Source organism: Rattus norvegicus, chromosome 1 (genome assembly GCF_036323735.1).
Source record: "Rattus norvegicus strain BN/NHsdMcwi chromosome 1, GRCr8, whole genome shotgun sequence".
NCBI classification, from domain to species: domain Eukaryota; kingdom Metazoa; phylum Chordata; class Mammalia; order Rodentia; family Muridae; genus Rattus; species Rattus norvegicus.
The window spans coordinates 49,191,776-49,477,998 of NC_086019.1; the positions used below are offsets into that span (position 1 = coordinate 49,191,776).

The 286,223-nt window shown below is 47.5% G+C and overlaps 5 protein-coding genes, 2 long non-coding RNA genes and 1 other non-coding gene across 20 annotated transcripts in view; 3 read left to right on the plus strand and 5 right to left on the minus strand.

Annotated features, from left to right (window-relative positions):
• Tulp4 (TUB like protein 4) overlaps positions 1-26,487 on the plus strand; it is a 135,771-nt gene extending 109,284 nt beyond the window's left edge. For all 4 annotated transcript variants that reach the window (XM_063270684.1, XM_008758737.4, NM_001109137.2 and 1 more), the window contains exons 8-15: positions 3,124-3,348; positions 4,293-4,527; positions 7,456-7,600; positions 9,857-10,001; positions 11,544-11,637; positions 15,774-15,917; positions 17,403-19,912; positions 21,774-26,487. In XM_063270684.1, coding sequence (XP_063126754.1) covers positions 3,124-3,348; positions 4,293-4,527; positions 7,456-7,600; positions 9,857-10,001; positions 11,544-11,637; positions 15,774-15,917; positions 17,403-19,912; positions 21,774-21,890 — 3,615 coding nt within the window. In that variant the 3' untranslated portion in view covers positions 21,891-26,487. The remainder of the gene's footprint in view (positions 1-3,123; positions 3,349-4,292; positions 4,528-7,455; positions 7,601-9,856; positions 10,002-11,543; positions 11,638-15,773; positions 15,918-17,402; positions 19,913-21,773) is intronic.
• A 17,660-nt stretch (positions 26,488-44,147) lies between these two features.
• Positions 44,148-98,469, plus strand: Tmem181 (transmembrane protein 181). Of its 3 annotated transcripts, none has more exons than XM_039088219.2 (17): positions 44,168-44,413; positions 66,342-66,445; positions 74,913-74,968; positions 77,510-77,600; positions 79,126-79,247; positions 84,133-84,243; positions 85,348-85,428; positions 86,689-86,788; positions 87,335-87,465; positions 87,631-87,722; positions 88,797-88,854; positions 90,376-90,478; positions 90,962-91,013; positions 93,200-93,282; positions 94,401-94,490; positions 94,762-94,828; positions 95,568-98,469. In XM_039088219.2, the coding sequence occupies exons 1-17, from the start codon at positions 44,283-44,285 to the stop codon at positions 95,644-95,646; spliced, it is 1,551 nt and encodes a 516-aa protein (XP_038944147.1). In that variant the 5' UTR covers positions 44,168-44,282; the 3' UTR covers positions 95,647-98,469. The 3 variants fall into 3 exon arrangements, with proteins under 3 accessions (XP_038944151.1, XP_038944147.1, NP_001124411.1); NM_001130939.1 differs by lacking the exon at positions 44,168-44,413 and adding an exon at positions 55,829-55,934 and having other exon boundaries at positions 95,568-95,979; XM_039088223.2 differs by lacking the exons at positions 93,200-93,282; positions 94,401-94,490 and having other exon boundaries at positions 44,148-44,413; positions 95,568-95,650.
• On the minus strand, positions 48,909-55,768 carry LOC134482652 (uncharacterized). Its single transcript, XR_010059021.1, has 3 exons — positions 55,601-55,768; positions 49,634-55,478; positions 48,909-49,033 (listed from the first exon to the last, which is right to left on the minus strand). It is a non-coding gene; the product is annotated as an uncharacterized LOC134482652 (long non-coding RNA).
• Positions 98,470-100,317: 1,848 nt separating the features above from the next.
• Positions 100,318-107,276, minus strand: Dynlt1 (dynein light chain Tctex-type 1). Of its 2 annotated transcripts, NM_031318.1 has the most exons (5): positions 107,102-107,142; positions 104,886-104,927; positions 101,583-101,706; positions 101,138-101,215; positions 100,319-100,731 (listed from the first exon to the last, which is right to left on the minus strand). In NM_031318.1, exons 1-5 carry the CDS (start codon positions 107,126-107,128, stop codon positions 100,661-100,663), a joined length of 342 nt encoding a protein of 113 aa, NP_112608.1. In that variant the 5' UTR covers positions 107,129-107,142; the 3' UTR covers positions 100,319-100,660. The 2 variants fall into 2 exon arrangements, with proteins under 2 accessions (XP_006227963.1, NP_112608.1); XM_006227901.5 differs by having other exon boundaries at positions 100,318-101,215; positions 107,102-107,276.
• A 1,883-nt stretch (positions 107,277-109,159) lies between these two features.
• Sytl3 (synaptotagmin-like 3) lies at positions 109,160-180,758 on the plus strand. 7 transcript variants are annotated; one of them, XM_063270702.1, is made up of 16 exons: positions 109,160-110,683; positions 124,246-124,819; positions 127,312-127,530; positions 137,688-137,752; positions 149,836-149,887; positions 151,161-151,230; positions 152,856-152,934; positions 156,431-156,555; positions 159,465-159,599; positions 165,449-165,627; positions 170,914-171,016; positions 175,785-175,955; positions 177,318-177,423; positions 178,069-178,165; positions 179,137-179,342; positions 180,459-180,758. In XM_063270702.1, the coding sequence occupies exons 2-16, from the start codon at positions 124,710-124,712 to the stop codon at positions 180,566-180,568; spliced, it is 1,827 nt and encodes a 608-aa protein (XP_063126772.1). In that variant the 5' UTR covers positions 109,160-110,683; positions 124,246-124,709; the 3' UTR covers positions 180,569-180,758.
• On the minus strand, positions 148,680-156,437 carry LOC120099117 (uncharacterized). The gene is made up of 2 exons (XR_005497976.2): positions 153,387-156,437; positions 148,680-151,801 (listed from the first exon to the last, which is right to left on the minus strand). It is a non-coding gene; the product is annotated as an uncharacterized LOC120099117 (long non-coding RNA).
• A 499-nt stretch (positions 180,759-181,257) lies between the features above and the next one.
• Positions 181,258-224,798, minus strand: Ezr (ezrin). Its single transcript, NM_019357.1, has 13 exons — positions 224,305-224,798; positions 200,595-200,678; positions 196,714-196,809; positions 195,536-195,810; positions 194,890-194,973; positions 193,730-193,876; positions 189,379-189,475; positions 185,347-185,510; positions 185,037-185,167; positions 184,079-184,239; positions 183,637-183,729; positions 182,290-182,541; positions 181,258-182,126 (listed from the first exon to the last, which is right to left on the minus strand). The coding sequence occupies exons 1-13, from the start codon at positions 224,314-224,316 to the stop codon at positions 181,962-181,964; spliced, it is 1,761 nt and encodes a 586-aa protein (NP_062230.1). The 5' UTR covers positions 224,317-224,798; the 3' UTR covers positions 181,258-181,961.
• Positions 224,799-259,179: 34,381 nt separating this feature from the next.
• Rnu6-546 (RNA, U6 small nuclear 546) lies at positions 259,180-259,285 on the minus strand. The gene has a single exon (XR_005499962.1). It is a non-coding gene; the product is annotated as a U6 spliceosomal RNA (small nuclear RNA).
• Between the last annotated feature and the right edge of the window lie 26,938 nt (positions 259,286-286,223).

Here is a 286,223-nt window from a genome sequence, read left to right on the forward strand (position 1 = left end):
CAGCCAGAGCCGTGAGCATAGTAAGGAAAGGAAGGACAGCTTCAGTGGGAGTCCCTCACAAACTGGGATGCAGATAAAGTGGATGAAGCAGGATGCAGAATCCATGTGGAAGCTGGAACATGATGGAGGGTGCTATCTCCCCCTTCCCAGAGTCAGGAGGAGTACTCACTGGGGATGAGGATGAGGAAGGTCAGTGTAGCTTCTGGAGAAGGCTGTCTTATCGTCACAGCAGACAGAGGGCAGCACATACAAGGCAGAGCAAGCATGCCAGCTGGGGTCCCTTCCCCTCATACTAAAACCACTTGTGCCTTCAGGGAACCTCTCTTCACGACTCATTCTAATCCCAGTTACCGCTCAAAGGTCTTAGGTCCAAATAATAATCACATCATAAAACTTTGAGGGTTAATTTTCAACATCTGGGGATACACTCAAATGCGTCCCTAGCCAGCAGATAGGAGAGGATGGGGAGGGTTTCAGTCATTCTAAGTTCATAAGACTTTTGTGTTTAGTTGGATGTGTGAATTCAGGACTGAGACATACCTCATGATCCTGTCTTGGATACATGTCCCATTGGCATTCCATTTCCTGGACATAGAGTGTCTTGCTCTGCTTCCTCAGTTCAAAGAAACTTATCCCTAACACCAACATGATAACATGCTGTTTTAAATCTGTCCAAAAGACTACGGCCTCCTCTCTGGACCCTTGTGGTGTGTCACGCCTCTAGTGTACAGTGCTTTAGTGTCACTCCCCCAAGCCAGAGCCATGCTTCCCTTGCTGTCCGACTCCCCTTGATGCCCAGCGTGGTCTGCAGGAGTGCTGCAGCTCCGCTTCTCCTGCTGCTGTCTACGCAGACTTCTTGGAGGTACACCCTTGGTTGTTCCCACGCAACCGTGATTCTTCACTGTCATTCATTAACCAGTGCTGTCGTCTGTGAAGCCTGTTTGTCCTGCCTGTCCTTCTAGCTTTTTCTATAAACATGTTTTTGTTGTTGTTGTTCAGTAAAATAGCCTTTACTCAAATGGATTAGGGAGAAAATGGGGTTCTTTACTTACTGAATGCCACATAGTTGATTTCTGAGTTGGATAGTACACATACTTAAGACTGTTTGTGGTATCGGAACATCAGCACTTAGGAGAGGCAGCCCCTTGTAATAAGGTAAGCACCATTTCCTGGTCTGAGCCAAGATCTGTAGTTCTCCCGGCTTATTAGCTGAGCCTAAGTTACCTAGCCCTCTGAGTCTACGCTCCTCAGTTGTTAACTTGAACAACAGTGCCTGGGTGACATTGAGAGGACTCTGAGCTAATGCATATAGGTACTTACTTACTGACAGCAGAATAGAGCCGGTTATAAAGATGTGCTAATGTTGTTAAATGGGTAGCTAGTGAAGCTTGTGTTTAATTGAAAGTCTGGGTTACTAGTATAAATTTTTGGTATAAATAAAGGAGACATATGCTTCAGGTAACTTTATAGCTGATGTGTAATTAGCTGCTATACAGAAATAGTTCCATGGAAAGCAGTGCTAGAGGGAAGGGGCAGGAGCCTGCCTTCTGCAGCTCAGCCCTGCACTGCATCCCTGCACTGCTGGCATGGCAGGTCTATTCACCAGTCAAAAAGGGACAGAACATTTCAGGAAAGAAGTCACTTCTGCAGCCAGCTCCAGTGTGTCAGGCTGTACAAGCTGAGGACTTGAGCACTCAGTTAGGGTACATGGGGGATAGGATATAAAGGTAAAAAGATGCACAGTTATCTTTCAAAGTAAGCTTAAGGCCTGGGGAGTTAGCCCAGTATCATGTGTTTCCACAGCGGGATTCCCAGTACCTCCAACAAACAAAAGAATAAGTTTGGTGGCTCTAGAATCACTGTCCTAACATGCAGCTTCAGAGTTTAATGGTCACGTACATGCACACACATACACATGTGCACACACACACACGCATATGCAGTGTTGTTCTACTGTCTTACCAGCAATGGTTCTACTTGCTGTGAGTTAACAGGTCTCTCCCTCTTTCAGTAGTCCAGCCTTTATGGAATCATCTCCTTGTAGCAGCTCAGCTTGAAATGCTCTTGGCTCCCTCAGACTTGAGGTCCTGGATCCATAACTACTAAGTGCATGATCTTCTCTGTTGGAGGAGCTGTGGCCCAGCCTCATGGATAAAAGTACAAGATAAATCACCTTCAGCCTTGCTTTTTGCTTTTTGAAGTTGAAACCAGGATTAGCTGACCCTAGGGGCTATGTTAAGGAATTGTCTTTATGTGTTCCTTTTATCTTAATGTTTGTCACTAAAGTGTTGTGAAAATTCTGTTTCTGCCATTCATATAAAAGATCTGACATCTCCTCTTGTGATCTCTGAAGCCCTGGAGACCTCATTAAGTCAGCGCTCTATGAATCTGGATCAGCATGAACAGAGCTCCCGTTTCTCCATCTCAGCCCTCACCTCTTCCCACCTTGCTCTGCTGGTGTAATACTGTTACTTGGATAATATTCTTGAGTTGGACATTTATTTCAGTAAAAGAAGTTTCTAACATACACACATTTGGATTGCAGCTTGTGTTTTCAAAGATCCTCAGTCCTAGACTCTTCCTTAAGAACGCTGCTTCCCCAGCTTCTCCCCTTTCCAAAAAGACGTCTACTTCATTCCTGGCCATTGTTCTGAGGGTAGTTGAGAGCAGTGGTGACCTCATTCCTGGGTCCCAGAAGCACCATGGTACTACCTTCTCCTGTAATCCTCATAACATCCCTGTTCGACTCACGAAAGTTAAGAGGCTTAGAGCTGGGGGCTAGTCCCCAGTCTCATGACTCAGAGCCCCACATCAGTGTTAACTTGACCCTGACGTGCTGTGCCATGGAAGAGCTGAGAAAGGTCACGTGGTCTGCCTCCTTATCACCCCCAATTCACGGACACCGCCACTGGGTAAACTGAGGATGCAGATGGCCGCTGTGCAGTAAGAATAGATGGGTGTACCCTTAGGTGTTGCTGCGCTTTGAGGAAACATTCAGACAGAGCTAGTATTCTCTGCTGTGCTTTCAGATACCAACATTATCAAAACGGCCAAATGACTGTATTTTGCTGAGACAAGTTTAACTGTGTGCCCCACCCCTTATGTGCCTTCTTTCTTTGGTAGCGCCCCATCATCTCCATCTGTTGGGGCCATCGGGACTCCCGGCTGCTTATGGCCTCAGGACCAGCCCTGTATGTGGTTCGTGTAGAACACCGAGTGTCCAGTCTGCAGCTGCTGTGCCAGCAGGCCATCGCCAGCACCCTTCGAGAAGACAAGGATGTTAACAAGCTGACCTTGCCCCCTCGTCTCTGTTCCTACCTCTCCACTGCCTTCATCCCCACTATTAAGGTAGTCTTCCCCTTCTGTTCTCCCTTCCTAGCCTTTCTACCCCAAGGGACAGAAGAGGCGGGGGAGGGTACCAGAGGCAATGCAGAAACTTCCCAGTTCTCCATTAGAGTGCCTGGGGATGGCTACATGAACTTTTCAGAGTCCCGTTTGTTCTTATGTATCTGCAGCCTGCCTGGATTCCTGTTAGTGTCCTGTGGGCTTTGCTCCATGTGCCGGGCTTCCTTTCTCATGAGCAGCTTGATAATTGTGTCAACCTGATGGTCAAAGGAGCAAAGCGTTGATTTAGTACTGACAGTACACTGAGTACTTTATGAAGACGGTTCGTTTCGTTTCATCTTCCCACACTCTTAACATTGTTTTCTCTTGATAAAGCAGGAAAGAAGTTTATGTGAGGGAAATAACTTGTTCTGAAGCAATTAGGAAGACAGTTCTCAGGCTTGCTCTCCTCTCCGCTACACTGAGTGGGACTCCCACATAGTGCAGACTGTCTGTTACCCAGAAAATGCCTGTAAAGTGACAACATGTGAAGCCGCTATTCACATGAGGCTTTCTATTGTACTCTCAGGACCTTTACTATGTCTCTAGATTGACTTCTTGATCACTGTTCTCCTAATACATTAGAGTGTTAGAGTCTGATGGATCTTTTTATCTAAGCTGCCATACAATATTGATGATATGCTAGGAGTTTCAACTCTTGGGTGACATATCAGGAAAAGTAGGTGTCAACACTGTCACCGGTTGTAGTTCATTATCTGAAGTAGGCCCTCACTTGCTTACTGTTGAAAAGCCTCCACAATTCTGAGTGATCGTCTATGGCATGTAGTTGGCCTCTGCCTGGCCTGTACTCTGCCAAGCATCTGTGACAGAAGCCATTCTGCTCTGTGCCTGCTCCTTTTCTTTCTGGGATCCAAGATCTGCTTTTTCTTCCCGTGTCCTGCCTCTAGCCCCCAATTCCAGACCCCAACAACATGCGAGACTTTGTCAGCTACCCATCAGCAGGCAATGAACGACTACACTGCACCATGAAGCGTACAGAGGATGACCCGGAGGTCGGGGGGCCCTGCTACACACTCTACCTGGAGTATCTGGGAGGACTTGTACCCATTCTCAAAGGGAGGCGCATCAGCAAACTGCGGCCAGAATTTGTCATCATGGACCCTCGGACAGACAGCAAATCAGGTAGGCCCTTTGCTTCAGGGACTGAGACCCCATTCTTATGTGGTTGTGAAATATCACCCTTAAAGTCATGCAAAGAAAATGCCAGTTTCTGAGGCTGTTTCATGCTGGTTAGTGTGGCACACTGTTGACCTTCTCCCCTTCCCTGGCTCCCACTTCAGTGGGCAGTTTTCTAACCTTGCTGGGAGGTTTTCACAGCCCTCCATGCATATCAGGTTGAGGAAACATCAGCTCCCATCCCAGGGAAAGCTACTACTCTAGGCCTTCTGGCCCTGAGGACAGCCCTCACAGTCTCCTCACCTCAGTACTACAATCAGGTACTTAATAGTAAGTCCCTGTCTTCCCAGAAGGGTGAAGAGCTCAGATTTCCAAGCCTGCAGCCCACCTTCAAGCCTTGTACTTTTGCCTCTGCCCTGCTAATCCACTATTTGGTTTTCCAGTTAGTTCTAGTAAAAGTTTCTTACAGAGCCATTATCGTCCCAACATTATTCTGCTCTTGTGGGCATCAATGTTCAGACATATTAAAGGTGCCTCTCTGCAGGATCTAGACTGTAGGCCCCCACAGGAAGGGACTGTGAGGTTTTTTGTGCCAGTTAGTTGCCAGCTAAGTGTACATGCACCTATGGGTACCCACAGCTTAAACATTCTGCAGCCTCCTGTGACCCACCACAGAAGAAGGCACAGCATTGACCTTGGTGTCCATCACCTGTCATAGTGTCCTGCTTGGCACACTGCAGTCATCATTCTCAGGAGCCTCCTTGCGCTGGAGGGAGGAACTGGTCATCTTTGTAGCACTGGACCTTGAGGCAACATTGTTCATATTGCGTTTGTTTCACTAGTTAATACTCTCCACTTCCTAGTGTCAGTTCACACTTTAGACTCTTCTTTGTCCTTTGTTGTGTCCCTGACACTGCCATAGCGTGTGTGACCAAGGTCTTCTTAGTTCTTAAAGCAGTGGCCATGTTTACTCTCAGCCTCACCTGCTGATGCCAGTATTTTACATGTCTGCGCCATGTCCAAGGCATTACCACAGCAACTGGGGTGGTGTTCACCACCACCACCTGTTCCCATATAAAGTTAAAAGCAATAACCCTCAGCTTTAAACCGTGAGTGTTTGTCATCTTCCTTGACTTTTGATTCACATGATCAGCTAATACCAAGGGTAGAGGGAACAAGAAGAAGAATGCAGTCAGGAGGGAAAGGACAATAGAAAATTGCAGGAAATGGCTTCACGGAGACAGCTTACTGATTGGAGGGGTGTGAGCCCAGGTTCCTCAAAGACTGCATACTCCTCACTGTGTATCTTGCTCTCTGAGGGATCTTCTCCAGGCACAGCTCTAAAAACCCAGTCCAAGACTGAATATTAAGATCTCTTGAGTGAAGAGCTTGTTTACTTCCCCCATGTGCCTGACTCCCCTCTGCAGAGGGGGCTGCAGCCACCCAAGGCTAGACTTACCTGCCTGGCATGCCTAGTTTTCCTAAATGTTCCTCCTTGCCAGCCCACACCAAATACAGACTGCTTAGTTGCTAACACATCTTTGGGAAATGAGGTATTTTATCTTAAAGTTTTTATAACTAAAAAGTTATGAAGTAAAGTAAATCTACAAACAGCAAGTCAGTGCCTACCTACTCTGTGTGGTACGTGAGCCCCTTATGAGCCTGCCGGAGCACAGGACAATGTAAGCACTTGAAAAATTCATCAAATCTAAACACCTCGTGACAGACATAGAAGCTGTGTCATAAGGCACAGTATGACTAATTGGCAACTCAGTGGTATGTACAAAGTCACTCAGAGGATGGAGGTGACATGCAACCTTGGAAAGACGGGACTGCCACATCATGACAAGCGATTAACCCTTCCTAGCCTCCACAGCATTATTTCTCAACATTGGCCTTTGGAGCAGCACAATGACAAGCACCTGAGAGGTGTCCTAACTCCCAGTCGCTGGACTGCTGCTTTCACTAACTGAAGAGGCCTGTTGTGGGGCCAGAGGCGTAGCTTTGTCGTCGTACAGTGCTTGCTCGGCACACACAATCCTGAGTTCAGTACCCCATAAACTAAGTGTGGGGTAGCATGGCCGTACCCTTACCTTTCAGAATTACAAGTAGGAAGAATTTAAGAATAGACATGTCCTCAGCTGTATAGCCAGTTCAAGACCATCCTGGGATAAGCACAAGGCAGGACTATGGGGATGGGTGGCAAAAAGCATGGGTATGAGAGCAGCAAGAGACTTCTGGCACTATAGGGTGTCTACTTGCAGTTCTGTGCTTGACCCGCTGTATTCTTTTAACCCTCTGTTCTGAGCTTCTAATCTCTCTGATGGCCAACTAGCAAAGTTACTAGGAATGGCTTCCATGTGATGTACACACAGAGCCACCCAAATCTGCCACTGAAAGTCCTCACTGCCCAGAGTCTCCCTTTCAATGCTGCAGGGCTCAGCTATGCCAGACAGGATTGTTAGGCCCTAGACTGCCTGTGGCAATTCTAGAATTGTCATTCTAGACAGGGCTGCCCAGACTGCAGGGACCCAACTCAGCTAGATGTAGATTCTGCAGGCCTGGACTGGTTGGGCCTTCCAAAGCCAGAAGCAACTTCCAGGGAGTCTGTGGGTGACCCTCAGGGGAGCTTTCCAGTCGAGAATGTTCACACAGACTAGGTGCTCACCTGGTGTTTTGAGGCTCAATAGTAAAACTTTCGTTTTCATCTTTTAGGATAATAAACAATTTTGTATATTTCCAGGGCACTAAATAATCAGCCATTTTAATAACAGTAGAATAAATTGCCTACTTCTGTTTAAAAAAGAACATAAAAATTATAAGAGGAAATGGACGGCTTCTTTATATTTTAACCTCTAACCTAATGAGGAAGCTGTAAAGTCAGGCTGTACAGCAGTAACAGGTTGCTTACCCCCTATGGTTGGTGCCTTACAGATGAGATCTATGGGAACAACTTGATTTCTACTGTGATTGACAGCTGCAACTGTTCAGACTCCAGTGATATTGAACTGAGTGATGATTGGGCTGCCAAGAAGTCTCCCAAAATTTCCAGAGCTAGTAAATCGCCCAAACTGCCAAGGTAACAGGCTTCCCTTTACTGTGTCTCTCTTCAAGATGTAACGTTGTTCTAGATACAGAGTTCAATTCAAGCTCACTGTGATAAGGGTTCTGAACCTCTCCAGTCCAGATTGCTGCCTAGTTCTAAAACCTTTTCTACCCAAATAAACATGTTGATGAGAGTGCCCAGTTCTCTGCCTGCAACGCCATCTGAAAGAAGGCAGAGGGCTGTGTCACCACCTGGGAGAGTGCGGCCTCCCTCTTCTTGCTGTCATGGCTGTATGACTAGCAAATAAGACCTTTCTGTGGACAGTAATGGACAGACAGAACCTCACCGAGAGCCTTGCTTGTTGACAGTTCTGTGATGGCATGCAAAGTCAAGGTGATTTACACACCACCCTAGACTTGCTCAGATGGCCGTCTCTCAAATATCTGGGCAGTAGAATGACAGAGGTGCCGTCATTTCAGGATGAAGGACATGGCCACCATTCCAGAAAGTCTCTTGTGCGTCTTACATTCAGTATGACTTCTGTTCCTATAGATTGTTTTTTACTGTTGAATGTCATGTACTCACTTATTTAGCTTTTTTTCTCAACACGGTATCATAGATAGAGTGGTTTGCCTTTTTGTTTGAAAACACTTTATGGGACAATTTTATTATAACAAACTTGTCACTCTGTGTTAGGTGCTTTCCCAGTCAATGGATATTGGGTAGTCTCTAGTTTGGGACTGTGATGAATAAATCCATTATAGAATTTTTTGTGCAAATCTTTTGGGAAATTGCACTCAGAAATTTCTCTTGCATATGTTCTTATGAAAGGAGTCACAAGGGCATGAATTAAATATATTTTAAACTTTAGTGGAAACTACCGAGTAGCATTACAAGATGACTACTAAATCGGATTTCTACAACAGTGTATAAGGTTCCCGTTCTCAGTTCCAGCTTTGTGGTGACTTTAAGAGTTTGAGCAATCTAGATAGATGTGTGGCTGTACGGTGGCACTGGCTCTGGAGTGTGACCCTGGAATCTCCAGGGATTGGTGATGTCCAGCTGAGCCCTTGTCCTGTTTATGTCAACTGTCTGGTTGTCGCTGTCAGTGAAGTGTCTATTTTGACTTTTCCCTCTTTTCTTAAATTGGGTTGTTTTAATGACTTGTAGCAGAGAGGACTCCATGTCAAATACACATTTTGCTAGACAGTCCAATATGAGAGGTCCATTTATAATCAGTCCCTCTCGTATTGCACTTAGGAAATTTCTGTCTATTCTAAGACCATGAGCATCTTTCCTGCACCTTTAAAATTTTAGTTTACACGTTAAATCTCAGATCTGCTTTATAGCCAGACCAGTGTTTGTGTATGTGAAGGGTAAGTGATTATTTTACTATCCACGTCCCAGGAACGTGATTCCTTGGGTTTGGTTTGTTTTCATCTAAAGTTTGTTTACACTGTTCATAAAATTAGAAACTCCATCATTCTGTAGTGTTTCCCATTACCTAAGCAAACAAGGCGTTTGCCACACATTTTGTCTATAAATATCCTCTGAAAGTTCCGCCATTCTTGTGAATGGTGCCCCTTCCTCACTCTCTCCACCTGGAACACTTAGAAGCAGCTAAGCCAACAGTCCGAGTACAGTCAGTCCTCCGCCCTCCCATTTCCCTGGAGCCTGAAGCTTCTTAGAAACTTTGTCAACAGTCTATACCTGGTGCTTCGTGCACTTTGTGTAGGGCATTATGGACCCCACCATAGCTATTCTCATAGCACCGACTTTTGAGTAGTCTAGTGTAAGCACCTGTGTCCTTACATTGTAAATAACGGAGTAGAGCTAGAACATGGAGTCAGAGGCAGCACAGAAGCTTTAGATTCAGTGATTTGACTTAAATCCAAACTGACACGGCAAGAGTTTTGTAAATCAGTGTCCTTGGGCTGAGAAACAATCTTCCCTCCTGCCATCTTCCTAGGACTGACTCTGTAAGCCTGTGGCAGAAGCATATGCACTTTTCTAAATACACTGTAAGTAGGTAGGTGGTGAGTGTTCATTCTGTAGCCTCTCACAGGTGAATCACTAGGTGTCATCTCCATATTTTTAAAAATTCTGCATATATTAGTATTTAGTTGACATTCTTTCCCCTTATTTCTGAATCAAAAGCAAGAGAGAGCTTTGTGAAATTAGTGTCCTGACCATTGAGAGCCAGCATTCTATAAGTGTCAGAGGGAGAGGGGTTCTGGATCCAGACGCATCCTTCCGCGCATGTCTGACCCCTCCACCTTGTCTTCACAGGATCAGCATTGAGGCACGAAAGTCACCCAAGCTGCCTCGGGCTGCTCAAGAGATTTCTCGGTCTCCCCGATTGCCCATGCGCAAGCCCTCCATGGGCTCACCCAGCCTGACCCGGAGAGAGTTTCCTTTTGAAGACATCACTCAGGTAGACTCACACAGCTGATGGTGGAGCCTACACGTAGTCCAGCCAGCAGACGGCCTGGAAGTACCACCGTCCTTCCCAGCTCGTCAGTCTTGCTGATTGCCACAGCTGCATGCACACCGTGTGGCTGTGTCCCACACACCTCTCTGTTGCTGCAGTTCCTCCAGGGGAGCTCTGAGTGACGTGTCTTCCTTCTTCACGTCTGCCTCCTGGTCCACAGTGACTCCTCAGCTCTAGGAAGGGAACCTGGCCAGAGCCCCACATTCTGGCCTTGCCTGCCTTCTCTGTGCCTGTTCTGCCTCAGTCACCTCTCTAGCTCCTCCCTAACTGCTCCAGTGTGTACCTTCTCTGTGCAGGCCTCCTGCCCTGGCCCAGCCAACACTTGTCTAACCCCCTGCTAGTGTTTATTTAACATGTCTTTGTATACAACCCAACAGAAGCCTTACCGTCTGCCCTCATTACGTCCTAAGTTCCTCCTGGAGCTATATTTTACTCACACCCACCTTGAGCATAGCACTGACTTTTAAAATGTTTTTCATTGACACAATGAAACAATAGGATAATTGGAAGGTTCAAGGACACAGGATTCATTTCAGCTGTAATCTGCAGAATTTATCTATGAGAAATCAGAAAAATGAACAAATTGTGTCCCAATCACTTTGGTAGCCTTTTTTTTTTTTTTTTTTTTTTTTTTTTTTTTTTTTTTTAGATTTTAAGTTCTGTCTTTATTTCACATAATGTTATTACTTTGTTGTTTTATTAATTAGTTAATTACTTAGTTTTAGATATTGCTGGTAGCCCAGACTGGTCTGGACCTCAGTATACTCCTGCCTCAGCTTCCCAGTGGCTGAGACCTCAGCCTGCCACACCTGCTTCCTGTTTTCCTGATTTACAGTGAGGCCGTGCTGCTTTTCCCAGGCTCAAGTACTTCTTTATTCTCCTCACCAGTGGAAGCTGCATGCATACACCACTACTCTGAGCTTTGATGACCTTCTAATTTTATCTAAGAGACAGGGTCTTCTCTACCCTGGGTGGCCTCAAACTTGCTGTGATCCTCCCAACTTAACCTCCAGAGTCTGGGACTACAGACTTATATCACCAGGTTGACTTTGCACAGTGGTGGGCATTCGGCCAACATTCCCTACCCTTTAATAACCTTTTCAAAGATTTTTTAATTTACAATGTACATGTGCTTCTGTGTGTTTAAGTGCACCTGGTGAGCCACCTACGTAGAATGGAACACCTGTCCTCTGCAAGAGTAGCACATGCTCCTATAGCTGAGCCTCTCCAGCTGCTAGTGCCCTTTCAAACTGAGCACACACATGTGGCCATGCCGGGAAAGAGCTGGCACTCCAGCTAGGTGTCCCACCACTGGAAGACGGGAGCCCATCGTGCTCTGCATAACCTGGTTTGTAAAATGGCATCAGTTGGCCATTGACTGCTGCTGGCAGTGTCTACTTAAGCATTTTGCATATTAGCGTTCATTCTAAGTAGACAATTGGATGAAATAGACAGCGATTCTTTTTCCTTTTCTTTCCCCCACAGCACAACTATCTTGCTCAGGTCACATCCAATATCTGGGGGACCAAGTTTAAGATTGTGGGCTTGGCTGCATTCCTACCAACCAACCTCGGTGCAGGTAAGACTCACTCTATTTTCTCACTGTCCCATTGGAAATCAGTAAAAGTTCCCGTTTCAACCTGTGGCAGTTTATTTAGAAAATGAGCTCTTAAGACAACATGGATTCCTGTCTGTTGCCTTGACTCCAGCCTCTCAATGTTAGAGAAACAGATCTGTCACTCACTGGTTTTTGTCCCTGGTGCTTTCATTTGTTTTTCCTTGATAAGCTCTGTGTTAACAGCCAAAATCTCCAGTAGATTTTGAAGGACCTCTAGACATTTGGCTGTTGTGAGCAGATCTAGGTTCCAGTGCCTAGGTTCTTGCGTTACAAGAAACTTCTAAAGAGAAGTTAAAGACCAAGAAGGTAGCTGGCTCCCTTTTGAAAGAGTTCAGTTCTTGCTTTTCCTTACCTGGTAAGCATCTGCCTGTGACAGGTTGGAGACCCAGAGAAAACTTATGTGAGGGGAGTGGAGGCTGTGCCACGCCAGGCTTTGCCTTTCATGTGCCTCCCTATCCAAGTGAGTAGTCAGTACTCTACCTTACCCCCATGTGCCTCCCTATCCAAGTGAGTAGTCAGTACTCGCTACCTTACCTCAGGGGCAGGGAAGAAGTGGACTCAGCAGAAAAACCTTTCCAGAGCAGCCTCCTCTGCTGCTGGGTCTTCCATGCACTGCTGTGCTGCGCTCCTTGCCCACCCCCATTGTGTTTTATAAAACAGTGATATGATATGGTGGAAGGGGGCGCCTAAGTGGCCCAGCCAAGATGTTCCCCCAAGAAATCACCACCATGCAACAGGCCTAGTACCAAAGGAAGTTTATTGAAGAAAGGGAAGGGAGCCTGGAAATTATTAGAGGCAGAGAGAGAGAATAGGAGAGGGAGAAGGATGGAGGGGGGAAAGATAGAGACAGAGAGAGCAGGAGAGCTCTAGAATGCTAGAGAGCTTGGGTAGCCTGCAGTTCTTCCTGTATACTAGATTGGCTGGCACTGGGCTGACAGAGATGCAAGCTCTTGCTAGGTAACCATTGGGCGGAGCCTAGAGGAATTGCCAACTTCCCATCTCCACACCCTCCCCCACCCCTCCCCCATCTTCCTGGTTTGCCTCCATGCTGATCTTGTCTCTCTGTGAAGTCAGGCAGGCCTTGGCTCTTGACTCAGTATGTGCTCTCTGCAGCTAAATATAAATTGTTCTTCAAGAATTCTGTCTATAGAAGTTGTATTCTATGCAGACTTAATAAAATAAATTATTCTACAAACCAAAGGCTAAAAATGCATTGATGGTGGAGTGCAGCAATAGCATGGCCTACCATAGCCTAGCATGGCCTACCATGGCCTACCATGGCCTACCATAGCCTAGCATGGCCTACCATGGCCTACCGTAGCCTAGCATGGCCTACCATGGCCTACCATGGCCTACCATAGCCTAGCATGGCCTAGCATGGCCTACCATAGCCTAGCATGGCCTACCATGGCCTACCATGGCCTAGAATGGCTGAGCATGACCTAGCATGACCTAGCATGGCCAAGGCTCGAAGTTCTACCTTGGTTCCAACACCATCACCTCAGCCCAGCTCAAAAGCCTCTTGCTTTGTGTACACCTGTAAGACACACTTAAAACAGCTCCGTGTTTAGAGCTCTCATTGGGAAGTTTTCAATTCAAATAAAAGTGAAGCCAAAGAACGTAAAATCGAGTTAGATTTAGTTCTTGGCGTGTATAACATAAAGAAATGATGTGACAGGGCACACTGTGAGTCTTTATGAGGTAAATGGTTTTACTGCATGAACAATGGATCCTTCCTTTCTCTTTCCTCACTTTCCCCCATGGCACAGCTCCCTTGTCTCCAAGGGGAATTCCTTAGGATATTCCAGTACTCTGGAAGCTCTCTGATGACCACAAAATACTCAGTTACTCACCTGCGCCCTACTAATTTGTTTAAATGTCACTATTACCTCCACCTTAGTAAGCCTCTGAGAACTTAGCCTTCCTAAAATGAAGATTGGGAGAAAGAATTGAGGTGAAGATGTATTTAATGTATCTTAAAACTTCTGTCCTTCTCCATAGTTAAACCAGTTAGGGATACTAAAATGGGAGGCATGGCTGTCCCCAGGGCCTGTGCTGTTGTAGTGTGTTAGCAGCCTGTCAGGACAAAGGCTTCCCTTAAACACAGCACTGGGATCACTGTTCTCCTAACCAGTGACCTTTTTAAAAGAGCAATTGGTCCATATAGCTGCTATGACCAAGTTGATTTATTTGACAAAGAAGGTTTTGGATTTTAGGAAGTGTACCATTCATGTTACCTTATTAATCTTCTCAAATACAATGTACAGTGCTCTAATGGACTGGGAAGTGAACATTCCCTATTGCTGACATTTGATCATTTGTTTCCTTCAGTTAGAACAGACTAGCCGGGGGGAGGGGGGTAAGTTCAGTGTAAAGAGTTCTGAGGGAGAGGACAGCAAAGCGCCTGGCTCCATCACTGGCAGCCTCTCTCCTCCTGGCAGCTGGTGTGTAACTCACCTCTCCTCCTCCTTCTCTTGTCCCTGCCCACTCCACTGTCCTCTCCCTCCTCCTCTGAGACAGGGTCTCACTGTGTAGCCCTCCAACCTCAGTTTAACTCCACTCCACGCTCTGCTGATCGAGAGCAGGAAGCCACACACCTTCAAGGCTCTTGTCCCACATGAACTTGATCTCTTTTCTAGTGGTCCCAGAACTCACTGGCTGTGCCAGGGCTGGCTCACGTATTTGGTCACCTGTGGTCCTTGTTAAGATCCATGACTACAGGGTACATAGAGCCTGGTGGCTGTGACTGATCTGACATTTCTTTCTTTTTAATTTTTTACATAACCTAAGTATTATGACTCAAAATTCAGCAGTGTTAAAGGATGAGTCACAGTGAGGGAGGGAGGAAGGGAGAGAGAAGAAATGAAAAGAAAGGAGAGAGGGGGAAAGACAGAGAAAGAGACGGGAGAGAAGAGTGAAGAGAGAAATGGAAAGATGGGACAGAGAAAGACAGGAAGAGAGAGAGAGAGAGAGCTCCTTCACCTTACTGCTGTCGACTGGTTTCCCCCCAGAGGCAAGTGATGCTCATAATCCTCACTGTTAAAAATGTCCTCTGCGGCTCTGACCAATAAAGACAGCACTTTTGTACTAACTCAGAACAACATAGAACTTTTCCACCAAAATTCATACTGTATTTTGTGGGTTAGTGTGATGAGACCATGGGTAGGAAAGACACCTCGAGCACCGGCTTCAGACTGAGGTCCCAGCAAAGCCATGGCCTCCAGAGCAGCACTGATTTGTGAGACCCAGAGCCAGTGGTAAACACAGGATGCAGCTTTTCTTAACGCAGATGCTGCTAGCGTGCCTCCTCATAGTGTCACAGGAACGAGAGTTAAAACGTTAAGGACAGGTCGCTGGGTCGCTCGGTGGGTAAAGGCACCTGCACAAAGGCCAGGCAACCTAAATTGAACCTCCTAAATCTATGAGGTGGTAGGATAGAACTAACATCCACACGTGTGTCATGGCACACACATCTCACCCATGGTTACCTTAATAATAGTTAATGAACGTTTAAACATAAAAGAGTTGATAGGAACCTAATCTTGCTTTTCAGATTCATAATTTTAAAAATAATTTTGTCTTTTCTAACTAATTGTTTCCAACTTAGACTTCCTCTTAACTGTGTTAATTGAGTTAAATCTTAAGGTTTAAACAGACGATAGGAGTACTGTAAATCCCTCTGCAGATCACTATAGGTGAAACTCAGTGAGATCAGACTCAGCAGCAGCTCCCCAGCCCCACAGATGTCAAGTAGCTCCTGAGTTTAGCACTCTCAGCACCACTGAACTAAATTACCTTTCTGGTTACAAACAAAGCTTGTAAAGACCTTTTTTTTCTCCTGTGTCTGCTCTTTGTGAGGAAGCATTAGACCAGGGCATGTTTTTGGCATTTAAAATCTGTGGTCCTGTGGACAGACTAAGAACCTTCCAATCTCACATTGTATTCATCAGAGGTTACTAAAGCTGCACTCCACCTCCTGGTCCAGCTGTGCAGTATGCTGCCAACAGCAGATCTAGGGCCCTCGTTTCTCCGTCCACTGCTTCTCTGGCTCTCCTCTGGTGTGCCTCCACTAACTGTGTCCTCCCTCCTCTCACCAGTAATCTACAAAACCAGCCTGCTGCATCTCCAGCCTCGGCAGATGACCATTTATCTCCCAGAAGTTAGGAAGATTTCCATGGACTATATTAATCTGCCTGTCTTCAACCCAAACGTTTTCAGTGAGGATGAAGATGACTTACCAGGTGTGTCACATACTTAGACTTTCCTGTCACAAGCTCTCTCTTGGTGGATCATGCACGGGGACAGAGTCTTTGTCATTGAGTACAGTTGCTGGTGAGGTTTGAAAGGCCGCCTCGCACGGTGAGCTCAAGAGGCATAGTGTAGCCTAGGAGGAAAACCACTGTGGGTGCTCTTTGGCAGGAAGGAAGCTACCAGAGCATGGGTGGTTTCAGTGGTAGTGACAAGTGACAATTCACAGCAAGAGCATTTCTTGCATCACGTGTCACCTTCCTTTGCTTTCTGTTGCTTACTTAAACATCCTGACCAAGAGCAACTTGGGAAGGGAAACAGCAGTAGGGGGTCCTTAAATAGTCTTGTGTCACTTCCAAATCAGATGTCTCCAGTGGCTGCCAATGAGTTGTATCTTACTGTTCTCATTTACTCAAGGGCACGTGAGAAGCATTCTTGCTTTTTAAGTACAAGGTTTATAGATGAGACTCTCTTTCCACACCAGCCCCTGCCCTTTGGTGAATGAACACTCGCTCTGTTGTCACAGTCTCTGACTTGAGCATGGCTCATCCTTTCCCTTGACAGTCTCTTTGCTGTCCTACATGCCATTATTACAGTTTTCTCCACAGTTGAGTTGCTGTGGTGGCTGTCAGTGTGTGTGTGTGTGTGTGTGTGTGTGTGTGTGTGTGTGTGTAACTGTCTCGGGAAGTTCCCAGGGCCAGGCTTAACTTGTGATAACTTGCCTGCTATTTGGTAAAGTCACCCATCCTGTATGATAAGCCTGTTAGATCCTGTTTGCTGCTCAATTATCGGTTGCTATGCAGCATTTAACACCAAGTTACAGACCTCTGGGCCTGTGACAATGTGCTCTGAGGAAGAGACTCACCCACTTGGTAGGCTAAGGGGAGCAAAGCTAGAGTCAGCACTACTGACAGCAGGGGCGTAGACTGTGGCTCTGGGCACCCGCCTGCAAGTCATGGTTGACATCCGTGGTTCGTGAAGTGACCACTAGATAATAAGTGGAATATCCATGTGCTTTTATTAGATGGTTGTACCTTAAATGCTATTTGAAATGCTAAAAATCAGGAAATAGGCAAAGGGTATTCGGCTAATATGCCCATTTCTAGAGGATTCTTTTCTTTGGTGTTTCCACTTTATTTTACATATGCATTTTATGAGCAAAACCACTAAAGAGTTCTTTAGACATTTATGTATAATGGTTTCATGCAAGCATGTGGTACCAAAATCAGAAGGTTCAAACATGTTCCCTGAGATGTTTTGACAGGACCTTAGCCTATGTTCAACAGGCAGGCCATGCTGCACACTCCTCAGTTGGCTATGTTCTTCCAGGAATGTCAGAGAAGCTTTGTGATCAGCCTTGTTGCCTCCAGCAAACACATCTCAGCCTTAGTGCTTAGATCTTGCTTTAAGTATACATCTTACTCTGACCCAGTTTTGTGACACTGTTTTGCATCCAGTTCTTTTTGTCTGTTTTACAGTTACGGGAGCATCAGGCGTCCCTGAAAACAACCCACCTTGTACGGTAAACATCCCTATTGCACCAATCCACAGCTCTGCTCAAGCTCTGTCTCCCACACAGAGCATAGGGCTGGTGCAGTCCCTGCTGGCCAATCAGAATGTGCAGTTGGATGTCCTGACCAATCAGACAACAGCTGTAGGGTCCGTAGAGCATGCAGGTGATGCTGCTACCCAGTACCCAGTCTCCAGCCGGTACTCCAACCCTGGACAGGTGATTTTTGGAGGTGTAGAAATGGGCCGAATCATTCAGAACCCTCCTCAACTGCCTTTGCCACCACCGCCACCACCACCACCACAGGGGCCCATTCAGCTGTCTGCAGTGGACCATGGAGCTCGGGACCATGAGCACCTGCAGAAGTCAGCCAAGGCCCTGCGGCCAGTGCCTCAGCTGGCTGAGGGGGATGCAGTGGTTTTCAGTGCCCCTCAGGAGGTCCAGGTGGCAAAGATGAATCCCCCACCCCCATACCCAGGAACTATCCCTGCTGCCCCCACCACAGCTGCACCCCCACCCCCTCTGCCACCACCACAGCCCCCAGTGGATGTGTGTTTGAAGAAGGGTGACTTCTCACTGTACCCTACAGCAGCACATTACCAGCCTCCACTAGGCTATGAGAGGATAACCACCTTTGACAGCAGTGGCAATGTGGAAGAGGTGTGCCGGCCTCGCACTCGGATGCTCTGTTCCCAGAACACCTACACTCTTCCTGGCCCAGGCAGTTCTGCCACCTTGAGACTCACAGCCACTGAGAAGAAGGTCCCCCAACCCTGTACCAGTGCCACTCTGAACCGACTAACTGTCCCTCGATATTCCATCCCCACAGGGGACCCACCTCCATACCCTGAAATCGCTAGCCAGCTGGCCCAGGGGCGGAATGCTACTCAAAGGCTGGATAACAGTCTCATCCATGCCACCCTACGAAGGAACAACCGAGAGGTTGCACTTAAGATGGCCCAGCTGGCTGACAGCTCCCGTGCCCCACTGCAGCCCCCAGCCAAGCCTAAGGGGGGCACTGGTGGGGCAGTGGCACAGCTCCCAGCAAGGCCTCCACCTGCCCTATACACCTGCAGCCAGTGCAGTGGAGCAGGGCCCAGCTCACAGTCAGGTGCAGCCCTGGCCCATGCTATCAGCACCTCCCCGCTGGCCTCCCAGTCCTCCTACAATCTTCTAAGCCCTCCTGACACCTCCCGTGATCGTACTGACTATGTCAACTCAGCCTTCACAGAGGACGAGGCCCTGTCTCAGCACTGTCAGCTTGAGAAACCTCTGCGGCATCCCCCACTTCCTGAAGCCACTGTCACCATGAAGCGGCCTCCCCCCTACCAGTGGGACCCCGTGCTGGGTGAGGACGTTTGGGTTCCCCAGGAAAGGACAGCACAGCCTACAGTGCCCAACCCCTTAAAACTGTCCCCTCTCATGATAGGGCAGGGCCAGCACCTGGATGTGGCTCGAGTGCCCTTTGTGTCTCCCAAGTCTCCATCCAGCCCTACTGCCACCTTCCAGACAGGCTATGGGATGGGAGTGCCATATCCAGGCAGCTATAATACCCCCTCTTTGCCTGGAGTCCAAGCTCCGTGTTCCCCTAAGGATGCCCTGTCCCCGGCACAGTTTGCACAACAGGAGTCTGCTGTCGTACTTCAGCCAGCATACCCACCCAGCCTTTCCTATTGCACCTTGCCCCCCACATACCCAGGAAGCAGCACATGCTCCAGTTTACAGCTGCCGCCCATCGCCTTGCACCCCTGGAATTCCTACAGCACCTGCCCGCCCATGCAGAATACCCAGGGCACTCTCCCCTCCAAGCCCCACTTAGTGGTGGAGAAGCCTCTCGTGTCCCCTCCACCTGCCGAGCTCCAAAGCCACATGGGCACAGAGGTGATGGTAGAGACTGCAGACAATTTCCAAGAAGTCCTCTCTCTGACAGAAAGCCCCGTGCCCCAGAGAACAGAGAAATTTGGAAAGAAGAACCGGAAGCGCCTTGATAGCCGAGCAGAGGAAGGGAGTGTTCAGGCCATCACTGAGGGCAAAGTAAGAAAGGATGCTAGGACTTTGAGCGACTTTAACTCGCTCATCGCCAGTCCCCGCCTGGGGAGAGAGAAGAAGAAAGTGAAAAGTCAGAAAGACCAACTGAAGTCAAAGAAGTTGAACAAGACAAACGAGTTCCAGGACAGCTCAGAGAGTGAGCCCGAGCTGTTCATCAGCGGGGATGAGCTGATGAACCAGAGCCAGGGCAGCAAGAAGGGGTGGAAAAGCAAGAGGAGCCTGCGGACGGCCAGCGAGCTGGAGGAATTCAAGGGCCGCAAAGCCAGTGAGAAGGAAGACGGGCGACTGGGCAGCCAGGGCTTCGTGTATGTGATGGCCAACAAGCAGCCTCTGTGGAATGAAGCCACCCAGGTGTACCAGCTAGACTTTGGAGGGAGGGTGACCCAGGAGTCTGCCAAGAACTTCCAGATCGAGTTGGAGGGACGGCAGGTAAGGAGACTGGCCTTCTCGTGTGCTTTAAATTCAAGTGATTCCTGAACCCTTAGGCAGATAGAGAGGGAAAGCACACCCCACGCATTCATCCCCTCACCACCTGTGTTTGAGTTGCAGGTGCCTCCTAGAGTTTGGGGCTTTCTAGTATCTGTCACTGTATTTGCAAAAACCCCTATTTTTATTTATTGATACTTCTAATTGAGCTGTCATATGTTGCCTTCCCCCTCTCTGACTCTAGTGGATTGTGCTGTCTGCTTCCTTCAGGAGCTGGCAGACTTAGTTACCTCAGTCCCTACCTTTCATTTCATGGCTTCGCTTCCTACCACCTTGACCCGAGACAATGCAGTCTGGACGGACTGACTGCACTGTATACAATACTCCTTCCCAGCTGTTCATTACGCGCTATGGAAGGACGCTATGTTGTCAACCCTGCTCCCTACCTCACTAGTAGACATGAGAGCGCCCCCACTTTCCCAGTTTAAGCAGTAGGTATTGGTGACTACCCATGTCACTGAAGGTCTTCGTTAGGGTGGTACTGCTGTGAAGAGACACCATAACTATTGCAACTCTTAGAAAAGGAAAACATTTCATGGGGCTGGCTTACAGTCTCAGAGGTTTAGTCCATTGTCATAGCAGAAAGCGTGACATCACACAGGCAGACATGGTGCTGGAGAAGGAGAGTTCTACATCTTGATCTGCAGGCAGAAAGAGACAGTGTGCCACACCAGGCTTAGCTTGAGCATCGGAGACCATGAAGCCCACCCTCACAGTGACACAGCCCCTCCAACAAGGCCACGTATCCCTCCCTACAGCCAAGCATCAAACCTGTCTACGGGGGAGGGGCTGGACCTTTCAGACCTCCACACTGAGAGTTTCATAGCTGTACCCGTTAGGAGTTTTTCCTAAATATTTTGTTTTAATTACCTAGTTATTGTTTGCTTATTTCTCGTTGTGTTTATTGCTAAGTCATCCTCAAGTTCTCTAGTAGAAGGCAAATCTCCTTGGTACAAATGAAGAACACAGATGACAAGACAGTGCTTGTCACAGCACGATGGCCTCTGTACCCCTGCCACCTCCATCCATTTTAAATTTCACTTTCACTCATCACATACTTGTGCTCCCTGCTGTGTGCCTGGCGGTTTCTAAGCCGAGAATTGGCAGACTGGCTTGCGCATCCGTGTCACCCTTCCTGTCTGTAAATAAAGCATTATTGATACGCAGTTCTGGCTAATAAATTCTACCGGTACTTCCCCCTCACAAGCAGAATTGAATGGTTCTGCAGAGTATCTGAGTTACAGGCTAAAATGTTTTCACAGCACTTTAGAAAGTCGCCAGCCCTTCCTCTAAGTGCAATCAAGACCTCTGAGTCGTGGAAGTAACTGTTAAGTGTATCTTTCAAAACAGGGAGGAAGCCACAAGGAAGTGGGCGTGCGTCCTATGCTGTGTGCTGCCATAATCTCATGTGTAGAGGCCACAGGAGGTGGGACAAGGAGGAGCACGTTGGGAAGGGGGGTGTGATGCTCTAGACAGTCACCAGGGACGCCTGCTCTGAGGCAGAGTTGGCACATCTCTGAGGTCTCTCAGTGTGGTATGGAGTCTTCTCTTTCTTCTCCCCAGAGAACACACTTTATCTTACCTGTGGCTCTCCATGTAAGCTCCTTGACCCCTTACACCATCGGCCATGATCTCTGTTTCCTGTAACCCTGTAGTCAGAGGTAGAGGCCCATTAGATTCAGTTACTTGAGTTTCTGGAACTCTGCTGGACTGTGCTCTCTGCTTCCTCGAAGTGGGCACACTACACTGGCTGCGGTCTCACTTTCTTTTCCTTTCTTGTGTTTGCTCCCTCCCCCTCCCTTAGGTGATGCAGTTTGGACGGATCGATGGTAATGCTTACATCCTAGACTTCCAGTACCCCTTCTCAGCTGTGCAGGCTTTTGCTGTTGCCCTGGCCAATGTGACTCAGCGCCTAAAATGAGCAGAGGTCCAGGAGGAGGCATGGCAGGGGCCTTTGGACACAGTGCTTGTGCTGCTACTGCCCGAGACGACCAGCGACAACGGCGGTAGAGGAGGCCAGCAGGCCTGGGGCGGTGCTGACCTGTAGGCATGGTTGTCTGATCAGTTAGCCTTTAATGTCTCTCCTCTTTTGATAGAGTGCTGTTTGGAAGCCAAGATTTGAGGTATCTTGTGTTCTTGGAGGCAGTGGAGCTTGGCTACAGAATGTTGTACTGAATTTACTTCTCATGACTAGAATTAAGGGCCTTTGCAAAGAAAACAGAGTGCTTGACCTTGCTCTTCTTCTAGACATAGGGAGTGTTAGTGTTCATTACTCATGTTATCTGACCTCTGTTACCCCTTCCAACATTACCACTCACAAAACACACACACACACACACACACACACACACACACACACACACACACACACAAAATTTTTTTTTAAACACAACCAGATCTCTGGAAGATTCAGCTTGTATTGGGTTGGGGAGAACAGCATTTCATTCACAGATGTCCGCTGCTTACAAAGGTACCTGGATGAATGAAGGACACATGCAAATGCCTTGTGCTTGGCTCATGTAAGCACCGTAGATGGGTGCTGTCGCCAGTGTGAATGTGATTTGATAGGCAGTGGGTTACCATGGAGACAGGCTCACATGCAGACAACTGGATGAGCTGGTGGTTGGCTTATGTATGCGAGGGTTATTTCCCAAGGATACTAGTTGGAAAGCACCCTGGTTTCTTGTGTCAAAATTAATCCTGTCTGACTTTGGAAGAAGGTAAGAAACTTCAGTAAGTGGGCAAACTCAGGCTGGATAGAACTAGGCTTATGTCATTGTCCTTAGACTGGCTGGTCACCAGATACCTCCCTCCACTTGTCAAGAAGCAGCCTTCATTCTCCTTACTCCCTTGTTTTAATCTGGAACATTTTACTGTAGACATCTTTCTCTTTAGATCCTATTGCTCTTTCTTTTCTAAAATGTGGGTGAGACTTGATTTGCATCTACACCTTTCCTTCCCTTGTCCACATTAAAATTCATTTGATTTGAATGTTTTCCATAAATTATAAGTGTAATAAAAATATGTATGCACTTCCCAGGATATTAAAAGAGGGTTGTGGTCAAATCTCTGGGGGAAACTCCCACAATATGCTGTAAGTGTGGAGGCCGTACTAAAAGATGACCCACAGGAAAGCCTTGCTAAGACTGTCTGTGCTCTCCACAATATGCTGTAAGTGTGGAGGCCGTACTAAAAGATGACCCACAGGAAAGCCTTGCTAAGACTGTCTGTGCTCTCCACAATATGCTGTAAGTGTGGAGGCCGTACTAAAAGATGACCCACAGGAAAGCCTTGCTAAGACTGTCTGTGCTCTCCACAATATGCTGTAAGTGTGGAGGCCGTACTAAAAGATGACGCACAGGAAAGCCTTGCTAAGACTGTCTGTGCTCTGTTCATTCTGCCTGTAGCATCTTTGCGAAATTTCTTCCTGTGTGAACACACCCCGGCAAATACCCAGACCTTGTAGTAAGACCCAGTTCTTGCTGTTGCTGCTACCTGTGATGCTTATTCCCAGAGCACAAAAGCTTTGACTTTTGAGTTGGGCTTTATTTGAAAGCTGACCAGTGGGAGATGCTACAGGAAATTCTTTTTGACTTAAACATTGTTTTGGTTTCCTCCTCTTCCTCTTCCTCCTCTTCCCCCTCTTCCTCCTCCCCCTCTTCCTCTTTTTCTTTCTTGTGCTTGATTTAAGAATTAAAAAATAAACTGGTTTCTTTAGCTGAGCAAAATAAAATTACTCATCTTTTTTTTTTTAATTACAAAGAAATACTGACAAGAACATCTCCCAGTTGATATTGGAGTTTTCCATTTTATAATTTAAAATATGGGAGCTGATTCCTAGGTGGGTCAGTTGTCCAAGAAAGAGTTGAGCAGTATATCCAGAGTTACTGTGTTTACGTAAGTTCCTGTCGCTTGGTAAGGTGTCTCAGTGCTTTTCATTAGTTGTGCAATACTGTTGTAGCCTCTGTTTATGGAATAATTTAAATGCAATTTTCTTTGTTCTGTTGTCTAAGAGATAGTTATTTATCTTGCTCTTTATAGTATTCTTGGGAACTATTTTGTTACTATGTATTAGTGATTTATGCCCCTTTATTATTTATTTAGAAGAATAGTACCTTTGTAATGAGTTATTTGGTGGCAATATATTTTGCTGCAAAGAATAAAGAGAATATGACAGAATTTTTTTTTTTGGCTTGGGTGCTTTATAACTTTCTTGAAAGTTGGGATAAAATCTTATTAATTCCTTAAAAAAATAAACTTACTCTTTATCTCAGTATTGATTGTATGCAAAATAAGCTCTGTCTTTGAGATAGCATACCATAAGATAGTACTTCTTATTTGAAAATGTTAGTTTTAAATGAAATGTGATAGGACACAAGGAAGGATGAGAGGTCTGAGATAAGAGTCTCCAAAGAGGTCCTTAGTAAATAATCTTTAGGTTTGAGGTTTGGTTTGGTTTTTTAGTTAAAATTGGCCTTTTCAAAAATGCAAAATTTATACTTACAACTTTGCTAAATATGAACAAATATGGAAGAAATCCCTAAAAGATACTTTCTGTCCAGGGAGATGCGGGCTTCTGTCTGGTCTTGAGCAGTGCTTGACCTGTGAGCTGCAGGAGTACCTGCCCCTCACTAAACTCCTCTCCCAGACAGAAGAGTGAGTCTCAGGTCCCAGGTGGACAGTAGGCTGCTGCCTGCAGCAGCTGTGACATAGTATCATTTAAGGTAATGGCTTCTTCCAGTCAACATCACTTGATTAAATTCTCCTCAAATTAAGTAACTGAATTCTAGGTATTTCATGGTTATTAGCAATTTGTGAATGTCACAATGTCTCATTGGATCCATAAATTGGAAACAGTCAACTACATAGAGGCCTATAGGAAGAGTATATTAACCAACATGAAAGCTAGTGTTAGATTTATTTGGCTCTAGTGTCATCAAAACAAAAGTTGTGGGTGAATATACACTGCCCATTTGAATGTATAGCTTGAGAAAAACAGGGACCACCACATCTAGAAATACTCAGCTCTCATGGGCATACAAAGAAAAGCTTTTGCATGTTGGTGCTTTTCATGTAATGTTCATTCTGTAATCAAAGGCCAGGGGCTCAAAATCAAGGTCGAATTGTTCTGTCACAGGGATAGAGTGGCTTTGGGCAAGCCCCTGGGGTGTCTGGCCTCCTCATGTCCATCTCTTAAATGAAAAGGCATGCCTCACAAGCTCAAACACTACATTCTAACTCCTGTAGTCTGAGAGGTCAAAATTTAGCAGCTCATCTTCCCCTTGCCAGGGTGAAAGTATGTTTCAAAACCTGCTACCTATGTAGAAAACATTTTCATGAGCCTGTAAGCTATCTACTGTCTCCTGAACAGAAACCAGCAGGTTTACCCCTAAGTTTGTTTAGAATAATGTTTATTATACTAAAAATTATAGAAGCATCAAATGCAAGTACAGTGGAAGTCCCCTCTGAGTGTGTTGTACTCGGTGAGCATTCTCAAGAAAAATAAAGCACTACCTGGATGTAAAACTGGGGGTGGGTTCAGAAAGAAGAGTGCTGGCAAAGGCTCGCCTCTTTTGGTGTGCTCATGTGTGACAATGCTACACCAAAGGGAGCCTGTGCTGTCCTGTGGGCTGTGGACAGGTTGACAGCACTAGCTGGTTTGAACTGTCATTTGAGTTCCTGGGAGTTTATGATAGCGTACAGTTCAGAAGTCTACACCACTGTGTATCTCCTTATCTCTGGCTGATAAACTCTTGAGGATTGTGACTTACTTTGTTTCCATTTTCTTCAGCTTTGTGCAGTTCTCTTGTACTTTAACTGTATCTATATTTTCTGTTTACAAGTTAATTTTAAGGGGAAGGGTAGGATTTTAAGATCTTGGTTATTGTAGATAATTTTTTTCTCGTGTTGTAGAAAAGCATGGGTTATACATTTGAGTGAAAAGGCACTGTATTATTTACCAAAGGTGTATTGTTTGCATTTGTTTATAAATGCATTATTTTAGTACTGTAAATTTGGGCATAACTTCTGAGTTTACTACTATTGCTTCAGCTGGCATCTGTCTTTCTCCTTCTCCGTCATCCCCATAAATGTGCAATGTGGGGTGCATAGGTCACAGACCAAACAAGACCACCAGCATGTAATTGTCCACACTTTGGGAACAGCGTGCACTGTTTCGTACACATCAGTCCCTCCAGTGTTGGTTTTTTAATTTTTTTTATTTTGTTTATAAATTCAGCATTTTGCTTTAACCTTCCGGAAAGATCTGTTGAGAGTCCCCATTGCATCTCAATGAGCTCTCTCTTATTTGCCTATCTTTGTATGTATTTTGTATACTAGATTGTGCAGGACGTATTCTAGAAGGGATCAATGGTTTGCATTCAAAATGATGTAGTTTGTCCAAAATATTTTGCCTTTAAAATTGAAATGGGTTAATCTCATTTTTTTCTTGATGATTTGAAATTGTAAGATTTGTCCAGCTATTGCTTAATAAAATTTTGCGGATCAAAAAAGATCAATTACATGTGTGCCAAGTTTGAATTATGGGTCTTGGGTCCTTTAAGAAGAAATCACCTCCTTCTGGTGACATGAACTTCTGACCCTCGAGTTACTTCAAGCGTTCCCTGAGAAATGCCATCATGACTGGGATCACTTGAAATGTCCCTGTCATCTCATTGCCCACTTGGTGAATTGTTTTGACTTTTTGGGGGGTTTTCTTCATTGTGAAAAAGAATCCAATTAATAATGCGCGTCATCTGGGAGGACACTGACTTTTCCAGATCGTGTGACCTGATTTTGCTCTCTTATAATTTTTTCTAATGAGTGTTTAGCTATATCATGGAAGAAGGAAAAAAACGAATGCACCTATATAGTACCCAAAAGGTCAAAGGTCAAAGGTGCTAAATATTTTGACACCTTAGTTTGTGGGAAACACAATGAAGCCCAGTTTTAAGCCACTTTGCTAAAAATGGCACCAGTGTAACTGTTGACTGGTACTATTGAGTGCTTGCAAGCCTCCTCCTTCCTTAGCTGCAGATGTAGGAAACCAACACTGGGAGCCTGTGTCCGAGTGTCTGTGTACAGAACAACTGTGGTGCCCGTTCTGGCTGGAGGAGCCAGAGAAACACCACCATATGGCGGCTCTAGCACAGCCTAACTACGGAATTGTTCTGAAGTCGTTATGAGGTCACGCCTCTGTGCTTGATATGATCCAAGGATAACCAGCTGCCTTGCACAGAATTGAGTCTGTCCTGACTTCTGAGTGTTAGCGAGCCTTAGGGAACTTTTATAACCAGGGAGGGAGGGCTGCTAGCCAGAATCAGGCCTGTCTCCTCCACCCGCACACTGCTTTGCTTTGCTTTTTTTTTTTTTTTTTCTCTCCCAAGACAGTTTCTCTGTGTAGCTCTGACTGCCCTGGAATTCACTCTCTAGGCCAGGCTGGCCTCAAACTCACATAGATCTGCCTGCCCCTGCCTCCCAAGTAATGTGGTTAAAGGCTGCACCACCACCTCCCTTTTCATAATGACAAAGTTGGAACACTGAAGAGAGTGAAATGATTGCTGGATTCTATAGACAGAAAACCAATCCTGAAACAGAATCGAGGATTTCTGGTCACATAGCAGATAGACCTCATTTATTCCTAGATTTCCCTTTCTTCTTTGTCTTATTTAAGACAAGGGCTCTCTATCAACTCTAGCTGTCCCAGAACTAGCTACGTAGATCAGGCTGCCTCACTCGTACAGATCTATCTGCCTCTGCCTCCCAAATGCTGGGATTAAAGGTGTGTACCATGCCGGGCTCCCAGCTCCCCACTCTTGTTTAATAATGACCTATTTGTAATCAGTCACCTATGAGGAATAGCACACTGGCCTTCCCTGACATATCCTAACAAACCTTCCCACTCCTGGAGTATTCTCAGGTCAGTACTTTCAAATCTGTGTTTCCGGGGTCTGGAAGTTTATCTCACAGGCCGTTTTGCTCAGCCAGACATCACAGGGGCACAGACTAACACACATTTGTTTCTCTGTCAGCTCAGTGAAACACGTGCACCGAGTGCTGAAAATAAACTCTTCATAGGCCAACCAGCCTCAATCCTGGGGTCCAAGTTTCTGCCGAGCCGGTGGCTTCAAGTGAAGACTACCATTGTGGAGCGGAGCCCAGCTCGAGCTAGTGCTGGGTGTGGACCGTGATGCATGGCCCCTTCTGTTCCCTTCTCTGGGTTTCCTGCTCTCTGCTTTTCTCCACAGGGGAGTGGGCTCCTATACTAGGGAGGATGTGAGATCCAGGACACAGTTCTAGGGTGGGGGTGGGAAATTCCAGTGAAATGTCAAAACTCTGAACCCAGAAACAAGAGCTCTTGGGAAATCACAGAAACGTCCAAGTGAGGGGGCTATATGTAATAACAAAAAATAAGTGTGAAGTTCAGCTGTGGCTTCCACCTCTCCTTCATGAGCAGTTTGCACCTTCTCCCAGCTCAGTGTTTTAGAACCTGGGGACCGCCCTTGGCCCCTTAGCTCAGTCTCCCCCGCAGGTTCCTCCTGCACCCAGTGTTTTTGCAGTTACCCATCAGATGTACAGCTATGGCTCCCGGGCTCCACGCCCCTAGAAGGTGGAAGAAGCTAGGTAGGTAAGGGCTGGGTGCATAGCAGTCCTCAACTATTAACTCACTTGCTCTCTCCTGGCAGGGCCAGCCAGCCCTACCCTCCTGAACCCTCAGGGTAGAGAGTGCCTAGTGCTTTTTCTCTTGACTTCCAAGCAGAAAGCCTGGGTCATCCTGGCACTGTTCCGTTCCTCAGTGGGAACTGAGGCTAACATGGCGCACCCTTGAGCTCATGAAAGTCCTCGTGATTCCCCCTTTGATGTAAAGCATCTAAAGATGCTGCTTCAGGGATCGACCATGGGCCTCTCGATCAAGATCTCGCGCTTTGGCCTCGTGGTGGATGCAGTTCCTTTTCACAGGCCATGAAAACATGAGTCTGACCGAACCATGCTTTGCAGTCAGCGCAAACACCAGAGTATATACCCCCAGGCACAGCTCCATGGCCGAAGGATTGTTCTCAAGTAATGTCTTTCTTTCTGAGCTCCATCAGGGATCCTGACTCCGTTTCCTGCCTTCCTCAAGCTCCTGCTGCTGACTATAGGAGGCCAGGAGTGTGGTTTCTTACCCATGGTAGAAGTTTCAACTCCTTTTTGTAAGATGTGTTAAACTATTCCTCCGGTCTTCGCTTCATCCATTAGAACTGCCAGTCCCTGCTTGTGCCTCATCTTGAAGTTACAGGAAAGTGTCTGCAGGCCCAAGCGCTGTCTCTGCTGTCCGCAGATCCAGCCATGTAGGATGAGGAGAGTACACTGGTCTAAAAGCTATGGGAGTGTATTGAGCTCTTACACTCTCTGGTCTATCCCTGGCCCCTAGGAGTTAACCTCCTCTTCTAGGAGTTAGCTTCCTCCTGCCCATCAGTTCCCAGATGCTGCAGCCAGCGGTGAGGGTCTGTCCCCTTGCTTACAGAGCTTCCATCTCATGAGTGAGCTGGTAGACGTTCATTTTGGTTTTACCCACACCTCCTAGCAGGTGCTAAAACTGCAAAGCTAACTTTGGCTCTAGGGGAGCTGACAGAAAGGTGGGCACAGCAGTCTTTGCTGGGGAACTGAGCTGCAGTTCTCCACATAGAACTCCCAGGAAGACCTGATGGGTCAGACTTCACCAAAGAGCTGTTTGAAATTTAAGTCACAGACCTGTTCAGTTCCCAGTAAGGAAGTCTGCCTGCCAGTCAGCTACAGCAGTGACGGCCCAGCTCCTCCATGTTGGGATAGACTTCTGCAGCGGCTTCCGGCAGGCTGACTAGCGGCACAGGCACCTAGGCAGGGCTTCTCTAGGCTAACAGCCTCAGCAGGGCATACCCAGGCCACCTCATTTGTTAATGCATTGTTGATGACACTGCAGGGAATTGCCTTCGGATTGCCTTCTGATTGAGTAAGGAGTTAGCTGGAGTATGCTAACACTAGATAAACAGGAGGAAAGGTGTTCTGAGTTCCTGGTGAGCACTGTGGCCACTCAGTGTGAAACTCAGAAGACTGGGAAAGCGAGCATTGTTAAAACTACAGACCCAGTCCCTTGGGAGGCTAAGGCAGAGAGATTACCTGAGTCTAAGAATTTAATCCATCCTGATCACATAGTGATAGGATGTCTTTAAGTGCTGAAAAGATGGTTCGGTAATCAAAATTACTCTTGCAGAGGACGTGGGTTTAGTTCACAGTGCCCGCCTGGCGGCTCACAGGGAGTCTCTAATTCAGTGCCAGGGGATCTCATACATTCTCTGGCCTCAGTGGGCACCAGGCACATGAGGTGCACAGACAGTGCATGCAGATGAAACATCCATACACACACAAATAAATCAGTATTCAAGCAAACAAGAAGCAGGACATAGCAGGACATACCTGTAAGGCAGAGACAGGAAGACCCCAAGTCTAAAGTCAGCCTGGCGTTACAGTGAACTCAGAGTAACCCTGGTATATGGTGTGTGCTTATCCTGAAAATGACAGGGGGAAGGTAGGAGGGAAGAAGGACCAGCCAAGTGATTGAGTCTTAAATAATGGGGGGAGGGGAATGGGGCCACAGGTAATTTTAAAGAGGGAATAAATGATTTTTTTTTTTAATGAATAGGCTCTAAAAGCAGAGAAGCTAGCTACGGACTTTCCTGGGCTCTGTGTATGTGTGTGTGTATGTGTTTGTATGTGTATGTGCATGTGTGTGCATGCCTGTGTGTGTATGTATGTATGTGTGTGTATGTATATATGTGTGTATGTCTCTGTGTGTATATGTGTGTGTATGTCTCTCTGTATGTGTGTGTATGTAAGTGTATGTGTGTGTGTATGTGTGTGTGTGTATGTGTGTATGTGTGTGTGTATATCTGTGTGTGCCTGTGTGTGTATATGTGTGTATATGTGTGTGTATGTGTATGTGCGTGTGTGTGCATGCCTGTGTGTATGTATGTATGTGTGTGTATGTCTCTGTGTGTATATGTGTGTGTATGTCTCTCTGTATGTGTGTGTATGTAAGTGTATGTGTGTGTGTATGTGTGTGTGTATGTGTGTATGTGTGTGTGTATATCTGTGTGTGTCTCTGTGTGTATATGTGTGTGTATGTCTGTATGTGTGTGTATGTATGTGTGTGTGTGTGTGTGCCTCACTTGGTTTTTCCATTTCTTCTTAGTAGCAAATCTTCCTGACTGAGGTTTCACAGCATTGCATTCCTTCCAGAAAGGATGAACTTCAGAGGAAGCCTCTGCATGTGGGGCTAGGGAGAGACAGGATCAAAGAGGATGAGTGAACCCTTGCCAACTTGACACACAAATGTATCACCGTTAGGCCATAACCTTTCCTTCTTGGTTTTCCCCCAAGATCACATATGAATATCAGTATTACAATATGAACATTCCAAATTTTAAAAGCCCCACAGTATTTTAAAATGTAAACACTTAAAAATTCTGTGTCTTTAAAAATAGTCTTTCAAATCCAAATTCTCCGTAAAACCCCAGAATATCTTTTAAAAGTTTAAAGTCCCACAAGCCAGACGGTGAGATGCCTTTAATCCCAGCACTTGAGGGGCAGAAGCAGGTAGATCTCTAAGTTTGAGACCAGCCTGGTTTACAGAGCAAATTCCAGGACAGTCAAGGCTAAACACACACACACACACACACACACACACACAAACTCTGTCTTGAAAAACAACACCAAAAGTTGAAAGTGTCTCAATTGCAGGTTCCTGTAAAATCAAAACTAAGTCAAATACTTTCTTCCTTCAAGAGGAGAGAGTCAGGTTACAGTCATAGTCTGAATGAAGGGAAACTAAACTCCGAGAAGTGTGAATAACTCAGTATCTGGGATTCACTCTTGATCTTCTGGGCTCCTCCAAGGGGATTGGGTCACTCAGCCAACTCTGCCATCTTCTTTGTTGATCTGATCTAAGGTATTCTTCATGTTTTGTGACATCCTTGATGGGATGGCTGCGAATACTGCACAGTTTTCATTGAACTCCCTGATGCTTGTTCATTTCCCGAGAAAACAGGAATCAGCCTGAGCCTGGTGGCACTTGACCCATCGCCATGGAGGGCAGAGGCAGGAGGATCGCTAGTTCAAGATCGGCCGGCACGATTTAGTGAATCATTGCTTCAAATAAAGGTTGGGGTTATAGCTCAGTAATAGAGCATTTAGCTAATATTTGAAAACTCTAGACTCAATTCCTAAGTCTGGTGCCCACCCCAAAACTGTAAGTGTAAAGCAAGCTAAGATGTAAATGCTCCTAACAGAGTCCACTTCCAACAGCGCACTGTCCCTGAAAGGGGAACTGCACGCTGTGCCGTCAGCATCCGTTTTCATTTTTCATAGGGACCATGCCTTACCACCAGCTTTTGAGATTTCTGAATTTACCTCCCAGCTCTCCAGGCTGGTGGGAAACGATTCCAACATGTTTGAGAATGTGTGTGCGTGCGTGCGTGTGTGTGTGTGTGTGTGTGTGTGTGTGTGTGTGTGTTCGTGCATGCATGTGTGTGTGCGTGCGTGCATGTGTGCGTGCATGTGTGTGTGTTCATGTGTGTGTGCATGCGTGTGTGTGTGCATGTGTGCATGCATGTGTGTGTATGTGTGTGTGTTTGTGCATGTGTGCATGCGTGCATGCACGTGTGTATACTGTAACTTTGTTATATTACTTCTCAGCTTAAAACCACTCGGCAGCAGTCGAGTGTGCAGTTGGGTGATCGGCGACTCTGCATATTTCTTCACTGCTGGAGGAAGACCTGAGTGAAGACCGCCGCCACTGTCTTAGCCACTCAGCCACACGTGGACCGAGCAGCTGGCTTCTCACAGTTCTGGAGACTGCGGGATGAAATGGTGATGTCATGTGGGGAGGGTCTGTCGAAGGCAGCTGCTCACTCTCTCTCTCCTCAAATGGTGGGCCAGGGTTAAAGGGCGAATTAGACCGATACCGGCATGGTACTAACTAAAGGGAGGAAGCCTGCAGATGACTCTTAAGAATGAAAAGAAGATGTAAGAACGCATAGAGAATATTGTAATGAATAAGAATAGTAAGCGATTATATGCAGTGCATTTAGACACTTGGAAATTGAATCACTAGAAAGTCTTCCTACAAAGAAACTAACACTCCCAGACAAATAGTTTTACTGGGCAGTGACGTCAACTTTGAAGGAACCCCGAGGCTGTGGGAGAAGGACTGGGTGTGGGGACATGGAACGTTTTTCCTTCAGCCCCACTCCCACCCAAAAGCACTTCAATTGCAACCCAGACAAGGAAGGGAGACGAGGAAGGGAAAATAGGCCTCACTTTCTGTCTGTTTCCCTTCTCCTGCTAGAAACTGACATTACAACAGCAAACTCATCAGCCAGCGCCAAGACAGTTGAGCTTCCGTTCGGGTTGACTGAACTACCTGAAGACCATGCTGGGACCTGTTCTAACATGCTTAATTAAGTGCATGGTTCTTGGCTCAGTCCTTCCCACACGGTCCTTTGTTTCAAACTAAAGAAAATTCTGTGTCAATTTGAGGCTCAGTGATTTTTTTTGATTGATTTAGGGTTCAGTGAGTGAGTTTCTGTATTGATCTGGGGTTCAGACTGGTTGTCAGTTTCCTTCTCCAGTTGTGCCTTGGGCTTCTGAGAAGGGAGCCTCTCGGGAGGACTGGCTAGGGGAGTCTTAGCTCACCAAAGCTAGGTGCCTCTCAACTGAGCCAAAAGGGCGGCACAACTTTGAAAGCTCAAATATCAATTCCCAGAACCATTTCCAGCTATTAGAAATGTCAGGGGGTATCTGCTATAATGTGTCAGGACACTATTGTATAAATGCAATGGAAAGGAATTCGTTTCTCCTAGCCTCCATGGTACATGTCTTCAGTTCCGGATGCAGGTGGATCTCTGTGAGTGCAAGGCCAGCCTGGTCCATAGAATGAATTCCAGGACAGCGAAAGCTATGCAGAAAGACCCTGTTTCAAATAACGAAAAACTTGAAATTTATTTCTTATTGATTCATTCTGGGAGAATTTGACTTAAATAAAGTTTTTATTTTTGTAAAATACTTAGATACACATTTCTAAAGAGACAAATAGCTACATCATACACTAGGGTGCCGTGATGAATTCATAGCTTAATGGAAACCTAAGAGGAGAGGTTATCAAGGGACAAAGCTTGTCATTGCTTTCTAAAAATAACCTAGAAATAAATCTTCTATTGCATCAGAAACAAACAAACAAACAAACAAACACAGGGCAGTAAATTTTTTTTCCTGAGGACACCACAATATCAGTAGTACTAACTGTCCAGTAATGTCTGTGTACAGGGTACCACCGTTGAGGTAACAAGTGGAACGTTGTGGATGAGACTTTGAAGTGTGGAGGAAGCCAATGAGTCTGTAATTAAGATACAACAGGAAAAGCACAAGGTTGGGGCTAGAAATGGAGCTCAAGGCCTGATGCCTGCCAGGCACTGAGCTGTACTCCTGGCCTCTATCCACCACCACTCTAATGATGGGCTGACTCTGTTCTTATCAACACAAAGTGGGTGTGAGTAGCTGAAAGACACTGGCATAATCTAGAAGGAGGTCTTGGTGTGTCCCTGCATGGTAAGATACAACCTCTGACCTAGGATGTGGATGACTGAGGAAAGAATCATTTATGAATCCTGTTTCCTGCGTTGAAAACGTTGACATCTTTCACAGATGAATGGGGGACCATGGGGAACAAAGTTTATCAGAACCAATTCTGTGGAGATGTGCCCTTATAACATGGCTGAAGTGGCGCCTGCCATTTCCAGATGGTGAAGCAGAATGACTTTGTGGCGTGCTAATGGATTCTTCACTGGGCAGCTGATTGAAAAGCATCCCTTAGCTGCCTCGCCCTGCGAGCTCCGAGACCTGCTGGTAACTGACAGAAGTCGGGTGTGGTAGCTCATGCCCATTGTCTCAGCGCTCAGGGGGCCAGCCTGGGCTACTTGGTGAATTATAGGCCAGCCCCAGTACGTTGTGAGACCCCCCTTTTAATGAAAAACGGAATGGCATCAATAAGAAGAGAAAGAAGCAGTTTAGGAGTGCAGCTCCACGGTAGAGGGCTCGCTTGGCTGATGTGAGGCCCTCCCTCGGTTTTGTCCACGCCACGAGAAGATATAAAAATAACAGACCTGACTGGCGCTAGAGATCAGTGGTAGAGCATCTGTGTAGCGTTCATGATACCCTGAGTTCCGTCCTCAGAGGTGGGGGCGGCGGGGGCCAGAAAAGGCAGGGTAGGCTGAGATGGACAGCAAGCATTGACCTTGTTAAATGCCTGAAGCAGAACATGAAGGCCGACTTCAACTACTTGGGGAGCTGAAGCAAGCGACTGACGCGTGCCATTAGAATCCTGGGGCCAGCGACCATCCCCGGCTACATCCAGGTATTTGGTTAACTGACAGGCTCTACAGTCTCTATTTGCCTCTGGAGTAGCTTCTAGGGCTACATCGTGTTCCACGTGGTAACAAGCGACCAAAGCCAGAGGGATGAGAGCGGGGCTCTCCTAAGTTGGTGAGACGCAGATTCCACACGCTCTTCAGGTGGGAACAGGGTGTACTGCCAACCCTAATAGAGAAGCAGACAGCTCCTCAGACATGGTAAAGAACGAGAGTGATCTGGCTTCGGCACCACTGAATCACAACGGTCTGGCTCAGTCATATCATGTGTCCAAGACAGAGGGTATTACGTGACATACTACCTGGTGGAGTCTCAGGGGAAGGAGACCTGTATCCTTGGGCTGTCTAAAGCCACCATTCCCACGATAGCCTCTGCTCTATCAAGTCACACCCATTCTTGTAAGTACACTGCTGATGTCTTACACACCATCCTTCCATTCCCCTCTGCTCTGTGCTAGCTCCAGCCGCGAGCGCTGCCTCCCTGGACCATCGCATCGTCAGCTTCCTAGTTCTCCTTGCCTCTGTTCTTTGCTGCTCACATTAAGACTAATGTGACACTCGGAGCAGAGTACTCACAAGGGTGTCACTTCATTCGGGACAGAGGCGGAGCGGGGGTGTGCCCTAGGCCCTGAAGTCTGCCCAGTCGACCACAGAGCCAAGGCTGCACTTCTACTGGGTGTCTGAGGACCATTCTCATGGGTCGTACATACAGTCTCCCCACCTGCTACTTCTCTGGCCTGCTCCACTCTGAGCACACTGTGCTTTATGTCTTAGCACTGCCCCTGTGAAGCCTCCCAGATCCAGACCTTGGCCTTACCGTCTACTGAGAACTTAACCGCATTATTTCAGAAAGAGAAGAGCCACTTTATGGAGTCCGAAGGGCGGGGTCAGCCTCTGCTCTGTTACCTATGCTGTTGCCTTATATTAGCCACTTACTACAAATGGGCTTCCATTTCCCTTCATGGGGAGAAGCATCCTGTGTCCTGCCTGTGCTTCACAAGCTTTTCTTCAAATGCTCACTCACAGGTCAGGGAAAGTGTTCTCCCTCCCTGTGGCGGGCACCGCTTTGGCTTTCTAGTGCCCTTCTCTTTGGACCAAAGCCAGGGGACACCAGGGGCACAGCTACTCGCTTCCTGCTCTTTCTTAAAGCAGCCCCAGGAGGCGGCAGAAGAGACAGCATTTGCTCCTCTTTAAGTCAGTTTGACTTTCTACCATCAAACAGAAAAGCTCATTGGGAACAGAAGCTGTAAGTGGGAGTGCAGAGCATTCTCTCACCTACCCCTTCTGGATCCCAGTCCCATCCTTTCTAGTTCTGTGTGAAAACAGCAGGAAGGCTGAATGGTAACAACACAGAAGAAAATGCATGAACTGCCTGAGCGTCATTGATTCTATCCCCACCGGCTCTAAGTTCAGTCTCCCGTGTCCTTAGACTGCAGGGTTAATGAGTTGCGTGGAGCTCCACGAGCTTAGGGAATCACACTTGTTTGGACCCTAGGGAGAAGATGCTCTCATGAAGCCTGGACTGGCCTCAGACTCAATGGGTGCCCAAGCATCACCTTGAACTGATCCTCCTGCCTCCTGAGTGCCGGAATTACAAGCATGAGCCTAAATGATAACCTCGAATTTAATCACATTCAACCAGCGCTCTACTTAGCTGTATCCCCAGCCTGAAGTTTTCTTTTCCCCTCTGTGTAGCCCTGGTTGTACTGGAACTCACTCTGTAGACTCAGAGACCTGCCTACCTCTGCCTCCTGAATGCTGGGATTAAAAGCATGCACCACTGCTTCCCAGCCAGTTATTAAATAATGAAGCTGCAATTCCCCAATTTTAAAAGAGTCCTTGGTAGCTGAGTAGTCGTTATACTATACAATAATGGATAAAAGTGGATTTGGGGCTGGAGAGAAGGTTCAGTGGGTACAGGGCTTGCTGGCAATCAGGACAATCTGAGTTTGGCTGCCTAACAATCATGGAAAATCCAAGCGCATCAGATGTGTCTGTGAGCCCCAATACTCTGTGGCAAAGATAGGTGGATCCAAGTGTTTGCTGACTGAGTAGGGTAGCCAAATTAGGAATCTCCAAGTTCAATGAAATAATCTGTCTCCAAAAATAAGTTGGAGGGGCTGAAGAGGTGGATGGGCATTGAGCAGCACGTCTGCTCTTCCAGAGGACCTGGGTTCAATTCCCAGCACCCACATGACAGCTCACAACTGTCGCTCCAGTCCCAGGAGATCCAGCACATTCTTCTGTCCTCTGTGGACATCAGGCATCCAAGTGGTACACAGACATACATTCAAGCAAAACACCCATATATGTATAAATAGATAGACAAACAGACATCAGTGCATATGATTTTTTTATATAAAAACCAAAGGGATGGAGAAGATCTCCAAAATCGACCTCTGACCTCCACAAGGGCACCCTTGGGTAAATGCACCTGTATACAGGCCATACACCCATCCTAAACACTCTTGAATACAAAGTCAATTTCTTTGATATCAGACACATCTGGATTTAAATGCCACACCTATTCCTTGCTGCACAGATACTCATTAAAAATGGTACCATCGGGGTTGGGGATTTAGCTCAGTGGTAGAGCACTTGTCTAGCAAGCGCAAGGCCCTGGGTTCGGTCCCCAGCTCCGAAAAAAGAAAAGAAAAAAAATGGTACCATCTATCCAAGGATGAAGTCAACAGTGATACTTGGAGATGAATCAGCCAAACTGAAATTATTGCCCTGTCACATTGAAGGAAAGCCTCTCTGGCTTGTAGATAGAATCTGAGAAACTCAATAAATAAATCTAAAAAAGTAAAATAAAATAAAAATGGGCTGGAGAGATGGCTCAGTGGTTAAGAGCACTGGCTGCTCTTCCAGAGGTCTTGAGTTCGATTCCCAACAACCACACAGTGGCTCACAACCAGCTATAATGGGATTGAATGCCCTCTTCTGGCATGCAGGTGTACATTCGGATAAGAGTACTCCTGTACATAAATAAATCTTGAAAAAATAAATAAATAAAAGGAATCTGAGAAGCTGGTGTGCAAATTTTCTGAAAGCCTCAAAAATACCTGTCTCAAGAATGGCAGCCAAGTAAGACAGTGCTGGCAAGTGCTTAGCCAAGCATCCGGTGCACGGTACATGCTCGGAAAAACAGCTCCTTATTATAGCTGTTGGTGAAAAATGCCTTCAAGGCATGTCTCAGCCAAGAGCCATAAAAAACAGGAGTCGTACGATCCTCTGTGGAGGAGCAAAGCACCACACTTGGCTACTTGTGACTCACTGCCCTCCCCGCATGGTTTCCAGGCAGGTTTTCCTAATGACCTTTATTTGACTCATCTCAGAGAATGAAAATGATCTGAGTTGTCATTTCCATTTGATGGTTCTTTGTAAAGTCCTGTGTGTTCTCGAGAGGAACAGTGGCCTTTAGAATGTGATCAACAAACCAGCCAGGAAGCCGAGGGTGGCTGTGTAGATGGAACATTCTACTCCTCATTCTACTCATGAGTCCGGTTCAAGACAACAACACAAAGGATTCATTTCAAGGGGAATATTGCTGTCACCTTTTCCCCTGTGTCCCAGGCTAGCCTAAGTTCTCCCAAGATGCAGACACCCTTTAACTTCCACTCCTCTGCCCACCTACCCCAGCTTCCAAGTTCTGAGATCTCGGTGCCGCAATACCTGGTTAAGGTAGTATATATTCCTTTTGCTGCCAATGCCTTTTAGAGATGAATCAAAATATGTATTTAAACAATGTCTAGTGGCCAATTTTCACTTAGGTGAATGGTACACTTAGATAATGTATAAGGACTTACTAGGTTCAGTAGTTTCCAAAACCTCATTAGCATGTATTTCTGTACATATGTATGAGTGGTGTATGTGAGTGTTTGCATGTATGTGAATGCACACTTCTTCGGGAGTGAATGTGCATAGGTCTGCAAGCGTGTTGATACTGGAAGTTGATATTGGGTTTCTTTCTTGATCACTACCCACGTAAATATTGAGGCAGGTCTCTCACTGTTTCCAGAATTCTCCATTTTGGCTAAAATGGCTAGACAGCTTTCGCCAGGATCCCTGTGTCTTTGCCTCCTCTGAGCTGACATTATAGGCTGACCATCTGACCATTTATATGGGTGCTGGAGATTAGAACTCAGGTCCTCACACTTGCATGGCAGGCACTTACTTTAGCCACTGAACCTTCTCTGCAGCCCATTTGTTTGGTTTTAAGATGGCCTGGCTGTGCTGCTGAGGCTGGTGTAGGACACTCGGCCTCAAGTGAGTCTCCTGTCCTAAGCAGATGGGTGGAACTGTAGGTAGATGACACCATGTCTGGCTCCTCTATTTTTTATTGAACCTCGGGACAGACATGAGGGACTTTAATGTTACTCTAGTCTCAATAAACATCAGATCATGTCCCAGAGCATCCGAAGCACTAAGAGGTCAACTCAGAGCGCAGATCAGTTCATGCTTTGGAGTTCTTAGAGTTGCGTTCGCACAGGTCCGCCGGAAGGCTCCCCTCTCAGAATGGCAGGGTTTTTCCCTAGAAGATACAATAGGCATAACCAAAATCAGGAAAGAAGAAACATCAGAGACTCCATAGCCACATGTGTGATCAGTGACAGTAACTGTAACATTGTCAACATTGATGACATCTACCAGTTTTTTAAAAAGTCGTTGATCCGAGCAGGAGGCTGGCATGCTGATTAGTGGGAAGAAAGTCTGATCATCGTGTGGAGTCTTTCATACTCCTGGGTTTATTGGGCTTCACAACAAGGATCTGAGTTCACTGAGTTCCGCTGTCGTATTACAAGTTAAGACATTTACCGAAAATCATAGGTCTTTGGCTTTTGCCCACAGACCCATTGCCTTTGTGATCACAGAATTCTCAGTCTCTCTTATCCTTGATTGCATGTCCCAGCTAAGCTATAGGGATATTATACTCCTCAGTCAATACACAGTGTGCACCGAACACTAGACCATGCGTAGCACTGTTGTGTGGGATGGAGAGGCAGTCAAATTGAAAGAACAAGTGGTGACCGTGTCTTGAGGGATATGTGGTCTCAAGGGTGAGTGTCTGTGTGGCCTGTGTGAGTATTACACACACTCACACACACACACACACACACACACACAGATAGAGAGAGAGAGAGAGAGAGAGAGAGAGAGAGAGAGAGAGAGAGAGAGAGAATACTCCACGCACTGACAAACCTCTTAAGCATTTTATGTCTATTGTACCTCTTCCATTGGTTCCCATTTCCTACCTCATTCTGCCCCCTCAAATGCTGGCAACTAGACCTGCACTCTCTAGTAAGAAATGTCGTGACCCTTCTCTACTGAACCAGACAAGCTGCGTCTGTTCTGTTCTAGCGAGATAATCTGAAGACTAACCAGCCTATGACATCAGCAGTGCTGGACTGGGCTGTTAGAGTGACAGGAAGTTTCTCCTGGACCACTTGCTTTTGCTGGTCTTGCCCCTGTGGCTGCTGCAGCTGGAGGCTGTGTGCACGCTAGTGCCTTGAGGAAAACCTTGCTTTCAATCCTGGTGGTTGATGTGGTTTGTGATGGGCACCTCAGGTCCCTTCCACACACCCTCTCAATCTTCAAGTTTCTTTCCACACGATTACTCCAGTGCGGAGGTCTGGAGTTCCTTCCACAGAGGCGGCACACAGAGGATGTCATACCTACACTAGTAGTGTCACATCTAACGTTTCACTTGTCCACGGAGTTTCAAAGTCCCATCCCTGGTTAGGAGGAGTGGCAGTCACACTACAGGTGTGTGATGTGACATATGTGACCTTTGGGCGACAGATCAGGGGCTGGCCCACCCTTCTTAACCTGTACAAGGCGGTTCATCTGTTTCTGAAAAGACCCTGAGGCATGTCTCCTCCCTCAAGCCTTCCCAGTCTTCATCATCCATAGACATTTCTGCAAACATCACGTAAAACCATGACTTTCAACACAGTATCAGACAAGGTGGTATAAAAATGGCATAATGGGCCCAATTATGAAATTATCAGTGGGGTTTCACCAGAGATATGTGAACATGTTTCACAGGAGTAGACTTTTCCTCATAGATGGTATCTCTGGTATGGACTCCAGTGGGCAAGGAGCTGAGCAAAGGTGTGTCTTGAGATGTATGTGTGGTCCTGAGATGGCCATTCACTGAAAGCACAGGAGGCACCTGTTCTTACCCACTCTAAGCACAAGGTCTATTTCCCAATGTACACAGAGTTCCCAAGTGTTTGTGTGCCCCACTCATAAGTAAGGTCATTTAACCACATCTCTAGATATCTAAAGAAAATATCTACAAAAGGCAAGCAGTAAGCAACGTGAAGCTAGGTGGTGCACACGTGTAAACCAGGTCTTGCCAAGTAGAGGTAAGAGGAATTCAATCAAGGTCAGCCTCAGCCATCTGAGAATGTATCACAGTGCATGTGCACATGCACACATACACAGGCAAGTGTGACTGTGTGTTGGGGTCTGTCTTAGGGTTTTATTGCTGTGAAAAGACATCATGACCAAGACAACTCTTATAAAGGACAACATTTAATTGGGACTGGCTTACAGGTTTAGAAGTTTAGTCCATTATAGTCATGGTGGAAGCATGACAGCAGGCAGACAGACATGGTGCTGGAGAAGGAGCCAAGAGTTCTGCATTTTGCTCTGAAGGCAGCCAGGAGGAGACTGGGTTTGTTTCACAGTGGGCAGAGCCTGAGCATTTAAGACCTCAAAGCCCTGCCTCCACAGTGACGCACTTCCTCCGATACAGCCACCCCTCCTAATAGAGCCACTCCATATGGGCCAACCATTCAAGCACATGGGCATATGTGGGTCCGACCTATTCACACCACCACAGAGGCAGCCTTGAAGGCTACAGCATCTGTGAAGCAGTAACAGGATTCTCTATAAGAAGGGACATTCTGACAGGTGTCCCTAAGCTACAGGAAGATGTACAAGGCCCAAGAGGAAAGCTTGGCTTGCCCACAAAGATTTAAGATTTAAGAGAGGAGGAATAAAAACGGGATGATAAAAATGAAGAAGAATGGGTAGAGTTGGTGCGTCTATGGGAATCCTAGGACTATGTATCTTAGGTGATGGTTATACTCCCCTGGGGATCTAAGTAAACCAGGGTCTAGAGCCACAGTGATGATGAGCTTTGTCAACTTGACACCTCTAGGATCATCTGAGATCAGAGTCTCTGTAATGGATCATCTAAGTTGGCCTGTGAAGGCCTTGATTCTGTAACTAAGGTAGAAGACCATTTTGTTAAAGAGTGTGCCATCCCCTGGGCAGTTCCTGAACTGTGTGCATGAAGAAACAGCACTGATTGCAGCACACCTATGTCATTTCATCCCTCTGTTTCTTGATGGTGGATGTCACGTGACCATCTTTCTCAAGCTCCCGCCACCTTGACTCCCCCCAAAATGGACTGCAACCTGGAACTGTGAGCTAAAATAAACTTTTCTTTCCAAAGTTGCTTTTGTGAAGGCATTTTGTATAGTAACAGAAACAAAACCAAGGGGCTGGAGAGATGGCTTAGCGGTTGAGAGCACTGACTGCTCTTCCAGAGGTCCTGAGTTCAATTCCCAGCACCCACATGGTGGCTCACAACCATCTGTAATGGGCATCCAACGCCCTCTTCTGGTGTGTCTGAAGAGAGCAATGGTGTAACTCATACATAAAATAAATAAATCTTTTTTTTTAAAGAAACAAAACCAAGACAGACTCATATTCTAAAATTTAAACTCAATTGTGGACACATACACACACACACACACACACACACACACACACACACACACACACACACACGCACTGGCTATTTTTAACAGGTTACCCAAGATCTTTCATGGGAACCTGTCCCGGATCCCAGTGAAAACACAAAATATATTTGGAGTAAGTGTTTCTGCACTTACTATTTGACTGACAGGAGACTGCACCACTCTCTCAGTATGTGCTCTCACATGTTGGGAATTTCTATTGTGCACACTACTAGGCTTGTGGGATGAAAGCCTTTTTTCCACAGGCAGTATTTTGGGGGAAGAATGGGAAGTGGCATCTATCTTGGACACAACCCACTCATTATGCTTAAAAATAATATTGTGGGGGTTGGGGATTTAGCTCAGTGGTAGAGCGCTTGCCTAGCAAGCGCAAGGCCCTGGGTTCGGTCCTCAGCTCCAAAAAAAAAATAATATTGTGACATAATCAAATATATACATATATGGATACGTGTACATACATAGATTTGTTTTACCTTTTTGTGTATGATTTTTCCCCCTGTATCTAGGTGCATCACATGAGTGCCTGAGGCTGTCAAAAAGGAGTTGAATCACTAGGACCTGTGGCCCACTATGTGGGTGCTAGGAACCAAACGCAGGTCCCTTGCAAGAGCAACAAGTGCTCTTTACTGCTGAGCCATCTCTTCAGCCCCAGGGATTTAGTTTGAAAGGCTTTTAGTGCCCTGAAAGGGAGGTGGGGCAGGGATCTGTCCAAGGTGCTGAACTCGGTTGCCCTCTCCCAGCCTTGGCCTTTGCCTACAAAACAGGACCCTGGGCCCAAGCGCAAGCCGGTTTCTCTCGCTTCTCTTCCAATTTCTCTACTCCGTACTGGGCCCAGAGAGGGCGGCACTGGGCGGCTGGCGATCTAGTGCAGGGCCTCCCTCTCCCGGGTGGGGTCCCTGGTAGGCGGGCGGTAGCCCGGGGTTGGGGTGGCGAGGTGGAGCAGGCGCCTCTGTGCGCGCCCCCTCCCCAGCTCCCGGCCTCTGCTCCTCCCCCTGCCCGGTCCCGCCCAAGCGCGCCGGAGGCTCGGGTGCCGGGAGCTGGCAGCGGAGAGGGGGCGAGGACGGCGATTGCGAGGGCGGAGCGCGGCGCGGCGCGGGCATGGACGCGGAGTACCCTGCGTTCGAGCCGCCGCTCTGCAGCGGCCTCAAGCAGCTGTGCCGGCGGCTGCAGGAGGCGTACCGCGAGCTCAAGGAGGACCTCGCGCCATTCAAGGATGATCGCTACTACAGGTAGGCACCGGGGAGCCCTAGCTCTGTGACCCCACCGCCGCGCCCCAGCCTGGAACGCTCAGCCCCGGGCAGGGCGAGGGATGCTGGCTGAAGTGCCTGCGACTCGGGGTCCAGGGCGGTCCCAGGCAGCCGGGTCCTGGGCCATTCTCCATCCCTGGAACCTGAGTAGAGAGTCTAGCCTTATGAGGACCAGGCTTTCGTTTCCTCTTGGCTCCTCCCTCGTGCTCCCCTTTCTCCCACGCCTGCTGCCTAGCTGTTACCCACAGGGGCCTGACCAAACCCTGCTTTGAGGAGCCGATCTCCTTTCCTCCCCCACACAAATCAAAGCTAATTGGAGCGGGGGCGGGCCTTCGCCTCTCTGCTGGCGTGCTCTGCCGACCTGGGTACAAGGTCTCAAGCCCCAGCTCCTACTCTTCCCTGTGAAGATGCATGTAGCAGCCACGTAGGAGAGTCGAGAGGAGCTGTGGGTGTGGGTTTATTTGAGCTCTCTTGTCCCCTCACCTGCAGTGGAGGGGTAGAGGTGGAGCCGGCAGATGCCTGAGATGCTTCCTGAAGGGCACCTTTCTCTTCCTCCCTGCGCTGTGCTTTGCAGTAAAAGACCTTGAAAACCTAGTCCCTGAAGCTGTAGGGAAAGGACTCCACTGGGTCTAGAGGCACAGGCCTAGGGTGATTACTGACCAGCTGTGTGAGCTGGGAAAGTTACCTGAGCTGTATCTCAAGCTTCCTCATCGGTGAAATGGACAGTTTGAACCGGGTTTCTGCGGGTGTGGAGCCTGACAATATAGGCAGTTTACACAGTTGGTGGTCAAGGGTGCCAAGCTATATGCTGGGCCCAGAGTTACACTGTTCCCCAAAAACTGGGTCACAAGTAAATCTTCTCAAAGGCCTAGCAGCTTCCTGGGGCTGTATCATGGCCACGAAAGTCGCTACTGAATGGAAAGGCCAATTTAAAAAAGATGTAGTGTGGGGTTGTGGATTTAGCTCAGCGGTAGAGCACTTGCCTAGCAAGCGCAAGGCCCTGGGCTCGGTCCCCAGCTCCGAAAGAAAGAAAAAGGAAAAAACAAAAAACAAAAAACAAAAAAAAAAAACCAAAAACAAAAAAAAAAAAAAAAAAACAAAAAAGATGTAGTGTAGGGCAGGCGCGGGGACTGAGCAGGTAAGATCCCTTGCTATGTGACCATGATGGCCTGAGTTGGCCTCGAACCCATGTAAGGTGGAAGGCGAGAACCAACTCCAAAAGTTATCCTCTGACCTCTACAAACATGTTGTGGTATACATGTGCCTGGGCTTCACACATCATGCACACATGTGCACATACACGTAATGATGAATTTTAAAAGTATCTTGTAATCTAGTGATTTGGTGCCAAGACCGTAATCCCTCTAGTGAAGCCTCATGGAGACCTGAAGGTAAAGGAGCTCACGGATGCTTCAAACTGCATCGTTAAAATAAAATAATCTCTCATCTCTTTTCCTACATGCTCCCTGCCACTCTGTTCAGTGTCCACCCAGAGCATTGCTTTGGTAAAGAATCCAGCAAATAAGGGCGAGGTCCCTGTGCAGGTAGCAGAAAAGCCACACACGTGGTTAATCTGCAATTGGGTCATTCCATCGGTCCACACACTCAGCTGTTACTGAGTATCTCCTGTGCCTGGTTTACCTGTGGGGGGATTTGTCAGTGAGCAAGAAAGACTCAGAGCTAAATCAAGGAGCTTGCAGAAGCCAGGGATTTCATGTTGTCACGAAAGCAAACAAGACTAACCAGGAAACACTTTAAGAAGACTTTAAGAAGAGTGGGATGCTCACTCGATGGGGTAGCATGGAAGAAAATTATGGAAAGAGGAAGGAGGAGGACAAAGTGCCTGAAGTCATAGAATCATGATCTGTTCAAGGCACAGACTGACGACAAGATGTATAGGATGCCTTAGGCCAGGTCAGGGTGATTAGAGTCTTGACCTATAAAACAAAGGCCAGCTGTGATAATAAAAACACCCTGCCAGAAGTAGCTAAAGAGAAGGATTTGCTCTGGCTCATAGTTCAGGGTATGCAGTTCATGATCGTTGGGATGTCCAAGTGCCAAGAGCTTAATGCAGCTGCTCATTTCACATCCATAGTCAGATAACAGAGATGGATGCTCAGTAGCCTTTCTCCACTTGTACAGACTAGGGAATGGTGCTGCCCACAGTGGACAGAGGTCCCTACCTCAATCAACACAACCAAAACATGCCAGCCCCACAGGCACGTCCAGGGGCCTGTCTTCCAGGTGATTCTATATTCTGTCAAGCTGACAGTTAACATTACCCATCACACCAGTGAATACAGATTGCATTAGAACAGCAGTGTGAAGTGACGAGGTTCCCTGGGGGAAGTTGACAGGCCGTTTGGCTGCCTGTCCTATGGCAAGCATGTGAATCTTTGTCAGTTAAGTTAGGTTCCTAAGACTATTCACCGTAGTCAGAAAGGGGCAGGGATTAAAGCTCCTCCTACCCCCCCTCCCGTGCCATGAAAGCAAGTGGACAGCAGGGTGCTTTATACTGTCTCCTGTGGCAAAGCACTTCGCTGAGAACCGCAGAGACTTCTGCAGCAGTGAGTTATCCTCAGGTGCTCCACTGAGCCTGTACATCAGTGGGTCACCCCTTCGCACCCCAGCTGGAATGTTCTGGTTACAGTTACAGCTGCTGGGTCCCCCTCACCCGAAGGCAGACTTGCTACTACACTCTTGGCAGCTTCTCCTCTCACCATCTTCGTTTCCTCACCCGTGATTAATAACTAAAGCACACCGGTCCTTTTATCCCCTGGGAGAACCAGGGACTAACCTCACATGGTTGACAGTTTTCTCTAACAGAGTAAGGCAAGGAACACAACTGTTAATGATTTGTCTCCCAAAGATGGCTGTCCCTTCCATCAGCTGGTATGACTGTGTACCTATCAATTACAAAATCTGCCTTTAGTGGAAGCTGCGACCGTGTGATCAGAGGACTGACAAGCATCTCCACAGAATGAGAGATAACAGTTGTTTTGCCTGCCAAGAAAGGGAAAGTAGAAAGGTTGTAAGCTGGGGAGCTGAAATCCTGGGCTCTCGGCTCAGGTTCAACCCTTCGAGAACTCCCTGGTTAGAGGAATCACTGAATTCCACCACAGGATCACATCAGAAAATGAAGCCCCTGGCTGTCACCTTCACAAAGATGTTCTATGTGAAGATCCCCCCAGAGAGGTACTCAGCCAGAGATGACAAACACTATGGTAGGTCAGCCTGAATGTGAGGCCAGACCACTTCGTCAATCCAACAGATTGAGGAGGTAATGGAGTTCTTTTTAACGGTTGACTGCCATCCGGGGGGGTAGGAGTGCATAGTAGCAGCCATTTGGACTGCTGCCGCTCATCTATATTCATGGAGAGGAGTGGCTGGCTTTCTGAGAATCCCTTCAAAAGATAAAGAATAGCTTTAAGTCCAGTATGCTTCCCACCAAGGCAAAGGTAAAGAAGACAGACATGCTCACAAGGACTTGTGACGTCATATACTTCAGATGAGAAGCAGATGGGTGTCATCTTTGCAGACAATTGGCAGCATCCGCAAAGGCTGTGTATACACTTAGCCAGGGTTCCTGTTGAGTGTGGTGTCTCCTACAGCGAGACAGGCAGGATTCCATTAAGAGACAGGAAGCCATTCTTATAAGAGCAGTTCTGTACTGATAACAGCACAGTATAATGTTCCCAAGATAAAGGCCAGCCAAACATTCAGCCGCAGTATAGCAGAGGAATGCATTGCATTGACTACGGAGTTAAATATTCTGTGGCAATGAACACTTTACAGCTGCTCTTGCCATATAGTGTCAGGCTGAAGAAGCTAGACAGAGTACACTGTGTTGATGGCACCATGGTCTAGCAGACTGAGCTAACTGGCCAATAACATTGTAAGGCCCCACTTATTTTGTTTATTATTTTGAGACAGTTTCATGTAGCCCAGGCTGTCCCTGAGACAGAATCTCCTGTAGCCTGGGTTGTCCTTGAATTTGCTCTCTGCTGAAGAAGACCTGTGAACTTCTGATGCTCCCATTCCCACCTCTGGCTATCACACTCAATCGTGCAATCCCCCCTGCTTTAAATACTATTAGACTTGGATACCTGGGTGGATACACTAGATGTTGGATAAAAGTAGATTTGGAGCTGAGGAGATGGCTCATTGGGTAAAAGTGCCAACTGATCATACTCCCAATCTCTACATTGTAGTCACTATTTTATATATATATATATATCTCACATACGTATATACACCTACATATATACACATGCATATATATATGTATACATGCATGTATTTGTACAGATACATATATACACACATACATATATATGTACACACATTATATACATACACACACACACACACACACACACACACACACACACACATATATATATATATATATATATACACATATTGTCTTATTAGGGTTTTACTGCTGTGAAGAGACAGACACCAAGACCAAGACAACTCTTATAAGGACAACATTTAATTGGGGCTGACATACAAGTTCAGAGGTTCAGTCCATTATCATCAAGGCAGGAGCACGGCAGCATCCAGGCAGGCATGGTGCAGGAGGAGCTGAGAGCTCTACATCTGAAGGCAAACAGGAGACTGACTCCCATGTGGTTAGGACAGTGACACCCTTCCTACCACAAAGCCACTCCTCCTAATAGTGCCACTCCCTGGGCCAAGCATATCCAAACCAACACACACACACACACACACACACACACACACACACACACACACACAGAGAGAGAGAGAGAGAGAGAGAGAGAGAGAGAGAGAGAGAGAGAGAGCGCACTCAGTGGCCACTGTCAGCAGTGACCTTGGCTGGTCTTTCCTTTACACATTTCCAGGTTGATCTGTCTCCTGTGGATCAATATGACTTGGATCAATACAACATCAAGTTTAAAGTCAGAGAAGCCGGCTTCTATTTGAGACAGAAACACATCTCCACTTTAGCCTATGTGACTGAGTTAGTTGTGTATCTGAGGGCCATCTTATCTCATGGGTTCAAGTTATTGGGGATACTTCATTGTAGTTCTCCATTAGTAATGCTCCCTCTCCCTTTCCCTCTTCCCCTCCCCTCCCCTCCCCCTCCTCCCCTCTCCCCATCCCCCTCCTTTCCCCTCCTCTCCCTCCTTTATGAAAGGAAACTATGATTTTCATACATATTTAAAGCACACTTACTTATCTGTGGGGAGGGTGGAGGAGCCAGAGGATTTGTGGGGTCTGGTTCTCTCCCTCCACGCCTGTGTCCGGGGATGTAGCTCGGGTCATCGGGCTTGTGGCAAGCCCCTTTACTTGCTGAGCCATGTCACTGCTTAAGGCTGCAATTTTAGAACCTGCCTGGCTCCGTCATTTCGAAATGAGAAAGATAATTTCATCAGCTTGTCCGATGAGTTGAAATGCATGAGTTATGTCCACATGGGGCTCAGTGTTGCAGGCAGCTCATGCCAGCTTGCTGTTCAACAAGTGTAGGGCCTGGAGGCGCCATGGGCCAAAGGCCCTGAGCAGGCATATGTAGGAGGGGTCGGTGGATGCCAGGGCAAGGCGTATGACACTTCCGCAGCTAGCCCAACCCATGCCTGCAGGCTTTCCCCTTTCATAGCCTGGGGTCATCAATGATTTCTACGTGTTCATATGTCTCAATTTTCCTTCCACAGGGACTCCTGTCTCTGCCTCCCTTAGGAACAAGCACATTGTCTTTCCAACATGTCTGGACTTCTCCCAAGCTGGGACAGATAACTAAACAGGATCCTCCCATAGTCTTTCCTCTGTATCAGGTTGTTAGGTCAAAGCTTGAAGTTTCCAAACCCAAATTCTTCACATTTTCAATTACTTTAAATATAATTGATGTTTTTAGCTATTTAGAGCCCAAAACTTCCACCGCATCTGCTACATAAACTGTGACTTTTCGAAACCAAATGACTGCTGTCCTTTGACACAGAGATTCCTCTCTTTGCTGCTAAATGACACCCAATCTCTTCATCCTCCCCAGTTTCTTGCAGGGTCTCTTGAGGGGCTCTCATAAAAGAGAAAACTCCTCTTCAACCCCAACCATCACCCACAAGTGCTGGCTGGGCAGTCCACCACCCCTGCCTCTTTCTATCAACTTACTGCACATGTCCTGTCCCAGCCAGGTCCCCAGTGAGCATCTGTGTGCAAGTCTGTGGGTCCTTCCAGGCTTTGTCCTGTGTTTGGAAGGATTTGACCCTGAGATGGGACATGCTTAGAACTCTTGTCCCTTGGTTCTAGTAACTCCCTGTGCCCTGGTTCTTTCACCTCTTTGCCCACTATGATTTCACAGACTCTCTCTGGCACGGTCTCTACTTGTTCCTGTGTGAATTAAAGCAAATAGCACATCAGACACCCAGTAAGAGGACCTGGGGATGCTCCTCTGTGTGTGTGTGTGTGTGTGAGTTATATATGTTATAGAAGGACTGCGCAGGGTGTGTGTGTGAATCAGGGAGCGTTACAGTAATGGAACCAGACATTAATGACTCTTATCTCTGTCTGGCAGCTTCCAGGTCAAAGGGAGAGGCTGGGCAGAAGTGCCCTGAAGTTAGCTATGGGGTGGGATCCTTAGCACCGCTGTAACTCTGACCTAGACCTCTGGACCTGCCCTGAGTCATTCCAGGACCTCTGTGTTTTCCTTTCTTTTGTTGTGGCATTGAGATGACTTGAGCCTTCCAGGACCTACAACGCTCACCATCTCACATTGTGTCCATCCGTTTACCTCATGGCCTATCCATGATGCCCAGTGCCATGTCGCAGGCACATCCAGAATGCCTTTGGCTCATTTCCTGGGCCTGTGCTGAGTACAGTCGCAGCAGCAAGGGCTGCATGCTCTCCAGACCTCTTTCTTGGTGGTTCAATCAAGCTTTAATTGTTTCTGTGAGAACCCTAGGGTAAACGTCATATTTCTTATTTATTCCTGGCCTGTGACTCTCTGCAGTCTATGCTGGCCTTGAATTCATGATGGTTCTGCCTCCGGTGCCCCAGTGCTAGTGCTATAGGCATGAGACATTGCCTTAGTTTCTCTCTCTTTTTAATTGTTACTTACTGATTGATTGCTTGGTTGATTGATTGACAGGGTCTTACTGTGTTGCCCTGGCTGGCTTGGAACTCATTGTGTAGACCAGGTTGGCTTCGAACTCAGAGATCTGCTTGCCTCTGCCTCCCACATGCTAGGTGTTTTTAATTTCTGAAGTGTGTGTGTGCGTGCGTGTGTGTGTGTGTGTGTGTGTGTGTGTGTGTGTGTGTGTGTGTACCCATGCACACAGAAGCCAGAGGAGGACTTCCTGTTCTCCATCTTACTCCCTTAACAACACAGGGTCTTTCACTGAGCCTGGAGCTAGGCTGGTGGCCAGGAAGCCCTGGCAGCAATCCTCGTCTCTGCACTTCACAGTGCAGGGGTTGCAGGGGCCTGGCTTCCTTTTTTTTTTTTTTTTTTTTTTGGTTCTTTTTTTCGGAGCTGGGGACCGAACCCAGGGCCTTGCGCTTCCTAGGCAAGCGCTCTACCACTGAGCTAAATCCCCAACCCCCTGGCTTCCTTTTTTAAACTAATTTCTTTATTTTAAAAATAATTTAGCTGGGTGGTGGTGATGCATACTTTAATCTCAGCTCTCAGGAGTCAGAGGCAGGCAAATCTTTGGGTGTGAGGTCAGCCTGGTCTACAGAGTGAGTCCCGGGACGGTCAGGGCTACACAGAGAAACCCTGTCTTGAAAGACCATAAAATAAATAAATAAATAAATAAATAAATAAATAAATAAATAAATAAATGTCCACACAGTAGATTTTAACCATGTTTTTCCTTCCCCCAATCCCTCCTTGGCCCTTCCCATTCCCTACCCACTGAACTTTGTGTTATTTCTTTTCACATGGGTGCTGAGATCCAAACCCAAGCACTCATGTGTGCGTAGTAGGTACCCTTACCCACTGAGCCATCTCTCGAGATCTCTCCTCCCCACTACATCCTCTCTCCCTCTCCCTCTCCCTCTCCTCCCTCCTCCACGATCTCTCACTGGCCCGGGGATCAACATCCTCTGCTAGTCTGCCTGGTCACTGTGCCCCAGGGACCTGTCTCTGCCTTGCCTGCGATGAGGTCACGCACCCACCATGCCTGATGGCTTATTGTGGGTTCTGGGTGGGTTCTGGAGTCCAGGTCCCCATGCTTGCATGGTAAGCGCTTTATCAGCTGAGTCATCATGCATCCTTAAGGCTCTTCCCAAAATATTTCATAGTACCTCTCCTCCTCTCCTGAAACCCCTTCATAATATCAAGAAGGCCCCCGTGACTTTAAGGAATTGTGTTAGTGTGATCCAGGTACCCAATGTATAAAAAGTGAATCCTGACAAACAGATACACTGTACCATATGAACGCCCACCCCCCTCAAGGAAAGGGCATGGGGGGTGGGCAAGCTTTCTCCAAGCTGCCACCTTAGGCCCTAGAGCAGGGAGACGACTCTAAAGCCACCACTGATAATCAGGGTCACTTGTGGAAGTCCACCATGACTCCTTGGGTTTGCTTGGTCCAGGTCACTGCCCTGCCTGCTCCAGAACTTTTTGTTCCTCATCTTCCCCTACCCTGAGTGGACTAAAGTTGTTTGGTTTAGTCAGAGCCAGGAAGCCAAGAGAAAGCTGCTGATCTGTGTGTTGGAGGCTAAAGCGAAGGACTTCTTCATGACCTGGGGTCCTGTAGCTGGACAGATCATCATGTGCCTGGGTCTGGGCCTCCTCCCCCTCCTCCTCCTACCCCAGGAGTTCATAGGACATTTTGATCTAACTGAGCAGCCTTTCGTTTGTTCCTGAGCTGAGGACGGACCGACTGCCTGCCAGAGGCACAGGCATGTGTGCCTGCCTGCTCCCGATCCCTCTCCCTGTGTCTTCCCACCACAGACCAGTTTGTGGGTGCTGCTGTGGTTGCTGCCTCTATGATGGAGGGAGCCAGTGGGCACTCCTGCCTTGCTCTGCTCCCTGTGGAATGGAGGAGTCAAACAGCACTTGGGAAGGATGGGGAAGCAGTGATGTTCTGTCTCTATTGTCTTCATGCACCCACGTGGACAGCAAATTGCCCCTTAGCCTCTGTCTCCCAGTTTGCACATCAAACAATGCTCCACTGTGCTTCCCCACCAAACCTCAGCAGGATTCCAGGGTAGGGTTTTAACCTTTAGGTGAAGCTAACTCTGCGGTCCCCAGTTTGTCACGCATGGTTATTCTAGGGTGAAGCTCCATGTTTGGGGGGAGGGGATTTTCTGAGGTTCTGGAAAGGGCAGGTCGGGTTAGGGTCAGGGTCAGGGACAGGGTTAGGTCTCATGGCCACTGCAGGGACTGGAAGCTTCTGTGGGAAGTCAGCTTCTGCTTCCTCCCGCAGGGAACTGCAGAGCAGAACACTGTCCCTTCCCACTCCAGTGAGTTGTTAGCTTTGCCAGGGTCCCCAGCATGAAGTGTCACTCACCGCCACTCTCCGCAGAGACCGCAGCACCTAAGATTGTCCTGTAGAGTATTAACTTTAGCCCAAAAGAGGATTTCTTGGCAGGATACAGAGAATACTCACAGAACCGGAGCTCGGTGATGCAGCCGGTCCTAACTGGTCCTAGGAATAGCTGCAGTGGATCATGCATCCTAGCCCTGGAGGGAGGCTTACAAATCACCCATCCCTAAACTGCCCCTGAACTCTGCTCTTTACTGGGTTGAGGGTCCTTAAAGCTCCCCAGGCGCTGGCACTGAAGCACACTGTGTGACCCACTGTCCTGCACTAATTTGCTCTGCGGGCCCCTGTGTTTCACCACCCCCAATCTTGTCCCTTCACTGCTCAGATTGCCTGCTCGGCAGGAGGAACTCCACCTCAGGTAGATACTCACTGAGGTTACCATGGAGACAAGGTCACCACCTTCTGCTGGAGTCTAAAGAAAGCCCCAAAGGACTACGGGTCATTCCCAGATGCCTCATTTAGCATTTTCACAACAACCTCGGATTCCCATCTGACCCTGTCCAGACTCATGTGGTCCCTGTTTTGACTTTCCACCTTGGTCTTTATCTCACTCAGCCTCCCTTGTCCTGGTGAAAACTCACAGGGTTCCAGCCTCTGTCACCACATACTCTGGCCCTTGTACTGACTGACTGGGAAGCTCATTTGTCACTCATGGGCTGCCCAGTACCTGCAGGCACTGGCCCCAGGTTGTTTTCCTTGAGTACTCATCGGGTGTGTAGGCTAGACTTTAACCCTCGGGCAACAGGTGATAGGACGGAGCCAAGAGACTGCTTCTGGACTCTGTTTCTGACAGTTTCTCTGGCACTAGCCTGTACCCACACAATCAGCTATGTGAGGTGAAGCTTCCAGCCACCTCAGAACCTCCCAGTGTACTCCTCCATTTCTCTGCCTTTGTCCTCTCTCTAGCTTCCCTAGTCTTAATGAAATTGACATGAAGACTGCCATCCCTTGTTCTGTCCTTGAGGGAACCAAGATAAATGTTAAGACAGGTTCGCCTGGTTAACCAACAACAGTAAAAATCGGGGTCAGAATTGATCTGATGCCCTGCTTTGCCTGGCTCTGGGGGCAGGGTGGGGGTTGAGGGGGCGTCTCCAGGATGTGGGACTTTCAATATTTGTACTATGAAAGTCTTAGGCCATGCTCACCCTGGTCAGAAGATGCAAGTTCTCACTGGTCCGTGCCTTCTTGTCTCTGATCCCATATGAAAGCCTCAATTCTCTCAAGCGTTAGGAAGCGTGCAGGCCGCTGCCTCCCACCCCCGAACCATTTGGTTAATGCTCATGTACAATGCTAGCTGTCAAATCTTGGAAAGAGGAACAATGGCAACATAGGGAAGGTGATGGAATATTGGGGATAACGTCCGTTTCACTGTGGTAGATTGGGATTGATGCGTACAATTCCTGCACCACGGAAGGCCGCAAAGGTGAAGGGCATTCTCTTATTCAGGAGACAGGAGTCAGCCAGAGTCCTGTAGGCCGGAGCGTGAGAAGCTGCACTGGGCATGCTCCCTCTGCTTCTGGGTTGCTTGTATCAGAAACCTGCGGGCATTAGTTTTAACGGTTGCCAGAGACATGTGTCAACCGCATGGCACATGTTAACGGCCTTAACGCAGTAGTAAAGTTTCAAGAGATGCTAATCGTGCCTTGCCTACTTCCCTCACCTTCGGAGGGGAATAGGAAGCAGCCATGATGAGTGTCTGGGGACTTGGACACAAGGCCTCTGGGGTCCGTGCCCTTCGGTGATCCGTGGCCTCGCATGTGGGTTACCCCCGGACGCCTGCCCACGTGACAGGTGTCCGGCGCGAGCGCTGCGGGAGGCTGCCCCGCCCCGCTGGTCCGCGGCTTCCGCGCACGTGACCGCGCAGTCGCGCTCTGATGCGTTTTCCGCGGCCGGCTGCTCGGCCTCACGGGTGGCTCTGGCGGCGGCTGCGGGACGCCGGGCGAGCTCGGGACGCACCGGCGGGGGCCGGGGACCCGGGTCTCCGAGATGGAACCGTAAGTGGCGGGGCGTAGCTTGGGCATAGCGTCCCGGGGCCCCCTGGCTCATGCGCGCCGCGAAGCTCCGGGCGCGCGAGGGTTTCAGAGGGGAACTGCGGAGATGGCTGGTCCGAGATTGCTTCAAGTCCGGAGTCAGTAGGGACGCCTGGCCTCTCGTACCCGCTGGAGCTGGACCACCCCTCACCAGACGCGATCGGAGTCCCCAGCTGCCCCCCCGACGCGCTTCTTAGTGGCGTTTGGTGACGTGGGCACGCCGGAGCTGGCACAGCCTCGTTAGATCTCTCGGGTGCTGAGTTTTATACGAGTTTTACAATGTGCTGACTTGGGACACGAATGGTTTCTGTAAAGTGCCGAGGTTTTAACGAGGCAAACTCACACCCGAGGGACGCCATCCCTAAAGCTGCTGTTGACGCAGCTGTCGCCCGGGTGTGCACTGAGATAGCGGTGAGGGAGTCCCCGGAGTTGGGGCGGCCGGCTTAGAGGTTGGTAGGTGGCCTCAGGCGACGGGATGCAATTCCAAAGCTCATTCGGAGGGTTCTGGAGGCAGCAGGGTAACTTGGGAAGCGTTTCCTCAATGCAAGAGTCCACGGCGGAAAATCGTCTTTCCTCATACTTGCCTAGAAGTTTGACTGTGCTCACTTCAGCCGGTGATGGACCCGACTCAGGTGGATTAGAAGCCAGCTGGAGGTGAGGTAGCCTTAGGCCTCTGTGCACAACTACAGGGACTGGCACTTACAGTTGGTCCTCACCTCTTGGGAAAGGACTTAGGGCTCTGAGGCAAAATAGCAGCTGCATGCTTCAGGGTGTACTCATAGGCCTGGATCTCCTTGCCAGTCCAAAGTCTCCGTCCTTAGAGAGGATGTGAGAGAGTTGGGCTCTGACCAGATCTGCAACCCAGGAGTCTGGGTTACAAGATTATGAACTAAACCTGGGAAAGCCATTACTAGGGAAAGGTTACTGGGAGAGATTGCAGACTGCAGCTTTGTAAGGATTTGTCACCTACAGTGTGGCAGTCCTGGGTGATTGCTGTCTGGGAGGCAGGCCTTGGGCTCTGTTAGACAAGAGTTAGGTAAGTGTAGTAGTGTGTATCTCTTAGGATAATTTTCTTCTGAATCAAAATGATGTCTAAAAATGAAAGAAAACTTCCTAAATGTTAGCTGGGTTGGTAGAGATTGTTGTATCTCCTTTTTATTTTTATGTGTGAGAATATGCCATGTGTGTGCTGGTGCCGGAAAAGGCCAGAAGAGGGTGTGGGCTCACCAGAGCTGGAGTTACAGGTTATGAGCTTCGTGAGCAGGTGCTGGGAACCAAACTGGGGTCCTCTGGAAGAGTCATGAGCTCACTTAACAACTGAGCTGTCCCTATGGTCCCTAGCCATGTTCCTTTACACCTATAGTCTTCTGGGCTTCTCACTGATAACCTCCTATAAAGGGGTTTCTCTCCTCCTCCAAGCTACAAATGAGGAAAAGGAAACGGGTGCATAGGGGTCAGTGAGTGTCTGGATAACTCAAGTCTCACTGAGGTGGCAGCTACCATGGCCAGACTCCAGAGCCCACACACTAGACAGCAGTCTGCAGCCTGCTGCTGTGCGCTCAGTCAAGGACTGGGTAATAAGGCTTCATGGCTTCCGAATTCACCCCAATTTACCCTGGGTTCTGGGACCGTACAACCTGGCCCACTAATCACATGTAGGTGGACTGACCCATGTCCAACCTGCTCCCTCCTCCTGTTTGGCTTGGGAGGATGTTTGATGACCTAACCAGCATGCATCTGGGTGTGAGCCACTGGGCTTACGGCCCAGGAGGAACACACTTGATCTCCTGCTTCCTTACTGAGCCTAGGTCTCCCTCTGTTAAAATGTGGTACGGTTGTTAGGCCTTGAGTGGCCACGTAATGCCTCAGTTGGAGTCTGCCTAATGGTTTCTAGTCTGTTCAACTTAGCTGGTGGAATTCAACCTTCAGGTCCCCCCTGCCCCCTACAGAAGTTTCCTGTCAAATGTGGATCATTTAAAGGTGACTGTAGAGAACATGAGGGAGGATGGTGGGCCCCCTTCCCAAAGCTAGCCTTTCACATGATGGGTGTACACTGTAGGTTCACATCCTACCTCTATCTCCTGCTGACCTGAAGCCTGCCCTCCATTTCCTCTTATACTAAGTGGCCTGTTCATGCCTGGGCCCAGTGTTAGTTCCCCAGGAAGCTAGTCTGATGTCAAGTGGGTACACAGGAAATGCCAGCTTTTCCCTCTCAGTGGCTGGGGCTAAAGGCGCAGAGGCTTTTTGGATCTTCAGAGATACGATGCTGTCCTGTTCTGGTTTTTTTATTTTTTTCAAAAATTAGGAGAAAAGCTGGGCATGGTGGGGGTATATCTGAAGTTCTTGGTCGTATCTGTGGAGGCTAAGACAAGAGGTGCTCCTGAACACAGGTGTTTGAGACTAGCCTGGGCAACAGATTAAAATCCTGCTTGAAACATGAAACAAGTTGCTGGGTATGGTGGAAAATGCAGAGGCAGGTGGGTGGGTCTCTGTGAGTTTGAGGCCAGGGAGTTGTACAGAGCAAACTCCAGGCCAGCCAAGGCTACATAATGAGGGGGAAACTATAAATAAATTATTAGAAAAGAATGTCCCCCTTCCAGGCATAGACTGCACAAGTGATAACAGGATCCGGCTTCAGCTGCTTCCTCACTACATTCTCTAAACACGTGTAGATTCACGGCCTGTAACCACAGCCTTCTAAGGACTCAGCTCATCACCGTCCTATGGAAGAGAAAATGTCACTTTTGTGGTAGAAAGTGGAGACCCAGGCTTCTGGGCACAAAGCCAGCGCCCTGAACCAAAGAAGAGATTGTTCTTACGCCAATTGTGAAAAAAATTGACTCTTAACTGGAATGTGAAATGGGATGGTAGAATTAAAATCCTTTTTCCACTGAAGTGGGGAATCTGGGTATAATTTGACCGAGTAGTAAACCTGCCTGTCATACTGTGGCGTGCTACAAGTTAGCGCCTCTTCTGGAAGTGTCTTCCTCCGGCATCCCCCACGTTGCTTTTTGAGATGGTCTCTCGCTGAATCTGCAGCTCACAGATCTGTCTAGAGTGGCTGCCAGTGAGCTCCAAAACTTTACCTGCCTTTGCCTCCTCGATGCTGGGATTACAGGTGTATGTCGTGCTGTGCATGGGTTTACCTAACTCAGTGCCTGTAGGGCAGGCTCCTCACCAGCTGAGCCACTCAGCCTTGTGACGTCAGTCTTCTCCACTAGCCTGTAGCTTACACAGAAAAGACAGGTTTTGGGAGGGAATGTGCCCAGGCAGACTTCACACACGGAAAACAAAGAGACTGAGAGCTCATGTCTTAAACTGCAAGTAGGAAGCAAAGAGACAGCTCACAATGGCATGTGGCTTTGAAACCTCAAAGCACTCCCGGCCCCACCCCCAGTGACATCCTTTCTCCAGCAAGACCACACCCCCTAACCTGCCCAAACAGCGCCCAACTGAGAACCGAGTCCTCAAATGCCCGGAGTCTGTGGGGGACATCTCACGCAAACCACTGCAGTAGCTGAGTTGGGAATGCCTACCATGTGCAGGCCTGGTGATATTTTGTGTTCCTTGCCAGTGATGGTTTAGGCTGTCGTTGGGGCACTGCTAAAGGCAGTGATGGTTGGCAGGCACACCCTGAAGTGTTCTCTCACATTCTCCACTCAGCTAAGTCCTCCTTGTCATTTACTTACAGGTCCAGGCAGTCATTAGCTCTTGTCTCCCACCCTCTGCAGTACTGTTTTATGGATTGCGTGGGAGAGAGAAGTGCTTTGTGGGCATAATGGTGGTGGCAGGGACTCAGAGGCACTCAACCAGGCTAACGTCCAGGAGACTGGACTTTCCAGATGGCCAAGCCAGGATGCTACCTGCACCTGCTGAGCATGCACAGCCGACGAGGACGGTGGTGGATGTTGGTCAGATAGCCTTTGGACCAAAGTGGCATGGGGCTGCTTTGTCTGCCTTTGATGTAGAAGACAAAACCAGCCACAGATGCTACTAAAAAAGGACCTGGGTTGACTGTTTAGCAGAGAAGAGAATAGCAGAACCCAGAGGAAGGAAAAGATAGGCTGGGTCAGAGGAGGTAGAGCTTTGGTACCCTGAAGTGATCGAACATCTCCATGTAGAAGACACGTACTGCTTGCTGCAGCAGCTCTGGGCTGGGGAGGGTCCAGGGGGGGAAATGACAAGTTGGCCACATCCAGTAAAACCCTTAGCCCTGAGAGGTAGCCTGCACTTCCTCTCATGGTGGTTGGGGTGTCTTACCCAAGGCAGGAGAGGGACCTGGGGCTGACTCTAGCCTGATAATTGTCAAATGTTGAAAACATGAAAGGTGCTGGCAGATAGGGAGGGACTCTCATACCTGTACGCCTTAGTATTTTGAGTTGGGGGAGGACAGGTGTACTCACTCATTGGAAGCTTTTAGCTTTAATAGACTGTCTTGTGGAAGGTGGCTTAACTTGCATGGTGGGAACATGATCTCAGTTCCTCAAAAGTCAGTGACTTATGGCCAGACTCCAGTGACTTGAGATGGCTCTGTCTTTCCATCTCCACCCCACACAGTTTGTGGCATCTATGACTCGGGCTTAGGCAGCTAGAAGGCTGGGACCTCAAGAGAAGAAGGTTGATGGCAGAGCAGATGACGGGGAGGACCAGGAGATTTGGGTCAAACGAGTCACATTGAGGTTTCTGTCTTACTGGATCGCCAAGTGGGTCAAGCAAGTGGACAGTCCCACAGAGGTGGGGAAGCAGGGCATCAGAGGAACAGCCAGCTTAGAGCTCATGTCTTAAACCACAAGTAGGAAGCAAAGAGACAGCTCCCAACGGCAGCACAGCACCTCCCCCCAACTCCCCCGCCCCCCCACCCCACCTAGTGACATCCCTCCTCCAGCAAGACCACACCTCCTAACCTGCAAACAGTGCCACCAACTGGGAACCGAGTCCTCAAATGTCTGTGGGGGACATCTCACTCAAAACACCAAAGAAGCTGAGTTGTGAATACCTACGACGTGCAAAGCCTGGTGTCTGCAGGCCTGGTGATATTTTGTGTTCAGGCCCTAAGTCCCCTGATGTAGTGGTTACCGTGTGGGCAGCCATGAGAGATGGGGTTCTGCTGAGGTGTGTCATAAGAGGGTGAGAGTGAGCGTGGGGTAGGATTTGCATGGCCTGAGGAGGAGTTCAGATCAGGGGAGTGTGAGCACGATCTTGCCTGGAGTCTGAGGACGGAGAGGACTTGGGAGTTAGGCCTCACCTCTCCATGAGTTCAATTCCCAGGACCTACATGATGGAAGGAGAGACCTGACTATAGCAAGTTGTCTTGGAGCATTAGGGCATGTGCACACCCTGCCCCCCTCCCGGAAGTTAACAAACACAATGAAAAGTACAACATAAGTGGTAGAGGCAGGAAGTAGCAAGTGAGGACAGGTTCTTATTTATTTGTCTCAGTGAGTTTGGCCCTGAGCCCCTTGGCCATGAGGTAATGGAGGACTCCTGAGTAGAAGTGCCTGGGGAGACACCTTGTCAGAGTTGGGTAGGTGTGAGCAGGGAGCCTTGGGTGGTTCCTGGAGGTGGGGAGGATAGTAGAGAAGAGGCGGCCAACCAGTGTGCAGAGGACTCATGCTGTGGCCTCCAGAATCGGGCTGGGGGTTTAAGGTCGTGGCAGCCCCAGAGTGGAGGTGAGAGGGGGCAGAGATGCATTTTTACCCCACCCTGTGCATAGCAGCTGCAGAAGTGATCTTTGGTTCTTCTGACCCTGGAGGACATTTCCATGTCACCAAGACTTGGCTGGTCCAGGCCAGCTTGACATTTCAGCAGCGAGGTGAGATGGGCAGTTCGGATACAGCCGCCAGGCCAGTCTCTGGCGGCCGAATGGCTGTTCTGAAAGGATGGCTCATTTCTCTCGGCCGTGGCACCGAGGCATCTCTCGTTTGGCTGTGAGTAAGTTTTAGACTCAGAGTTTATCAAGGATAGGATGAGGATTCCCGGCTGTCAAAATCTAGTTTTAAACTCAACCCCTATAGATTGGGAACTGGGAGAGCCATGGCAGCGATGGGCGGGACATGTTGTGTGTGTGACCACCCTGTCTAGCCCAGCGCCCAGCGCCCAGTGCCCAGCTGAGCGCAGTGCTGGTGGCTCCAGGAGGCTGCATCTCTGAAGCTTAGGGGTTAGTTTGCTATCCTGTGTCGTCCACTGATTTGGCTGACTTGATTGCTAAATCTGGAAATTTTCTACTTGGGTTTAAGTGGAAGCTTTTCTTTTTAATTAAAAAAAATGTGTGTAATGTATTTGTGTACAGATATGAAGGATCAAGCTTAACATCGGTGTCCTCTGTCTGTCTCCACTTTATTGTTTGTTTGATTGAGACAGTCTTGCTGACTGCCGAGGATCTATCTGCCTGTACCCTCTGTGTCAGGTTAAACAGCCGCTACCACTCCATGGGCGCTGAGGATTTGAACTCAGGCCCACACACTTGTGTAACAAGCACTGGGCCGTATGCCTAACACCTAAGTGGAACACCTAGGAAGAGAAAATGCTGTGTGTGTGCATGCACACATGTGTGTGTACAATATGCATGTGCATGTGTGTACAGTATGTATGTGTGTGTTGTGTGTGTGTTCGCGTGTGTGTATATGTGCATGTGTGTGTATATGTGCACGTGTGTGTGCATGGCACATGTATGTATGTACAGTATGTATGTGCATGTGTGTGTACAGTATGTATGTATGCCCGTGTGTGTGCATGCACATGCGTGTACTAGAGCCAGCAAGTCCAGAGCTATGTTCCTGCTTCCTCCTTGCTAGGCTTACAGGCATGTAGTGGTGTCCCGGGCTATTTTATGTGAGTGCTGGGTATCGAACTTGGCTCCTCACGCTTCCATGGTCAGCACTCTGCCAACTGAGCCACTTCCCCAGCCCCAAACTGCTGCGTGCTTAGCCTTTCAAGGAGCCAAATGACTCTTGTCCTGGGGGTTGAGGGGGACATGTTATTTACATTTGACCTGTGTCATTAAGCACTTCATGTCTGCTCATCTGCCGAGTGACTGAGTTTAGGGTGTCAGTGCTGCCCTTGTTTGTTGAGATGGGATCTCTCTTGCCCTGGCTATCCTCATACTTGCTGTATAGATCAGGCTGGCCTCAAACCTACAGAGATGCTCTCCTCTGCTTCTGCCTCCAGAATGCTGGGATTAAGGGCGTGCCCCGTGGTGCCTGGCCAAATGCTGCACTTTTACTTCCAGGTTTCAAGTCTGCCCTTCCCATGCTCTTCTCTCCTCCTAGCCTCTGCTTTTAGCCTTCACCTGAGGAGCTCCATGTTGCTTGGTCTCTGAACAGGACCAGGTCACTCTGAGTACAGAGCAGTCATAGTTCACAATGGCTCTGAGATTTCTGAAAGCCTTTTTCAATCCGTAGGAGAGTGGCAAAAATGCCACAGTTTCTGGATGCCCCTCCAGCCTTCCCTGGTCCCAGTGTGTCTCATGTGACCTGGCACATTTGCCTCAACTGGCACCATTAACATGGGTGACATAGTGTTAGCTAGCACTGATTCCGCCACCCGGTCTGTTTAGCTTTGTGTAAATTTTGATTTCTACATGGAAATGTCTTATGCAGTTGCCTAGAAACCTTCCCTTCTTTACAGCATTAAAACAAAAAATATATTCAAACACACCATATAAAGAAATAGACACCTGGGTTACAGAGAAGGGACGAGAGGGACACTTGCTCTCCTGCCATAGGACTTTTGCAGGCAGGCATTAACTGGGTCCTGTTTCCTGGGACCTCCTCCCTCCAGGGAGGACACAGAGAGCATAGCCGTGACAAGCGGGCCAGGCCTGTCAGCCCCAGATTTCAGCTTCCCTATCCTTAAACCCAGTGTGTGAATGGCAAGGCCCTGGAAAAGCCACATCTGTGCTGGGGAGTCTGTAAAGTGATTGTGGAAGTTGGAGCACAGCCGATTGAGAGCCGGAATTACCTCAGAGCTCTAATTCTCCAGTTGGCCATTTACCACCTACCTCTGCATCCATTCTGACTTCCTCTTAACTATCTGGTGAGACCTTTGCGATGCTGTAATAGACTGCTCTGGCTAGCCGTATGTCAACTTGACACAGCCTAGAGTCATCAGAGAAAGGAACCTTAATTGAGAAAATGCCTCCATAAGATTCGGCTGTAGGGTGTTCTCTTAATTCAGTGATTGGAGGAGGGCCCAGCCCCTCGTGAGTGGTGCCATCCATGGGCTGGTGGTCCTGGGTTCTATAAGAGAGCAGGCTGACTGGACCATGGGGAGCAAGCCAGTAAGCAGCACCTCTCCATGGCCTCTGCATCAGCTCCTGCCTCCAGGTTCCTGCCCTGTGTGAGTTCCAGTCCTGGGTTTCTTCAGTGATGAACAGTGATGTGGAAGTGTGAGCCACTTTCCACAGTATAAACCCTTTCCTCCCCGAGTCGCTTTGGCCATGGTGTTCAGCACAGCAGTCTTGACCCAAACTGAGACACAGACCATTCATTAGGTCCCACCAATCCCCAAGCTGAGAATATCGTCATGGCACCTGGAGACAGCAGCAGGGATTTCCAGTCACGCTGTGACCTGCCTGCCTAGTGTCCCCACTGAGGTACTTGGTAAATGTTATTGTCTGATAAAAGTTGACATAGCCACGCCCATGATGGGACCTGTCATCATCAAAACAGTTGAATCCGAGAACCTGGTCCCTGGCCATTCACCTTTAGCTCAGAATAAAGTCTTACTCCCTTTGGAGAGGGCTGTGTTTTACAAAGGAGTCTAGTCCCTTCCCAGAGGCCAGTTCCAGCTGATAGCCTGAGGCCCTCGGGGCCCAAATTTGAGCTGGCAGCACATTCTCACTTTACCAACATCTCTTCATGCCAACAGGATGGTCCATGGGTCCTCTTGGGGAACACAGACCCAGGGAAGCCTTGGAGGCTCCACTTGGTCTCTCACCAGCCACCTGAGTGCTCGCTGGGGCTGCACAGGGCCTGCATATTAGCAGTGCCACGTCAGAGTGGCGGTGGCTCCCAAGCCTCACCTTTGTGCTGAGACCGCCCAGCCCCAAGGTTGACTTCCTGCCTTCCATCCGGAGTTTCGGGCACACGTGGAAGGGAGGGGTGTGTACCATGAGCACAAGTCAACCTTTCTCTGGTTTCCAGGCCACGCCTCTTTCTGGGTTGATTCAGATTTCCTGTTCCTTTCAGCTTTAGAGTCGAGTGTCAGGCCCACAGGAGCAGCCAGAACTTGAGCGCCTAGCTCCTCCCTCAGGGCAGCCACCTCTTTAGGATGCTAGTGGGGTTGGCCACTTTTCTCAATGCTGCTTTTTTATGAGTGAAGCTAACTGGAGTGCAAACACAGCTCAGACCTTGGCCAATCTGCAGGCCACAGCGTTACGTCTACAGAGCCCAGTGGTTTGCAAAGCTGAGGTTTGTAGGCTTCTTGGTTTGCCTCCTAATACGCTACATGGAGTGCTGAGGGGGAGTTTTTTTGTCTTAAAGATTTATCTTCACTTTTAAGTTATGTTCATGCATATGTATGTTTGGGGAGCGGGGGTTTGGGTATATGTGTAATTTTGCCCACTGAAGCCAAGAAGGCATCAGATACCCTGGAGCTAGAGTCCCAGGCTGTTGTGAGCCACCTGACGTGGGTTCTGGGAACTGAACTCAGGCCCTTTGCTAGATAGAGCAGTACACGATCGTGGCTGCTGAGCCATCTCTCCAGTGTTTGCCTGCCTCCTGCTCTGTTCTGAGGGAATGAGTAGGCGTAGACCAGGATCAGCCCTGTGAATGGCGTCTGTATTCCTGTAGATGACAGAAGCTTGTAGGCCCCTGGTGGAGGGAATCAGAAACATGGTTTGGGGAATGCTGGGCTGCTCTTCACCAGGCTGGGGTCTTCAACTGCATCTCAAGCTGTGAGGGAGCCTGAGCTTGGGAGGCCAGATGGAAATGGCTGCAGCCTCTGGTCCTTGGTATTCTCAGTCTGGGCAGTTCTCTGACAGGGAAGCCAAATCTTCTTGTTGGTCTGAGCTGTGGCTCTCCTATGGCAGCTACAAGTAGACTATGTAAAAGGTTATGTCACTTCTGTGGCATGGTGACATTTCTCCTTGGCATGGGAACCACAGTATTCGTTCTCCAACCACATGGGGTAAGTCTGTCCCTGCAGGAGGCAGGCCAGAGTGGCAGTGGCTCTGACATACAGGAATGATCCGTTCCAGAGGTGACCAAGGTCAGTGGGACTGACTGCTTGGTAAGGGGTGGTCAGCTGGTTTGGGAGCTGGTGTGCCTCAGAGGCCAGCACTGCTGGGGAGATGCCAGCCTCATGCTGCCAGTGCAGTAGTGCTGGCCTGGGTAGGGCCTGGCCGTCCTCACTCCGGCTTCTGTTCCACAGACTGGCACCCATGCGGCTCTACACGCTCTCCAAGCGCCACTTTGTCCTCGTGTTTGTTGTCTTCTTCATCTGTTTTGGGCTGACCGTCTTCGTTGGCATCGAGGGTAAGTCTGCCTTTTAACCATCTTCCCACTTACAGCACAGGTTTGGTGCAGCCAGCCCCGCTGTGCCACCTTCCTCTCAGCCAGACCTCAGCATGGAGGGAGATGTGCCTTCTCTCTGAGCCCAAGGGCAGACGGTGGTCGTGCCCTGCACCTTGTCTTCTCAGGAAGCGTAGCAGGTAAGCTGGGTGATGTAGCCTGCTGTTCACAGCAGCCAGGGCCCTAGGTCAGTTTGGTGGGGCTGGCAACTTCTGCTACTTGCCTTTTATTTGCTTAATAATAACAATAGTAATAATAAGATGTTAATTTATTATTATTTCTCCTCCTCTGTTTCTTCTTCTCCTCCTCCTTTTTAAATAAGCCAACCTGGCTTCGAACTTGCTTTGTAGCCCACTGAAACATTTCTGGAGTCTTTTGTGTGTCCTAGGGAATCCAGAACCCACTGTCTATGGTGGATACAGGCCATGTGAGGGTCTAGGGGAATGGGACCAGCACGAAGGGAGATTGAGCTGGTGACACTCCAAACTCCAGGGCCATGTGAAGAGCACTGGGCATTAAAAACTGTCCAACAATCTGTAGCTCTGACATCCTCTGGGAAGGCTAACCTGTTGTTGTTGTTGTTGTTGTTGTTGTTGTTGTTGTTGTTGTGTGTGTGTGTGTGGGTGTGTGTGTCCCCATCTGTCCATGTCTTAATGTCAGATGTCTGTGTTTGTATCTGTGTGTGTCCAGATATTGATGTCTATTTGTATCTGGGTGTATCAAGATGTTGATGTCAGATTGTGTGTGTGTATGTGTCCAGATGTTGATTGTTGATGTCAGATTGTGTGTTGGTGTCACCTGTCTTTCTCTGTTATTCTTCACCTTCTATATTAAGGCAGGATCTCTTACTTGAACCCAGAGCTCACTGACTCAGCTAGTCCAGCCAGCCAGCCACCTTGCTGTGGGGATGCCATCTCTGCCTTCTGAGCCCTGGCATTATAGAAAAGTCCCTGGACCTGCCTAGCATTTACTTGGGTACTGGGGATGTCAGGTCTAGTCCCCATACTTGCACCTCAAGATCTTGGCCCACTGGCTGTTTCCCCAGCCCCCCAACTTTCTTTTTTATAGCCATAAAACAAAGGCACAGAAACTGAATGGTTTCCCCAAGATGTCAGGGGCTGCGGTCCATGTCCTGTCCCCACCATGGGCAGCAGGAGCCAGCTTTGGCAAGAGAATATTCTCCTCCATTTCTTTTCCTTTCTTTTGAAGTAAGATAGCTTGTTCATTGAGGGTGGTTTGCATTAGCTCTTCTGGGTGATGGTACAGATGCGAGGATGCATGTAACACCGAGTGTGAATTGCATTAAGGCTTAGTTATGTCCCGGGGGTATTGTGTCTCAGAAACCCAGGGTGGGAGATTAAGATGCTTCCTGCCTTGTGGTAAGGAAAAGGACACAGTTGTCACCATAGTGACTACAGACAACGCCTCCTCCTGGCTGTTAAGTCAGTAAGGGATTAAGCACAGCAGTTATAACTGTTACCAAGACTCATCATTGTCTCACCTGCATCTTAGGGGAGGCACTAGTATTGCGTGAAACCTCAGGGGGACATTAGCCAGGTTCTGTTTCCTCAAGCCACCGTGTCTCAAACACCCCACTGTATCCAGCCTTTTCTCTGAGATGAAGGTGGACGGTAAGGCCCCAAGGCCAACAGGGACACAGGGTTCAGCACTTTCTCTCGCGCACAGGTTACATGCGTCTTCTAGAGACGAGAAACAACAGGGAACACGTGCATGTATATGTATGTACACACATATATGCACTCATGTGTACCCACTATATTATAATTATATCTCATTACTGTATACAATAAAATATGTAATATATTTATAATTATAATTAAAGTGTAAGTGAATTACAATATAAATAAGTGTCAATATTACTAGATATAATATATTCTATATAATATATACTATATATAACATAGCACATATATACTAGATAGAATACATTGCTAGCTATGTAATATAATTATGAGGTATAGCATATATTATATAATCATATGTGGTAATATCCTTATATCTATGTAAAGTAAAGGAACTGGCTCACACGATTAGGAGGTTAAGACATCTGCAGGTCTCTAGTCAGCGAATGGGAGCCAGGAAATCCAGTGAATCAGTCAGGGTCCAGGGGCTTGAGACCCAAGGGCTTGATTGTGTGCGCTCAGTCTAGGTCTAATTCTCATGGCAGGTGACTAAGGTTCCTACTGAAGATGGGAGACCAAATTCTCCTTAGCTGTTCAGGTCTTTGCCCACTTTCCCTGGGTAGAGCGGTCAGCTTTATTCAGTTGATTGACTGAAGCGTGAGAGAGATTTACCCATTAGTCCCTCACCGACTTGTGACAGCCATGTTTAACCAAACACCTTGCCATCTGCACCCTGTGCCCCACTGAGATTAACACAAGAAATTGACTGCTGTTAGCATTCTCTTCTTAATTGCTTTATGTGACAATGATACATTGAGAGCAGGGGACAGATTAGGGACCATTGTGTTACTACTTTGTTCTGCAGATGTAGAAATTGGGGCCCAGAATGACTAGTCAGATTAGAGTCTGGGTTCTTCTGGTGCCAGTTCTGTGCTGGTTCCGAGTGCACTAGTTGTGGGGTCTGCTTGGAAAGCTCTTCCTAAATGGAGACATCCTTGCAGGATTCCCAAGTGCTCTGAAACATGAAGTTGTGCAGTTCAAAGTACATACACTACGCCAGCACAGTCTGAGGTGGATGGAGGATTGTTGGTGGCAGGCTGGGGCAGCCATGGAGGCAGCCCAGAGAATTGGCATCATAAGCTGAGAATGATTTTTTTTAATTTACTTTAAAAAGAGAGTCTCACTGTGTAGACCAGGCTAACCTAAAACTTGCTATGTAGATCAGGCTGGCCACTTCATAGAGATCTGAAGTGGAAACTTAAGGGTTCTTTGGAAAATCAGTTGTGTTGGATGATGTTTTGCTGGGGCAAACATGTAAAGGAGTGTTTCCCTGAAGCAGACACAGGTGAAAGGATGTACTACTAAAGCAAGACGTGAAAGGACATGTGATGAAGGACTCTTCACTAATGACACGCATATATTGATCCGCCTTACATTGTGTAGTTGAGCTCCTTTTGTCGGGCCTCCATAGAGAGAAACCACCAAAAAGCTTCTGGTGGTGTGCTGCGGTTTCTTGCTGCTTCCAGACTTGGGCTGATTGGCAGAGCGATGTCAGCTGAGACAGATGCATGTGCTAAGGCAAGACCTGTGAAGGACATGTGACGTTTGAAGGATGTATAAAGAGGACTCAGTGGACAGTGACCAAGTGGCTTGCTTCTGAAGCTATCTGTGCACCACTTTGCTGATCTTCACTTCACTGAGAACTGTTCCTGGCCTTTCTGCTGGTTCGAATCCTTCCTGCTAACTCATGTTGATTCGGCTGAGGCTTTGCCGTCCTGTGCCACCACTGCTGCTCTCCTGACACTACTGAACTGGCTGCTGGTGTGTCTGTGAAGTGTTCGGGAGTGTTGGTTGCCACTGCTGACCTGTGAACTGAACTGCTGACTTCCTACAGCGCAGCTGGGAGTTGCTCTAAAGAACCTCTTTAAACAGGTCCACTCCCCTGTACCCTTTCTTTTCCACTCCCTCTGGTGGTGGACTAGAAGGGAGGTTAAAGCATTTAAGAACCGTCATTAAAAGAAGGCTTAGAAAAATTAAAGTTACAGAGATCCGCCTGCTTCTGCTTCCTGAATCCTGAGATCAAGGCATGTGCCATCATACCTGGTGAGAATAATATGTTTTAGACAAATGCAGCTGTAAATTAATTTTAAAATCACGTAAGGCAAAAAGCCCTGAAGGACCACTACAAGAACAGTAAGAATCAGAAGCTAAGAACTCTGGGAAGATGATAGAGTAGAAGGAGTATGCTTCCACACGAGGCCAATCACAGCAGCAGAATCTGAAGGATGGGTTATTTTGGGACTCTGGGGTCTGTTGGAGGTCTGTAGCTTCCTGGGTAGGAAGTAGACATTAAATGGTGACTGGTTTTAGCAAGTCTAGCCCCTTATACTCATGCAGCTCCTGATGCAGACATCTTTGGCTCATACTCTGAATCGGCCTGCGTATAGTAGTTTGTAAGCCAAGGAGAACAAGAAGGTCCTGTCTCCCCAACTGGGACCTGAGCTCTGCTCCTCCAGTAGCTGCTTCTGAGCACAGAGGCAAGGCAAGGTGGTCATTGTTGATGCACTCGGAGTTGGTGCGTCACAGTTGTAACCCTACCTTATCTAGCCGAGGCCACCAGGCAGTTTAAAGAGCTAGACCATCTCCTTTTTCCTCTTGGGAACAAAACTGAACACATTTGGAGATTCAAAAGGAACAGGACAGTCAGGGACAATTAGGCAGTCACCAGAGGAACACACAGACAGGAGGAAAAAAAAAAAAAACCGGGGGTTGGGGATTTAGCTCAGTGGTAGAGCGCTTGCCTAGGAAGCGCAAGGCCCTGGGTTCGATCCCCAGCTCCGAAAAAAAGAACCAAAAAAAAAAAAAAAAAACCCGGAGAAAACCTGTCAGCTGCTCTTCAGCATCGATGTCTACAGTAGGAGCAGCCAGCCGGGCAAAACTAAAGCCTCTGAGGAGAGGGAGGCCCTGCCCAGCATTATCCTCAAAGACCATCTGACTGAGAAATGATAAAGCCTGGCTCACCAAGGGAAAAAGAAAACATCAGACTCTGTCCCTGAAACCACGTGACCCGTCTGCTAGACAGAGGCTGTGGTGGCTGTCTTAACAAATAAGAGGGAGATGTGGAAAGAGCCAGAGAGCATGAGGAGACGCCAGGAAGGGAGGAGAAACTAACAGGAACTTCTGGAGCTAAAACGTGCCATAGCTGAGCTGAGAGTCCACTGGGAGGGCGAGTCGGACTGGAACGAGCCGAGGGAGGCATAGCAAACCTGAGGATAGGCTGACCACCACATTTACGTCTGGGGAGCAGAACGAAAGATGATTGGAGATATTAAACAGCCTCCAGGGCCTTCGGGCCACCACCAAGTAAGCAGTGCACAGGCTGTGAGTCTCAGGAGGAGACAGGCAGGGAAATAACTCCCGATTTGGATGAAAGGTGAAATGGACGTGCAGGAAGTTTACTGAGCTCCAGTGGTCTAAAATAGAGTCTCACACCAAGACACCACAGCACACAGCACACCGAATCCCGCTGGAGCTGGGAAGACAGGCAGTCCTTCATGAGGTCGCCAGCACGCGTCTCATCTCAGTCACACTGGGCAGAAGATGGACTGAAAATACCGAAAGAGTTCTCAACCAGGAATCCTGCCTGCAAACTGTGCTTCAAACGGGAGGGGGAAGTCGAGTGTGCTGGTTCACGGCTGTATTCCTAGAGCTGGGTGTCTGAGGTCAGTCAGGACTATGCAGTGAGACCCAGTCTCTAGATGAAAAAGGAAGATGTTCCCAGGAAACTAAAGCCAAGGGGCTGAGGGAATAGCTGCCACTATACCTGTGCTGAGGGAATAGCTGCCACTATACCTGTGCTGAGGGAATAGCTGCCACTATACCTGTGCTGCAGGTAGAGCCACAGGTTCAAACACAGCTAGTCCTGCACAGGCAGCAGTCGTAATTGTAAAAGCTCATGCCATTCTGACATCAGTGTGAAAGCCCGCTTTCATTTTCCCATTACTTAGAGGCTTGCATGTTTACAGTGCAGAATGTGAAAGCTGCTATCCTGTAAGTTTGCACGTCCACACTTTGGTTCCTACATGAGAGACTCAATTGCTAACATTATTTTACAGTTTTGGATATAAAATAACAAATAAGTGGAAGAATACTTGACTGCCTCGCACGTTCAAGGCCGTGGGCTTGATTCTCCCCCATAATGTGCAAGCTGTGTGTGTGTGTCTGTCTGTCTGTCTCTATGTCTAGATATATGTGTGTCTGTATGTGTATGTCAAAGTAGTTGAAAGAGGAGACAAAGTGTTTACGTATTGACGTATTAAGCTGTTAGAAACTCCTGTCAGAATATGACTTTGGGTGTCAAGTGAGGAACACAAAAGCTGGGAGGCTGATGGGGAACAAATGTGCAGGAAACAGAAGCACAGAGGAAACAGAATGAGCCCTCCTAGTCAGTAACTAAATATACAGTGATTAAACTCTCTGATTAAAAGGCAGAGATGGCCAGAATAGATTGAAATCACTACATGAGGGGCTGGAGAGATGGCTCAGAGGTTAAGGGCACTTGCCGAGAAACCATGAGGGCCCGAGTTCAGATCCCAGCACCTCCCTGGAACCCCAGTCCTGCTGGTGGGAGAGATGGCGACAAAGCAACCACTGGGGACTTGCTGGCTTCCCTCCTACCCGAATAATATGAGTTCCAGGTTCAGGGAGAGACCCTGCCTCAGAGACCAATATCAGAGGTGAGAGAGGAAGACACCTGATGCTCTTCTCTGGTCTCTGCACACACATGTCCGTGGGTGTTTGCACCTCTCCTGTATGTGTCCATCACACACACTCCATAACACCTGTGTGTGCACATGCACACATACACAAATCTCATGACACAGACCTTATTTTGTCTATAGGAGCCTTATTCTCTCACTAAAGATGACAGGCAAGTTAAAGAGAAAAGGTAGAACAAATATTCCATACAGATAGTCTCATGTGGTTAACATTCACATTCTCCTTGTGGTTTCTAAAGAAAGGCAGGGTTATGACGAGGTATTTGTATCCTTGTGTTCAGAGGAGTGTTACCCACGGTAGTTACGGTGGTGAACTCACTCATCCGTTGGCACAAGGTGGACAAGAGCAGTGTAACATGTGCTACAGTTGAAACGTCTGTTGTGTAACAAAACTTTAACTGGGGAGAGGCAACACGTATATCTCCTTACCCCAGACCTCCTCATCCCAGATAGCGGCCCCATGACAGACCAAAGGATACTACCAGATCCAACTGGGGTTCATTACAGGAGTATAGGTGAGGGGTTATGAAGGCAGAAATGGCTCAAAAATGGCTGCATCACCAAGGCCAGCCCTGGCATGGGTGACAGCTCATGGCTGAGAAACTTGGAGCACACTGCACAGCCTGCAGGTGGCTCAACAGGTTGGAGAGTGAGTGTCCTTCCCAGGCGATTCTGGTCTAAATCTTTTCCAGGCTGCTTAGGGTTTATGCTGCTTCCAGGCAGCTGGCCTCGTGTCAGAAATCTTTGTAGCATCTCTCTTCCTTGGTCTCTTTTTTGCAGCTCAGCCTTCCTTCCTTTGAGTAGAGATCTCATCTTTTAAGAAGAGCTCTCAGCTTTTCTTGCTTATCTGTCAGGGAGGGGCCTAGTGAATCTGGTCAGTTTCAGGGACTTCCCAAAGCTATTTCAAGTTGTTTACCTTTCTGTTTAAAGCAGTGGTTTTCAACCTTTCTAACACTGCGACTCTTTAATACACAGTTCTTCTTGTCGTGGTGATCCCCAACCATAAAATTATTTTCCTTGCTACTTCATAACTGCAGTTTTACTACTGTAAACATCTGGTATGCGACCCCTATGAAAGGGTCGTTTGTAACCCACAGACAAGTTGAGAACCACTGATTTAAAAGAGCTTTCCTGCAGGAAACCATTATACAACAATGACTCAGTGGGTAAAGCCAGTGCACTACTTGCTGCCAAGCCTCCAACTCCAAAGGAGGGCACCAACTACCTTGCGTTGTCCTCTGATCTCTCCACGTACACACCATGGCACATATACAAACAAAAAAGTAAAGAGAAAAAATTAGGCAATTTAGGCACATTACTGTGTGTGTCATGAGGACATTGTACTAAATTAAATAAACCAGTCACAAACAGATGATACTGTGTGATACCACTTAGCTGAGGTACACAGAGATGGCTGCCAGGCAGAGGGAGGTAGAGTGGGGAGCTTAATAGTGCTGAGTTTTACAAGAAGAGCTAGAGGGATCGATGGCTGTGTCTGCACAACCCAGATTACTGAATCCTGCTGAATTGTATCCTAAAATATGCTCAAAATAGTAGGCTCTGTGTGTATTTTAATCACAATAAAATTGGGGAGAAAGAACTTAGTGAAACATTTATTTCAAAAAAGCCTCAATGTTTCATCCCTGTTTAGTGTTTCTAGAAGACTGGGATAATAATTGGATGAGTTCATTAACTAGTCTTTTCTTAGTAATGTTTCACTGGGGCCATGTACAATAGAAGAACCGTATGAGAGCTCTGGGCGGGAGTCTATGGAGATCCCACCACTGTATGCTGGTCCTCCTGCCTCAATGCCCTTCCAGTGTGTCGCACAGCAGAGTGTGTACTGTGTTTGGGTGTTTTGCTGGGTTATATAAAATCTCCTTTTAAAAATAGGACCAGGGACAAGAGATCACTCTGTTGACTGTGTAAGTCTTCCTTGCATTTAATTTGATCACAGAATCAGTAAATTATCCTCTCCATCCCTCTCCCTTCTCCTCTCTGTTGCTCCAGGACCCAGAGTGATCCAGACTTCGGCTGCTAATTTTTCACTGAATAATAGCAAAAAGGTAAGAGGCACTGTGCTGTAAGAAGCAGATGGTGTTCACTATACACTTCAGCCCTCATGGGAGGCTCCTGACTGCTGGGCCTGCCCAGTTCTTGTCTCACAGTCAGGGTCCTGTCAGCTGAAATTCCCTTGTCTAGGGTCCTCGGTGTTGTTGTTGTTGTTGTAAAAATATAAAAAATTTTAAAAAGTAAGGTTATCTTTTACCCCGCTTGGTCTGACACCTCAGTGCCCCAAGATATCTGCTAGTTATCTTGGCGGAAACACATCCCAACTCTGGGGTAGCCCAGTGTCTCCTGCCACCACACACTTTCCTACACTCAAACCGTCACATAAAAGAACACACAACACAATAATCTTTGACCCAACTGATAAGATATAATTGCCCACTTAAACATACAAAGCCCAGTGCCATCCATCCCTTAAGAACATTGATAACAACCTTTAAATACACAGAGCGGAATCTTAACCTCAGCCTCCATTGTCCTGCCATGGCTTCTCTTTCTCCCTCTCCTCTCCTCCTTTCCTTTCCAGTCTCCTCCTCTTCCTTCAAACTTCTCTCCCACCCATTCTTCCTTCTCCTTCAATGACAGGCCTCCTTCTGTCCTGTGCCTGCCCCTCACCTGTATTTTACAAATTCAATGGAGAGGTTTTGATGAAGTCACCTGATTCCTGAGTAAGTGGCTGGGCAGCTGTCCTTGGGGCAGTGGAATTAGCATCAAAATACAGATAACTCCAGGGCAAACCACAACACAGAGTCTGGGGTGGGGTGGGGGTGGAAGGACACTGGTGTCCCCCAGACACAACTACCAAACAGCTCCCTTCCAAACGTCCTTAACTCATCCTTACAGCTCCTGTCAGATACCATGCTTCGCTCACTGTTTAAACAATGATGACTTGGGCATCTGACCCTTCCGTTTAAAAAGCTTAATTTGTATATATGTACATGTGTGTGCATGTGTGTGGAGGCAATGGGCTAACCCCAGGGTGAGGTTCTCAGAAGCAATCAGCTGGTCTTTGGGTTTTTTATTTGTTTCTTTATTTTATTTTATTGTTTGTTTGTTTTTGAGCTGAGAGTCCTCTCACTGGGATTTGGCCTTCCCTGCTAGGCTGGCCGGCCAGTGAGCTGAGGAACCTTCCTGCCTCTGCCTCCCCAGAGCAGGAACTACAACTGTGCACCACCCAGCTTAATGGAGGCCGGTGGGGGTAGAGAGTGGAACTCAGGTGCCCACGCTTGCAGGGAAGCACTCTATGTCTCTTCACTCTGTTTGTCCAAGTTAGGACTTGTTCCCGGTTGGTTCCAGTAGTAGCAGCTCTCATTGTTGGTTGGGATTCTCAGCATGAGGTCAGTTTAAATGAAGCCTGCTGGCCCCTATTTAAATGCACCTTGATTTGTCATCACCTTTATCAAAAACAAGGGTCTCTCTGTGTATCATTTATAACCAGGCTTTAGCTGGGTATGCTCCTGTGTCTTCCCAGGGCCCATGCTCAGTGTGGTTTCAATGTCACTGTCTCCCACCTGCCTACCTATTAGGGTCTCTTCTTACAGTCTCGTTTGTTTTGAGGCATAGGTCCCCCTTTGTAGCCTCGGTTAGCCTGGAACCTCATATCTAGATCAGACTGGTCTGGAACTCATAAAATATCACCTGCCTCTGCCACACTGCCTGGCTCCCTTACGATTTCTAAAAGGGCAAAGAAACTGTGTATGGTCTAAAACTGCCACTGCCACCTTGGAACTACCTCTGGGTAGTCAGCCTTCGAGGCCTCTTTGCACTCGTCATTGTATTGAGCTTTGAGGCAGAGGGCCTATTTTGAAGAGGCACCACCATGAGGTTTCTTGACAGTTGTGAGACCCTACCTCTCAGGGTCTCTTTCCCTGACAGTGAGAGTAGCTATCACCCCATGGAACTCAGAGTTTCTATGAAAACATGTTGCCTCAGAAAGACAACACTCCCCTCTGACAGTTTTTCACTCCCCAATGGCTTTCAGTCAGGTATGGTCTCAGAAAGTTTGGTAGAGACGCTGACAGCCTGAAAACGAGAGACCTTCACCTCTGCAGATGAGGCCTTCATATGGTGCTGGTTGTGGAAGTGTAGGTAGGCACCTTCACCAGCTTTCTCCACAGCCTTTGCCATGGGACACCGCTGTTATGTCTACAGGAGACAGACACCATCGATGACCATTGTCACATGACCGTCTCAGTCCCCTCTGCAGGCAGGTTGAGACTTGTCTAATGCTGGAAATAACAAACATTAGGCAGCGATGTCCGCCCCCAGTCACAGCACCACAGTGATGCGACGTCCGCAACCAGTCATGATACTGTGAACATGGACAGTTCCCTGCTGTCCTGTACCACCGCACGAAGGAAGCGCAGCCAGGCCTCTGTAGGAAGCTAGTTCCTTGTGCTCTGCAAAAGAAAGCCACCCACCTCTGTCAGGGCCCATGAGCGGAGCTGTGTGCAAAATGTTTGATATGTTAAGGTGAGGTATTCAGTGATTCTTTGAACAGGTCATGTGATCACTTTGGTTTTTTTCTTCTGCTTCAGCTAAAACCAGTTCAAATCCGTTCAAACCCACTGTCCACATATAACCAGCAGCTATGGCTGACGTGCGTTGTGGAACTGGAGCCCTCAGAAGGTATTTGGGGTGGCTTCTTGTTGTTGGTTTTAGTATAAACTCATTCTGAAGAGGTGGAAAAGCTTTACATGGTCTGGGCACATGCTGGCAGGTACGTGTGGAAAGATGGCCATGACTTACATAAGGAAAGATGGGAGGTTCCTCTGTGCTGTCCTAGGGTGAGTCGGGGTACATCTCTGTAGGGTATGGACAGCTGAGAGATGTCCTGACACCCCAAGGCACACTTTTGACCCCTAGGGATACTTGGTAATGTGGTAGTCTGACATGGGGAGAAGGGAATGTTATGGGGTAGAAACCAGGGCTACCTCTGCCCATGGCGGCCTAGCCAATTGGCTGCGAGGGAAGGAGTTGCTGAGCAGTCCCACCCGCTTGCTGACAGAGACTCTTCTGCATCTTCTATGACACAAGCCATGCTTCATTCTAGTGAGAAGTGGGGGTGGTTTCTGATCAGCTGAGGTACACTAAGAAAGAATACAATCCCTTCACCATAGTAAAGGAAGTGAGAAAAGGCAAAAACAAATTTTATATCAGGATATATGTGTTTAAGACGATGGTCTAGAAAAACAATGGATAAAAAAACATTATTTTGGTTATTGGAGTGGGATTGTGATTGTTCTGTGAAGCCACCTTTGTGTGTTACTGTCGTTGCTATTTAAATATTTGTGTGTACATGTGTGGGGAGTGTGCACTTGATGCTGGCACAGAGGCCAGAAGGCATCCGGGTCATCTGTCACCCTCTGCCTGTTCTTTTGAGACATGACCTCTTCCTGAACCTGGGGCTCACATTTTCTGCAAGCCAGAAAGGCCCAGCCTTCCTCCTGTCTCCTCTGTCCAGGGTGCTAGCGTTATAGGCATGTGTGGGACACTTGTATGTGGGTGCTAGGGTCTGAACTCCAGTTCCAACCAGCGGGCCTTTTAAATGCTACACCATCTCTCCAAAATGTCCCCACCTGTCTCCACCTCTCTCTCTCTAAAAATCTACCACATGTATTTATTTGAGAGAAAATGTGTGTGTGTGTGTGTGTGTGTGTGTGTGTGTGTGTGTGTGTGTGTGTGTGTGGAGGTCAAGGGTCAGCTGGAGGGGGTTGATCCTCTCTTTCTACGTACATCCTTGCTACGGAACTGAGGTGATTAGCCAGGTGGAGCAGCAGGCTTCCTTATCCACTGAGCCATTTCAACAGCCCTGCTCTCTTTTTTATAATAGGAATATAATTAGAGAAATTTTAGTCGGAAATAGAGATTTGTTTATATCTTGGTATAAATTGAAGACTCTGTGAGGAGAATGAAAGGGTCATTTCATAGCCATTCACCCATACGTGACGTGAAATGGATGGGCCATAAATGCAGGCTCAACATGACACAGGCCCTCAGCAATGGTGGGAGGTAGCAAGGGCTTTCCAACATGGAGGGAGGAGTGGCGTGGCCGAGGATGCTTCCTGGGCTCTCTGTATGTTCCTGTCAGCAGGTGGCTCTGCTGCTGGGAGTGCCCGAGTGGTCTCAGATAACAAGTTTCTCTCTCTTGTAGAAACATCTATTCAAACCAGCTTTCCCATGACTGTGAAAGTCGATGGTGTGTCTCAAGATGCAACCACAATGTACATCCATAACAAAGTTCACAATCGGACGAGGACCCTCACATGTGCAGGGGTGAGTGTGTTTGATGCTCCACAGTCAGTCATTAGCCATGAGTGCTGTCACAGACCTGCAGCCTGCACACACACTTGCCCACCGCCCCCTCACTCACCTGGCTCCTGTCCCTACACTTCCCTCCCTTACCAGTACTCCCATGTCATGACCCCATTCTAGTGTTATGGCCCATGCACAGCACATACAGACACACGCGTGGAAGCTCAGGTACATAAGTTTAAGTCTAGGCTCTGCGTCTGAAGCAGGCACTATTTATCATTCGCAGTCTGGCTGTTATGGCTGAGTGTAAGGCTTTCCGGTCACATCTACTTTCCACGCACCTCATGATTTCATTTTCCTTATTGTTCATAAAACTCCAGTAAGTGTATATGCTGCATTTCTTTTCCCTCGTCCTCTGTTGGTCGGTGTTGAGCTTGGCTGCCTTTGGCGCCTTTCAATGCTGCAACAGTAAACATGGCTGTGCACGTGTCTCTCGGTGGTGTCTTAACTGAGGTCCTGCTGGCACATCCCAGGCGTGCTACACTGGGCATCTGGCGGCTGTAGTGTCAGTTGTTTGAAGGCCTCCCACGTGGGTGTGAGTGGCGGCTGTGGTCTTCACTCAGCCAGCAGTGAACGTAGCTCCCCTTTCTCACCAACACTTGTGGGACTTTGTTGCCTCGATGATTAAGACGGACTCTCAGAGCACTTTAAATTTGCCTGTCCCTGATGACACATTGGTCATTTATGTTTCTTCTTTTGAGAGCTCTGTGTTCTGTTCTTCAGTCCCATTGTTAACTGGATGGTTTGGGGTTTGGTCATTAGCTTTTGTGATTCTCTGCAGTAATAATTCCTGTCTGATGTGTGGTTGGCAAAGCACCACCCCCGCCTTGCCCCTCCCCCCATTCTGTAGTCTGTCTCTTCACTCAGTGATTGTTTCTTTTGCTGAACAGAAGCCTCTTAATCTCATGTAACCACACACACAAACATACATATGCACGTGTGCATGCACACTCAGTCGGCCACAAACTCTGAGACCATGGGGTACCTGCTGATTGCTGTCTGTAGGCAATGTGGAGGGTCAAGTTCCAGATGAACTTCTGCCTCTGACCTAGGGTTAGTCCTGCTGTCCGAAGCTTCCGATGGTTTATCCTGGATGTGGAAAGCTCTGATCCATCTGTGAATGGGGGCAGAGTGCCAGGCTTCTTGGGGTCACGGACTACTTTTTTAGGCATCCACCCTGGGATATAGTGTGTGGCCATGGGATCCAGCATAAGAATAACTCTCACATCATTCATACAGCATTCTCCTTAGAAGCCAGCAACTCAGACCCCCATCCTTGGCAACTTCCAGGAGCCACATCGTGATTGAACAGGTTCCTGCAGCAGTAGCACTTGGAGAGGGTCAGAACAGGCAGGGCGCTGAGGAGAGGACTCACTAAACAAGGGATGCTGGCATGGGCTGCAAGGTTTCACGCTGAGGGCTTCTCTATGCCACTCATTATCCTCACAGGAGGTCCACAGGGTAGGAGCGACTATCAAATTCTGTTTTATAAAAGAAGAAACAAGAGGCCTCAAGAGGTCACAGCCATTGTCCAGACTGACACAGAAGCTAAGTGGAAGGAACAGGATCTAAGCTGGTTTTTTATCCAGAAGCCCTCTGGTGCTCTTTTATCCAGAAGCCTGTGTGGCTTTAACCACATGCAGTCTGCTGAGTTACTAGCAGTAAAAATACAGTTGATTCTCCTGGCAAGGAGAAATCTGAGCAGAGAAGGACTCCTGTGCACTGGCCAGTCCTCTTCTTTCACAGGGTTTAGAATGCTGGCCTGAGGGTGCTGCGTGGGTGAAGTGACCCTCTCACCTCAGTAACCCCAGCCATGCCCATCACAGGCAAGGTGGCATTGGAGAAATAACTGACACCCCACCCCACCCACTGTCCCTCCTCCCACCTAAGCAAGCGGCCTGAGTCATTTCTGGAACACATTCTCCTCTGTGGGGATTAAGCCCTTCCTGCCTGCTCTGGGAAAGTCACCAGGATCAAGGTCCTCCTGTGTCCTCACCATCCTGTGTGCAGGAAGCACACAGTCAATTCTGAATAATGACGATGACGTGTGTGGAAGTCCCAAAGACCTCTTTGCAGCCCCAGGCAGGAATGAGTGAGATCCCTTTGGCCACTAGAATGGGACACACAACTGCTCAATGAGTACTGGTTCCACAGCCGCCATGACTGTCACCCTGGCTTGCAGACAGGAGGCATTTCTTTCAAAGAGAGTGGGCTGTCTGGGGGCTGAGGGTTCTCACTGCTCCTGGGATGTCCTCACCACAGCATTGGTCCTTCCTGTTCCTGGGGTAACTGCACCAGTTTACACTGGTCGGGATTTGGGAACAGCTCACCTCTTTAATCCTCTTACAGCTGCAGGGAAATGGTCCTAACTCAAGGAACAAGGGATCTTTGTTAGGTGGATACTCTGGTTTTACATCTCTTCATGTGTATGTCTGAACGGTATCTGCGTGTTTATATACATGCACGTAGAGATCACAGTTTAGTATTAGTGTTCTCCGCAGCCATTCTGCCCTTATGTATTTTAAGTCTGCCTGTTTGAACCCGGAGCTCACCATAGGCAGCCTTGCTTTAAGGATCCAGGGATCCAGTGTCCTCCACCCAAGGGATCAGAGGAGGTAGAGATTGGAACTCTCGCCCTCGTGCACTTTCTCCACCAAGCCACCTCCCCAGCCCTTATTGCTAATTTGATATTTAAAAACAAAAACAACTAACCCAGAAGAGCACCAGAGGGCTTCTGGATAAAAAACCAGCTTAGATCCTGTTCCTTCCACTTAGCTTCTGTATCAGTCTGGACAATGACTGTGACCTCTTGAGGCCTCTTGTTAACAAAAAAAGACTAACCCCCTGAGGTGGTGAGGACGCTTTGGTCCTTTTGCCAGGCACTTTGCAGTCACTCAGGGTGTGGCTTGAACCTGGGATCTGCAGATCTTCAGGTAGCTTCAGTGTGGCGCCTGTGACAGTACATATGGCCGGAGCTGTCACTCCTAATGAACAGCCTCTGGCCGGAGAGAGGGCTCGTGTGAAGGTCCAGAGGCCTGAGTTCACTCTCCAGCACCCACATCAGGGGTCCCACAACCTCCCGCGACCCAAGCTCCAAGGGATGTCATGCTAACACACACAGATACAATTAATCTTTTAAAAAAGGTAAAACTCTCCATGAAAATTGGAGAAGATTCTTCTAGTTGCGAGAAGTGTTGCTGGCTCATAGAAGGTGAGCTGGTGTGCTACTGACATGGGGTCCTTAGCTACTGACACGGGGTCCTTAGCTACTGACATGGAGTCCTTAGCTACTGACACGGGGTCCTTAGCTACTGACATGGGGTCCTTAGCTACTGACATGGGGTCCTTAGCTACTGACATGGAGTCCTTAGCTACTGACATGGAGTCCTTAGCTACTGACACAGGGTCCTTAGCTACTGACACAGGGTCCTTAGCTACTGACATGGAGTCCTTAGCTACTGACATGGAGTCCTTAGCTACTGACATGGAGTCCTTAGCTACTGACACAGGGTCCTTAGCTACTGACATGGGGTCCTTAGCTACTGACATGGGGTCCTTAGCTACTGACATGGGGTCCTTAGCTACTGACACGGGGTCCTTAGCTACTGACATGGAGTCCTTAGCTACTGACACGGGGTCCTTAGCTACTGACATGGGGTCCTTAGCTACACCTGTGACTGTCAGTCACAGCAGAAAGGGGAGCTTGGCTTTCAGGATGTGAACCAGACACGTTGGGAGGGCAGCCAGCCAGCACTGAGGAGGTGGGAAGCCACTCAAGAAAGGAAAGTTGATCCGAGGGAGTAACTCCCGGTGACTCCTGCGCGGCTGGGGGATGGGTCAGTGAAAGCGCTCAGTCCCTGTGCCCACTGAGGGGCGGCACAGCCGGCTGTGGGGCTCTTACTGCAGGCCCTTGTCACCTTCTGCCTCTGCACCCTCTCTCCTCTGCGTTCCCCCTGTCCTGTAGGCTGAGCAGTGTTAGTGGCAGCCAGCCCACTGCACCATTGCTCTCCTGTATTTCGAAGGCCTCTTATGTAAAGCACTGGGCTGTCCTCTTGCCATGACCTCGGGCATTTGATACTTGGTGTGCTTTGACCAGTTGTAGTTCTGTGTACATTTTGGGCGCCATGCTGGAAGCCACAGGCACTCATTGCAAGAGGGAGTGCGACTGTCCAATGACGGAGCAGGTGAAGGTCCTTGTGGTAGTGTCGGAGCAGAGCTGTGGTAGAGAGTGATCTCAGGCCTTTGTCGGCTGCACAGCCACATGCCAGGGTGCGGTTTGCCCCAAGTCCTAATCCTGAAGGACTGAGCGCGGGACTCGGTAGACCATGAAGCATCCGCATCTGCCGTCCACACCATCCAGTGCTACGGCTTGCAGCCTTGGCTTCTGCTGTGGAGAAGGCATGAGGGGAGGAGATCTGGGTAGGAAACAGGAGGCTGAAAGTGAGAAGCGGCTATGGTTCTCACACTGAGAGGTCACAGAATTGCAGTGTGGGCCCAAGACACAGAGGGTTGTGACACTTGTCTGCTGGCTAAGCTGGGCAGTAGTAGATTACCGACCGGCCAGGCTTCTGTCCTTGAAGAGTTAGCCTCTCTAAGGAGCTGATGTATTGTCTTTCTGTCATGGGCAGGAGGTTGATTCCAACCACTGTAAATCACGAAAGGCCCGTTGGGTGCTTGCTTTCTAGGAACCGTCCTTGCCTGGCGTCTGCTGACGTTCTCTGAGCTTTTGGCGAGTTCTCCCAAGATGCTGCGTTCTGCTCATCTGTTGTTGAATGAGTCACTCTAAGCTTGTGGGTGGGAAGGGTCCTCTTCGTGTGCTTTTGTGACATGGACCTCCTCCTTTCAGAAATGCGCAGAAATCATTGTGGCCCACCTTGGCTACCTGAATTACACGCAGTACAGAGTGACTGTGGGATTTGAGCACCTGAACCAGCCCATCAAGGAGATGAACTTCACAGTGAGTACGCGGCCAGATGCGAGCTTCTGTGGCTCCCTTGTTTGAAGCATCAGGGCCTCGTACAGTTTATTTTGGAAACCATACAGTTTTTTAAGTCTGTAGAACTGAAGAATAGCTTAAACAAACAGCCCAGAACTGGAGAAGCCAGGGTACACTTGGCCAGCCCAGCGGACGCTGAGCTGCCATGACTTTATAGTTGCAGATTTGTGCTCACGTCTTTTACTTAAGTATTTTAGGAGATGCTTCCCACACTCAGATCTTACACAAGTCTGTTTCTTTGCCCGTAGAGATTGGCATTTTCTAGTGAAGGTTGACTTTTGATAGAAAACTTAAAATTTGAATGATAATTTATCCGCTAGATTCACCACTTAAAACCCTTTCAGGAGAGTGTTGATAAATTTTTTGACCTGTTTTTTATTTTTTATTTTTTTTAAATATTTATTTTATTTATTATATATGAGTACACTGTAGCTGTCTTCAGATACACCAGAAGAGGGCATCAGATCTCTTTACAGATGGTTGTGAGCCACCATGTGGTTGCTGGGAATTGAACTCATGACCTCTGGAAGAGCAGTCGGGTGCTCTTAACCTCTGAGCCATCTCTCCAGCCCCATTGACCTGTTTTTTAATGTAGAAATAAAATTTGTTAAAATTTTGCAACACGTGAGACAACAGAAGGAAACAGCGCTTTTTTAAAAAGATTTATTTATTATATATAAATATACTTCAGCTGTCTTCAGACACACCAGAAGTGGGCATCAGATCCTATTACAGATACTTGTGAGTCACCATGTGGTTGCTGGGATTTGAACTCAGGACCTCTGGAAGAGCAGTCAGTACTCTTAACCACTGAGCCATCTCTCCAGCCCTAGAATCAGCATTTTAAACTCCTCATTAATTGTTACTAGTAACTGGGCATGCCTCCATATTCCCCACTCTAGGCTGTGATTCTGTGTCTTCCCTGGGCCCTCACCATGGGAGAACTGTTTCTGGGAGTCAGGTGTTTCCCCTTCTGGTGCAGATCTGCCTTTTGGTGTCTTGCACATGGCGTGCTCACACAGACACTGTCTGTCCCCGTCCCCACCCCCGTGTTTCCCGTTTCAGTGGAAGACATACAACCCTGCGTTTTCCCAGCTGGAGATCTGGTTCCGCTTCGTGTTTGTGGTGCTCACCTTCATCGTCATCGTGAGTAGCGTTGCCTCTGCCCCAGTCACTGAGGATGACGCCGATCTGAGCAGTTCCAGTCAGTAGAGAGCAAGCTCCAAGCTCGGAGCAAGACCCTCCCGTGGGCTGGCTGGGCATTACTAAACAGTGTGCGCCGAGACGCTGCGCTACAAAAAGTGAACGAAGTATCTTTCTGTGTAGTGTGAGATCATTGCTGACCACTGGCGCCCTGTGAATCCCCATCCCTGTAATCTAACCATTCGCCTTCATAGAAGGGGGCTGGCTGTGTTGGGGTGACAGTCTCAGTGCAGATGCAGATGCAGCTCTTACCCTGAACATTTGAGTCTTTGGGCTTTTGAAAGCTTGCCGAGGAATGGTTCTGCAAATGCAAGCCTTCTGGGAGCTGAAGTTTGTGCCCACACTCACTTTGGAGAAAACGCTAAAGCACAGAAGGGTGCTGAGAAAACCCAGCCGTGAAGACAGAGCGAGCATGCTGCTTGGCGGCTGATGGCGCCTGGTGCTGAGGGGAGCGAGGCGTTAGGTCTTACAGTGTGTGGAGGCCTCTCCAGCTGATACCTAACGTGTGCATGGCATGTTAGAGACCCACAGTGGAAAGCAGCACATCGGCATGTGGTGAAGCTGTAGAAAGTGTGGTAGGAACAGGGCCTGAGTCAGGCCCAAGGCCATGGAGAATGAAGTGGACCACTGGCCTCCCTCATAGCAGATCTCATAGAAATGCTTTAGTCCCTTTTTTTTTTTTTTTTTGGAGAGCTACCTGCTATCTGAATTCTTCTTCTGGAGCCTAAATATTGATGTTCACAGCCCTAAATGTGTTCTTAAATGGGGAAGGGGCCTGAACTTCAGCAGATAGCCTTGCTGGGAGAAAAACAGCACACAGGCCAGGAAATTCAGACATCCCAGAAAATCATTAGCTTCTATTAGATGACAGGGAGAAAGAATAGCAGTCTTATATGTAACACAGAGTACAGTGTTTGAAAGCTGTTTAAAGACATTTTTTCCCAAGGGCTCTACACACTTATGGAGGTGTTTAAGGACACACTTGCGTCTGGGTGGCACGACTTTGCCTGTTGGCCCAAGCTGAAATGCAAGGGTGTGTGTGATCCATTTCACCTGTGACCACACAACAATCACACGTTTTTGTTTTGGCTGTCACTGATCACTGATGGGACTGGCCCCGTGGATCCTGCCTGGTGCCTCCCGCTGGGGTGAGACTCACCGTGCTGGGGCCCAGCAGACAGTCAATGGCCGTTTGCCTTGCAGTGCCTGTTTGTGCATTCCCTGCGCAAGTTCTCCATGAGGGACTGGGGCATCGAGCAGAAGTGGATGTCTGTCCTCCTGCTACTGCTGCTGCTCTACAATGGTGGGTGCCATTTTTATCTCAACTTTCTCCACTCGGATTCTGAGCTGACAGGCATCGTGAAGGGTGCCCTGGCCCGAGTCCCCAGGAGTGTCTAAGGGGAGCCCCTGGAGGAAAATTTGGGGCACATTCCCTGGGCCCCACGTGAGACAGGCCATGGCAGATGCTTGGATCCTGAAGAGACACAAAGCTCCTGGGGAGAGAGAGCTTGGACGAGCTGCAGACGCAGCAGTCTTGGAACTTGGCAGAGGTGCCGTGCACCGTCTCTTCCTTGTCCCCCCTCCAAAAAGCATTTGCTGCAGTGCTGGGAATCCTCGGGCTGCAGGAGGAATTGACACAGGGCAGATGGCTCTCTGTTGGAATCACTGTTGCAATCTGTCCCATGCCTCTCAGACATTCAGAAAACAAAATCGCCTTTGGTTTGCTACCTGCCCTTGAGCTCTGACCAGGGGAAATCTTGGTAATGAGCTCTAAGCGCGAAAGCGGCCGGGGGCTCTGCGCTTGCCAGCCTGCTGCGTTCTTGTCAATGTTCCGTCTTCTCCCTTCCAGACCCTTTCTTCCCACTCTCCTTCCTGGTGAACAGCTGGTTCCCAGGGATGCTGGACGACTTCTTCCAGTCTCTGTTCCTGTGTGCCCTGCTGCTCTTCTGGCTCTGCGTGTATCATGGGATACGGGTCCAGGTAAGCAGACAGACAACCTCCGAACGAGTGGTCCCGTGAGATCCTCTGTGGCCTACACTGCATCGCAGGGACGTGCTATGTGGAAGTGTTTGAGGTTTCCTGTGTTCTGTTAGAGTAAGAGGCTGTTTGCTGAACATCTTACTTTTTCCTTCTGTTTGTTTTTAGGGAGAAAGAAAATGTTTAACTTTCTATTTGCCTAAATTCTTCATCGTTGGACTGCTGTGGCTGGCTTCTGTTACGCTGGGAATATGGCAAACGTGAGTAGTGCTTCTGGATGTGAAACGTCAGTGCTCTAAAGTGCTGACAACAGAGGGTGGGTTGGACCATGACAGCATCTGCCCCAGCAGTCAGATAACTGGATCCAAGGCATTGGCTTGGCTTGTGTGGCTTGCATCAAAAAGGTCATCTAGCCTCAGTAGGAAGCGAGAAAGCCTGTGTAATCATAGGCTTCTTCAGCAAGGAATGACGGTTTGCTGGAACAGCACCCAGGACTATCCCAGCAGACATCTGGGTTCCCTGCATGGCTTTCCGATCTTGCAGAGCTTCAAGCCTGACCCTGCTTAGACTCGGATGATCCTGGTTAGACCCACACCCCTTCTGTCAATAGCCCTGCTGCACATCACTGCCCAGCTCCCCAGAGACACTGCTCAGCCCCTGACCCAGCATGATTTGCCTGTGGCTTTCCATGCTTCATTCGTGCCACAGTGGCCCTGACCAGTTCTGTGGCATGTGTGTACTTCCCCGAAGCTTAGGTGTTGTGCCAGTGCTGATTCTGAGATTTAAGCTCACACACTTTATATTTACACACTATCTAGTTCTCTTGCTTTGCCTTCCTCCACCTCCCACGCCTGGGTATGCCATTGAAATAGCTCCTGGGGCGGGACAGATGACTCAGTTAACATAATCTTCCAGAGATCCCAAGTGGACTCTCAGCTCTCATATCAGGTGGCTTAGAACCACCTACGACCTGCTGCAGGGGATCCTACACCTCTGGGCTCCACAGTCACCGCACTCAGTGTGCACACGGCCCTCAAGAACACATAATGTAGAAAGCAAATCCTTTAACAAGATGGCCCTTTAGCTGCATGAGGGATGGGCTCTGCTGTACCTGCACCGTGGGCTGAGGATGGACCTGGTAGGCCCATGCCCCATGGCTTAGTGCTGGATACTTCCTCCGTGTAAAATGTAGGGTTGCTATTTCAAAATCCTCCAGTGGTTGTAGCAAGTGCTGTATAAGCAAAAAAGCAAATGAAAGAAAACCCCAAGTCAGGAAAGGTATGAGGTACAGAGTAGGCTCTCTTATTAACCTGTTTTCAACACCATCCTTTTAGATTTAATGAATTAAATGACCCCATGTACCAGTATCGGGTTGACACCGGAAACTTTCAGGTGAGCAGTATTCATGAAGACTCAGGCCTTGCTGATCTTCTTTTACGAAGTGCCTGGTTTTGTAACGTTAATCACACTGTTGGTATTAGCTTCCAAATGGCTGTTTAAACAGGAATATAGTTCAGGAGAGGAAGATCTGGGGGGAAGTAAGCATATAGGCTGGGGAGAGGGCTCATTTGGTCGAGTGCTTGCCACATAGGCATGAGGACCTCAGCCAGAGAGGGCAATAGATTGGGGAAGAAGGCTGGTCTAGGTACTGGGGAACCCAGAGGAGGAAGACTCTGGGGTGAGGGGCCTGGAGTGAGGTACTCTGGAGGAGCTTAGCTTAGAAATGGGGTCAGTACTGCAGGGAGGGGGCTTGGAGCCAGCTGTAGGCAGGCCAGAGCTTCAAGGGGTTTTCTGCGTGGATCAAGGAAGAGTCAGCTGTGGTCAGTGAACTCTGGTGGTGACAGACTAATCTGCTGCTGCCTTTGTGCTTGTCTGACCTGGTTCATTATTTCTGTGGGAAACTGAGGCAGGAAGGAGGGCTGCAGAGTTAGGAGTTAGACTGCAAGGGTATGCAGCCCAGGCCATTACAGGTTCTACTGGTGAGTAACCCCCTATGTTTCTTCATCTATGAAATGGGGCAGTAATGGAATCTCTTCCATCACTTAAGGGATGTAGGGCTCGTGGCCAAATGGCGCAGGCAGGATTGAATCCTGAATTGTCAGTGAGCCCTTCCCTTCCCAGCCAGGCTGTCTGGTGAGGGCTCAAGAACATTGAGCAACCTGCACCCTTTACTGAAGGCCACAGCAGCCGGTATCAAAGACTGCCAGGGTGCTGGGAACAGATGTCCTGCCCCAACCCCTCATGAGGAAATGAACTAGACTGAAGGTTCTTCCACAGCAAAAGCAGAACCCTGATCTTTGACCTGCAGTCCCAGCCTCGATGCTGTGACCATGAGAGAGGGACTCTGCTTCAGAGAGGACAGGAAAGGTGTAGAAAGTCCTACCCACAGGAGCCTCATGGGCAGGCAGGCTCAGTGAGGAGGGCACAAGGCAGCCACTGACCTCCGACCCTCGGACAAGGGCTTTCCCATCTTCAAAGTGTGGAAGAGAATGCTCCCACACTCTACCTAAGCTCTACAGCTTAGGTCCTGTAGAACCTTCCATTCAGCCCCTCCTACCTCAGGAACTCCAAAGTCCAGAATAGTCAAAGACTTATATGAGTACCAGTTGGGTGCAGCCCTAGGTCCTGTCAGCATGACCTTTGTCCTCAGCAGCACGGGTCAGGGTCTACCACAGGCAAAGGCGTCAGCTGCTACCAGTTGCTCAGCACTCTGACCTTGGGTTCTAGGCAAAGCACTGTGCTTGAGTTTCTGTGATCTTGATGTGAGATGCCTGTGCTTGGGGAGCCCTTGCTGATGCTGGGGCAGTGAGGGTGACCCAAGGCTCTGGGACCCTTCTAATCACACCCGGCTTAGACACCTGTGACACACACTCCAAGGCCTATTCTCAACCTCACCCACCTCCTTTTTCCCAGGGCATGAAGGTCTTCTTCATGGTGGTGGCTGCTGTATACATTTTATACCTACTATTCTTGATAGTGCGGGCATGCTCCGAGCTCCGTCATATGCCTTACGTGGGTGAGTGACACTCCGGGAAGCACGGGGCACCCAGAAACCCTTGTCCCTAGAAAAGCCATGAGATTCCTCAGGAAGGATTGACAGTTTGGAGAGAACCCTTTAAAGTAGAAGTCAGTGGTCCCTAGTACCTCAGAGCTATGTGAGCTGCCAGGGGCCAGTAAGGCTCGTTAATAACACTGCCCTTGACCAGGGCAAGACACAAGATTGACGGTCCTCTGCCAGAAACCACTGTCCCGGGCCCTGCCACAGTGGAACAGGCATAGAGCGTGCCAGGGTGAGGGCCTGCCCAGAGGTTGCTTTGGTTTTTGGTTTTGTGTTTTAAATTCTGAGGTGGGGTTGGGGATTTAGCTCAGTGGTAGAGCGCTTGCCTAGTGAGCGCAAGGCCCTGGGTTCGGTCCCCAGCTCCTGAAAAAAGAAAAGAAAAAAAAGGAAATTCTGAGGTGAGGTAAAATTTGCTAATGGGAGCATCTCCTTCTTTTTCAGATCTTAGGTTAAAGTTTTTGACTGCGTTGACCTTTGTAGTGCTTGTTATTAGGTAAGACTTCATTGTGGGTAGGGGTGTGTGGGTGTGCATGGATATATCTGGGTGTGCTTGGGTGTTCACGTATATGTAATGTCTGAGTGTGCTTGGGTGTGCATGCATGTGTGTGTATCTGGATATTCATGCTTGTGCTTGTATGTATCTGGGTGTGCATTCATGCGTGTGGTTGTGCTTGACTGTAAATGCACTCTTGCACGTGTGTGTGTGTGTGTGTGTGTGTGTGTGTGTGTGTGTATGTACACGCCATGCATCTGGGTGTGCTTGAGTGGGTATGTACTTGTGTATCTGGGTGTGCATTCATGTGTGTGAGTGTGCTTGGGTGGTATGTATGTGTGTGGGGGTGTGCATTCTTGTGTGGGTATGTTTGAGTGGACATGCATGTATGTGTCTGGAGCCAGAGGGTTAACGTGAGTGTATTCCTTTATTATTTTTCATAATTTTTAATATTAACTAATTCATTAATTCATTGTGCATGTTAGGGTGATACACATGTGTGTGGAGGTCATAGGAAATGATGCAAGAGTTAATTCTCTGCTCTCTCCTCCCATGTGTGGTGGTCAGCATGGCAGGCGTCAAGCTTCCAGATGCCCTTGGCCACTCCCACACTCCCAGCTTTTACCTGTGTGCCAGGTATCTGAGCTCAGGTCTCGAGAAGCATGGCAGGCTTCAAGCTTCTCTGCAGCCCCAGGACTTCATGATTATTTAACACTGCATTTCCATTCTTCCTGTCATTTCCTTTTGTGGAGTCAATTCAGGGTGTTTGTGGCCACACATATCCACAGAGTCGGAGGGCTGGTGTCTTAGGGTTCTACTGCTGTGAAGAAACACCATGGCCAAGACAACTCTTACAAAAACATTTAACTGGGGCTGGCTTACCATTTCAGAAGTGTCTTGGGGTTTCTATTCCTGCAGAAAACATCATGACCAAGAAGCAAGTAGGGGAGGAAAAAGATTATTTAGCTTACGTTTCCACATTGCTGTTCATCACCAAAGGAAGCCAGGACAGGAACTCACACAGGGCAGGAACTTGGAGACAGGAGCTGATGCAGAGGCCATGTAGGGATGCTGCTTACTGGCTTGCTCCCCATGGCTTGCTCAGCTTGCTTTCTTGTAGAACCCAGGACCACCAGCCCAGGGATGGCTGCACCCACAGTGGGCTAGGTCCTCCCCCCTTGATCACTAATTGAGAAATGCCCTATAGCTGGATCTCATGGAGGCATTTCCTCAAGGGAGGCTCCTTTCTCTGTGATAACTCCAGCTGTGTCAGGTGACACACAAAACCCGCCAGTACAAGAAATTCAGTCCACTACTGTCATGGCAGACACATGGCAGCATGCAGACAGACATGGTGTTGGAGAAGGAGCTGAGAGGTCTACATCTAGGGCCACAAGCACCCAGAAAAGAACAGTGTGCCACTGAGCCTGGGCGTCCTCTTACAAGGCCACACCTCCTAATGCCACGCCCTATGGGGCCAAATGTATTCAAACCACCACAGCTCCTGATCAAAGTTATGTAACAGCTGGATGGTGGTGGTGCAGAGGCAGATGGATCTGAGTGTGAGGCCGGTCTGGTTAAACAGAGCAAGCTTCAGGATAGCCAGGGGTACAAATACAAACCTGTCTCAAGGGGCGGGAACAATTATATAATGGCCTAGGTTATAAATGTTCTGTCGTGAATGCCAGGCTTGTGACATGTGTTAACCCACAGTTCCCTCCTCACTCCAAACCCTGCTAGGCACATCCACAGTCACCCACATCACAGGAGCGTAGCCTGTGACGTTACCTGGGAGGTGCTGTGCCTAGAGATCCTTTTGGTGCTGAGGACAGGACCCTGTGTGAGCAGTCAGCAGGCATCGAGGAGAAGTCACTGTGGGGGCAGGTGGCAGCCATCCACAAAGCCCTTCCCCAGGCAGTGTTTTTTGAATATGTTCTAAGAGACTGACTGATTGGTTAGACTTGATCTCCAGTTCCTAAAAGCTAATGCTGTCCGGTGGGCGCCTGCACTGCTTTTTGGTTGCATTGGTTTTTTGTTTCTTGTGTTCCTGCCTGGAGCAAAAGTGACCAGGGGCCCGGGGGGTGGGGGACTCAATAGTGTGTATGCAGAGTATAGGCATTTCCTGGTAAGGCTTACTGGGGTGAGCCCTTCTGTGTTTTCACATGGCGGTTCCCCTTCCCTTTCAGCATCGTCATCCTCTACCTAAGGTTTGGAGCACAAGTGCTACAGGACAACTTCGTAGCAGAACTGTCCGCTCACTACCAGAACTATATCCTTGTCTTGGGGAACTGGGCCTTTGAGCTACCCTGTGTTCGTGGTTAACACCTTAGCTTGGGACATTTTTGAGGGATCAGTCAGCCCCTTATGACCTGTGCTCAACAGGCCTCAAGCATGCCTTGCCCTCTCTCTTGGCTTCCTGTTGGCCCTGGGAAGGGTGAGTTTCATCAGTACTCCTTCCGAGGCAGGAAGCTAACACACAGCGGGGCTGAGTCAGTGCCCAAGATGAGTCACTGCACAGCCTGGATCCAAAAGGATGACCACACCAGACCATTCTACCATTCTCAGTGCCCTGTGGCTTGCTTCTCATGAGCAGGCCTGAGAACCTAAGTAAACAGCTACAGGTTCAAATCCTCAGTCAGTCCAGGGATGTTGGCTCCGTCTAACACATACACACACACACACACACACACACACACACACACACAGAGAGAGACAGACACACACACACACAGAGGGAGAGAGAGACAGACAGACACACACACAGACAGAGAGAGAGAAAGAGAGAGAGAGAGAGAGAGAGAGAGAGAGAGAGAGAGAGAGAGAGAGAGAGAGAGAGAGACCCTGAGTGCACACCAAGGACCAGCCAGGGATTGGAGTCCTGTGTGCTGACAGCACCTTCTAAGCTTCGTTCAGGTGCAGCCAGATGCCAGTATCACTGTGGTGTCCTCTTGAGTCTGTGGGAAGCTCTGATTCCACTGTGCCCATATCCAGTCCATAGCTCGTTCCTCCTGCTGTCCCTGTCCAAGGTCAGGTACACAGAAAACAGGTCTGTTGGGATCAATGGGGCTTCTGTTTTATTGCTTGTGACTGAGCTCCAGCTGTAGTGCTTAGGGGTCTGTAGTGTAGAAGAGGTAAGGACACTCTGAGCTTCAGGTCTGTGTGTCTTATGTCAGCAGACCTCAGTCCCTTCTGTTCTTCAAAAGTTATGAACCTAGGTCCCACTATGACCCGGAAGGCTCCCTTGTGGCACCAGCCACGAGCTCCATCTGAAACATCCTGGCATCTGGGCTGTGGACCCCTAGACTGGGTCATCTGGAAAGGGATACTGGGGAATGGGAAGCAGAGGCTGTGTGTCCACACTCATGCTTCTCCCTTGACCAGCAACACCAGCTGAATTCCTGTCTTTCTATGGCCTGTTGAACTTTTACCTCTACACGCTGGCCTTTGTGTACTCTCCATCAAAGAATGCTCTGTATGGTAAGCCACCCCTGTGGGTCTGAGCTGCTCTCCAAATGCTGAAACAGAAGTCTGCATTGGCTCAGGTGCTCTCTGGGTATAGGGCACTGTGACTCACAGCCCCTTCTGCTTGGACAGAGGCAAAAGGCAGCTAAATGGTGTCTGGAACACCGTAGCAGAAACTGCACCACAATCTCAGATTGCCATCTGGGGCTTGGGTCCTTCAGACTCCCACCTAGGCTAATAACACAAAACGCCCTTGTTTAAAAAGGCTCTTGTTTTGTTGTTTCAGAGTCCCAGCTGAAAGACAATCCTGCATTTTCCATGCTCAACGACTCTGATGATGATGTGATTTACGGGTAAGTTGCCGCCACCCCGCACATCACGCACATCCCGCTGGCTCTGCATGCTTATGGCACTGACAGTATTTGAAGGCTATCTCCACGGTGTTAGACTGTTAGCTGAGGGTGCCAGGAGCCTTAGGGCTTTGTTTTGTGTCCCCCCACCGTGGATTTAGTAGCATTCCACTTTGCAGAATGCCTGCAGGATGTGGTAACTACAGAACTATTGTGGGGTGCTGAGTCAAGTTGGAGAGAGTAGGCGGTTTTAGTTGACCCTAAGAGGGAAGCTAAGGCGAGTTCCTTCAGGATAGCTGTCAGTATGGAGGCAAAGAGGCAGCGAAGTGCTACCAGATGGTGGCTGTGGAGTGACGTAGTGAAATATCTGCCGTACACATGAGCACCCAAGTAAACCCGGGTCCTGAGACGGGTGTGGTCATACACGCCTTTAGTCCCAGCACTCAGAAGACGGAAGCAGGTGGCTCTTTAGTGAGACCCTGTCTCATAAAACAGCACAAGCCAGACCCAGAGCTCAGTGTGTGTACCTATAATCCCAGCACTGCGGAGGTGGGGACAGAAGGATCCTAGGGCTCCCTGGCCAGCCACTCTAGCAGAATCAGTGAGCTCCAGGTCCTGTGAGAAACCCTGAGATGAGCAATTGAGAAAGACACCTGATGTGGACCTCTGGCCTCCACACACATATGCATGCACAGAGAAGAGCTGCCCGAGTGGCTGAAGGTCAAGGTCTCTTTTACAACAGGAGTGACTATGAAGAAATGCCCCTGCAGAATGGCCAGGCCATCCGAGCCAAGTGCAGGGAAGAGTCGGACAGTGACTGAGCCCCGGACAGCAGATGGGACAGCAAGGGGGCCAGAGACCTGCCTGAGTGATGCGTTCTGGCCCTTTTCTTCTATCCGTCTGTGTCTGGACTCCTCTGTAAGCAAGTTTCCTGTTCCTTATTTGTTTACATATTTTTAAAAGAGAAACCAAATGGATTGACATGTATTTGCTGTGAGGGTAGCCCCACGTTTTAAGAAGAGGGGCTGGCTGATAGAGAAGCCAAAGGCATTCCCTTACGTCGATAGCAGGTGAGATGGAGCCTATGTGCAGTCATGAGAAGATATTACCCATTTTTAATAAAAAGAATTATGTACTTTTTTCCCTTTTAAAAAGCAATTGAGTCTGTGAGAGGCCTGATGACCAAGATCCCAGCGTGGCAGTGACAACTCTTTCCTCTGAGGCACTGGTCTTGAGTGCTCTACCCTCAAGGGAAGCCTAGCCTGGGCCTCCCTCAGGGGGTGGCCTGTCCCCATCCTCCCCAACACATGAAGCGGTCAGTGTGCTGACTCCCAGGCATCTGGATGATGGCTTTGATTGTGTTTGGTGAGCCACATACAATGTCATTTTCAGGATGATGGGTGGCCAGGTTCCCATTCATCATTGCCCCTGAGCAGAAGTGACAGTGACGTTGAGTCCAGAGTGGGCTGACAGCTAGAGGAAGTGAAGGCGGCTACTGGCGGCTACAGTAGTGCTGTGGGCAAGGTCCTGTGTCATGGTGCTCTGGAAGGGTCTGTACAGATAGGATTGGGTCTCCCTGTGCTCGAGGTGGAAAACGGGGTAGTCCTTCCCACTCCAAGAGTTTCTGCATCTCCACTGAGTATGAAACCTCCAGAGAGCTCTATTTTTTTTTTTAATGAAAGCTACATGAAATACAACTGTTTTAGAAATTCTTTATTGCCAGAAACTTTCTGTTTAACATTAGGAACTAAAATAAAGAGAAAGCAAACCTTTTGAATGGCTATAGAGACACCTTCAGATGAAGGAATTTGCCCCAAGGTCATTCTGTGTTTAGAGGGTTGCTCTGTGGAAAATGGATGTCACCTGCACTGGTGAAGTTCAGCACCGGAAGTCGAGTGCCACTGCCTTCCATCCCGCTCCTCAGAGTCACCCCACACAGAACTTCTGTGTTTACCTGGTAAAGGTAGCCGTCCTCCCTGCCTGTCTTGGCAAATCAGAGGCCCAGCTGGGGTAGATCACTCTCCAGGCAACACCATGTTCCCCTCATCTATGCAGCGACTTCGATTTCCACTCTGAGCTGCAGGTTTCTGTCTCTGTGGGCCGGGACTCCAGGGATGCCAGAGGCTCTGCAGTCTACCCGTCTTTTAAACTTCAACATACTTTAACATGAATTCCATGTATATTTTTTTTAAAAAAAACAAACTTGTAAATATGAATGTTGGAATGGAACTGTCATCGCAAGGGTAACGGGTTTACATGGTTTTTACACTTGCTGTGCTCACTGAGAAGATACCGGAAGGGTGTGTTATCGACTCTTCCCTTGCAGTGGACCACTGCAGCTGCCATTTCATGGACACTGACTTGTGCTGATCCCAAGATGCTCTAATGTGTGAGAGTTTACACGTCTTCATCATAAGTTTCCATGGTTTAGAACGCTATTATTTATCAGCCAATGTAAGATATTCTAAGCAAATGTCAGAACTTTTAAAAACTGCCCTGTAGTAGAATTATAAACTGATCCTACTGTCTGTAAAACTAAGGGAATTTTTTTTCTGTTGACATAGGAATTACAGAGAAGCACTCCCTAGTGTCGCGTCCATCGTGTATTATATACCCTGTAAAGCGTGGCTTACAGAACTAAGACTTCAGTGTGCAGGTGAAGCTCAGGGGTTAGGTTAAATCACTACACTCTGCCGGGACTTTTGATAGTAACCACAAGACTGTTTTGTTCTGAGGGGATTAAAATTTCATAAACTTGTTATAAAATCAAAGGGCTGACTAGTTCTTTCAGGGTAATGGTTTGAATCATACTGTCTCTGGGGTATTTTTATATTAGTCCAATCCAGGGGAACCTGGAAGATGACGGCTCCCAGATTCCCCCGTGAGAGCGTCACTGTCCCTGTGGATAGTGAGCCTGCTTGGTTTACTGTCATGGCAGCAGTAGGTTGGTGCCTTCAAGCCCCATCTGAAAGGCTAGAGAAGAGTACGTAAACTTACATCTGAGGCTCGTGAGGCAAGTGAGGCAGTGAGGCCGTCTCCGCACAGTTAGGCTGAAGTAGGTTTAGGTGTGCAAAGTCAACCTGCAGAGGGGTAGTTTATAAAACGTCTCACCACCCCCAAGTGCTGAACCATCGAAGGTGCAGTTGGGATAAACAGGTACAAACATGGTTGCTATCTTTGTAGGGAAAACCCAAGCACCCACCAGAGAACTAAGGCCCTCCACGAGGGACAGACCTGAGACTAGGTGTGTATTTGTATACTTGCCTTAGTGTTAGATTTGGGGGTGAGGGGGCAGCTGTTTTTTTTGTTTTGTTTTGTTTTGTTTTGTTTTGTTTTGTTTCTGGCCAAAGGAAAATTGGTTTCGCCAGTCACCTCGCTGAACATTTACCTTGGTGGTTTGGGTGCTGCTAGGTGCTACCATTCTGACATATCCTGTGACACAGAACAGGTGAATGCCATTGTATGACACAGGGATTGTCTGCGTCTGAGAACTACCTTTTTACAAATGTCTGTAAATATCTGCCAAACGAAGACACTAGCCTCTGCGCCCGGAGGACACTGGACGTCAGTGGGGCAGTGCTGCCTGGGCAGTCACGGGGTAAATGCTTATTTATGAAAAACTCAATAAAACTCACATTTTGGGATTTTGTACTAGACTTTTTGTTGCTGTCACAGAGACCTGATGAAAACCTCACAGGAGGGCCCATGGCTGCCTCCCTCCACCATGGGTCTGTGATGGGGAAGAATGGGTGCCCAGAGTGTGTGGCCAAGTTACTCACCTCTTGACACGAAGGGATCAGACAAGACAGAGGCCCTCACCACTAGGGATATTTGCTGTAACCTGCTTCTTTCTGCAACAAGCTTCACCATCAGGTTTCCACAGCATCCCCAAATATCACTGCCACATGAGGACAAGTGTCTGACGTGCACCTGTAGGGGACATTTCTCATCCAAACCATAACAGCTTCATTCTGACTCTGTCTCTTGTTCACTGATGTTAATATACTTCTAACTTTTAATCTTTAGTGTATTACTTGCTTTTTGTATGAATGCTTTAGAAAGAGGACCTCGGAGACCACAGCAAGGCTCTTCAGCCAGGGATACTGGGAGACAGCTCGGTGGGTTAAACGCTTGCTGTGGGAGAAGAGGGTTAAACGCTTGCTGTGTAAGAAGAGGGTTAAATGCTTGCTGTGTGAGAACAGGGCCTGAGTTTGGATCTGCAGCGTCCACGTAAGAGCAGGCACAATGGTCTGTGTAACCCAGGGCTGGGAAAGCGGAGCAGAGACGGGCCAGTCCCACTGGTTTGGTGGCCAGACAATTTAGCCTGAACAGTGTGCTCCAGGTTCAGTGAGAGACCCCCCATCTCAGAAAATATGCTAGAACTGGACACACACAGAAGACCATGCATGAGTATGCACTCCTGCACATATGCACATACAGTGTGGTGATGCCAATCAATGTCTGAACATCCCCACAAGGAGCATCCCAGCGTGGCCAACAGACAGCCTAGTCTTTGGGGTCCCTTCTCACTAGGATTTGTGACTTGAAATTAACTGAATAAACTGTTGGCCCTTGGTGGTACCCAAGCTACAGCACTATTAAGAACACAGCAATTCTGAAAAGCATTCTGTAAGCTGCAAAATACTAAACATGTAGCTTCTACTAAAACTCCAGGAACCTAGGTCTGGAAGCTGCAGGATACCAGCGCCAGCCAAGCATGCGTAGGTCAGAGCTTACCGGTTTGCAGGGCCTTCCCTTCCAGGAAACAGGAACTAGGAATGTAGGATTGCAACATGCACCCTAGGCTCCTGTCCTCGGGTGAAATGGCCCGTTTCTATCCTGGAGGGCCAAGGCAGAGCTGTATTCATTCTGTCCTCTATTAAGAGGGCAAGTGTGTTTATCACATTGCTAGGAAAAGAAACGCAGGAGTCTTTCCTCCTGTGCTTGTTGCTTCCTGGTTTGTGCCACCTGAGGCAGACAGTGCAGCGGGTAGAGGGGTTTGCCACCAACCCTGACTACCTGACTTCTGTTCCTGGGAGCAGTGGTGGAGAAAGAGCCAACTCCCACAGTTGCCTCTGACCTCTGACCTCCACAGGTGCGCCATGGGAGGCATGCTTACTCAGTCTCACATATGTAACTAAAAAACTAAGCAGCTAAACTGATGGGATGGAAACGTCCGCCATTTTTCTAGATCTGAGGCTCCATGCCACACATGTCTAGCTCGCCCACGAGGTTTGTGACCCTCTCTCCAGCTCTGCCAGTGTTAGCAGGTCTCACCACCACAGTAAGACCCAGGCCCATGGCCTCAAGCATGACCTACAAAGCTGGCTTTGTACTGTCCTGAGACCATCAGCAGGGTCTGAACATTAGTTCAGATCTGCGTATAAGCATGCAAAAGGCTAGAAGCAACCTTTTTTCTTTTCCTCAAACTAATTCTGAAGGCAGTAGCCACAGGTTCTCGTGTTACTCCAAGCTACAAAGGACACAAAAACTAATTCTGAATAATTTATTATTCTAACAAAAGTATAAAGTGTGGAAAATTAGTGTATCTGAATCATTTCAGAAAGTAGAGAAGTTTCCACTAGCAGACTTGAGATCTTAGCACCTTTGAGAAGACAGTTAAGACAACTGGTACTGCCTGCCTTGGATGACAGGTGGCTGCTCATCTGCCTAGTGTCCGTCGTGTGGTTCCTGTGGCCAGGGTCATTTGGTTTATTTCTCTACATTTTGGGAGTGCCTCAGAACAACTTAAAGAGGAGGAAGGTATCCGCCCAACATAGCTGGTGGTAAGATGGACTAGAAACGCTGGAACCGGAGGCTGAGGCAGTCAGGCGGTCAGATGGACAGTCCGAAGGCACTGACGATGCAGTACATGGTCTTGTTCTCCCATCGGACTGTGCAGCTCCCTGTGGGGGAGACAGACGCACAGGAAATGAGGGTGCACAGGAGATTTGGGTCCTACCGTGCCAGCACTGCAGTGCATGCCTCTGGCATACACAGAAAGTGACTTTAATGCCTGACTTTACTTACAAATGGGCAAGAGACCACAGAATGTTTGGGGGTTTTGTTTGTTTAGATAGGGTCACACTGTGTAGTCCAGGCTAGCCTCAGACTCACAGAGATCTGTGTGCCTCTGCCTTGCCAGATCTGGCATGTGCACCACTCCACCAGGCAATGGCAACTTCGAGAAATGCACTGAAACTGGGACATGGAAGTGTGCACTTCACAGAACACTGCTTCGAACTGCAGATCTCTGAACCACGGAGCTATGTGAAAGTTCCAGAGCAGTGGGCATGGGGGTAAGAACCCTACCGTCCGTGGAGCTGTCCCAGAAGCAGGAACTTGCGGTGTGTAACCCAGCACCATTCTTCTGCATGATCACACAGGTCACTTAAATTAAACAAACATGCATGCGTTACAAAATTAAAACAAAGGTGTGTTACAAAAACTGGCAATAGACAGGGGCAGCCTGTGCTGTCTCACCTGACCAACTACGTATTTCCTTTTTCTTAACATGTTCTCAACATGTCTGATCAGACATCCTGTGAACTTGTCTGACATAATCCCGGAGACGCTGGCATCAGCCTGGCGTGGCAAGTGTGTGGTACACATTCACTACACAAGGGACCCGGGCCCAGAAGGAACTTTCTTGCAAGTTTGACAACCAATTGCTAGGTGACCTTTCTTCTGGCACCAGACACACTTCAGATCATTATTTAAAGAAACTATCAAAATACACAAGACGAAAATCCCTTACCAATGTATTTAAATGGTTTCCCCAGTTTGGTGAGTTGGCTCAAAGTCTGTTCTACAACATTAGTGGTCCACTGGTTGACTTTGCTGTGCTGGTAGGCGTTACCGCCGATGGCACTTTCTATAGCCTAGGGGGAAAAGAGCACAAGAGGTCACAGAGAGAACCTGCTCACCGGTCACCCGACATGGCCCATGGCCCTTAGGAACTAAAGCCAGAACTCTCAGAAGATGCGAGCTCATGCTCAGTCATGGGCTCCTCTGCCTGTGTGGCCTCCTCTGCATCCCAGCAGTGTTTCTGTCAGCTGAAGATGTCTGTTCTACAGAACCTGTCCGTTAGACTCAGCACTTCACTGGAACAAAAGGACTGACTGTTTACACTGCCGTTCATACTAAAGAGAAGCAACATTTTTCCTTATTGAGGCTGAAAAATAATTTATTTTGCCAGTTTCTTAAAAGTATACCCATCATTTTTTTTTTTTTTTTGATTCTTTTTTCCGGAGCTGGGGACCGAACCCAGGGCCTTGCGCTTCCTAGGCAAGCGCTCTACCACTGAGCTAAATCCCCAACCCCCCGTCATTTTTACCAAACTATAAATATACAGATATAATTTGTGTATGTCAGATGACATTTTACTGGACATTTGTACAACTGGCAACATACAACCTATCTGGTCTTGTAGCGCTGTGGCCTCATTGCACGGGCTGTGCTACTACACTTTCCAGATAACTAAATCTGTCACACCCGAAGATGAACTGTGTGGGAGTGTGATGGATTCCAGGGCTCCTGGATAGCACGGCTCACTGTCCTGTCCCTGTAATATCAGTGACTCTCAGGGTCTTTCTCCAGCATCCCCTCTCCAAGATGCCAGTGAGGCTCTGGGCAGCTCCCGCCCCTTCTAACTTGCTGGAAGCCGTTAAATGAAGGTGTCATATAGCCTAGAGTAAAGACAGACTTGGGTCCAGGGCCCTCACTGCACAACAGTGGAGAAGGAACGGGCCACGACTCCAGGCTGAGGGCAGCAACGGCTTCTGAGGGGGGTAAACGCTGGTTTCCACCTCCGGTCTTGGGGCAGTCACGCTGACCCAGCTCCTCTGCCATGTCTGCAACCCTGGGCTGAGAGCACACCATGGGCTGAGGACTAGCAGTCTTGATTTAGTCACGGCATGGCTAAACACCAGTACTGTCAAAGGAGGAAGGGCAAACCCCCTCCATGCACTATGGAGTCCAGTTTTAGGGAGAAAGGAAAACTGATTTTGGATCCACTCCTTATTCCACCTAATACTTTTAAACAGCTTGAGGACAGAACTAACCTACTGCCAGGGCAAAACCGCTGAGTCACCTCACACTTCACTATGAACTGCTAATGTGTCCTTCAGCCACCTGCTGCCTAGTAACCCAGCCTGAGTGGATGCAGACATCAAGAGGCAAGAATCATTCCTAACAAACCCACTCTTTCCTTCACAGTTCTGGCTTAATCACCACGGTTCTGCTTCCCACCTGCTCCACAGGAAACACTGCATGAAGAGCCAAAAGGCAAACTTACACTCCCTGCAAAGCACCAGAAAAGCCACACTGGATGTTGAGCCATGTACTTAACAGAGAAAATCATTTTGGTTTTGGATACTTCTCACAAAAAAAGAATGTGGCTCTTTAACACTCTGGCACAAGTCAATATGGACATCAAAACTTTTGCACGGTAGTCAATCCAAAATTACTTCAGAGGACCTCATACAGGTCCATGGTGGTGGGAGAGTCCTGGCAGTCAGGGCTTGAGACAGCAGATCACAAGATAAGGAATGCTGGGGGGTTAGCGTGCTTCCCCTTTGTCTTCAGATTGGGACCATCCCTGCCTATGACACAGTGCTGCCCACATCCTGGGTAGGTCTTTTACCTCAGCTAGCCTAATCTAGACAATTCTTCACAGACACAAAGATGTGTGGTGACCAGCCACCTCATATTCCTGCCACCATGATGGACTGTCTCCCTTCCAACCATGAGCCAAAATAAACCCTTCCTTCCTAAACTCTACTTCTGACAGACACACTCAGGGTGTTCCAATTCCTTTTGCCTTTTGTCTGCATTGTTTAAGAGGAGTACTATGATTGATATCAAGAATGCATTTAAAAATGTTAGGAAAAACCTATGAATAACCCCTAACTGTATCTCCAGGTCCTGAGTTAAATCTGTTGTTACATTTTCTCTGCAGTTGCTATTTTTCATCAAGCACTGGAGATATTTATACATGTGTCATGAGTCTTCATGATGCAAGGTTATACAATCCGCCTTGACACTTTCTTTCTTTCTTTTTTTTTTAAAGATTTATTTTATTCATATGAGTACACTGTAGCTGTCTTCACGCCCACCAGAAGAGAGCATCAGATCCCATTACAGATGGTGTGAGCCACCATGTGGTTGCTGGGAATTGAACTCAGGACCTCTGGAAGAGCAGTCAGTGCTCTTAACCACTGAACCATCTCTCCAGCCCGACACTTTCTAATGCCACATTAAGACTTGATTCAGTATATATATTATTTATATAATATAGTAATTTTTACTTAGATATAAAGTAAAAATGTTTGAAATGTCAAAACAGACACTCAATAGCTCTTGAGGTTTTTCTCATTTTAATTCACATGGCATTTTCCTTCATACATGTGCTGGTTCGTTTATGTCAACCTGATACAAGCTCAAGTCACTGATAGGCGGGAGCCTCAACTATGAAAGTGCCTCCATTAGACCCAGTTTAGACATTGCCTATTTTTTTAATATATTTTAATTAATTAATTAATGTATGTATATATGTGAGTACTCTGTCACTGTCTTCAGACACACCAGAAGAGGGCATCAGATCTCATTACAGATGGTTGTGAGCCACCATGTGGTTGCTGGGAATTGAACTCAGGACCTCTGGAAGAGTAGTCGGTGCTCTTAACTGCTGAGCCATCTCTCCAGCCCAAGACATTTTCTTAATTATTAATTATTAACTGACTAGGAAGGGCCTGGCTTGTTGTGGGTGGTGCCATCCCTAGGCTTGTTGTTCTGGGTTCTGTAAGAAAGCAGGCCGAGCAAGCCAGTAAGCAGGCCCCTCCACGGTTTCTGCATCAGCTCCTGTCTCCAGGTTCCTGCCCTGCTTGAGTTCCTGTCCTAACTTCCTTTGATGATGAGCTGTGATGTGGAAGTGTAAGCAGAATAAACCCTTCTTCCTCAAATTGCTGTGGTCATGGTGTTAAATCACAGAAATAGTAACCCTAACTCAGACACATAGTTATCAGTCGAACACTTGGAAAACAAGCATGTGTCCTCTTACCTCCTTTACAATGTTGCTCACTTCATCCACAACAAATGCAGTCTGTTAAGGAAGAAAATGTAGGTAAGTTTGGTTTAAAAGAGCTTTCTGCACAGCATCAATAAGCACACAGTGAGACGGTGACTTATGACATAGACCTTAGGCTGTCGACTGTGCAGACGAACCTCAGAGCCCAGCTGTCTCAGTGTCAACACTGCAAGCCGAGCCTCAAAACTAGAATCCTCTCTCCTTCCCCTGCTGCTGGCGGTCAGCACCATTAGCCAGTACAGGGGCCATATTATGCCCACACTGCTTCCGTGCAAAGCGGCTGAAGAAATGTAAATTATCCATCACGAAGATGGGACATTCTCTTCCATGAGGTAAACCGATTTAGGATGTTTAACACGTAAAAGGCTGGTGTGTGCCCCTCCTTCTCTTAACCCCGATGAACTACTTCAGGATCAGCTGACTGGCGGGCTGCCTGAAGTAGTTTTAAGTCTCCTTTTAACATAACACTGGATCTGAATAGGTGTAAGGGTTTCCTGAAAACATTAGCCAGGCACGAGCCTGCCAGTGTGCTTCTTACATGAGTACAAATGAACTATTCCAAGTTCTGGGATATCCTTAGCACTGGGCATGCCCTGGATAGCACAGCTCACCTTAACCATGTGTTACAGACTTCCCTGACTGCTGACCACAGTGGTCCCTGCCCTGTTCTAGTATCGAGTAACACCCCTTTCTCTTCAGAAGTGACCACCCAAAGCCTTCTCCCTTTCTAGACGCCCCCCCCCCCCCAAGAAGTTGGTTGGAAACAGAGCTGAAATCACTGAAATACTGAAAATGTCATCTTCCAAGGTAAGTCAACTGAACGGCTCTTCCTAAGTGAATATGGTGAGCTTCCCATAACTTCCCATACCGCTAAAGTAAGAAAATAACAAAAGATAAATTGTATTGAAGCAAGTGGGCACTGCCAACTGCTACAAGAAAGGGAAAGGAGCTGAGGAGAACCTGGGGAGTTAGGGGCAGGTAGAAAAGGCTCAGCTGAGAGGGCTGCTGGGTAAACAATGGAGATTATCCGTCCTCCTGCAGCTGACACTCTTGTGTAAAACACAGATCACTGTCTGGACACTTCACAGATGCCAGGGTCAGCCGGTTCACAGGTACAAGCTGGAATTAGAATGCAGTTTTCGGGGCTTCCTCTTCACATGGCCATTTCCTTCCTATAACTGGCTGTGACTACCATAAAAGCCAGTTTTCAGCCATACATGAGATCACTGCCTGGCCAAACATCCCCTTTGCTAGCTGCTTCTGAATCACGGCTTGAGAGTCTTTACTTGCTTTCCACCAATGTTCAAACACAGAATGATCCTGACTTCCATAAAATGTGTTAGGGAAATAGACCAAAACTGAAAGTTTCTGATAAATGCAACGTCTTACTCTTCCCTCAGAAATATCCCTAGTTGACACTTTAGATATGTCAAAAGAGGAAGTGTTAGGGTTCTCTTATTATTATTATGATTGACAAATTGTGTGGGATTATATTGAGTTTCAACAAAGATTATTCAGAAAGAAAATGAGCAACTATTCTAAAACAGGCGTCCTTTCAGCTGTTTCTCAAATACTTGTCAGCACAAAGGAAAAGACATTTTGACAACACATCACCAAGGCGAGTGGCTGGCTAGGGCACTAAGAGGCCTTGCAGTCTTCCCCGACAAGAATGAGCGATCCGTTACTATCTCAAACTGAAATGAAATGTACCCAGTGGCTGTGGCCTGGGTGGGAGGGAGCGCCACACTGAAGGACAAGGTGCGGCACCCAGACAAAGGCAGGTTCTGTTCGCACGTCGGTACTTGGCAGACGGACAGTCTGGACAGCAGACCCCCACTGCGGTCACCCGGAGCTAGCCCTGCGTGCCCGTGTCATCCTACATGCCACAACAAGATGCCTCATTTCCCAACCACGGCCCAAGGCTGAGGTCTGCAGCAGTGCGGAAGGGGTGGAATGATGTCATTCTCCCGGCGTGAACCCCACCGAGACCACGAGCCCCGCGCCGTCTCTGTGGACCGCGGGCACCGCCCACGCGGGAAAGAAGCGGAGTGGCCGCTGGGAACCGCCACCCAGGCTCATCAGCCTCGGGCCAGGTGGCGATGAGCAGAAGCTGCGTCTTCCCAGGCGGGGCCGCGCCACATCCGGATCTCGGCCGCCACCCTCCCTCCCACGGCCCATCTGGAGGTTACCTCCTCGGAGGCCTGGAAGTCTTCCATCTTCCCTCTAGCGCGTCTCCTTCGCCCGCCGAGTAGAGTGGACTGCGCAGGCGCGCTCAGGCCACGCCCACTCCGCCCCCGCGCCAGGGACCCTGACCACTACCAATAACCACCCACGCGCCAAGCCCCGCCCCTCCACCAAAGGCTCCTCCTACCGTCTTCCACTCCTACTGGTGGCCCCGCCCACCCCTCTGCCCAGCCTTCTGCTCTTCTTTGGTCTCCAAGTAACAGGGCGTGACTCTGAGCCCTCTGGGATGTGGTTTTCAAAGCAAACTGTCAGAGCCGCCTAACCTCTCTCTAAACTGTAGCAACCCAAACCAAACAAAGGAACAAAAGCTGGTCTCGGAGGGGAAGAAGATCCTGGCCCTCCCTCCAGCTCAAACTGTAGAAATTGAAACTTTCAAACAAGTCCTGACTAGAAACAAATTGTAAAATGACTTCCTACAGTATGGCGCATTGGGTGCTTCTCCTTGGAGATAAAGATCAGGATAGTCCAGCTATCTGAACGAAAGCTTGCAGTTCTCATGTAAGAAGTACACTGGCAAGCTAGTGCCTGGAAAATGTTGTTTTCAGCAATCCACCCGATCCCATGGCCAAGCCGATATCACCACTCTTTTGGATTTGATCACTTTGAAGTCTGCTCTATTTATACCCGATCAGTTTCTACACCCAGTCACATCTGTCTCTGCCAACACTGACCAGCTGCTCATTGTCTCGGGAAGCCTCAGATGAGAGTCTCCAAGCTCCCTTAATCGTGCCCCTATTGCAGGAAGTTTCCTCCTTAGCTCAAAGATAAATGTTTACATGATATACTTGGACATATAGTCTTTTGTTGAATAGCAATGAAGTTTTAGCTTTTTAAAAATGAAGAGAGGGCCTAAAGAGATGAATCAGCAGCAGTTAAGAGCACACCCGCTCTTCCAGAGGAGCTTGGCTCGCAGCACACACATGAGCCCGCTCTCATCCTGTAATCCTCTCTCCAAGGGAGCTGACATCATCTTCTGGCCTCAGCAGACAGCGTACATTCACGCAGACACAAAAATAAAAATAAGATCTTTAAAAATAAACAATAAACCCAGCCTTCCCTTCGCTGTTTTACAAATAAATGAAATTCTTAAATGAATATAGATAACTCAGGTGTGGGTAACACACTTGTGTAATCCCAGCACTTAGTGGGGTAAGACAGGAGGATTAACAAGAGCTCAAGGCCAGCCTGGGCTATGAAGCAAGGAGAATGTAAAAACAAACAAACAAAAAGCAAAATTCTGGGGCTGGGGATTTAGCTCAGTGGTAGAGCGCTTACCTAGGAAGCGCAAGGCCCTGGGTTCGGTCCCCAGCTCCGAAAAAAAGAACCAAAAAAAAAAAAAAAAGCAAAATTCTGTATTCTCTTAATGTGTCCTGCTGTTTTGATCCAAATCATGTCACCTATCCCAAAATCCATTCACACTCCAGAATGTGACTTAATTTGGAGATGGGACATTTAACGAGGTTTCATTAAGGTGAAGTCCTGTGTGTAGGTCCTCAGCAGACATAATGTGTCCTTATTATAAAGAGTTTAGGACACAAACAGGTACCCATAGACTACCATGTAAAGACACCGGGAGGTGGCCCTCAGTAAGTCAGCGGTGTAGGCCTCCAGAAAAGAATGGGCCCCACTCAAACTGGGCTCCCAAGCTGTGAGAAAAGAAATTGCTATGCAAGCCATCCCTTCCGGATATTTGTTATGCAACCAGAGCAGACTGACACATCCACTTTCTAGGTACAGATTCTCATTTTCAAAGCAGTTTTTCTCAAATACTCCTAAACAGGTTGACCTAGCACTTCATGCCTATAATTCTACTACCCAATAAAGACAAGTTACTATTTACTGAGGATTTTATCTTAGGACTAGAGATTCCCCCATCGCAACCCCTGTGCACACAACAGACACACCACAAATGCCGTGTGATTGAACAGGAGCAAGCCTAAAGCCAGGAGGGAGGCCTGGTGAGTCTCCCCAGGAAGTGGAGATTCGCAGAGTGATTTGCTTGAGATCACTCAAGATTGGTATCACCCTTTATTCCAGTTTTTAATTTATTTATTTGTGTTCATGTGTGGTGTATGTGTGCGTGCATTTGTAGAAGTCAGAAGTAAGCATAATCATCTTCTGTTACTTCTCTCTCTGGCTTTTGCTTCTCTTTCCTCACCCCTTCTCAGCACTGGATGCCACCTCTGCGCCTGGCTGTTCTGTGAGTGCCCGGGGCGCTCAGGTCATCATGCTTGGACAGTGTGATGGTTCGTATATGCTCAGCCCAGGTGGTGGCACTATTAGAAGGTGTGGCCCTGTTGGAGTTGGTGTGGCCTTGTTGGAATAGTTGTGTCACTGTGGGCGTGGGCTTTAAGACCCTTGTCCTAGCTGCCTGGAAGTCAGTCTCCTCATAGCAGCCTTCAGATGAAGATGTAGAACTCTCAGCTCTGCTTGTCCCATGCCTGTCTGGATGCTGCCATGTTCTTGCCTTGATGATAATGAACTGAACCTCTTAACCTGCCAGCCCCAATTAAATGTTGTCCTAAGAGTTGCCTTGGTCATAGTGTCTATTCACAGCAGACCTAACTAAGACAAACATCTAGCCCTCTATCCCACCAAACCATCTCCACAGCCCCCAAAGCCCACACTCTTCCCTTAGTCTCCCTACTACATCCCAACCCTCAGCATCTGTGCTGGAGGTGGACAAGTTCAGGGTCCTGGTACTAGCATCTAGGTCATATAGGAATAAGGCATCTCATAGAGATGGAAAGAAGGGAGAGAGAAGGAGAAGAAGGAGAAGGAGGAGGAAGGAGAAGAAGGAGGAGGAAGAGGAGGAGGAAGGAGAAGAAGAAAAAGGAGGAGGAGGAAGGAGAAGAAGAAGAAAAAAAGAAGGAGGAGGAGGAAGAGGAGGAGGAGGAAGAGGAGGAGGAAGAGGGAGGGGAGGAGGGTAGAACCCAAACCCATTTCTTATAAGAAACCCACTCTTGCATTAATGGGCCCACTCCCAGGATGTTAATCTAGCCCTGAGAGTAGAGACCCTGTGGCCTTCTCTTCACATCACTGATACCCAGTGCTGCAGCAGTTACATTTGAATACATTTGAGAAGGGACAGCCATTCAGAAGGTGACAAGTATGCCTATGATTTTCCTATTATTCTGCATGCATGTTAGCCTTCAAAGAAAATTACCCATGACCGAGAAGTACCCATGACCATCCATGAGACACTGTTCTTTGTGGTGTCACTAGTCATACTTCTGAGGTCACACACAGGAAACACACCGGGCTCTGCTGGGCGTTTGGGGGGAAAGATGAGACATTTCACCGAAGACTCTTATATTCTTGCAGTGTAAAATCTTTGTGTGAGCTCCTCGGCATAGCATTGGATGTCTCCACTGTCTGGGTCCTTGGTGAAGTGGGATTAGCCACAGACACACTTGGGATTGCCATGTAAATCGTCAGCTACAGCCAGTGCCTGGCAGGAAGGAAGGAGACACACAGGTCAGTGAGTGAAGAACTGACTTCCTCAGCAGGACACCCTCCAGATCAAGGTAGGATGAAGCCCTATGTCTACATGGGAGTCTTTTGAGTGGGGTAGGGGAACTGCAGTCGTTAGAGCTGTCCCTAAATTGATGGCAGGAATAGCAAGCCTTGTGATTGTTGAATAGGAGACATCGAAAGGGTAATGACGAACCCCTTGCAGTGGTGGTACACACCTTTAAACCCAGCACTCCGGAGGCATAGGCAGGTGGGTCGGTGGATCTCTGTGAGTTTGAGGCCAGCCTGGTCTACAAAACAAGTTCTAGGACGGGTAGAGCTACACTGAGAAACCTTGTCTAAAAGAAGAAAGGAAGAAAGAAAGAAAGAAAGAAAGAAAGAAAGAAAGAAAGGAGAGAAGAAGGGAGGGAGGGAGAGAGAGAGAGAGAGAATGTTTAAAATGGTATCAGGAAAGTAATTTAAGATTTAAAGAACAGGGCTGGAGAGATGGCTCAGTGGTTAAGGGCACCAACTGCTCTTCCAGAGGTCCCGAGTTCAAATCCCAGCAACCACGTGGTGGCTCCAACCATCTGTAATAAAATCTGATGCCCTCTTCTGGTGTGTCTGAAGAGAGTGACAGTGTACTTATATATAATAAATAAATAAAATCTTTAAAAAAAAGATTTAAAGAACAAACCACAAGACAGTATGCCAGTCATGTGTCATGGGCTTCTCAGCCAATGGGATACCATCTGGCTTCTTTGGCTTTCAAGGTCTGATGGAATCAACTTCACTGATGTAGGCTGTTTTCATGAACCTTGATGTCTAATTTGAAAATGAAAGATAAATATAATTTTTCAATAAAGAAATGAAGTTGCCCAGGACCTACCTTACCATGAACTCACAGAGATCCACCTACCTCTGATTCCTGAGTACCAAAATTAAAGGCGTGAACCACCAGACCCTTAAATTTCTATTAATTGAGCTTTGTTCTACACCAAATAGATACCTCGGTAAGATACAGGTTGTCAAAGGAAAGTGTATATTAGATCTTACAGATCTATTGAAAGAAGAGTTAATAAAGAAAAAATTATTCAGCCAAGATAATTAATTGGAGACTATCACTTCTTAACTTCTGCATTCAAACAAAGAATCAGGTTTCAGAAGTGAGCGGATCTAGGTCCCAGTGTGACTTCAGGTAAATTACCAAATGCCCTCCCTCTGTTTTCAAATCTGTAGAGTGGGTGTGCTTATCTCAGCCTGCCACACTGACCTTTAGTGTATAACATACTTACTAAACTTCAGGGCCCAGAGAGAGCACTGAATATACAGTGGCTATCCCAACAACAAATGGAGTAACAGTAGTCTGTGGTTGCTATGGCAACATTGTGTTACTTTTTACTTCTTTGACCTTCTGTGTGAAGAGGTCAAGTTTAAACCATGAAAGTCATGATTCTTTTTTTTTTTTTTTTCTCTTTCACTCTGGTTCTACAAGAACATGGGAGGTGCAGGGGAAAGTCGGGTAGCAAGGCTCCACTAAAATGAGGACCACGCATAGCATTCCCACAGAGAGCCGGTTCTTCCCCACTGAGATTGCCTTTCTGGCTTTATGCATATGATTGTATCTTAATGCTGATGTTCTAAGGGATCTAGGCTGGCCCACCTTGTAGAAACTGTCAAAATGAACATTAAAGAAATGGGACGTTGGCCTGGGCTTTGCTGGCTTCCCCAGAAACCCCACCAAAGATTAATGATAATCAGTAAAGATTAACTTTTTGAGCACACAATTCTCTTCCTGTGCAAGACTTTCTGATAAGGCTCATTTATGCAAAGTCTTGGAAGCCTGTGAATGGGAGCCCAGTTCTGGCTGGAACTAGAGATAACCACTCTTCTTTATTCCTTGTCTGCCTCGAGTGAGCTCGTGTTCTTCGTGGCAATCAAAGGCTTCCATAGAGAAGCTACAGCAGGAACATAAAGGGCGTGATTTCTCAGGGACAGTGTTAAGGTCTGTTTAGTCACTCTGTCCTTTGCGTTGGAGGCAGAAGTGTTGTGGTCTCATACTGAAGCTGAGAAGAGTAAAAAAAAAAAAAAAAAAAAAAAAAATCTGTGGCGGAACAGCTGGGCCAAGCTGCAGCCTCAGAAGCACGAAGCTCTATCAGTGAGCAGCTGTGGCTTGCAGGCTGCGAGAACAGGGCTGGGCAGGGTGGGACAGTGTGTTCTTCTTAGACACGCATGCTGCTGCCTGCTCACTTCCATTCTGCTGTCAAGTTGCCCCAATACAGGACCGACATCTATTTCCTTTGGTTCCGTGGCTGCCAGCTCAAAACACACATCAGTAAGTAAAGAAACAAGAGCCTGCCTACAGTCAGGGACTGCCTCCCCCTCTCCTTTGTCTTTCAACTCTCCGTTTCCTGTTCTTGCCCCCTTGCCAGCTCTCAAAGCCAAAGTCAAGGTTGGCTGTTGGGCCCAGGACAGTAACAAGCACTGTTTCCATAGCAGGAACGAATGCAGGCATGTATGTGTCAACCACAGGGACGGGTTTTGAGACCTGAGAGCTTTGCTGATATTGTCACTGTGCAAAGGCCACAGAACATAGGTGGCTACGACCTCCCCAGAGGAGACAGCGTTTTGGGACTGCGTGGTGGTTAGCATTGTCTTCTTGCCCCAACCTAGAATTCCCTGGCAGGAGAGTGTCAGTGAGGGACTGTCTACATTGTGACAGTCTGCAGGCATGTATGTGAGAGATTCCCTTAACTGAGTTAGTTGATTGATGTGAGTGGTACCAACCCTTAAACAGAGGGGAGGGACTCCTGAACTGTATAAAAGTGGGGAGATTGAGCTGATCACAAAAATTAATTAATTAATTAGTTAATTAATTAAGCAAGCAGGCAAACTTGCATGTGCTTTCTCTCTGTCTTGTCTATGGATGTGGTGTGACTAGCTGTCTGAACTTCCTGGACTTCCCCACGGCGAACTTGGAATTGTAACCTGAAACCAACTCCTTTCTCTCTGCTTCTTTTGTTGGGATATTTTATCCCAGCGACAGACAGACACGAAGTCGGGACAGACTGCTGTTCTATATGAGGCCTCTCTTTACAGCTGTGTGACTTTTTCCATCATAGATGTCACCTCTGTGTCCTGGTCAGCCCTCCCTGGTTCTGGCCCTTTCTTCCCTCCCCATGTACATTAAAGCATGCTTTCTTTTCCCAAACATCCCCATGGGCTGTGAAGGGTTTGTTTGCCTGCTATTTCTCTGACTTCTGGAATACAGATTGGTCTGACCTGGCTTTGTGTATGCAGTTCCTCATGTGCACCAGCAGGTCAGTGAATGATGCTAGACGCTGCGCCATGCTGGGTCAGCAGACTGTCAGGATTCTGTAGCCCTCCCTTCCCCTGGGGTCCAAAATGGCTGCCCATGCAGACAAAATAGAAGCACAGTCCATTCCTGAACCGTGGTTTCATCTTTCACATTTTTAGTTACTCAGGGTAACCACCATTCAAAAATTCAAAATGGCTTATTCTAGAAGTAAGCATTTCACATGTTTTAAATAATTTACTGTAGCCTATGCAGTGGTTGGTTTCTAACTGTTGCCACAACTTGAAAAGAGTGATTCTAAGGGATTATCCCCAACAGGTTGGCCTGTGTGACTGCCTGAGAGTGGCTATCTCAACTATTTACTTTATTGGATTTTTTAAAATTAAATTTAATTTTTTTTACTTATTCACTTTGCATCCTGCTCATTGACAATCCTTCCCAATCCTCCCCCCCAACCCTCTTACCCCCCCATCCTCCTCCCCTTCTCTGAGCAGGTGGGGGATCCCTCACACCCCTCCCTACTCTCCCCCCAACCCTGGTATCTCCCACCTTAGCACTTCACGTCTCTGCCTGGGCTAGGCGCTTCCTCTACCACTGAGGCCAGACAAGGCAGCCCAAAGGAAGAACATATCCTACATACAGGCAACAGCTTTTGGGACAGCCCCTGCTCCAGCTGTTCAGGACCCACATGAAGACCAAGCTGCACATGTGCTACATACGTGTGGGGAAGCCTACATCTAGCCCATGTAAGTTCTTTGGTTGGTGGTTCAGACTCTGAGAACCCCAAGGGCCCAGGTTAGTTGATTCTATTGGTCTTCCTGTGGAGTTCTATCCCCTGTAGGACCACAATCCCCTTCCTCCTGTCCCTTCATAGCTCCATAGTCCCCAAGCTCCACCCACTGTTTGGCTGTGGTGTGTTTGCATCTGTCTGAGTCAGTTTCTGGGATGGAGCCTATTTTATTGGTAGCCTTGACTGGCTTGGTCTTACTTAGTAGACCAGGTTAGCCTTGAACTCACAGAAATTTGCTTCCTTCTGCCTCCTTGGTGCTGGATTAAATGTGTGTGCCACAGCGCTCAGTCCTTGATTGTTTATTGATGTGGGACTACCCACCCTGATATGGGCGGGCTGTTTCATTGGCTAGGCCCTCAACTGTGTTAAAGAAAACCCGAGTAGGAGCCAGAGGCACGTATACATTCATTTCTGAGGCTGTAAGTTTCTGCTTTGACCTCCCCTCCATTATGGACTATGACCTGGAAGTATAAGCCAAATAAGCCCACCCCCTCCACCCCCCAACCCTTGCCGCTTCTTGTCAGGGTGCTTGTTGTGGTAACAGAAATGGAACGGCTTATTACTGTAACTTAACCTTTCATGCCCAATGCTTGTTTATACCTGAAACTTTATTAGAGATTTGATAGAAAAGACTCTATGCAGGGTGGACGCAGTCTGTGCTTCCAGCACCGGCAGAAGGGCTTTGGTCAGTCCGGGGTGGGGCTTCTGTGCCTGAATAGAAATCCCTCAGACACAGTGGGCACACGCCGCACAGCCCTAGAGAAATGGTTTCCTCTCCTGCTCCTCTCCTTCCTGAACAAATGAGGTTATAGATATCATAGAAAACTGGGTCTGGGAGGTCTTGGGGTTCTCGCTGTGACATTATGACTGTCTGTTTGAGATCATTGGCTTGTGATCATTTCTAGAGTTTGTTTCGAGTTTAGGAATGACTCAGGTTTGCCTGTGTGCTTCAGAGTTCGGAAACTGCAGCGTTCTGTTTCCCAATTGTCTCTGTCCTGCCCTGCTGATTCCTGATTCAGGCTTTAGTAAAGCTTCTGGTCGCCGTGTGCGCAAGGTTTCTCAGTTCAAGCCAGGGACTGGGTACCTCGGATTGCAACCTGAGGCCCCTGTTAGAGAGAAATGCACCAGGAAACTGAACCCGCTATGGAGGAATGCAGAGTAGAACGGGGGTGGGGGGATAAAGGTGAAGGGGTGATTGATTTTGATTGGAAATAATGAAAAACTGACAAACGTTTGGCACTCCATATGGCCCTCCCAAGACTAACATGTCTTTGCAGTGGTGAAACGCCATGACCCAAAGGCAAGTTGGGGAGGAAAAGATTTATTTGGCTTACATTGTCCACTTTGCTGTTCATCACGGAAGGAAGTCAGCACAGGAACATGGAGGCAGGAGCTGATGCAGAGGCCATGAAAGGGTGCTGCTTACTGGCTTGCTCCCCATGACTTGCTCAGCTTGCTTTCTTATAGACTCTAGGACCACCAGCTCAGGGATGGCCTTACCCACTATGGTCTGGGTCAATGCCCTACAGGCTTGCCCACAGCCGGATCTCAAGGAGGTATTTTCTCAGTTGAGGTTCCCTCCTCTCAGACGACTATAATTTGGGTCAAGTTGATGTGCATCTAGCCAGCACACAGCAATAATGTGGGTCCTCTTCCAAGCACGGTTACTAATATCACCCAGTACATCCTGCTTGCCTTACACCATGCCGCATTCTCCGTCTGTCTCAACACATCATTGCCACCGCCACAGACCTAGGTACGTCCTGGGCATCACTCCGATTTGTACAAAATGATATTAAGTCCTGGGTGGGTGGAGTTATACAGGTTGCCCAAGACATCATCGGTGAAGCGAGGGACAGAACTGGGGTACTTACAGAACAGTAGCCTCTTCTTGCCTTCAGTTGCTCAGAGTAAATGAAATTTAGTTGGCCAGGAGGAAGAGTTGAGAAAGTATGGAAGAGTATATGATGTGCAATAGTCTGTGGTTGCAGGGGGCGGGGCGTGGAGTCGAGCGGAGAGGAAGACTGTTTCTGCTAGGTGTGTGCATATGCAGGTCACAGTGCAGCCTCAGGTGCCAATCTTCACTTTCAACCCTGTTTGAGGAGGGTCTCAATGTCGGTAAGTTTCTGGAGGAGTCTTCTGACTCCTCCCACCTCACTGTAGAGTGCTTTTTAGCTTTTACATGGACTCTGAGGCTCTGAACTCACATTCTCACCCTTAAAAAGCAAGTGCTCAGGGGCTGGAGAGATGGCTCAGAGGTTAAGAGCACTGACTGCTCTTCCAGAGGTCCTGAGTTCAATTCCTAGCAACCACATGGTGGCTCACAACCATCTGTAAAGAGATCCGATGCCCTCTTCTGGTGTATCTGAAGACAGCTACAGTGTACTTATATATGATAAATGAATAAATAAATCTTTAAAAAAAAAAAAAAAAGCAAGTGCTCTACCCACTGAACTGGCCCCAAAGGAATGGTCTTAAATGACTGCAGTCTGGGGCGGGGCAGGGGGAGGACCAGGAAGCATTCTTGGGATTATTGAAGATGGAGAAGCACAAACCCACCCTTGTGTGGTACTTGGGGCAGAGCTAAGACCGTGCAAGCTAATTGCCCTAGGATTACTTTCTCCTCTTGCTCATTCAAAAACGTTACAAAACTGAAAAGCATCCAAGAGAGAAGTATATTTGTTTCATCCATATTTTTAAAAATACCTGAAAAATGCCAATGTTGTTTTAAATTTCTTTGTAGTCCACGTGACCAGAAATCAAATTTGTCACTGTGTTCTTATTTTTTGCTAAAACTATAAGTCTTCCACAGGCCTGTTCGTCTTTCTGACTACAACAGAAAAACCTCTATTGACCAGGAAGAATTTTTTTTTTTTTTTTTTTTTTTTTTTTTTTTAGAGAGGAAAGGGTTTATTCAGCTTACACTTTCCACATTGCTGTTCCTCTCCAAAGAAGAACTCAACAGGTCAGGAAGCAGGAGCTGATGCAGAGGCCATGGAGGGATGTTACTGGCTTCGACCAGGAAGAATTTTATTAGCAATTTTTCAAAGAAAGAAATTGCTGGGGAAAGTATATTATAAATCAAGAGTAGTTTCAATAATTTTTTTTCACCAGCCAGGCTCTGTGCATCCTAGGCGAGCATGCGAACAGGACTTTGCTCCCAGCCCACTTTTTATTTCTTCAGATGAAGCCTCACCAAGTTCCCCCGGCAGGCCTCAGCCTCCCAAGTAGCCCAGATTGCAGGAGCTGCTGCTGGTCCTGGCAGGTTCTGAGTGACTTGGAAGAAGAATTCCACTGTAGAATCTTCACATTGGCAAATGACTGCCAAGAATCCCGCACCAAACTAACCAAGACAAAGCTCAAGAGGATTGTAGATACACGCCGGAGGCCATTTAAATGACTCCTATTGAAAGAGCAACTATCAGCTTCGTTATGACCCAGAAACCAGGCAGAATTTAGTTCATAATCAAACTAACTCGGAAAACAGTTTATAAGCTCAAACCAACCGATCCTCTGTTTGTCTCTGTCTGATCCCCTCCAAACCAATGCAAGCTGGAAAGTGAGCAAAAGTGATATCATTAATTTAGAAGTGACCTGGGCCATGATGGGGTCCACTAGCCCATAGGTTCAGGGACCAGTTTTGATAGGAACTGACTTGTGCCTCGTATTCTATCCTGGAGTTAGTGTGTGTACAGCATAACTTAGGTAATGATTATAACAGTAATAATATGATATCGTTGCCGTGATAAAAAAAAAAAAGTCATGTGTTGTAATCACTTGACATGAAGTTCTCCACAAAAAGGAACGTCTGCTGACAGAGGAGGTAACCAGACGTCTGTGGCGGATGTTATCTGCACGCATGCGCACACTGTTGATGGCCTGTGATCCTGTAAGCGGCAGTGTCTTCCTCAGATGGTAAATGATGGTCAAAGTTTTGTTTTCCTTCAGTGTACCCAATAGTTGCTTTCCTTGAAAATCCAGAATATGCAAAACATCCCTCGTGCCTCTACGAGTTAACTTCTGTCGCCCGGCTGTGGGCTGGGGTGGGAAGATAGTCAACCATGTGTCTGGGATTTCAGCACAGTTGGATAACAAAGCATCCACATATCTCTAAACCAAGAAGACCTGTTTCCAAGGAAAGCCGGTAGCAAGTTCCAGTCGTCAATCAGAGTAAACAGAATGTCCAAAGCCTCTGAGCCAGCGCGACACCACGAGAAGACACCGGCAGCCAAAGAGCGAGCACGCACTGGATTTAGACCCAATCTTTTTTATTTTCTGAGACTTGTCATAGTGTGTAGTTTGTCCGAGCCTGAACTTGTGACCATTCTGGCTCTGACTCCTGAGTATACAATGTCAGGTGCGCACCACAAACCCCCCCTTCGGTTAACTCTTATCATAAATGACCTTGGGATAATGTTTTGTGTCACTATTTTGAAAGGATCTTTTTTTGAAGTGGGCTTTCGTCTCAGAACCCTATAGAGTCATTGCTTCCTTGAAAGGCCATGATGAGAAAGCAAGCTGGGGAGGAAAGGGTTAACCTGGCTTCCACTTCCACACCATAGCCCATCACTGAAGGAAGTCAGGACAGGAACTCAAGCAGGGCAGGCACCTGGAGGCAGGAGCTGATGCAGAGGCCGTGGAGGGTGCTGCTTACTGGCTTGCTCCTCGTGGCTTGCTCGGCTTGCTTTCTTGTAGAACCCAGGACCACCAGCCTATGGATGGCACCACCCACAATGCACTCAGCTCCCCCATTGATCGCTAATTGAGAAAATGCCCTACATTTCTGGATCTCATGGGGGCATCTTCTCAACTGAGATTTCCCCCTTTCAGATAACTCTAGCTTATGTCAAGTTAATGTAAAACTAGCCAAGACAGCCCTTGGAGGTAAAAACAAACAAAACCAAGATGTTTCAAATAACAGAAGGCTTTACTAACATTCTATGCTCACCAAATACCTGAGATAAGGAAAGGTTACAGAAATGAGAATAAAGTCTCCCATCTGGCTGAATGTATAGAGAAGCTTGGATCCAAGTCCCCGAGAGTTGAGAGTAACCACGGGGAAATGGATTTGGAATGCTAACACCTGGTGCTGTCCGACCATTGTCTCCATGTCTTCTGGAATAGTAGAAAGCCATGTGGGCTACAAATGAAGTTCAGTGAACTGAAATCTTGTGTTTGTGTAATAATGATTTGTGGGCCATAGTTCTTCGTCTGCTTTTGAACTGCTCTTGATGTGATGGGCTTAGTCAGGGTCCTACAGCTTGAGGACGGACACCCTCTGCATTTCTTTTCGACTGTTCAAAGTGTATGCACCCTGTAGGTTTTCTGCTGTGTTGTGCTTTGCCTTGGCAACTAGGAAAGTCAGAGGCCTATTGTCCAACGCTGATGGACGGTTGTTTCACTACAGCTTCCTGGTAGAAATCCCAGGCTCTTTTCCTTGCCGGCGACATCTCTCTGACTTTATTCTCTTCTTTTATGCTTTTGCTATAGTCCCCTCATAGGACAGGGTATGCACAGCAAATGGAGGAGCCCAGAATAGTGACTGGGGCTTGCAAGTGCTCCACAAACGCCCACCAAAGATGGCTAGATCGTACAGGTGGACTCCTGCCACAAGGGGGAGCCAGTGTTAGCTTTCTTGAATGAGGTGGTTCCCACCCCTTGATGCTGGCCGGCCTAGGATGGGGATGGAATAGTGTTTTGTAGACAGTTGTATTCCTGAAATGCACACGACCTAACGCTGCTGGGTGAGCGTTGAGGAGTCCCGGTTCCTCCTGTGGAAATCCTGTCATTATCCCTCCAGGATGCCATTCACTGCCCTACTATGCTGAGAAGCTGGAGACCCAAGTCAGAGAAGAACACATCCGACCCCAGGAACTGTTCACCTCCAGTGCTTTATTCATTTAAAATAAACGAGATTAAGCAAACCAGCACGTGACTCAGCAGGGTTTTCACTAGAAATAGAAGACAGCAGGGGTGAGCTTGAAGGCTACACTTGGGGAAGCACTGACACTAACTTGCTCCGTATAGCCTGAGTCATATTCTGTTCTGGGGTATGGGGGGGGGAGTACAGGTGCATCTGTGTGCACGAGTGTCTGAAAGCCAGAGGTCATCTTCCCCTCTCTCTCTTAAAGTTAGGTTTATTTATTTGTATGTGAGTACACTGTCACTGTCTTCATGCACACCAGAAGAGGGCATCGGATCCCATGACAGATGGTTGTGAGCCACCATGTGGTGGCTGGGAATTGAACTCAGGACCTCCAGAAAGAACAGTCAGTGCTCTTAACCACTGAGCCATCTCTCCAGCCCCCATCCTCTGCTCTTGTTCCTTGGGTGCCATCTCTTTGTCTTTTGAGTCAGTGTCTCTCACTAGTACCTGGGGCTTGCTGATTAGGCTAAGCTGGAACTTCCTGCCTACCTCCCAGGGTTGGGATTACACTGTGACACTGTGTCAGGCTTTTAACAAGGACGCTGTGGATTGAAGTCCGGTCCTCACTTGCCAGGCCAACAGTTCATGACAGTTCATGGACTGAATCATCTCCCAGCTACCGCCACAATCTTCCTGTTGTTTTCCCTTTCCATGGAGACTCAGAGCTCTGAAACTGAGATCTGCTAGTTTGCGACTCCATCTGGAAAATGGGAACAAGGGGACCTGAGGCTGTGGCACACAGACATGTGAGTCCTTCTTGACTCTTGAGTCTGCTCCTGAGTCCTTCTTGCTGTGTGTTTCCTGATGCCTGGGTAGGAAGCCTGCCCAGAACAGGTATCTGAGGGTTCTTTATGGGCAGAGAGCAGAGGCCAAGCAGTCCCTTTTTAGGCCTTGATCCTTTCCGCTCATGCAACCCCCACAACTGTATGTGACCTTCATCTTACAATGAAGAGATCAATAAACAGGTGATTTCTTAGGCCACAGTCGTTAGCCTGTCTTGGTCTGTGGGAAACAACATCCTTATTTTCATTCATATTTTTAAGAATATTTTTATTACATATGTATATACTAGCACTTGTGTGCCTGGTGTCCTCGAGGCAGGAAAGGACATTGGACCCCAGGGACTAGAGTTACAGATGGTTGTAAGCCAATATGTGGTTGCTGGGAATTGAACTCAGGTCGTCTGGAAGAGAAGCCAGTGGTCCTAACCACTCTCTCCAGGCCCTGTTGCCATTGTCCTTTCACTAAAACTTAGCATTTCCTTCCACTGTGAACGTAAGCAAAGGCCAAGGTGAAGTCAGCCAGGCCTGTAACCTTGTTCCCGACAGAGTCACAAGTGCTTTCCATGACATCATGTGCCCTAGAGACAGCAAGGCGTTGTTTATATCACTGCCACTTTGACGCTGTTAATCATTACATCGCCGTCAGACCTTAATTATCCCACATATCAATGATACACAAGCTACTGTGTAGCATTTTTAATACTTTGTGTGATCAATTTCTTTTACAACCCAATGTACTTTATTGCATAGACCTCCCCAGACTGCCACAGATTACAAAAAGGGTTAAGAGTGTTCGTCGAAAGAGTGATGTCATAGGTCTGTTGCTTATCCATGAATTCAAAAGGAGGGTAGGTATCAAAGTACAGAGAGGACCCTCATCACCACGGGACTAACTGGGCTGGAAAATCAAAATGGCGTTACAGAAAGCACGCTGCTTGAACCGACTACATTTTCTTGATGGGAGGAAGCATGCAGAATCTTTCCACTTGAACTAAACAGAAGCAGGGCCCGATGCCTAAGGATGTCCGGAGCACTCTTACAGGACATAAATAATTGATAGGTTGAGGTTGCTGTGGTTATGCATATTCCCCTAATTGATGACACTCTTTCTGAGTTCTGGCCATACTTGTGAAGAAAATGATAGCCGGCAGTGGAGGACGTCCTCGAGCTAATGTATTTTCAATTAAAGTGGTGTGAAGTCAGTCACGTGCTTTGTAATGATGCTTCAGTGAACGACTACTTACCATTCACGTAACACAATGGTCCCCTAGGACTGTTACAGAGATGGAAGTTCCTGTCTTGTTCTGCATGCTTGTGGTGGTTTTGCTACAACCCTACCGACTGCATGGCCAGGGTAGCACACACTACTTCATGTGCGAAGGACGCTTGATAATGCTAACTGACCACGATACGTGTTTATGCATTTAACACAGTGTATTTTTGCTTTCATTTTAATTGTGTGTGTGTGTGTGTGTGTGTGTGTGTGTGTGTGTGTGAATGTAGGCCCATAGAAGCCGGAAGGTAGCTTTGGCTCTCCAGAGCTGGAGTTACAGGCTGCTGGGAGCCGCCTAGCATGAGTACTGGGAACAAAACTTGGGTCCTCTGGAAGAGAAATGAATGCTCTTCACCACCGAGCCACTCTGCTGTCCCACTACACTATACTTTTTACTGGTGTGTATGTGTGTGTACGCGTGTTATGCATGTTTGCTCACATCTGTGCAGGTACATGTATGTAGGCACATGTGTGCAGGTACATGTATGTAGGCACATGTGTGCAGGCACACATGTCTGCCAGGTGCCAGCCCCAGCTGTTGCTCCTTGGATATCGCCCACCTTGATTTTTTTTAAAGGGTCCTTCGATGGCCCAGAACCAGCAGTTTGGCCTGCTGACCAACAAGCCCTAGAGATCTGCCGGTTTCCACCTCCTGGATTCTAAGTGTGCACCCACACGAATGGCTTTTTTTCTGTCGTACTGAGGAGTAAGATCTAGCCTTCCTCCTTCAAAGGCGAACAGCTCACCAGCGTAGCCAACTCTGTAGCCTCCATAGTTAAAATTTTGTTTTATTGTGTTTGTCTTCTCCTTCTAAAAGATAAATAAAAGAAACTGGCCGCCAAGGAAGCCTGCTGTGTTTTGTTGCTCTAGTGCAGTGGTTCTCAACCCGTGGGTCACAGCTCCATTGGGGATCACGGGTATCAGATATTTATATTGTGATTTATAACAGTAAAAAAATTGCAGTCATAAACTAGCAATTAAATGGTTTTTAAGCTTGGGAGATCACCACAACATGAAGAACTGTATTTAAGGGTCACAGCATTCGGAAGAATTCTAACCCCTGGGCTAGCACCATCCCCTTTGCACCTCTGGGTGTTACCACTTTCTCTCAAGGTTGACCTAATTCTGTATGGTTCTGTTCACTCCAGGAGCAGTGAGCTATATCATACATGCATACTTACATACATGCATATAGACAGACAGACTGGTGTGCAGCAGGCTAGACCATTGAGGGTCTATGTAACTAAATTGGTGACCTCTCTAACGTTTGAGGTGACAGAATGGTTAACATTAAACAATGAACGTTAACATTAAACGTGGGTCTTTGTCCTCTCACAGCTGAAGATCCAGAATTGTTGGTAGGAAAATCCAAGTTTAGAAATGATACAAAGTGTTGAAAAGATGTCTTCTTCAATGGCTCATAACTGAAAAGGCAAAGCTGTGTCTACCCGGGTGTTCTCGCCTCTGGAGTGATACTGCATATGTGTACAGCCAGGCAAACTGAGGTTGATTTTTGTTTGTTCTCTGTCTTTTTTTTTTTTTTTAACAGATTTTAAGGCATTAACCAGGCTGGACTTTTATTGTCACTTCTGCTGATCTGGACATATTTTTTCTGGGGAAATTTTGCTACCCTAGGTTGTCGGGCTCTCTCATGACTGCTCGTCAACTTCCTTGGGGCTGGAGATTACTAGCGCTTTACAGAAATTATCTTCTCAGCAGCCATGCATCATTTATAACAATCTCTGGCAAAACCTCAGAAAAAGATACGCTCTTGTCTCATCAGGCAGAGCGCAGTGAAAACGCTCTCCGGGTGGAAGTGACTCCAGCCGTGGGGCAGCCTTGTGGACTTTGCTTCTCTGAAGGAGTATGACCCAGTTAGGAAAGAAGGAAGAGCCACACGTCAAATACAGTCACCGGTGAAACCAGAGAGGGGCTCCTGCGGGATCCAGGGAAGCAGCTGGACTCCGGCTTCTCCGCAGGACAGTGGATCTCTGTCGTGCGTGCGGAGAGGAAATGGCCCACGAAGTGGACCTGGAGTCCTTCAAGGAGTTGGAACGGGACATCATTCTCCGGGTCCTATATCGAGATCAAACTGTTCAAAGCATCGAGGAGGAGAGGGTCCGGTAAGTTGTGCTTCGACCTGGGGCAGTCCAATGGGGCTTGATTTTTCTGCTCAGAGCCATGGCTCGGCTCGCTCATTGGCTTTCTTGTGACTGATAGCTCGGGGCTGAGCTTCTCACCGAGAAGGATCACCAGTGAAGGTGTGGGGATGGGGATTGCTCTTGCAATACAACTAAATTAATCTCACAAGTCTTTGGAAAAGGCGCCTTTGTGATGTTTGCCCACTTTTCTCAGGAGCTACTAAAGAACACTGCCAAGTTTCCCCCAAGGGAAAGCTTCCAGTTAAAGTTCCCCACCTTGATTTTCATGGTACCTGAAGGCACAAATCGGGGGTTGGGCATCAAAAACAGAAACCCAGTAGGATCCATTTCTGCCTTTTCTCTTTGTTCACTTTTGCCTTCCGGCTAGCTGGCTTGGAGAAAGGAAGGTGAACCTGCTTAGCCTGTTCCCTGATCCTTTATCAACAGAAGCTTCTCTTCTGACCTGGCTCGGTTGCAGGAGCTGTTTAGTATGAGGTTGTGCTTACTGGCAGCTCTGGACATGGTGAGAACCGCCCACTGTTAGCTGGGAGGTTCCCTCTGTAAATACATCGCTTGTTTTTCCACACCAGAAATCTCAGTACCTGGGAGGTAGAAGCAGAAGGATTAGGAGTTCAAGGTCAGGCAGGGCTGGAGAGATGACTCAGCAGTTAAGGCCACTTTTTGATCTTGTGGAGGATCTTGGGTTCAATTCCCAGAACCCTCAGGATGGCCCACGACCGTCTGTAACTCCAGTTCCAGGGGAACCAATGCCCTCTCTGGCCTCTGTAGGTACCAGGTATGCACGGGGTACATATATATATACATACATATATATATGTATGTATATATATGTATATATATATACATACCAGCAAAACACTCATATTCACAAAACTGAAAGAAATTTAAGGTTTTTTTTTTTCAGAGCTGGGGACCGAACCCAGGGCTTTGCGCTTGCTAGGCAAGCGCTCTACTGCTGAGCTAAATCCCCAACCCCAAATATTTTTATTTAAAATTAAAAGACGTTCAATTAAAATTAAAAACTTAATTAAAATTAAAGGGTCAGCGTTCAGCTATGAGGCATATTTGAAAGCAGTCAGATGAATGAACTTAGGACATAAGAAACCCTTCGTTCAATCCCAGCGCCAGGGGTTGGGGGGCGTGTAACCCAATGTTTTTTTTTTTTTTTTTTGGTTCTTTTTTTCGGAGCTGGGGACCGAACCCAGGGCCTTGTGCTTCCTAGGTAAGCGCTCTACCACTGAGCTAAATCCCCAGCCCCCCAATGTTTTTAATAGGAGAACTTTTCCAGAGTTACAAGAGAGATGGCTCAGCAGTTAAGAGCACTGGCTGCTCTTCCAGAGGATCCCGGTTTGATTCCCAGCAACCACATGGTGGTTAATCATCTGTAACTCCAGGCCCAGGGGAACCCGATACCATCTTCTGGCCTCTGCAGGCCCAGCACGCCCGTGATGCACTAACATACATGCATGGTAAACATTCATATGGCAAAAAAAAAAAAAAATCGCACATGTAAATTACCATTCTTAAAGAAGGAAATAGCCAAAAATACACAACTCTTTTTCTTCGCTCCTTCATTTTATTATTTATTTATTTACTTATTTGAGGCGAGATCTCTTCCCATAGCCTTGGCTGTCCTAGAACTCCCTGTGTATGTGGACTGGGCTGACTTTGAACTCATAGAGATCTGCCTGCCTCTTTGTTCTAAGTATGGGAATTAAAGGGAGGTGCCACCACTCTTGGTCCTTCCTGCCTTTATCTCAAAAACCCTTTAAATGTATTTGTAAACGCTGAATCATTGAGATAATAATAGACAGAGGAAAATGGGACTTTATTGGCGGTAAAGAGAAAGCTGTTTGGAATAGTAACGGTCTCATGGACTCTGACGAAGAAGGTTTTGTTCTTTTCAGAGCCTCTGAGACAGCTCTGTTTCACCTGAACCCAGGCTTCGACAGGGGAGGTGAGACTAGCAGTGTGGCTCTGTGGATGCTCCTATTGTCTAGCTCCATATCTGTTCGAGTTTTATCTCTGTTGCTATGATAAATCACTCTGGAAAAAAAGCACTTTGAGGGAAAAAGAGGTTGATTTCATCTTATAATTCCAGGTTACCACCCATTATTGTGGGGAATTCCAGGTAGGAACTTCAAATAGCCAGTCACGTCACATCCATGGCCAAGAACAAAGGGAAACCAATGCATATGTGCTCACTTGCTTGCCCAGCTCCATTTCTCCTTCTCATACAATTCATCCCCTGTGTAGGGGATGAGACCACCCACAGTGGGCTGGTTCTTTCCACATCAATTAATTTATGACAACCTCCCACAGATATGTCTAGTCCAACCCAATGTAGACACTCCTTGCTGAGGCTCTTCCCAAATGATTTAAGGTTATGCCAAGTTGGCAATGAGAACGAACCACTACACCAACCAATCATTATTCAACTTGTTGGGTCACAGGAACCTGAAAACACACCTGCAGCATCTTCGGTGGAAAGGGGCAAAGAGCTCCAGCCAGGAATACAAGGAAAAGTGTTGTGCACGTTGCCAGCAGACTCTGGGCCTTCTGCTAAACCGTGGGGCTGTGTGTCAGGGCTGCAGCCACCGTGTGTGCTCCGAATGCCGTGTATTCCTACGGAAGACTCATGCATGGAAGTGCACAGTGTGCTTTGAGGACAGGTAAGCATCATGGGTAGGGTGTGCATGTGTTCATATGTGCAATAGTGCTCTATTTCTCTTCTGACCCAGGGCTCTGGGATGGTCCATCATACCTCAATCATCATTAGATGCTTCCTGAAAGCCATCATACCAGATCTGATCCATAGATGCTCCCAGGCTGTGTGCGAGGGAGATATCTTAATGTTAAAATGGTTTTATTATGGTTTATTATTTTATTATTATTTTTGGAGACAGGGTCTCACTGTATATCCCTGGCCAATCTGCAGATTGATACATAGAACAGGCTGGCCTCAAATGTACAGAGTTCCAACTCCTGCGTGTTGGGATGAAAGCCATGTGCCATTATACCCAGCCATAAAACATAGAACATCTTTATTTATGAATGTTTGGTGACTGACAACAGGCTGACCCAGAACTTGCAATTCATTTGGATTTCTTGCTTTAGGTTTTGGTTTTTGTTGTTTTAAGAGAGGGTCTCGTGAAACCCAGACTGGCTTCAAACTCAATATATGTAGCTGAGGCTGGTCCTGAACTTCTGGCCCTCCAGCCTCTATCAAGAGCTGAGATTACAGGGCCACTGTATACCCAACACAATGTCTTGGTTTTCTTAGCCCTTATCTCCTTCAGGAAAAGTGTCAGGGAATGACTGCAGGGATGCAAGCAAGGTTCTGAGCTGCTTTTTGGGGTTGTGTTTTGAAGGAAGGAAGTGGACTCAGGTACAGAAAGAGATGGTACCTATCAGTTATTTACTGAGTCTGCTGCTGTGTATTTTACGTGCATGCATGTCTGTGTGTAGTGTGCATTCCTGATGCCCATGAAGACCAGAAGAAGACATTGTATCCCCTGGGACTAAAGTTACATGTGGTTGTGAGCCACTGTGGATGCTGGAAATTGAGCCCAGGGCCCCTGGAAGAGCAGCCAGAGCTCTTAACCAGTGAGCCAGCTCTTATGAGATTTGGCTTGGTTTGGTTTGGTTTGGTTTGGTTTTGAGACTGGGTTTCTCTATGTAGTCCTGTGTGGCATGGAACTCAGTTTGTAGACCAGGCTGGACTGAAACTCAGAGAGATCCACCTGCCTCTGCCTACAATACTGGGACTAAAGGCGTGTGTCACAGCACCTGGTGGATACTGAGGTTTTTAAGCACAGAAGTGGTATCTTTCAACAAGCCATTTTGAAAACTGGGAGATATTTGACCTGCCGTCCCACCACTCCACGGGAGAGCGGATCAGAGGTGTCTTGAGAACATGGAGGGCGCACCCATCTGAAGGAAGAGCAAACACAGTGAATACCACAGAACTTACTGGAAGAGAGAGTGAGCAGGCACTCTGGTCAGAACTCAGCTTGTAAAATATCACTGCTCATGTCAGAGGCCTCTGGAACAGATTGTGGAAGATGCATTCACAGGCAGAGCAGCATAAGGCTGGCTTTCCTTCCTAAATCAGGAGGGCTGTCTGCCTGGATACCCTAACATTAATGCTTGGTTTTCTGTCCCTATGCAAGGCTCAATGCATGTCAGGCATCCAGCAAACGATGCAGGTGGCTCCGTCTCTCTCTTTGAACCAGTCCTTTCTGTCATAGCACCTATCACCCTGTCCTGGACCAGTCACCCCTGTTTCCTGGACTTTCTGGAGTCAGCATCCTTCAGAGTTTTTAGTTCAGGAGAAATCCCCTAAGCAGGACTGTGAACTAGTCTGGCCAGGTGGTATGGGTGTGGACCTAGAAAGGGGGCTGGTTCCTAGCCATCTCTAGAAAGGCCCAAGGACTCCCTTCCCTGTTCAGTCAGCCACCTGATTACAGTCAACCCCAACGAAGACCCTAAACGAACAATTTCTCCCTTCTGATAGTTAACAGCAAACTAAGGATCAAGAATGGAGGTCTGGACTGGGGCGCTCTCCTAGGAGGGAATGATGTTGAAATCTCTGTCCTTTGCGGTGTCCTGCCTAACATTGTAACTTGACCCACTAAACACACAGAACTTCACATCTACAAGACCCAGCTTCCTGATTTTGAAATAAGGATGTTTTTCAAAATATCTGCGATCATTGCCTCACTTCAGGTGGGCTCACGGAGGAAGCCGTGTTAGAAGCTAACGTACAGTAACTGTGGGCTTTCTCTCTAGTCCTCACACCCCTACTCCTGTCTCCAGCTCTGTCCACTTGGGGCCATCACCCTGTAGAGCTTAGCTGTTGCCCGAAACGTATCACATACTGGGACTTAGGAAAGGATCTTGACTCCAGCCACATTTCTTCCTCAGTAAAAAAGTAAAGAGGAAGGACTTGATTAGGGAACCAGATTTTTTAAGTCAGGAAAGAGGGAGACTTGGGGGGCACCAATTAAAAGTACACAAAGGAGGGCCAGGCACTATGGATTTCTGTGACTTCCAGGTCAGTCAGGAGTACATAGTGAGGCTCTCTTATGTATTTATTCATTTTATCTCACAACTGCAACCCGCTGCGTCCTCTCCTCCCAGCCCCACCCTTACAAACCCCTCGCCTTCTTATCCTCTTCTCTGAGGAGAAGGGGAAGTTCCCCCGCTGGGTACCATCCCACCCTGGGACATCGAGTCCCAGGAAGGCCAGGCACATCCTCTCCCACTGATTGCCAATCAGGCAGTCCAAGGGGATCCAGTGGCAGGGAACAGAGACGGAGACAGCCCTGGCTACACTTGTTAGGGGATCCGCATGAAGCCCCAACTGCACATCTGCTACAAATGTGTAGGAGGCCTAGGTCCAGCTCCTGCATGCTCTTTGATTGGTGGTTCAGTCTCTCTGAGCCCCCATGGGCCCAGGTCAGCTGAGTCTGTAGGTCTTCTTGTGGTATGTTTGGCCCCTCTGGCTTGCTCAGGCCTATCCCCATCCTTCACAAGTCTCCCTGAGCTCTGTCTGATGTTTGGCTGTGAGTCCCTGCATCTGTTTCCATCAGCTGCTGGATGAAGCCTCCCTGGAGACAATCATGCTACGATAAGTTCCTGTCTGCAAGCACAGCAGAGTATCATTAACAGTGTCAGGGGTCAGCTCTCTCCCACAGGGGTCTCAGGTTGGGCCAGTCATTGGTTGGCTGTAGGTTTTTGTTTTTTTTTTGTTTTTTTGTTTTTTTAAGATGTATTTATTTAATTCTATATAAGTACACTGAAGCTGTCTTCAGACACACCCAAAGAGGACATCTGATCCCATTACAGATGGTTGTGAGCCACCAGGTGGTTGCTGGGATTTGAACTCAGGACCTCTGGAAGAGCAGTTGGTGCTCTTAACCATTGAGCCATCTCTCCAGCCCATCTTGTAGGGTTTTGTGTTTCAACAAATTTTGGGTTGAAGGTTTTGTGGATGGGTTGATGACCCTACCTTCCCTCTACTGGAAGTCCTGCCTGGCTACAGGAGGTGGCCACTTTAGTCTCCATATCCCTAGCTGCTAGGATTCTCAGCTAGGGTCACCCCATAGACTTCTGGGAGCCTGCCCTGTCCGAGGTCTCTAGCTACTCTCTCTTTAAATGATGGTAAACAGCTTATACTACTGGCCTGTGAACTGTGCCGGCTTTGGGCTGCCGGAGGCCCCAGAAGATATTTGGCAGATGACTTCCTCCTGCAGGGTGAGTTTTCTCTTGGAGATCTGCTGACTGATAAGAGACCCAGAGCTCAGAGCTGGGAGAGACAAGGGAGCCGGACTCGGAGCTGCCAATGGCTCCCATACCACAGTGATGGGAGAGTACATTTAAGTCTTGTTTAAAGCTCCAACCCACCTTTTTTTTTTTCTGTTTTCTTTTCTTTTATTGGATATTTTCTTTATTTACATTTCAAATGTTATCCCCTTTCCTGGTTTCCCCTATGGAAACCCCCCATCCCCCTGCTTCCATGAGAGTGTTCCCCCACCCACCCACTCTGTCTCACCCACCCACTCCCTCCTACCTCCCTGCCCTGGCATTCTCCTACACTGGGGCATCGGAGCCTTGACAGGACCAAGGCTCCTCCCATTGATGTCCAACAAAGCTGTCCTCTGCTACATATGCAGCTGGAGCCATGGGTCCCTCCATGTGTACTCTTTGGTTGGTGGTTTAGTCCCCCGGAACTCTGGGGGAGGGGTCTGGTTGGTTGATATTGTTGTTCTTCCTATGGGGTTGCAAACCCCTTCAGCTCCTTCAGTCCTTTCTCTAACTCCTCCATGAGGGATGCCATTCTCAGTTCAATGGTTGGCTGCCAGCATCTGCCTCTGTATTTGTCAGGCACTGGCAGAGCCTCTCAGGAGACCGCTATATCAGGCTCTTGTCAGCATGCACCTCTTGGCATCCCCAGTAGTGACTGGGTTTGGTGACTGCATGTGGGATGGATCCCCATGTGTGGCAATCTCTGGGTGGCCTTTCCTTCAGTCTCTGTTCCACACTTTGTCTCTGTATTTCCTGCTGTGAGTATTTTGTTCCCCCTTCTAAGAAGTACTGAAGCCTCCACACTTTGGTCTTTCTTCTTCTTGAGCTTCATGTGGTCTGTAAATTGTATCCTGGGTATTCCAAGCTTTTGGGCTAATTCTCACTTATCAGTGAGTGCACACCATGTGTGTTCTTTTGTGATAGGGTTTCCTCACTCAGGATGATGTTTTCCAGTTCCATCCACTTACTAATATTTTTGATTTTTGAGTAATACTGCATTGTGTAGATGTACCACACTTTCTGTATCCATTCCTCTGTTGAAGGGCATCTGGGTTCTTTCCAGTTTCTGGCTATTATAAATAAGGCTGCTATGAACATAATGAAGCACGTGTCTTTGTTATATTTTGGGGCATCTTTTGGGTAGATGCCCAGGAATGGTGTAGCTGGATCCTCAGGTAGTACTATGCCTAATTTTCTGAGGAACCTCCAGACTGATTTCCACAGTGGTTGTACCAGTCTGCAATCCCACCAACAATGGAGGAGTGTTCCTCTTTCTCCACATCCTCGATAGCATCTGCTGTCACCTGAGTTTTTGACCTTAGCCATTCTGACTGGTGTGAGGTGGAATCTCAGGGTTGTTTTGATTTGCATTTCCCTGATGACTAAATAGGGTTATTTGGTTCTCTAGAGTCTAACTTCCTGAGTTCTTTGTATATATTGGATATTAGCCCCCTATCGGATGTAGGCTTGGTAAAGGCCTTTTCTCAATCTGTTGGTTGCTGTTTTGTCCTAAGGGTGGTTATTGCTGCCCACCCTTTGGAGTGGATGCTGAAGCAGAGGGCAGTGTGCCTGAGGCTGTGAAGCAGTGTGGAGCCCTGAGCCCAGGCTCCCCTTTATTGATCCTAGCCTGCCTGCTGGGATTAGCCAGCCCTGGGAAAGCAGAGTCTTAAAAGGCACATAGGGAGCCTCTGTCCTAGGTCCTGGGGTTGCTGTTAAAGTGAATACTCTGATCTACAGAAGCCACAGGGTTCTGTGTCTGACATCTGGTGGTCTGAGGTGAAAGACAGTGTGATAGAGCAAGAGGAATGTCTGGAAGTGTGGGCTTGCAAATTTGCTTTTTCCTGAAGTTGAGGGATGGGGATCACAAGTTCAAGGCAAACTTCCTAATGCTGTGACCTTTTAATAAGGTTCCTCATGTTATGGTGTCCCCCAACCATAAAATTATTTTGGTTACTACTTTCTAACTGTAATTTTCTACTGTTATGGGTCATATGTAAATATCTGTGTTTTCTGATGGTCTTAGGCGAACCCCCAAGGGGTCCTGACCCACAGCTTAAGAACCACTGTTACAGAACCAAGGACTCCCAGCTCAGGGATGGCCCCACCTACAATGTGCTGGCCCTGCCACATCAATCAGTAATTTAAAAAATGTTTTACAGGTTTGCCAACAGTCCAATCTTAGGGAGGCGTTTTCTCAATTGAGGCTCCTTCCTCTCAGATGACTTCCGCCTGTGTCAAGTTCACATAGAACTAGCCAGCACACAGAGTTTGAGACAGAAAGTTCCAGACTATGGCAGTCGGTACTGAGGTTTTGGGGGTCTGCTTTGGATTGCTTGAATGTCCTGGATGAATCATTATGATGGCAGAGACGTCTAAGGGGGTTCAATAGAAAGTGACTTTCATCTTGGCACCCTCCTAGTCTTGAGTGATTGCTATAAGGAGATTGCTCTAAGTGATTGCTCTAGGATTCTGGAATGTAGGGGCTGGAGAGATGGTTCAGTGGTTAAGAGCAGTGACTGCTCTTCCAGAGGTCCTGAGTTCAATTCCCAGCAACCACATGGTGGCTCACAACCATCTGTAATGGGATCCGATGCCCTCTTCTGGTGGGCATAAAGACGGATATAGTGTACTTATATACATAAAATAAATAAATAAATCTAAAAAAAAGATTCTGGAATGTATTAGAAGGGACTTGGTTTGGTTCAGAATACTCTTTCTTTTGTGGTGTGTGCATGTACATGTATGTGAGTGTGGAGGACAGATGCTGATGTCAGGTGTCTTCCTCCAGTGTGTTCCGCCTTATATGTTCAGATGGGTGTCTCTCACCTGAAACCAGAACACATCAGTTTGGTTAGTCTAGCTGGCCAGCTTCCTTCGGCGATCCCCTGTCTCCACCTTCTGTATGCGGGGCTTATAGATGGGGATTAAACCGGGGATCACACCCATCCAACATTTATACGGGTGATGAGCTGAATTCCAGTACTTAGGGGGTTTTGTTCGTTTGGGTTTTGGTTTTTTGTGGCCAGGATACTGCCCTCTGAGCCCTAGATTAAATCACTTTTTAGATTAGGACTTGGGGAACTGAGGTACATGCTAGGCAAGTACCCCATCACTGGGCTATATTGCCCATGGCTTTACTTGTTGATATGTACATTTTGAGCCAAGGTCTAGTTATGACCCTCGCCTGGCCTTGTACTTACTTAACGGTCCAGACTTGAGCTTGCGATTCTCCTGCATCAGCCTCTCCCATAGCAGGGATTCCAGGCCTGTATCACCAGACCCTGCTAAATTGGGATTTGGGTTGGACATCAGTGTATTCTTACCGGATGGCATGTTGTGTTTTCTGCATGGTGTCGGGGGAATTATATTGAAAATCAAGTGACATTTTGACAAAGATCCTGCAGCAATTATGTTTCCTACTATGTTTAACCTTCCTAGAGTTTAGGGGAAAAGTCCTGTCAATTCCACACCAACCCTCTGCCGGCAAAGGCACATGACCAGGGTTAAATCAAGAAGTTTAGTAAACGTCTTGTCATTTGGATGCAATGTTACAGAGGCCTCTGACGCTGTTTTGCCATTATTCTTCATGCCCTGAAAATGCCGTTTCCAGTTCTTACAGTTAAGTGTGTCTGGGGAAGGGGTCTTTCCAGCTGATCTTTATGGACCAAGGAGGGTCCCTCTGAACTTTTGATGTTTTAGCTTCTTGGGTTTGCCTATTTCTGAACCAGCACCATTTTCTTCCTTTCAATTTGATTATTCCAATTTCTCTTTTGTGCTATCCCCCCACTCCCCTTTTCCTTTCTTCTCCCCTCTCTCTCCCTTCCCCTTCTCTCTTTCTCTCTTTTTCCTCTCCCTTTTCCTCCCCCCCCCCTTTGTACTGGGGGTTAAACTTAGAGAGAGAGAGAGAGAGAGAGAGAGAGAGAGAACCCTTTAGAAAGCAGCGTGGCCTCGCTCTCCATTTGTGTTATCTTTCGCTTCCGAATTCCATGTCTTCGTCTCCTTTGTGCTCTGGGAGAGCAGCTGAACTGAATCAACCTCAGTCGTCTGAATTTAGCCGACTCAGTTCTGCCTTTTATTTTATTTATAGGGATCCCTGTGCTTGGGCCTGGTCAGTGTCCTAAAGCCCCTGCACTCTGCCCCCTGCCCCTCACTCCAACCCGGCCTGGATTATCCACTGTGGTAGGGGTCTCTGGCACAGTGGCAGCAGACATGTTTTTTGCGAGCCGCTTCCTGCTAGTACTTCTTAGTTGCCGCGGGGAAGTTGCCTAGTTGCTTAGCATGGCAGTTCCGGGGTCTTCTGGGCCCTGTGGATGTTGTCTGTGGCATTTGCCAGCTGCTCTTTGCTGTCTCCTCAAACCTCACGGTTGTCTAACTTCTGCTTTAGGAGATCTGAAACCCTCTTCTGGCCTTCAGGGGCACCAGGCATGCGCATGGTGCAGATCCCTCCTAGGGATATTAAGTACGGGTGCTTGCCTGGTGCCCTTAGCCCTGTTAGTGTGAACGCCTTCTGAGGGCGTACTGCTACACATGGCATCCGATTTGGAGCTCACCTCATCCCTGAATTGTAGGGACTCATTTATTCTTACTGTGCTGGGACCTGTGAGTGTGTCTCTGGGCGAGAGGGGCAGAGGCCCTGAGGTTAGGGAGGGGACAGTCGTGAGTGTTTTGCAAGAGGGGTTGATAGCAGCGAGATAAAATCATTGCTTCATCTTCATCACGAGTCTCCAACTTCTCATAGTTGCCTAGGACTTAATCACTAACATCCATCTGTTTTCCTGTGCCAACGTCCAGAGCAGCTCAGCTGGGCTTGTGGACAGACAAAATAAACCCACACTAGTTTGATTCGTCACCCAAGGTTGTTCGAAGGGAGGTTTTCTGCTGGTGAATACACAGACGGCTCTTAGGAGCTAGAGGCTGGACCCGCCCTCACGGGCCGCCTGCTACTTTGTTTCACATTTGGAGTTTTTTGAAGCCTGAGCGCCGGTCAAGCCCCCTGGGTCTCTTTGGGAGTGTTCTTGAGGCTGCTTTGCCACAAGAGCATTGGCCAGAGAGCAGAGCATTCAAAGAATTCTGAAGACATAGACCGATGCGTCTTCCATCTCTTGTCAGTTGAATGATGAAAATATCTTCTGCATCCCTGGAGCTGCATCATGGGCACCTTCTCAGCACATAAAGCACACATACAACTGCTTCCCCACCTGCAGGGGCAAAAAAGTGACCCCGAAGTGCCTATTTAATTCGCTGCTTGCTCATAGCAGTGAGGTCAAAATAGCTTCAATGCGAGGCTCCTCTGGCCTCCCCCTTAGGAAATATCTGTGCGCTGGAATTTGCAAAGCACGTTCAACAGTTATTTCTCACTTGCTAATTCGGCATTAGCAGGGCTGAAGACTGGAAAGATGGATGCTGGTGCTTCTAGAGGCAGATGGAGCGCCAGGTGCTTGATGCTTATAATTCCAGCCCCCATCAGACAGGGCATGACCTTCCAGGAGAGTTCAACCTGTGATACTCAGGTGGCAAGAGCTCGTATGTACATTTATGTGACATCTAGACACAACACTGCGTCTACAAACACCCCATGCTGGTTAGTTTTTGTCATCTTGACACAAACTAAATCACCTTGGAAGAGGGAACATTAACTGAAGAATTGTATCCATTGGCTTTACCTGGGGGCAGGTCTGCAAGGCATTTTCTTGATTGATGATAGAAGTGGAAAGGCCAAGCCCACAGGGGGCAGTGCCATCCTCTAGGCAGGTGGTCTTGCATAGGTAGACTGAGCAAGCCATCTGGAGTAAGCCAGTTAGCAGTGTTCTTCTGTGGTCTCTGCTTCAGTTCTTGCCTTGACTTCTTGCCCTGGCATCCCTTGATGGTGAACTGTAACCTGTAAGCCTTTCTCCGGGTTGCTTTTGGTCAGTGTTTATCACAGCAACTGAAAGCAAACTAGGACAGCATGCTTGAGCCTTCTGAAAATTATAAAAGAAAATCATCCCTCCCAAACCTCAAAATGTTTAGAATTTTGTGTTGGGTCACATTCAAAGCTGGCCTTGGGTTGGATACCTCTGACTGTGTGGCCCAAGACAATTCTTCCTTAAGCCAAAGGTTGGGTATCCACAGACTACAGGGAGGCCAGGGGCAGCCCAGGTAGCTAATAATTATCTTTAACTCAAGTTTCAAGGGATCTGGCACTCTAGTGTCTGAAGATACCAGGTATGCAGAAGGTACATGACATACATGCAGGCAAAGCACACTTACAAAAATAATACTATTGTTTAAAAAAATAATTTTTGGGGTTGGGGTAGAGCGCTTGCCCTGGGTTCGGTCCCCAGCTCCGAAAAAAAGAAAAGAAAAAAAATTTTCAATATTATAATTGCAGAAGACGGCTCATGCCTGTAATCCCAATACTTGAGAAGCTGAGGCAGGGGTGTTGCCGAGTTTGAGGCTGGGCTGCATAGTGAGTGTTAAGTCGGCCCAAGGCAGAGAGTGAAGGGCTGCTTTCAAACAGAGGATTCTGTTTGCTTTTCAGAAACGTGAAAATCAAAACCGGAGAGTGGTTCTTTGAAGAACGAGCCAGGAAATTTCCAACTGCAGGTAAATGCTGTTAAAACTTTACTCATGTAAAATGATCATTTCTAGTTTTAAAATATTTGATGTTACATTTTTTTAGTTGAAAGGAAAAAAAGGTTCCTGGTCCTGGAATTGTCAAGACAAGAAATTACAGAGTTTTAGTGACAATCAGGCTGGCTTTTACTTCTACGTCATGAACTGAGGTAGCCTCTGACGTACAAAATCAAATGAAAGAACCTTAAGCAGGTCACCCCCTAAACAGTGATAGAGTGGGGTTCACCGGTGGGGACAAGCTCAGCGGCTAACACTGCCGTGGGTCTTCAGTTTATTTGGTGAGGGCTAACACCTGTGGTAAAGGGTGTTAATGTAACTTATATGTGTCTGATGTAATTGTTGTCTCTGAGGCTAACTGCCTCAGTCTGTTAACCTAGGCTGTAAGGGCTTCATATGCAACTCAGATCAAGGAGAGTCTGGTTTCCTGGTGTCTATTTGGACTCTCTCTTCTTTCTTAAGGTTGATTTTTAGCATGAGTGACCCCGTTTTGGTTTGATCTGGCCTCTTGGAACCAGACCACAGCAGGACTTCAGCCCAGACACGTGGTCCACCCTTGTCTGTGAGCTTTCCTGCTCCTGAACTGATTGGTTACCTTTGCCTGAGGCTCCTCCCCCTCTGTCCCACTCCAGCCTCTTGGACAGCTGTTCTCTTAAGTTTCTACTTTGCTAGACTTTTCCTCTTTCGAGCGCTGTTTGCGGCTGAGCACAGAGCGTCTGGTTTGTACACGGTTTTCAGTCACTGTTGCAAGACACCTTTGTGTACTTCGCGGCTCACTACAGCAGAAACTGTGTGTTTATAGTCATTTAGAAATCTTGTACGCACTGTGTTCACGTGAATGAGACCTGAGTAGGGTGTGTGTGTGTGTGGGGGGCAGGATGACATTTTATTCGTTTCTTTTCTCTTGCTAACTCACATCAAAGACAATTTAAGACGAAGTGATTTGGCCAGGCGGTGATGGCCCATGCCTTTAATCCCGGCACTCAGGAGGCAGAGGCTCTGCAGGCCGGCTGGTGCTATACAGAGAAATCCTGTCTCTTGGGGGAAAAGAAGTTTATTTTGGCTTACGTTTCCAGGTGGCAGGTGTGGCATGGCACGGGGGCAGAAGCAGTAAGCTGGCTAATCATGTTGTATCCACACACAGGAAGAGGAGAGGACAAACAGGAAGCGGGGACAGTCTCTCAAAGCCCATATCCTTCCTCCAGCAAGGCTCTGCCTCCTTAAGGTTCCAAAGCCTCCCCTTCCCTCCCCAACACATCACCCACTGAGGCCAAGCAGTCAAACACAAGAGCCTACAAGGGGCATTTCTCCTTCAAACCACCACAGCCATCTCTGAAGTGTATCTTCGACTTTATACATCAAATACAGCGACGATGATTTGTTTACCCTTCTCCCCAATGCCAGCCACTATTCCGGTTCATTGGATCTTCTTGTCGCTGGTCACTTGGTTGCACAGGGATCTTGGCAGTTCTATGTAGTTCCCTTGGACGGATTTCTTAGGGGCAGGATGGTTGGTTGGAGGCAGGGACACTTGAAGGGGTTATGAGGTTTTACCGGAGCACCTTCCAGGAAGGTCAGTTCATTCAGTGTGCTTAGCAGGGCGGGCCAGCTTTCTCCCCACACTCTGGCCCTCTCTGAGGCACGCTACCAAATTCTGTTTGCCCTTTTATTCTGACAGTAAGTACTATGTGTTCATTTAAAAATTGGGGAGTGAGGCTGCCTGGGGACCAGGCATGGTAGAACCTGGGGACCTGGTGTTTGTGGGACCCTGGGTTCTGTCTCCCCATCCAAAAAAAAAAAAAAAAGAGGGGTAAGGGGAAGGGGGAGGCAGGGGAAAGAGGAAGAAAAGGCAGAGGAGTAGTGGGGAAAGCATAGCAAATTCACACAGAGAACAGTTGCCAATATTCTTACTTCTGTATTCTCTGTCTGTCTGTCTATCTGTCTCTCTCTGTCTCTCTCTGTCTCTCTCTCTCTGTCTCCCTCTCTGTCTCTGTCTCTTTGCATACATGTGTGTGCACACGGGCACATGCTCTCCTGTGTACATTGAATATTCACATTTTAAAAACCCGAGACCAGTGACATGACCTTTGGGCAAAGGATGCTCACTGCCAAGCCTGACAACCTAGACAACCTGAGTTCAATCCCAGGAACCCACATGGTAGGGAGACCTGACACCCACTAGTTGTCCTGTGACACCCGCCGCCACTAAATTAAAATGCACTAGAAATCTCAATGTATTGTTATTTTAATACATCACATTCATGTATTAAAATTTTATTTTGTTGAATCATAAGAGACAGGTTTAAAATGGTTGGAGACAATTCACAGGATAATTTCTGTAATCGGGAGCAGCTTGTCTCTAATTTTCTCTGGATATTTCTTTGTGTAGTACCTGGTAAAGAGTGTTTTCCAGATACTTAAACATCACGGACCACATGATTGCCAAGAACGTGTCTCATCCACCCTCAGAATGTCCCATCATTTTAGCCAAGTTGCCATTGTGGGTGGCGGACAGGCACAGGACTATTTGATGGATAAAGGCAGATGTTATAGCCATGAGTGCCCACCTCGGGCTAAGGTTGGGTGCTCTTTCTTTTTAGCACTGGAAACCTAGAGCCGACTTTAATGTTTAGCTGCAATTCTAGGGATCAGTGTGCCCTCAACGCTGGTTTCTCCATTATGTGCTTTACCTCTTTCTCCCTTAATGATTATCAGATACCTACCATTTAAGATAAATGCTACCAGGGTTGGGGATTTAGCTCAGTGGTAGAGCGCTTGCCTAGCAAGCGCAAGGCCCTGGGTTCGGTCCCCAGCTCCGGAAAAAAGAAAAAAAAAAAAGATAAATGCTACCAAAATTTCCGCAAAGTAGACTAGATGCACGTAATAATAACGAGTAATAGAGATAGACTGTGGTGACATTTTCCGTGCCAGTCCCCCAACCTTCAAAAAGAGGACTTGGTGGGGAAGAACATTCGCTGCTCAGTTATGAGGTTCTGGGTCCAAATCTGCAGACCTGATAAAGCTAGTTAGTGTGACTGTGTGTGTCAGTGACCGCAGACTGTGGTGGGGGTTGCTGGGACTTCCTGGCCACCAGTCTCCTCCAGGTTCGTGAGAGAGAGAGAGAGAGAGAGAGAGAGAGAGAGAACCTGTCTCAAGAGAACAAGGTTGGGAGAGGCAGAGCTGACACCATGAGTGTACATAGGTGTGCCCCCCACACTTGGGTATACATATGTCTATACGCATGGTAAATAAAGACCTAAGAATTAGCAAAGATGCACTCCAACTCCTCACTCGGCACAAAGAACATCTGGTTACTTTGGCTCACTATTTTTTTTTTCTGGTGATACATGTAGTGATTTGAATGTGCTCAGCCCCGGGAGTAGAATTAATAGGAGGTGTGGCCTTGTTGGGGTAGGTGTGTCACTGTGGGTGTGGGCTTAAGACCCTCACCTTAGCTGCCTGGAAGTCAGTCTTCCAACAGCCTTCAGATGAAGGTGTAGATCTCTCAGCTCCTCCTGCACCATGCCTGCCTTTACGCAGCCATGCTCCCACCTTGATGATAATGGACTGAACCTCTGAACCTGTAAGGCAGCCCCAATTAAATGTTGTCCTTTATAAGACTTGCCTTGGTCATGGTGTTTGTTCACAGCAGTAAAACCCTAACTAAGACAATATACCACAACGTTTAAATAGTTTTGTGTTTTTTTATGAAACAAATAATTTATTTCACGTGTGTGCCTGAGTGTATGTACTTGCACCCTATATATGTGGTGTCTATGGAGGTCAGGAATAGAGTATTGGGTCCCCTAGAACTGGAGATAGCTGATGTGGGTGCTGGGATTTGAACTCAGGGCCTCTGTAAGAGCAGCAAGTACTCTTATCTGCCAACCCATCTCCCCAGTCCTGGTTCTGCAGGGTGTTGTTGAGGTTTATCTGTGCTGTTAGCATTTGTGTCCAGAGCCTTACAACTCTAAAGTATCCTTGGGAAACTTCCCTGGATGTCCTGGCAGTGTTCGAAGTAGGTCTGCTGTCTGCAGGAGTCGGTGGTGTGTGCAGTTTTCAATGTGGTTTCTGGGACCCTGGCTTCACCATCAGCTGAAAGTGTTTCAAGTTTGTAGCTCCTGGCTTTACACACTGAAGTTCCAATTCAGTGAAACACTAGGGTATGTTAGATGGGGTCAGTGGGTCTTGGACAGGGTTGTGTTGATCCCCAGGGCACTTTTTTTTTTTCCTTTTTTTTTTTTTTTTTTCGGAGCTGGGGACCGAACCCAGGCCCTTGTGCTTGCTAGGCAAGCGCTCTACCACTGAGCTAAATCCCCAACACCCCCCCCCCCCCAGGGCACTCTTTACGAACACTGTGCGTTCAAGTGCCACTAGTAGAGTGGCGATGCTATGATGGCCATTTTCTTAGGTCAGTAATGATGCAAATCTGAAACTGGAAATCCACCTTTACTCTTGGCGCCACCTTTTGGCTGATTGTTGTAAGTGCACATTTTACTTTGGTGCCAAGGTGCTTTTGCTCTACAAACAGGACAATTTTATACCTTAATAGTCATCAGGCTGTAGAGTGTCTGCTTAATGTGCACAAAGCCCTGGGCTCTATCCACTGTACCATATAAAATGAGCAAGTTGTACATGCTTGTATTTGCAGCTCTTAGGTGCAGGGCAGGAGAATCAGAAGTTCAAAGCATTTTCAGATACAGAGTGAGTTTGAAGCCAGCCTAGACTACCTGGCCCACTGACTTTTAAAAAAGTGTGTGTGTGTGTGTGTGTGTGTGTGTGTGTGTGTGTGTGTGTGTGTGCATTATGTATATATGTATACACATGTATACATATATGTACATGTATGCATAATGCATGCACACATGCATACATGTGCACATATGTATGCATATATACATATGTGTTGGTATACATATACATGTATGTCTATGTGTGTGTATGCATGTATGTACACATATGCTTATATACACATTTGTATATATGTATTCGATGAAAGTCAGGCATTAAGTATATCTGTGGTCCCAGCACCCAAGAGGCTGAGACTGACTATACAGTGAGATCCCGTCTCAAAGACAAAATGATCAGAAAGCAACATCGGTGCCTTTATACTCCTTCTCAGATTAAAAGAGGGTAAATGTTACATGTAAACAATCCACTCAGCCGTGCTCTATGGTTAATAACTGGAAATGACTTAGGAAGGTTGTCCCTCCACACTGTCTGTCAGACAGTCAGCGGACGGACAGTCTGACTGTCTCTGTGGCTGTCACTGTGCCACTAACCAGGATGAGTTTTGCTTCTGGTCACTACGGAGGGGCAGAAATGTTTCTCCCCTTCTAGTAGCAAGCAGGGTTTAATCTTTCAAACTTTCAACTTTTGAGGGTCTTATTCTACACAGGCAACTTAGTTCCTATCTGATCACAAGGATTTGAAGACAGAAGCAGACGGTGTGGATTTGAAGCACTTGGGCTTTTTTTTTTTTTTTTTTTGGTTCTTTTTTTCAGAGCTGGGGACCGAACCCAGGGCCTTGCACTTCCTAGGCAAGCGCTCTACCACTGAGCTAAATCCCCAACCCCGCACTTGGGCTTCTTAATTGTACTAGTTAGTTTTGTATGTCAACCTGACACAGCTGGAGTTATCACAGACAGGGGAGCTTCCCTTGAGGAAATGCCTCCATGAGACCCAGCTGTAAGGCATTTCCTCAACTAGTGATCAAGGGGGGAGGACCCAGCCCACTGTGGGTGATGCCATCCCTGGGCTGGGGGTCCTGGGTTCTATAAGAGAGCAAGCTGAGCAAGCCAAGGGAAGCAAGCCAGTAAGAAACATCCCTCCATGGCTTCTGCATCAGCTCCTGCTTCCTGACCCGCTTGAGTTCCAGTCCTGACTTCCTTTGGTGATGAACAGCAATGTGGAAGTGTGAGCTGAATAAACCCTTTCCTCCCCAGCTTGCTTCTTGGTCACGATGTTTGTGCAGGAATAGAAACCCTAAGACATTAGTGGAAGTGTGGGGGCTGGGGCTGTAGCTCAGTGGCAGACTGCTTGCCTAGCACACACAGGCACTGGGCTCTATCCCGGAGAAGTCAGCCTGGTGAGAGTCAGCCACAAAGCCTGATGACCTGTGCTTGGTCTCCAGGCTCTGCAGAGAGAATTGAGTCCTAAAATGTGTTGTACAAGCACACACACACACACACACACACACACACACACACACACACACACACGCACATACACAAAATGCAAAAAATTTAAATGTGATACGATCTTTAAAGAGATAGGTCCCATTGAGTATGTGTGAAATTGCATTCAAGACTGTGCCTGTGCCCCTCCGCACCGTTCACTTAGTGACCACCTACCTCGGTCATCAGAGTAGGCAAGGGTGGTTTTGAACCTGTGACTGACAGTTTGTGTGAGTTCACTTTCCTCCTAGTATCTTTAATGAAATGACATTTATTTCCGAGAAATGCTCTATTTCTTATTTTTAAAACGTTTATTTATTATGTATAGTGGTCTGCCTGCAAATGTGCCTGCATGCCAGAAGAGAGCACCAGATTCCATTACAGATGGTTTCGAGCCACCATGTGGTTGCTGGGATTTGAACTAAGGACCTCTGGAAGAGCAATCAATGCTCTCAACCTCTGAGCCATTTCTCCAGCCCTTTCTTTCTTCCTTTCTTTCTTTCTTTCTTTCTTTCTTTCTAAAGACACGATCCTGTTTTTGATTACTCTTTTTCTTTCTGAAAGGAAAGCCTGCAGACTCAGCCCCTCAGAGCGGAACTGTGAGCTCTGGAAGGTGATCCCAGCAGGCGTGCTGGGTGCCTATCAGGCTCCTGAACTGTGGGAACTTTAGACTGTTCCAGTAAAGCTGGGGACAGCAGAAATGATCAAGTCAGATTTCATGATCAGTAGATAAAGACCCCAGTCTTTAAACTTTCTGCTTTTAGCCAGTGTTTGTGGGTAGTAATCTTCCCAAAGCAGACTCTCCCCCCTCCCCCTTGGCAACTTTACAGATGTATATAATGCATCCTGATTACTCTCTCCCCTGTCCATTTCCTACTGCTTCCCAACTCTGTAAAGCCCTCCCCCACCCTCACTCACCCTTCCCCTCCCCCATTCTCACCTACCCTTCTCTTCCCCTCCCTACTTTTCCTTTCTCCCATCCTCAACCACCCTTCCCATCCTACCCCACCCTTTCCTTTCCCCCTCCCCCCAATTTTCCCCTCCCCATCCTTAACCACCTTTCCCCTCCCCATCCTCACCCTTCCCCTCCTCCATCCTCACCTACCCTTCCCCTCCTCCATCCTCACCCTTCCCCTCCCTCATCCTCACCCTTCCCCTCCCCCATCCTCCCTCATCCTTCCCCAGATTTTTGACTTGGATTTGTTTCTGGCTACCCCCTATGAGTCAAGCTGACCTTGCAAGCCTTCAGGCTACTATTCAGATGGCATCAGCTCCTATCAACATTCCTTGCATGGAAGCTGTCTTCTGTGTAGCTGAGATGAATAAGATGAGGGTCATGTCCTCAGAGATTGCTCAATCTAATGGGGGATATGAGCAGATACACGACTGCCCATGGGGAAGGCACAGGGACTTAAGCACAAGTCCGCACAGTTCCACTGTGTGAGAGAGACCAGCCTCACAATGACAATCGTTCATTGTCCAGGTTCATTTCTGTTGCTGTGATAACAGCAGCCAAATGCAGCTTAGGGGAGGAAAGAATTCATCTGGCTCACAATTTCAGGTCATCGTCTGTCACTGAAGGGAAGTCGGGCAGAAACTCAGTCAGCTGGTCACATCGTAACCATAGTCAAGAGCAAAGAGAACTGAAGGCACCCTTGTTTTCTTACTTTTTACACCTAGCTTTCTTCAGCCAGATGTAATCCAGGGCCCCAGTCTAGGGAATGGTGCTGCCCATAATGGGCTGGCTCTTCCTATATCAATCAATAATCAAGACAATCTCTCAGAGACATGCCCGGAGGCCAACCTGGTGATCTAGACAATTCTGTGATTGAAACTCTCTTCCTGTGCCAAGTTTACAGTTAAAACAGCACATAAGACTCCTCGTGTCTCTGTAAATAAACCTTTAGTAAGACAGGAGCAAGAGATGTAGACAAGGTCCACTTCCAGTGGAGAGACGCTTAGTGAGAATATGAAGTATGGGTTAGGCACCGTGCGTCTGGGATGCTGACCTGGCCAGGACCGAGCATATGGGACAGTAGTGGCAGCAAGTGAACCTGGAGAGGAAAGGTGGGACCAAGTCATAAAGAGTCTAGACTGGCTTCCTAGCACACCACAAAAAAAGGGCTATGGTCTTTGTTACTTTCAGAGCTCCTGGCAAGGGAGAGTTGTTTGATATTCTAGCAGTAGAAACCTAAGAGCAAGGTGTTTGTGAAACGGTGCTTCCCCTCCTCTCTGCGGCCCCTGCTTGTCCTTGGCTTTTCCAAGCTTCACCCCAGCCCTGGCTCCATTGCTATGATGCAGCCACCTCCCTTCGGTCTTCCCTGTGTGGAGGTCCAGCTGGGGTTCAAGTTCCCTTTAGGAGAGTCTAACCCTACCAGATCAGGACTGTGGCAGCTTCATCACTGATCGGCGTGCAGAAATCCCGCCCCCTCCCGCCTCTAGTCTTTAAGATGAGAACAGAGTGGGCTTTGTGGGAAGTGTCTCCCTAGCCCTCAGAGGAGGCTGTAGGATCTGGGGGTTCATTCTGGGTGGTGCCTAAGTATTAACTTAGGAAAAGGGGGAGAGTAATAGCACCAAAGTGAGATTATTACTGTCATGTTTCAAAATTGTGTGTGTGTATGTGTGTATGTGAGTGTGTGTGTGTGTGTGTGTTTGTGTCTATTCGTGCATGTATGCACCTGCACATATACTCCAGCTGCCCTGAGGATCAGTCTTGCAAGGAACCCTGGCCAGTCCTGCCTGCAGCTGGTCAGGATTCAGGTCTCTCCAGTCCTGCTACTCTCTGACCTCCAGGGAATGCTGTCTGTGCACATTTCTTCAAGGGGCTACAGGAATTAGAAATGTATTAACAGCAACAACAACAGTAACAACAACAACAACAACATATTTAGTGGTTTTGAAAAACTAAAAGCAAAGGTCCAAGGAAACAGTAGTGGATGGAGGGCTGAAGAAAAGCCATACGGGGGCAGCACACCTCAGATCCCTGTGTGCACCCAGTCACCCCCAATTTAGGATCTCATACCCTGTAGGTTCTGATCTACAAGGGAAGGGACATCTGGGGTTCTGCACGTAGCCTCTTGTTTCCCCACAATACAACACATGGATCTGAGGCAAATTTATGTTGTAAGCTGAGAGGGCTTTTATTTTTAAATATTTTATTTTATGTGTATGAGTGTTTGGCTTACATGTATGAATGTATACCATACGCCTGCCTGGTACCCACAGAGGTCAGAAGATGGAATCAGATCCTACAGAACTGAAGTCACAGAAGGCCGTGAGCCACCGCTGAAAATTGAACCTGGTCCTCTGCAAGAGCAACAAGTGCTCTTAACCACAGAGTCATCTTTCCTGCCCCTGAGAGCCTAAGTGCTTCCGGTTCTGTCTTGGTCCTCAGCTTGCCACGACCAGCAGGGGGCAGCAGAGAGCCTGCCACACAGCAGCAAGACGAGTGTCAGTGACCACAGTAGACTATGAAATATGGAAACCAGGCTGGGGTTAGTTAGAGGGTTTGAGAAGAGCCTGAGGTGGGACTGACTGGGGAAGTAGCCCAAAGAAACGAGGTGGGGTGACAGTAATTGCAGGGACGGAGATCAAGTGTGGCCCAGGGGAACCAGGCAATGAAGTGGAAAGCGCTGTAGGTGTGGAGGAGCCCAGGCAAGACAAGAACATCACAGGGACACCAAATGGGCTTTTGATTGAGGACCTGGATGACAGAATGACAGCATTAGACTTGGGGGTGGGACAACAGTGCCTTGGGGGTGGTGCCTCAGGGCCAGGTATTACAGGGCTTGGTATTGTATCCAAGGACACGAGGATGAAAGAAGTGAAGGGAAGGTAAACAGGCTATGGAGTGGGTGCTCAGAGCCCATTGTCACTGTGTCTTTGTCCCGGGTTCTACTGAGTATACAATGTTGCCATTTTTCTTGTCTCTTTTTCTTCCCCTTTCCTTGCTCTCCCCTGCGACTGTGACTATGCACTTCATCACTATGCAGTGAAGTTGGTTCCAGGTACTGCCTGCTGCTTTCACTAGTTTAACTTCCAGCCTTTGGGAGAGGCCTTTTGTTTGCACTGGAGAAGTATTCCTCAGTGGACCAGCATGTAGGGATGCTCCCAGGTTGCTTTGAGGACTCTTTTATGAAGCCCCAAAATATATACAGTCAAGGAGACTCAAAACATACGACATAAAATCAGGGTCAGTGGTACATGCCAACGAGTTGAGCCCTGGGAGGTGGGAAGACCAGGATTTGAAGTTGAAGCCCTACTCAGACTATGTACATTCAAGGCTAGCCTGGGCTACACAAGAAGACAGAGATCCTTTATGATCTTAAGGATTCCTGCCCTTTCCGGGGCCAGCTTAGCTAAAGACCTGAAGCTGGGGCTATATCCTGCCTTAAGGGTTGGAGATTGATACCAGGGCTTAACTCTAGATGTTGTCCCTCCCTCCTAGGGTCCCCCTCCCCCACATTCCATCCCAAATGTTCTCAACACCCTGCTCTGCTCTGTCTGTGTGTCCTTAAGTAGCATTGACACTCACATCTATGAAATGAATTAAAATCTTCCAAACCACACAAGAGCTACCCTGACCTCCCAGAGCCCTGGCCTGATGAATTGGGCTGCGTAGAGGCTCTAGATGTCTCCTTGAGCTGCAAACCTACTACCATGCTGCTGCACCCCCTAACTCCCCACCCCCATGCTGGTAGCCAAGAACTACTGAGGTCACGAAACATGGACAGACAGATTTTATTTGAGAGGGTTTAATACATCATGAAACAAAAAGGGCAGGTGCGGTCTGATTTAGGAAAGTTAATTAGTTACTCTGCTAGACTTAAGGAGATTACGTTTTTAAAGAGATTAGGTTAAGTCTTCGTCACAAGGGTCATTTCAAGGGATACATTCAATTATGCAGTGTTTCCTGGGGGGAAGGTACCAAGGAACTTGAAGGATTGTTTCAAATTGCCCAGATTTAGAAAATCTGATTCAACATTAACTTCTAATTGAAGCAGACATTCCCAGACATGATGGATTAAAGTGTATGGGTGGGTGGGTAGGTGGCCAGGGCTGTTAACAAGTCAACAGTTGTCCAGTGGATGGAAAGCTATACAATAATACCACATCTATATTTTTATGTTTATTTTTTATATGTATGAGTGTTTTGTCTGTATAGAAGTCTACATTCCACATGCATGCCTACAGAGGCCAGAAGACATTATTGAATAGCCTGAGATTGGAGTTGTAGATGGTTGTGAACTGCCATGTGGGTGGTGGGAGCCATTTCTCCAGCCCTAAGTAGTGTGTGTGTGAATGTGTGTGTGTGTGTGTATGTGTGTGTATGTGTCTGTGTGTATGTGTATGTATGTGTGTGTGCATGCATGTACACATGCGTGAATGTACCAAGCACATGTGTAGTGACCAGAAACAGCTTTCAGGAATCTTCTGTACCCTGAGCCATGTGGATTTGGGGGGGGATGAAGCTCAGGTTGGCAGATTTGGGGGTAGTGCCTTTACCTGCCTCCACCATCTGACCCTGCCTCCGCCATCTGATTTTTGAGCATTTCTGTCATCCCCCAAAGATCTCTTTTTAATAACAAGAAGTTATATTAAAACAATTTGAGGGCTGGAGAGATGGCTCAGCGGTTAAGAGCACCGACTGCTCTTCCAAAGGTCCTGAGTTCAATTCCCAGCAACCACATGGTGGCTCACAACCATCTGTAAAGAGATCCGATGCCCTCTTCTGGTGTTCTGAAGACAGCTATAGTGTACTCATATATAATAAATAAATAAATCTTTAAAAAAAAACAATTTGAATATATCGATTGCTGGGTTTGTATCACCTACAGTTTGTTCTTGGTACTGACTGCCCTTGGCTTGTCTCTCCCCCAGGCAGACGCGAGACCGCTGGGGCGAGGCTCCTACAATCTTATCAGAGGCAGAGGTGAGTACAGGACAGAGAGTCCCATGTCAGCAGGAGCTCAGAGGACACCTGAAAGAACTCACACATCCCTGACCTTCAGAGGTCACTGCTCTGGAACATGACTTAAATTATAAAGTTCCTGGAAAAGGTCGAGAGGAGCTTCTAGATTCTCTTGAGGAGCCCTCTAGCGATCCTGTGTTTACATGTACTATCGTCCCCCTCAAATTCCCCCGAGATGCTGTAAAGAGTGAACTGTCTTGGACGGTGCACCTGACACCATTCTAAACCAAGCAGTTGCTTCCACTTTTCTTCCTTTCTCTGGCATCTTCCCTGGTTGGGAATGTACCTCATAACACTTTTGAAGTTAAAAATGTTGAGCCAGTGTTCTAAGAGAAGTTAACATCTTTGCACAGACTTCTGAGTCTCTGGCAGCCTTGATGCAGCAGGCCACACACCCTGTTCTGCTGAGTTTAGTGACTGTCACTGAGAGTTCCCATGGTTCATGATGAAATGTATCCAGTCTCAGAACTTAGAACCTCCTCTCCCCCTCCTCCTCTTCATCCTCCTCTTCCTCCTTTTCATCCTCTTTCTCTTCCACCTCTTCCTTTTTCTCCTCCTCCTCTTCTTCCCCCTTGTCTTCCTCTTCTTCTTTCTCCTTCTCTTCCTCCTCCTCCTCTTCCCCCTTCAACCTCCTCCTCTCCCTTTCTCTTCCTCCTTGTCTTTCCGTATAGCCCTGTGGTCTGGTCATTGTTGTATAGTCCAGGCTGTCCAGGGGTTGCTGGCGATCTTCTTGCCACAGCCTACCCAGCACAGAGATTACAGGCGTGTGAGCACATCCACTTTCTACTTTTTTTATTTCCCTTCCCACATTTGTTCTTATTTCTCTCAGCTTGTGCTTGCAGTTTTTCTCACATTGTTGAGTTTTTTTTCTTTTCTTTTCTTTTCTTTTCCCATTTTGGCTCTTGTGCTGGTGTGGATTGCACTAAGAATACAATAGTCCAAATAGGACTCCACATATGAAGCCTGGGTCCAAGAGCAGCTCAGAGGGAGAGCCAAGGTCCCCCAGTGGCTTCAGAATGTGCTGGAGAAGTGGATGCCTGGGCTGAAGGCGGTGACGTCCTCACATCCATACTCAGGCACAGCGCACAGAGAAGCAGCAACAAGCAGTGCCGCTGCCATGTCATTTTCTTAAAAATGACGCAAAGCAAGAACTTGAAATGATAAACTCAGGCATTTGTAAATCTGTAAGCCTTAAGTAGTTCTAACCCATTTTTCTTGTGTTTCTCCTTAGCAGCAAAATCTCTGTGGTCCCTCCGACGCCACCACCTCTCAGTGAGAGCCAGTGCGGCGGCAGCCCCAACAGGGTAAATTGTCTGTCTGAGTACCTGGGTGGGAAGTGGGGAGGAAGGCCAGAGGAGCATGCTGGGCGAGCATGCTGGGCGAGCATGCTGGACAGTTGACTCAACAGCCTTGGAGTGTGTGTCTCTGACTTAACTGGCGCTGGAGGTGGAGAAGAGATTTTCATTTCTTTCTGTGGCCAAGGACCATCTGCAGTCTCAGCTGGCTCCTTCTGCTTGAACCCCGAGACATCTTGTCCTGATCCTTGTCTCTGGTGTTCATTCCCGCCTTTACGTGTGTGTGCATCTGGCATGTGCGTAGGGCAGGTGTGTGTGTGTGTGTGTGTGTGTGTGTGTGTGTGTGTGTGCGTGCACGCGCTAGAATGAGAATGTATCTTCTTATTTGTATGTGCCAGGGGTACCAGAACCATTTCCACCCAAAGCACTCAGCTGTGTGATCTCAGAGTTTTCTTGGTTTTCCACCGGAGAAGCAGAAATAATTCTTTCTCTGACTTGTCTCCCATGCAGAATGGTGTCTGTGTGTACTTGGAAACTGAGTGCCATGAAATTGTAAGGCTTTGGTTATCTTCGTCAATTTCTGTGTGCATCAAAGGGAACAATTATGTCTTACATGGGAAAACGCACATAACAAAAACATTTTCACCTTTTTCCAAATTCACAGACACCCTGGGGTGTCTCACAGTCCTAGTCTGTTTTCTCCTATAATTATGTTCTCAGCACATATTTTTGGGTGAATAGATGGACACTGGAAGGATGGATAAACAGATTGTTGTGTGGGTAGATAGTTGAATGAATGGATGGTGAGGAGGTAGACAAATGGAGGGTGAGTGGGTATGAATAGATGATCTCTGGATGGATGGGTAGATGAATGGACGGACAGACAGATGGGCAGATAAATGGGTGGACAGACAGATGAATAAATGGACTGGTGAGTCAATAGATGAGTACATGGAATTTTAAGGAAAGCAGTGGATAGACAAGTAGAAACTGGATGGATGGGTGGATGGATAGACAGATGGACGGATGGACATTGGATAGATGGATAGGTAGACAAATGCCCAGATGAATGGGAAGGTATAGAAATCAATGAGTAAATAGTGAACAGATGGATGGATGGCCAATGAATGGGTAGATGGATGGATGAGACCTTGACAAAGTTACTGTCGCTTCTTTTTCATTGTTCCCTTTTGGGAGGGAGAGCTCTTTGTGTTCAGGTTGGCCACCCTACGGTACCATCAGCCACTATGTCGCCCGCATTCTGTGCCTTCTACATGGGATTTGGGTAGGGCTAGAAGACGAAGGAGGTCAAACAGGCAGTAATTAGCTGAGTGCCATCTTTGAGCCAATGTCAGTCATTACATCTGAGAGGTAGTTGTTATCTTGTGAACGGACTGTTGATAGATACTGTTCCATCCTTTAAAGAGGTTGCAAAACCCAGAGGAAGATGGCAGCGTGCCAGGGATGCCTATTTCCTGGGGGCCGTGCCCTGACCCCTCCCCCACACAGGCATATGCCCACGCCCACGCACCTTCCCACCTCACCTCCTGCAGTGTTTGGAGGCTGGCGGCCTGGAGGCGGTGGGGCCAAGACCTCTGGTGATGTAACCACACAGTCTCCTGTTTCTATTTTAGTTACAGGAACTTGGCCACTTCAGAGGGTTTAATAAGTCCGTGGAAAACTTGTTTCTGTCTGTCACCACGCAGATGAGAAGTAAGTAACTCTCAGGACGTGTTCTCCTCCCAACCCCCACCTCGCACCTCACCTCCACCCCCACCCCGTGTAGGCCAGCCCAGGCAGCCTCAGCCAGGGGTCGATGGAGCAGCCTCTAGCTCCCTGTGGAGGGCAGGAGCCATTTCAGTCTGTCAACCTCGCTCTGACTCCTGCTTGTCTTGCCCGAACCTGCCAGCTCAGCAGCACAAAGGATTCCAGAGGAATGAAAACAAAAGTACCTTGCAAGCAATCTAAAACCAAGGCCTTTCTAGCTGCCAGAACCCAGTACCTGCCATTTGTCGTTCTTCTCCCTGGAAAACTTCCCTGCAGGTGATAGTTAGTGATCCCCCATCCTCCCCCCCTATCTGGAGGTGCAATTAACTCAGGCTTGCCTCGCCCCCTCCCCCCCCCCCATCACTTTCAGAGTTTCTTCTCTCCAGATGTGCTTTTACCTGTTTCTGCTTCTCTCACTCTGGGCAGTGTTTAGAGCAGGCCACATGGACACTGGGTACGTGTTTCTCTTTCTCTGCTCCTTCTTTGTCTTCTATTTGCCACGCCCTTTCCCTGGCTGCCCGAGGATGGGCTTGCTGCCATTGGCTCCGAGCCAACCGTACAGTCTGATTTAAGTTAGTTGTCTGGGTTCCACACGAGCTCTGTCACACAGACAGCTGAAATGAAAGCCCTGCTCTTCAGATAAGCAGTAGGCTGTCCCGGGTCTCTTTCAGGAGGAGGAAATCCGCTGAATTTCGTGGACCTCTTTACCCCTCTGCAGGCATCAGCCTGGCTGTGACAGCTGGTGCTGGTCCCACGGCAGCCTCTAAATCAGTCCCCTGCCCAAGTCCATATGGCTTATGTGAATTCTCCATCAATACAAAGACATGGCTCTCGCTTCAAGGAAATAAAGAACATTTTTTGGTTTTTGGTTTTTGTTTTTTCTGGAGCCAAAGATGAGCGGCTCTGGTTGCCCCAAACACCACAACCAAAGGTGGTATAAGTTTTAAGAGAATCAGTGGTAATAACATGAGGAAAGTCATAAGTCAAGAACACTTTTGAAATTTACTGGGAACATGAAGACAGGTGGGTGACAGCTAACTGGGGGATCTGTTATAGGCCCCAGATGTTATCTGATGGCATTCTTAGCCTTCGGATCAAGGGAAGCTAGTGCATATATCCAAAAGGATTTACCTCAGTCACAAGGATGGGTGTTAGGTTACACATGGAGGTTGGCAATGACTATCTGCTAAGGAAACCAGAGATAGCCCAAGATAATTTGGCTCTGGACCTGCAACATTCAAACTCTGTACAATCACAGACTAATTTTAATCAGTCAGTCAGCCTTGCAGGATATTAAACACAGGCCAGACTTCTTTCTGGAAATTCTAGTTCACATCCCTATGGAACCTGTATCTCAGGATTAATCCCCACACTGAGATCCCTCAGCCTCCAAAATCCAAAGAGACGGGGCACCTGTGTCACAGCATGGTTGCCCTAACACAGAGGTCCACCTGCTGCAGCCCTCTCTACACACCTCCGGCAAGTGAGACCTTGTCTGGGTAGGTAGCGAGAACGGATGGATCTTCAGAAGGGGTGAGTGAAGTAGCTGTCCTCGGATACGGAAAGTCAACTGTAACAGGCAGCCGTGGTCCTTGACTTGCCATCAGCCATTGACAGGGACAGCCAAAGCCACCTGCCTTGGACGAGTAGCGTTTATTGGTGTTGACCCCCAATGGTGTTCTGATGTTTTGTGTGTCCTTCTCGTCTGTTTCCTGCAGAGTGGGTACAGAAGATAGCTCGACCTTAGTGAGGAGAGATCAGTACCTGGGCCCTTCAGGGGTGGACTTGTGAAGAGCCCAGTGCTATCTGAGGACCAGTGGCCCAGGATGCTAAAGCTGGTTTGGAACCACAGGGTTTGAGGATAATGACCCAGAGTGACACCCTCTGGCTGCCAGTATTGTCCAAAGTAGCTGGACGAAATGAGAGACTCCAGTCCTTTATCAAACCCATAAGGATCTCACAATGGCCGCCTGCTGGGCCCCTTTAGCAGAGGAAGAGGCCCTTGATCCTACTTGGGAGCAATCTGTGTTTCTTTCTGGTCCTTCACTCCCTCCGCCTGTCAGACTGATGTGGAAACCTACTTGTCAGAACTCCAAACTTCTCAGGGTTTTCCTCTACTTTGAGTCAAGATCTTGTAATGGACCAAATAGGTACGGTCACAGGACTGGGGGAACAGACCGATGACAGATAGTTCCTACCACAGCCAGACACAAGAGCCTTTTGCGCTCTCCACATCCAGTCTGCTGCAGACTAGCGTCTCCACCGTACGCTACTCTTTTCCCATTGCTGGCATCACCCAATGCCCGGGTGGTAGACTTGAGAACGCTAGGATGGAGGGTTCTCAGAAGAAAGGCTGGGAAATGAGGTGGGTGGCAAACTGGGTGCTCTGGCCTTGGGAGGTAGGTCTAGGAAGGGGGACCTCCAAGGCTCTCCTGGACAGTGCAGATGACAGCAGCCAGCCAGCAGGCAGCATTAGCCTGGGCTCTTCCCAGCAATGTCTCTGTGTGTGGACCAGCAGACAGGGGCCTGACCTGGAACTCGTGCTGCTCATGCGTTCCCAAGGGAGCCCCGCAAGGAGGGTAGCCGGAGTGAGATGTACCCTAGGTGTAGGTTTCAGAGATATGGTGTAGTTGGTAAGTGATCTCATAGGTAATTTCAATATTCATGACCTATCTTAATAAACTGAATGTCGAATGAAATGCAGAGCTAAAACATAATGTCATCACCTGTTTCTTATGTGGTGTGGTTAAGGAAAGACTTTAGAATCACATAGGTAATTCACATCTTCTCTCTAGAGAGTGCAGCTATGGAGACAGTTGAGGGTGACTCTGGGAAGGGAGGTGGGGTTTAAGGGAGAGGCTGGCTGAAAGCTGGGGCTACCACTCGATTGAGGTCTCCCCCCCATACTTTGTTCCTTGTCATTTGAATGTGTGTCCCAAGACAAATCCCCATCCGACAGAGCCCACAGAAGCCAAATGGCTGGATGCTGTCATACTGAGGAATCCAAAGCTTAAGTGATCTTTCCAGGGTGTAGTTCCTGAAGCAACTATTAGGCCATCTTAAATCTTACTGCCCTCCAATGGTCATAAGAGAAAGTAGTTTGTCAACAGTCTCCGTCAGGAACCCCTAAAAGCCAGCTACTCGTGTCTGGACAGGCGGTTGGGATGAGGGGAAGCTGGGTAGAGGTTTCAACCTCACCCTGACAACGGCTGCCCATGAGCACGTGACCAGTCAGACCTTCAAAGGGTCCAGCCTTTCCTCTGACACAGTCACCCCTGGTGTCCTTTGTTCTGCCACGTGGATCTGCCACCCTTGCCTAGTCATCTTTTGTGTGGCCTTTCGGGGCCCTAGGACCTGTGGGTGGTGGGGAACCCCCCCCAAAAGGGCTCCCTCTGGTCTTGGCAAAGCTTGTTGCTCTTGACTGTCACCTCGTGTCTCCTAGAGCTCTCCAAGTCCCAGAATGACATGACCTCTGAGAAGCATCTTCTGGCCATGGACCCCAGGCAGTGTATGGGCCACACGGAGAGGCGGAGCCAGTCAGACACTGCTGTCAACGTCACGTCCAGGGTAGGCACTGTTCTGGCTTGTCTTCTGCATTTTCTTTTGATAGGAAACCTTAATCAGTCAGGAAAACCTAATTATATACAGTCTATATTCAGGCACGCTTGGCCCAAGGAGGCACAGAATTTAAGATCCAAGTCAGTTGCAACAGTTTGTGCCCGTATTCCCAGTTATTGGGGAGGTTAAGGCAGGAGGTGCATCTCAATCAAGGAGCTGGAAGTCAGCCTTGAGAAACAATGTGAGACTCTTCCTCCCTGGAAAAGAGAAAAAGAAGAATGATTCTAGATCAGCACAGAGAATTGTTCATATCGGGGGTAGGCTTTAACCTGACCCAAGCTCCCAAGGCTACCTCTCTGTGGTTTCAGTGCCACACCGAAAGCAGGCCTTGCCTGCAGGCTGACCTGCCGTTTTCTGGGGTCTGCAAGTGTCTTGCATGATTAGGAGGCCTTCTTCCTTCGATTCAAGGCAAAGAACCTCTGCCTGGACCTCTGGTGGAAAGAAAAACAAACTCTGGACATGCATGGACAAGTGAGAGGGTTGCTCCTTCCCTGTGATGTAAAGCAAGAGGGCTCGCTGGGGAAGGAGAACTGCTAGGGGAGCCACCACTCTGCTTCCTGCCGTGTGGGCTATGCCAAAAGCAGGTGCACGAACTCCAGAGAATGTCTTGGTTCCAATCCAGCCCAATTGTGTTTGACCTGCTGAGTTCTACAGGGCCCATGTCCCTCCCCTGTGACTGTGGGCTCCAGCCAAGTTGTCCCCAGACTGTGACTGTCCTTTTCTGAGACAGTGGTGAGCTTAACCCTCCTTCCTTCTGGAACATACTCTATAGCAGTGGTTCTCAACCTGTGAGTCTCAACCCCTTTGGCAAAGTTCCATCTCCAGAAATATATTATGATTCATAACCACAGCAAAATTACAGTTATGAAATGACAACAAAAATAATCTTATGGTTGGGGTGGTCACCCCAGCATGAGGAAACTGTATTAAAGGATCACAGCATGAGGAAGGATGAGAGCCCCTGCTCTAGAGACCTCCCATCCTGCCTCTATCTGCTGCCTTCTGCCTGAGCCCAGGATGCCTCTTGGTAAAAATGAAGATGGTAGGGATCTCTGTTTGCCCAGCATGGAGCCCTGTATGCAGCCAGTGAGAAACTGCAGTCTCTAACCTGCCGTCTAAGTCTCCCAGATAGATTCTCTAAATGTCAGCATTTGTTACGATGTGCTAGACTCTGTATACAGAGCTTCACATGACTGTCAACCCTACAAAAGTGGGTATTAAATACAGCCCTGTTTTACAATGAGAGGCATGGAGGCTTAGACAGGTTAGGGCTTCTACCCAGAGATGAGAATGCTGTGTTTGAACTGGTCTCATCTTGGTTTGGAATGCAGACTCCCACATCGGAGTCCTCCCTGGGAAACAGATTTGGAGGCTCTGGGGCATTTCTGCTGAGCTTCTGGGTGATAAGGGACTGCAGATGCTGGTGCTTTTTCAATGGCTTGTGTCTCTAAGATTTGAGATGTACTCAGCAGGGGTTTTGAAATTCCCAAGCGCAAACAAGCGACTCACAGTGGCGTCCCTGGAGCCAACCTCTTTTCTTCAGTGCTAGTGAAAGGTCTATTTCCAAAGCTCTTCATCCTGGGCAGATGGCGCCTTCGTTGCCTAGTTTATCACAGAGAGGTGACACTTGCTCCCGTGAACATGATCAAACACCTGAGCTTTACTCAGAAGCCAGCCAACACATCCAGCAGCTCATAGGTAGGGAAAGAAGGTTCCAGGAGTCGAAGCTGGGTTTAGATGATGCTAATGTCTTAGGCTGTTTCTGTTTCCCCTGTGAGGACAAGTGAAAGCCTGAAGAAGTCTCCCAGAAGAACGACACTGAGCAGTCAGATCAGGCGGTGTGATGGAGGCACTGACTGAAGGCTAATCACAAGCCAGGCATTGTCCCCTGTAGAAAGGCCTCATTGATGTTTAGTGTTATCCTTGAAGTAGCTCTGAAGAATCTGTCTCCTCTAAAGATGAAGACATCGGGTGGAGAGACAGCAGAGGATGGTGTGGTCAGAAGGGGTAGGCCAATGTTCCAGCTCCTCCCCTCCCAGCTCTTGTCATGAGAGGCACATGTGGCCCCATGCGGGGAATCCCAAGTTCCCTGCAGGCCTCACAGTTGACATTCTGAGTGTAGGTGTCACGTGACAGCCCCAGCATGCCCCTCCCCTGCTGCATGAGCCGGTAGACTAGAGGCTTCTCAGGCAGTCAGCGGCCAGAGGTTGGCTGCTGAGTTGTGAGAATTGTGTAACCTGAGCAAGAAAGTGCAGGAGGGACTGGACAGACAGCCCTGCCGTGTAGACACCACTGAATGCATGTCCCCTGTGACCACACTCTCAGCTTGGGACAACTGGGCACCAGAATAGCCATTTTATTTTACTTCAACTGGTTTCAACTGAAACCGTCCCCTGAGGTTAGTGGTTAGTACTAAGAAGCACTGCCGTGTTTTTATGGAAGAAATATCAGTCACTAGCAAAAGAAACAAGGAGTAAATACAACTTAAAGGTGCTTTTGCCCTGCTTATGTGCACATTAGAAGTAAAATTATTTATCAGCATGAATACTATATTTCACATAGTTACCTGTCATGATCACTATTAGAAGCAGAATTAAAACTTCTTCAACACTATTTGTATTCCAAAACAGCCCACCTGTCAAGTGCTTACGACGACCCCCAGTGACTCTGCCTCAGGGCCCTGCCGGTGTATAGGGTGTGTAAAATCCAAACACGTGTCTCCCAACTCAAGCACTAGAAGGTTGTGTGTAAGAGACAGCAGTTCACACATGCAGGCCGGGCTTGCCTGCTGGCCGGGTTTGCTGAACTCTGAGTCAGATGGGGATGAAGGCTACGATGTTTGTGTTTACTCTCTCCAGAAGACCAGCACACCCGATATTCTGAAAGCATTCCATCAAGAAGATCCCAGACACCCTCCCAGCCCTGTTTTGAAGCAAGACACTCCTCCATCCAGTCCAACACACAGCACTGTCTTCTCTGGAGGCTTGAGACATGTGAGTCTAGTCCCAATACTGTTGATATAAGATGTGTGGTTATCGAGATATCAGGGCCCAGAGAAGTAGCTGTGTTGAATCCCCAGCAAAAGGGAAGAAAACCAACCAGACAGGATCCGGTAGACAAGGTGTGGCACATTGAATGTGAATGGCCCCCATAGGGCCATGTGAATGCTTGGTCCTCCATTGGTAGAACTGTTTGGGAAGGATTAAGAGGTGTGGCCTGGTCAGAGGAGGAGTGTCACTGGCTTGATCTTTGAGGTTTCAAAAACCTGTGCTATTCCCAGTTAGTTCTCCCGGCCTCACACTTGTGGATCAGATGTAAGCTCTCAGCTACTGCTCCAGTGCTATGCCTGCCTGCCTGCCTGCCTGCCTGCCTCCTGCCATGCTCCTTCCCAGTAAAGATGGTCATGAACTCACCCTCTGAAACTGTAAGGCCCCTATGCACTTTCCTCCATAAGTTGTCTCGGTCATGGTGATATTAATAGGTAAGTATCTAAGACACAGGGAAGGACTAGACTGTTTCCTTATAGTCAGAGGGTAACAGTAGAGCCTGGAGGTGATTTTCAGTTAGGTTTGGAGATAAGGAACGCCTGAAAATAGGTTGGGGCTGGCTTCTTACCTTTTTAAAAATACCACCTTGTTGAGAACATCTGTATACCTTCAGAAGGTGATCGGTCACTGTGCAGATTTGTTTTTGTCAACTCGATACAAAATGGAGTCATCTGAAAAGAGGGAATCCCAACTGAGGACCTGCCTCCATCAGATTGGCCCATGGGCAAGTCTGTTGGGCATTTTCTTGACAAATATCCAAAGGAGGGGCCCAGTCCTTTGTGGGTGGTGTTACCTGTGGGTGGGTGGTCCTGGGTTGTATCAGAAGGCAAGTTGAGCAAAATACCAGGCAGTGTGCTTCTACGACCTCTGCTTCAGTTCCTGTCTCCTGGTTCCTGCCTTAAGCTCCTGCCTTAAGCTCCTGCCATGCCCTCTTCCGATGGACTATGGCCTAGAAGCTAAAATAGACTTCTCCTCCCAAAGCTGCTCTAGGTTGTGGATTTTATCATAGCAACAGAAAGCAAACCAGAACAGTAACAAAACTGTGGTGTGTCTTGAGAAAAAGTTTTAAAGTTTGTTTCGTTTTGTCTTGAGATAAGGTCTCTGTATATAGCCCTGGCTGGCCTCTAACCTATGTAGACCACACTGTCCTGGTACTCACAGAGGTCTCCCTCCCTCTGCCTCCCAAGTGCTAGGATTAAAGGTATTAAACACTTACTAGTGGAAGTGTTTTAAGGTTTGATGGTCTCTTTTATCAAGATTTTCTTCTGTGGGTGTTCCTGTGTTTTATATCTTCATGGGCTGTGAAGATAGTGTCCTATTCTGTCTAGACGCTTTAGTAAGAAGATTTTGTTGATGTTTTCACCTGTCCCCTGACTGGCCATTTGGTATGACGCACAGGTTGAGGTTAATTTTATGTGGCTATTTAGTCAACACAGTGTCCCCTTTAAAACGACTATCCTTCCAATAAAGACTTGGTCATTTTGTCTCACCGAGTCTTATGAGCATGCTCCCTGTTCTGGACTCAGTTCCCCCTGGTCACCAGGTCTGTCTTCATGCCTAGACTACCTTGTCTTATTTGTAAGTTTTGAGGTATAAGACTTCCTATTTTATTCCTTTTTTCAAGATGGCTTTATAATGTTTAAAATCTGTTCAGTTTCTAGATAGGGATCAACTATTCTAGACTCTGGACTGGGGTCAACTCTTCCAGATTCTAGATTCTGGATGGAGATCAACTATTCCAGATTCTAGATTCTGGATGGGGATCAACTATTCCAGATTCTAGATTCTGGATGGAGATCAATCATTTTAGATTCTAGATTCTGAGTGGGGATCAACTATTCCAGATCCTAGATTCTGGATGGGGATCAACTATTCCAGATCCTAGATTCTGGATGGGGATCAACTATTCCAGATCCTAGATTCTGGATGGAGATCAACTATTCTAGATTCTAGATTCTGAATGGGGATCAACTATGTATTCATTTACTAAACAAAACCATATGCCTAGAAATTTGATGAGGGGACATGAGTGAGGCCTCAGTTAACTGTAACTTTCATCTGTTTTGTGTTGCTATCTCAAAACACCACTGACTTGGTAATTTGAAAATGGTAGAAATTCATGATTCCAGAAGGTGGGATGCCAAGAGCAAAGCACCAGTGGCAGACTCAGCCCATTAAGGGACTTCTTCCAGCTTCGTCACGGGCCTTTCAAGCTCCAAGTTTATCATCTCCTTAGCATCTTCTCCGTAGAATGTACTTCACTTTCTTGCCTTTCACCAGCTGTTCATGAGAGTGTAATTCCCAAGCCCTCTTAGCAGTGTCTGTCATTCAAGTGACCCTTGGTAACTACCAGACTATGTGTCCTGCACCCATAGCTTCTCATCCCGTACATTGTCACGTGACCCTGTGGTGGGCATTGTTAGTCAGTATTACAACTCAGCAGCCTGAGAGTCTGGGGGTCAGATGGTTTACTAGAATTATACAGGGGCTTTGGGACTTGAGGTCAACTAAGCCAGGGATCATGGGATATCAGATAGGACCACAGGCTCGTTGAGCTCTTGTATGAATTGTTTTTTTTTTTTTTTTTATTTGCACCGTCCTTCTTTCTTCTCCCCTTATAGCTGACCCCTGCCTGGAAAACCTTCAAGAATTAAGGTTGGGCAGAGGTTCAGTGGGTAAAACTTATAATCCTGATGAGCAGTGCTCTTTAAAGCCAGGTGCTGTGGCATGTGTCTGTAATCCCAACATCCCTACAGTGAAATGGGAGGTGGAGACAGGAGACTGCCCCAAAAGCTCAAGGCCAGCCAGCCTGGGGTAAATAAGGCAGATGGTGAGGAACAGCACCCAGGTTGTCCTCTTGACTTTCATGTGTGTGTTGTGGCATGTGTTCCTTCACACGAACACATATGTATAACATATATAAACATTATACAAGAAATGAATTTTAAAAGGTGTTTTTAGGAAGAGTTAGGGCCACAACACTGAGGAGGGAGACAATGTGGTGGCCCTTTTTTCTTTTTTTAAGGATAGTCTCTCAGATTAAACTCAACAAGGAACTCCGTTCTCTTCCCTTCTGATTCTTTTTTTTTTTTTTCTGGTGTGTACCCTTCAAATTTTTTTTTATTTTTATTTTTTGGTTCTTTTTTTCGGAGCTGGGGACTGAACCCAGGGCCTTGCACTTCCTAGGTAAGCGCTCTACCACTGAGCTAAATCCCCAGCCCCGTACCCTTCAAATTTATGATGGTGAGATTAGATTGTTGTCTTAACATTTTCTTTTAAACCAAAGCAGTGTTTGCCTAAGGGACTCAAACTTCCATAAGGCAAATAACCACTTTGTTATTTCTTGTCTAAAGATGTTTCGACCCTTTCTGGAGGAATTCACAACTCTGAGAAGTAAGGAGTTGGGCTAGAAAAGGCTTACAAAGTCTCCACTTACACACAGAGATGGGCAGCACATAGAGACAATTAGCCAACCTCCCGAGTAGTGGAATCAGGGAAAAATTGAAGCAAAATATTATTTTGGGGTAATGTTAATGACATCTAAAAAATGCAAAACCCAGCACATCAGGCACCTGAGAACGAGGTGAACAGAAGTGGTGACATCTTCCCTGGAGGCAGTTGGAGATGTACGCATGTACCCAAAAGCCTTGAGGTGTCTTCTCCTGGCTTCCGCCACAAGGGCCTCGTGCTTGCCAAACACACCCCTTACCTCTGCATTTCACTCCTAGCTCTGGGGTTCTCCTGAATAATTTAATAGACAGGAAATATTTTTAAAGAGTGCCCTGGATGTTGCCCCAAATGTGTGTCCATGGATGTCCAGGGCAGGGTTGCTTATAATTGTTTTGGAAATTTGGCAGCAGCCAAACAGAAAACAGACTGTGGTTCCTACACACATAAAATGCTTTGAACTATGTGAACACTAAAATAAGGTAGAATATTCTGAAGGGCCTGATAGTTCATATCTAATAAAACCATAAAGAAAACTGAAGTTGACTGAGAGGTGGCTTCGAAGCAGCCTGTATTCGACAGGAGGACTAATACGAGGAGAAGAATCTGCTAGAGACCGCACAGCCATTGGGGCTCAGGCCAGGGTGAAAGTCTGCCTGTCACCCACTAGCCTACTTTGTAGTACTTTTCCATGTGTTCTTGGTGATTGGAGTTTATTACTTTAAAAAAATTCATAGCTGTAATTTTCCTAGATTTTCTGCCTCTGGGAGGTGGACAGGCTCTGGACTCTGCTTGAGGTGATAGCAGATGACCTTGTGGCCTTCGTGGGGTGGGGTGGGGGGTCCCTGGCAAGTGAGATCCATGACCACTGACGTGTGGGCGTTCTTTGCTTTGATGAGAGTTGGCTTTTGTGTCTAAGACAGACAGTGCCTGTGGCATTAACAGGAATCAGGCAGCCAATCTTCACTGCTCTTTCTGGCCGGAACCTTTAGGTTGACTCCATTTGCTGCTCAAGGCTTGCAGCTAATGTTCTGGGGAAAACAGACCTGAGCCCCGACAAGGCCTCTGTGTGAGGATTAGCAGCCGCCTCCGAAGAGCTTTGTTCAGAGGGCAAAGTACTTCTTCTGGGCTGATTTCCTAGGCCAGGGGCTCCTTGGGGTTTTCCCAGTCCTGGGCATAGAACCCAGGGCCTTCTGCGTTGTAGGCAAGCACTTTGTCGCTGAGTACAAACGTCATGACGATTAGAAGTCTTTAACTCTGCTGTTCTGTCTTCCTTCTGTCTCTCTTCTTTAACAACCTCTCTCCGTATCTCCCCAGTCTTCGTTTTTTAACCCTCGCTCATTCTTGCTGTCCCCGTGTGTCCTTGAATGTATACAGTTTTAAAGTTGTTGGGTTTTTGTGGTTGTTGTTGTTGTTTTTGCATTCTGGTTATATTCTTGGCATTAGTTAATTCAGGTTCCAGGACCTTTGAGATGTTTGGTGTGGTTTTTGTCACTCTCTGCCAGTCCTGGCTGTCTGTTGTGGGCTTTCTCGGTTTCTTCTCAAGAGCGTTTTAGAGTACGGAGGAGCCAGTTAGGGACTAGAAGGGACATTATTTAGGCTTCACTGTTTCTATAAAGCCGACTTGCCAAGATGGACTGCTCCATCCTAAGTGGGGCAGTTAAGTAAATGTAATAGTGATAAGATGAATTAATCTTTGAGGCACAGGCACCCGATGGTACGCACACACCTTCGTGCGTCATTTAAGCTTAGACTGCTCTAATATCTGACGGTAATTTCATTTTTATTTTAGGTGCCCATAAAATTTAAATATAATTTATCATTATCTCTGCAGTCCGCCCTCCTAAGACATTTCAGGTAGTCCTCTTCATAACTCTGAGATCAGTATTATTTTTCTCTGTTAGATTTTGACACGGCCAGTGAGTAGCAGGGTCAGCCCTGGGGCCCAGTTCTTTCCGACTCCCACGTTCAGCCCTTCAGCCTCACCGTCCGCTGCTTTACAGTCTGCTGTCCAGCCAGGGACACCACCTAGCACAAGGGTTACGCTTACAGAATGGCACATGAGCTGGCTTACTCCATCCCAGTGACTCACCATAAAGGCTTTGATGGGATGACCTTTATTCCCAGCCTGAGATGTGACGAGACAAGGCCTGGCAAAGATACCCCATTGCTTTAGGAGTCACCAGGTGGCAGCTTAGGTTAGCCAAGTGCAGGGGGCGGGGGTACGAAGATCGGTTTAACACGAGTCAGGTGCGTGTCCCACGTGAGCTGTGATTTATCATGAAAGTTGAATTGCAAAGTGTTTCTTAGCTGTGAAGTTAATTTATTATGTCTGCCATTGATTTCAGGGAAGCTTAATTAGCGTTAACAGTACCTGCACGGAGATGGGTAATTTTGACAACGCTAATGTCACTGGAGAAATAGAATTTGCCATTCATTACTGCGTTAACAGCCATTCCTTAGAGATCTGCATCAAGACCTGTAAGAACCTCGCCTACGGAGAAGACAAGAGAAGGAAGTGCAATCCGTAAGTTGTTAGATTTTCCTTGTGGCTGTCGGATTTTTGCTTGTTTGTTTTTTAATTGGAATTTTGGCATCGGACAGCGGTGACACTTTGATAGTACTTTTGCTCATGCAGGGGTAAAGATTGGTCAATATGGTGTCAGAGTCTGGCTTCACTGACCTTAGCATACATGGGGATTTGGATGCTGTCTTAGGATTTTACTGCTGTGAACAGACACCACGACCAAGGCAACTCTTTTTTTTTTTTTTCCGCAGCTGGGGAAGCTAGGCAAGTGCTCTACCGCTGAGCTAAATCCCCAACCCCCCAAGGCAACTCTTATAAGGACAACATTTGATCAGGGCTGGCTTCCAGGGTCAGAGGTTTAGTCCATTTATCATCAAGGCAGGAACATGGCAGCATCTAGGCAGTCGTGGTACAGGAGGAGCTGAGAGTTCTACATCTTTATCCGAAGGCAAACAGGAGAAGACTGGCTTCCTGGAAGCTAGGAGGAGGGTCTTAAAGCCCACACCCACAGAGACACACCTACTCCAACAAGACCACACCTCCTAATAGTGCTACTCCCTGGGCCAAGCATATTCAAACCACCACAGATGCTCAAGGGGTATTTTAGAACATTTGAGCTGCTGTCACAGAGGGCTGGAGACTGAGACAGCGACCTTTACTGGTTTGGATGCTGGGAAGTCCTGGTGCTCACAAAGCTAGTGAGGTCCTGTGAGGACCAGCTCCCTGATTCACAGATGGACATCTGTGCCAGCAACCCCTGGGAGAAGCGGGGAAGGGCCGCTCTCTGAGGACTTCTTTATAAGAGCACAGATTGGATTGCACCAGAGCCACCCTCATACCCCACCACCTCCCAAAGGCCCCACCTCCAAGTGTAATCACGTGGGAGTTAAATTCCAACAGAGGAGTGAAACTTAGGAACGGAAACATTCAATGTGTACGAAGGTGCTACAGCCAATCAGTGGGGAGGAGGGACCTTCAGAAAAGGGTATTGGAAGTTTGATTTCATACAGGAAAATAATGACCATCTTCCTTCACGCAATTCTTAATTTTCGAAGATCTATTTTTATGTGTATGGATGTTTTGCCTGTGTGTGTGTGTGTGTGTGTGTGTGTGTGTGTGCCACATGTATGTGTGCAGTGCCCATGTGTCTTAACTGCTTGTCTGTTGCTGTGATAAAGCAGTATGACCAAGGCTTGCAGTTCAGAGGGTCAGAGTTTATGATGAAACGGTTGAGAGCTCGAATATTGACCCAGAGCCACAGGTCAGAGTAGGAGGACGAGGGAGGGAGAAGGAGAAGAAAGAGGGAGAGAGAGATCGAATGATAAAGATGGTATTGACACAAGTCTTTTGAAAGCTCAAAACCTGCCCCCAGGGACACACCTCCAACACAGCCACACCTCCCAATCCTTCCCAAGCAGGGTCACCAACTGGGGACCAAGTATTCAAACATATGAGCCTGTGGGAGCCATTCTCATTCAAAACCCCAGGAGAGGGTATGGGACCCCATAAAACTGGAGTTACTGTGTAGGTGCTGGGAACTGAGCCCAGATCCTCTGTGAAGCAGCAAGTGCTCTTAACCCCCTGAGCTGTCTCTCCAGCCCTTCATAAAAGCATGTTTTAAAAATTCCCCACTGACATAAAAAAAAAATATCACTATCGTCAAAAGATGATACTTGCAGAGATGTATCATTGGGCCATGGTTTTGTTTAGTTTGGGTTTTGTTGTTTGTTTGTGTGTGTGCACTTATGTGTGTGCATGCATGCATTGTATGTTCGTGTGTGCATGCGTGCGTGAGTGCACACGCATGTGTAGATTGATGCAGGACCTCATGCATGCAAAGCACATCCTCTATCACTAACTTGTACTCAGTCCACCTAGCTCTGTGGATTTGTTTCCCATGCGTGCTGGGCACATACCCCACTGCTCAGCTAGACTAGACCTCAGCCCTAGTTAAAACCCTATTTAAAATATACTGGATCTCTTGTTTAAATTAGGGTTTTAAAAATTCTGCTTCTGTTCTGTATGTTGTTTGCATGACTTGTTCCAACTCTTCCTTCTAGGTTATTTGTGATGACTTTTCTTGGAGAGAATTTGGTGTGATGAATTTTCTAAGCTTTTTTTTTTTTTTAAAGATTGTTTTTATTTAATGTATGAGTGATCTATCTGCTTGTACACCTCCATACCAGAAGAGGGCATATGATACCATTATGCATGGTTGTGAGCCACCATGTGGTTGCTAGGAATTGGACTTAGGACTCAGGATCCAAATGCAACGTGTGTGTGTGTGTGTGTGTGTGTGTGTGTGTGTGTGTGTGTGTGTGTGGCGCGTGCACTTAGATCACTCAAATCATCTCAGAAGTAGAAGAATTAGTTTTATGGTGTGGCATAAGGCGAGGACTTTTCCCTTCTAAACTGTTTCAATTACTAACTTGCAAGTGATGGTAGGAAAAGCAATGGATTGATGAGCTAATCAAACTCTCCTCCATTTTGAAGCCTTCAATAGCGCCTCAGTCTTGCCTACCCCTCAAAATGCAAACTTACATAGTGATTACAATTTTTCATAAAGATCCCCTTATCACTTGGTGTCAGCCTCTGTCCCTCTGTGGACACCATAGCCCCAGGGATCTGGTATAGTCTTGGTTCTAAAACATCCCCTGACTTTCATGCTTCCAAATTTGAGGCATTTAGTCAAAGCAATGTTTATATTTACAAAGGAGAAAGACCGAAAATTAATTATCTAAACTTTAACCTTAAAATATTTGAGAAAGAGCAAGTTAATTTTAAGGATAGGAAGTGTACAGAAAACAAAAAAAGTAAATAGCCCAGTGTAGGCTCTTTGTAAAGGTTAGTGATGTTGGAAAACATGTAGCTAATTTATCAAGATAAGGAAAAAAGATAAATACTAATCTAAGGAGTGAAACCAAATAGTTCTTTTTGTTTTCTTCTGTTTTATTTTGTTGACTTGATTGTTTTTCGAGACAGAGTGCGTCTGTGTAACAGCCCTGGCTGTCTGGGACTTGCTTTGTAGACCAAGCTGACCTTGAACTCACAGAGATCTGTCTGCCTCTGCCTCTGTGCCTCTGCCTCTCTGTCCCTACCTCTCCCTCTGCCCCTCTGCCTCTGTGCTTCTGCCTCTTTGTCTCTACCTCTTCCTCTGCCCCTCTGTCTCTCTGCCTCTCTGTCTCTGCCTCTCTGCCTCTGTCCCTCTGCCCCTCTGCCTCTCTGTCCCTCTGCCCCTCTACCCCTCTGCCCCTCTGCCCCTCTGCCCCTCTGCCCCTCTGTCCCTCTGTCCCTCTGTCCCTCTGCTCCTCTGCCCCTCTGCCCCTCTGCCCCTCTGCCCCTCTGCCTCTGCCTCTGCCTCTGCCTCTGCCTCTGCCTCTGCCTCTGCCTCTGCCCCTGCCCCTGCCTCTGCCTCTGCCTCTGCCTCTGCCCCTGCCTCTGCCTCTGCCTCTGCCTCTGCCCCTGCCTCTGCCTCCCAGATGGTGGGATTAAAGACATGTGCTACCAAGCCTGGCTTCTAAATAGTCCCTTTTATTTTAAAGAGATTGGAGTTGGCCTGATCTATTAAAACTGACAGCATACTTATGGCCTGGGGATGTAGCCCAGTGGAAAGTGGTTATTAGCGTACACCCTGTCATTTCCAGTTTTGTGCCCATTGCATGCATGTGTCAGCAATATAGGCTTATTTAGAATAGCAAAAACTAAGACATAAAGAATCCTTAGAGTCTAAAGAGTCGTGGTAACTAATACAGTGTGTGGATAACTAACACAGTAATGGCATGCGAGAAACCGAAGGGATCAGGCTCCTAATCTCAGTGTTGACAAAAGCAAGTCACAGGGGAGTGTAGATGAGTAGTTCTACTTCCATGGGTTAAAAAACAGGATCTTCATAGTTGGAAGTTCAGTCTCTGAGGACCCTGAGTTTCCATTCAGCTCCTTAAGGCTCTGAGGGCTCAAGGGTAGCAATGGGTGGAGGTGGAAAGGGGCCCCGGCACACACTTGGAACATCTGGTTCTGCGCTTATCCTCAAGCAGCAGGTGAGGAACTGAGGTGGATGCTAGAAGCAGGGCCTGATGAGCAAGGTCAAGGAGTTTTACCTGCAGTCTTAAGGACATCCCGCAAGGTTACATGCTCAACGCCTGGGCTAAAGCCCTGTGACTCAGAAGTTACTCACATAGCACTTGGCCTATAGTGGGGTGTCTCAGTCACCAAACAGCTCTGCAGGCCTGGAGACCTGAGTTTGGACCCCCCAACATCTACCTAAAAAGCTGTGTGTGGGGGTTGGGGATTTAGCTCAGCGGTAGAGCGCTTGCCTAGCGAGCACAAGGCCCTGGGTTCTGTCCCCAGCTCCGGAAAAAAAGAAAAGAAAAGAAAAAAAAAAAAAAGCTGTGTGTGTTGATGCACACCTGCAATCTCAGCGATACAGAAATAGAGACAGGAAGAGCTCTGGGGCTTGCAAATCAGTCTAGAGACCCAACAGCAGTGGCGGTGGTGGTGATGGTAATGGTGATGGTGGTGGTGGTTATGGTGATGTGATGATGATGATGATGGTGGTGGTGGTGGTTATGGTGATGTGATGATGATGATGATGATGGTGGTGGTGGTGATGATGATGATACCAATAGTAATGCTAAGGACAATTAAGAAAGACATTAGACATTGTTATGGTTTGTATATGCTTGACCCAGTGAGTGGCACTATTAGGAAGTGTGGCCCTATTGGAGTAAGTGTGACCCTGTTGGAACAGGTATGTCACTGTGTGTGTGGACTTTAAGACCCTCATCCGGGGCTGGGGATTTAGCTCAGTGGTAGAGCGCTTACCTAGGAAGCGCAAGGCCCTGGGTTCGGTCCCCAGCTCCAAAAAAAAAAAAAAAAAAAAAAGCGTTAAGACCCTCATCCTAGCTGCCTGGAAGTCATTCTTCCCCTAGCAGCCTTCAGATGAAGATGTAGAACTCTCAGCTCCTCCTGCACCATGCCTGCCTGGACACTACCATGCTCCCTCCTTGATGACACTGGACTGAACCTCTGAACCTGTAAGCCAGTCCCAATTAAATGTTGTCCTTTATAAGAGTTGCCTTGGTCAACAGCAAGTAAAACCCTAACTAAGATGCACATCCACACGCATACACACACACATTTAAGCCAGAATGCACTGGCTTTTGACCATTGACTCAAGGTCCAGTAGGGAAGCAGGGCAGAGAATCCACTGGTGCTGCATTCTGCTCCCTTGGACTCTGTCTACCCCATGTTGAGGTTTCCCTTTGTCCGTCTGCCTCTGCCCACTAGGTATGTCAAGACCTACCTGCTGCCAGACAGGTCCTCCCAGGGAAAACGCAAGACACGAGTTCAAAAGAACACTCTGGACCCGACTTTCGAAGAAACCTTGAAGGTTCGTGCCAGGCGGGAAAGCATTCCTGAGTTCTCCCCACCCTGGGCTGGGCCTAAGGTCAGAGTCCAGCATGCCTCTTGTAATGCTTGAGTCAGTTACACAGAACTGCAGACATCTGTACATTTCTTCACGGTTCTGTCAATCAGTGCCCAACTGAAAGGACACAGACATCAGCCTTTGGACTCTGACAAACTCCAAAACAGCTTTGGATTAGCGATTTCTAAGAAAACGCAAATCTCAAGCTAACAATTGGGCACAGGACGATTTGAAAGTTTGGTTTGTCTTATAACGTTTGCCTAAGTATCAGAGCAGTGTTCACGAGCAGAGGATTCTGGGATGAAGCTATTGGGTTTCAGTCTTCGCAGGAGTGCCTCTCTCTATATTGGAGTAGATGAAAGCCATAGGTTTCTTCTTTTTATGAAAAATATGTCATTTTTATGAAGGAACAAATTATAGACCAGGGGGATGGCTCAGTAGGTTAAAGTCTTCAGAATCCACACAAAGCCAGACTTGTGCCATTTGGTACAATCTCGGCCTCCTACAGCAAGATGGGAGGTGGAGACAGAGTCCCTAGAAGCAGGCTGGCCAGCTAGCCTGGTGACACAGTGGCAAGACAGGAGACCCCATCTCAAACAAGGTGGAAGATAAAGGATGAGACTGCTCCTGACATTCATAGGTGCCCAGGCAAATGCCTGGACTCACATGTACTCACTTTGTATGTAGATATACATCCTACATGCCATGGGCATCCCACACACCCAGCATACAGACGTCATATACACACATCATATACATATTACATGTACACACACAAAGATAAGACAAAATTATAAAGGAATCACTTGAATTGTTATTTTCTGTGCTATTAAGAAACAGGGTTATGGGGGGCTGGAGAGATGGCTCAGTGGTTAAGAGCACTGACTGCTCTTCCGGAGGTCCTGAGTTCAAATCCCAGCAACCACATGGTGGCTCACAACCATCTGTAATGGGATTCAATGCCCTCTTCTGGTGTGTCTGAGGACAGTGTACTCACATACATAAAATAATAAATAAATAAATCTTTAAAAAAAAAAAAGAAAGAAACAGGGTTATGCTTTAGGGCGAGCGAGCCTTGGAATCTCGGAGGAAGTCCCACCATGGGCTGTGGCTGCTCCAGCCATGGGCAACCTGGACCTAAGGAAACCCCAGTCAGGGCTGGCTGCTCCAAAGTCTTGCTGTCTGGCACCATCAAGGAAAGAGGGCTTTGTCTGCCTTACTTGGCAAGTAGTGGCAGTTAGGGGCCATATGGAGGCTGGAACAGCGCCTTGAATTCATTAAATAATAATAATAGCCATTGTTTCCTGGTCTCCCTCTGGCCAGCTGCTTCATGTACACACTGAGGGTAGTATTCGACTCTTCACTTGCCAATGGGAAATGAGACTCAAATGGGAGTTCAAGACGCTTAGCAGGAACTCACAATGGAGAGGCTGTCCTGGAAAGGTTGGTGGGGGGAGGAATCCCATGTTTTGTTTTTAAATTGCAGATTCTGACTCAGCAGGTGTGGGCAGGGCCCGAAATGCCCTGATCCCACAGACTCCACTCTGCTGGCCACCCACGTGCAGATCACTGCAGCCGGGGCTGCAGGCTGACTGCTCGCCTGAGACATTTGAAAAATGTATGTGCTGGGTTGATATTGAAATAGTCATCATAAGTCTAATACGGTATTCTGTGTAAGACTAAAGAGGCCCAAGAAATTAGGCCTGAACTATTTTAGATAAGTATTTGATTATAAAATCCAACTTAAAAAGGCTTTTATTTAAATTACACGCAAGATCTGTGGTCTTTGGGAACCTTTTAGGTCAATCTGAAAGGATAACGTCTTTAACTTAATTTTATAGTGTTCTAACAAAGACCAAACATTCTTGAAGAAACTCCTGCAGTCAGGCATGGTAGTGCCTGCCTTTAATCTCCCAGCACTAGGGAGATAGAGGCAGGCAGGTCTTTGGGAGTTCAAGACCAGCTCGGTCTATATTGTAAGTTCCAAGTCAATCTTTAAAAAAAAAAAAAAAAAAAGTGGAAGGAACTAGTGCTTTACCTCCATTTGGGTTTGGCATCCAGGAGGTTTGTAAAACCAAGGGAAGATGGCTGTGAGAGCCTCCTCTATGTGTGAGTGGACAACCATTCCACCCTGATCATACCTCATCTTGCGGTAAGTGTGTATACCAGAGTTGAGGCTTGGGCCAGAGAGATGGCTGAGCTGGTAGGGCACCTGCCACATAAGCATAAGGACCCAGCACCCACGTAAAAGGACAGTCATGACACGTGTGTATAACCTCAGTGCTTGGGAATAGAAGCAGGGGAGCTCAGTGGTCAGCCAGCCCAGTCAAACAGTGTTAGGCTCAGCTGAGAGATCTGTCTCCAAAGAGAAAACGGAGAGCAATTGAGGAAGGCACTGTCAGTCTCTGTTCCCCATATGCACATACACCATCACAAATACATACTATGGCACACAGACAAACTCTATACAGCATACACTACACACCACCCACACCCACACATACACACACACTGCACATCTACACAAATACATACTATAACACACAGACATACCACAGACATACTGTGCACATCATATATTATACATCCACACACACACACACACACACCACAAACACACAGTATACACATGCTGTACTCTGCACACACACACACACACACACACACACACACTCCTACAAACAAATTGAGTCTCTAAAATTCAATCGTCACAGTTTTCTGGACAGAACATTTCTTGGGGACTCCTTTGGGTTCAGGGAAAGTTTCGACCCCCTTTGAGACACTCCGAGTGGGAATCTGAGGGGAACGGAGACAGGAGATTTGGGTGTTTGGTCCTTGCCTACTCTTGTTCTCTGATGATGTCAGACCCCATTGTCTATCGCAGCTTCAGGCCACATTGGAGAGCATCTCACAATGGAAACTAGTTCTTGTCTGACCAGTAAGTTAAGCTACTTGGGGAGAGTAGTCCTGTCCATCAGGTAGGGGTGAGTAGCCATTGAGGATCCAGGAAATGCCTCTGTGTCTCAGGGAGTCCAAGAAGCGCCTGCAGGGTGAGCGCTTAGGGAATGGCCCTCAGGCATCACCATGACCCCATTCCACCATGGCCCTGTAGCTAACTCTTTGTGGAACAGTTTCTCACAGGGCAGCAAGCACAGCCTTGCGGTCAGGGCTTAATTGACTAATGAGGGAGGAGGCAGGATGATATGGTTGGTTGGTTGACAGAGGAAGAAATAGAGCAGGCAGTGTAGTGACACAGACCTTTAATCCCAGCTCGTGGGAGGCAGAGACAAGTGACTTCTGTGAGTCTGAGGCTAGCCTAATCTAATAGTGAGTTCCAGGCCAGCCAGGGTTACACAGTGAGATAGCCAATGGCTTAAGAGTGACTAGACCCATATAGCCACATAGATCCCAGAGGGAGGAGAAGGCCAGCCAGGAGGGTGGGATTGGGGAATAGCACCTATCACTACCACTGATGGGTGCAAATGCAGACAGTGTTCTATTTCCTGTCTCCCTCCCAGCTTGTCCCTCAAAGGGAAAGAAAGGTGTGGAGAGTGGAAAAGAGGCCACGAAACCCAACCAGAGCGCACGTGCACCCACAGCGTGCCACAACCCTAGGGTAGGCAGTATGTCACAAAGGTCAACCATGAGAGGTCAGGGCTGGTTGTGTGGGTTTCTGTGCCACCCACCACTGATGGCTTCCAGGCTGAGGGCCACACCCTCCTTGAATGAATGCCTCCTGGTCTTGACCTCACTTGTGTTAGTGGAGGCCAAAGACGCGTGGTACAAGAGGGCCCGGCAGTTTGCCCTCTGTATTCATTGTCAGAAAAAGCACAGTGTGCGGACTGAAATCTGGCTTTTCAGAGGCTGAGGTGGAGTGCTCCATGTGGCAGGCAGCACAGCCTTCAGAAGGGCCATGTGTCACCTACAGTCCTGATCTCTGTTCTACCTTCTACTCACATACATTTCTATCCAAGGTAAACATGCTGGCAAGGAAGCTTGTTCATTCATTAATTCATTCATTCATTCACTCACTCACTCATTCATTCATTCACTCATTCACTCATTCATTCACTCACTCATTCATTCACTCACTCATTCACTCACTCACTCATTCATTCACTCACTCACTCACTCATTCATTCACTCACTCACTCATTCATTCACTCACTCATTCATTCATTTACTCACTCACTCATTCATTCATTCACTCACTCACTCATTCACTCACTCATTCATTCACTCACTCAGTCATTCACTCAGTTGCTTATTTATTTTATTGTGGTACTGGGGACGTATTCTTGGGCTTGATGAGTGTCAAACATGTCTTTTATATCTATCCAGTTATGGTCCCACTGCATTTTTAGAAATCAAGTCTGATTTTTAGTATTTTGGGCTAATATTGGTTTGGTGCAGGGTGGCCCTGTGGAAGGGCAAATCCTGTGTTGACACACTTCCTGGTTTGATTTCCTTCATCCTGGCCACGTTCTGAGAAATAGGAAAGGGTGTCCGGTGGGAATAGGGGCGGGAGGGGATGAGAACTGTGCTGTTGGGGTGAGAATAATACAAGGGGCTTGGTGCACAGGCAAAGAGCCTTGACCATTGGATGCAAGCAACTTGGCCCACCCTGGCTACACCTGGACTCTGGTTGCAGTCAAGTCTCAGGGCTCAGCCTGTGCAGGCCTGGGGGTGGTTCTAGGGGACCCGGCTAACAACCTTGTCCTCACATCTGCAGTATCAAGTGGACCCTGCGCAGCTGGCGACCCGGAGGCTGCAGGTCTCTGTGTGGCACCTAGGTACCCTAGCCCGGAGGGTGTTCCTCGGAGAAGTGATCCTTCCTCTGGCCACATGGGACTTTGAGGGCAGTGCGGCACAGAATGCCAGATGGTACCCTCTTCGGGCCAAGGTGTGTCTTTTTGTTACTTTTCTGTGGCAGTGATAAAACACCATGACCAGAAGCAAGTGACGGAAGTGTTTATTTGGATGATTCCACAGGGAGAGTCCACCATGGTGGGGAGCCATGGCGGTAAACAGCAGGGACAGAAAGCTTGGTGCTCACATCTCAAGGCCACGCGGAAGGAAGAGCGGGCAAACTAGATGTGGGCTGAGGGTTCAGACTATCATAGAGTACCCCAGGTGTTTGTGGAGCACCTCAAACAAGGCTCCACATCCCCAAAGCTCTATAACCTCCTCAAGCTTACCACCAACTGAGGACAAGTGTTTAAATTCCTGAACTGATGGAGTGACAGTTTTCATTCAACCTACTGCAGGGGCTGAGCACGCCCAGTCACCATGAACTCATTCATGTTCCTGCGGATAAGTCCCCTTCCACCTTGCCCCCTCCCCGTTGGCAGCACGAACCTGGCTAGTGCACCCATGGGTATCCTGCTCAGCCTCTTTGTCGAATGGGATAGCAGCAGAGTGCCAAGATAAGTCACCCTACCTGATGCCCGCTGAGAGAGTAGTATCCCATCACTGAACAGGAATGAATGTCCACGGGCTGGAGCCCCGTGGCATTCAGGGGCTGGTACTTGGTTTCTAGACCTTGAGGGTCCTTGTCCCAGTTGGCACCCAAGGACCTGTGGGTTACATGGTGGCTGGCCCATGCAGGCTTCTGGGAGTCCTGGAACCCTGAGAGAGCAGCTTTTGGTAGTGGCAGACATGACTCTCCCTCTCAGTAGACTTCCCACCTGAGATGGAAGGCCCATCAGGGCCAGGATCACCCCCTCTCTGGGCTTTTCATCCACTTTCTGACAAAATTACCCATGACCAGAGAAGCCATTTCTGTGGACCAAACAAACGGTGTCTCCACAGGGGCTAGACACCCATGGCTTATAGAACTGTCTCGCCTACGGCGTCAGACACACGGTCTGCAACGCTTTCTGCCCTCAGTGCCTGAAGGAGACATTGGCACAGAAGGGTAACTCCAATCCTTCTGACTCAGAGCGAGCTTGGTAGATAGGACCGTGATTGTTCTCAAGCCCACTGTTGGCCAGGCTTCCTGGAGGCATGCTATTTCCGGTGGCTTCTGATGTTGTGAGGGAGTGGCTTGTTCCTCCCATGCTGAGGGGCTGAGGGTAGCAGGGACGTCAGTACAGGCAGAAGACTAGTCAACCAAACATGCCCATCCTACCCCTGGGCCTTGGGGAGGGTATGTGGGGGTTGGAACATTTATGGACCGAGTTGGGACAAAATGCACAGTACGGTTGAGTGGTTCTGAGGTACCACGGGAAGGATCCCACTTCTGACCTCCGCCTCTCACCCTCAGGCTGAGAAATATGAAGAAAATATTCCTCAGACTAATGGAGAACTTGCTGTTCGGGCCAAACTGGTCCTTCCTGTGGGACCGAGAATGCTCCAGGAGGCCCAAGAAGGTTGGTGACCTTCAGCCCCTTGAGCATCTGTTTGTGTTACTGTCCCCAAAGCCTTGAGGACAGTTTGAGGTAGGCAATAGATTTCCCACTGCCCACTGATCCCGCACACTGGAACTCACACTGACTTGAGGGAGCATAGGCGAGCAGAACAGGCAAGGCCTCTGGTGGCCCTGTGGGTAAAAGGGGACACTGCAAAAGCGTGCATCCAGAAGTCAGCTTGGCTCTTCAGGAACCAAGAGGCACTAGGAGCTGGAGGCTCAGGGATCAGGACGGAGTGGGCCAAGGGCATAACTTCCATGTATTTAACTTAGATATTGCAAGGTTTGTACATGCTATGAGGGTAGTGAACACAGAATGACAAAGGGCAGTGTGGTGACCTTGACAGGAATAGGACATTCTGATCGGAGCTCCCAGGGCCAGAAACACACCAAACGGCTGATTACTGCTCCCTGAGCTACAGTCAGCTTGCATCCCCCACCCCCGCCCTGGGCTCCCCCAGTCCTCTGTAACTGCCACCTTCCTGGCCTGTTCACGTCCGAGAGCTCTCCTAAGGCTTGAAGGCTGCGGCTCCTTAGGGGTTACTGTTTTCTGGGTGTCGATGCTGCATACACACCTATACATAGGTGTGACTTTCCTTCCGAACAGATCAGCTAGCACTTAATGGTCAACTGTGTTTGGTTGTGTTGGGAGCCAAGAATTTACCGGTGAGGTCAGATGGCACCTTAAACTCGTTTGTTAAGGGGTAAGTATTAATGTGTTGGTGAGTATGAGTATGATGTAGGAAAACACCCAAAAGAATAGGCCATTTGGATTCATTTTAGCTTTCCTATGAAAATCTAAACAAGGTGTGGTGAGATGGCTCTGTGGATAAAAGCGCTTGCCCAACCTGATGGAGTCCAGTCCCCTGGAACCAACCACACAGAGGAGGGAGAACCAGCTCCTGCTAGTTATTCTGTGACCAACACGCGTGTGACACACACTAGTTCTTACGTGCACACATACACAAAACAGGTTATAAAACGTAAAGATTATAAAAGGAAATGGAATGTAGCATGTTTTTAAGGACCATGACTTCTAAGAAATAGGATTTAGTTTTGAGGCTTGACTGGGGATAACATTGTGACCGGATACCCAGACCTCATCGCTTCTTGAAATATCAGCCATTTGTTTTGAAATCCGTTACCATTCCCCTAGCTCAGCACCTCCTCTTGTGTTAAGCATCGTATGGTCACTCTGGGCCATTCTTAGTCACCACAGGCACTCTAGTGTCCTCAAAGCACTAATCATAGCGGGACAACCCCCCTAGCCACTGAAGCATTAAAAACATGGTGGTTTGTCAAGACAGAACCCTACGAATGTGTGTGCCCTATGGCAAGTTTGAATTTTCTGAATGTATTTACAGAATACATTCTGTAATGTATTCTGACAATGGGGCACAATGAAGCCACTTGTATACAGACCCTTGGTCCCTAGGCACTGGCTTTCATGGTAGCATGGCCACGAGATCATCATAGTGAGAACCATATACCACAGAATTCCAACTCAGCCTAAATATCTGATGTGGGATCCAGCCCTAAAAAGAAATAGGAACTTTCTAGGGAGAAAGCGCATGGACAGGCGTTGGGATCCTAACCTAGATCAGCGTAGACCGTGTACCCTCGGGGAAGGTTACATGCTGAACTGTGGCTTCAAGGTTCTGGTTTCCCCCTTCAGCTGTCTCACTCTGCCAGACCAACAAAAGCTGCGTGTGAAGTCCCCAGTACTGAAGAAGCAGGCTTGTCCCCAGTGGAAACACTCCTTCGTGTTCAATGGTGTGAGCAGCTCTCAGCTGAGACAGTCCACCTTGGAGCTGACTGTCTGGGACCAGGCCATGTTTGGTATGAATGATCGTCTGCTGGGGGAAGCCAAGCTTGGTTCAAGTAAGTCTGTTCACTTTTTGTGGGTCAGTCTCTGAGGTTCAGTGAAAAAAACCCACAGGTTTATGCCCTTAGTGACTGCCCAACACAGATCTCTGTTTCTGATGTGGAAACAATTTAGCTGGCTTTGAAACTGCCCTACCCTGTCCTAACGGGAATCCCCAAGTCCAGGTCTAACTCTGCAAGAGAGTGATAATACAGCCAAGTATTTTAGCAATTTCAATCAGATTTAGATCAGCTAAAGAAACAAAAGCTTCAGGCTTCACAACAGGCAAAGGACAGGGTTTACTTTTGTCCCTCGTGTCAATCACAAGAGGATTATTTTTGTAGGAAAAATATCTTAACCCAGACAAGCATACACCTGGAAGGGCATCACTGAGGGGACAGACAAGGGCACCATTCACTGGCTCACCAGGGGGTTGCTGACATTGTATGGTCAGCCTTCTATTGGGAGTAGGCAGGTTCGGTTCTCAGCAGGGCCCTGTACCACACAAGACCTCCCCAGTCACCTGCACTGTTCTCAACACTGCCAGCTGGGAATTACTAAACAAGACGTGAGGTTGGATTCCTTGGAATGCAAATGTTTTCTAAGCAAATCCTTCCTCTGAGAAACCCCTTCCTTGGAAAACAAACAAACAAACAAACAAACAAACAAACAAACAAACCAACCAACCAACCAACCAACCAACCCCTGGGACCCTCAGACCACCTCCAGTCTCAGAATTAACTTCCATGACTCTGTTGGGAAGAACTGAAGGCCTGAGTCCACCTCCCTTCCCTTTAGAGCAGTGGCTGTCAGCATTCCTAACTGTGGCCTTCTAACACAGTCCCTCATGTTTTATTGCTACTCCATACAGCCATTTTGCTAGTGTTATGAGCTGGATTATCTGTATCTGCTTTCCAGTGGTCTTAGGCAGCTCCTGTGAAAAGGCCATTTGGTCCCCAAAGGGGGTCCTGACCCACAGGTTGAGAACCACTGATTTAGAGCATGGACACCTAGGTTTTGGGAGGGATCCCACCTGTGCAAGGGTGGGGGCGAGAACAGGCTTCTCCTGGGAACTCGCTTAAAGGCTAAGGCGCACAAAGTGGCAGTCACATCCACCTACTCTCTCATTGCAGAGGGAGGTGCCCCGGGCTGTACCGACTCATGCTCCCAGTCCAAGCTTCAGTGGCAGAAAGTCCTGTCCAGCCCCAACTTATGGACGGACATGACACTCATCCTGCACTGAGGTGAAGCCCAAGGCGACTGCAGACCCACAAAGGTCAACAGGAAGTGAGATCATGGCAGAATCAGAACCACCTGATCACCAACAACCGACTACAGTTATGTGTGTGGTTAGGAAACAGAAAGATTACTGTCGGGGAGCCTACTGCCGACAGATGTGGAAATGTTCTGATTTCAATAAATGTTCAACAGCACCCATGACTCCCAGCATTTATTAACAAAAATGTTAGCTTTGTTTTATGTGCTTCAGAGGAAAATAAAGGTGAATGTTGTCTGCCTCCTCCCTGGTGGCAAGTCTCCCAGTGAAGGGAGCAGGGAAGACACCTTTCTGATTAGTTATGCTTCCGAGAGGTTTCTCCCATCCCCCATGCAATCAGACACAAAGCCTTGGAGAACTTTTATTGTGTGTAAATCTGGTGCGGAGTGACCTGCACAGGACATCACAACCAAAAAGGACAGTCCGGCTCAAGGAAGGAAGACAAACTGAAAACAGGAACAAGTTGTTCACAATAAACAGGCCTGAGTCCCTTCGGGGCTAGAGTCTGACTGCTCTCAGTGAAGAACTGACAGGAAGTTGAAGTGTGCGTTTTACATGCACAAAACCCACTAACATTTTTGTACAGCGGCGATTGCCACGGTCATCGGTCTCCCACCTGCCCCCGTGTCAGATCAAGTGTCGTGATTACATGGTTCTTAATGTTGAATTCTTTTATTCTGTAAAAGGTAACAAAATATACAGAACAAAACTTTCCCTTTTTAAAACTAATGTTACAAACCCATATTATCGCTTATATATAAATACTATTCTCTATAGAAGATCATTAGGTGTATCAGTCCAACAATGAATGCTAACAGGGTAAGCATGAGAATTTTGTATCGGAGAGTCCTGTACCGTACACTCTGAGGGACCGCAGGAGACTCTGCCAGCGGTCTGGAGGAAGGAGACTGTGTGGGGGCGTCCTTTAAGACTCAAATTTCAAAATCATTTTCACCCCTCAACACACAGAGATGGATCCTTCATAGAAATCAAGAACAAAATCGATTTGAGCTCATTGTAAAACTAGAGAAAGTATGGCACCCGTGTGTGAGCCACAGTGCTATTATTATCCCCAGTGACACTGAATCGCGTCATTCGGGCCAGCCCTCCGAATCCCTGCTCCGAACGGGAAGTGATTCGGCAACTGTCATAAAAATCTGGCCTGTTTGGCACTATGTGATACTATTGGAAGCAACCAGGGAGGATTCCACTGGGTCTTGGGGCAGAACATCGCCCGGTACCTGCTCTTTAAGGGACTGGAACACGGCAAGGGGGTTTCTAGACTTATAGAGTACTAAAGAGCCAAGAGTGACACCTGCCTGCTGTGAGGTGCCCTCCGCCCTTGGTCCCGGCCTGGCCTCTACATGGCCTCAAACTCGTCGATGCGCTGCTTGGTGTTGCCCTGCCTGATCTGCCGCAGCGTCTTATACTTGTCCCGGCCTTGCCGCATGTTCTCATTGTGGATGATGTCATTGTGGGTCCTCTTATTCTCATCCCGGGCCTGGGACAACTCATTGCTCAGAGTCTGAAACAGGAAGCAAGTTATCTGTTATTGACCTGCCTACCACGTGAGGTCATGGCTCCAGTCCGCACGGACTGGAGAGGAGAGGCGGCCATGTTAGGTTAGGGCAGGAGAAGGTACCAGGGGGTGGAGTCCCGCATACTGCCTCGTGTCCCTGCCCACTCACCAGCAGCTGCCGCTGCACGCGCTCGTTCTTCTCTGCCTCGGTGATCCGCTTCTCCTCGTTACGGTCGTCCAGGATGCCCTCGCTGGAGAGCTCGGCACTGTAGCCCATGGGCTCTGCTCCCTCATCCTGCAGCCCCTCCTGCACGTGGTAATTCACGGGCTCGTACACGGGCGGGGGTGGGGGCGGGGGAGCCGTCATCACCAGGTGCAGCTCCTCTTTGGTCTTCACCAGGTCGTCCTGGGCCTCTTTAGCCTTTGGAGAGGAGAACGCTGGTCACGTGAGAACTCTTTTGCACAGCCCGTCGTGTAGGAAGTGGCACGGTCTGTCATCAAGGAGCCCGGGGATTCTGCCTCCCCTTGGCTCTTGGCAAGAGTGACATTGCAACCAGAAAAATCAAGATTCCAGACCCTGGACACCCTAGAGCACCATGTCTCTCTGCCTATGTTCTCCAGCTACTGGAAGTGCCACCGTGTGAAGTCTTTACATGTATCTGGCTCTGACTGGGCCCCAGACCAAGTCTCATCAACCCGCACCCCTTTCTAACGAACAACTGCTTTATAAACGGCTTTCTTTAACTAATATTCTTACAACGAGCACTTTCCCCAAATCCTAAGTTTTCTGCTTGAGGTAGGTTAGAGAAGGCAAGGTACAGAAGGGAGACACGGGTCCAGGGCAGACCCAGAAAGGGACCCGAAGAAGCAGAAGGACACGTGGAGAGGGGCCTCTCTGAGCCTAGTGCTAAGTACTTGTTAAGAATCACACCTAGGCCCTCTAACGTCCTGGGGCTACAGGAACACAGGGGAAGCCTGGGCTGTCTGAGAGGACTCAGGATTTCAGCTATTACAGATTGGCACTGTAAAGAAGACAAGGCAGACGACACACTGGATGCTGCTCCCTCAGGGAGCAGGCTCAAAGGTGAGCGTTCAGTCACAGACCTGGGAGCCCGGGCTGTCATGGAAACCTCCACAGTTCTCCAGTATACCCCCACTGTCACTTCAGGGTCTATGACCCCGCCGCAGGGGTACCCAAGCAATTAGAATCAAAGCTAGTCCCCGGTGAGGGGTGTTTGATCACAGCTGAAGAGCGTGGGACAGAGGGACATGGTGAGGGGAAGGAATGAGTGGGCCCTTTGTTCCTCGGCTAATCCAGTGCCAGCGTGCTGCTCTACCTCGTGAACAGGGTCAAGGCCATTCCTTTGGGGATTTCTGCCTCATTAACAGAGAAGGCATCCTCAGAGGATTGTAAGAGGTTCCAGAAACTTGTGATGTGGCCTGCAGCTGAGCCCCCAGAGGTGCACCCTCCTAAGAAATACCCCAGGGCCATGCCTGGTTTCTGGGGTTCACTCACCCGGTGCTGCCACTCCTCCACCTCGTCCTCCTTGCGCCTCCGTGCCTCCTCCAGCAGGGCAATCTTGGCAGTATACTCTGCCAGCTCTGCAGCCTACAAGGGAGGGTAAAAGGGTATGCTGAATCGTTCTGGCAGAGTCCATTGGTGAAGCAACATTTGCCCACAAGAATGTACGGCCTTCCTGGTGATGAGCTGTGCCCCCTCCCTCCTCCTGCTCAGGAGACCATGTAGGCACCTCCCTGTGTCTCTGGGATCTTGAGCATCCACATCCACCCCCACCTCCCTGACTGAGGATTCAGACAGGTCCAGCCCTCCCCCCAACCCCCCTGTACAGATCTGTTTACAGCACTAGCTGAGCGCTTTGAAAGGCAGATGTCACTTGTTTGATTCCCCAAGAGCAGCCTCTCTATAATTCAGCATCTTGAAACCAGGCAATCCCTACCAGCTGCTCCTGGCTCTTTATCTGATCCTGTGCCTGTCTCTCCAGTTCTTCCTTGGCCCGCAGGGCGGCCATGCGGTCGGCCTCCAGACGTTCAGCCTCCTCCTGGGCTCGCCTCCTCTCTTCCTCCAGCTGGAGGGCCTTCTCAATCTGCTCGGAGAGCTCTGCAGAGAACATGGAGTCAGGGATGCTCAGACTCCCGGGCAGGAAATGAGCCTTAGCATCCCAGTCCCACCTCAAGTGGGCTGAAGGAGACTGAGTGAAAGCCCATCTCCCGATCACAAAGTCCTGGACTGAGTCACTGGGCTGTGAGCAGGGACAGCTCGGGGCTCATTCCTGCCGCTGCTAAGATAATTTCCTCAGTTGTGCTGAGAGACCACTGAGGAGCAGCTGGTCAGATATCATGGTTCCTGGGGCCAGGTCTGACCTCTCTGACCCTGCTGCACCCCAGTAATGGCAGCCTGAGGCAGAATAGCCTTAACGACTCATCACCTGGACTCTGACTTGGGACATAGAAATGGCCTGCTTGAATAGCATCTCTTCTCTATTCTAAAATGTCCTCAGAGGGCAGGGCTGCAGGGCAGGGCCTGGGATGTATGGTAGAGACGTCACGAGCTGGTTGTGACAGCCGGTATGTGCTGAGGGGATGTGGCATCTAACTAAAGTTCAACATTCTTAGCAGAGTGTGAGAGTGAGTGTGTGTGTGTGTGTGTGTGTGTGTGTGTGTGTGTGAGATCAATGGCAGGCACAGACAGTAATAAAGCACAGGATTGCTTTCTACTCTCAATGATGGCACTGCCATTGCTCTGTTCTGTCTGGGGGTGGGGATGGGGTTGTATTAAACAGAGACAGCACTCTTGAACAAGTTCCCTCTTGGCTGTGAGCCAACCCTGCCTGACTCTCTGGGGGAACCAACTTCGGAGTGACTGTGGGGGAAGGGCGGGCAGCATGAGCTCCTGACCTTTCTCTGCCCTCTTGGTCTTCTGCTCAAAGTCCTGCAGCCGAAGCATCAGCTCTTCCTTCTCCCGGAGCATCTGTTCCTTTTCTCTCTCTACAGTTTCTCTCCTCTTCTTCTCGGTTTCCAACTGTTGTCTGGTATAGGGAAGAGGAAGAGACAAGGAAGGAAGGGTGAGGTTCACACAGACCCAGACCTGCAGACGTAGCTGCTGGTTTGCCACTACAAGCAAAGAGATGCCATAGCTTGTGTCTGGATGGTTTGTGATAAACCAGGCGAGAACAGTTCACGGGGACGGTCCTGCCTGGTCACTCACCGCTCCAGCTGCTTCTGGTGCTTCTCCTCCCGAGCCTGGGCCTTCATCTGCTGCACCTCGATGGTGTCGGGCTTCCTGCGGCGCATGTACAGCTCGTGGTTCCCCATGCAGAGCTGCAGAATCCGCTTGTTAATTCTCAGGCGGGGAGCGTAGAACACGAAGTCCTACAAAACACAACAGGGCGGCCTTGGCCTCAGTTCCTTCAATGGCCTTCTTTCCTAAGACCACACTTCACAAGAGTTTCTTGGCTTCTCTAAAAGGCCAAAGGCCATAGAGGAGGGGGGCCAATCCCTGTATATTGAATATATGCTCAGTGGGCCAAGTGGGAGGGGTCCTGGGAATGTGCATCCACTTGTATATTTGGGTGTGTACATGCTAGATCTCGGCCTACAGAGCGAGGCTTGCACTGAGGAAGCTGGTTATCACTGGCCTCCCAGTGTACCATGTTTTTTGGTATCTGCTTCTCCAGCTCCCCAGCCTGTCACCATTCATCCTTGCCCGTCCCTTTGTGTACGCCTCACCTTAACTTCTGAGCTCCGCATCTCCTGCCAAGCCCTTCAGCTCTCGGGCTCGTACAGACTGCCCTGATACCCACTGCTCTGGATTCCTGAACCAGGGATGTACCACAGCCTTCCGGTGTCAGGCCTACCAACCATGTTGACTACCCCTGAGCTCGCCGTCACACCTTCGAGCATCCTACACTCTGTCACTCAGCCTCATGGCCACAGAACAAGGGCAACAGTATAATGGGAAGGCCATAAGACTAAGTCGGAAAAAATAGTCACAAGGAACTTGGAACAGTGTGTTAGTAGTACCTGGGACGGTAAACCCTGGCTGCTATGTGCAGAGGCTGCTTGGGCCGGCTGCCTTAATGTGCTCACAATGGAGGCGGTTTCTTTCTCAGAGAGGAGGGCAGAGCATAGTATTTGGAAACTCTGTCACCAGTATACACACACGGGTTGAGGGCCATGGCCACAGACAACCTTGCCTCCTAAGTTCTTGCTCCTTCCAGGATTAGCTTAGTTTACAGTGGGGAGGCTTGGTCTATTTAGAAATGCCTCCTGGTTCCCTCCAAATGTACCACACCAAATGGTGGCCCTTTAGTTCCCCTGACTACAGGAGGCTGCCTGGAACCCTCAACTTCCTGGGTGGGGCTCCCCTCTGGTTTCACAGACTGATTATTAAGTCACTGGGCTTCTCAGGGAGGAGTCCACAGGGCTAAGAGAAACAGGAATTTTTTATTACCCACCTATCTCTTATCGCACAGGAGAAAACAACCTTGGCCCATGGCCTCAAAGGCACAGGGCCCAAAAATGTCCCACTGTGACTCACAGGTACGTGCAAAGAAATGCACCAACTCCCCTTTAGGAAAAAACCATCACAACAATCCCAGAGTTAGAACTACAGGTTAACATGAGGCTCCCCCAACCCCTGCCTACAAGAAACAGACTCAGAAACTACTAGAAAACACTCCAGAGTTAGCAGCGGCAGCTGGATGGGTGAGGAGAAGGAATTTCTCCTGTGCCTTTGACAGAAGTCAGTTGTGACTCCAAGTTAGAGTTGTGAGTTCAAGTCCTTGGGGAACATTTTAATGCCATAAAGAGAGACCAGGGGAGGCTTTTTTCAGAGGATGGACAGCCTAGGCCCTAAAAGCAAACATCAGGTGGAAGAGTAAGGGAAACTGAACAGAGACACCCCAAATCCTGCCAGGCACAGTCCCAGACAGCTCCCATGAGGCCAAAGTCCAATCCCAGAACCATTTGGGGTCTGTCAGAGGGGCTCCTGAGAGGCTGCCCTGAGCAGCCAGCTCAGCAGGGTGCAGGCTCCTTCCAACAGTTCAAAGCCACTGAACAGCTGCCTGAGGGTGCTCTGCCTTTCCCTGGGGGCTACAGGAATGGCAGGACCTGTTCTGAAGGGAGAGGTGGCTGCCTGGACACGCTGAAAGGAATGAGCTCAGAGAGCCCACCTAGAAGTCAGAACGAGGTCCCAGATTGTCATGAGTGGGCAGGGAGATACTGCTTCCTGCCTTGCCTTCTGGAGAAGTTCTAAACATTCCCAGGGTTCCCTTCGAAAGGCTGCAACAAGAAAGAAACCCTACACCTCCTTACCTTCGGGGTTTCTGCTGTCTTTTATATTATAGTCTAACCTTTAAAATAGAGTTTTCTTGTGCCCAAAGTAAAATACTGGGATTAGGCATGGCCACTCCACAGCCCTGGGGAGGAATGGAGGGTCACTGCCTCCTTGTCATCTCTCAGCTCCTGGACTAATGCTTCCTCTGCATTTGGGCCTACACTGAGAGGCCTGGCTACCTCCTTCCCTCCCCTCAAACCGCTTCACTTTTCCCCTGAGGGCTGTTGCTAGATTCACAGTGAGAATCCTCCTCTTTGCCTGGTCTCATTGCTTTTCCCACCGCAGTGACCGTCCATTGCCACAGATCAATCCTGGGACCCTGGGCTCCTGGGGTGCATGCATGGTGAAGGGGTGATGTCTTCCTCTGCTGCTCTTTAACTTGTTTTTGGAGGCACGGTGTCTCCTCAAACCTGGAGCTCAGAAGTTGAGCTAGGCTTCCCACAGGGCCGCCTAGAGTGAACATGTGTGCAAGGATTCAATCAGATCGACCACGATTGCCTCTGCATTCTCTGACTTTCCAAAGAAAAGTTAAAACGTATGCCAGCACACACGTACACATTCTTCAACAGTCTAGCCCTAAAGGCCACCTCTACTGTCGGCTGAATTTTAAGAAAAAGAAAGAAAAAAGTTCTGAAAATGTGTGGGCACTGCACTGAGCAGAAAGCAATCTACCCAGACTTTAGAGTCGTCTTTCTAGCTGTGCAACCTCGCTGCCCACAGAGCATGGGTTCATTGTGACCCTCAGCTGGGGGTGCTGCATATTAATGGGAGCCGTTACCATGGAGCCTGGGTCTGCGTTAAACAGTTTAATTTTAAAGAACTATGTGAGTGCCCGTGGAGGGGAAAAGGAGTCACAAGTTTACTAACAGCAGGAAACATTTCAATAAAGAAAATACTTTCACAAGCCAAGTGGAGACCTGCTGACTTTACAGTTTCCAGCCTAGCCCAAGCGCCGGGAAGTAACTGAGTGTTCTGAGCCAGTTTTCTTAGAGGTTTAGCAGACATGGTGGTATGGGGCATAGACCATACTTGCCTCTCTGAGCTTAGCACTGTAACTAGGGAACAGCAACACAAAGGCACCAGGACCCAAAGTCTTTCCCAACCTATAACTGTGGTAAAAGCCAGAGGAAGCTCTTTAAAAACATCACACTTAAAAAACAAAACCTAGAAAACAGAGTTCTTGCTATTTCTACCCTACTACAGTTGTGTCTGGCCCAACACCAAGTGAAAGCTTAAATGCTAACAGAATAAAACCCAAATAAAGTTTCACAATACACCGGCCCTTTCAGCTCTTACTTTACACTCTGCTGCCCACATGATCATCTGATAGGCCAGAGCAACCCCAGGAGAAAGGTGGGCTGCCCATCGTAGACAGGAAGCAAGAGGCAGAGTGGAACCCCTGGGGACCCATCATGCTCTGAGACACTTGGAACAGTTAACTGGTAAACCCAAGGCAGTACAGAAAGCCAAATTTTGGTCCTTTGGACTTGAAGGTCTCATTGTCTGTTCTCCAACCAGCTACTGCTGAGACACTGGCATGAGCTCCACCCACAAGCTGGTATCAGGGGGTAGGCGGTCTACCCACTCGAACATTGGGCAAGCCGGGTGTGCCGCGGCAGAAGTGTGTCATTTTGGGAAGCACTTATTATCACTTGGTCAAGGTCAATGAGAACTGCCCTTTCTCTGTGTGAACACTAAGATTACATCATTTAGCTTTGGACAGACACCATATGGTCTCCATAGCAACCTCCCACGGCAGTGGTCAGTCACGTGGCCCAAAGATCTCCAGGCTTCCATTAGAGGGAAGCTTGAAGAACACTGTGTTCTGGCGACACTAGGAAGCCTCAGTATTCTCCTGAACGGGAGATTGGAAGCAGTGACCCGGTCTACACTCGAACTCACAGGAGCCTTCTTGTCGATGGGCTTGATGACAAACTTCTTGTCGTTGAAAGAGATGTTCCTGATTTCACTCCAAGGGAAGCCGATCTTCGGGGTCAACCTGGGGTTAGAAGAGAAAAGCAGCAGTTAGCTGGATACACCCTCACATGTTATGACTGAGAGACCTTAGCAAACCTCTTCAGGCAAAACACAAAGGAAGTCAGGATGCATCATTAAGAAGACCACCATGCTTAAACTGCCTTTACCATCCCAGATTCAACCAAATGGTGCAGCCAGATTTTCATCCTCAGTGTTGGGCAGCTATGGGGCATCACCCTGAGTCACCTGTGGTAAACACTCTTAATCCGGTACACTCTTTTGTCCTATTTGACCTCCCCCACATGCCTACCCTACCCAACTCCTCATACTGCCAGAGCCCCCACTTCTGTTCTGCTGGTCTGATTAATTCCTTATCAGTCAGCCAGCCAGCACTCTCCTCAGATATGTCAACAGGTTTCCTTGTCCTGGGTCCCCCAGGCCCCTTCCCTCCCCCCGTGACACAACAAGACGACACCAAAGCCCTATATGGCCTTACTACTACTCAATGTCATTACACCACTGGCCTGAATTCTGGCTTTTTCATTAAGAGATGTCAAGACTACTGTACTTTGCTTGACCACATCTCCAGCCTACTCTCCCACACTTTACCAGAAGGAAGAGCAATCCAGAAAGAAGTAAGGACAGATTCTCAAACAGACTCTCAAACTACAAGCACTGCCATCAAAAGCTGTCCTGGGCTGAGGAGATGGCTCGGCGGGCTCAGCGCCTCTCTGCAGGCGTCTGTTTTCCAAAGGCTAGGTCCAGCGTGGATGGTCCTTACGGCTTTGAGCTCAAACTGTAGCCACTCATCGCGTCATTGTAGTGTCAGAACACAAGGGCTAGAAAGTTGTGACTCACTTCTGAGTTAGGGAACTTCCTTAATTCTTAGCCAGTTGGAAAAGGAAAGCCTACAAGGATTCTCTCTTCCTGTCCTTGTCTAAAAAGAGATCACACGTGTGCCATAAGCGGGGTCCACCCAGAAGACTGGGTCCACAGGGTTTATATGTCACTGCCCTTCACATGTCACTGACTTAGAAGGTGGGGGGAGGAGCTGGACATGTGGACATGGTGATGTGTGCCTAGAATCCCAGCACTTGGAAGGCTGAGTTAGGAGAGTGGTGAGTTCTAGGGTAGCCTGGGTCACTTGTAAACCCTTGAATAAGAGGGGGAAAGGAGCAGGAGGAGGAAGAGGAGGAGGAAGAAGAGGAAGGAGGAAAAGGAAGAGGAGAAAGGAGGAAAAGGAAGAGGAGAAGGAAGGAGGAAAAGGAAGAGGAGGAAGCTGGCAATAGCGACATGGGACTCTCCACCAAGAGGAACCAGAGGTGTGTGGAGATGGCTGGTTGCTGCATGCACAGAATAGGACGGAGGCATCTTGAGATGCAAGGGAGTAAGGCTAGTCTCTGCACAGTGGAGGTAAATGTGAACTACACAGATACCAATGCCAAAGTCCCCCACAAGCTGAACCTCAAACAACATCAGCAGCAAAATAAGCGCCATCGCTCACAAATACCCCTGACTTCACGCTAATCCTGAGGAGTGAGTAACGAGAAAATACTGTCTCCTTCTGGTTATCGCATCTGTGACTGCCCCTGGATTGCTTTCTTTTTTTTTTTTTTTTTCTTTTTTTTTTCTTTTTTTTTCGGAGCTGGGGACCGAACTCAGGGCCTTGCGATTGCTAGGCAAGCACTCTACCACTGAGCTAAATCCCCAACTCCCCTGGATTGCTTTCTTAACGTGATAATAATTCTACAAAAAGTTCCATCCATGGACATTAACGCCAGTAGCTGGAAGTGTTTAAGAATCGGTGTCAGTACAGTTTTGTAGACTCTAACAATGAGAAGGGCAGACATGGCGCTGGCTGGCACTGACCCACTGGGGGCTGGACTATCCCATGGACAACACATGCTTTGGGGGGAGACCCTGAGGCACTTACCCGAAGTGCAAAGCTCAAATATGACTGTGTGTGAAACTCAAGCTGAAGCCTTTCTAAAAGTCAATGGAAAGCCCAAAATAGCAACGGTGAGACCACTACGGTGTTTCGTTTCTTGGGATGAGTACAGGTGCCACAGTTCATGGTGAGGCACATCTTATCTGAGGCGCCACCAGCCCCAGGCTGGAAAGCACTACACCTCAGAAGCCATCCTCAGTGACCCAGCGGATGGAGTGTGGTCTCCAACCAGCCCACAAAGCTCCCCCAGGACCTACTCTCTTAGAGATGTGAACCTGAACCAGGACTGCTACCCACACTTCATGACGAGCAACACGGGGAGGCGGGGGGGGGGGAAGGGATGCTGGCAAGAGACTAAGAACCCAGGGCCAGCCTCATGTCCTAAGTCCATTTATTCTTCTGTCAGTTTTGGTATGAGGGTGTCAGGACTCATAATCCAGCCTACTGGACGTCTGTGCAGGACGCCCATAGGGGGTGAGTTGGGGGGGATGGGGACTATGTAAGCCTACCTCCCCCTCCTCCTTCCAAGCCCAGGGTTAAAGAAAGGGGACAGACAAATGCTTTCAGTACCCCTGTTCCCATTGAACTGTGACATATACCATGAAAAGGGGTTCCCCAGGAGACATTTCCCAGCCAGAGCCCATTTAATTTCAAAAAGGCTATGATAAGATATATCTGTTTATTTGTGTATCAGATTACTCCTATTAACAATGTATCAAGAATATCCAATCCCCGCCATTAGTTCTATTGGTGAAGGATGCAATTCAACACCGGGGCCCCTAGAGCTCTGGTCCCTCCGAGCCCAGAACCATCTCCCACAGCTACTGCAGGCGGGAAAGAACTGTGCTTTTAGCTGACTCAACGCCCACTTAAATGCCTTTCCTCTGAAGAGAGGGCATGCCTCCTCTAGAGGGTATGGTGATGGGAGCTGAGCTGCCCACTGCTACCAGGAGAGGAGGAGGAAGAACTGGGAGGACGGCAGCTGGCTGCTGAATGGGAGCCTAGGAGGCGAGGGGAGGGACCAGTAGGGCACAGTTCAAATTTTACTTGGGGGAAAAAAAAGCAACATTTCTGCAGGCTGAGGTGGTTACAGGCTGACATCAGCAAGTCCCTGCCTACGGGTGTTTCTTACAGCTGGAAAAACCTGTTTGGACAGACCTCACCAGGGCTTGTTGCAAAATCTGGCTGTTCAAAAATGGAGTTAAAGGACAGAGGCAGCTTCCCGCATGCATTTCGACAAGGGCCAGGGCCCGGTGCTCTCTGACTCAGTGCACAGCTTTTGGCACGGTTACGGCTCACAGGCCCCAGGCTCCCCTCCAGGTTTGGAGGAAGGACTGTGGCCTGGTTCTGAGAGCTCCTTCTGACTCTGTTTCTCTACCAACACTGCACCATGCTAGCAAGCAGCAAGTCTCCCTTCTGGTTCTCCAAGGGTTCAGGGTTCCTGGGACATTCGGAACGGGTTGTTTATATTTTAGACAGGGTCTCATCATGTAGCCCTTGCTGGCCTTGAATCCACAGAGCTGCCACTAACTGGATTCTTTATGTACGTGTCCTATACTATCAGCAGGTCCAGTGTCCTACATAGCTCCAGAGAGAGACCACAGGGACAGGGTCAGATCTGGGGGGCTGACAGGAGACAAAGCAGAGCTCCACATCCCGACACACTTCATGGGACTCAGCTGTATCCCGGGGCTCTAGGCCTCTATGTTTCACAGATAAAACCTACGAATACTGGGGACATCAAGACCCCGGGGGTATTCTTGTCTCACGGCTCCACAGCCAGAGCTAATTGGCTGTGCTCAGGCAACCACCAGGACCACCTCCCTCACCTTTGGTGAAGCAGGATGGTTTTCCCTGGCGGGAAGAAGCCATCTGTGGGGCAAATGCCTGCAGCTCTGACAAGAGGCTCTCAGTGCCAGGCAGCTCTCTTTCTACGACTCCGCTCACAGACCTTGCTTGACAAAGTAATGGCTGGGAAGCAATTAGACACCTTCTGCAGGCTCAGGGGATTTAACTAATTGTTCATACACGCAGGCTGCTGCTTACAGAATCCTAGAGTGTCTGGTGGCATTACCGGCATTCCTGGTTAGATTAGCACATGCTTTAGCCAGGAATCCACCCTGGGCGCTCCATAGGGCTCAGGGTCCTATAGTCGCTGCACTCCAGGCCTTCCCTTGCTACAGGCTCCTTGTGGTGCAGAACAGATGTCCAAGGTGCTAACTTCAAGGTCACCATGACGATGATGCTAGCACAGTCCAACACACACGACTGGCACTTTCGACTGTTTTCCAGACCTGCTACCCCAAAGCTAAAATCAACTTAACTCACTTGTCATCTTTCTCATAAATGTTAAGTCCAAGGGCATCCACTCCAAGCCAAAGATCTGTTCCTTTCTTGTTTTTGATCTCGAAATAGTTGATCCCATACATTTCCAGGTCCTGGGCAATCTTCAGGTATTCGAGCATAGCACTGTCCCTAATGGGAAAGAAAACTAGGTGTTATAGCTAGCAGCATTCACACCCAAACACACAGGCCTCTGCTTACTCTTGAAGTGAAGGCCAGTCATGCAGAGTAGAGTGAGCCATGGCATACAGGCAGGCAGGGCCTGGAGCTACCAAAGACAGCGGAGATGAGCTAGGCCTGCAAGCAGCTCCATGAGAGGGGCCTATCCTGTCTGGAGCCCTGTAATTTACCTGCCCCATGAGTTCAGTTAGAACCCACTGATTTGCCCTGGTTTCTAAGGAGACGAGTTTTTTGTTTCTCTTTATTCTCTTGCTAGGGATAACCCTGACTCCTGCATTCAAAGAACAATCAGGGATCCCAAGAAAGGACTCTCAAAGACTCCTGGTCCACTCAAGGCCTCTGTAAGGAAGCAGTGGGGCTGTGTACAAGGCTGAGGCAGGGCCTGGGGTCTTCATTTGAGTTTCCTAAAGCCGCATGCTTCTGTCCCTCAAGCTTCACTGGCTCCCTCACCCGCAGCCTGTGCTTACATTATAGATAGCATATATTACATTAAGGCAGTAACCTTAATAATCAAGTCAGCTAAAGCTCCCCAACGAGAGACAGAAACCGGATTCACTGGCAACCAGCGCTCCCCTCAGCCAAACGAGTGTCAGCCACTGGGCCTTCCACTGAAGGGTGGTTAGCACTAGAGAGCATTTGATTCTTCAACTGAGTTGTTTCTTTCCCCAGACAAGAACACCAGGCCTTGTTTAAAACACAAAACTCGGGGCTGGGGATTTAGCTCAGTGGTAGAGCGCTTACCTAGGAAGCGCAAGGCCCTGGGTTCGGTCCCCAGCTCCGAAAAAAAGAACCAAAAAAAAAACAAAAAACAAAAAAACAAAACAAAACAAAACTCAAACTTTCTTCCCCAAGGGAAGCCCACTTGTCTGTCTTGGACTTTACCAAGCACGGAGACCACGCGCTGACCTATCTGGAAGAGCTACCTGCAGTCCCAGGGAAGGGATGCTGAAAAGGCAGGCACTCACTTGAGCATCCCTCGGTGTTCTGCGTGCCACACCTGGATCCGGTCCTCCCACTGGTCCCTGCTGAGCTTGTGCTGGTCCATGACTCTGGGTTTTGGGAAGGAGAGATGCAGGACGGTCACCTTCAAGGGCTGTGGGATGTGAGCCTCCAGGCCACTTCCCTTGAGCATTCAACCCCTTACTTTTCTTTTGATTGGGACAATCGTGGCTTTTAGTTTCTGATTTTCTTTCTTGAGCATAAACCTGAAGATTTAGCCTTTCAAATGACATATTCCCACTGGGAGTTTTTAAAAATTATTTTAAATAACCTTTTCTTCCAAAGGGGGTCCCTTTTTGCCACCATTAGTAAGGACAGATTTTCCAGAGGTCAGGTTACTGTATACTGCTTAGGCAGAGCTCAGCAGGCAGGTCAGAAAGGGGCCTGCCCCTCAGACCCATGAGGAAGGGACACCGTACCCTGGCTGGGTCTCAGTTAATCATCAGGGGGGCCTGCTGGCCCAGAACATTCCAAAGCAAGCGCTTAGGAAAGTACCCGGGACCCAGCCTAAGGGAGCACTTCGCCTTGACAAAGTTGCCCGCTCCCTCTCACACCTCCTGCTCTCTCCTCCGATTCAGGGGCTTGTGCTCACCCAGGCCAGCCTCGGCTCACCTCTGAGGGATAAGTCTCTCGGAGCTGAGGTACCCAGACTTGTGCATTTCCTTGTTATAATCTCCGAACTTGGCCTGAACGGCATAGGACCCCAGGAGCACGGCTGTCTCTGGGGGGCAGTAGATCTCATCGCTGAGGATCCCTTCCTTGACTTGCAGGAAGAAGAGCTTCTGTGTGATGTCCTGGATGAGCTCATCAGCCACATCCTCGGGGTAGAACTTGGCCCGGAATTTGAACTGGACAGGGTTCTCCTTTCGAACCTCCTGTGCAGAGACCTGTGAGACGGAAGGCAGTTCTCAGCGCCGACTTCAGGCCATTCCCGTGCACCAGTGACTCAAATTTATCATACAATTATCACTGTTATCATGTGAGAGTGTCCCAGGCTTGCTTCAAACTAGTTGCATATGGAGGATGGTCTTGAACTTCTCATACTCCACATCCTGAGCCCCGGGATTAGGGCACTCCCCACCATGCCTGGTTTACACGGGGCTTTGTGCAAGCACTCTACCAACCCAGCCACGTTCCCTAGCCCTGAAATTCATCGCTGTAGGGTGTGAAGTGGTTAGTCAGTCCAAAGCACTCACACGCTGCTGGAAACCGGCTCACCCCATCCTCATTTCTTGAGGCCATGATAGCATTCCGAGAGAACTCATTTAGGGATGATCACTGTCCTTCCTGCTGTGGCCTGCCCGTGAACTGACCCTCACCCTCCTTACAGTGACACAGAGAAAAGCAGAGCCTGCCAGGGGTCTGAAGAAAACACACTCAGCTGACGACTTCATTATTTCGAGTGGGGTTACCCAATCTTTGGAGCTAGAAGATAATTTAGGGTGGACTCCAACAAAGCAGCAGCAGGTTCTGACAATATGGTGTGTGATTCATGATTTCTAGATTAACCTCGTGGGAAAAAAAAGTCCTTTAAGGCCAACTAAAAGTGAGACAGTTAACCATTACCCGCCCCAACAGGGGAGCCAGGAGGAGCAGTTACGATTAGCCTAGATCTAAATCTAATCCACATTCTCTCTTCCTGGAAGCGTGCAGCCTCTCTGTCTACAAAAATCTTTACACAGATAGCAAGGAACAAAAAGACAAGGACTTTGTTGGAGCATCCTGGTTTCAACGTCCACGGAGCTGACCAGCTCCCAATTGCTAGCCTGTAAATAGTTAACCCTACTTACCTTTTTATCAAGTTTCAGCCAGGTAGGAAATCCTTTATTGTCTACATACTGGAGGCCGAAGTACCACACTTCCCGGAGGCCAATGGTCTTTACCACCTGTGTGAGAGAGAGGCCGCCATGAGAAAACACAGGCACCAGAACCAGCAGGCGGTCCCTCATGTTCAGCAGTCCCCTGAGACTTCTTGGTACAAGGAATAGGCAGAGTCTCAACTTTAACCTATGACTCACAGATGTCAGGTCAAAGCACAAATGACACACGTTAGCCTGAATCTGGCCAGATGCAGCAGGTTTATCTGTCCGTTATATAAATTCTCGCTCACACCCCCTTACTTCGGGCTGCGGGGCAGACTGTGACGAGCACGCAGACCCGACGGTCCACCTCCAGGAATGTCTGTCTAGGCGTACTGCCCAGCATCAGGGTGCCCAGGTGAAGCTGGTTCCAGGGTTGTAAGAGTCTGGTAGGCAGAGGGTACTACTTGGCTGTTCTCGTGTCAAGAGCCTTCAGAAAGGTGAAATTCTCATAGATATGCTAAGATGGCAATCGCGACTGTGGCAATCGACAGGAGGGAGAACTTCCTATGTTCTGTTGTTAAGGATCTGCAGGAGCTGTCCTCGTGAGGAAAGTCTTTAGGACAGAGAAGCAGTGACTGATCATCTGCACTGAGTCCCAGAGGCAGGGGACTGGCTCTGTGGGTTCCCGGCACCCATGTCAGGAGGCTCACAACAGCCGACAACTCCACCTCCAGGGGATCTGACACCCTCTCTGGCTTCTGCGGGCATCTGCACTCGTACAGGCACGTGATTAAAAAAATAAAAAGAACTAAGCCCTAAATTTCAGATGTTTATCATTTTAAATGCCATGACGAGCAACAACATTAAACCTTTAGAAAAGATTTCCATGCTTTCTCACAGAGTTCCTGTACTGCTTAAGGTAAACACAGTAGACTGAACACACGAAAGCACACAGGAAGCCAGGGGTGAAGGTACACACCAAATCCCAGCTTTCAGGAGTGTGGGGGCAGAGTGAGAGTTAGAGGAAAAAACCATAGGTACAAGGCAACTGCTTAAATCTGAAATCTCTAACAAAATCCTGGTCACACCCATTGATTGCCTTTAAGGAGGGTGGGGGGAGCAGGGGCAGCAAATGCTTGCTTCCACTCCAGAGTCTCTGCTTATTAACTGTCCTGTGCCCTATTCACCCTCTCCCTCTACTCACCCCACAAAACAGTGGGGATAGACCACATGCAAGATTTTACCACAGGGTGGTGTGAAGGAGATTCAGCTTCTTACTCTGCTCCTGGGGCCTTGTGAAGCCCATGCCTTTGTGCCGAGTGCAGAAGGGACTCCATGTCCACTCCTGCCGAATTCCTATTTGAAAGCCAGCACCTTATCAAGGTGACATAAGGTTGCACGGGGTCGTCCTCCACACAGAGCAAGCAGGTGCGGGCTCTTTCCACCCATCCATCCACCCAACTGCAGCCTCAGCCTAGTCCTGACCAGCTAGTAAGAACATCTGTCCATTTGACCTCCCCCTCCACTGCTCTTGCCTTCCAAGGACCACCCAGAGTCCTCTCCTGCATCTGTGTGGGTGAACATGCCAGTCTGTAAGCATCCCACACAGCCACCAAGGTGAAAAGTTGCCCCCCCCCGTGGCCCTGACTTGCCACCCTCCTTACTCTTCCCAATGAATGGTCTTCAGCGTTTGTAAAGCTTGGGCTTCTCCACAACCTTCCCTCAGCACATTCTGAAACCACACCACAGGTCATAGGTCCTCCCTATAGGGGAATCCCACACCCCCATAAAGCCATCTGTTCTCATTGCCATCAAGGGCCTATGATTCATCTCGCAGCCTCACCCAAAGGAGTGTCTCAGCAGTCTGGGGTTGGCCCTTCCCTCTGCCTCAGGAAGGGTTTGGGTGACTGGCCTTAGAAGGGAAGGACAGGGATACCAGGTTCAGTCAACCCCAAGCGGGAGCTGAAGTGCTGTCCCATCCCTCCTGTCCCCCCAGAATCCAACCCCAGTTCTTGCTCCATATGGCTCTCCAGCAGGAGTCCAGTGACCGGCTGCAGCCTGGTCTGAGAGGAAAGAGGCTGCTACAGAGGCAGGAGCAAGCTTCCTGGACTTTGGTCTGTGACTATGGTCTCACCTTTCCACTCATATACACTTTCCCTCACCTCTCCACTCATATACGCTTTCCCGCTCTGCTTTGGAAGCAGTCCTGCCTGTGGTCCCACCACTCGGGCAGACAAGGACAGAGGTGCTCAGGAGCCAACACTGGGGGGCCAGGGCGCTGCTCAGGCTTAGGACCCGGACGTGGTGCCACAGGGACTCAGGGGCTGTCTCCAGCCTCCCTTGGGAACTTTTCAGAGGTGACCTTTAGATTTCATCCTTAATCCAGCCTCACCCCCGAGCAGGGAATATCTTAAATCTCACTAGAAGAGAACAACCTTCAAACAATGGTGACTGGCAGCCCTGACCCACCCCAAGCCCGGCAGAACAGGTCTGGGCATGCTCTGGCACCAAACACTGTGCTGCAGAGCCACCTGGCACGGCCCTGTACTGACTTTCCCGAGGAGACTGATCAAGCATGGGGCTGTACCACTTGGAACCTCCAAAGGAGCTGGAATTCCCTTCCCAGGATTCCCCAGCACCAGAGCTCTTTTTCAGGCTGGCCCTGGAGTGCAGAGTGCCACCCCCATAGGCAGTGGGGCCACTTGGGAGGGCAAGCTCTCAGATCAGGTGCTGTGTGTGACTCATCCCTGGCCTTCCTCACATCCCCACACCCTCTCCCACTCTCTAGAATCAGCAGCTCAGAAGGAGGCAGAGGGAGGAGCCCAGGGAGGGCCTGGATGCCAAGGGTGGGCTCTGACCAGTGTTACACACCACCTTCAGCACATCCCTTGGCACTGTCTGGGCCCATTTAGTCTATGAGGTCGGACAGAGAACTAAAAAGCCAAGGAGGGTTTTCCAAGCCCTGCCCTGAGATGGGAATGAGAGGTGCGCACCTCCCCATTTTATGCCATAGTCACGTAGAACATTCTGGAAAGGCTGCTTTAGAACACCAGTGCTCTGCAGTGAAACTGCCTGCGGGAGCCGGCTACCTCATGTGGTTTGTTAAAAAACAGAATACAGGATAGTCTCTTTCCTCACGAAAGCAAGTGGGACCACAGGGCTGATGTGCTGAGAACCACTCCCGGTGTCAGATATGCTGTGCCGTGTCCTTGTCACAGCGTTCTTCTCGTATTAGCGAAGCTGCTCTGTCTGATCCGCAAAAGAGGATTCTAAATATGACAGAGACAGCCAGCTATATGGCCCGGATGCCAGGTGTGGTCTGTGGACTATCTGCGTGGCCCACAAGATAAGAATTCCGTTTTGTGTTTTGTTTTGTGTTTGGAAGGTTCAGGAAATCCCTTTAAAACTTTGGTGCTCCACACGGATTTTATTTGACAGGGCCATGCTCACTCAATTCCCGGGTCTGTGGCAGTGAAAGAACGAGCAGTTACGACAGCACAGACCACATGGTCTGCGAACCTGAAAGACTGGCTGTGGCCCTGTGCAGAAAGAGTTTGCTGACCAGTGGCACACAGCTGCTAATGCTAGAAAATGTTTTCTAGTCTACTTTGGGAAGGGCTGGGCCATTAGACAAAACTGTACTTGGGGTAGTGGTGCTATGAAAAACCCCAGCATCAAGTCAGTGCTGCCAACTAAGAATAGTTACCAAAAAGACCTGCGCTCCACCCCCCCAGAGGTGTTTCACTGAGGCTGCTGCCGTGAACAGCACCGTGCTTTCTCAAAGGCCCTTGTGAACAAACAAGGTAACTTGCTTAGAAGACAAAAGGACTGGTCCATTACAAACTTCTCCTTCCCAAAGTCAGACCGACCTGATCAAAGAGCTGCTTCCCGGTGGTGTTTGGCTGGATGGCAAACTCCAGCTCTGCATCCATGGTGGTCACGCGGACGTTGATCTGGAAAGCAGGAAGAGAAAGCCTGAATTTCCGTTGTCTTGCCGTGGTGGTCTCCTCACCCTCCCACTTAAACCCAGAGCTGCTGGGGGGAGGCCAGCTGCACACCCCTCTGTAACATCTGCTTTCAGTGCTGATCACAGAACACCTGCCACGGGCGGGCCACAGCTGACGAAGCCTCGGCAGTACAGGGTCTGGGGTTCGAATGCAGCCTCGCCATGCCAATAACACATCTGTGTCGAGGCATGTAACACCTTTAGTAATACATTTTCCTGTACCATCCCGTGACCCCTGCCCTCCCAGCAGCTGGTGGAGGGACAGGGCAGCGGAGGTACCAGCAGGATGTTCACACCAAGGCAAAACATAGAGGAGGGGTGAGGGGCTACATGCCTGGTAGTCTGGGGACATTATTAACTGACATAAAAAAAAAAAGGTACAATGAACAAACTTCAAAATAAAAGAGGACAGGGCATCAGGCAGCCATTTAAAATGCTAATTATACACCAGAAACAAAGAAAAGGACAACTAAAAATAAAACTGCAACAAGCATAAATGGTGCCAGTCCACCAGCTTACATGACAGACTTAAGAGGCCGACAGGGGACGCTGCATTAGAATGGTGCCCCACCCCCTACCACATACACTCTCAGGGACACACTGAGTGATCCAGTGCCTGGGAGGGCCTTAGGATGTTCTTACTCTCACCCTACTGGGTTTTGTTATTGTTCTATATAAACTAGTTGGAGCTGGAGAGTTGGCTCCCCAGTTAACATCCATTGCTCTTGCAGAAGACCCAGGTTCAGTTCCCCAGCGCCCACATGGTGGTTCACGACTCTCTATAACCTGTTCTGGGGATCTGACGCCCTTTTCTGACCTCCATAGGCACCAGGCACACATACATGCATGCAGGATATAAATATATATACTATTTATCATATACATTAATATATTATAATATATACTATATACAGTGTTTCATGTGTACTATATATCATATAGTTATAATATATAGCATATATAATGTTATATAATATATAGTATATAACATACACTATATAAATATAAATTGTGTATTATATAGTACATATATTATATAATATATTTATATAATAAGTGTATATATTTATTCAAATTTTTTATTACTATAAATTATATAAAATGAATGATTTATTAAAAAATCATACATTACATATGAATTTTTAATTTTTTTATTACAAAAAGGTCAAGATGGCTCTCACATCTTGTGCCTGAGGAACCTAGGCTTACTATGTATAGGAAAGCTCTCACTGACTCTTCCACATTCCCCCCCCCCCACAGAGAAAGACCGTAGCACACGGCAGCTGTGATGCTTAGGCATGGGGGATACAGACAGGACCAGGGGGCCTCTTCCCGGCACAGGTGACCTGTGGTGAGGACTGAGTGAGTCAGTTAGTAGCCCACGGAGCAGAGTATCCAGCCAGGATGCAACAGCAGGGAGCAGGCACCAGGAGTGAGCTCCTTCTCCAGAGGCTGAATCTGTCCAGTGTCTCTCGCAGTGGGACAGCTTTGACCCCCACACTAGGGAGGCAGGTGCAGGCAGATCTCTGAGTTCTGGCGTACATATTGAGTGTCACTATCAAGTTCACTATCCAGGGCTACACCATGAGACCCTACCCACCCCCCAGCCCCCCAAAAAAACACAAGAAGGAAGAGGAGGGGGAATGGAAGACTTGCCCCTAATGTGAAAGGCTGGAGAAACTAAGGGATTCTCTAACACCTGTCCCAGATGCCCGGAGGCTTGCTAGCTGGCATAGGAGAGGTAGCATTCTCCAGATTGTGAAAAACTGTCTCTGCATATCTGCAAGTTGAAGAACTGAGATTTACTGCAAAGAAGCTCGATGTTATGTTTTAGTATGATTTTTAAAACTTAAAATGGTAGTCATCTCCTGATAGCAATATCTTCCTTTTTAAAAAAAAAAGCCATTAAGAAGGCACAGGCCAGCAGATCTTCAGTGAGCACTGGTTAAGGCATAACAACAGGGCAGGATAAAGGCAGAGAATACCCAGGAGCAAGGCTTTCTTAAGGTAGGGAATCTCCAGAGGCCAAGGCCAGTGATTACCACAAGGAGATGCTGTAAGGACTGTGGAGATGGCTCAATGGGGAAAGTATTTGACATCAAAGCCCGAGGACGAGAGTTTGCATGACCAGACCCGAGACTAGCTGGGATTGGAGCGCTGGTAGTTACACGAGAGACCTTGGTAAACAGAGTGGGCATCGATGAAGGAAGATTACCAACATCAACTTGAAGCCTTGGTAGGCATGTGCACACATATGCATCTGCCCAAACGTGTGTGCCCATATCTGCACACACACGCGCGCGCGCACACGCGCGCACACACACACACACGCACGCGCACACACACACACACACGCAGGCACATGTATACACACACAGTTGATATCAACCACTCTGAGAGCTACATGAAGCCATGAAGCATATTATTTAATAATTTAAGTTGTAATATCCATCTCCTCTTTGAGGCTTTTCTTTTTTGAGACAGTATGTAGCCCTGACTGGCCCAGAACTCACTATGTAAACCAGATTGGCCTCTAACTCATGGGCAGTCCTCCTGCCTCTGCTAGCACTATAGGCATATGCCACCGTACCCAGCTATGTGTCACATTAGGGTTCTGATTAGGTTTTATTCAGTTCAAAGTTCAGACAACTCTGGAGGGTAAGCAGGTAGCTTTGTAAGTACTTCTGCTGAGGTAGGCTAGAACTGCTCAGTTGAATGCAATGTGCATTGAGCTTGCTCAGGTCTGAGTGAATCTGTAAATCCATACCTCCCACTGCAGGGGGTCGATCTACACAGCAGCGACACAGATGGTTTCCCTCCACCAGCCCTATCCAAAAGGACAATCCCTAACTCTGATCTGGGAATAGCCAGACTTAAGAATCTTCCCTAAACCACGTGTGGTGGTGCACACCTTTAATCCCAGCACTGGTGAGGCAGAGGCAAGAGGAGCTCTGAGTTGAAGGCCAGTGTTGTCCAGGGCAGCCATGGATACAGAGAGAAACACTGTCCCAAAAGACCCAAAACCAAACCAACCAACCAAACACAATCTTGATCCTCAAGACAGATGTGCCAGTGTTTCCACCAAGGAAGGTGCTGGCATCCGGATGCACAGTGATCATTCCATAAGCACCATAGAACCCTCTGAAAGGACATGAACCCCATTTGCCCCCATTTAAGGACCAGGCCTGATTTTGAAAAAAGGCATAAGGCACCAGTTCCAGGAACAGACCATAAGTCACCAACTCCAGGGATAGATCATAAAACCGCTTCCCAAAGAACAGTCTGGGAATAATCACAAAAATGGGGAAATATCTTAACTCAGAATGGGCCATCTACACTGGGCAGCCCTACCTTATCCTACAGTTAAACGTTTGTGACACAGGAATACAGACACCTGAACACCTATGACCCCCTAGCCTGCTTGCCTTTATCTGGGATCACCATTTCAAAGAATGGTTGAGCCCCACATACTGGCTGTTCCTGCAGAATAAACACTCTTTGTCTTTGCACACTGGGTCTGGGGTCTTCCTTCAGTGATCTCCAGACCCTTGCATTTTCAGTGTCCCTCAGAGCCAGTTCCTAAGCACAAGTGTTAGAAGTCATCCAGAACAGAACAAAGAGCTAAATAGTCCTATGGACAGGTGGAGAGTCCCGAGAAACAACTGTCTACTCACAAACTCACAAAGCCAAAGGAGCACAGGGCCTGTGGCAGATCTCATTGTCTTGAGAATTTGCATGTCAGTAGCAATGCTGGGTGTAGCTCAGAGCTTTTACTCCTGGGGGTCCTGGATATCCCCACCTCCTACCCCCCTACCCCGCCTCGCAATGCCAATATCTAAGTCAGCACAAACACTTGTGTACATATGCACATGTGCGCGCATACGCACACACACAACAATTAGTCATTTAAAATCCAACCCCAACACCCCCCCCCCAAAAGTAGAATTTATCTCAGGGTTGCCAAAAATACCATGAAGCATGCGTCCCCCTATCCTGGCCTAGAGAGGGTGGTTGGACCAACAGGGAAGATTAAAGTTAACACAAGTTCCCTCTTGTGCCCCTCACAGCGGTGAGGCTAATGTAAGATAATTCAGACCTAGGGTTCTAAGACGTTAAAATCCCTAAGCAGCTGTTCATAAACACACTCAACTTGAAATAGAAACTTAAAATATGTGTGGATGTGTAGCACTCCTCAGGTTAATAATAATGGAGCCTTCCTACAGCTACTGAAAGTCAGAACTTCAGAATGACTTATCTTGACCTGAGATGGCTCCAAAGGTTAAGCGAGGAGGGGTGGGGGAAACCAAGCCTGACTTGAGTTTGATCTCTGAGTCTCACAGGACGGAAGGAAAGGACAGACTCCCTCAGAGTGTACTCTGACCTCCACATGCATGCCAGCGCACCCTTGTCGCCCCAATAAATGTAATTTAAAAACCCTTTCTGAAGGACGTTATCTTGGACCCAGCCAGGTTATATGGTAGGCCTGATATTCCAGTCCCTTTTGGAGAGTGAGTTTGTAATAAACACGTGCACATTTCACCTTGAACCTACTGAGTAGCTCAGGCAGTGGCACGACTTAGCTGGACAGTTTTTATTTTGGTGGCAAGGGCCAGTTTCTCATTTCCTGCCCGAACTGGTGGAGGTTTGTTTGTTTTTAAAAAAAATCAACTGCCTAAAACCGAAAGTGGGGATGAACTAAATTTTTTTGTTTCTAAGGAACAAGAATGAAACTGGCCAGTATAAATGAAAATTGTTTTGTTTTTGCTTTTAATGAAATGAAGCTAGCATTTCACAAGCATTTACACTGACCACCCAACCACAAAATGCACATTGTTTAGTATAGGTGTGGAACAGCGGCCTGACTCCGCCCACCTAAGCACTCAGTCACTTAGCCTAAATCTACTGTTCCCAGAACCAAGGAAGTTTCCTACTCGTGGCTATCGCCCATGTTTGGGCCTCATTCAGGACCTGTGGACACCATAAAGAGAACACAGCCCCCCCTCCCCCCCACTATCTTGGGTCCTCTGCGCCTCTCTCTCTCTCTCTCTCTTGTGGGTTTCAGCAGCTCCTCTGGATCCGATTCTTAGAAGCCCACCTATCAGTCTCAGAGTCTAGGAACCTGTACCTTCCTTTTGTTATTTTGAGAAAAGGTCTAGGTATATAGCCTAGGTCAGTCTAGAACTCACCACCCTCCTACCTTGATCCCCAGAGCGCTAGAGGTTACAGGTGTGCACCACCAGGCTTGGCTCAGGCATTCTTATGTCTTAAAATCGAGCCAAGAGTTTCTGAGCATGGGCTAAATAAAGGCATCACTGGGACACTGGCAAGAATGAAGACTGTCCTTCAACCCAGAGGCTACAAGCAAGTTAGGTCAACGTTCTCAGCCGGCTGCAGCTGGTCCAGGGTCTGTCCAGAAACGTGGAAAGTAAGAGTGTAGATGGCCTGCCTTCTTTCTTAGGGGAACACAGGACAGCCAGTAACATCACCTGACCACAAATAACAAAGGAGGCCAAACGCAGGCATCGAGGAGAACATGTTCATGGACACCTACTTCGATTTTCAGGATGACCTTTCTGGGCAGACATGCCATAGGACAGGCCAAACTGCTTCTGCACCATGGAGATTAAAAACCTAAACGTCCAACCTGGTTTTGTTTTGAGTAAACCAGCGGCAGCTACCCTTAAAGCAAATAAACCCAGCCTCACCTTTGCTGAAGGCCCAGTCACTGGGCAGAAAAGTCAGAATCTCTCTGTCCCCCTCCCCCAACACCCCCCCTCCCACGTTCCAGTCAGAGAGGGATCCCTGACTTGTCACCATGTATAAGGTCTGAAATCTGTCTTGAGTCTTCTGGCTATGTGACTTTTAAAGAGAACAGGAATCCATGGAATGGGACCTTGTCCCAAGGTCACATGTCCCAAGGTCACAGGAGTCTGGAGTAAGTTTCTCGTTCCTTTGTTTAGCTAAGGCAAACTGTGAGATCCCAGGACAAGAATTCCCAGGCTCTGTTGATCAGAGCCATCTCAAAGATGCACAGCTTTTCAGAATGCACTCTGAAAACACACATTTCTGGGTCTTTACAGTTTGATTATCAAAATGTCATCTAAAACATCTAAGAGTCTAAGGAAAAAAAAAAAAGACTTAACAATGAAACTTTGATCTACACCATGTATAATTGCTCAGTTTGGCTTAGGTTAAATTATCTCCTAGCTCTTTTCTCTGGTAAATCAATCTTGCCACTCGAGTTTCCTTTGGGTAATGTCACTGAGAGACTTCACTTAGCTTAAGATTTCTTCTACAGTCCTCGATTGTTTTGTTTGAGACAGGGTCTCTCTATTATGTAGCCCTGGCTGTCCTGGAACTCCATATGTAGACCAGGCTGGCCTCAAAGTCAGAGACCCACCACCTGCCCCTGCCTCCCGAGTACTGGGATTCAAGCTGTGCACCATGCCTAGACTCGATGTACAGCATCAGATCGTACACTCACCCTTACAGAGTAAGGGCAAGCATCAGTGTAAGTTCTGGTACAGGGGTGGGTACCTTCTAGACTGACCCCTGCACACGCAGTAGCCACTGTAACACCTCCAGTGACTTTTCTTCTAGTTCCATGTCTCAGGAATGCCATGGAACGGAGAGGAAATTCAAACAGTGGCACTTGAATGTTTGGATTTCAGGCAAGGGATGCAGTGATAAGATTGTGCCCAGTTATCACACCTGCCTGGGCTCAAAGCTCAGTCTGGGCCCAGGGCTGTGCTGTGAGCCCAGCTCCCCTTATCAAGGCAAAGGCCAGTGCTGTTTGCTAACAGCCCAGCTGAGGGTGCAACTTCTAACAACCTTCAAATAGTCAGGAAATGCTCTAAATAGGAAGTGGACACAGTAACCTTCTCCCTCAGAGGGAAGATGGGGACATCACAAATGGCATCAGATGTGTGCACGCCCGCCTGCTGCTTCGGGCTACCGGATTGGAGTCTTTATCTTCATTTTCATGTTGAGTCTGTGTTTTACGAGTTTTCAGGAAATATAATTTACATGCCGTAAGAGTCACCCGTTTGTAATGTGCAATTTGGGATTTCTATCATTCACAGAATTACACAACGGACATGGCTATCAAGTTCTAGATTTTTCCCCCTCCTTTTTGAGGTACGGTATTGCTACATAGCACGCTCAGCTTCAACTCACAACGCTCCCACCTTGGTCAAGGATTCCACGCGTGCTCCGCCATACCCAGCTAGCTGTAGACTGTTCTCAGCCACCTAAAGTGAAGTACCTGTTAGCACCGCCCCCGTTCTTAACTTCCGAACCCTGATGACCCATGACCTCCTTTGATGGCTCTATGATTTCCTACTCTGGGCATGTCAGAGAAATGACATCTCCCGCCTGTCACTTAGGACGTTTTCGACTCATCTGCTGTGCCTTCATCCCTTTTCTATTGCCAATCACCACTCCACTGCATGGATACATCCCTTCATGGACCCACTTGAATCATTGGATCAACATTTTGTTAGTTGGTTCCCTGGTGCTTTGATGATCTCCAACAGCACAGCTAAAAAGCAAGCAACATCACTCAGAGCCACTGGGTATCGTCAGCTTGATGGAGCCAAGATTAAAGGAGACTAATTTTCAAAAACTAAACATGTAACTAAGCTTACTTTTTTTTGTTTTGAGTTTTTTTTTTTTCTTTTTTCTTTTTTCTTTTTTTTCCGGAGCTGGGGACCGAACCCAGGGCCTTGCGCTTGCTAGGCAAGCGCTCTACCACTGAGCTAAATCCCCAACCCTTGTTTTGAGTTTTAAATGAAAATATCCCATGTCCCTGGGAAGGCAGAGCGATCGATAGCTACACTGATCATAACAATGTGCGAGGCCACTCCACCCCCACCTGACTTTACCCATGATGCCATGCGGCAGGCAGAGCAGGGTTGGCTGCTGAGCTGTGAGCTGTTAAACTGTGGTTTGCAGCCAAGGCTATCCCTAGCCTTCCCCTAGACAGAAGCAGGGGTTCAGTCCTCTGTTCTGAATCTCATTACAACGATGCTGTACACACCACTCCCTCATACTAACAGATCTCGCCCTCAAGGGCCTGCTCCTGCTGAAGGAGATATCAGAAACACACGTTCTGACAAGGAACTGCAACCTTTCCTAATGGTCTAAGTATGGCCAGCTACACATGTATAATGTGGTATTCCTCTGAGATGTAAGCCACATGGTAGCCTGTGTTAGCCCAACAAATGAAGCACTTGCTTCCAGGCCCTGGATTTATTTACTCTGCCAAGCTCAGGGGTGAAGTCAATGACATGCGCTCATGGAAAGCTGGGACTAAAGCACCTGCTAATGAGGACCTGCCTGGAAAGTACCTGCCCTGGGAGTGCCGGAGGGGCCTGGTTCTAGGAATCCTGGTCCCTTCTAATCTTTGACACAAACCATTGTCTCTGCAAATACAAAGTCATCTTGTAGCATCTGCTAAGACACAGTGGCCACTTTACACAAATGCTAGCTAACAAGTAACCGAACTCTGTAAAATATTCCCAGTAATTTAGCAAACTTTACTCTGCCTGAAAAGGTAGACTCTGGAACTCGGTTAAGGTAGGCAAAGGCAGTCCCATAGAAGGTGGACAGTTTCTGTGGCTTGCTGCTGGATTTTTCTTCGGAAGCTCTTTCTGACCCTTTGGAAGCAGCAATGGCTAATTAGTTTTCAATTGTTCTTATTGGGTGTGTGTCTGTGTGCCTGGTCCCAGCACATGTTACAGGACTCTGAAGCTGGTTCTCCCCACCCACTTTTATGGAGGTTTTAGGGTGTGATCTCACATAGCCAAGCTTGTAGACAAGTGCCTCTAGACCTGCTGAGCCACCCCCAGCCCCGGAACCCTGAACCCTCAGCCCCTGAATCCCCCTCCCAGTCCCCAGAGCTTTGCTATTGTTACAAGAACTGTTTCTGTCTCACAAACGACCCCCATGGCCAATTGCCAGGATAACTTTGTTTCTATCTGTATCCACAAGACTGCCTCCATCTGCTCTGGGGCTGACTACCGTGTATATACTCATAAACTATAAACTCGCTACAAGGCCAACTCCCAGGACCGTGTATTATCTCGTTACTATTTCTAGAAAGCACTCATTTGCAATGCCTTTTTTTTTTCTAAATTCCACCAAACTATCCCTTCTTTTGAAGAGGGCCAAGGCAAGAACAACTTTGCTAAGCCAGAACTGACCAAAATATTCCAAGAGCATTTCAGAGAGAAGTGCAGTGCCAAGGGCTCCTTTATTTCAGGAACTTATGGGCTACAATGTTTGTTCACATGTCTGCCAATCCAGCACTGCTAACTGAGGTTCTCTCCTAGACCTCCCAACCACAGCTACAGCTGTCACTGGGCATTCAAAGGCAGGCTGGCATGCATCTAAGCACTAGGTCTTGCTGACAAGCTTCGGGAACATTCTTGCTGATGTGTGGAGAAAGGTGGAAATGACAAGATAAGCGCACAGAAGGGATGAAATAACCCTGAGAAGAACCTGCAGTCCATGGAGGATGATGGACACACACAGTTGGTCTGACCATTTACCCCACGCTCACTGTGTATCTCTAAGTCAGATCTGGTCACCCCAGCATACTGCCTGCTGAACAGTGCCTTGATCAACGTGCTTAGGAAGACTGCCAGAAGGAAAAGGAAGCCCAGCCTTAGGTCAGTTACCACAAAAACTGTCAGTCAGGCAGCGGTAAGTTCTGTGCATCACTGTCTCTCTAACACAGCAAGCTAACAAAGGTATCTGGCTAGAATGCATGGTCTCAACATAATAAAAATTCCATATGATGACACAATACTAGGACATATATCTTTTATTGCCCAAGGGATGATGATGATGATGATGATGATGATGATGATGATGATGATACCCAACACACCAGAGAGCCGCTCCACAGAGGTCAAAGTGCAACTCTGCAGTTCTGCTATCTCTTCAACTTTCCCAGGAACCATGAATACCAGTCAACACCACTGATTGTTGAGACCTGGTAGCAACGTTTGGAGTGTAGGCCAGCATCAGCTATTCCACAGAAGACGGTTCTTGGGAACAGTTGTGCCTCACCAGCAAGGTCAGAATTCCTGATGTTAACATGAATTAAGACTAACCCCACCAGGTCACCGCCTCTGTCTTCGTGCCACCAGTCTTGACTAGAGTTTGCCCCAGCACTAATCAGCAATGAAGAGCAAAGAGGTGACCTCAGAGTCGAAGGAGCAGCTTGACTCCATGAAAAAGCAAGCAGTTCTGTGGGATCTCAGTTCACGCTATGAGCTCTCTTTCCTTGGTGTTTAGAAAATGCTGAGTGTGAATTTTAAATCAAATAAGAGTCTAAAGTCATCGTTTCGACTTTTAATTCCAAGCAAGTCTGGCAAAATGGAGGCTGACAAATTTAAGCCCCCCCCCAAGATTTATATCTGCTTATGTTCACTTTCCCAACTGTCTACAAACACTTTACACCCTTACCCTGGGATACTTGGATACTTGTGGTTTATTTCATCATGACTAGGAAGGCACCCCTAGCCTCCAGTTTTTTAGAGCATAATAAACCATGCCCTGTACATGTGTGCCCTGGTGCGCACAGCCGGTTGGATCTGGCTTCCCAGGAGCATGGCGGGTGCACACGCCTCACTTTACAGATGCCAGGTGCACTCTGAAGGAACTCTGTGGGTAACCTTAATTATGAAAGTTAGCACAACATTCTCCTCGAGCCTCTTGCCAAACTGTTCTCCCTACCTCGCCACCATCACCAGATTAAATATAAACACTAAATTCTTAATATATTGGCACAGATGCTGGGCCTGAAAACTGCCTGGTAACTAATGTCCCAAGGGCAGTTTTCTTCCCTGTGATATAAATGGCTATGTTCTCGCTACCACAGTGACAAGGCTAATCATTCTATTGGTGACTGTGACCGGCTACTGCTTCCTGCCTGGGCATTCCTAGCCTCCGTGTGTGTGTGTGTGTGTGTGAATATGTGTGTCTGTGTATGTCTATGTGTGTCTGTGTATGTCTGTGTCTGTGTGTGTCCATCTGTGTCCGTGTGTGTGTGTCTGTGTCAGTGTGTCCGTGTGTGTGTGTCTGTGTGTGTGTCTGTCTGTCTGTGTGTGTGTCTGTCTCTGTGTCTGTCTGTGTGTGTCTGTCTGTGTGCATGCTCCTTTGTCATCCCTCAGCCCACCCCACCCCATGCATGAGTGCTTACATGTATCACGGCATCGGCATGCACTGCTCCACCTGTCTCCTCTGTAACTACCTAGTTCAGCCTTGAAGTCCCAATCCACCTGCCTCAGCCTCCTGGGCAGCAGGTAGGCATCACATTCCTGGATTGAGGGCACTGAGACCCAGATATCTTAGACGACTCTCTCACCTTTCTGACACTCATCTATCAGTAGATGTTGATTTCTAGGGGTGGATCTAAGTCAATGAGCTGAAAAGTCTATCAGTAAATTCCAGAGTGAAAACAACTAAGAGCTCAGATGGGCTAATGCTTTCCCATAACTATGAGCAATGAAGTCTCAAGTTCTTCTCAATAGCTCCTTTCTGCCTCAGAAAGTAAGCTACTTCCTGCCCCCAAGACCCACTTCCTGTCAGACCGAGGCTGCTTAACAAACACAAAGAGTGGACAAACTAGTCCTTTTGTACTCATTATGATCAGGGGGGAATAAAAATCTGACCTTAGAACCAGAAGGGAGCTTTCTGAGCGTTAAAAAGAGGGTCAGTTCTGAGCCTCTCTACTTCCAAACCTGGCTGGGAACAGGGTGTGCTGAGCCCTCCCCACAGACCTTTGGGTAGCAGATAGGCTGCTTCCCTCCTGGCCCACACCAGAGCAGGAGGGCCTGTGGGCAAAACGACCCACGGAAGGGAAGGGCACTTTCTGGACTGCTAACAGGCTGGTGCCTGGCACCTGTAACTTCTCACTTTGTGTGTGCTTGTAAGGAGGTACAAGCCTGGGATTTCCAAAGGTATCAAACAAGAATTCTCAGAGACCACTTCACACAGAGCAGGGGAAACAGCCAGAGGATTTTACCTGCTGCTAAGGGGAAAGAAGCACAGATAACCCCACGCCCCCCTCCCCTCTCAGTCCACCAAGGTAGACTAAATAACTCCTCATTCAAAGTCACTTTCTCTTTGGTAGAGTCTGGAAACTGAGATGACAGCTTTTGGTTTCGCTGGCTGAGCCGGCACACACCAGCTATGACGGAGCTCACCGAGATACCTGCCAAGCTATACACACAGAGGAGATTCCCATAAAGACAGAGGCAGGGACAGCCAAGATGGCTGCTGCACACTACACTGGGGTTTAATTCTTGGCTCACAGCACGTAGGAAATGAAAGGCCTCTAGACTAAACCCACCTGGAACGCTCTATTTTCTTTGTAAACTTAGAAGTCTGAAGTTATTCCCTTTTCTAGTGGCGGGGAGGGGGAGGGGCTGGGAATGGAGGTCTGATCTGTTGTTCTAGGGACGCCTCTAATGCAGACGACGCTGAGATCCAGTGTGACTCCTGAGACAAATCAGCCCCTAGCTAAGCCACACAGGCGGGAATACTCTGCAGCTTAAGGAGCGTTTTTTCCCAGGAGAGGCTTAGATATGAGTTCTTTAATCTTAGCAGACGAAGTCTTTCTTTTTGCCTTCAGCAAATACAACAGGACTGTTCGACTGTTTTTACTTTTGTTTTGTTTGTTTGTTTGTGTGTTTTGTCTGCGTGTGAGCATGCACACCAGAGGAGAGCATGAGCTCTCACAGTGTTACAGTTATAGATGGTTGTGAGCTACCACGTGGGTGCTGGGAACTGAACTGGGGACTTCTGAAATACTAGCCAACACTCTTATCCTTTGAGTCATCTCTCCAGACCCAGTTTACCTTTCCTTAAAAAACAAAACAAAACAAAACAAAAAAACCCTGAAAAATCAACATGTTTATCAACTATACTTGAATAAGCATATTTAAAAATAAGCAAAGCAAGGGTTGGGGATTTAGCTCAGTGGTAGAGCGCTTGCCTAGCAAGCACAAGGCCCTGGGTTCGGTCCTCAGCTCCGGAAAAAAAAAGAAAAAATAAATAAACAAAGCAAACAAAACAAAGTTCTGGGCATCAGTGGGAGGAGAGGCCCTTGGTCCTGTCAGGCTGGATGCCCCAGTGTAGGGGAATGTCAGGTCAGCCAGGTGGGAGGGAGTGTGTGGGTGGGTGAGGGAGCATCTTCATAGAAGCAGGGGGGAGGGTGGGATAGCTGGTTTCTGGAGGGAAAACTAAGAAATGGGATAACATTTAAAATGTAAATTTAAAAAATGCAGTTAAAAAAAACTTCTGTTTTTAAACTATCTGTTTTTGAGGTTGTCTATTAGGTTAAACCAAACTCATCCCAGCCAAATACCACGAAGGGATTCTGTACACAAGTACCTGACTGGGGGGAATAAGAAGATCAGAGGTACTTTTCGGCCCTTATTACCACTACCCTAACCCCTGTCAGCTGTGTTCCCTGCCCCTTTCCTGCCTACCCTGCCTCCAGCACCAGGACACAGACCTCCTAAAATGGCAGCATAAAATCCCCACTCAGGGGCTGGAGAGATGGCTCCATGGTTAAGAGCACTGACTGCAGGGTTGAGGATTCAGCTCAGTGGTAGAGCGCTTGCCTAGTAAGCGCAAGGCCCTGGGTTCGGTTCTCAGCTCTGAAAAAAAAAAAAAAAAAGAGCACTGACTGCTCTTCCAGAGGTCCTGAGTTCAATTTCCAGCTTGGTCCTGTCAGGCTGGATGCCCCAGTGTAGGGGAATGTCAGGTCAGCCAGGTGGGAGGGAGTGTGTGGGTGGGTGAGGGAGCTCACAGCCATCTGTAATGAGATCCGATGCCATCCTCTGGTGTCTGAAGACAGTGACAGTGTCAGTAAATACCTCCTAGGAGATTATGTGCCTTTCCCATTTTCAAGGCTGATAGACTTGCTAGTGAGCCACCATGCTGGGCCACAACACCTCCTTCTCCACCCCAAATCTTTTTTTTTTTTTTTTGGTTCTTTTTTTTTTTTTTTTTTTTCGGAGCTGGGGACCGAACCCAGGGCCTTGCGCTTCCTAGGCAAGGGCTCTACCACTGAGCTAAATCCCCAACCCCAAATCTTTTAACTATAGACTAGCTGGAAACCCAGAATTTGTTGGTTTCCATGGTGAGTGTAGTTCTGATTAGAAACTGCCACGTGTATGTGTGCTGAGGGGAGGGCGGAGGCCCAGCTGCAATGACATCAACTGTTCATTTGATCAGCCACACACAGGTGACCTGCAGCACTGTGACTTCGGGGCCTCATGGAGGGCCCCTCAGCATACTAAGACTCTGGGCAGGTTCCCCAAATCAGGGGCTTCACCTGATTTCCAACTGGACTGTGAATACACTCTGTGAGGAGACAAGAGTGAAGAACTCTCTCCTTTCCCACACCTGTAACATGTTTTATTTTGTATGCCAGCGTGTGTGTGCACATGTCTGTGTGTATGCATGTGCATGCACGTGTGTGCTTTGTGTATGGACATCAGAGGGCATCCTTTCCTTCCACCATGTGAGCTCTGGGGTCGGAACTCGAATCGGATCCTTGGGTTTACGGGCAAACTCCTTTACCCACTGAGCCATCGACTCCTTTCCCATAAGGAACTAAACTCTCCAATAGACACAATCACAAAACTAGAACGAAGAGGTTGGGGATTTAGCTCAGTGGTAGAGCGCTTGCCTAGCAAGCGCAAGGCCCTGGGTTCGGTCCCCAGCTCCGGAAAAAACAAACAAACAAAAACTAGAACCAAGAAAAGCTACGCAGAGATTCCAAGTCCCTCCTATTTTAACACCACTTACTCTCTGGAATGCTTTTCTATTGGGGAGGGGGGAAGGGAGAGGGAGGAGAGAGAGAGAAAGGATATGAATGAGAGAGAGAGAATACGAACTTCATGTATTTTAAGGAGCTCAAATCCCATCTACCCATAACCTTCTGCATGTAGCCGCCTCCCTGGTTGGTCTGTTACTCACGACTTCCTTTCCAGCCCGCTTCTTAGGAAGACACACAGTGGTCCCAACCCTCCCTCCCTGGCTAAGGCCGCCGAGGAGACTCATCCAAACATCCATGCGGTGGGAATGCCGATAGCTCAGCACCTCAGCGAGATGCAGAACGGCACTGACCGGCACTGACCGCGTCACCCCTAGACCAGTTTTCTCTTCTCGAACATAAAGATGAAGGCTGGAACCTGTGCCAAGACACAGTGAAAGAGAAGTCTCCAGAAGCCGCCATGGCAAACGTTTCTCAACCAACATCCCTGACCAGCGGCATTTGGGAACTGATGGCCGTGACTCGGCAGACCAGGAAGATCCTGATGCACACCCACTACCAAATCTATGTGAAACCACATTTTAGAGACATTTCAGTCCGGACAGGGCTCTGCAAGGGCTCGCTGACAGCACAGTGATTTGTTAGAAACAAACACAAAGCCTAGCACACCTTGTACACTCTGATCATTCTGCCCCACGGTTATAACTCTTCACCCAAGAATAAATGTACGAATAGAAGTTAACTCCACACCTTGACAATGCTTGATGAAGTGGCCATCTGTCTGCTTTCCACAGCCTGTCCCTCCATCCCCCACCCCCACTAGGTATCAACCCTTGAGAGCAGGTAGGCCCTTCCCTAGGAAGGAGCAGAGGAAGGTACTGCTCCCCATGACCTCTTGGCAGAAGGCTATCTGGGGTCTGTACTAACTTTCCTTGGCCCCTGGCCACTAAGGAATGGTGGAAGCACATCCAGGAAGGGAGAGACCGCACATCAAATGGAAACCGGTGGGCCAGGATGTGGTCGCCATGTCCTGAGGTAACAACGATCCAATCTTAGAAGGCCCTCTATTGTCAGCCAGTGTGTTCCTAGGACCCGAAACCCCAGCACAGTAGGCACTGATGTTGGAGGGGTGTGAGCAGCATTCACGAGAGCCAACAGCAAACGCAGACTTTATTTGCTGCCTGGTTCCCTGGACTGTCTAAGTCAGATGAGAAAAGAATGGTCATCATGGGATGAGAAAACTTTTAATTAGATGAGAATTCTTTAGGTGAGAGTAGAACCCACCAGGGTCAGGCACAAGGCCGAGTATGCGAAACACAACACACGCGCACGTGCACGCATATGCACACGCACACGCACTTCCCTATCTCCTCAGCCCTTACAGGTAGGCAGGCGGGTTCTTGTTTAAAGGCACAGAGGGAGTGGAATCACCCACTGAGAGGCAAGTTTGTACCTTCTACGGACCTCTATGAATTAGCCAATAATACGAGAATTTAAAGGTCTTCCTGGAAGCAGATAATGTTTTGGGTATTTGGTTATTGATGTTTAATTGACCTCTTGCCGTAAAGCCAGGAAAGGCACAAATACAGTTATCAAACATCGAAAAGGGAGAGCTAAGGTCTATGAAATGTAATGAGGAGGGCAAGGGGTTTAATTTTTAAGTTTTCAATGATTAAAAAAAGCAACTACTCTGTAGACAGTCTCTTTCCAACTCAAATATCAGGTACAAATTGCTCTCGGTGTGTGCCAAAGATCTGTCACTAGACAATGGCTTAGGAGGTGACACAAGATACTGCCACTTTTCCTAGGAAACAAAGGGCAGTCACTAACACCGGCCTTGTTAAAACCTCAACCCTGCCTACACCCCGTGACACTTTTCCCAATCGGAGCCCTAGCTCAGGACACAGGATGGACTTAGAGCGAACCGACAGAAACGGCTTCTTTGTTTTATGAGAATGGGTTTTGTAAAAACCAGAACCAAAGGAGTGGTTCTCCTTCCAAATATTGGCCTAGTCATAAAATCTACACAAGGTCTAACAAAACCTTGACAATAGTGACCTTTATCCTGGACCAAGGGACTGGCCCTTTTTTTTTCTGTAAAGGCCTGGAGGGTAAATAACTCAGGCTTCTCAGGCCTTATTTGGTGATTTAAAACAAGGCTTCAAAAACCTAAAAGAACAATCTTAGCTCGGAGACCTGAGGAAGAAACGAAGGCGTTTACGTGATGGTTCACCTGTCCCTTCCTTAAAGAAAGGCCTCTACCATCTACCGTGACAAGTCTCTCTCCCACCTCCCCAGCAATGTTGGGTCACCTTCTCTCAGGCAAAAACAACAGAAAGAAGTTGTTGGTGGGAAATGACCTCAAGTTCACAAAAAGAGAAACAAAATATGCTACGCCTGGGCTAAGCTGTGTGGCCCCCGCTCTTGGGTGACACCCGACCCCACCCTTACTTGCATCAGAGAGAATTGAGCTGAAGTTAGAATTTTTGTTCCGCCTTTAAATAAAAGGGTAGTGTGTCCCCAAAGTTCCCCCTTCCTCTGAAACAGCATTGCCATCTACCTGTAGGAGACAAAGGTCCTTACTGAATGAAAAAATAAGACAAAATAAAAACAGAGCCAGCCTGTGGCCAGAAATGTCCCTAGCCCTGCTTGCTCCTGGTGGCTCTCCTATCTCACTGGGACCTTTGCCTACACTCACCTTCTCCAAAAAACTCCTCCCAGGCACAGCCCAGCACCAGGCCCACACCTCACCACTCACAGACAGGAAGTGGAATCCCCCAGGGCGGGGATTCTGACAACAGAAGAGGTGGGAGACAGGTTCGGTTTTTTTACTGACATTTTCTGTGGCTCTTTCCCTGTGAAGGTCACGGGCAAGCTTGCCTGAGACCTTGGTTCTGCCGACAGTTTACCTGAGAAGTGCACACAGGAGTGACAAGGCTTATGGCACGATAAGATCGGTTGTCTAACCTCACAGATAGAAGCCTTGCCTCAGTTTACCCCAGGCAGCATCTTTTGTACTTAAAACTTTTTTTTTTTGCTCCAGATGACAAACTCAGGTCCATGGATGCTAAATGGCTTCTCTAACAGCAAGCAGTAACGTCATGAGATTTTTATTAAAAAAGTAATGTTTAACTGTAGGACAAATGTCTTAGTCAAAGTTTCTAAGTCACATCACAACAATGGTTTTGTTTGGCCCTTGAACTTTATTTTATATAAATGAGTGTTTTGCCTGGGTATCATACAGTACTGGAGGGGTCCAGGAAAGGGGTGGAATTTCCTGGACGTGGAGACACAGACGATGTGAGCTGCCATGGTGGGTGGTTGGAAAGCAAGTCCACGCGCTTTGCAAGAGCAGCGAGTGCTCTAACCACCGAGCCATCCATCCCCAGCACTACTGCTTGGTTCTTAAAACAAACCAAAAACTACTTTTGGCCTCGGAATGTAGCTTAATTGGTAGAGTGCTTGCCTACTGATCAGAGTGCTGGGTTTGATCCCCAACATGGCACAGACTGGATGCACTGGCACCAATCTGAAACCCATTCCTGGGAGCTGGAGGAGGAAAAATTCAAGGTCATCTTCTGCAACACGGAGAGGCAGCCTGGGCTACAAGAGAACTCTCCGTTATTATCTGACGTACTAGTAGTCTTTACTCCAGAAGTCAAAAGCAAAGGAGGGTAAACTTGTTAGGACGGATACTACAGGGCTGGAGAGATGGCTCAGTGGTTAAGAGCACCGACTGCTCTTCCAGAGGTCCTGAGTTCAAATCCCAGCAACCACATGGTGGCTCACAACCATCTGTAATGGGATCAGATGCCCTCTTCTGGTGTGCCTGAAGACAGCTACAGTGTACTTATATATAATAAATAAATCTTTTTTAAAAAAGGATGCTACAAACTTCCTCTTCCATAAATGGTTCATACTTCAATAGTGACAGCGTAAATTAAAAACTAAGTTAACAGTCAAGAATCCACAACGGGGCTGGGGATTTAGCTCAGTGGTAGAGCGCTTACCTAGGAAGCGCAAGGCCCTGGGTTCGGTCCCCAGCTCCGAAAAAAAGAACCAAAAAAAAAAAAAAAAAAAAAAAGAATCCACAAGCAGCTAATGTTAAAAAGGAAGAAGAGTCTCTCTTAAAGGTCAAAGAGTCACAGAAGCTTCCATCTCAAAAATTAAGAAAAAGAATTACAATTCGCTAGGTGGTGCTGTTTTCTCCCCCCTCCCTGCTCTAAACAGTGTGCATCAAGTTAGTCTACATCTTGTATCACAATGTTACTGTTTCGGGTGGCAACCGGCAGAAGCAGAAGAAAACCAGAGAAAAGACTCACAGGAATAGGGGTTTTCCCTGCCTCAGAACAGCAGGAGCCATTACCAAATTAAGCTCGGCCCCTGAACCCCACGCAGAGAGAAACCATAGCCATCAACTGTGCGGCTTTGCATCAGTGCTGGGCTAGCATTGTCTTCCTGGGGTTAAGAGTCCCTTCCTACCAGGCTCCTTTCCCGCCTCAATCACAAACCAGAGCCCGATATGGCAACATAAGGTCGGAAAAAACAAGAACTGCTTTTCAACTTTACTAACATGTACAAAAGCAGGTTCTCAGCCACCCCCCATCACTGCTTTCCAGCACCCATTTATCCTTGCAAGACAGAAACCGGAAGGCCACCTGACCCAGCCCTTGGCGCCCTGTGTATCCAGTCTACCACCAACGGGTTTGGGATTCCCCCACACACACTTTTACCACCCTGGTCCAGGCTGTCGCTCTCATCCTGTTGCTCCTTCCGGAAGGTCAAAACCTGAGTTAAGATTAAAATGCCAGAGAATGGCTGACTGGCACAGCAACCTGACTGCCTCCACAGCCTAGCAGGCTCCAACTGGAACCCTCATTCCTCCCCTCTCCCACTGCCCTGAGGAGTTCCTCATTGCTCAGCACTCCTTCCCACAACTGCCGAGCCACACACAGCTCAGCATTTACTGCTGATCACTGTCTGCCCCGAGCCAGACGGTGAATCCCAACAACAGGGGTCACTTCTGTGTCTACCATCCGGCATCTCAACACCTCTCACAGGAACTTAGCAAATGTCTGCTGAACTCCTGGTTGAGCTATAAATATTCATCATGCCTTATTGTGTGATGACGGCCCATCAGTAACCCTAGCCAGAATTTCTCACCGCCACATGCCAAAACCTTAGCTACCTAATTCACCATCTGCCCTGGGTGAAGGGGAGGGGGGGGGGCGGCGGGGGCGGCGGGGGGGCGGGGGGGGCATGTTCATGTGCTCTTCTCAATGAAGAGGTGTGTGTGCGCACTTAATACCTATGCGTTTATTCATTAAAATCTGCCCGTTAAAATACCGAGGGAGAGACAATATTCCCAAAGAGATACGATTGTCTCAGACTCAATTGCCTAGCATTCATGGAGCCCCAAGTCCAGTCCTTAGCAGTGCAAAATGGAAAGTTTTAGTTCAAACAGACTTTCACGTTCTAACAAAGGGTAAGCCTTAGCACCACTGTGGGCATGCGCCTGGTTAAGGCATCTCCGTGTGCGCTGCTGCAGACAGGTTCTCCATGAAGCTAGGAGACATCTGAGATGGTGGCTTGAAAGGCAACACCCTTCTCTCTAAGGCTTGCCTGCAGCTTCCCACCGGACCAGGATAGCAGGTTAGGGAGAACAGAGAGGAGGGAGGGAGAGAGGAACTCCCAGGCTACCTTGCCTGAAAAGATTGTGCAATTGCTTCCTGCACCAGCTCCTCATGCTAACCCCACCCGTGTCCCCAAGGAGGCCATGCACCATATGAGTGGAGGCCAATGTGCACTCCAGAGCACCCACTGCCTTCCTGGGAAGTCCACTGTTCCTATCAGATGGGGTGCCAAAGTGACCACGCAAATCCAAGTGATGGCCCTCCTCAGGTACCAAACCCTCCCCAATACCTTCCAGCAGGAGTAAGACAAAATTTAGGCTTCTCCAGAAGCCCACCAACCGGTTTCCCCACCACCACACCCCACCCAGGGGCTGTCTTAACCGCTGCTCTTTACTCAGAGACATTTGCTTCTTAATGTACAGAGTGCTAACTAAGCTCTGGGGTTTGGTTGATGAACCGGACTGTGAGTCTCCACAGGGAAAGAACCATGTTGCCCCTCTGTGCCCGGCACTCTGCTTGCTGAATGAACATCCAACATTTTAATACTTGGGGTCTAAATATCATGTCGTTTCTACCTGTTTTATGAACAAAGTCATCTGACTGGGCCTAAAGAAGAAACCAACCACCATGTGAAAGATCAAAAAAAAAAACAACAAAAAAAAAAGCCGGCCAAAATCTAGATGTATCTGTGGTTAACTGGGATTGCCCCTTAATCCAGTGAAGGATACCACCCACTATCCACAAGGAAATTTGTTTATAGGCCTAAACAAATCAATAACCTTTTGTATACAGGGCATACCTAAGGAGTTTGCTGGTGAATGCTTCATTTAGCATTCACCCAGGCAGGAAATAAACCCCAACCAGCTCCGCACCCTCCTACCCCCGAAAAAAACACAACAAACTCAACTAACAAACTCAGTTTCCAGGTAACAGCTGTAGAGGTGGCCACTAGGGCTATTTCCAGTGCTCAATCTAACAGTCCGTCTCTAACCCCTCCCCCAGGGGCAGAGGGGCAGGTGGGAATTTCCTTCCACGGGGGTGCACCTTGCACCTAAAAGGAGTCCTCTCAGCAAAGTCTGGAAATTGTTAACTCTGACTATTGTAGAACAAACTTCAAAAAAGTTATTCTGTTACTGAAGCTGATAGGCACACAGACCACGGCTACCCTTCTTCCTCAGCACCTGAACAGCTCTTTACTTTTTCAGAACAAAGTTCTAACCACAGAAGACCTTTAAAACAGAGGAAATCCAAACATACCAGCCATAAAGGGGAAGGAGAGGAGGGGAGGAGAGAAGGAAGGGGAGAGGGGGAAATGAACTTTAAAAATGAGGTAATTTTGACAGAGTAAGTAGAGTGTCTGGGATTAGAACACTTTATAGTAACAGAAACGGGAAGAAGCGAATATCAGGAATCTGTCCACGTGTGGTCCCTGTTCAATACACAGAAGTAGAACAGTATGGTGACCACCCGCGTCTGGAAAACCAGATTTGTGTTGTATGGGCACTGCGAATCAGTGTAGTACAGCGATATTGGAAAAAAATGGACTATGGTGATGGTTGATCAACAATATATTTAACGCCATCGACCTACACATTTAAAACTGGTTTATAAAGATAAATTATAAGCTATGTGTAGCTTATAATTTAAAATAACTAAGAATAAAGAAATTACAGTTTGTAAAGAGAGGGAGGGAAAGGAAGTAACTGGAAACAGCGCCACACACACACACCCACTTCTGTATGTTTTAATGAAATTTAAAAACAACAACAACAAAAAAAAAAAACCCACACCCAGAACTAACGTTCTGACCACCCCCCAGCATCTGCTGCTGAGCCAGTTTTATACCACAGCCATAGTGGAACCTGGATGAGTCACTTTCGAGTTTGAAATGAGTTTGTGTGAGGTCAAAATACTCTCCCATGAATAACTTAGGTCAAAAGCTGTATTGATGTCTGGATCTATTATCATTTTTTGAGTAAATTCTTTAACCTGACAGAAAATAGGCTTAAGACTGACAGAAACAGAAGTAAGATTTCTAGAGAACATCCTTTCGGAGAACATTAAAAACATAAAAGTAGTAAAAATAGATACGCCCTAAGGACTAGAAATAAACTCTGTAGTTTATTAAGAAAACTCTTTGTAGTTTTATTAGTCTTAATTATTTTCTCCATCTCAACTTAAAAAATCAAACAAACGACATAAAACTCTCCCTCCACCCAGTCACCAACCTCCATTGCAAAGCCAGGCGCGCGCGCGCGCGCGCGCACACACACACACACACACACACACACACACACTCTGAGGACACACACACACACACACACACACTCTGAGGACACACACACACACACACACACACTCTGAGGACACACACACACACACACACACACACACACACACACTCTCTCTGAGGACCTGCCCTGTAGTTGCTCCCCACAACCCTGTCCCGCCAGCAATCTCAACAGAATCAGATTCAAGAATTCAAGAACAGAGAGGCAAGCACGCACGCAGCACGTTAATTAGCCCAAGTTCACGAACAGTGCCCAGAGAGCCTCCTTATCAAGCCTCTGGGACTGCTTCATCTGCAATTCAAGTCCACGGCTAACCCTCCCCGAGATAGGGATCCTGCTGCAACCAGCAAAAATTCTTGTTTAGCCCGGCCGCGCCTCGCCAGCCGTCCAGAAAGGGGCTGAGACCAGGCTATCCCAGGCACAAAGCCTCTCTTCTCCCAAATGCCCTTCAAACCGCCCAGGAAGGTGTTGGCTGCAAGTGGTTTCGGTCGCTCGAAGGAACTGGGCGAGCAGGTGTCGGTCGTGTGAGAAGCCATCAAGCTTCAGTGCGATTTGTACCAGTTAAGAAACTTGGTGGTTGCACTAAGCAGACACTTTTTAAAGCAATCCAAAGACCCGGTGGGGGTTTGTTAGCGACCGAAAAGGACCCACCCACAAAGGGGACTAGAGAGTGTCGCAAAGGGGACTAGAGAGTGTCACAAAGGCGTCGACAGGTAACAAGAGGGCGGTCGGCACCCTTCACCAGAAACAGAACTTGGTTCTACAGAAGCTGCCCAGCAGCCTGTGCAAGGTGACTCCCTGGGGACACGCGGCCCGGAGCACCCCAGCCGCTCCGGAACAGCGACAACTTACTGGCTTGGGCATCTTGGCTGGCTGGTGGCTCTGCGTGGGTCCTCGGTAAGTCGGCTGTGCGGCGACGGCGGAGACACGTCGGGACCGGCAGGCGGAGGGAAGCCCTACGCGCGCTCCGCAGTCCGGAGCTTAAGAACTGGCCCGGCAGTCCCAGGCTGTCACGCCCAGACGGGGCGGGGCCGGGCGCGCGCGCCCGAGCGCTCCGCAGGTTTCACTTCGTGAAGCAACCGTTGCCCCAGAGCCGAAACCGCAACCGCGGGATCTTTTAACACTTCTTTTTTCTTTTTCTTCACAAATTGGGATCGGCCGGGAGGGGGGCGCGTGTCTGTGCAGCCCGCGCTCCGCTTGGCTTCGGGAAGGGATCCACGCTCCCCCGCAGGAGGGGTGGACGGAGGGTCGCGCAGCGGCTCGAGCTGCACTGGGGGCTCAGCTCCACTGTCCCTCAGGCGTGGGGACTCCCAAGTCCGCGCACAGGCAGTCGTCCCCTCCATCAGTTCCCTCCTCGGAGCGCACGTGGTGGCACACCGAATGCTCCCTCCCGCGAGCCCCGGATCTCGAACGGGGCGGGGTCCCGGGGCCGCACCCCGACCCAGCCACCGTGCACGACCAGCGAGGTGAGCCGGCCAATATGGCCGCGTCCCCGCGGGATCCGGACCGGACGGGACCCGGGGACCTCCGTCCGCGGCACCCTCGCTTACGACTCCGCGGAGGAGTCTGCTGCTGCAGCCGGCGAGCGCGGAGGGAAAGTGCTAGTGCCCCACGCTGCACCGAGCGGAGTCGAGGAAATGCTACTCCACGTGCTGGGGCGGCCGCCACCCGGCCTGTTCGTGGGTGGGGCCGCCGGGTCTCACCCTAGTCGCAGCCCCGGGTCTCTGTGCACGTGGCCGGCGCAGCCTCTGGGACAGGCATGCGCGTGGAATATCCCTTTCCCAGATGCTTTAGTTAAAAGGATTAATTTGTAGCAAAAGGCCCCACAGGTAGTGGTCTCTGAAGTCCGCCTAAAAACTAGTTCTAAAATTAGTTCTAAACTAATTCTAAAATTAATTCTCCTGCAACAGTCCAATGTTTTCCTGTAACACTGGTGGGCTGTGGAATCTGTTGGGCTATGATTAAAGTCTTGGTTCTCAAACCCTGGTTCAGAGACAAGACCCACCTCAGGGTGAAAAATCTCAGGTGGTTGAAGCTGGGTGAAAGTTGAGACCTGAGCTGCTCCTCAGTTTCTTTCTGGCTGGCTATGGCACTGGAAAGGTTGATTCCTTAGTTTTCTTATCTGCAGAACTGCCCCATCTTAGGGCGCCTGTTCTGTGAGTTGTGATGAGGATTAATTGCATTGAGTGTGAGATGCACTCAACTCCTTTCCGGGATTGAGTATATCCAATCCAGGACGGGAAAAGTTCCTTTGGGACTCGGTAATCCTAATTTGTAGAATAGGGAGTCTAGGAGCAACATGTACAAAGATGTAGACTGCAATGAAATACACATGTGAGATTACCGTCCTGCTAGGTAAATACTAACCCAGTCGCTGTGGGTCACATGACTCATATTTGCATGTCTAGGCACTTCAGGGGCCTGGCAATGAGTGAGACCATGTTTGAGGTGACCTCTCATCAGCAGGGTCAATTCCCTTGAAAGATACAATTTCTTTTTTATTACAATAACAATCATATAGTGGATAGAAAGGAAATTATGGAAGATGTTCACATCACCTAAAGCGAGAGCATCCCAGATGGGACATATTCCGAATAGACCCTACCTGGGCTGCCTTATTCCCCCAGATGCCTGGAGAGTTCCACGCATCTAATCCAGTTTTGATCTCGCTCTGTTTACGGTATACTGTCTACTCGAGTGGATGTTTGAAATAGCAGTGGCCTGGGGCCTTCAGAATCCTTTTCTGAACCTTACCCTCCAAAGGAATTTTTGAAAAATAGTCTGTGTGGTGTAGTGAAAATAAAAAAGATGACAGGGTTTAGAAACAAACAAAAGCTGCATTCTGTCTCCAGCACTCACCAGCTGGTGACTGGCTGAACCATACAATCCCAGCTGCCGCCTTCTCCTCCCTAGAATAAAGGTGACCGTACCTATCGTGTAGAACACTTCGCATATCCAACATGTGATTATTATTTGTTGCATAAATGAACATTACAAAGCCATATTTGTCTGTTCTTTCCCATTAATATAAACCCTCAAACTTACACTTAGATGTTACTGTGCAAGGTAAAACTTCTTTCCAATAAAGCCACAGGTATTACACCTAATGAGTGTTTTAGAAGGATTTTCCGGGGGAGGGGCCAGGTGTCTTTTTTTTTTTTTTAATCTGACCTAAACCCTCTCAGCCCAGCATTTTCAGGAGTTGTTTCAGTCTATGAGACTGTCAACAGGACAGTGGCCTGGAAATCTGTATCCTTGACAAGCCATCCCATCATCCCTTCATGTACCCCAGTCCTGGTGATTGTGGAACACATGTAATTTTGAGAGCCTCTGACTTCAGATATATTAATAGTAGGACCATAACGAGTATTACTTACCTTGTATGACTCTTTACCCTTTGAGGCTCTTACCTCTCTCTCTGAGAGCACTGTTTTGATAACAGGATAATCAGTACCTCTAAAGGCAAAGAGAAAGCAGTGTAGCCAGGACTCATGATGCTGTCCCACTAGCTATTCATCTGGCTGTTTACTCTGACTGAAGCCATATCTTAGGCTGTCTGCTTTTCAGGCCAGGAAGCAGATCACGTGTCTTCCTCGGGAGCCAGGCTCTTCGCACCTTAAGAGTTCTTGAGACATGGTTAAATCAAACCAGACAGGGACCGCCCTGGCCACAGGCAGTTTGGGAAAAGTCATTTCCTCCAGTCTATCAACCCCCTTGAGAGCTTGTCTCCACACAGGTGCCAGGTTATCTCAACCAGTTAAAGCAAGTCGGCAAAGAGTATGGCAATCTCTAGCTTTGGAGTACAGTCAATAAGCAATGGAGAAACAAAGTCCAGTAGAGTGCCCTTGGCCAAAGAAGGATCACTTAACCTTGGGTAAAAATTCAGGACGAGGTGTGTGTGGGGAGTGGGGAGCTGTGGGGTAAAGAGGTGAGGCATTTAGGGAAATCCAACATTGTTAATACTTCATCAAGGCGGCCTCCCCCAGGTCTTTTATTGCCTTCTCTCTAGGACTGAAATATTCCTTTTAAACAGAACCTCAGGGTAAGCTTTTCATTAGCCAACGTGTGCCACGGAGAAACACAATCGTATAAAGACCCCTGAACTGCTCATAAATCCCTGATAGCATTGGAATTCCCTTCCCTGCTTCTGGAAGGGCAACCGGTCCATTCTAAGGAAGTGAAGTCGGTGCCACTCAGCTCCATCCAAGTGTGTGTTACATCTAGGACTCAGTAACGAGTTCTCCAGGACAGTGAGCCAGGGCATGTTGGGGTCCGTTTTGACAGCACAGCTTGCTAAGAAGAATGCTGTCTGTAGCTGTTTTAACAGTTCGCATAAATATCCTTTTATGTAAGATTATTAATGATCATACTAGTTGTTTGGCTAATAACTCCCAGATTGCATATCTTCCAATATCTATATCTATCTATCAATCATCTATCAATCTATCTATCTATCTATCTATCTATCTATCTATCTATCTATCTATGTCTTTTAATCACTGTCCCCTTGTCTTAAAGAAACCTTTCTAGCTTCTCAGCCTGTGGTTCAATTAGGAGAAGGAAGGGATACCTGTTTGGATATCCTCATTTTACAAGAAAGCAGGATGAGGTCGTTGAATGAAAACTCCTCACTCCTCTAGCAGATTTCCCTTTTCAAGGCTGCCATTTAGTCTGGCTTGCTGATTCCAGGGGCCACACACTTCCCTGCCTTACCTTGGACACATTTGAAACACACACACACACACACACACACACACACACACACACACACACACACACACACACACCCTTTTCCCAGTCCAGTGTACCCTAATCAGGCCCTTATCTGGATACGCTGCCTTCCTAGGTCTTCTCCTCCATCCCCAGGCCTTCAGCCACATGTCCAGCTCTGACCTTGGTTTCCTCAGTGTTAATTCCCCTCTTGATGGTTTCAAAGGGGTCCTTAGTCCTAAAGCCTTCCCCTACCCCTTCCCAGCAAACAGCCATATGTAGCAGCCCTGTGTGTTCTGTCCCCTAGGTTTTTATCCAAAGGTCTGGCTATGGAGTACACTGCCCAGCCCGCTTCCCTTGTGCAGTGTTCCCTTCCAGCCTGTGGTTGCTCTGAAGGTGCTTTGCTTCATTCACTCCTATTTGCTCTAGCCCCAACAAAGGCCAGCCCTCCAGTCTGTCTGGTTTGCAGATTTCTCAGCACTGGGGCAGTGCCTGGGGCCCTGGAGATGTATCATAAGCAAATGAGTGCTCGTTACTGCCAAAGCTGGGTTCTCAGGCTAGCTTACCTTCCTTGCACCCTCCTGTCTGTCTGCTAGGATGATGACTAGTTGTGGCATGGTTTACCTAGAAGTCTTTTTCCTTAACCACCTTGACTACCCAAGGTACCACCCCAAACCAAAATATTAACAATGATTTACATGTGTGTTTCGAGGTTTTCTGGGTTCCCCTTTAGGTCCGGTGCCTTACGATTTTCGTTGAGTTCTTTACTTCTTTTTTTGTACCTTTGTGTGTGGCTATGCATGTGGTTTTTGTGTTCACGAGTGCAGGTACAGGAGTGACTGTTCACATACAGAGATGGGAAGACAGCCTCAGGGGTTGGTCCCCACCTTGCTCACCACTGCCTATGTCAGGCCTGTGAGCTTCTGAGGCCTGTGAGCTCCTCTCTCTGCATCTTGTCTTTCTGTGAGGCATTGTGGCATAGACGTGTGCTAATCTGTCCAGTTTTACACGGGTTCTGAAGATCCAAACGCAGGCTTTTATACCTCCATGGCAAGTGCTTTACCCATTAAGCCACCTCCCCATCCTTATTTTGTGTCTCGTCTGTTTTGCTGCTGTTCTGAGGCCTGTCTCACGTAGCTCAGGCTGCCCCTAGTCTCACAGAGATTGACCTGAGGTTTTGATTGTCCTGCCCCCACATCTCAGGTGCTACGATTGCAGGCTTGTGCCACCATACCTGGTTTTATGGAATGCTAGAGATTAAACCAGGGCTGCATGCATACTAGCCAAACACTCTACCAACTAACTACAGTCCCATCACTGAGTTCTGATAGGCTTGATGCTCTCTCCTTTCCCTGGGGCATAGCAGACCAGAAGACCAGGTAAAAGACAGGGTACAGCTGGCCTCAAGGAGGCAGAAGTTGATGCAGGGCAGATGCTGATTTAGAAAACTGTACCTGGACTCGCACGTACAGCACCTTCCTCAGGAGCTCCTGGGGCTTGTGGCACAGTCTGGGAGTGGATCAATAGCCACAGCGGTGACATCCCAGGACAAAAGTATATATCCTCTCTGTATCAGAAAATGCATTACTTCACCTTTAAAGATAGTTTCCTAAGTTTGTTGTTGTGTGATGGGTGTTTTGTCTCCATGTATGACTCCATGTATGTGCCATGTGCAGGCAGTGCCCTTGGAGGTCAGAAGAAGACCTTGGATCTCCTGGGGCTGGAGTTATAGACAGTACCGGGGATCAAACCCAGAGCCTCTGGAAAAGCAGCCAGTGCTTTTACCTGCCGAACCATCGAGCCAGCCCCTACTTTGCCATTTAAATATTGATGTTTTACATTTTGAAGAGGGAATTCAGTCAACAGATATTACCCACTATTTATAGATTTGATGAAAATATTTTATCCATTATCTTCAGATTTTAAGAAAAAGGGTAGTCTAGATAAAGCCTACTTAGCCCTCACAAGGACAATTAATATTCTAAAGATGTCATGTCTTTACTGTGCAGAGTCATGATTTATATGGGAAGAAATCTGTTTATGTGAAACACATTACTTGCCAGATTTTCCAAAACGTTATTAATTAGGTGTTTCGTGCAAACAAAAACATTAATCATTTTTGAATCATGAGTCTCTTCTGTCTGTCTGCCCCACCCCCAAGGTAAGGCCATCACTTGCCAAGTCCTGGTTTCTCAATGCCTGGAATGGAGCCTCATACAAGACAGAGCTCAGTGAAGATCTGTTATGTGAACCAAATACAGAACCCCGCGCGTTCTTCCTGGCACGGATGACAGCTCATTAAACGTGTATCTGTCTGGATTCTGAGACTTGACATATAGGCGTGGAGATTTTCCAGTTTCCATTATTTTTTTTTAAAAATTCAAAATAGGATCTTTTTGACATGTTGACAGATAGATTTCTGAGGCATGTACTGAGGGTGCCATGACTCGATTGGATCTTAAAGACTCCCTCCATTTTCATAATATCTTAAGCGGTGCTTTGGCCTAGGCTGCAACAGGACTCATATGACCCCGTATTTCATTGGCAAAGGTTTCTTGGGCTTCGTGGTCTCTCCTTAAGCAATGGGCTGCAGGGAGAAGACCCTGAAGTTTACACTTCACTGCAACTTGGCCCTCGGCTGTTTGGAGTTTTACCAGATTTCTCCTGCATTTCTAAGAAATTGGCACTGCACTGTCACTTGGCTGATTTCTATTTCTGAACCAGTTCCTCAGACTGGGCCCTCAGGTGACCCTGGGAATTTTATTCAGGAATGCATGAGCAGTGGGTGGTGGAGCCCAAAGACTCCAGGAACTGGGTCTGGCCCCTGCCCCGACATTAACTGTGAGTGTTGGCCATCACGTTACACCCTGGCCTAGTAGTGACAGACAAGGATGTGGCAGACTGAAGGCCCTTGGGACTTGGGGAAGCAGGGTAACTGGGAGGGCTGTGGTCCAGCTGGAATGTGGGCCCTGTCTTGCCGATATCCCGTGTCAAAAAGCCCCAAACTACGATTTATTTTTTAATATGAAATCTCTCAATTGTTATTATTGGCAATGATTGAACCTTCTTTGTTGTTATTTTTCCATCAAAATGCTTGCTCTTCAAGCCGGATGAAGCATGTGCAGAGACCATGTGTACACATCTTTTGCCTTATCCTCCATAACCCAGATTTAGCATCTGTCGTATGGACTGGGTCCAACATTTGTCCCTCAGGGCATGCTTGGTACTCCCAGGCAACACCACTAGCAGGGGCTGTTCCTCATGGGGGTTGGGGAAGTAGGGAAACGGCAGGCTGGCTGCTGGCCTGTCCACACAAACTCTCCATTCTCTGCATGAACAAAGACTGTTGGTAATTCTAGGCCTTAGACTCAGGGATATCCATGAACGGAATTTCCCCTCATTTGCGGTAAACAGTAGCCTGAATTGTTGGCCGTGGGTCTTCCAATCTACCAAGTTCCACCTTGGTTGTAGGCCCAAAGCCCTCATTTGCTAAGCCATTACATAAGGAAGAATACCTTGCCAACCGCTGGATCCGTGTCCTCAGACTGGCAGCGATGGGCACTGTTCCCATATCTGCTGTACGTTCCACCCACCTGCCTCATTGCAGAGTGACGAGATTGCTCAGAGAATCAATGGGATGATGGGGTGACCACCCAGTACACTCGGGCATGAGCCCGAGGGCAGAGCCTCCACCACACTGGGGGGAACTTGCTCCCTCTCAAGGCATTTTAGAACCTTCTAGACCTACCCAAAGCAAACTGGGGCCCACAGGTATACGTTTCCTGAGACTTGCTTTCATTTTGAAAATTGTTTCTTTTTTTCTTTTTTTTAAAGATAAAAGTTGAGGCTGGAGAGATGGCTCTGTCATTATGAAAACTTGCTGCTCTTGCAGAGGACCCAGGTTCTGGTTCCAGGTGCCCACAAGGTAGCTTTCAACGACCTGTAACTGTGGTTCCAGGTGACCTGACACCTTCTCGCCTCCTTGCCATGCATACTTGTGACATGCATGCAGTGCACATACATGCATAGAGACAAAATACTCATAAACATCATAAATATGTGAATGACTGATGTGTGTGTGTGTGTGTGTGTGTGTGTGTGTGTGTGTGTGTGACAATCAAAAGGTTATTTTGCATCTCAGAATGGTTTTCCCAAATATGCTGCCTGCTCTGCCTTCCGGACAAAGATAGGACCTGTGCAAACTGATGGGCGGAGAAGCCCGTAGGAATGTGGGCAGACGGGGTCATGGGACTCTCAAGCTCTGACAGCCTTGATTCTTTCCAGAGCTTCTACAGCCTGTCTATCATCCCCCAGAACTTGCAACAGAGAAGACCTTCTAGTTGAGGGAGACCTCACTATGAATATGACTATGAACTGTCCACTGTGAAGAAACCCACGAGGACGGCATGCTGGGCCCCTCCTGATGCACATGGAGGACTCATGTAGGCTGCTCTTTCCCTTCAGAGCCAGCACCAACTTAGCCCCTTCCAGCACTGCTTGGCCTCGAGCCTTCTTTACCATAGTGACAGCCTTCTGCCATATCCCGCCAGGCAATGCAGGAGATCAAGGCTGCTGCCATCTAGGAGGAACCCTCATCTGCTCCGCCATTCGGTTTGAGGTTGTCCCTCTGCACGCATTCCCCGTGGCAGCCTTATCAGTGTTCAGCCTTAGGGCCATGACTCAGAGCAGGGATGGGAAGAGATGTCAGGGGGAGAAACATTAGTTACGAGGCCTCTTCAAACTGCGCCACACACTCGCCTCTGTCTGGGTCGTCACACAGGAGCTGGTAGCAAAGACTACATCAAGGGCTGTGTCCAGGCCATAGATCAACCAAGGTGTCCCAGAGAAACCTCTTACAGATGCGAAGGCTTTCTCCAACAATAAGGCTTCTCACCCAGATGTTCTGGTATCTCGGAGTCTCATGTCTCTGATTTATCTAACCTGGTCTTCCCAGGGCCCTTCTGTACCTCTGTGTTCTCTGGCGTCTTGGGCGTTTAATTAAGACTACCACCTCCAGCACTTTGGCTCTCCCATTTTTGACTCAGGAGCCAGCCTTCTTCCACTGGACTCTGCTCTGTACATACTGTACCAGCACTCAAATCCTACAAGGCCAGATTTACTCGGTCCAAATCTTTCTGTTTGTTGTTCGTGACACCGGAGATGCTCTAAGTCAAGCAGATGTGTGTCTGACACAGAGAACATCCGGTCAGCATCTTTAGCTCACCACTGGTCACTTTTCCTTTGGGACTCCTCATAGCACTAAGAATTCTCAGCAAACAGCAGATTTTGCAGTCAAACGTGGAAGGCTGAGGCAGATAGGTGTGGAGACAAGTCCTGCCTCAGTGAAACAGACCCAAAACCAAAAAAAAAAAAAAAAAAAAAAAATGTGGACTGAGACAGAGCACTGGCTAACCCAGGAATGTTTATCCCCACAGATATTTTCTCAAAGAGCCCACACATTCAAACTGAATTTAGCTCTTTATGTTGTAATCACTTGACGCCTGCCTACTTTGTTTATAAGTACTTTCTGCAAGTCGTAACCTATGAATGTATTTTGGTTTATATAAATGATAAAGGCAAAGGGGTTATGTGTGTCCTTTAGGTCGCCCCATCCAGCTCTGGTGTCCCCCTCATGCCATCTGAAGTCCCCCTGTGTCCCTGGGTCTGCCCACCAGTTCTCCAGCTCTGCTCTCACAGCATATGGCTCTGCTGGGCTCTCTGAGGCTGATGGGGAGAATTTTCTCCTCATCTGGTTCTCCTTTTCAATGGAGATCCTCAGGAGGTCCGGATGCAAATAAACAAATCTCCCAGATCCCTGCTGGGAGTTCCTGGACACACTGATCCCCTGGTAGCTTTTGTCTTAACTTCATTAAGTATTCTGATTAAGCAGTAAATGTGAAGGACACCTGTACTCTTCATACAGCTACATGAGCTTCTGTTTATACTGCCAGCACAGGTGTGGGCAGGAAGACAGAAGTCCAAAAGCATCCTCAGCTACTCAGCGGGTTTGAGACTAGCCCAGGGTATGAGAGACGTGTGTCTATCTCTTCTTTTCCAGCCCTGCCCCCACTACTCTTCCTCTGGACCCAAACCCCAATCCCTTGCCTTGAGCCATGTTCACCCCTAAAGGACCATCCTGGATCTGACACCTGGGATTTAGCACCATGATGTACATCAGGGTGACCCAACTTTGACTTTATGTTTCCACTCTTGTCCCCACCCCTCATTCATATTAAGTGCCAGTTCTGAGCAGGGCACTGAATAGCCCTGATTATGGGAACTTCATTTTCTTGGCCACACAAGGGTGTGTGCCAGGTAGCTCCAGTCCCCAGGTGCCCGGGGGCTTTGAGAACCTGGGCAATGCTAGCTTACTTCTTATTCCTTCTTCTTCCAGGAATCAGGAGTGTATAAACCTGATGACTCATGCCCTGATTGCAGATCACTGTGACCTTTCAGAAGGTCACCTGCTCCTCATTTGCTCTCCTCGGATGCTCGGAGAAGTCTCTTGGAGCTCAGAGGTTACGTAACTTATGCTAGACACGTGGCCGAGGCAAGCGAGCCAAGATGGGAGCTCACCTGTCAATCAGCAAAGCCCTCAGTTTTTCTCCATCCCAGAGGCAGCCACTTAAGTTCCCACTCATCTCATGATTGGGAACAGCCCTGACTCATCTGTCAGTGTCTAGCAAACAGGCCGGTGGCTGCTGGGTAGCAGGGCAGTGCTGGGGAGAGGTGGGACCTGTGATGGAATCTGCCCCGTGGAGAGAGAGAGGCCTGGGGCCAGCAGAGCTGCAGGAAGGGAAGACTACCAGAAAGGAGGCCTCATCAGTATGCAAAAGGCACAGGCACCTGAGCTGGTGGCTGGCAGCTCAATGATGGGGGATGAATCCCTTGGGCTGGAGGTATAGTTTCAGGGTCAAGGTCAAACCCTCCAGTGCAGAAGCAGGGCTCTATGTGGTTCCTGGGAGAAGGCTGGTGAAATGAATGAAGGGCCCTCCCTCAGACCACCCTGCTGCACCTGCTACACAGCAGAGGCAAGGAGCCTAGACTTCCTGGGGTTAAACTTAGTCATTTCATTTTGTCTAGCAGAGGATGATGCAAACTTCGAGAAGGACAGGTCCTATTCTTGGGACATGTGGCTCAGTGACAGACTGTTTGACTAGCATAGGCGAGGTGCTAGAATCCATCCCTAACAATGGGAAGGGGGGGGGGGAGAAGGAGGACGAAGAAGGGAGGGGGAAGAGGAGGGGAGGAAGAGAAGGAGGAAGAGGAAGAAGAGGGGGAGGAACAGGAGAAGGAAGAGGAGGAGGAAAAGGAAGAGGAGAAGGAAGAGGAGGAGAAGGAAGACAAGTCCTGCAACCAGAGGAAGTAGTTTAGTATGCAGCTGGTACAGTAAGCAGTCGGGGAGCAGACACCCTTACAACTACCCACTGGCTCCCTAGTCCTCTCCAAAGTCCTCCGTGGGAAGCTCATGACCTTCTGTGGCCACTGTTGCCCTCTGTCTCTCAGCCTCATCCCCTTCCTCTGTCACAGTCACACAAGCTTCTCCCTCGCCAGCACTGTGGACTTTCCAGCTGCTCTACTCTTTCTAGACCTTTCCCCTACCTAGATGTGCTCTGCCTCTCCTGGGACCTGGTCTCTTCCTATCCAGGATCTAGCTTGCTCTTTGAGACAAGTACTAAGAGAAAGAACTTTCCTGCCTTCCTGATCCTGCCACTCACTTTAGCCTATCCTCCTGGTCACTCCAAGTTCCTGCTGCTCTATGTACCTCTCTCTAGTTACCATTCCTGTTTGTCTCCTGTCTGTTTTCCAAGGGTGGCTATAACAAAGTATGGCAAACAGAAAGGCTTCACCAACAGACATTTGTTTTCCAAGCTCTGAAGGCCCAATGTTTGGAGTCAGTGTGTCTGTTACACCCCCTCTGAAACTTGGAAGAGAGAATTTCCCCTGGCTTCTTCAGGCTCCCAGCAATCCCAGAAGTCTCTCGACTTCCGCCAACAACACTCCAATCACTCACCGCCAGTGTGGCTCACTGTGATGTGTGTCTCTGAATGTCAGCATACTTGGAGTAAAGACTGAACTCACTCTAGTGTGACTTTACCATACATTAGCATCTGCAATGACCCTGTTTCCAAATACATTCATATTTCAGTGTCTTGGAGGCGATGCCATTAACACAAACTCACATCTGATAGTTTTATATATATATAGATATAGATATAGATAGATAGATAGATATAGATAGATAGATATAGATATGTGTATATTTATGTATGTGTGTGTATGTGTGTGTGTGTGTGTGTGTGTGAACACATGTATGCATATATATTGGGTGCCATTTCTCAGTCTCCATCTACCTTGATTTTAGACCAGGTGTCTCACTGACCCGGAACTCACCAAGAAGACGAGATTGGTCGACCAGAAAGCCCCAGGGATCTGTCTGTCTCTGCCTCCCTGCCACTGGGATTATGAGTGTGTGCCACCATGCCCAACTCCTTTGTGTCTGGATTCTAGGGGTTGAAGTCAGGTTTACTGGCTGAGCTGTCTCCCCATGCACCCCCTTGCCACCACACAATCTGGTTTTAGTTAGCTGTTTTCTGTAAGTCTAGGGCCTTCTCAGCATCGAGGTGAGTTTGGAATGAGACAGACATAGAGTTGCCTTCCCCCTATATACACTTGAGCAGGTCCCTAAGCAGTCTCTTTTATCACCTATAGGTCACTACAATGCCTGGAGTTATTGTAGCATTGATTAGAATCCCCTATTTGAAGTGAATAATGTTCACTAATATTGTACTGCTAGACATGTGTCAGTGAGTAAATTTGTCTGTCACTCCCTTGAATAGATGCTAGCTAGGTAGGCAGCTGTAGAATAAGTGCCTGAGCTGCTGGGCTTCCCAGAGCAAACAGCAGTGACCAACCAGCCTGAGATGGTTTCTCATCCCCAGAACCGTGGGAATCCCTAAGGTGGTGACAGGCTTGTCCCTACTCTGATAGCAGTGAGGTTCTGGTTCTCACTCCCACAGCATGGAAACCTGGCTGGCTCTGTGGGAATGTGAAAGCAGGATGAACAGGGACTACACACCCTATTGTCTGCTCTCAAGGTGAGGTAGGTGTGCGTGTGTGTGCTCCTGTGTGTGCATGCCTGCATGTGCATGTGTGCATGTGTGTGTCTGTGTGTATGTGTACATGCTTGTGTGTATGTGTGCTCCTGTGTGTATATGTGCTTCTGTGTATGTATGTATGTATGTATGTATGTATGTATGTATGTATGTGAGACACACACACACACACACACACACACACACACTCACACACGGGGGACCAGGCAGGCATTCTTTAGGTGGAATGTATCTCATGCTGTACTGCAGGATGGCACCAAAGTCTACCCCCCAGCTCTGCCGCCATCCTGCTCTCGGCAGAGACCTCCACAGCAGCCCATTCTGTTGAGTGGGGTGATAGGATCTGCCCCATGAGTGACCCCGGTGCAAATGCCAGCTGTTAATATTCATGTTCACGTGTTGCCAGCCCTGACAGTACATTTCCTGAGTGTGCCAAAGCCTCCAGGGCCCTCCCAGCTTCACTTTGGTGTTCACTGATACAACAGAAGGGGATGGGTAATCTGTGAATTTACCCATTACTGCTTGAAGTAAGGAAATAAAACTCAATATCCATCTGCTCCTGCTCACCCTTCGTTTCCCATGCTTCCTTGGTACCCAGGGTGCTCACTTCCCCTTCGAAGGCTTCCCCTTCCTTAAGCACAGACTCCGGCCCCACATGTGTTCTTACACCGAGGATGAGACACTTTCCTGGCAGTAGCAATGGTTTTACTGTGGGACTGACAAGATAGCTCACCAGGAAGGGTGCTTGGTACCAAGCCTGATGACCTGACCTTCTCCCTGGGGTTTACCCAGTGGAAGAAGAGAACTAGCTCCCATAAATTGTCCCCTGATCTCCACACAGGTTTGGGGCAACTGTGCTCCTCCATAAGTAAATGTAATGAAAATGTAGACACATTGAAGGAAAGAATATAGTACTGGGAACCACACGTATCCCAAATACCACTACACAGTGACATAAATACACCTGGAGACATGGGAAAGTTTATTATTGAATTTAAATCTTCCATCCAGGGCAGGGGCTGAGAATCAGATGCACGCAGACAACCCAAGAGAGGTCCAAAGTACGTTGAGGTCAAAGAATAAAGAGCTCACATTCCTGAGGGCAATAAAGAGTGCACTCACAGGCCCTTCCGTTGTGAGAGAGATGCAGCTGGATAAGGAGAAAGGGACAAAGTTTAGGCAAACAGCTTGGGAGGAGAGCCAGCTCCAGCAGGTATAGCCTGGGTCCTCCCCCACATGTTGACATTCAGCTCTCCAGGCTCCTGTAGCCCCAGTCGCTAGGTGTATGAGGCAGGAGGATCTCTCGAGCACAGGAGTAGAGAATAGGCTGGACTATACATGGAGACCTCAATAAAAACAAAAGATAAAAATGTCTAACTCTGTACCTATTTGTTGTGTTTGCATTTTTCGAGACAAGGGAACGCCTCACCACAGGGCGTGCTGTTATCTGGTCCAGTGAACTGCAGAATCTATAGTCATAACAGAGTGCTCTAAAAATGCTGGAGTCTAAGTTCAGAAGCATGAATAATCTGAGCAAAAGTCATCCCATAATTTCATCAATGGGATGAAAAGTGCAGAGGCCCTGGGGACCATTTAGTTTATAGATTTAAAAAAATGCCTGAATCTTCAATGGCACTTTGGATGGCATCCAGGGTCGAGTATAACTTTAGTAGGTGTCCACACTGGTAAAGTTTATAATTCACAGTGCCATATTCAAACTTTGGTGCCAAGAACTGAACATAGGGCCTCGTCTATCTTAGGCAGGCCATGGGCCAGTGAGTTATTTCCCCAGCTCCATGGTGGTATTTCAAGTAGACCTGGGAACGTCTTATAAAAAGCTGTTTCAACACATTTTTTAAACCATCAAGCCTTATTTTGTTCATAACAAACTAAAATGAAAATCACTCACAATTTTTTAACATATTTTATTGGATTTTTTACATTTCAAATGTTATCCCTTTTCCCTGTTTTCCATCCACAAACTCCGTATCCCATCCCCCTTCCCCTTCTTCTTTCTCCCCCACCCATCCACCCACCCCTTCCCACCTCCCTGCCCTGACATTCCCCTACACTGGGGGTCCAGCCTTGGCAGGACCAAGGACTTCTCCCCACACTGGTGCCCAACAAGGCCATGTTCTGCTACATATGCAGCTGGAGCCGTGGGTCTGTCCATGTGAACCCTTTGGATGGTGGTGTGGTCCCCGGGAGCTCTGGTTGGTTGGTTGTTACAGATTTTCTTATTGTCTGCATAACACAGTTGCTTTCAGCTTTGAGAAAGTTGGGTTTCCCATTTGAGCTCTACTCTGCCAACCAGGCCGCGATACATCCACAGCCTCCTTTTATTTCTTTCCTTTTTTTTTCTTCTTTCCTTCTTCCTTTTCCTTTCTTCTTTTTCTCTTTCTATGTATTTAATTTATTTGCTTTTGAGATGGAATCTCCCTGTTTTATCCAGGCTAATGTCCAACTCAAGAACTCAAACTTCCTGGCTGAGTCTTCCAAGTGATTTCTGCAGTGAATGAGCCAGGGCGGAGGGCTGTGCCAGGCTTGTTCCAACTAAGGACTCAGGAGCAAGTGGCCACAGAGAGCCAACAGCTCATTTGAGGTTCTGAGCTCTTCCGCCATTTGAATATGCAAAGGCTGGTACTTGTCTCTGCAGAGTTCAAGGATAAAGTTTGTGTGGTTTCAAGTTCTAGAAAAATCCAAGAGCCTCCATGGTGCACTTTGAAAGAAAAGATTAGACATTTGTGAAGGTGATAACAGCATCAATTAAAACACTCCCACATACTTCTACCTGACCGCCACTCCCACCCCACCTCTATTCACATTACCAAATATTGGGGCCTCTAACTACTGCAAAAGACGACAGAAAATTCAAATTCTCTCCTTGTAGAAGAAAAACTTGCAGAACAATGGGAAATCACGTGAATAATGAAGCTCTTGGGTGAGGATTACTATTATACACAGATACCAAACCACACACTGTAAGACTGCAGTGGTGGCTGACACAGAATGTAAGTTGAAACATCCTCTGCCACTGCCATCCGAGGCCTCGGAGGAGTCATCACAAGCAAGGTTTGCACTCCGGAGCTGAAGAAATTCATGGACGAGAACTTATCATCGAAGTCAAATGGTGGCAGATATGAATGAGGGATGGTGTGGGGGCTTTGATCCATTTATGGATCTCGTGACTAGTGGGTGTGAGGAGATGGTGACTAGTGGGCAGCAGAATGACCATGGAGCGTGACCATGTAGAAGCCCCAGAAAGAGTCTAAACAATGGCTGTTCAGCAGAGGAGGCCACATCTCTCTCCAAAGGGCCTGCTTGACTGTGATGTAGAACTGGGTCATGCACATTTTCATATGAAGCTTTTTGCTAAATAAACTTTTGGGGTAGGCAAAAATTAAGTTAAAACAGTAAAATATAGCTAATTAATATAGCTATAATTAAATATAGGTAACTGTAAGCCAGCCCCAGTTGAATGCTTTCTCGTGTAAGAGTTGCTGTGGTCATGGTGTCTCTTCCTTACAGTAGAACACCAACTTAGCTAAAGGCTTAGGAAGAGTGGTCTTGTTGGATGAAGTATGTCAATGGGACTGGGTTTTGAGAGTAAAAAGCCTCACCTACTCCTAGTTTGCTCTCTGCTTCCTGCTTACAGTTCAAAATGTGAGCCCTCAATTTCAGTTCCAGCCGCCATGCCTGCTGGTTCTACTATGCTCCCTGCCATGATGGACTCCTAACCCTTTGGAACCATAAGCTCAAATAAACTCCTTCTCTAAGCTGTCTTGGTCATAGTATTTTATCACAGCAATAGAAAAGTAGCTAATACACCATAATAACAAGAGTTTGAGGTGATCAAAACATCCTTTAATACCTAAATGGATTAAGTAAATGGAGAGAGAGAGAGAGAGAGAGAGAGAGAGAGAGAGAGAATATTATTCTTCCTCCCATCTCTGTGCTCCCAGAAATAAGACTCAGATTCAAAATATATTTACAGATATCTTGGCCATATAGCTAGAATCTTCTACGACTAGATCATAACTTAAAACAACCCATTTGTTCTGATCTGCATTCTGCCATGTGGCAGGTTGCCTGTGCTCAGGTTATTATGTATACAGCTCACCACAACTTCCTGGGGAGAATCTCCCATACCTGGCACTATCCCAGAATCCTTTCTGCCTCCTGGATGTCCCACCTCCTATTTCCTGCCTAAGCCATAGGCCATTTAATTTATTATTGACAGCCACCACATCCATATAGACACAAGATATTTTCTGTACACTTCAGTCATAAAAAGGAAAGGAATTCTGATACTTCCCAATCCGCTTTAGTATCTGACATGGTGAAACTCTCAGATGAGCTGGGGGTGGGCAGGAGAAAGGAATTGATTAATGGTGGCTATCAATCTGGACAACACAGTATGTGAATGCTGAATCTCGTTATCTTGCCCACTTAAAAATAGTCAAGCTGAGACACTGGGATGTGGTGCAATAGTTTATCTGGGGAAGTTCCTGCCTTGTTCTGGAGGAACTGAGTTTAATTCCAGGATCCACATAAGGAGTCAGAGTGTGGTACCCGGAAGATGGGTAAAGGGCTTGCCTTGCACACAGGGACTTGAGTTGATTCCCCAGACCCATGTTTAAAAGCTCCATGTGGTTGTACACACTTGCGATCCCAACCCTGAGGAGGCAGAGACAGGTGGATCCTTGGGGATTACTGGCCATTAGACTAGACTACTTGGTAAGAAATGAGGCCCTGTATCAAATAAACGAAAGATGGTGCCTGAAGAACGATACTCAAGGCTGACCTCTCTCTTCCACATGCATGCTTACACATGTGCTGACATGTGCACGAACACACACACACACACAGAGAGAGAGAGAGAGAGAGAGAGAGAGAGAGAGGATAAATTTTGTGCTGTACACATTTTTACATAAATAAATCATTCCCTAATGTCAATTGTTATTTTTCTCATCTGTTTTCTGCCACGAAATGCCAAAACAGGCATATTTGATTTTCCTGCTCTTGGTGGTTGCTAACGACAAACAAGTTTAGATGGGCAAGCCTTACAACTCACAGATATGAGATTACGTACGCTAAGACCACACTTAAGACACTCATTCTTTCTTGAAGAGAGCCAAGGACTTTTAGAAGTGGTTTCACTTGAAAGTTATGGCCTCTAAATAGAACACAGCTCTCCACTACCATGAGTAACTGTTCTTGCTGGTATTAAACAGCATTCATTCAAGAGCCCAGCAAAGAGAGTCAGCTAAGTGGTTGGACAGCATTGCTCAAGAGAGAACTGAGATAGGAGACCATTCCCTTCTTTCAAGGAATTTACAACTGAATGGGGAAGAGGAGGAGAGAAATGGCAGTCCAGAGTCAAACCACATAGGTCCTGAGTTCTCGCTGCTACTTGATGTTCTTCTTTTCCCACAACCAACATTCTTTGCTTCTTAAATGTGTTTGCTTTGGACAGCCTGTCTACCCGCCAGTCTCTGTCCAAGGACTCTGAGCTGAGAGGAACCTCAGCTCTAATTTTGGACAAGCAACCAATGAGAAGGTGGAGCGGCCTTCCGTAGCTCTTCCAGAGAGACTCCGTGCGTGCTACTGTTGTTTTATTTTTCTGAAGAAACAGCCTCCTAACTAGTAAGCTGTCAGCCTGGTGATGCCAAGAAATGCCATATGGTAGAAAGCTCAGTGGAAAACTAAGTGGGCATGATGTAATGCCTCAAACCTGTAATCACAGCACTGGAGAGGCTGCGGCAAGGGGATTACCATGAGTTCTAGGCAGGCCTGGACTACAAAGTGAGAGATCTTGTCTCAAACAAAGGGGAAGGTAGGCAGGCAGGCAGGCAGGCAGGCAGGCAGGAAGGAAGGAAGGAAGGAAAGTAGGACTTTTAAAACTCAGCTATGTGGTCAGCCCTGAGATCATTAACATACAGGTAACACTATAGAACTGAACAGGTTGTTTCTATATGTTTAAGAATGTATATGTGTGTAAGAAAAAGAGGGCAGAGGTCACAGATTCGAAAGAGAGCAAGGGAGGAGGTACACAGGAAGGAGTGGAGGGAAGAAAAGGAAAGGGGGAAATAATATAATTATATCTTAATTTAAAAATCTCAACTAATTATAGCTCACTGTAGCCAATGGAAACCTGCCTAGTTGTCAATTTGGATGATCATAGAAATATTGGCTCATAAGGCATGCACAACATTTTACATAAGGGACATGCTGTGACCCTGGGATCATATCCACATTTAGGGCCAGCAGAGGGGGAAGTGCACTGGGTAAATATCCCAGGCATGGCGAGTTTGTTGTTAAGAAATCTTCCCAGGGGGTTGGGGATTTAGCTCAGTGGTAGAGGGCTTGCCTAGCAAGCGCAAGGCCCTGGGTTTGGGCCCCAGTCTGAAAAAAAGAAAAAAAGAAAAAAGAAAAAAGAAAAAAAGAAAAGAAAATCTTCCCAGGGCACCACCTAGCAAATTTTATTCCCTTGAGTCAATCTAAATTTGTTCTCTACCCAGCAAACACCCTCACCTACACACACACACACACACACACACACACACACACACACACACACACACCACATGTTCAAAAGCATATGGTGTAAAATAAATAAATATTGAAAACTTTTCTGCATTGACAAATCCATATTGACCTTGTGTAGGTACAGTGGACCACTCCAAATCTGTCTGTGGTCTATGCCCTTGGAGATGAACTGATGCTGGTCTTGGCTTGATTAAGATCAATGCGAGAAGGTTTCTAGTGAGCTGTTCTTGTCTGTCCATAGGATCAGGACAACTTCTGTCAGCTCTAACCCCTTTCTCGGCTTCCGTGCCTTCAGGACACGCAAGTCTGGTAGACTTCGGGAGCCTAGAATTGACTTGCACGTCTAAGTTCTCCGGTTCTCTGGAACTTACACCCTCTGAAGGCAGGCAGCCTGCCTGCCCCATTCTTGTCCATTGCCCCAGGCCCTCAGTCAGTGTCTTCCAGATCGAGAGCATCCGGGAAGGAAACAAGAAAATGACCGAGAGTCTGCTTCTCTATAACTCAGGTAGAAATGATTGACTGAGGAGAGAAGTCACTGCCGTGGCTGAGGATGGACTGTGTGGCTAAAGAGGTCCCCATCCCACTTGTAGGCCACCTGCACTGCTTTTTCCTTCTTTTAAAATTGCCATGTTGTTGTTGTTGTTGTTAATTTATGGCACAATAAGAAATTCTACCTTTTTTTTCCTTCTTGAGACAGGGTCTCATGTGTCTCAGGTTGGTCCCTAATCTGCTATGTAGCCAAGGATGGCTTGGGACACTCCTCTTGCCTCTGCCTCCATGTATCAGGGCTACAGGTCTGTGCCTGGCTTTCCAGATTTTTCTAAATAACTGCATTATATGGATACCAAAGCCAAGAGAGAAGTTTAGCTTTTGTCGTAGTTTTCTTACTGCATATAAACTCTAAGCATGTGTTACCCCCTACAAAATCTAAACATAAAAAAAACAAACACAACAACAACAACAATGACAACAACAACGACCCCACTTTTATGTTTTGTTTTGTAGTTTTAAGGAAGTTAGGAATCAGGGCACATTCAATCAAGTCAGAACTCAAGGAACTGCAGCTCATCTCTCAATGCCAAAAGACCATCCGTCCAGTGCAAGAAGAATTATACCCTGGTGGGGAGACACTGGTGAGTACCAGGTCATAGCAAGACTGGGGATTCCATTTGCTTCCGAGCTGACAGTACCTGAGGAGCCAGTTCATGTCGTCCTCGAAGGTCAGAATGGCCCAACATCAAAATAATTGTTCTGCTAGTGGACAACTGATAGATTAAGTCTTGTTCTATTTCTTCCTCTCGTTGTAGGCCTTTCTCAGAGGTGGGGAGCTGGGGTCACTGTGGAGGCCATCTATTTTCACTGGTTGTGTGCAGGTGATAAGCCTTTTGCACATCCCTCTGCTCCTACCTACTTATCTCGCTGCCTGTAGTCTTTGTTTACACTTACGTGTGTGCCCTGGTAGATTGCGAACTCTTCTAGGGCTGGGTCTCTGGACTCATAATTCTCCTTATCCGAGCACAGCAAACTAAACATTTGGGACGTCAATTACAGACCTTGTAGAAAGGTGCACTTTTGCCCTGCGGTCCCTTCAAAGCCCGGGATGGTTGAAGTTGGCTTTAAATGCTAACTTGCTAAAATTTAGACTCACCTGAGCAGGGAGGCTCAACTGAAGAATTTTCTGCATCGGGTTGGCCTGTGGATAGATGGGAGGTAGGTGGTGGGGCTGTCCTTGGCTGTTGCTTGCCATAGGAGGAGCCAGCCAGCAAGCAGCATTCTTTTGTTTCTGCCTTCAAATTCATTCTCAAATTCCTGCCCTGGCTTCCATCACTGACAGACTGTGTCCAGAACAGTAAGCCAAACAAACCTTTCCCTCTCTTGTTTTTAAAGGTCAGAATGTTTTATCACAGCAATAGAAACAAAACTAGAACAGATCCATTCGGTAGTCAATAAATTTAAATGTAAAAACTGAGGTTTCGAAGATCCTTAGTTCAGCCTATAACAGGGAGGTTTGTCACCAGTCAAGTAGGGTCCAGTTATCTGGAAGAAGGGGCTGAGTTTCTTATATTTTGGGTTGTGAGCCTAGCCTTTAACGGCTGAGCTATCTCTCCAGCCCAAGTTCTTAAAGACCCTCTAAAAGTGTAAGAGACTTTGTAGTGAATAGAATATTCCGGAAATGCCCAGACAGTGAGTGAAGAACTTTACTTTTCGCAGAGAGAACTTCATAATAATAATAAACAACTCTGGTCAGGTATGATGATGCAAACCTTTAATCCCAGAGTTCTGCAGGCAGAGACAGGTGGATCCCCGAGTTTGGGGATATCCTGGTCTACAGAGAGAGGAAGAGTTCTAGGATAGCCAGGACTACACAGAGAAACCCTATCTCAAAAACCCAACAACAATAAAAGAATTCTGTGAACACTTTGTCACCAGGGGCAATGAGCTGGTTCGGTGGGTAAAAATGCTGGCTGCCAAGCCTAATGACCCGAGTCCAGTCTCGCAGGCCCACATGGTAGAATGAGACACCCAGTTTTCCACAAGCTGCCCTCTGACACCAACGTATACATTGTGAAACCTGTGCCTCCTCTCTCCCCAAATAAAAATTTAAAACAAGAAAATTGTGTTTCTGCAATGACACTCACATATTGACCCTGCCTCAGTTCACTGATATTGTACCTTTTCCAGCTACTCTACGTCTTGCCTACAGTCCAGGATCAATATTCTTCCATCCCATCCTAAGGGTATTTCTCTCTGTATGCTCAGACCTAGGATACCATGGCTGTAGAATAAATGAATTCAGACAAATGAAGGATGTGTAGGATGCTCATTTGCTGGAGTTTTCTGTGACAGAGTGCCACAGGGTAGCTAGCTGAAATAACAGAGTTTTTTTTTTTTCACCACTCTGGAGTCCAAGATGGACAGCAGTGTCTCTTCTGAGGGAAGGGTCTTCCCCAAGCCCCTCTTTTTACCTTGGAAATGGTTGTCTTTTCCCTGTTTCTTCACATTCTCTTCTCTCTGTGTCTCCAGATTCAAAGTCATCCTTCTGTGACAGCAGCCATATTGGATTAGAATCACCCTCGTGGCCTCGCTTTAAACTTGATGAGCTCTAAAAAGACCCTGTCCCTTAACAGGTCAAATTTGGAAGTGAATTGGCAGTGGGATCTTTAATATATGCCTGGTGTGGGTTGACGGGACACAGTTTGTCTCATAAGAGAGGTAGGGAACAGCTATCACACTGGTAACAGTGGTGGGTATCAGAGGGATCTAGCAAAAGTTAGCTCCCTGTGTGCTACACTCTGGAAAATGGAGCGAGTGACCAGAGAATCCCCTCTGACTTTGCTCATTTTCTGGAAAAGGCTCAACCAAAATAGAAAGGTTTTCCAAACTTTTATGGGTTGAGTTGTGTTCCTTAACAAAAAAACCTCCGAGTGTGGGAGCACACACCATTAATCCCAGCATTCAGAGGCCGAAGTGGGAGGATCTTTATAAATCTTTGGCCAGCCTGGTCTACATAGCAAACTCCAGAACAGCCAGGACTACATAGAGAAACCCTGTGTCAAACAAACAAGCAGACAGACAAACAAACGATGTGATCTTTCATAGGGGACCTGAGATTGCAAGAAAATGCCAAGGCGTTACATCACAAAGGAGCAGGGAATCTGTGTCTTCAGTGACTAGAGCTGGACGCCTTCATATTGAGGCTGCTGTTTATTTACACAGGAGAACCTTCACACACACACTGATGGACTATACGCAGACTGGAATGTACAGGCCTCAGGACTTCAACTGACATTCAGGCCTTGAGACCTTAGGAGCTGACAGAGAAAATTACACACCAGCATCTGTTTAAAAAACAGGGCCAGGCATGGTGGCTCATGCATTTAATTCCAGCACTCAGGTGGCATAGGCAGGCTGAGTTCTGTGCGTTTCATCTAGGTCAGCCTGACTCAACAAGCTCAACAAGCAGCTGTCAACATCGAAACACAGAACATTAATAGTGGCTGGGGAGATGGCTCAGTGTACTTGCTTTGCCATCATGAGGACCTGAGTTCAAATTCTACCACCGACACAGAAAGCTGAGCATGGCTATCATGCTGTTAACCCAGACAGATCCCAGGAGCCTGCTGACCAGACGATCTAGTGGCCAGCTTCTACTTCAGGGAGAATCCTCATCTTGAGGCAATGGGGTAGAGCAACAAAGGAAGATGTCTGATGCCTTCCTATGGTCTCTCCCTGCCCATACACAGGCATGCTCACTTGCACGCTCACAACCTACGCTCAAGTGTACACACGGGTGCACACGCACACGCGCGCACACACACACACACACACACACACACACACACAGGTGATGATGTTGATGGCGATGATGATGATGATGATGATGATGATGATGCCATGGTGATAAGAACATCAATTAAGGCTGAATCAATTAGTAGTGGAGCTCTTGCCTATCACAAGGGAAAATACAGCACAACTGCGAGGTCATAAAAGGGTGGGGAAGGTCGTTTAATCTCAGGGAATACTGAACTCTTCTTGACTCTAAAACTGCCTACACGGCTAGATAGGAAGTCACACTTTAATGTTCACTTGCTGGGCCTGATGGCTGAACCACTAAAATTTGCATTTCCTCTCCATCAGAGTCCCGGCTGATAGCTGAAGCCAGCTAGGAAGCTGTGTACTGCCACCTCTCCTGGCTGGCAGTTTCTGCCTCCTACGGATATCTTCCTCGTATCCACAGGGCCATTCAGCCATGCGTGAGATTTCGTGGAAAGAGTGGAATTTCCCAGGGTTGGAAGGGTTAAGCCCTGAGTCAACCTACAGCAAATAGCACACCCAGCGTGAGGTCCACCTGGTGAAGTAAGTTATCTGTGACTCACATCGCTGGATACACTGTGTTCTATAGAATGTTGGTTAGCAACTTGCTAGCAAACATCGTATCCAGTGGCTGTTGTGCATAACAGTGGAAAGGGAGAGATGGCCTACTCAGTTTGACTTAGCACCAGCTGATGACCTGTATGTGGTATCCAAAGGGACTTACTTGGGCATTGACTCCAAATAGGATCCCAGTATACGATGGGATTCCACTTCCGCACCAAGCATGGAAGCCAGAGGAAGGGCCCCTCCCCCCACCCCACCTCCAGGCTGAAGAGCAGAGTGTGACATCACCCACCAGGCTTTGGGAACAGGAAAAAGACGGAATAAGGAATCCAGCCCAAAGGTCCTCTTTCCTGGTTATGCTCTGGCTTTTCCAGAGGCTGAATGTGACTGCGGGCTGAGAAACTGGCAGGAGGTTGTGCTGGTTGGTGCTTTAAACTAAAACCTTAAAATCCACTAACAGCAGCCACATATCCTATTAAAAGAGCTTCCTTCATTTGTGTAAGTTAACAGGAATGAGTCTGTAAGAGGGTGGGGCTGTGCGGCTGGTCCTGGAAACTAGGTGTGATGAGTCGCTGTTTAGTTGCTAGGCGATGGGTTTTATGTGACAACAATTCCTTTCCTCTAAAGAACTAGAGTCCTCTTTCTATTTAATGAAACGGAGCATTTTTCTGGTACAAGAAGTACACAGCAGTTTACACGAATTTCCAATAGTATAGTAAACAGGGTTTATGAAAGGGAATACTAGTCCATAGAAATCATCTGCCTGAGGAGACAGGCTGCCTCTTCCCTTGTTTGTCTTGTCTGGCTGTGGTCTGCATGGGATAGATTGTCTCCGAGGTTTTAAATCACCGCGTCTGGATTTGCCTCTGCATTTCCCTTGAGCCTCCATAGAGAGGGAGAGCTTATCTTCGGAGGTGCTGCGTTGAGGCAGGGAAAAGACAATGGAGCTCCTCACCCTGGGATCAGGGTGCATGCACTTCTCATACCAAGAAAATGCTCCGCTTCCCTTAACAGAAAGAGCACCTCTAGCTCTTTAGAGGGAAGGAACTGTTGTCATGTAAAACCCAGGGGATAATCAACCTATCGGTTCAGATGATAAAACCAACATTGCCTTGTGCTGACTGGTTTTAGGTCAACTCGACATGAACCAGAGTCTCTTAGGAAGAGAGAACCTCAGTTGGAAATTGCTTCTACCTGATTGGCCTAACAGCAATCTGTGGAGCATTTTCTTGATTTCTTGGTGTGGGAGGGTCCAGCTCTCTGTGGGTGGGGCCACCCCAGGCTGGTGGTCCTGCATGCTCTAAGCAAGCAGGTTGAGCAAGCCATGGGGAGCAAGCCAGTAAGCAGCACCCCTCCACGGCCTCTGCATAAGCTCCTGTCTCCAGGTTCCTGCCTGGACTTCCATTGATAATGGATTTATGAGCTATAAGATGAAACTTATCCTTTCCTCCCTAAGTTGCTTTCGGTTGTGGCGTTTCATCACGGCAGTAGAAAGCCTAACTGAGATGTATCTGCAGAGACAACATGTGCTTGCCTAAGGGTATCTCAAAGGAGTCTGCTAAAAACACTGCACTATTCCTACTTCAGGGGAGAATGCTTATGGCCTCAAGTTTTACTGTATTAGGGCCGGGTGCTCAGGGTCGGGGTTTCATCACTAAACATAAACAACACTCTTCATGAAGACGACTTCACAGTGTCATTTATAGAAAGAAACATCCTTAAGCCGACTCTTGTGCTTTTACTTAATCTTTAAACTTTAAGCTTGGCTTAATCTTTAAACCTTGTACATCCTTTGAGGAATGTGACTTTGAAAGCCACGGGATCAGAGTGGCGAGATGGGTCAGGAGATAATGGCTCTTACTGCTAAGCCCAGAGACCTGAGTTTCATTCCCAAGACCCATATATAGGGTAGAAGGAGGGAACTGTGTTCTGCAAGTGTCCTCTGACCTCCATGCACGGCAGGGCTGTTCTCAACTAACTAGATATGTAAGCAAACAGATAGAAGTAAGCTAAAGACCTATAGAAAATGCAAATTAAAAGAATGAAATGCCACAATCAAATACAGCCATCGTAAAGACACCTAAGCATGACTCTCGAAGCTCACACCCACTTCTTAGGGTTGGGTATGATCCATTCCCTATATGTCACCCTGTCTGAACAAGAAATTCTCTTATCTTTTTCTGAGTGAAGGTCCCTAAGGGGGACAGGAGCTCTTCAGGCTGCTGGTATTTATTTCTCCTTGCTCCCACTAATTTCTTCTTTGGATGCTTTTTGATTACATTTATTTATTTGTTTTATTTGTCTAATGTGAGTCCATGTGTAGAGTTGTTTATTTTGTGTGCATTTGTGTGTGTAGCTATTTACTTCATGTGTATATGTATATTTTTATTTATTTTGTGTGTGTTCGTGTGTATAGTTATTTTTTCATTTCTGTTTTCTTCCTTCCTTTATTTGTGTTGTGTGTGGTTATTTATTTACTTATTTTGTGTGTGTTTATATGTGTAGTTATTTTTAAATTGTGTGTTTGTGTATCTATCTATTATCTATCTACTATCTATCTATTATCTATCATCTATCATCTATCATCTATCTATCTATTAATTATCTATCTATCATCTATCTATTATCTATTATCTATCTATCTATCTATCTATCTATCATCTATCTATCTATCATCTATGTTGTATGTGCTCGGATGTGCAGCAGAGAACTTGCAGGCATCCATTCTCTCCGTCTACTGTGTAGATCCAGGCATTGGATTCACATCATCAGCCTCGGCGTCCTCTCTCACTGATCCATCTCCTGGACCCTCTGATTGATTTTTATCACAATATAAAATGGTACCTACTATTGTTAACCTCTGTACCACATCTCCAAAGCCTCACTACCTTGACATCCTCTAACACAGCACTTGACCCCTAGAGTGGTAACACAATTATGGGATAGATGAACAAGTGGAGGCACAGCTGATTAATATGATGTTATGTGTTCTACTTCCAGGGATTTATTTTAATTGATTCAAGGCTCTTAAAACAGTGGGTGACTGGGATTACAAGAAGACAAATCTTTCCACAGACTTAATTTAGGGTCCTGTTTTATTCTGCCTCTGTGAAGCCCTATATCTAGATAGAAATATCAGTAGAAACTTCTCAGGTATTCAGAGTATGGATATCCTCTTAGGTTTATGATATTAGTTTGTTTGTTTGCTTTTTCTTTTTTTTTTCGGAGCTGGGGACCGAACCCAGGGCCTTGTGCTTGCTAGGCAAGTGCTCTACCACTGAGCTAAATCCCCAACCCATGACATTAGTTTTTAAGAAGGAAGTTTTAGGCTGGGGATGTATTGCAGTGACAGACTGCCTACTCCGCTAACATGCAAGCCCTGGGTTCCATTCCCAGCACCACACACGTAAGGCTCGAAGGCCAGTCCAGAGGGTCCATGTTTCCCTCAGGCCATGTGCATGGAATAGAGCCAGAGCTTTGCCACTCTGCTCATCATCTGAAGAGGCATCAGTTCAGCAGGAAGTAAGATGTGTGCTGCTCTCACTTCCTTTCCGCTGTGTAGGAAAATCTGTGGATGAACTTTGCCCTCTGGGTCTCAGAGAAGGAAAATACGTGCTCTGACAGGGCATTGGTCGGCTACAGGACTATGGTTTATATCCCCCATGAGTGAAATCATTAAGGGTTCTAAGCTCTTTCCTGAATCCCTCTGACTCTCACGACAGCCCCACAGGGTGTGTGTGTGTGTGTGTGTGTGTGTGTGTGTGTGTGTGTGTGTGCGTGCACGTTCTTCCACTATATATTTTTATAGATGAAGAACAAGGCACAGGGGTTAAAGAAGTTATTTACAGACCCTATATATGACAGAACAAAGTTTGGGTTCTAGACTGGCAAGGTCTAAACTGGCCTCTCTAGTCAAGAAGGGAAAAGAGGTACTGACTCAGAATGGTCATCAAGACGCCACCTTTTAACTGTGTTCTCCTTGGCTTTGTCCTGGGAGAGGCCTGATGGCTCACATGACCCAAGGCTCAAAGGTCTTGCACACACAAGTCAGCACAGATGCCTAGCTCAGCCCCAGCACCCACCTTGCCTTGATCTGAGATGGGACCAAGGTAGATAGTGCCTTCTCTGGGCTTGACTTGAGATCCACCCCTACATACTCATGTCCTCAAAACCTGGGACTGAACCTCAGAGGGGGCCATAAAAGGTGCTGTGAAGCCAACTGTACCTACTGAGAGTTCAGCTTCTGCAAGGGCAAGCCTGGGGCTACACCCAAGGAGAGGAGCTGGCAATCATTAAAGGGAGCATTCTATTCTCCACCCTTGTTGAAGAATGCCAGAAATACAGAAGACGAGCGTACTGCAAAGGAAGAAGCGGGTAGGGAGGTAGAGGGTGGGGGTGGGGGTGGGGAGTGAGAGTAGGGGGTAGAAGGTGAGGGGTGGGGAGGGGTCAGGCACATAGCACATCTCCCAACACACACACACACACACACACACACACACACACACACACACACCCCAGTTACAGCACACTCTCACTACAGGGTACTCTGTATACCACACACTCACACACTACGCGCTCCCCACCACTTTCCTTTATCAGCAAACCCTTCTGGAAGCATAGACAACAGCATTCCGGAGAGAGCACAACTCCTCTGCCTGCAGAAGGTGTAACTCCCACAGTAAATCACAGCAACTGCCGAAGAGCAGCCTCGGGCCCCACCCTGCCCGCAGGAAGTGAGAAAGAGCAAATAGCTAGTTTTTCTTTAAGGGCTGGTGCACATGTTAAGTAAGCGATTAAAAGGAGAGAGAGAGAGAGAGAGAGAGAGAGAGAGAGAGAGAGAGAGAGAGAGAGAGAGAGAGAGAGAGCTGTTTAAGAGGTAGTGACAACTTCTGGAGAAGCACAATAGGGCAGGGACCAAGCAGCAGCCTAGCGGAGACCACCGGATTCCCATAAAGTCTTTTATACAAAGCTCTGAAATTCCAGAGCCCTCGGGAGGCGGCTCCCTCTGTGGTTCAGTGGGGCTGTCCCCGCCAAGAATGTACTGAGCCTGTAGTGCCCTTGGGGCACCGGAGCTGTGGGCCAGGAAGGTTAGCCCTAGGGAGGAATTCCAGGATAGGCCCTGGGATCCTTTGGCATTAAGAAAATCAAAGTGTGACATCTTCCATGAACCTGGGGTTGTACTTCAGAGGGCCCCCACCATAAAAAAAAAAGGCTCGTCTATGTGCCCTGCCTTCAGGGCACAGAGTAAAGTATGACCTGAGAGGCTTGCAATCAAGTGGGACCTGGTTGACAGCATGCCACCTTCTGTGGAGCTGGGATCTATCACTCTGAAGGTGAGGACCTCCCCCAGTGCCAGCTCTGCTCTAGCCAGTGCGCAATCTGGATAGAGTTGTGGTTCACAGAAAACAAACGTCCACTTCCAGTCCCTTAAAAACAAAAGCATGCAAACAAACAAAACCCCAAGAGGCTACAAGCAGATGGCTTCAGAACCAGAGGACTCAGAGGTTCAGGGCTCTGGTGTGTAGGGAAATGGACTTCAGAGTATGAGGTGCACAAATTTTTAAGAAGCAAAGTAGAGAACAATTGAAGAAGATAATGGAGACTGACCTGTGACCTCCATACACATGTGCACACATGTACACATACACGTATGTACGTACCAAGATATATGTATTTCACAAAGGGTCTGTTAACTCCACCATGTTATGCCAAGGCTTAGAAGCCTTGGACTAGTCTTTGAGTATCAAAGGGCCAAGGAGGAAAAGGGAGGGCTTGATCAGTGAGTGCCCCAGTGGCTGGGAAGGCCTCCCAGAGGAGTTGTATTGTACCCTGCTATGAGACAGTATGAAGAAGGTGATAAATACCCACATCACCCTATATGTGACCTACTGAGTCCTCATCACGCATGGCCACCATATAGTCAAAGTCAAGGAACTAAAAAGTCAAGGCGGAGGCAAGGATTGAGCCAAGTGATGTAAGTGTGTGCTTAGTGGATGTCTGGCAGTGGGTGTGAACAATATAAAGAATCCTTGTTGAGGGCTGTTGTCATCTTTTTATTACCAGGAGTGGGGGAGTGGCATGTCTCCTGTTGGCTTCTGGGCCCTAGGCCAGCCTACTCCACACCTGCTGTCCTCCCTCCATCTATGGCTCCTGGGGTGCAGGGCAGCCATGACTGGAATGGAAGGATATGGCATGGCATTGAAGGAAAACTTTGTGGTGTTGCCTGATACCTTCTGGGCTGGTTCTCTGTCAAAGGGAATGTTTGCAAGATGGCATCTGTCCACCCTTCTGTTGCCAGCCTCTCAACACCCCTGTTCACAAAGCTCTTGTGCTCTTGCAGGCTCTTGCAGAGAGCCATGGTAAAAAAAAAAAAAAAAAAAAAAAAGAGAGAGAGAGAGAGAGAGACATTAGACAACCCATCACTAATGAGTCCTGTCTTGAGGGACAAGGGAAACCCTGGCTGCTGCTTCTCTGGGTGGAACAGTCTGGGGAACAGGACTTGAGATGAACGCCTCGGGTAGAAAGTTATTTTTCCCTCCAAGCTGGCTGTGGCAGCACCCACTCGTAATTCCAGCACCTGAGAAGCAGAGTGAGAAGGATCAGACGTCTGTGGCTATCCTATGGAGTGGGTCTGAGGCTGGCCTGAGCTGCCTGAGACCCTGCCTTAAAAGAAAGAAATCAAAGCAAATTAACCAACCAATACACACAGAACAAAAGGCCACAAAGCAAGCCAAGCACTCATTAGCACTGAGCTGTCTAATGACTTTTCTCAGCTGCTTGGCACTCTGCAAGGCAGCAAGAACTAGCTAGCTTCGAGAACAGAGGTGCGGAGAGGCTGGCAGCAGAAGGGCGGACAGACGCAATCTTGCAAACATTCCCTTTGACAGATAACCAGCCCAGGAGGTATCAGGCAACACCACGTACCAGCTGGGCCCTGCCGGGGAGGAGCCGTCGGGTTCTCGAAGGCATGACAGGAATCTAAACAGAAGTGATTTATTTCCCCAACTTGCTGGCGTGCTTTCTCCCTACATTTTTCTTCCTGTCCAGGAGGGCAAGGCAAATGATCTTTCAGTCACTTGGCAAGGTTCCATTTTTTTTTAAATGTATTTGCACCTGAAACTGTGAGTCTGTTGGGTGGATGGCAGCGTACAAAGTTTCTCCCCTTTATTCCTTAACTGTGTCTGTATTTCTGTGCACGTGGAGGTTAGACGTCAACCTTGCCTCAGGAGCTCGGGAGCCACCGCCTTTTTTCTTTTAATTGTTGACGTTTTAAATTTTTTGATGGGCTTAAGAACAAAAGTACAAATTATATTTTACTAAATTTTTAAAATGTCATATTTTAACTATGATATATACACATATGTTATATATACACACACACATATATACATATATATATATACATATTATATATGTTGTTTTTGACAGCAGGCTCTCTGACTGCTCTGGAACTCATTATGGACATCAGCCTGGCTTTGAACTCACTGAGATCCTCCTGCCTCTGCCTCCTGGGTGTTAAGATTAAGGGGTGTGCACAGCCACGCCCGGATTTAGTTATTTTAATGTTTGAGATTGTAATGTAATTGCATAATTTCCCCTTTCTCTTTCTTCTCTCCAAACCCTCCTTGCTTCATATTTGTTCTTGCTCTCTCTCAAGTTTATGCTGCCTTTGTTCATTATTGTTGCATGCATTGTGTATGTCTATGTGTATGTGTATGTGTGTATATGTGTGCATATGTATGTGTGTGTGCATGTGTATGTCTGTATGTGTGTATGTATGTGCATGTATATGCTTGTATATATGTATGTGTGTGTATATGTGCGTGTATGTGCATGTATGTGTGTATGTGTATTTGATGTATAAAACTTGCTCAGTCTGTATAACACTGTATTTGTGTTTTCAGGGCTGACCACCTGGTATTGATTGGATAACCTATCGGTGTTCTCTTTCCTGGGGATGACTGTTTCTCCTGACTGCAGCATCCCTTAGTTTTCTGTAGTTCTCCATGGAGGGTTGAAACCTTAATCCACCTTGTCTTTTATCTTACTGGAACCTGGGACTCACTGGCCAGTGAGCCCCAGGGCTCCTCCTGTCTCCACCTCCCTGGCACTTGGATTACAGGCATGTACCATCATGGCTGGCTTTCGACAGGGGCTGTGGGGATGGAAGTCAAGCCCTGGTGCTTGAGCAGCAGGTCTTTTGATCACTATGCTATCTCTACTTGATGTTCCTGGTCTTTATCTGATTGTTTCAGTAACCGGCCTGGTCAGGCGCACTGATGTTTCCCAAGTGAAAGACAGAGTAACAGGAGCAGCCTTTACTCTTCCCTGCTGGGCACAGAACCCTACTCTATCAGTTCCTGATCTAGTGCCTTCCTAGAGAGCCCCACACCTGCCTCAGAAAGAACTCCCTGTACACTCCCACTGCAGCTTCGGAAAACAAAGTTTACTGTTGCTAGAAGTCCCTCCCATCTGTGGACTTCCTCATCTCTGATCCCTCAAGATTCGTACCATAATAAAAAGTCATCTCACTGAAGGAAGGGGATTCCCTGGGTTCCTCCTCTCACCACGAGTCTGGTGACGGCATTTAGCAAACCACCTAACAGGGGATTGGCAATCTGTAAATAGAAGACTTATTGCTATTGTCATTGTCATCAGGGTGACCAAGAGAAACCACAGAGGGCCAGGCATAGCAGACGCAGCACCTTGTGCTGGGTTCGCAGGCCTGGACAGGATATGACTCCTGCCTCTGGCAGCCTTCTGGTCACTGTGGAATGATCAGTAGGGAGCATCTCACAGAAAGGGTGTTGGAATTGAGAGTGGGAATGGTGGGCTGTGCTCTCAGAGAGTGCCTAAGGGACAGGCTGACTGTGAGAAGGGAGAAAGCAAGAAGGTGACTTGAGCTGCTCTCTCCAGAGAGAGACAAGAGGAGGGAAAGAGAGAGAGAGGCGAGAAGAGCAAGCCCTCTTCGGGGTGTGGCAAGGTCTAGCTTGGCTGGAATGGAGATGGGAGGGAAGGCAGAAAGAAAAGGCACAATGGGGCCATGGATGAGGAATGTCCATCCCTCCGAACCATGCAGGAACAAGAGCACCAGGAACTAACGGGCCAGTTGCCGTTGTGGGCCATGGTGGCACCAGCAATGGGAACTGAAGTACGATCAGGAAAGATCAGGGCAGGAGTCCAGAGACTCCCTGGAAGTTATGGACCTCTCTTAGGAGATAATCACCTACGACCAGCTCAGTGGCACACCCACCCACCCACGTGTGTCATCCATTGTGGATCGTAGGTGATTGGTTCTCTCCACTGTACAGTTAAGGAAACCACTGCCCTCAGTGCTCACTACGCCCAATCACCTTGCTACACCCTCCCAAGTGACTACGCAGGCTCCAGTGTGAAGTCCACAGTTCTTCCATGCAGTTCACTGCATGTTCTCTGCATGTGTAACCCGATCCCCCTAACCACTGGGTCTAACTGCTTAATGAAAACGCTGGAACCACGGCATTCCGCCGAGCGCATCGTTCAGCCTGCCCACGGCCCTCAGTCTCCCCTTGTTTCTCAGAACGCTGACATCTGTGAGGCTCATTAAATAGTGATTTTGTTAGACCGTTCCTCACTTTGGGCTTGTCTGATGTCCTCCTCCCAGGTTGAAGTGAGGTGTTTGAGTAGCAACGTCACAGGAAGGGTTTGTGTTGTTAGTGCAGCTTATCAGACGGAGAGGGATTCCACCCACTCTGTTATCAACACCATTTATTTCTTTTCTTGACAGGTCCTGGCTCAGATTTATTTAGACAAACAGGAAAACTCTGTGTAGACGGCAGCCCAGGAAGGCACCGGTCTTTCTGTCTTCACATGGATAGCGGGAGCCCTCTGTCCCAGAATCTTCATGGGGCCCAGGATTCTTGGCCCTGACCAGCAGAGCCCAGGGATGTGATGGGCCTCTATAGTTCAGCATGGGCAATGCGGACAAATGAACTGAACTGTGGTTGAAGCACCGGGGATTGGGACTTCCACAGAATTGACCAGGGCCCGAGGGACCTGTGCCACACAGCACTGGCACCGCTGGTCCAAAGCTTCTCTAACACTCCTTCTGGTTCTTGGCAAACCACATGCTTGTCAGGAGCTGCTTTACAGTTTCTAGAGTTTTGCTTCTTCTATGATTTTGGTGCTACTGTGGGGACGGTGCTGTGTCTACCCGATAGCTGGACGGTAACCTTAACCTTGATTACTTGGCTCAGGTGGTTTGTCAGATTTTCTTCACCATGACATTACTTATTTTCTTTCATTTTTAAAGAAGTCTTTGAGACCACGTAAATAACCCATTTCTCACCCAATCCTGTCATCAGATTTAGAATCCGCTGATGCCTCTTGCTTTATTACCATGAAGGTTACTAAGGGGTGGGTTTGTTTGTTTCTTTCTTTCTTTCTTCCTTTCTTCCTTTCTTTCTTTCTTCCTTTCTTTCTTTCTTTCCTTCTTCTAAATATGGAAAGCTTCACGAACTTGTGAGTCATCCTTGCACAGGGGCCATGCTAATTTTTTTGTATCATTCCAATTTTAGTATATGTGCTGCCGAAGTGAGCACTAAATGGTGACTTTTTTTTAAAAAAAAATATTTATTTTTTTATGTATGTGAATATACTGTCTCTGTCTTCAGACACACCAGAAGAGGGCATCAGATCTCATTATAAATGGTTGTGAGCCACCATGTGGTTGCTGGGATTTGAACTCAGGACCTCTGGAAGAACGAACAGTCAGTGCTCTTAACCACTGAGCCATCTCTCCAGCCCAAATGGTGACTTTTTAATCCTATAGTTTTATCTACATTGATTCTCATGCTACTATAAGATTGAGCTATCTATTATCTATTTATCTATCATTCATCTATCATCTATTATCTATCATCTATCTGCTTGTCATCTATTTATCTATCACCTATGTGTTTATCATCTATCTCTCATCTATCTACCATCTATTTATCTATCTATCTATCTATCTATCTATCTATCTATCATCTATCTGTTATCATCATTTTACTATGGACTCATAGGTTCCAATTTTATTAGATGGATCTATAATTTCTTGCTACATACTCAAATATTTGTTTATGTTTTAGATTTATTTATTCTTACTCTATGTCTATGAGTGTTGCCTTGTGTGTATGTTTTATACAGTGCCCACAGAGACTGGAAGATGGCATTAGACCCCCTTAAAGTAACATGGTTGTGAGCACACAAGTGGGTGCTGGGAACAGAACATTGGTCCTCTGCAAGAGCATCAAGTGCTCTCAACTACTGAACCATCTCTCCAGTCCCCGTGATATATTTTTTGATGTTTGAACTATTCCAGATTTGGCTAATGAATGCATATTGTTTAAGTTGGCTTCTGGGTCCCCCTGACTTATCTCTATGACACTTGGGGGCTTTCTGATGTTCTAGCTTCTACACAGCATTCTAAGTTTATCCGGTACCTTTCCTGACTGTTACAGTGCCATCTCACTTGCTGTGTTAAAACAGCATGACCAAGGGGTTGGGGATTTAGCTCAGTGGTAGAGCACTTGCCTAGGAAGCGCAAGGCCCTGGGTTCGGTCCCCAGCTCCGAAAAAAAAAAGAACAAAAAAACAAAACAAAAACAAAAACAAAAACAAAAAACAAAACAAAAAAAAACAAAAACAAAAACACAGCATGACCAAAAGCAGCTAAGAGGAGGGGAGGGTTCATTTCACCTTACAACTCCAGGCCATAGTCCATCATTGAGGGAAATAAGAGCAGGAACTTGAAGCTAAAACCCTGGGGAAACACTGCTCGCTGATACATTTTCTCCCTTCTAGCTTACCTAGTCTCTTATTCAGCCTAGGACTTCCTGCCCAGCCATGGTGCCATCCACTATGGGATGGATTCTCCCTATCAGTGAACAGCTAAGGCAATTTCCTATAGGTACAACCAGCCAGGCAGAGCAAGTGTTCACAAGCATTTCTGAATTTCCCTGTGATGGATTATGGGTCACATACTCTTCACAGAGAGTTGTCTCTAGAGACTCCATATGTGGCATAGATGTTTCCTTTCCGAGTTGTCTCTAGAGACTCCATATGTGGCATAGATGTTTCCTTTCCAACCCCGTATGCACCTCCGAATGCCTCATCAGGTGTTCGTCCCATAATTTGCATTCCTCAGGCTCCACTGATACTTTTTAAAAGGAACCCTGTCTTTGTATAACCAGTAGCATTAGTGCTAGAATGTGCCCCCCTCAGTGACTGTGATATTCTGTAATGTCACCTCCACAGCTAGAATCTTCAGTGATGTTCCTGGATAGGTGCCAACAGAGAGCCTCATCTTGCCTTTTGTAATGTTGGTTTAAAAAAAAAAATCCTTCAACTTGAAGTTCTTAGACAGGAGTGTTAGAACTAAGCATATTTAATGATACCTCTCCCTAGTGCTGCTGGCCCATTTGCTTGCTCTTCAGGAACAATGGTGTCTACGGAATGATTTCCCTCAAGCCCCACAAAGTTACCTCAAGTTCTAGTCCTAAGGTAGAGAGCAAAGTACATCATGGAAAAAACCAAAGAAACAAAATACCTCAGGGCTGGTATTAGGGAGGAGACCTGCGTATCACATCCGGTCCTTCACCATGAAAGTCAGTCAGCTGTCTTCAGGAAGTGGCCTTCCTGATAACACATTGCCTTTGGGATGAGGCCTTTTAGTGAAGGCCTGAAGCCATTTTTTGTTGGATGGCTTCATCAGAGACACTGCAGGATCCTAAGGTCTTGTGAGTGCTGTTGCCTATAATCTCCATTTGCTGCCTCGGTCCTTTCAACCTTGTACACATTCTTCCATTCTTCCATGTGTGCTGCTTGCTTACACATCTCTCTCATCCCCAGTAGAGCACAATCCTCTCCCTTCGCTAGCATGAGTCTCAAGTCACATTGTTTGCATGTACCTGGGATGGAGGAAAAGACCAAGAATCCTTGGTAGGATGGATGGATATTTCTAAGGAGTCCACTTAAAATGTAGATCAGTGGTTGATGAGATGACCCAACAGGTAAGAGCATTGTCATCAAGCCTAACAAGAATTTGAACCCAAAAACCCTCATAGTAGAAAGAGAAAAGTAAGTTGTACACGCATACACAGACACATGAAATTTGAAGAAAAAACTAATGTAGATTGGACACTGAGGTGAAATCTGTGTCCTTTTGCTTAGGAAAAATAAAGCAAGCTCTCACTACTATGTGACCTCTCAGTTTTGTCAACACTGCTTTTGGTGGTGGTGGGGTAACAGTATAGAGTTTTCAACCGCAGCACTTGGCAGGAGTAACGACAACGAAATAACCCAAGTCAACTGCACCCTAATCACACCACAATGACAGGAGTCAAAAGGAAAATCAAGACCAGTACATTCAGATATATTGGCACTGGGCATCTGCTTAATTTCACACCCTGCCTGTGTCACTATTTTTATGGCTAATAATTGGTCAGCTCTTATATGACAGAAGCTAATTTCTCATCACTAAAATAAAAATTTTGTGCGAGAAGGCTAAAACTAAAAGTACGCATTTGTAGAGAGTGAGCCTTTCTCATTTCTATCGAATCGGCTGCTTACCTGGTGGACTCAACTGACCCAAATAAGCATTTGGGCGTTAAATATATAAATATATGTTGCATAAAGACCCTGGTTGAGTAAGGGACAAATTATTCCACTTACATTCAAATGGCTTAGTTAATATTTTATGGTTCTATTCAGTTCACATAAAACATATTTGGGAATTGTACTAGTCAGGGTTCTCTAGAAGGCTAGAGTTTGTAGACTGAGTATACATTACATGGGAGAATTTATTAGATTGGCTTATAGTATATTTATTATGGAAAGTACATTCCTTTGATTGACCTATATGCCAGAGAGGCTGAGCCTCTAGTAGCTACTCAGCCCATGGGTGCCTCTGTCACCCATGGCTCTGAAACCCCAGATCTTTAGCCCACATTATAAGGCCTAAGAAAAGGGATCTCCATAGCAGCAAAGGATGCAGCAACAAAGTAGATGCACTTACCAGCAGGGAGCAAAGATGGGCCAGGAAAACAGCTCCCCCACCCCTGCTTTCCCTCTGACCTCTTTATTCTGGGGTACCTAATAATCCTTAATCCTCCCTGTAAATACCTCTCAGATCCTCCAGAACATCCTAGACCTTCCCAGAGTTAACCCCAGGCCCAATCAAGTTGACAACCAAGATTAACTGTCACAGATGGATAATGGCTTGTGTTCTGACTGAACAATGTCAGGAACATAAAGGAGCACATTTGTCTTTCCCCAGTGTCAGAACAATAAAAAGTTCAAAAGATACACCAATTCTGTTGATGTTAACTCACCACATACTCCTGATTTGGCAATAATTCTAATCCTAGTACTAACCCTGAGATCACACATACTCCACACAATGATAAGTGGGTCACAAAATGGCTCAAAAAGGTTTATTAAAACTGTTTCAGGGCAGACATGGCGGTATACACCTTTAATCAGGTATGAGGATCTTCATTAAGTTCGAGGCCAACTTGGTCTACATGAGTTCCAGACTAACCTGAGCTACAAAACAAGATCATAAAAACAAAACGCTGTTGTGGGGTTCATGGGTTGACTGAAGACGGGAATAGAGAGCAGAGGGCCACTGCAGTTGGTTAGTTGGGATGGTAACATGAGACCCAATCACAGAGCTGGCTCCAGAGACACCGTGACCAAAGCAACTCTTAAAAAGGAAAATATGGAATTGGGGCTGGCTTACGGGTTCAGAAGTTTAGTCCATTATCATCAAGGTGGAAACATGGCAGCATCCAGGCAGGCATGGCGCTGGAGAAAGAACTGAGAGTTCTACATCTTGTTCCAAAGGCACCCAGGAGAAGACTGTCTCAAAGATAGCAGGGAGGATCTCAAAGCCACCCTACAGCAGCACACTTCATCCAACAAGGTCACACCTAATAGTGCCGCTCCCTGGGTCAAGCTTATTCAAACCACCACATACACCAACCACGATTCAAGTAGTCTTACATCCAGTGGGGGTTGGAGGGTGTGTATGCTCAGCTGAAGCCCCCAGGGCAGAATCAGGAAGTGTGTCACTTGTTGATCCAATGACTTGTTAGCCAACGGTCTGACAATAGATTAAGGATGCTAACAAAGCCAGTACTAGCTGTGCTTCCTTTTATAAGGCGAGGGGGTTATATATTGATTGGCTGATGTTCAATAAACTCACCGGCCAGGCTTTTCTGACATAGTGTTGACATACCCATGTGTTCTTGATTTAATCTGGTAAGTTCAGAGTTGTTACTGCTTTTATTTGTTTAAACGTGTTATCAGTTTGTGCCTCATAGTTTGCACTGGAGAGTGACTGTTAATGAACACAAGCAGGCTGCAGAGTTATTTGGCTCTCACAGTGGAGCCAACTGCTCTTACGAAATGGAGTCACTTAGGACAAGACACAGTCTGAAAGATTAAGAATATGGAGTAACTAAGAATAAAGTATAACTTGATCTCCAGTTTGTCACGTTTGCTAGTGACTTCCACTACCACCTGGTGTTCACCCTGCCCACTCATACTACACAATTTGCTGCTTAAGTCTCTTTTTGATTAGCAGTGTTGAAAACCTTTTACATGTCCTACACAAAAATCTTTTGACAAGAAATTTCAATAGCTTTAAAGGGAAAAATATCCTCTGAAGAGAGAGAGAGAGAGAGAGAGAGAGAGAGAGAGAGAGAGAGAGAGAGAGAGTGTTATATTTATACTAAAAAGAAACTTCTTTTAGTTAAAATCTGCTTTCTGCCTGGGCAGTGGTGGAGCAGGCCTTCAAACCCAGGACTCCAGAGGCAGAGGCAGGTGGGTCTCTGAGTTCAAGGCCACAGAGTCCACTCTAGTCTACAGAGTGAGTTCTAGGGCAGCCAAGGCGACACACAAAAAACTGATCTCTCTTAAAAATAAATAAATAAATAAATAAATAAATAAATAAATAAATATTAAACAAACATCTCCTTTCTGTTCTGTTTTTTGGTAAACGTGTGTTTCCTTCTGTATGTACTTAGTCTTGCCAGGTTGAGTCATGTTCATGAAGTTTATAGGGTTGGAACCACAGACTAGAAAGAAAACATATTTATTACCATAAAGGTAGCCTTCATTTTCCTGATGACAGTTTGTTAACCAGGCTCTTTGGCTAAAACGTTTTCAAAAAGTTCTACTAAAAAATAACAATATAGCATGTGAGATGGCTCAGCAGGCAAAGGTACTTGCCCAACATCTGAGTTCTATCCCTGGGATCCACACGGTGAAAGAAAAACAGCACTTATTCTCAGGTCTTTATACACACTATAGCCTATAGACACATACGACACAAATCAAGGAATAACTGTTGTGGTAGTATGAATAAGAATGGCCCCCATAAGCTCATATATTTGAATGCTCAGTCCTCAGGAAGTGGCACTACTTAGGAAGGATTAGGAGGTGCGGCCTTGTTGGAGGATGTGTGTCACTGAGGGTGCACTTGGAGGTTTCAAAAGCCCAAGCCAAGCCCAGCTTTGCTCTCTCACCCTGCTGCCTTCAGATCTGGATTTAGAACTCTCAGCTACTTCTCAGCCCTGTGTCTGCCTGTGAGCCACCACACTTCCCACCATGATGATAATGGACTAAACCTCTGAAACTGTAAGTCAGCTCCAACTAAATGATTTCTTTTGTAACAGTTGCTGTGGTCATGGAGTCTCTTCACAGCAGTAGAACAATGACTAAGACAATGGTAATAAAATTTTCAATGTAAAATACCGAATGTTTTATGCTGGATAGTTTCTCTGAAGTCATTTGTCAAATGAATGACAATTAAGTCTGAGGCCGCCATTTGGCTCTTTGGGTTGATCACTGTTAAAGTTTCAGAAAGGACATTTGAACTGACTATGGTAACTATAGTAACATATGGTAACTATGCGTTAATGCAAAATGCTGCCTGACTCTGAAACCAGTGCAGTCAGTGACCGTGTCTCTGTAGAAGGAGCATAAAGATATGATTCATCGTGACTCAATGTGTTCTCTTCTTGACGAGTCAGGGGAAGGGGCAAGAGAGAGCTCGCAGTTTTGAATGCTGACTCATGTCATTCACTAATCTGGGAACATTAAATGGCTCAGCCAATCTTTTAAGTAAAGTAAGGAAATGGAAATTCAGGGGTTGGAAATCCACACATTGTCAGACAGAAGGGAGGCTGGGGTTAAACACCAGCCTTGTTCCAGGCAGCGCCCACCTCAGCTTGCTTTTTTGTAGTCGAGCCTGGAACTTGTCAGGTAGCTCTCAGTAGGAAAACATAGCAGAATATTTGAAGGCCATTCTTATCATCCGATTGCTTCCTAGTTCCTAATCCTAAGCAGATCTGAGATCACTCGGCAAACAGCTCTGTCTGCAAAGCTGTGAGCTCACAAGAAACCAAGATCTTAAAAAAACAAACACCCCCCCCCAAAAAAAATCCAACTTTGTCCTGTAGACTTAATATGGTCTGCCTAGTCAGGTTCTGTCTGTCTTAAATTAGCAGCAAGACAATATCTTCTTGACCTCAGCTCCTGTTGTGCTGCCTTAGACCGTTTCCAAGTAAGTAAGACAAGGGAACACAGAACACTGATAGGAGGAAAGGAAAACTCCCTGAGGTGAGGCCATTTTTCCCCCCTGGCTTCGATGATCTCCAATGTTGAAAAAGACAGAACACAGGAAGGTCTGTAACCTCTTTAGTGACTGGAGCCACCGAGAGGAAGCAGGGAGGCGATTTGTGATTTTCAGTGGAAAATAAGTGGACCCTGAAGATGACCTCGTATTTTGGATCTGGATTTGGTAAAGCAAATCCAGACAGCAGTTACCTTAAGAGTTAAAGATTGACGGGGGCTGGTTCTGTGCACGGTTTATTCAGATGCTGATTTCCGTGCCCAGAGACCTAGTTCCGGTTTGGACGTTAACATTGGCATTATCATTGGAGCATCTCCTGTCTCCATGTTGTGTAAAAATTGTGTTCCAGCACCTCTGATAAAGAGCTGACCAGCCAATAGTTGGGCAGAAGAGTTAGGAGGCAGGACTTGTGATCCCAGTGAAAGGGTCTCTGGTGAGGACCACAAGGAGACAGCAAGTGAGCATGAGGATTCATCATGAGCACTGGCATGAGGAGGTTGCCAGGGAAGTGGCTATGAGGACATATATGGACATATTTGGAGCAGAAGCAGCCAGGGCAAGACTAAGATGGGTAAGTAACTGGGCACGTTGAGTGGGTAGTAGGCAGCCTAATCAGGTTAGATTAGGGTTAGAATAGATAAGTATCTGCCCAGCTATAGTGCTTGAAGCTTGTTAATAAATATATGGTCTCCAGCTCAGTACTTGAGAGCTAGAATGGGCACAGAAAAGCCCTGAATTACTATTACAAAGGACGCTTTTATTTATTCATTGAATAGATAGGAAGAGTGACTCAAGATGGGCTGCGGAGATCATGGCTCAGTGGCTAAGAACACTTACCCTCTTTCAAAGAACCCAAGTTTTGTTCCCAGCACTTACACAGCAGCGACAGCCACCTGTAGGTTCAGTTCTGGGGGATCTGATGCCCTCTTCTGGGCTCTGAGGGTTATCAAGCATGTATGTGGTACACACACAGACATGCAGGCAAAATACTAACATAACATGCAAATAAATCTTTAAATGAACTATTTCAAGAGGTGCAATGATTTTACAACACGGGTCAGTTTTAAACTTATAGCAAATCACTTTAAAAACTAGTTTTTTTTTTTAAAGATTAAAAACATTTTTATTTTATGTGTATATACATGAACCACTGCATGCAGGTGTCAAAAGAGGTCAGATGGGGGCAACTGTATCTCCTGGAACTAGGGGTACGGTGGGGCTGCTCTGAGCTGCCCAATGCGGGTGCTAGCACCTAAATCTTATTCATCTCCAAGGACAGTCAAGTACTTCTTCCAGCTGCGCCAATTCTCCAGTCTGCAACTAGTTATTTTCTAATACAAGAAATGTCACATAATGAAGCATGTTGGTGCACGCCTTTAATCCTACCATCTGGGAGGAAGAGGCAGGGGGATCTCACTTAGTTCAGTTAGTGCACTGTTCACTAGAAAGACCCTGTCTCAAAAAAACGAAAACAACCACAAAAACAAACAAACAAACAAACAAACAAACAAACAAAAAACAAGGAAAGAAAGCACACGGTAGTAGTTGAAGGCACATGAAGTCAAAAGGCTTTCGTATATACAGCTTGGCACTGCTATCATGCTACCATGAGATTTCTGTCAAAATATGTAAGCTCTATGGGCCTTCAAGTTGCTGGTTCTGGGTTTTTTTCAGCATTCTTCTGTCTTGACTTTAGAGCCCTTGGAAACAAATACAGTTAACAGTGACATGGAATTTGGAGATTCACATAGGTCTTCATGGCTGGTCATCAAGAGCTCTTTACCCATCAAGCTATCTTGCCAGCTCTTTTAAAGTATCCTAAGGATACTTGGTGACTCACAAGGATACTTCACTTCTTTCATAACTCACCACGTGTCCTGGAAAGATAGTCACACGCCTTATACTCTGAGAATACTGCCTATTGATGGACAGACCGAACAAATCATAGATTCACCAGACGTTTCTGGTTGTTCTAAGCACAGTATGAGAACTGGATGGAAATGGGAACGTTCCTTGACAAGTCAGGGAAATGAGGAAAGACTCGCAAAGGCAACTGCCTCACTCTGAGGCTAGGAAACTAGACGGCTGGTTTATCAGAGCCAAGTCAGGATGGCAGAAAACCGCACACAGGCGATTTAAGGAAGCTCCGGGCTCCTGTCTGGGTTAAGTTTTTGCTGCTTGCTCCCAACAGGGCAGGGTGGCTCTTGCCAGGCCCCAGCGACACACACATTTTCTCATGAAAACACATTCACACAGAGACCGACCCGCACCACATTCCAGAAAGGTACTGGGGTGCCCCATGGCCAGCCCAGCAAGGCAGCCGGAAGCTCACATCCGCCCAATCTCGCCTCCACCTTTTGGCGCACGAGCGTGTCGTCATCGGGGCTGACCAATCAGAGCGCGCGACCAAAATAGCGCACTATAAATGCTGGCGGGAGGGCGGGAGCCGCGCCGCTCCAGTGCCAGGCGGGGTTGCGCGCGCAGGTGAGGGCCCTCCGCTCCGCCCACTGCACACCTGCTTCCGCCCGACCTGGGCCCGGAAGTTGTTAGCAGCGGCTCTAAACTCTGGCGGCAATTTGGTTTGTAAGTGAGTAACAAGCGGAACTCTCCCGCCTCACGGGCTTCTCTTCAGACAGTAGGCCGCCGCTTCCTTGCGTCATTCAGGCCGCTTGTAGCGCGGTTAGAGTCGCACTTCCGGTGGGATCGCGCCCCGCCCGGGTTCTGAGGAAGGACGAGTCCTTCTCCACCCTAGGAGCGGTCTGGCTCGCTGTTCCAGGCCTTTCTAGGAGGCCCTGGCTCCTTGTACACCTCACACCTGACTTCATCCCTATCCAATCTTTGACGTCATGCAGCATCGCAGGCCGTGCCCATAGCTCTTAACTCTCTCACTTTAGCTACTGTCTGAAGTAGCTTCATCTTCCCACCCTCTCAGTTATCTATAGGACACTTAATTTTTTTTTAATAAGAGAGGCTTTTAAATATTTAGGAACAAGGTGTCGGACAATAAGACCCACTTACACATTAAAAAGTCTAATGAAAAGGAATAGAAAATTGACAGGAGCTTTGAAATATATTCTAATCAAAATTATGAGCAAGTATACTTTTCGGGATAAATCTAGTGACAATAGATTAATAGGATGATGCAGGACATTGCTTGAGCCATTCCCTTCCTTCTCTACTTTTCTCCATCTTGGTTCATTTTTTCTATTCTTTTTTTTTTTTTCTATTCTTTTTTTTTTTTTTTTTTTTTTTTTTTTTTTTTTTTTTTTTTGGAGCTGGGGACCGAACCCAGGGCCTTGCGCTTGCTAGGCAAGCGCTCTACCACTGAACCAAATCCCCAACCTTGGTTCATTTTTTAAATACACAATTTAAACTGAACCAGTCTTAAGAAGACAGCTGTGTAAACGTCTGCCTAGGAGTACAAAGGCCATTAGCCCCCAGGCCAACATCTGGACCATTAAAACATCCCAGGTTCCCCTTTAATCCTTTCCAGGCAGTTCCATTGCCCAGAGATAACCGTTATTCTGACTTGCCTACCTATTTGTACATTCTTAAACGTTAAAAGTAGTTATAATCAAACCATATGCTTTATTCTGTTCACTTTCTTTTACTCAGTAAACCTGTCTGTTAAAATCATTCATGTTTGTATATGCTCCTAGTTTGTGAATTGTTATTACTGATTCTATTTTGTGAACATTCTACAGTTAACTCATTGTACCATTGATGGATTTGGGACTATATTCGGTTTGGGCTGTTAATAAAGTTGCTACTGGGCTGGAGAGATGGCTCAGTGGTTAAGAGCACTGACTGCTCTTCCAGAGATCCTGAGTTCATCTGTAATGAGATCTGACCATCATCTGTAATGAGATCTGATGCCCTCTTCTGGTGTGTCTAGAGAAAGCTACAGTGTACTCATATACATAAAATAAATCTTTAAGAACAAACAAACTTAAAAAAAAAGTTGCTAGTCTTTTGGTGAAAGTAAACAGATTTTAAAAGTTGCTACTGGGAGTGTGTTTTTAGGTGTAATTGTGGCGTTTGTGTGGCTGGAGGCCAGAGGAGACTTGTTTTGTCTCAGTGCTGTTACCCTTTGCCTTATTCCCTTGAGATAAGAGTCTCTCAGTGAGCCTGGAGCTAGGCTGGTATTCAGGAAGTCCTAATGACCTTCTTGTCTCAAATCCCCCTAGTGCTAGGGTATTAGTAGGTCTGCTCCTTAGGTGGTGTTGGGGATTCAAACTTGTAATTCATGTACCACCGTGCCCACATTTTACATGGGTGCTGGGGACCTGATTCAGATTGCCATGGTTGGGGAGCACTCTTCACACACTGCCTCAGCCTATGCTTGCCTATCCTTGACAGCCTTGTTTCTAAAATTTCACAGACAATAACACTGACTTTGAGAAACACAGGCAGGTGATGGTGCACAGACCACCTCCTAGCACTTAGAAGAAGGTATTGGGAGGTAGTTTACTAGGATCAGTCATCTAGGAACAAGTTCCATCTTGCTGGCAGGATCAAAACTGAGTTGGTGTTCCCAGGCCCCAGAACCCAGTTCCTATCCTGTTTCTTCAGGCGTTTCATGTTTGAGGAGGAAGTTGCTGTTAGCCCTGTTGTCTAAACTAAGGCACGGAGAGCCATAAATGTGCTGCAAGTCTTGACTTAATTGACTGTGTGCAGCTTGCCCCCTCCTTTGTTCCCTTATCATTCCAAATTCCGGGCCAGAGTCCAGGAGGGGACCTGACTGCTAAAACTGACTCAAGGACCCTGAAACCAGCTGACCTGGATAAGGCTCAGTCACCAATGTTATCTTCCTTGTCTAACCCCTTGTGTTGGAATATGATTGGTCAATGCACCAACCCACCCTGATCCCCCTTGCTTTGTGTTCCCATTCAATAAAATGTTGTACAGGTCCCCCTTTGGGGATGCAGTTCGGATCCCAAACTGGCGGCCTCCCTGCAAGTGTGCAGAAAAATAAAGCTTTTGTTTTTAAGCTTCTGTCTTCGCAGTGAATTTTCTCAGCTTCCACCCCAAACCCAACAAAGGCAGAAGTAGGTGGATCACTGTGAGTTCAAGGCCAGCCTGATCTACAGAGTGAGTTACAGGACAGGCAGGAATACACAGAGAAATCCTGTCTCAAAGCAAAGAGCAAGCAAGCAAGCAAACAGGAATGAAATGTACAGTTCTAGGAAATTTCACATATACATGAAACAGTGTGGCCATTAGCAAATCAGAATCCAGAACAGTCCCTCACTGAAAACTCCTCAGTGTCCTGGTTGTGTAGACATTCCCACCTGTAACTCCTGAAAAACCACTAGTCTATTCTCTGTTGCTTTGGTTTTGCCCTTTTCCAGTTACTTAGAAAGCTACTTAGAAAGTATCGTACAGTGGATACTTTGACTCTGCCTTCTTTCATACCTGAGGGTCTGTCTAAACTGTTCCATGTCTCAACAGTCCTGCTCTCTCAGCAACATCCACAGTGTGATTATAACTATTTTCTTTTGGAAGGAAAATTGAGTTCTCTGTCTCTGTCGCTCGCTCTCTCTCTCTCTCTCTCTCTCTCTCTCGCACGCACGCACTGCTGTCAGTCTCTTGCTATTTAGCCTTTGCTGATGTTGAACTTGAATTTTTCCTGCCTCAGCCTCCTGAGTGCTGGGAATTTCAGGCATGCATCACAGTTATGGTCTCACATATAACACTCATAACAATGGCCAGAAACCATTTTCACATAATGGCATGGTTTCATTTGTTTGTTTTGTTTTTCTCTTATTTTTTGAGAGGGACTCTCATTATGTAGACCAGACTGGCCCTGAATGTACTGGTCTCAAACTCACAGTAATCCTTCTGCCTCAGCCTCCCCAGTACTGGGATTACAGGCATGCTCCATTGCATGCAGCCTTCATTCTTTTAGCCCCAGGAGAGGATAGTTAACGCTACATGAATCTTCAGGTGTTTCCCCGAGGGTCATGTGAGAGTCCTTAGCACTCTGTGCAGACCTCACCTCTAAGGATCTCCAATCACCAGGCTTCACTCACAGAGAACTACGGACCAAGCCCCTCCAGATGCAGGTAGCAGACCTCCACGCCCCGTGGAGTAAAAAGCCCAAACTCTGGACTTGAAAACCCAGCAATCCCTGGGCTTGAAATCCCACAGATCTCTGGGCTTGCCCCAAGCTCAAAACTTGAAATCCCACCAATCACCATCCTGGAAATCTGCACCCTTGAAAGTTTCACCCTCCTTCCCTAAGAAACCCGACACAAACTCTTTCTTCTGCTCAGTTCTCCTCTGCTTCTTACCTGAGCAGAGGCAGCTACCCTCCTCGCCTTTTCCCTCCCAATAAATCTCCTGTGTGAGGCTTGTTGCGTGGTGTGACTTTGTGGTATTTCTTGGCTTCCTGCTGCAAGGATGCCTTTCCCTTCAGAGCTGCAACACTTGCATTAGGGAGCCTCTCTCCTAAGCAGAGCTGTGACACTTGCACTGGGAAAACCATTCCCCTCAGAGCTGTAACATACTCTGCATCCTCAATAGCACTTGTCACAACTATTTTTAACTGTTAGAAGAGGAGGAAAGTGGGGTGAGGGAAATGACCATGAAAGGAGATGGAAAAGCACATAGCCAGGAGGAACAACTAGCCTGGGATAAGCTTAAATTGGTCATATTACCTTTTGGTGCCCAATGCGGGACTCGAACCCACAACCCTGAGATTAAGAGTCTGAGCTAGCCAGGCTATTTCCTCAGCAGCGTACTCCAGACACTTGCTGTTTCTCCTGGCCATGTGCTCATCATCCATCTCCTTTCATGGCTCCTTCCCTCACCCCCCTTTCTTCTTTCTCCTCAGCTCTCTCCCCCCAACCAGGTTACTCCAAACCCACCTATCTCTAATCTCTCCAGTAATTGGCTGAAGCCAACATTATTTAACCAATAGTTTCAAATCAAGGAACAAGGTTTGCACAAGGCAAAAAGCTCGTAAACGTGTTAAACCACTCATAGTCCCAGACCTTCAAGTCCAGAATTTAGCACTGCAGTACATCGCCACAGGCTAAACCTCAACAGGTTTAATGACTGATACTGGACTCTCGACTTTGAGGAACGTTGATGGTGTTCAGTACTAGTCACATGTTTAGTTACCGTGTGCTTATTCTCACTTGTGAAAGGTCTGCCTGAGTCTTTTACATTATTTTAAAATGTGTCAGGTTGAGAACTTTGCATGTAGCCCAATGGTAGGATGCATGCCAATGTGTGCAAAGCCCTGGGTTCTGTCACTAACATAGTAACCCCACCCCCACACTCTAACCCTGCCCAAAAAAACTGACTGTGCTTGCCAGTTAGGGCTGGGTTTTTCTTTTGTTTGTTTGTTTGTTTGTTTATTTTTTGTTGTTGTTTGTCAACTTGACACAAATTGGGTCATCTGAGGAGAAGGAACCTCACTTGAGAAAATGACTCCGTCAGATTGACCTGTAGGCAAGTCTGTGGGTGCATTTTCTTGATTGTTGATTGATATGGAAGGGCCCATCCCACTCAGTGGTACCACCCCTGGGCAGGCTATTCTGGGAGGTATGAGAAAGCAATGGGAGAATGGGAGCCTGGAGAGTAAGCCAGTAAGCAGCATTCCTCCATGCTCTCCCCTTCAGGTCCTGAAACCACGTTCCTGCCTTGAGTTCCTTTCCTGGCTTCCCTTTGTGATGGGCTGCAAACTGCAAGGTGAAACAAACCTTTCCTCCCCCTAATTGGTTTTGATTTTAACATAGCAACAGAAACCAAATTAAGTCACTTGTTTTTGTTTTGTGAATTCTGAGAGTTCTTTGGGTATTCTGGTAAGTTCTTAGTTAGTTAGTTAGTTAAAATCATCCTTTCAATGAATTGACTGTGTCTTTATGAAAAATCCATTGGCTCTACTTTGTACGTATTTATTTGGGGGATTTTTGTTCTCTTCCATTAACCTGTGTATTAGCCCCCTTTCTAGCACCCCATCATCTTGATGACCAAGGCTTACAAGTAATTCAGAACGCTCCATTGTGGTTTTCCCCTCAGTTGTTTGTATATTCTATTTCCTTTGACTTTCCATTAGAAAATATAGACCTACCTTTTAGAAACTCATGTTTTATAGATCGATTAGATGAGAACTGGCATCTTTTCTTTGGTATGTTCTGGAGCTCAAACCCAAGATATCTTTCATCTAAGCCAATAGTTCTCAGCCTTCCTAATTCTGTGACCCTTCAATACAGTTCCTCAAGTTGGGGTGACTCCAAACCATACAATTATTTTTGCTGCTACTTCATAACTGTAATTTTGCTACTGTTATGAATCACAACATAAATACCTGTGTTTGCCAATGGTCTTAGGCAATCCCAAAAGGGCTGTGATCCACAGGTTGATAGACACTGGTTTAAGCACACACCACTGCAGACCTACACTCTTAGTCCAAGAATTGATGTCTTAGCTACATTGGGTCTTTCTTTTTTATTTTATTTTATTTATGTATTTTTCAATGTACGAGTGCTTTGTCCGCATGTGTGCCTGCCTGCCAGAAGAGGGCACCAGATCCCATTATAGATGGTTGTGAACCACCATGTGGTTAGTGGGAATTGATCTCAGGTCCTCTGGAAGAGCAACCAGTGTCTTGTATTCATAATAGAATGTTGCTGTGATGTTGACTAGGAGAGGTGACTTGGACATCTATCCTTCCTTTTTTTTTTTTTGTTAAGATTTATTTATTTATTTTAAATATTTATTTATTTATTTATTTATTTATTTATTTATTATCCATAACTACACTGTAGCTATCTTTAGAAACACCAGAAGAGGGCATCAGATTCCATTACAGATGGTTGTGAGCCATCATGTGGTTGCTGGGATTTGAACTCAGGACCTTTGAAAGATTAGTCAGTGCTCTTAACCACTGATCCATCTCCTCCCACCCCCTTTAGTTTTTCCTTCCTGATTTTATGGAGAACAAAACATCCAGCTTTCACATTTAGTATGTTAGCTATAGGCATTTGTAACTGTGTGTATTAGTCTGACTTTTTTTTTTTTTTACTAGTTTGTTTTTTATCACTATAATGAAATACCAGAGGCAGCTAACCTTATAAAGAGAAGGGTTTTTTTTGACTCACAGTTTTGGAGACTGAAAATTCAAGATCAAGAGGCCCTGTTGGTTTGGCCTGAGGTGATGATGACCTGCTAACATCACAACCAAAATATTTGACAGAGCAAGAGGTCATCTGCCCAAAATCCCTTTGAGGCTTCAGCCTCAGTTAATCAGAGAAGCTCCCTCTTAAAGATCCCACCTGTCAAAATGAAACGAAGAGGACCAAACTTCCAACACACTGATGTGTTTATTGGGTTTAGTTTCTTTCTGGTTCCCACTAAGAATCACGTGTTAAACCCTGTCAAAAGTCTCTTTTGCATAAGTTGATGAGAGTCTTTGTACAGATACTTATTGGTTTTCAAATATTGCTCTGGGATAAATCCCACTTAACATTTAATTCTTTATATTGTTATATTTAATGTGTTTTTTGCATCTGTGTTCATGAGGGTTACTGATAATGAGATTATTTCTTGTCTTACACTTTATCTGATTTTTATTTGTGTCATCAAGTCAGGACAACTTAAGAGAAAAAGGGTGCCAGGTGGTGGTGGTGCACACCTTTAATCCCAGTACTTGGGAAGCAGAGGCAGAAGGATCTCTGTGAATTTGAGGCCAGTCTGGACTACAGACAGCCAAGGCTACACAGAGAGACCCTGTCTCAAAAAAAAAAAAAAAAAAAAACGAACCAACCAATCAAAAGCAAAAACCAACCTAGAGAGGAAAGGGTTTCTTTGCCCATTGTTTCAGATGGTTTTAGTAGCAGGGGCAGCAAGACAGAGCTGCTCAGTCTGTGGAAGAGGTAGCTTGTAGTAGTGGCTGATCCCATGGCGACGACAGATCAGAAAACAGAAAGTAGGGCCCACTGGGTTTGTCAGTGAAGAAAGGCACTTCCTACTAAGTATGATGACTTGGGTTTGAGCCCAGACCCCAAATGGTGGAAAGAGAGAACTGACTGCTACTAGTTATTCTCTGATCTACACACACAGCACATGCACATGCTCACACATGCAGCATGCATACACACTACACACACATATGCATGCACACACCTGTATACACACCACATATGCACGCATACATACATACACATGCAACATACACCTACACACAAACACACTGTAAAAAAAGAATTTTAAGGGAAAAAGAGAGAGAGTAAAGCCAGATCCAGATCCAGATCCAGATCCAGAGCTATAACCTTCAAAATATGACTCTTCCTTCCCTCCTTCTCTCCTGTCCTCCTTTGAATTTCTTAGCTTCTTTTCTCTGTTTTTTTTTTTTTGAGAAGGAAAAAGGAAAGCTAATGTGTATTGTGTGTGTATGCATGTGTGTGTGTGTGTGTGTATGCATGTGTGTGTGTGTATGTGTGTGTGTGTGTGTGTGTATGTGTGTGTGTGTGTGTGGTTGTCGTTCCTCCACAAGCCTCTGGTAAAGTATTTGCCTTAGCAGACAGGCCTGTGTACAGAGAACCCTCTTTCTTAGCATCAATGTGATTTCTTGCCCATGCCTGCAGCCCTTGTGAGGTTTGTGGAGATTAAACCCACACATGGGGCAGGTACAGATGGGGTCCCAGGACACCTTAAACTTCACGTTTGGAGATTTTCAAGCGGTCTTAGCACATTTTCTAAGACATCAGTTCTTTTGAAGCCCAGTGTGACTTTTTTCCTGGCTAATGTTCCTCGGGAAGAAAGGGTTGGCTGAAGAACTATACAAATGTGGCTGGCGGTTTTCAGGTTGGTGTCCTTACTGACTTTCAGAGAGGGGTGTTGAACTATCCACTCTCTTTTTTGTCCTTTGTCAGACACATTGACAGCTCTGCTGTCTTGGCACATGTGGGTTCCGGTGGCTATTAGCGTGTTGGTGATGTCATCATTTGTGTGAACGTGAAGGTGTAGGACTCTCCTCTGGAAAAGACGCCAGCAGTCTGGAAAATGTCAGGTCCTAATCAGCCACAAGAGATCAACTGTGGTGTCAGAATTTTTATCAGTTCCCTGAGTTCCACCCAAAGGAGATAAACTGACACCTGGCTGTAACTGTTCCTTGTAGGAGAGGACTCCAGGGACTAGGGAGCCCATACAAACTTTTATGATGGGCGGAAGGTCACCGTAACTGAATTGAAAACAAACCTGTTCTTTGCTGGAGAGAAGCCCCATGTCTATTTTTTGTGGTGTGGACTGAATAAACATTCTTGAAAAGATCCTCAAGTTCCAAGGAACTCATGGCCCCGGTGAGTCACAGGACACTCAGAAATGAGAGGGACATCAGAGAACGGCTTTTAACAGCGATTCTGCTCTTTAGCTCTGATAATCTTCCCTGCTTGGATGTGAACGCAGTGTTTAAGTCGGTTTTCCACAGCTCTGACCGAACAAGCTGGAGAGAGTCGTTTTTTTGGGATATTTCTCACAGTCTTTGGCTTTGTTGGTTCTGGGCCAGTGGTGAGGCAAGAGGATGTATCAGGGACTCCTCACCTCCTAGTGGACAAAAGGGACTAGGGCCCAGGTGTAACTTCTAAAACATGCTCTTAGAGGCCTGCTTTGTGCAGCCAGGTCCCATGCCCTGGTTTCTATAACCTGATCAGCTAGAGACCAAGCATTCAGAATGCAAGTCTCAATATGTACTGAGTTTCAAGGCACTGCTCTTGCAAGGGACCCGGATTCTGTTTCCAGCATCCATATAGGGTGGCTCACAGGACCTGTAAGACCTGCTTTGGGGCGTCTGACATCTCTGGCCTCCAGGAGAACTGCACGCATATGCACACACCTATATAGACACACACACTTAAAAACAAAACAAATCTTAGAAAACAAAACAAAAGCAAACCTTGGGTTTGTGGAGGACAGTTTATACACGAACCATTGCTTGTAGCTATTTGAACTTTTCTTGGTTAGTATTTGTGTGACGTGTCTTTTCTATCCTTTTATTTTTTAAACTGCCTATCTAATACTTAAGGTGGGTTATGTGTATGTGCTTGTGAGCGGTTGTCTTATAGATATATAATTTGGCATTACATCTTTTTATTTACGTTGATTAGTAAAGTTTAGATCAAGGCTTATCAAACTATGCTTGGTCGCTTGCCCCTTTTATAAGTTTTTATCGAGAGACAATCATGTTGAGGATAAAGAGGTGGTTCAGGAGTTAAGCGCACCTGCTGCTTTTCCAGAGGACCCGGGGTTCAATTCCCAGCACTGACACGGTGCTAACAATTGTTTATAACTCCTGTTCTAGCGGGATCTGATGCCCTATTCTAGTGCCAAGGGCAGCTCATGTTCATGGTACACTTAAATACACGCAGGCAAAACGCCTATATACATAAAATAAAGATAAATACATCTTTATAGAAATATTTAGAAATATTTTTATTTCTTTAAAAGATTTAGAAATCTTTTTAGAAATCATGTTTGTTTGCTTATGTATTGTTTTGGCTACTTTCCGCTCCAGAAGCAGAGGTGAGCATGATTGTAACAGAGACCACGTGCCTGACGAAATTCACAGTATTTACTATCTGGCCCTCTAAACAAAACTCATAATTTCTGTTTATACCATCAACATTTAGTTGTTGGTATCTTTATATTTAGGCTATTTTTATGCCATTATTTCTTTTGAATGTATATACCCTTTGTTCTTTATCCCTCCATTTCTCTTGTCTTTTTCTTTGTATTATGTGTTAGTTTTATAGTATTCCACCTTAATCTTCCCATTTACTTCTTTGTGTGAATTTTTAACGACCGGTTAAAAATACACAGAAATAACAAGTATTACTTAGCATTCCCAAGCTTCACTTGCACTAATATTTTTTTTTTCACCCGGAGCTGGGGACCGAACCCAGGGCCTTGCACTTTCTAGGCAAGTGCTCTACCGCTGAGCCAAATCCCCAACCCCTTGCACTAATATTTTATCAGTGCGTGATAAAAGAAAGAAAAATCTGAGACCTTTCCAATTTAATCACAAAAGGCTGGCAGCAGGAGGGCTAAGGATGCTGGGAGACGGCTAGTCAACAGCTGTGGCTACAATCCGAAGAAAAACTGTTGAATCCTGTTAAACGACACCCAGGTCAAGGTCACTGGAATAAGTTTATATATAAACTTTATAATGCTGTAGATCCCGCCAGTGCAGACCATTACATCACACCTCAAGGCTTTGCTTCCCTCGCAGCTTGCTGCCCTCCGATTGTGACCAATAATAGTCCCTGCCTTCCTTCTCCGAAGTTTTGCTGCAGTAATGCTTTTAGTTTAGAGCCTGCAGATGTTGCCCCCGGTTGCTGCCTAGCCTGACTGCTAGTGGTTTGCGAAAGTTTGTCCCAGGAACTGGCCCTTCTGTGAGCGAGCATCTGGAAGTGGATTTGTGTTTGGGGGTGGGGGTGGGGTCTCTGTGTAGCTCTAGCTGTTCTGGAACTCGCTCTGTAGATCTTGATGGGCTTGAGCTCAGAAATCCACCTGCCTCTGCCTCCAGACTTCTGGGATTAAAGGCCTGAGCCACCACCGCCTGATGTGAACTGTGTTTGTTTGTTAGGAAAGCTGTTCCTTCTCTTATCCATCCCAAACATTTAACACCTCGGCCAAAGGCATGTTGTGGGTTCCTGAGCCAGATGAAGGATGGTAGAGTGTTGCCCATACCCCGGACTTCTGTCAGAGAGCACAGCAGGAGAGGGGCTGCTCCTTCCCCAAATCGGACTTGAGCCTACTCAACTCCGTAGAGACAAAGGCCACATCATGATAACCAGTTAAACTTGTGTTTCCCTGCCAGAGAACTGGCTTCTCAGAAAGCCTGTGACCCGAAGTCTGCTAATCTAGCGGATACATTTGTAAGATCTGTGCATCCACTGCAGCACCAATTCCCTTGTCCTTTTCCTCCCTTCTCTCCTCCCCCTGACTATATAAGATAGCCCGCAAATAAGCTGTCCTCGAGTTGTTCATACCCATACTCACGGCTCCAATAGAGCTCCTGCTACCCAGCTCCTCCGCATCCTGAGACTACCGGTGCGCAATGGCGCTTGGGAGCTACAAGGTAGTCTCTGATTAAGTCGAACAGCCTACCCCAGATCAGAGTCCCACACTAGCCCCCAGGCTGTTCTGATCTATACCCTACCTCCTAATGCTGCTTTTCCCTCCAGTTGCTGTCCTCTATTTTTGGGAGCAGCCTGGCAGTTTGGTCCCCTGGTAAACTCTTCTTTCTACCTGCTGGATGGTCCAGTTAGGTGGTTTCACTGCGCCCTTGCTTACAGGAATGCCTTGCTCAGTTGGGCTTTCAATCCCTCTAAGAAACGTTGCATTTCTCAGCAGAGACTGGACATGTTATTTACTTCCAGATATTTATGGTTTTGATCCTATTGTGTATGGTAATTATACTTATTTTTCATTTAAAGGTTTTGTTATTGGTATATGAAATATGAAATTACAAGTTATTTTTTTAAATACCGTGTAGCCTGTGGCTTTGATACATGAATTCATTTAAAATGTATTAATTTTATGTGTATGAATGTTGTGCCTGCACATATATATGTGTACCACATGTATGTTTGGTGCTCAAGAAGGTCAGAATAAAGCATCGATTCTCGGGGTTGGGGATTTAGCTCAGTGGTAGAGTGCTTGCCTAGGAAGCGCAAGGCCCTGGGTTCGGTCCCCACCTCCAAAAAAAAGAACCAAAAAAAAAACTGGAGTTCTGAAGGGTGGTGAGCCACTGTGTGGGTGCTGGGAACTGAACCCAGGTCTTCTGCAAGAGCAACAAGAGCTCTTAACCACTAGCCTTCTCTCTAGCACTTATTTATCTCTCTGAATTCATTTATTAATCCTGATTATGACTTATTTTTTATTTCCATAATCATATCATCTCTGAATAAGTATTTCTTTTACATCCTTCCCCCGACAATTATCCCTTTCCTTTGTGGGACATGAAAAAAAAAAATAGGTCCCTCTCTACCCTTACAGGTTCTGTGGCTGATGAAAGAATTGAATTGACAGAAGACAGATTAACAGGAAAAACATCATTTCAATTACACAGTTATGCATTGTGGGGGGTTCCACAGAACTATGAGACTCAAGGGAGTGACCAGACTCTGAAGTTTATCTATGATCCTGCACCATAGGGAGGAAGACTTGGCTTATATAAAGTTTGGGGAAGGAAACCTGGTGAAGCAAAGTTGCTTAGTCAGCAGGAAAGAGCTGATAGTTGTTACTGTTGCTTTAGGTCAGCATGGTGAGCAGGCACCTAGGGAGAAGCTGGCTTCAAATCCCTTTATTTTGTTTCTTGCCTCACTGCACTGTGTGGGGGCTCCAGTACAATGGTAAATACAGATGTGGAGAATGGCCACCTTCACCCTTGGAAGGATGAGAAGGCTGTTCCCACCAGACTCGTGTGTGTGTGTGTGTGTGTGTGTGTGTGTGTGTGTGTGTGTGTGTGTGAGAGAGAGAGAGTGTGTGTGTGTCTGTGCGTGTGCCCCTGTGTGTTGGTAAACATGATCTCACATGGGCCCTTAGAGGAACTCTGGGTCCCTTACTGTTCCAGAGACATTAACACAGTCTTTGGCAGGCTCCAGGGAAGCAAGAGGCCTTATCAGATCATTAAAGCCAGTGCTCTCTTCTCTGAGCTGTTGTTGACTAACCATGTCTCAGGACACAGTGGGTTGAGTGTGGACTGAGCTCCTCCTCTCTGTTCCCTTGGCAGGACCTGTGGTGAATACACTGAGCAGTCTAGAGAAGGACCAAGAACCTGGAAAAGTGACTCTTACTCTGTTGTAATTGTCATTGCCAAGGCTCACTGCCTCTGTCTGCTAACCTAGGCCTAGCCCTGGAAGCTTCTAACCTCTGTACAATCTAATCTATGCCTAGAATGTTTTCAGTCTGGCTGCTGAATATGCTCACCCTTTCTTGTTCTTTCTGATCTCTCAGTGACTGATTCAATTCGCTTGTTCTGACTCAAACTTCTCTTCAAGCTGACTTACTCAATCTGGCTTTTCTCTCTTGGTCTCTCCTGAATTGCTCCGCTTGGCAATCTGTCCTAATCTTCTGTCTCCTTCTCCTTCTCTGGCTCTTTCTGTCTTCACCGGTGTCTAGGTTGTTCTCTCTCTCTGCAGTCTGTCTCTGTACAACTGTCCTCATAAAACCGCCTCCTCTCTCTGGCTGCTCTCTCTTTAGCTTCTGTTTTCTCTCTGTTCTCCGGAGAGTTGGGCAGATCCTATTCTGTCAGATCGTTCTCTGATTCATCACTTTGTCTGCTACTCAGTTAGAGCCACATTACTTTCAAACGTTACTGCTTCCTTCTAGAAACTAACTTTACCTTCATTGTTTGGGATTAAGGTGTGTACTAAGGACCTCTCTGCATTCCAGCCAGAGGGATTAAAAGCGTGAGCCACACCAGCTCTTTCTAGTAAACAACACAATCTCAGGGTTCACAGTGCCGATGGAATATCCTGCAACAGGCACCCATGCAACCTTCCTTGTGGGGCAGGGCCCACGGCCTCCAGTTCTGTAGAACCGAGGACCAATATTTCAAGGATTCATAAGATTTCTCTCCCAAATCAATGGATGCCCATCTCTAATGCACACTGCGAACACACTCGGAGTATTGGGAAAAGAGCAGGTTACCGGCACCTTCCGTCGTCTTCGTATCTTTTTGCATTTCTATCTGTGACCCCTCACATCCCCCTTTCAGCATGCATGTGTGTGGTCTCTGCAGAGGATTTAAGCACAGGGTCAGATGGATTTAGAGGTTGGGGGTGTGTGGCTTGGATTGGGAGGTGACAGTTGGAAAGCATTCACTCCCTATTACAAGGTGCCCGGCTCTACCTAAACTCTCCACCCGGAAGCACTCATTCTTCAGGGCTTTATATTGTTTTGGTTTGTTACTTTGTTATCAAGGGCTGTAAAAAGTTTCTGTTATAATATGTTAATGACCCTAAAAGGGAAACCGCGTTAATTCATCGCCAGCTGTTAGCCCCAGCTGATGCCTTCATTAGCACACTAAGTATTTATCACTCAGCTTTCTAATGATCCCGCAAGGCTTTGCTGGCAGAACCGCAGGGAGCGGTGAAGACAAGAGCTGGTGTGAAACAGTCTCGATCTGCAAAATAAGGGAGTGTGCAGTAAATTATCATTCCCGGCTCCCATGGCGGAGCTTCCCAGAAACTCCTGCAGCCCAGGGGGAGGAGGGAGGTGAGAAGCGAAGATCTAATCACACAAGCCGTGCCTGGGGCCGTCTGGATCCTCCACCATTGCTCCTGTTAAGGAGTCACAGGCTTCTCGGAGTTCCTTCTTCCTAGAGGCCTCTCTTCATTGATCCTTGCTCCCTGGATCTTTTCCAGTCTTTCATCTCTCTAAAGCCTTGCCAGAGGGTGCTGACGCAGCCAAGGGTGTGGGTGTAGATAGATGGTAAAACTCACCAAGTGGGATTAGAGACTTTTCCTTTACGCTCAGCGCTCAGCGAGCTGGTGTGGTCAACGCTGGCCTTCACAGCGTCACAGCTCTCCAGCCCCTGGGCAGTTACTGATCTTTTGTTTTTACCTCTGGCTACTTTGTTGTTGTTGTTGTTGTTGTTGTTGTTGTTGGTGGTGGTGGTGGTGGTGGTGGTGGTGGTATTTTATCTAGGCTCCGCCCCACGGTTACCTGGCAACAGACAGAGACAGGTATGCCTGACTCAGTATAGAAGGGTAAAAGGGGCAGCTTGCCCCCTCCTCTTTCTCTTGCTCTCTTCTCTTTCCAAGTGCTCATAGCTGGCCTCTAGTTCTCGTTCTCTCTCTCTCTCTCTCTCTCTCTCTCTCTCTCTCTCTCTCTCTCTCTCTCTCTCTCTCTCCCTCCCTCTCCCTCTCTCTCACTCCCTACTCCCTCAACCTCCACTCCCCTCCCTATGCCCTAAATAAACTAAATAAACTCTATTCTATATTATACCATCATGTGGCTGGTCCCTCAGGGGGAAGGGATGCCTCAGCATGGGCCCGCAGGAGCACCCCCTTCCCTCACACCATACCACACCTCCACCAAACATATTCCTTCCTTCCTATCTTTTTATAAAACACAACAGTTGGGGCGGGGGGCAGGTATATAGTCCCAGATAGCCTTAAACTCTTAATCTTCTTGGCTCCACCTTCTGAATATTAAGTTACAGGCCTGTGCCCCTGTATCTATTTTCTCCCTCCAGCTCTTCTGCACAGGGCCTGCCACATATTAAATGCTCAACACAGGATTTGGTTGATGAGTAGATGGGAAAGTGGTTGACTTTCCCTGATCTACAGTTGCCCTCTCTTGGATTCAGTCCTGGCTGCAGACTGCTCAAGTCTAGTTAAACACTACAATCCAGTGGTTCTGATTCCACAACGATTGTCTTTAAAGGGGCCTCCCTGAGGAGCTTTCTCGCTGTGTAGAGTCTAGTTCCCTCATGACGAGCTCCTCCAGCATCTCTGTAACAAAACCAGCGTTGGCTGTGTTGTACCGTCTTCCTAATAAGTTCTGAACTCAGCTTGCAAGTATTTTCTGAAGATTTTTTTCTGCATCAATATCCATCAGGAATATTGATGCATAGTTTTTTCCCTCTTTGTTGTGTTCTATTAATCCCACCAGGTGAGAACAAACACACTGCCTCAAATTTTGAGCTAAATTTGAAGCAAGCTTCATTAAATACTGGTCAGGACAATGGGCACTGGCTGGGTTCATACCCAGGACTCCCAGAGTATGAATTACAATAGATGGGCTCTTATAAAGGCAAAACCCATGTGTATTTGGGGTAACCAGACTTATTTATAGAAGCAAAAATATGTGGATCTTATATGAACAACAGCCCCAGCATTCCAGAAGGTTACTGTCTGTGAGCAAGTGGGGCTTACAGCTTAGAGACATTTTTTGTTTTAGAGATCTTTTGAGCGCAGTGGTTTAAACTTAAGGCATACCTTCAGCCCTTGAAGTTCTTGCCTGGTTTTATTGTCAGAGGGATGCTGGGCTTATAGAATGCATTTGGTAGTGTTCCTTCCCTCTCTGTTTTATGGACCAGTTTGAGGAGCATTCTTTTTTGTTCTTTTTTTATAGAGGTTTGATATAATTCAATTTTTTTGTTCTTTTTTAAAAGGTTTTATACAGTTCACCGGTTGTTCCATCCCATCCTGAGCCTTTCTTTGTCCAGAGACTCTTCTGACTACGTCAGTCTTGTTACTTATCATAGATCTGCTGAAATTGTTTGTATCTTGATTTAATTTTAGTAGGTCGTATGTCTCTAGGTGTTTGTATATCTCTTTAGATTTTCTAGTATTTTTAGAACTCATGCTTTTGAAGTATTCTCCAAAAATCCTTTGGATTTCGGTGGGATATATTAGAATGTCCCCTTTTCATTACTAATGTCGTTAATTGTGGTGCTCTCTTTTGGTTTGGTTGGCAAAGGGTTTGTCAAATATTTTGTTTGTTTTTCACAAAGGACCATGCTCTTGATGTTTTATGTATTATTCTACTAGGCTCCATTTTATCAGTTTCTGTCTTGATCTTTTGGACTTGATCTAATGGCCCTCCATTTTGGTTTGCCCCTGCTTGGTTGCTTGCTTCTTTCTCCTGAGATTCTGAGTTATATCCTTAGGTTGTTTATTTTCAGTCTTTCTGATAGTCTGATGGAAGCAATCTTTCTGATAGTCTGATGGAAGCAGTCATGATCACAAACTTCCTGTTAGTCACACCTCAAAAGTTCTTGTTTTAGTGCTTTGATTTTGATTTGATTCTAGAAAATTTAAAATACCCTGTCTGTCTCCTTTCGGTGATACAATGATCTTTCAGTTCCTACAATGGGTTTTGGTTTGGATGATCCAT

What these genes read in the sequence shown, in the direction of transcription:
- Tmem181 (XM_039088219.2), top strand. Translation starts at nt 44,283, where the DNA reads ATGGACGCGGAGTACCCTGCGTTCGAGCCGCCGCTCTGCAGCGGCCTC. An exon ending in TCAAGGAGATGAACTTCACA is followed by an intron (nt 84,244 to 85,347) that starts GTGAGTACGCGG and finishes TTCCCGTTTCAG; the next exon opens with TGGAAGACATACAACCCTGC. An exon ending in TGCTCACCTTCATCGTCATC is followed by an intron (nt 85,429 to 86,688) that starts GTGAGTAGCGTT and finishes TTTGCCTTGCAG; the next exon opens with TGCCTGTTTGTGCATTCCCT.
- Dynlt1 (XM_006227901.5), bottom strand. Translation starts at nt 107,128, where the DNA reads ATGGAAGACTTCCAGGCCTCCGAGGAG. An exon ending in ACTTCCAGGCCTCCGAGGAG is followed by an intron (nt 104,928 to 107,101) that starts GTAACCTCCAGA and finishes CTTCCTTAACAG; the next exon opens with ACTGCATTTGTTGTGGATGA. An exon ending in GAAACCATTTAAATACATTG is followed by an intron (nt 101,216 to 101,582) that starts GTAAGGGATTTT and finishes GTTTAATTTAAG; the next exon opens with TGACCTGTGTGATCATGCAG.
- Sytl3 (XM_006227888.5), top strand. Translation starts at nt 124,710, where the DNA reads ATGGCCCACGAAGTGGACCTGGAGTCCTTCAAGGAGTTGGAACGGGAC. An exon ending in GCGGCGGCAGCCCCAACAGG is followed by an intron (nt 151,231 to 152,855) that starts GTAAATTGTCTG and finishes TTTCTATTTTAG; the next exon opens with TTACAGGAACTTGGCCACTT. An exon ending in AAGAGAAGGAAGTGCAATCC is followed by an intron (nt 165,628 to 170,913) that starts GTAAGTTGTTAG and finishes TCTGCCCACTAG; the next exon opens with GTATGTCAAGACCTACCTGC.
- Ezr (NM_019357.1), bottom strand. An exon ending in GACCAAGAGGGCAGAGAAAG is followed by an intron (nt 184,240 to 185,036) that starts GTCAGGAGCTCA and finishes TGTTCTCTGCAG; the next exon opens with AGCTCTCCGAGCAGATTGAG. An exon ending in GCGTGCAGCGGCAGCTGCTG is followed by an intron (nt 182,127 to 182,289) that starts GTGAGTGGGCAG and finishes TTCCTGTTTCAG; the next exon opens with ACTCTGAGCAATGAGTTGTC.